Source organism: Geotrypetes seraphini, chromosome 3 (assembly GCF_902459505.1).
Source record: "Geotrypetes seraphini chromosome 3, aGeoSer1.1, whole genome shotgun sequence".
NCBI lineage: Eukaryota > Metazoa > Chordata > Amphibia > Gymnophiona > Dermophiidae > Geotrypetes > Geotrypetes seraphini.
This window is the reverse complement of record NC_047086.1, coordinates 89043531-89331888: the sequence shown is the minus strand read 5'-3', so window position 1 is coordinate 89331888 and position 288358 is coordinate 89043531. Positions and strand designations below refer to the sequence as shown.

Here is a 288358-nt window from a genome sequence, read left to right as displayed (position 1 = left end):
GGTTTTAGGTTTTGTTGGCAGGATTCTCTGAAGTGTTGTATGTGTTTTTGGTATTGTTTGAAAAATATTGTGTATGTTTTAATGTGACTCACTTTGGTTTAAAGTGGTATGTAAATAGATAGATAAATCAATAAATATAATTTTTTCTTGAATCAGCCTGACATGGAAGGCGAGTATCAGGTTTTCAGAATGGTTAAAAAATATATTTCCTAAAATCAAATCTTAGATCTTACAAAGTTGAATTTAAATACAGAAATGGTTCAAGAACATCAAAACTAACTTTTTAGAATGATTAGTGGAGCTAAACCCAATCCATGGACACAGTCAAAGAGTTTGCTTAACACTGGGGGTGCTCGAGCACCTAGAGAACTGTTTCCTATGTTTAACAACATGCCTCAGTGAGTTAGAACATATAGGCTCTGGAAAGATCTATGTATAATGGCAGTGGTAACAGGCACAACTATAACAAGGTCTAGAATAATTAATAGTTTCTCACTACCCAGTAAGACATATAAACAAAGCACAAAAAAGTGTATTGCTCAATGAGATATACAGGGTGGGCCAAAAGTATGTATGCAATATTGATTCATTATTTCTTTTTATTGTACAGGTATTAAATAGATACTGAATAATAATCAAATAAAAGCAAAATGATGAAATTGATAATTTGTGGCACCTGTACAATAAAAAGAAATAATGAATCAATAAGGTATGCCTAATTTTGGCCCACCATATCTAACCCTATGTGCCATTTTGTTGTATGGTAGGGAGTGGGAATTTAAATTTTTAATGTATTTTTCACTGTAATCTGCATAAAACTGTAAATAGTGCAGGCTACAATTTTTTTTAAATGAATGCATAAATAAAATCCACACCATGCTGGATGCAGGTTAAAAGAGGACAAGAACTACAGCCCTAGCCAACTGCTGCCAGGCAACTAACTGATCATTATAATCCAAGAGTATGTCCTGTTCACTGAGCTCTATAGCTGTAACCCATGAGTGCTCCCTTATCACTCAATAGACGGATAGCAGAATGTACCCTAAGTCGGGGAAAGAAATTATTGATTCGTACTCGCTCAGTTACTAAGATGCTGGAAGTGCTTTACCACAGCCCGAGTATAGTCCTGCACGTGCGCAGCGGTCTCCCCGCCCCAGCCATCGAGGTATGGCTGCCGCCCAACGCCCATTCGAGGGCATGGCTTCCGTAGGCACCAAAAACAACCAAAGTGATGTCATATGCTAAAATACCCATGTGAGGGCCGTGTGTAGCTCCAGGCGGCTCGGCGCAGGTTTGTGCGCGCGCCCCTTGAAAAGGGAAATGTGTGTGTGTGTGGGGTGGGGGCGGCGGCTACAAAATCCCACAGGGAGCTGAGCACAGAGCGGTGACAGCGGCTCCCTTTCAAATAAAAAGGCAACGTCTTAGCGACATACAAAACACACACAAATACCATACACTAGCACGCTTGCTTCATGCACCGATTTTTTACTAAAAGCTTGTAACAAATACTACTATGCCTGAAGTTATCTCCCCGAGACTGATTTTTCATCAGCAATGAGTTCACTATGACTATGTCGGGGAAGGGCGCACGGTTACAGACGTCGATGTACCTTTCATCCTCCCTAGGTCCTATCTCCTCTAGAGCTCTGCTCCAAGCACCTCGCACATCCCGGTCACTCACAAGAAACCTGCACCGCATCGCCCAAGCCAACAGCGGCACAGCTCGGCACTTACCGTGGGGGGTTCCGTCATCACAAAGCCGGAACGGTCAGTGAGCGTCCGAGGTGGGGGGGGGGGAGAACGCACAATTAACAAGTGGTATCCGTGCCGATCGCCGCCAACCTGAGCAAAAGCAACAACAGACTCTGGAGCAGCAGCATCAGTGCCTAGGAGCTGGGCGGCCACAGCTCCCCGGGAGGAGGGCCAAAAACACACAGGCGAGGAGGGAGGAGCGGGGGAGGGGGAACAAAACACCCCTCCTGCGACTGCCACAGCCAATGCCTGCACGCCTGCCCTGCAGCCAGCCAATAAGACTGCGCTTGAGCGCATGATCGCGGCGTGCCCGCCGCGTGTCCAGAGGAAAAGGGGCGCGTGCGCCTATTCCCGACTTGACGGCTGAGTCGGCAGAGCCTCGAGTGAACCGCCAGTTGGGAAAGTAGGGGAAAGGTCGTACGGCTGCTGGAGTGGAGGCGGAGAGTGCGCGTGCCTGCCCGCTTAGCAGTCACAGTGCAGTGGCGTTCCTGCTCTAGATGAGCGCTTTTCAAAAAATAATAATAATAATAAAATTACTATTTAGGAGTCTACAGTCTTACTAAAACGGCTAGTGGAACTCGAGTATATTATATGACAGCTGAAAGCCGGCTTCTGCTGGCGGTACAGCGTTTTGGACTGCAAATTTCACAATGAGCTAGCGGAGTAGCGTAGTTGTTAGATAACCACTTTGGGAACGGGTATTCAAATCCTACTTCTACCACCCTTTGTATTTCTCCATTGCCTTAGGTACAGCTTAGATAAGTGATCTTCACTCATTTTTCAAGCAGCAGCAGCCAACTTGGCAAAAATACTTCAGTGTGAGAGCAAGAACCATTGCCGTAGGAGCCAACTTTCAAAATGATGTAGGGCACTAAACTCAAAACAAATTGCTCCACGTTGGATGCAGTAAGGTGCTTGCCCATTATGGGGCGGGGGCTTGCATTCCCAGAGCGGGTACCTAGTTGATTGACGATACCCATTCTCTTGGGCAATGAAGCAAAGGGAGTCTCCCAGCACTAATGCATTCAGTCCAACTGTTGCACATTTAGATCAGCCTATACGATTGACAAGCCTTCTTTTTATTGGACTTTCTTTTCTGAGGTGCGATTGTCTCTATTTGATCTTTCTTATGTTTTGATTGGAGGTTTTATTTTCTTTGTATTGAACTTGTTTGCGCACAGCTTTGACCTCGTTTAGTAAAGATGGTATACCAAGTCTCTAATAAACATGTGTAATTATGAAGTCTGATCCCCCAAGCCATATCTATCCCTGAGCCCATCTTGCCTCCCCCAACACATAATACACACACTTTCTCAACTTTAATTTAGCAAGTCTCGGCTCCCACCAAGCCAGGTCTCCACCCAGTTTGTTAATGCTTCTTAGGTCCTGCTTCTGGTGTCGCATTTCGGATAGCTACTCTGTTTTTTTTCAGCATCACCTGGCTCTAGGCGAGTTTAAAAGCCATACAGAACTCAAACTATTTCATGGTATGCATAATCTTGCGAGAATAACAGTGTTTGGACACTATGTTATACATCTCAAAGCGAAATAGAACAGTTGGTGTGGAGGTAGTGCCAGCAGCTAGCTTTAAAAAAAAAAGTGTGGGGTGAAGAATGTGTGCGTTCAGTTGCTAAGCAGATAAGTCACTGCATGTACATGTATTCATCAGCAGTACTTTAACTGTGCTACCGAATATCGTTATAAAGTTAAGTGATGGGGCTGACCACCTGGGCTGGATATCATGTTCTTTCTTTGTATTAGGCTACCCTTCCAAATAATGCTCAAGGTGGTTTACAAGTTTTAGAATTCAGGTACAATAGTCCTTGTCTCCGAGAGCTTATAATTTAAATGAATACCTGATAGAAGGTAAAACATCCTGCTCACTATGGGGCTATAAGAGGGCATTTCTGTTACATCTACTAAGGCAGGGGTAGGGAACTCTGGTCCTCAAGAGCAGTATTCCAGTCGGGTTTTCAGATTTCCCCAATGAATACGCATTGAAAGCAGTGCATGCAAATAGATCTCATGCATATTAATTGGGGAAATCCTGAAAACCTGACTGGAATACGACTCTCGAGGACCGGAGTTCCCTACCCCTGTACTAAGGAGTCATACATTAGGAGGTGATCAATCCATTGCTGTAAACCAGTGGTTCCCAAACCTGTCCTGGGGGACCCCCAACAAGTCAGGTTTTCAAGATATCCCTAACATGGAGAAACCCATCAGGCGTTCCACAGGGGTCCCCACTATCCCCACTACTCTTCAACGTTTACATAGCTTCACTAGGAACGAAGCTAACCCAGCGAGTCATAAAAGTATTCAGTTACGCAGACGACTTCACAATCATAATCCCGTTTACAGCATCCCCATCCGAAATCACCCCCACAGCAACTGAAGCGCTAAACACAATGGATCAATGGACCACAGAATTTAAACTGAAGCTCAATTCAGAAAAAACTAAATTCTTCATAGCCTCGCCACACGCACAGAATACGATAATATCATTACACATTAACAATCTAAACTACCCCATTCAACCAACGATGAAGATTCTAGGAGTAATACTAGACCAAGGACTAACCATGAAAGACCACTTAGACTCCTTAATCAAAAGAGGGTTTTTCACTCTCTGGAAACTTAAATCCATTAAGGCGTACTTCCACACTTCAGCTTTCAGAATTCTAGTACAATCCCTAATACTAAACCACCTGGATTATTGCAACATCACCCATCTGACAATCCCCCAGAAGCAAATGCAAAGACTACAACAGATACAAAATGCAGCAGTCAGGATGATTTTCGGGCTGAAGAAGTCTGATCACATAACCCCTTCCTACCGACTCCTACACTGGCTACCGATGGAGGCGCGCACGAAGTTCAAACTAGGATGTCTCTGCTTCAAAGTATTAAATGGTCTAGCCCCAAAATACATTACAGACCTCTTCTCATTCCCAACCAACAGACATGAAAGAAAAACACACATGAAATTTGTCTCCCCACCGGCTAGAGGGTGCAAATATAAGAGACACCATCAACAACTGCTATCATATCAAGCAGCCATATGGGGTAAAGACCTAGAAAAACTAATTGCGCACACAAACAACTATGAAGAATTCAGGAAACACCTAAAAACTTACCTATTCTTGAAATACCTAGGTAACGAACCGGAACAGCAATCCCCCTCATAACATCACCACATACCTAAACGTGCAAACTGTTAACCCCAACCTCTATTCACTAAATATGAACACTCTACGAACTTACGGAATATATCTACTTCTATGTAAACAACTTGGCACTTCCTGGCCTTGCAACACACAAACTGACGTTTTAATGTTATCAGATGTACACTGCTATACTCTCTAATTCATTGTACGAGATATACACTGCTATACTCTTTAATTCGCTGTACGTAAAGTTTCTCTTGATTGTATCTACAATTTCTTTGATTGTATTTAAAGTTTTCTCCTGATTGTATTTACAACTTCTTTGATTGTATTTACAGTTTTTTTTATTGTAAACCGCCTAGAAGTCGCAAGATTGTTGGCGGTATATAAGAATAAAGTTATTATTATTATTATTATAATGAATATGCATGACAGAGATTTTCATATAATAGAAGTGACAAGTATGCAAATCTCTCTCATGCATATTCATTAGGGATATCTTGAAAACCTGACTGGGTGGGGGTCCCCCAGGACAGGTTTGGGAACCACTGCTGTAAACCAACATTACAGAAGTGTGTCACTCCGCTTTGAGCAATGGAGTGGAATGCTTCCTTCAGTTTCTCCTCCAAGCAAACTGTGCAGAGGTGTTTTCTGTTCTGCTCTTTCATTTTATTGTTTTCAGTTATAAGTTTTGTTGGGGGTTTTTGTGGGGGTTTTTGGAGGCTTCAGTACCCTGAGACCCCTTATTTGGGGGTTTTCTGCCTAGGAAAGGACGCAGGTTCCACAGAGCTGAATTGCAGCTCACAGGGCAAACCTTCAGGTGGACCTGTGGAGCCAGCCTGCTGTGTGTTACTTCAAGGCTCAGAGTCTGATCCCTAGGAGCCAGCTTGCCTTCTGAATTTTTCAGAGGCTTGAGAGCAGGTTGTAGGCACTCTGAGTTTAAAAAACCCTCTGATATCTGGGAACTGCCTGCATATTTGCCCAACCCTTCGAGTTGCAAGGTTCCATGGGGGTATAGGTCTTGGTCGGGGTCAGTCTGATGAAGAGGCCTGGATTGGCGCATACTATACAGAAGCATTAGCAGGGCATGACAGAGACCTGCCTAGTTCTGATCAGAGGGTCTTATATACAAGCAAACACATTTAAAACTTTGAAAAAATCAGGATAATAAACAAAAGACCAGAAAACCGATATATAGCATAGGAAAATGGGAATTCACTATTTGTGTGAGGTGTTAGGTGGGGCAGAATCATAGAGGAAATTAGGTAATGCGTAACATACATACATAGAGATACTAAGAACTTCATCTTGGTTCTCTGCTTTTCTTTGTCCTCTCTGGTTCTTTGTTCAGCTTCCCGCCTTAAGCCTCATGGGCAAATTGATAACAGAAGTGTTTAGGCCAGTTAGGAAGAGCATATTAGATTACGTATCCCAAAATGGAGTATAACATGTATTAAGTGTGTTGGATGTGTGAAAGGGGCCCCGAATGAATGATGTATGAATGATGTGTGATGGTATACTAAACATGAGAGTGGGTTTTGAAAAACATATTTTATATATTTGAAACCTAAAGAAACTTAAAGGGAGCCTGGGAGGCAAAATCTGGGGTTTTCTGAGTGTGTGTGTCAGTGAAATTTGAAACTGTCAGTTTTTCAGAGCAAGGAGGATAGCCCCTCCTCCTCCTTTTCTGTGCTGGCAGGGAGAGACAAGAAATTTTCAGCAGGTTGCCTTTTACACAGACGAACTGTCTGAAATAAGTTTTGAGAGTGACAAAAAGAATATTGGATATGTAGTAAAATGTTTATGTATATTCAAAGATGAATGTAAACAAAAATATGATTTCTGGAACTTTTATTTCATGTTAAAAGGAAGTTATTTGTCCAAATTTAAGGACAGCCTCTGTTAATGGATTGGCTGACAAGTAATGATGTCATGCAGGACAAAAGGTACATATTGGGGAGCAACGAATTATCGAGTTGAGATCTTTGTCAGAATGCCAGCATTTGGCGTCTGTAAAGATTTCCCAGATGATGCAACCAACCTTTTGAGGTCCATTATGGCAATTAAACAAAAATAACTATTTCAATGAAAACTTGAATCATGTGTTATTTTCCAAGTACTTTTTGCACACATAGAGCGAAAGCTAGCAGATTAATTGGCAATTGCTGCTTAAAGAGTACGCTTGTGTTTACCCTGCTCACTGACTGACAGCCCGAAGTTTTCTGAGTTTGGAGCCTTCTTTAGAAGTATCTGAGGCAGCAAGTCCTTTCCAACTTTCAAGCTGCAGGCAGGTACCAGCACAGAACTGAGTGAGTACAGCCTCATTGATTCCTATGGGAAAATCAGGGTGGATCAAAAAATCTCAAAATTTTGAAGGTTTCTGGGATTAGGGTTCATATTCCCCACCTCTGAAATCCCTGTTGAATTTTTCAAAAACGTCATTTTTGGCACAATTTTTCTGGCGATAGCCATCTTTAATTTCAATCCATCTTTTTTTCAAAAGCCTCTATCTGCCTCAAAACCCCTCAATTTTGATTCCAGCCATCATGTAAAATTTGTGTTGCTTATCCGGCGGAAGAGCATTTGTTACCGCTTATCAGGGCACACATGAAGGAGGGGGAAGGAGCTTTGAGCTTAGTCCCATCCTTGTCCTCCAGGGCTGGTGAACTGCTATGGATCCGAGAAATGGGTGGGAAGTGTCACCCGGGACCCCCTTTTGGTGATGACATGAAGCAGAGGCACGAATTTGGAAAATCCATGAGGGCCCAGCTGGATCTGCAGTCTTCATTTACTTCCCCTGCATAGGGCATTTCCCCAGAGTTTGTGAATCTCATGTAGAGAACCTTCCTAACATAGCCAGGGCAGGTAGCGCAGCCTGTATGCAGGTAGCCGTTGTCTCAGGAAGTGTTTTCTCTCCTGGTGTCTGTTTCTCGGTTAAGCAAGCTGGGCCCTAGTTCCAGTGAAATTTTGGAGCAAGACTGTATGGGTTGGAGGTCACACTCTATGCTGCTTTTATCTCGGCTCTGATGCAGTCCTGGATGACTCCGGTTCCCTGCTTGGGTCCAGCAGTCCTAAGGCCTCCCTGGCTCTTGACCAGGAAGACGATCCTCGTATCGTTCGCCTCTTCAAATCTGTTTCTGTCCACCATTTTATTTCTGATGCTGTCAAGGAATTGAGGCTAGAAGCTAAACCCTTCACTTCTCAGTGCACAGTCTCTAGTGTCTCTAGTGCTCAAACCTCTTGCAAGGGATATTCAGACATGGTTATTGCCATTCTGCTCCAGGCTAAGAAGCTGCCTATCATGGCAACCTATGCTAAAGTCTGGAAGGCTTTAAAGCATTGGTGTGAAAGGGACCAGGTGGAGCCAATTCAAGCTCCCATTCTGATCATCCTGGCTTTCCTTCAGGTGCAGGTAGCCAGCCTTATTTGCTTCCTGGCTCAAAATTGCAAGACTTCGCTGATGGCTTATCCAGATATGACCAGATTCCTGAGGCATCACTTTCCATCTTGTAATCTTAAGATCGTTCTGAAGGGCCTCACTAAAGCCCCATATGAACTGCTCAAAGAAGCTATCTTAAACTGTCCATCTTAAGCACCAGCCATTAACACATCTTAGCACCTCTTAGCTATCTTTAGCACATCTTCGCACCTCTTAGCTGTACCAAGGTCCTTTGTTACCTTTAAGCACTGATGTAATTTAAGCATTCTGGGGCAATCTAGGGCTGTCTGCACTGACATGCCCTAAGGTCAGATATGAATGATATGATCTCCCATAGGCCTTTGCTGACATTGGTTACGAAAATGCTGACTGCTAGTAATGCTAGGCTGACATATGGTGGCACAGGAGGTAGATTTTGACCAGGGGGTCTAGGAGCTCACCACATCAATACTTGCTGCTTAGTTTGGCATCATGTGACCTCCAATACAGAAAAAAAATCTAAATGCATCATCAAAGATGAGTGAATATAGAGTTTTAAAAACTAGGCATAACCCGTATTGCAAAAATATAATGAAAAAAAAAAAAATGAACTCAATCAACAATTCCTCTATCATAATCCAGTTACCCTGTCTAAATAATAGAAATCAAACAATCAAGGTAAATGTAAAGGTGAAGAAGAGATGAGGTTTGTGTGGGGACAGGTCCTACACTCCACCCCTAAATATGCCTAATTTTCAGTTAGGTATTGCTAGGTGTGGTTAGGTGCCTGGGTTTAGGTGTTACAAAACTCCTAGCAATGCCTAACTAAAATTTGCACAAAATTGTAACTTAATTTTTATTTTTTTAAATTGAGTTCTATTGGCATTTTCAATTAAGATGTCAATTGAGCTTACAGGGTATCAAGCAGTGACAGGTCAGTACATGGAGCAGGAATGCTCACAAATATACAGGTATACATGGTAAAGCACAAAACCCCGGCATGTACAAAATGAAATATGTGAACAGCTCGCAACCCAACAGCCCCCGTCCATTTTTGAAAGAACAAACGACCAGAATCCCCAAACGAACAGAACAAACAAACCACAACCAAGCATGTGGATGGCTATTGCTATCCAGCTGTCTCTTGTCTCAATAAACATGATATTTAAAAAAAGAAAAAAAAGATGTAAATTGAGCTCAATTTAAAAAAAAAAAAGTTACATTTTATGCAAATTTCTGTTAGGCATCGCTGATCTGGGTGCCTAGTGGCACCTAACCTAGGCACCACTTGTAAAATCTGGCACCTAGTGCTGATCTTTTCTGGTGCCCTTTTTTTTTAGTGTGTTTATACACTTTTCCCCTATCTAAATAGTAAAAGATTAATATTTTATGGAAAGAAAACACTGTTGCCGCGCAGCAGCCGCTAGCATGGCTTTGTAAAACAGACCCATAATTTCCCTTTTACTATCTTTCCTTAAATTGCTAAAGAAGGTTTTTAGCCTCATAAACAAAAGTGCTTTTGATTTAAAAACAAACCTCAGTACAGCTGAGAACACAAGTAAGATTTAAGTGAAACTGACTCCACCAAGCTAGAAAAATGCAGCTTTCTCTTTAGAAGTATTACATCAGTTGTGGTTTCCTCTGGAAAACAACTTTCTTTAAAGGCAAGCACTCATTATTCTTTATGACTCTTAGTTTCTATCTAGCTCCTATATAAAATGTTGCAAATAATTGCTTTGCAAGCAATTTATTCAAATTTTGTAGATGAAAATAGAGTTGTAGCATCAAATACTTCCGGTTTGTGCTCATGGAAGAAAATCCTGGCAAATGACCATAGCTGTCTTACAAAAAGTATATATTTGAATGGAGTGGATACCACATTATTCATGGAAGAAAGTATTTATGAACAAACTTGAAAAATTGGAAGTAGACAAAGCCATAGAGCCAGATGAAATACTTCCCAGGATACTGATGGAGGTCAGGGAGGTTTGGCAGATCCTCTACAGTCTACAGGATGTGTGTAATAGATAATTGGAGATGGGAAAGATTTTATGGGATTGGAGAAGGGCTAATGTGATCCTTCCTCTCAAAAGCAATAACAGAAAAGTGGAAATGATAGGCCAATAAACCTTACGTTACCTACAAAAGGAAAAGATCGTGAACATTCTAGAATCCAGTGAGTTGCAAGACCTGAGTCAATATGGTTGCATCAAAAATTGATTGTGCTAAGCTAATCTGATTGATTTTTATGACTGGGCAACCAGGAAATTAGATTGAGGATGTGCTGGCTGTGATCTACTTAAATTTCAGCATTTCCCATGACTTTTTAATTTTCTCAGGAGTCTCTCATAAGGAACTTTGTCAAAAGCTTTCTTAAAATCTAAATATACTACATCAACCAGCTCAACTTTATCCACACGTTAATTCACACTTTTAAAGAAACAAAGTAGATTTGTGAGGCAAGACTTGCTATGGTTGAACTCATGCTGACTCTTGCCTATTAAACCATAGTTTTATTCTTTTATTATGGTTTTCACTATTTTGCCTGGAATTGGCCAGGCTTAACAGGCTGTAATTTCCTGGATCACCCCTGGAACTCTTTTTAAAAATTGGCATTACATTGAGCACCCTCCAATCTTTAGGTACTATGGACAATTTTAACAACAGGTTACATACAGATCATTAACAGCAGATCAGCAATTTTATTTTATAGTTCTTTAAATACCCTGGGTTTTAAACCATCTGGTCCAGGTGATTTATCACTCTTTAACTTGTCAATTTGGCTCAGTATATCTTCCAGGTTCACCGAGATTCCTTTCAGTTCCTCCACATCAACACCCTTGAAAACCATTTCTGATTCAGGTGGATCTCTTACATCTTCTTTTATAAAAATTGAAGCAAATAATTCATTCCACCTCTCTGCTATGGCTTTGTCATCCCTCAATGGCCCTTGTGCTCCTTGATGATCTAATGGTCCCATGGATTTCCTCACAGGATTTCTGCTTCTAATGTACCTGAAAAAGTAGTTACTGTGAGGTTTTGCCTCTGTGGCAAATTTCTCTTCATATTCTCTTTTAGCCTTCTTTATCAATGCTTTACATCTAACATGCCAGTGCTTAGATTGCTTCTTATTTTCTTCATTCAGATCTTTTTTCCATTCTTTGATTTTAATAGCCTATTTATCTTCAACTTTTAACCATGCTGGTTTTCATTTGTTCTTCTTTCCACCTTTGTTAATACTTGGAATACATCTGGTCTGGGCTTCCAAAATTGATTTTTAAACAACATCCATGCCTAATCTTTGAAGCTGATCTTTTCAGTTTTTTTTTAACCATTTTCATCATTTTATCATAGTCACCCTTTCAAAAATTAAATACTGCTACAGTAAATTTCCTATGTGATTTAACTCCAGATATTAGCTCAAATTTGATCATGCTAAGATCACTGTTTCCCAGTACACCCAACATTATTGCCTGATTTAAAGTTCTAACCATGGGAGCTGCTGGTGAGCATTTCAAAGAATGGCAGCATAGTTACTTTGCTCCGGCAATTTCATGCTTTAAAATCAAATTCGTCTATGAATTTGTGTGAATATTCAATCTATTACTTCAACTTCGATTAACCACATGATGGCTAACTCTAAAGTAGACAAACGCCATAAGCCTGAATCTTCCTCACCTCAAAAAACAGCGTTGGAGAACCGGGATGATGATGCATCACAGTCTATTCTAATGGAGCTGCGTGCCATGTATGATCTAACTGAAATGAAAGACAACATCACTAAGATTAAAAATGATTTAGTGACTATAAAAACTGATCTATCACAATTCTAATAGGAGATGGAGGACATTGAACTCAAACAATCAATAACTCAGAAATCCATCACTAATCTGCAGAGGCAGATCAAACACATGACCCAGCTTGAGAAAGATCTGGAAGAGGCCAATATGAGATCATGGTGCAACAACTTTTGGATTCTGGGCATTCCTGAAGGCCATGAGGGTCCCGACAGGTTAAAATTTCTGGAATCTTTTAAACCCTAAGTTCCTGGTTATAAAATTTAACAAAGATTGAGAAACTGACAGAGCCCATCTGGCCCCTTCACATAAGCTATCTAACATACGCTATTCCATGGCAATCATGGCTCACCTGCTGTGCCCCTGATTTACATATTATATAGAGGAACTTATTTTGGGGCAATGGAGGGTTAAGTGACTTACCCAGGGTCATAAGGAGCTTCATTTGGAACTGAAATCATTTCCCCCATATTCTCAGGCCACTGCGCTAATTACTCCAGCAGATCCCAAAAAGTAGAACTAATCTATTTCTCATAGTTCATTTCTGGGGATGAGAAAAACTTTCCAGAAAGCCCCTCTTCAAGGAGCAATCCATGTGATACACCATTAACATAGAAACATAGAAATAGACGGCAGATAAGGGCCACAGCCCATCTAGTCTGCCCACCCCAATGACCCTCCCCTACCTTTCTCTGTGAATAGATCCCACGTGTCTATCCCATTTGGCCTTAAAATCAGGCACGCTGATGGCCTCAGTAACCTGAAGTGGAAGACTATTCCAGCGATCAACCACCCTTTCAGTGAAAAATAATTTCCTGGTGTCCCCGTGCAGTTTCCCGCCCCTGATTTTCCACGGATGCCCCCTTGTTGCCGCGGGACCCTTGAAAAAGAAGATATCTTCTTCCACCTCGATGCGGCCCATGAGATACTTGAATGTCTCGATCATGTCACCCCTCTCTCTTCATTCCTCGAGTGAGTACAGCTGCAACTTATCCAGCCGATCCTCGTACGGGAGATCCTTGAGTCCCGAGGCCATCCGGGTGGCCATTCTCTGGACCAACCCCAGTCTCAGCACATCCTTACAGTAATGCGGCCTCCAGAATTGCACATAGTATTCCAGGTGGGGGCCTCACCATGGATCTATACAATGGCATAATGACTTCAGGCTTACGGCTGACGAAACTCCTGCGTATGCAACCTATGATTTGCCTTGCCTTGGATGAAGCTTGCTCCACTTGATTGGCAGTCTTCATGTTCTCACTGATGATCACCCCTAAGTCTCGTTCTGCTTCAGTTCTTGTTAGGATCTCGCCATTAAGGGTGTAAGTCTTGCATGGATTATGGCTGCCTGACTTTGCATTTTTTGGCATTGAAGCTGAGTTGCCAGGACCTAGACCAGCGCTCCAGTAGGAGTAGGTCGTGCATCATGTTGTCGGACATTGAATTTATGTCTGTTGTGCTTTTGCCCACTACATTGCTTAGTTTGGCGTCATCGGCGAATAATGTTATTTTACCTCGCAGCCCTTCTGCCAAGTCTCTTATAAAGATGTTGAATAGGATCGGGCCCAGGACCGAGCCCTGCGGCACTCCACTGATTACCTCCGTCATTTCGGAGAGGGTGCCGTTTACCACTACCCTCTGAAGCCTACCTCCAAGCCAGTTCCCAACCCATTTCGTCAATGTGTCGCCCAATCCTATAGAACTCATCTTGCTCAGCAACCTGCGGTGTGGTACGCTATCGAATGCTTTACTGAAGTCCAGGTATAAGATGTCCAGGGACTCCCCAACATCCAGCTTCCTCGTCACCCAGTCAAAGAAGCTGATCAGGTTGGATTGGCAGGATCTCCCCTTAGTAAATCCATGTTGACGGGGATCCCGTAGATTCTCCTCGTTCAGGATCGTATCCAATTGGCGTTTGATTAGAGTTTCCATTAGTTTGCACACTATTGATGTGAGACTCACCGGTCTGTAGTTTTCTGTCTCCATCTTGGAGCCTTTCTTGTGGAGTGGAATGACATTAGCCGTCTTCCAGTCCAACGGGACGTTACCTGTATTAAGGGAGAGATTGAAGAGCGTGGATAGCGGTTCCGCCAAGACATCACACAACTCCCTGAGCACCCTGGGATGTAGGTTGTCAGGCCCCGTTGCCTTCTTAACCTTAATCTTTGACAGCTCGCAGTAGACCCCGCTGGGTGTAAACTCGAAATTACTAAATGGGCACTGGTCAACCCTTGTCTGTAGCTGAGGGCCGAGTCCTGGCGCCTCACGGGTGAAGACTGAGCAGAAGTATTCATTTAACAGTTGGGCTTTTTCCGAGTCCGCTTCACTATGAGCTCTATTTAATACTACTCTTTGTCACCTCCTACTCAACCAGTTCCCAACCCAGTCGGTCATGTTAGGGTTTATTATAAGTTTCCATGTAGAAACACTTCAAACACTTTGCTTAATTCCAACTTCACTACAATGAGTGCTCTCTCTAATCCAAATCTTTGATTAAGATTAGATTCATTATAAAAATAGAAAAAAGAAAACCTAGGTCAGGTAAAAAAACATGCTACCTTGAAACTAGAGAATGACACTGGGACAAATTTTTCCCCATCCCTGCGGGAACTTATTTTCCTGTCCTGGGAATGGGTACCTGCAGTAAACTGTGGTAAAAAAGGAAAAACTAGTTTTAGGGTTTTTTTACCGCTCATGGAGAGCAAAGCTTTTTACTGCCCCTTGTGAAAAGTAAAAAGCCATGCTCCCATAGGAAAAAAAGATCTATTATTATCGCTCTATTATTACCGCTCCTGCCACTGCTCACCTTCTACAGTCAGTTGATCCTCACGGACCTGCTTGTGGTCTTCCCTTTATCGAGTCCCTCCTTATGATGCAACTTCCTGTTTTCACAAAGACAAGAAGTTACATCATTAGGAAGGACCCGGCAGATGGAAGGCCACGAGAAAGCCTGTGTGGGGATTAGATGGTTCCAGAAGGTAAGTGGCAGGAGGAGAGTATGGGGGATAGATGCTGGATGAGTGAATGAGAGGGAGGAGGCAGACACTGGACCAGTGAGGTAAGGGCGCTGGATCTTTGAGGAGGTCTGGAGCTGAAGGAAAAAGGGAAGGGAGAAAGGTGCTGGACCTAAGGGGGATGGAGGGATGGGGGGTTGCTGGACCCACAGGGGGGCTTGAAGGGAAGGGCATAGGGGGGGAAAGAGCTGGAAGGAAGAGAGAGAGGTTCTGGACTCATGGAAGGGCTTAAACTTAAGAGAAGGGCATGGGGGGCTGGAGTAGAGTTAACATATGGCTCCAGAAAAAGGAGGATGATTGAGACACCCAGGTTTTACTTCCATTGCTTTCAATGGAAGTAAAATCCAGATTTCTCTATCATCCCCCTTACTTCCACTGCTTTCAACGACACCTAGATCCTTTTCCTGGGCAGTGACTCCTAACATAGAACCCAGCATCATGTAGCTATAGTTCAGGTTCCTCTTTCCCACACGCATCACTTTACACTTGCTCACATTAAACACCATCCGCCATATTGATGCCTAGTCTTCCAGGTCTCACATGGTCTTCTCGCAATTTAACAACTTTGTGTCATCAGCAAATTTAATTATCTCACTAGTTATTCCCATCTCTAGACCATTGATAAATATGTTAAAAAGTAGTGGTCCCAGCACAGACTCCTGGGGAACCCCACTATTTACTCTTCTCTATTGAGAATATTGACCATTTAAACCCACTCTCTGTTTTCTGTCTTTCAACTAGTTCTTAATCCATAACAAGACATTACCTCCTATCCCATGACTCTCTAATTTCCTCAGACGTTAACCTTGGATATTCAATGCCAGGATATGTTTGGCCTCCCAGATTGAATATCCAGGTTAGTGCTGCAGGCCGGATGTTAACCAGGCACCAGCCAATATTGAGACCAGTGCCCAATTAATTTGGTGGATAAAGTTAGTATGGCCTTTCAGCTGTCCTAACTTTATCCACTCACATAACCAGTCAGACTGAACACAGCCCCTAACTGGTTAAGTGCTGGTTTTACCCACGCTCTGCCCCTACTCTAGCTAATTAATGCTTTGGAGGTCAGGAGGTTTATTCAGTGGCACTAACTGATTAAGTGCTATTGAATATTGAGGCACCACCAACTCAGGAGCCTTTTTTGTCAGTTAAACCCTTTTAAATATCAACCCTGGTGTATGTATTCCACAGAGATAAGCAACTCCAGGATGGTAAATTATGTATTGTATTTTTTTTTCACATTAATTCCAATATATTTATTGGAATATTTGCACACACTTAAAGTTCCCTACTATCCCCGGTTATAGTTTAGTTATACTGACGTGATTGATAAATTAGAAAGTTTAAAGGACAGGAGTTACATAGGCCTAGGGTTATCAGATTTTACCATGGAGAAACTTGGACACAAGGCACCACCCCATTCCACCCCCCTGCCTGCCTTGTTCTGCCCCTACAAAGCCTCGTCTTTCTTTTCTGACCTCCGGGCATGCTCAGAGGCCTTCCAGACGCAGCTGGGAGGTTGGGGCTTTCCAAAATCTGGACAAACTACAGGGTTTTGGAAAGTCCTTCCGGGCAGCCAGACAGTCCTCTAAAAAGAGGATATGGCTGGGTTTTCCCAGACATCTGGTAACCCTACATAGACCCATTGTAGTAAATGCTGTTTGTATGTACATCCAGTAGACTGAAAAGTTAATGTGCACAGTAGTGCTGCCCGATTCAGGAAAAAAAATTTTGATTCAATTCATAGAAACATAGAAACATAGAAATAGACGGCAGATAAGGGCCAAGGCCCATCTAGTCTGCCCACCTTAATGTCCCTCCCCTACCTTCGCCCTATGAATAGATCCCTCCCCTACCTTCGCCCTGTGAATAGATCCCATGTGACGATCCCATTTGGCCTTAAAATCAGGCATGCTGCTGGCCTCGATCACATGCATTGGAAGACTATTCCAGCGATCAACCACCCTTTCTGTGAAAAAGAATTTCCTGGTGTCAGCTCGTAGTTTCCCTTCCCTAATTTTCCACGGATGCCCTCTTGTTGTCGTGGGACCCTTGAAAAGGAAGATATCTTCCTCCGTCTCCATGCGGCCCGAGAGATACTTGAACGTCTCGATCATGTCCCCCCTCTCTCTGCGCTCCTCGAGTGAGTATAGCTGCAATTTGTTTAGCCGTTCCTCGTATGGGAGATCCTTGAGTCCCGAGACCATCCGGGTGGCCATTCTCTGAACCGACTCCAGTCTCAGCACATCCTTGCGATAGTGCGGCCTCCAGAATTGCACACAGTATTCCAGATGGGGGCCTCACCATGGATCTATACAGCGGCATAATGACTTCCGGCTTTCGGCTGACGAAACCCCTGCGTATGCAACCTATGACTTGTCTTGCTTTGGATGAAGCTTGCTCCACTTGATTGGCAGCCTTCATGTCCTCACTGACCATCACCCCTGGTCCCGTTCTGCTTCAGTTCTTGTTAGGATCTCTCCATTTAGGGTGTAAGTCTTGCATGGATTTTGGTTGCCCAGGTGCATAACTTTGCATTTTTTGGCATTGAAGTTGAGTTGCCAGGACCTAGACCAGCGCTCCAGTAGGAGTAGGTCGTGCATCATGTTGTCGGGCATTGAAACATCATCTATTGTGCATTTGCCCACTACATTACTTAGTTTGGCGTCATCGGCGAATAATGTTATTTTACCCTGAAGCCCTTCTGTCAAGTCCCTTATAAAGATGTTGAATAGGATTGGGCCCAAGACCGAGCCCTGCGGCACACCACTGATCACCTCCATCATTTCAGAGGGTGTGCCGTTCACCACCACCCTTTGAAGCCTACCTCCAAGCCAGTTCCCAACCCATTTCGTCAATGTGTCACCTAATCCTATAGAACTCATCTTGCTCAGCAACCTGCGGTGTGGAACGCTATCGAATGCTTTGCTAAAGTCCAGGTACACGATGTCCAGGGACTTCCCAATATCTAGCTTCCCCGTCACCCAGTCAAAGAAGCTGATCAGGTTGGATTGGCATGATTTCCCTTTTGTAAATCCATGTTGACGGGGATCCCGTAGATTCTCCTCATCCAGGATCTTATCCAATTGGTGTTTTATTAGAGTTTCCATTAGTTTGCTCACTATCGATGTTAGACTTACCGGTCTATTCGATTTTCCTGCCCAATTGGGTGGTTTTTTATTTTCAAACATCCTGGTGGGTTTATTTTATAACCTCTTCACCCCTTTTATAGCTTCTTCACCCCCTTTGCCCTCTCCTATCCACACTGGTCCTGTGGTGTAAACAAAATAAACAAACAAAAAATACATTTTCTCTCTGTTAAATCCTAGCTCACGTTTGCGGTCTAACACCAGCTCTGGAAGGATACACATTTCAAATCTGACATATTGTAATCACAAAACAGAAAATAAAATTATTTTTTCTATCTTTTGTTGTCTGGTCATTTTTCAAATTATGTTGGTCCCAGGCTCTGGTTGTCTTCTGATCAGGCTCTCCTTCTTTCTTCCTTCTCTGTGCTAACCATCCATCTTCCATCTCTGTCCTCCCCTTCTGTTTCCCTTTCCTGCCTCGGAGGTCTGGCATCTTTCCTTTTTTTTCATCTCCATCCTCCCGCAGCTGCAGCGATGGACCCCACTATCCACAGATCCACCATCTCTCCTTTTCTCAACTACCCTTTCATCCAGCATCTCTCTTCTGTGTCCCTGTCCCTATTCTCCTCTCCAGTAATGTCCCCCTTGTATCCCTGTTCCTATGCTCCCTCCATTCCCAGCATCTTATCTCTGTTTCATGTATCTCCCCATATCCAGCTTCTTCTTTCTCTCTTCCTTACTTCCTGTATCCCCTTCTCCAGGTATAGGTTTTCTCCTACTATCTCTCCTGCCATCCTCCATCCTGCACCCTGCCCACCTACTTTGGAGCAGTATTTGTCTCTCTTGTATCCTTCCCCTTGTGGTCATGCATTTTTCTCTCTCCTTCTCTCCATTAGTCCAGCACCTCTTCTCTGCTTTCCTCCCCTTCTTTTTGGTTTGGCCTCTCTCTTCCCTTCACTTCACCACAGGTCTGGCATCTCTCCTTCCCTCTCTTACTCCTTCCTCCTCCTCCCTCTGCACAGGCCTGTCCCCCCCCCCCCCTCCGCAAAGGCCTGCTCCCCCGCCACGAAGGCCTGCTCCCCCTGCAAGCCTGCATGTTCCCCCAGCTTCCCTGATTTCACCTTAAGCTAATACTGCAACCTACAGGGTCGCCGTTGCTATAGCGATCCCTGCAGATGCCGTCGTCCTCAGCAGCACGTTTCCTCTACTGCGATCCTGTCCCTGATGTCAGAGGAGGGGCAGGACCATAGCAGAGAGAACGTGCCGCTGAGGACGATAGGCAGCTGTAGGGATCGCTATAGCACCGGCGACCCTGCAGGCCTCTGTATTAGCTTAAGGTAAGAGCGGGGAATCTGGGGGAATGTGCAGGCCTTTCTGACTGACCCTCCCCCCCTTAAGCAGGAGCAGCAGTGGACGGCCAGCAAGAGGCAGCACTGCCGCTCCTGCTTTAGGAAGGCACAGGGGAAGAGTTGGTCATCTAATCGGGAGGCCAATTTTTTAAAAAATTGAACCAATTTAAATCAATTCACCTGATTCGAATTGGTGAATCGATTTGAATCGTGAATCGGGCAGCACTAGTGCACAGGAAAGAGAAAAGTCCATAATTCCCACTGCTACTTAATATTTTACATCTCTTTCAAGTCCCCCCACCTCCTACCTCCTCTTCTTATACTTTCCTGATACAGAAAGGATAATTTTAATTAGATCAATTCACAGCTAATAGGCATCACATGATTTTAGTAAATGTTACTGAAATGAATTGCTGGGAGCCTGTAAAGGAAATCTAGGGGAAAGGTCAAAAAAAGAATGGAAAAAAAAAACTGGCTAAGTTACTAGGGCTATGTCACTCACTGCAAAAATAGGAGCCAGTCTGGAAACAGCAGAGCCCCGCCTCGTTACAGGCTGTTGGTATTTCTGAAAAGCAGCCAACAGGCTTGTGTGATAAAGTAAACAGTATTGTAATAATAAGCTCTGTCAGCAATGTGTGCTTTGAACAGTATGGTGTAAGCCCACTAAAACTTATAACTAAAACTTTATTTATTTTTAGGTTTGATTTCCCATCTTTATATTTACAAGCACAAAACAGATTATTGTAAACCCAACATTCAAAATAAAATCATACAACAAATAAGGACAGCCCAATAAAATAAAAACACAATCAAATGCCTTCAAACAATACAGTAGAATCTCAAGTTAACCGGTTCCCAACCAACCAGCACTCTCAACTAAATGGCCCTGAAGCCGCAGCAGCCAGTCAGCAGAGGCAGAGTAGTAAACAGGCTGCTTGTGGCCCGCCCCAGCAGGGCCTTTCCTCTGCTACGTCACTTCTGATGCGGCAGAGGAAAGGCCTTGCTGGGGCTGGCTTGGTGCTGCCTCTGCTTTGGGAGAGCCATAGGTAAGAGATACCAGCTTTACCTGCGTTGAGAGAGGGAGGGCAGCCCTGGGGAGAGGGATCAAAAGTGTGTGTGGGGGGGGGGATGGAGGAAGGGACATGGATGCTGGACTTGCAGGGTGAAGAAGAGGGGAGATGGATGAATGCTGGATCCATAAATGGTGGGGGGGGGGGGAACAGAAAGGAGGGTGAGAAGGGAGGAATAGATGAGAGATAGAGGAAGAGAGAGTGACTCAGACCAGAAACGTGAGGTGAGGTGAGAAGAGAGACAAAACTATTTTTTTAATAGTAATTCAAGCAACCAGAAACTACATTTATCTGGCATTTACCAATCTCCATAGGTGCTGAATAACTGAGAATCTACTATACTCAGATTATACTCAGTAATTTAATTGTTTATTTATTGGGTTTTATTTATTCAATTTTCCCAGGAGAGCTCAGAACGGTTTACATGGGTTTATTCAGGTATTCAAGCATTTTTCCCTGTCTGTCCCGGTGGGCTCTCAATCTATCTAATGTGCCTGGGGCAATAGGGAGATAAAGTGACTTGCCCAGGGTCACAAGGAGCAGCGTGGGTTTGAACCCATAACCCAGGGTGCTGAGGCTGTAGCATTAACCACTGCGCCACACTCTCTACCTTTATGAAAAGATTCACCCAAGGTGGTATACAGTTTGACATAAATTTTGTTAACAGCATAACAATACTGAAATGATCAAATTAAATCATAAATTCAATCACTGAAATAAACATCAGACCTACCAAGTCTCCAGCATTCCTGCCAGAGAGCTACAATCTCCTGCTGAGTGGCCTCCATGTCCAGCGGCAGCAGGAAACACCTTCATAAAATGTTATTTCCTGCTGCCACTAATCCCACAGCAACAGGAAATGACGTTTTATGAAACCGTTGCCTGCTGCCGCTGAACGGGGAGGCCACTCAGCAGGAGATTGTAGCTCTCTGGCAGGAATGCTGGAGACTTGGTAGATCTGATGTTTATTTCAGTGATTGCCTTTGGCTGCTGATCGGCTGTGCCAGGGAGGAGCAATGGGCTGAGCTGGGTGGGGTGGGGCTAGCTGTGAGCAGACCCTAAATCTCTGAGTGGGTCAGCTCCTTTAGAAGCTCTGAACTATGCATATGGCAAATTTAATTCTAGAAATAGGAGTAACATGGTACAGTATTAGAGATATATATACATTAAACCAGAGTTTCTCAACTTCTTCAAGCCAAGTATCCCCAAAGTCCCCAAGTATCCCCTAAGTTCCCAAGTATCTCCTAAGCTGAGTACCCCTGTCCAAGCTCCGCCCCAGACCCACCCAAGCTCTTCCCCTGACCCCCACCTCCATAATAATAGTACTAATTGTAATGCAATTTTTTCCATCTATTTTCATATACACACAATATAATCTTATTAATACATAATGGTAACCACAATTTAAAAACAAAAACAAAAACACAAAGCACACTGTATGCAGAGAAAATGTTAATTATCATTTATATTTGGGATTTTTTTCAAAGAGGTCAAGGCAGATGACTGTAAAATACGCAATGTCACCTCAGTAACAACTATAGAAAAATAGACAAATATAGTGCAAAATATAGATAGCAGATATAAATTCTCAAAATGGACACATTTCATCACTAAATTGAAATTAAAATCATTTTACCTATCTTTGGTGATTTCATGAGTCTCTGGTTGCACTTCCTTCTGTCTGTGCATCCAATATTTTTTTCTTTCTGCCTCCTGCATGTTTCCTCTCCTCCGGACCTCATTCCCTTCCCCAACCAACATTTCTCTCTGTTCTTCCATGAGTCCAACTTTTCTTTCTCTCTCCTCCACCCCCATTGTCAACATGTCTCTCTCTTTCTCTCTCTCATTGTCCTTTTCTCATTCCCTCCCTTGCTGCAAATGGAATGGGGAAATAGAGAGAAAGAATCAGGGTGCATCTCTCCCACTCCCTCCTCTACTGCCACATCAAACATTTCTCCCTCCTTTCCACGTCCAATATTTCTTTCTATCTGCCTTCTGCAAGCTTCCCCTCCTCTAGTCCTAATTCCCTCCTCCAGCCAGCATCTCTCTCTTTCCCTCCATGAATCCAACTTTTTACTCTGTGCCCTCTCCCCCTTCCCCTGTGTGACATTTCTCTTTCCCTCCTTTCTGCCCTCCCCATCCATTTCTCCCTCTCTCTCTTTCATGAGTCCAACACTTTCTGCCTCCTGCTTGCTTTCTTTCTCCTCACCCCTTCCCTCATGTGACATCTCTCCTTCCCACACTCCATTTCATCTCTCCCCAACCCCACTCAGAACATGCTCTCTCCCTATGCACATTTCTCCCTCTCTCATCATTCTCACTCATGCTGCAACAATTTTCCTTCCTTCCCTCCCCCAACCCTACTCACAACTAATATGCTTTCTCCCCATGCACCATCTCACTCTCCCCTCCAGTGTGCAGCACCTTTCCTTTCCCTCCCCTTCTCCTTCTAGTCCAGCAGCACCTTTCCTTTCCCCTTCCCTTCTGCCAGGTCCAGCAGCACTTCTTCTCCCTTCCCTTTCCCTCCCCCTTATCCAGCAGCACCTCTCCCTCTCCCCAAGTCCAGCAATACCCGTTCTCCCTTTCCCCAGCCCTTCGCCATGTCCAGAAATATCTCTTCTCCCTGTCCAGCAGTACTTCTCCTCTCCCTAGCGATAGCTCACTGTTTGCTTTTAACTTCCCCACACAGCTGCCGTTAGCGTTAGTTTAGCTGCGGTTCCATCAGGTAGCCTCAGAGCCTTTGCTAGGTCAGTCCACCTCTGATGATGCAACTTCCTCTTTCATTGGAGGCAGGCGGGCCGGCCTAGTAAAGGACCGAGGCTGCCTGATGGAACCACCGGCTAAACTAACGCTAGTGGCAGCTGTGTGGGGAAGTTAAAAGCACACGGTGAGCTGCAGCTGCTGGACCGGGGGTGAAGGGTGGAGGGAAGCTGGGGAGAGAAGATGAGGATGGCAGGAGATAAGCAACGGCAGAAGGAAGTTGGGAAACATACAGTGCAGGCGCCGCATACCCCCTGACAATGGTGCTACGTGTTGAAAAACTTTGCATTAAGCAGCTAGTAAAGCAATGATACAATAAATGTCAGCACTAGACCAGCTTGGCAAGTTTTTCAAAGGAGAGGTCAGTGACCAGCAGAACAGACAAGATAAGTACCAATTTTCTGCCAGCCACTGATCATTTCCAGGGGACAGATTCTCAAAACTAAAATCTGCTTTTAATGTGCTCGCTAAACCAGTTCAGCATGCATGTATTTTAGCAGCGGATTATTAAAACGGCTTCTGTGGTCTTTTCCAAGTTTTCTAACAGTCTCCGATACTATCACGCAAATGTAGTACTAGAAGGTCATTAATATTAAAATGAGCACTCCGAGCAATTCTCTATAACCGCTGAGTGATTCTCTAACCTCATTATGCCACATTTGCGGCCAAAATTTGACGACAATTCTGAGCTGTCGTTGCCTTACTTTCTGATCAGTGCCTGAGCGCTGATTGGCTCAGGCACTGACAGGAAAGTAAGGTTTGACAGCTCAGACCAGTCAGAAAATTTTGCTGCCGTCAAGCAACCCCCCCGACACTTTCCCCCCTGACAGTGGGAGAAATGCCCACTCCTTCCCGCCACCAAACAATGCCCCCCATGACACTTCCCCCCAGTAGCGGGAGAGATGCCCACTCCCGCATCCATGCAATGGCCCCCATTTTCAAAGCACTTAGACACACAAAGTACCATGGGTTACTATAGTACTTTATGTGTCTGAGTACTTTGAAAATTAACTTCTGTGTGCTTCAGTTCATTCAGCTGCTTCCAGATGGAGATTTTTGATAGACAACTGTTCACACTACTCACGGCCTCCTCTCTCCTATAGCCAAGTTCAGCTTGAACTTGATCTCTTCAGACCTTATTAGGTTACCCAGAGGACAAATATAAATATTAAAAAGAAGTGGTATAAAAATAGCACCTTGAAGAACATAATAATGAAAAGTCCATGGGGCAGATAACCGTCTAAAAAAATACTCCATCAAGTAGCTTAGACAGAAATGTTCTAAAATGTTTTTGTTTTGTTTTTGAAAATTGTTTTTATTCAAAGTGTGAAATACAGCAATGCAACAGAGATGAAACAGTGCAAACAAGAGTATCAATCTTAAGAACAATTACAAAGCTAGTCATGAACTTCCCCACTCTCAAAGACCGTAGGAATGTGAGGGGAAAAGGAGCAATAACATCGCTCAAGGTCGGCTCGCTAAAATTCGGCTGCATGTTAATGGGGTCAGGGTATCTAGAAAGGGCTGCCAAATGGCGAGCAACACTCGTCCCCATCGGGAGTCCCAGTCAGACAGGCCCATCGCCATTTGGAAAAAATAATGTTGATGCCCTCCTTCATTGGGCCCCCCTGACCATTTCGGGCCCTAGGCACATGCCTACTTGGCCTATTGGTTAATCCTGCCCTGGGTGAATGAGTGCTAGGTAATGACTAAAGTTCGTGAAATCGTTGCCTAAGCTGTGCACACATTTCCCTTGATTAAAATTGATCAAATACGGAAAGCACATCTGATGACCTATTAAACGAGTTTATGATAAAGTTATATATGGTTTATAATGTCTCACTTCTATCTAAATCAGGAGTCTCAAAGTCCCTTCTTGAGGACCGCAATTCAGTTGGGTTTTCAGGATTTCCCCAATAAATATGCATGAGATCTATGTGCATGCACTGCTTTCTTTTTGTTTTATAATCTTTATTCATTTTAAAACACTTTCAATAAGTGTAAACAACATAAATTATACATTTAACACTTTAGACATCACTTATAATTTTACAATATTCATTTAGAACATTAAGTTTCAAGTTTATTATGGGACTTGATAAATCGCTTAATCGGATATTCTAAGCGATTTACATTTAAAATTTACAATATAAAATCAAAGAACAATAACAATGCAACATAAAATACATACAATTTAAATAATGGCTAAAATATTCTAAATTTAAACAATGTTAAACACTAGGAAAGGAAGGGTGAAATATAATTTTAAAGTAAAGAAGAAACATTAAGGGCAAGTATAAAAAGGATATACAGTAGTTAAAACATGTTCAACCAAATAAATAATTCATGAAATATAAAATTATGTAGAAAAGGCATCTTTAAAAAGGAAAGTTTTTAACTCAGTTTTAAATTTTCCAAGGTCTTTCTCCTCTCGTAAAGAAATAGGGAGGGCGTTCCATGTTTGAGGTGCCGTACAAGAAAAAATAAGTTGTCTTCTTGTATTAATAATTTTTAAGGATGGGATCGTTAGCAGATTTTGATCGCTAGAACGTAAAATTCTCTTTGCAGAATATGGAATCAGTAATCTATATAAAAAAGCAGGGGTCTTATTAATCAAAGTTTTAAAGATAATTACACATAACTTATAAGTGATTCTGTAATTAACAGGAAGCCAATGAGCCTCTTTGAGAAGTGGTGTTACATGATCAAATTTCTTGGAATTATTTATTAATTTTATTGCTGTGTTCTGTATAATTTGTAATCGTTTTATTTCATATTGTGCAATTCCTTTGAATAAAGAGTTGCAGTAATCAAGTTTAGAAATCACCAAAGAGTGAATCAATATAGTGAGTGATTTAGCACAGAGGAATTTCGAGATAGAACGAATTTTACGTAATCTATAAAAGGTGATTTTCACAATGTTGCTGATATGATCATGGAAATTTAATTTATCATCAAAAATTACACCTAAAATTTTTATATTTTTAACTAATTGAAGGGGAACATTATGAATTGAAATTGGATGAACAAGAGAAAAGTTCTCTTTCCATGGAAATAACATAACATTGGTTTTTTTAATATTGAGAGCCAATCTGTTTTTGTCTAGCCAATGATATACTTGATCAAGTTTCTCATTAATAGATGAGATTTCAACTGTATTGTTATTATTTAGAGGGTGTAATAATCATTATCATTAAAGTAATTTTAAAAATTTATCAAATGTTCAGAGTTATATTATACATATTTAAAACTTAAGTTATTCATATGATAAATCAGACTTATTTATCAAACCTATATCTGTATATGTTCTGTCATTTTGTTTTTTATAATATTCTCTACCATTTGCCCAGCACTCATATCAGACTCACCCGTCTATAATTTCCTGGATCACCTCTGGAACCCTGTTTAAAAATTGGTGTCACATTGGTCACCTTCCAGTCTTCTGGTACTTTGCTGAATTACAGATAAAAATTACAAATTACTAACAATAGTTCTGCAAGTTCATTTTTAAATTCTATCAGCATTCTGGGATGTATACCATCCAGTCCAGGTGATTTGCTCCTGTTCAATTTACCAAATTGACTCATTACATCTTCCAGTGTTACAGAGATGTCTTTGAGTTTCTCAAATTCATCAGAATTGAATACCATTTCTAGCACCAATAACTCCCCCACATATTCTTCGGTGAAGACCGAAGCAAATAATTCATTTTATTTCTCCGCTATGACCTTGTCTTCCCTAAGAGCCCCTTTTATACCTTAGTCATTTAGAATCCAACTGATTCTCTTCCTGGCTTCTTGTTTTTAATATACAATCCAACACAATCTTCTTTGCCTTCCTTATTAGCACCTTTTATTTGACTTGCCATTCCTTGTGCTGTTTACAGTTATTTTCAGTCAGAAACTTCTTTCACTTTCTGAAGGATTCTCATTTAGCTCTAATAGCTTCCTTCACCTTACTCGTTAACCACACTGGCTACCTTTTGGTCTTCCTTCCTTCTTTTTTAGTACATGGAATATATCTAGGCTGGGCTTCTAGGATGGTATATTTGAATAAAATCCACACCTGATGTAAATTTTTTTACCTTTGCAGTTGCTCCTCTAAGTTTTTTTTTTACCATTCTCTTTATATTATCATAATCTTTTTTAAAGTTAAATGCTGTTGTATTTGATTTCCTGTGTGAACTTGTAAAAACGGGATCTGGATAGTCCCTGCTGTCACCCATACATACACCCACTCTTTCCCTGACTCAACCAACTAATAAAACAACACACAGTATTATGGAACATAGCCGCAGCTCTTTATTAATCCACAATAACAAATAAATTAACTTTGCATATATTAACATAATTAACACATTGAACCTCAGTTGAACCACATCAGCAAGCTCCTCCCGAGCTACCTCAGTGTAAACATCAACATATTTCCCCCGACCCCGCCACAAACAGCAAGAGTCTGAGGGGTGGCATGACCTCATGCCCCTTTAACCCGGGTCACCTGACCCCAAGGCACGGCTCCCAGCCGGCCCACCGCTCATCGTTAGATGAGCCCTAGCACCCAGTAGCTCGGGAGACCCACCCACCCGAGCTACTACATCCAACAACCCAAGAGCGGGTGGGTGGGAGAAAAAACCGCTCTGGAGGACCCTAGAAAAAACGAGTCCTCCAAAGTGCCTTTTATATAAACCATCCTGCACTGTCAATCATCCCGCCGGCCCAATCCTTTACACGCTTTTTGGCGTGAACCACTCCCTCTCTATTTCTTCCCTAACTCTCCCCTCCAACTGACCCGCCCCCCAACTTGTCTCGCGGGTGACACAGGGGCATAATGCACCGAACAAAGGTCCCGCAGAATACCATCATTAACCGAATGACCCAATGGGCGCGAGAGGTAATGAATCAGTCGGAACTTGCCGGGCGCCTTCTTAGGGATCACTGCCAACGGCAAGATCATCATTCACGAAAACGGATGCACCAGAAACGGTCCCACAATACGCTCTAAGCGAATCTCCTCCGTCAACTTACCCCGCACAATGCCCTGCAACTGCGTAACCGAAGAAGCATTTTGCACCCACACTTCCACCAGATCGCCCTGAAAAGGAATATCAAAACCCACTGTAAAACCTGCCTCTAAAAGGGCAGCCGCCCTCTGCTGCCCATAACATCGAAGCCAAGGCCGTAAAGCCTCGACCCGAATCGGAGTAGGCACGGTTACATGAAACTCACTTCCCCTTGCCTCCAACAGCTCCACCGCTCCACTTGGGGCACTTAACGGCCGAATGCATCTGGCTACAAATGGAGCTGGCATGGCGATACTTACAGTCGGTGAAGGTGCAGTGGGATTTATTGAACTTCCAATACACATCGGAACCTGCTGTAGCACTCCCCCCGACCCCCCACGAAAGGGCCGCCCTCCTCCAGCAGACGAAGCTTGAACAAACGACGCAGACATAGACTTGGATGCCATATGCGTAAGCCATAAATTAACGTCCTGCGTACCCCAGGACATAAATCTATTTTCTTCCATTTTATCTCTAAACGCTTCGTCGTAATTCAACCAAGCCCACCCGCCGAAGTGCTGATAAGTGTCCAAAACCGAATCTGCGTAAGCCAACAACAAGCCATAGTCCTGCAGAGTAGCACGGCCCCAGATACTTGCAAGCCGCAGAAACGCTTGCATCCAATTGATGATCGAACGAGCCACCGGGAAAGGTTTAGCCTCCTTTCTATCACGAGTAGATTTTTTGGGAACCTATGAGCCCTACTCTCCAGGAGCAGAAAAATATCCAAACACGACCTCCGCCGAATCTTCCGCCGCAACTCCCGCGGAACCTTCTCCCAAAGCTCCGTAAGAGCCACCAACGCAGGTGCGCCATGCTCCCCGCTGGTAGGAAGTTCTCCACCACCCCCAACAGAAGGCTCCGCACCCCCCGTACGCCCCAGAGACGAAGAGGATGAAGCAGACGAAGATGACGAAGAAGACCCAGATGACATCGAATAGGACTCCCCCCGCCGACGCCGACATCGACCTTTCCTACGCCGAGCCTTCCTCTCCCCAGCAACCTGAGCAGGCGCCTTGGTACCCGAAGTATACAAACCTGTAACTCCAACCGTCGCTCATAATACGCTGCTGGCAGCAGTCCCCACAGCCAAAGCCGTATTGGAAGCCAAAGCTGAGCCTCCACGAACAGCAGCCTCAGGCATTGCTGACGAGCTCTGCGCAGGACCAATGGCGCCACCTCCAGCAACCATAGCACCACCAAGCGCCAAACCGCACTCCGATCCGGAACATTCAGGCCTCTCCAAGACTCCAGCACTGCTGTCGACTCCCGATCCCGTCGCCATTGCCTCACGACCTCCAGGAAGGATGGACAACACCTGTGAAGACCAAGCAGAAACAGAGGCAGGACCATGAAAAACAACCCCAGACATACCCACAGGGACACCCCAACCTGCCCCATAACCTCCCCCAGGAACAAACCCCATGGCCAAACTGCCAGGAATGCACCCTCCCACTGCGACACAGAAGGCCCCACACCACTGGCGGATGACCCAGTACCCCAAGAAGGGGAACCCCCAACTCGGACCCCATCCCCCTGGAAACATACCAGGCCAAGTCCCCAAAGACCCTCCTGCTGGGGCCGATCCAAAACCAGCACCGCTCATCCCCCGCCCCAAACCGAAAACTCCCGGGTACTCACATAGTTCACCACCGCAGTCAGCCAGTGGCTCAAAGGACGAGGCACCCACTCCACCAATCCCACTCCCCCCAACCACACTTGGCAGTACAGGCTCTGTAGGACACGCTACCTCGGAAACCACCCGGCTAGCACCAACCTCCTTGCTCCGCCCAACAGGCACAGAAACCATTAGCGAAGCCCCGCCCACACACGAAGCCAACGAGCTACAGCCGGCCGGGCTAGCTATGCTATAGTAGCCCGACACCGCAGGCTTACGCCGAGCTTTACCCGAAGCTGCCCTCGATGCGGACCTGCTCTCCCGGGTCCCCCCTGAACCTGCAATAATTAGTGCCGACATCACTGCTACTTTGGAGCGCCGCGCAGGCAGCACTCGCTCCTCTTGCCGGCCCTCACCCACCTCCTCTCGCGGCTCCTCAGAAAATGAATCACCAGCAAGCAGGGAAATTTCGACCTCCTCCTCCACTGCCCGACTGCCCGACGCCATGCTCAACCCACTGACAAACACCGGAATCTCGCACAGCAACGAACATCAGCCGCAAGAAACGGTAAAGAAAAAAACGCTCTGGAGGTCCCTATAAAAAACGAGTCCTCCAAAGTCCCTTTTATATAAACCATCCTGCACTGTCAATCATCCCGCCGGCCCAATCCTTTACATGCCTTTTGGCACGAACCACTCCCTCTCTATTTCTTCCCTAACTCTCCCCTCCAACTGTCCTGCCCCCCCGCCCCAACTTGTCTCGCGGGCGACACAGGGGCCTCCAAGTCCCGTGTTACAATACGCCCATTGAGATAAGCTCTTGGGCTACTCTTTCTAGGGATTATATAAAATCTTTTTGTTGTTGTTGTTGTTAAATCTTTATTCATTTTTATACTTCCAACAAGTGTTTCATAATACAATACAAACTTTAATATCACTTTTTATCACACATATATTGAAACATATTATATAAATCCTCTCTCCCATCCTCCCTTCATTATAACTTAATAATTTCATATAATTTGAAAAAATAAACCTATCCTCCCCCCACCCTATACCTCAATAAATAAAAGGGGAATAAAAAAAATTATTAAATATGATCAATCCTTACAATAATTTGCTAATGGCTCCCAAACATCAACAAATTTATTATAGCGTCCCTGTTGAATAGCTAATATTTTCTCCATTTTAAACATATGGCACAATGAATTCCACCAGAAATTATAGTTTAATCTATCATAATTTTTCCAATTTTTAGTAATTTGTTGAATGGCAACTCCTGTCATTATTAGTAATAACTTATTGTTTTTAGAGGATATTTGACTCTTTTTCCTCATTGATGTACCAAATAATATTGTATCATATGAAAGCGCTACCGGATTCTCAAGTAAATTATTAATTTGACTCCAAATAGATTTCCCAAAATTATGTATTAGAGGACAAAATAACAATAAATGATCCAATGTACCAGCTTCAAGATGAAAATTGTCAGCATCTATTAGACTTAGAGTGATCTAATTTTTGTAAACGCACCGGGGTCCAGAATGCTCTATGCAACAGAAGAAACCAAGTTTGTCTCATAGATGCAGACACTGTACATCTCATCCTCCAAGACCAAATCCGTGGCCATTGAGACGCATTAATTGGATTATATAAAATGTGATCATGTTATGGTCACTGTTATCAAGTGGCCCCAGCACCACTACCTCCCATACCAATTCATGTGCTCTACTATGAACTAGGTCTAGAATTGCTTTGCCTCTTTAAGGAGCAACTGGTTCCTGAATTTTATCCTAGCATGCCCTGATGTTACATTTACCCAGTCAATATCAGGTTACTTCTGTCATTCTTTAAGGAGAGAGGGAAGAATTAGACTAAGAATGGGCACAGCCTTTGACCCTCAAGTCATTCATTGAAGAATGCTGGTGGAGAAGGACTAAGGTTCAGATAGACACTAAAGAATGGCATGGGATGTTTTCCCACAATAATCCACGGGGATGGGGACAAATTCTGTCCGTGTCATTCTCTATGAAATAACCCACTATTACTGTGTTACCCAGTTTATCCCAGGACAAGCAGGCAGCATATTCTTGACTGATGGGTGACGGCACCGACGGAGCCCCGGTACGGACACTTTTAGAGTGATTGCACTCTAAGAACTTGGAAAGTTCTAGAGACCGCACCGCGCATGCGCGAGTGCCTTCCCGCCCGAACCCGGCGCGTGGTCCCTCAGTTTCTTAGTTTCCGTGGAGCTAAGAAGTCGCATGTTTCAACGGCTGTTGAAAATTTTTTCCTTCGCCTTCCCGCTCGCGTAAACTTGTTGGGTTTTTTTTTGCCCTTCCTTTTTTCTTTCATTTGTAAAAAAAAAAAAAAATATCTTTACTTTTTCGAGTTTTTCCGTTCATGCCCCCTCAGCCCGGGTTCAAGAAGTGCCAGCGGTGTGCAAGGCCTATTTCCCTTTCAGACCCACACAACTGGTGCCTACAGTGTCTGGGTCCGGAACATCAGGCCTCCACCTGCACCTGCTGTGCCACTTTAAAAAAGCGGACTCTGAAAAATCGAGAAATACAACAGAGACTGCTTTTCGGCACCGACATGTCCGACCCCGCGTCCTCGACACCGGTCCCGGTACCTGTTTCGTCGGCACCCACCTCATCGACGCTGCGCGATACCGCGCCAGCGTCGCAGCATACAGGTAAGCCGGCTAAGAAGCCTTCCCCGCTGGAGCGTCCTCCGGTCTCCATTGCAGAGAGTCCAGTCCTGCCGACCGTGAGGCGCCAGCGGAAGCGCTCCGCCCCTATCGAGGTGAGTCCCTCGACATCGGGCTCCTCATCTCCGGGGCGTAGAGCGGCACCACAGGTACCGCAGAAGAAAAAGGCGGTACCGGTGCCCTCCCTCGATGATCGCATTGCGGCCATCTTACAAACGCAGCTTAAGGATCAACTCCAAAAGCTCCTTCCAGCTCTCCTGACACCGAGCCTTCCGGTGTCGGTCCTCACACCGGTACCGATTGTGGCACAGCCTATATTGTCGGCATCCACTCTTTTTTTGTACCGGTACACTCGGCCTCATCGGTATCGATGCCTGTTCTCGCGCCGGAGTCCAGATCTCATCACCAATCGGTGCAGACTTCGGCTCCGGTGCAGACTTCGGCTCCAGTGCAACCGATAACATCTCCCGGTACCGCATCGATGAGGTCGGGTAAGTCGGTACGCAAGTCCCGGCACCTAGAACCATCCACTCCTAAGAGTCGGGACCGTGGTTCCCATGTTCGGGACCCTGATCTGTGGGGAGATTCTGAAGAACCTTTTCTATCAGAAGGGGAGTGTTCATCAGAGGAAGACGAGCCTGTTCTTCAGGACACTTCATTAAAACCTGATTCCACGTCTTTCTCCTCTTTTTTAAGAGATATGTGTGAATCTCTTTCTATTCCTTTGGAGGCTGAGTCTAAAAAGTCTAAAGCCTTTCTAGACGCTCTTGATTTTGACCAGCCTCCAAAGGAATTCTTGAAACTCCCTTTACATGACATCCTGAGGGAAACCTTTTACAAGAATTTGGAGACTCCTCTTACTGTTCCGGGAGCCCCCCGCAAATTGGATTCCCTGTATAAAGTGATCCCTATTCCTGGGTTTGACAAACCACAGCTCCCGCATGAGTCTCTTCTTGTAGAATCCACCCTCAAGAAGTCCTCAGGAGCTAGTGTCTATGCCTCTGTTCCTCCTGGCAGAGAGGGTAAAGCCATGGACAAATTTGGTAAGCGACTTTACCAGAATGCGATGCTTGCTAATCGTTCTGGAAACTATGCTTTTCATTTTTCTTTTTATTTGAAGCATCTCCTTACCACCATGGCTTCCTTTGAGCAGTACCTTCCTGTGGGGAAACGTGAGGCTTTCCATCAATGCTCTTCATCTCTTTTCCAGCTCAGGAAATTCATGGTAAGGTCTATATACGACACTTTTGAGCTTACCTCCAGAGCAACAGCCATGTCTGTAGCCATGCGCCGTTTGGCCTGGCTCCGAGTCTCCGAGCTTGATGTTAATCATCAAGACCGGTTGGCTAATGCCCCATGTGTAGGGGATGAGCTGTTTGGAGAATCTATGGACTCAACGACCCAGAAGCTCTCGGCTCATGAAACCCGCTGGGATACCCTTCTTAAACCAAGAAGAAACCTCCACCTCCACGGCCATTCAGACAGCAATCGGCCTATCAACGGCGTTTTGTGGCTCGTCCCTTGCAGTCTTCCACTCAACAACCTAGGAGGCAGCGCCAACAACAGCGGCAAACGCCTAGACCTCAGCAGCAACAACCAGTCAAGCAGCCTCCTCAGCAAAAATCGACTCAGCCCTTTTGACTTAATTCTCGAGGGCATAGCCAGCGTTCAAACATCTCCACTCCTCCCTCAACCGATAGGAGGACGACTCTCTTTCTTTCTCAGCCGGTGGGAAGTTATCACTTCGGACCTATGGGTCCTCAACATCATCCGCCACGGCTACTCTCTCAACTTTCACACCCTTCCGGGCCAAAGTCTACCAAAAGAGTCTGCTTTGCACACTCCTCACTCTGCCCTCCTTCTTCAGGAGGTTCAATCCCTCCTACTTCTGAACGCCATAGAGGAAGTTCCTCTAGATCAAAGGGGGCAGGGATTCTACTCCCGTTATTTTCTAGTTCCCAAAAAAACAGGAGACCTCAGACCAATTCTGGATCTACGAGACCTCAACAAATGCTTGGTCAAAGAAAAATTCAAGATGCTATCTCTAGCTACGCTTTATCCTCTCCTCGATCACAACGACTGGCTATGCTCTCTCGATCTCAAAGAGGCCTACACTCACATTCCAATCAATCCGGCCTCCAGACAGTACCTTCGCTTCATGGTCAATCACTGTCATTACCAATACAGAGTGCTCCCCTTCGGTCTTGCCTCCTCTCCAAGGGTGTTCACAAAATGTCTGGTTGTGGTAGCAGCTTTTCTACGCTCGCACCACCTTCAGGTTTTTCCCTACCTGGACGACTGGTTAATCAAGGCCATTTCATCTCAAACTGTCCTTCTGGCCACCAACCAGACCATCTTTTTTCTACAACTACTAGGGTTCGAAATCAATATACCCAAGTCTCACCTTCTTCCTACACAGAGACTTCAATTCATTGGAGCGGTGCTGGACACTGTCCAGATGAGAGCCTTCTTACCGGACAACCGTCTTCACAACCTCCAATCGCTCTGTCAGCAGGTGCTTCCTCAGCAATCCATTTCTGCAAAGCAGATGATGATTCTATTGGGTCACATGGCCTCCACAGTTCATGTCACACCCCTGGCACGTCTTCACCTGCGCACTCCTCAATGGACCCTGGCTACCCAGTGGTCTCAAGCGACAGACTCTTGTTCACGACACATATCTGTGACATCATCTCTTCGTCAGTCTCTGCAATGGTGGTTGATATCCTCAAATCTCTCCAGAGGCCTTCTGATCCATCTGCCTCCTCATCAACTGGTCATCACCACCGATGCCTCCCCTTATGCATGGGGAGCCCATTTGAACGAGTTCCAAACTCAAGGCCTTTGGACTCCTTAGGAAAAGAAGCATCACATCAATTTCCTGGAACTCAGGGCAATGTTCTATGCCCTCAAGGCCTTCCAACACCTTCTATTTCCTCAAGTCCTTCTACTCTGCACAGACAATCAGGTTGCCATGTACTACATCAACAAACAGGGTGGAACAGGATCTCGCCTCTTATGCCAGGAAGCTCAGAGAATCTGGTCTTGGGCCACCACTCGCCACCTATTCCTGAAGGCGATTTATATTCAGGGAGAACAGAATTACTTAGCGGACAAGCTCAGCAGAGTTCTCCAACCTCACGAATGGACTCTCGATCCATCAACTCTACAGTCCATCTTCACCCAATGGGGCACTCCTCAGGTGGACCTTTTTGCAGCTCCTCACAATCATCAGTTGTCCCAATTCTGCTCCAGACTCTACTCTCCTCACCGTCTGGCAGCGGATGCTTTTCTTCTGGATTGGTCCAACCTGTTCCTCTATGCTTTCCCTCCTCTACCGCTCATGCTTCGAACCTTGTTCAAACTAAAGAGGGAACGAGCCACCATGATCTTGATTGCTCCATGGTGGCCCAGGCAGCATTGGTTCTCCCTTCTACTTCAACTCAGTTCCAGGGATCCATTTCTGCTTCCACTGTTTCCATCTCTGCTTATACAGGATCAGGAAACCCTCCTACATCCCAACCTCCAGTCTCTACACCTGACAGCTTGGTATCTCTCGGGCTGACTTCAACTGATCTTCTCCTATCTCAGCCTGTTCGCTCCATTCTGGACGCATCCAGGAAACCAGCCACTCTGCAATGTTACCATCAAAAGTGGACGAGGTTTTCTTCTTGGTGTCTCCTTCATCATCATGACCCCAAATCTCTTGCAGTAGAAACCCTATTGGATTATCTACTTTCTCTGTCTAACTCTGGCCTCAAGTCTACCTCCATCAGGGTCCATCTCAGTGCCATTACGGCCTTTCATGAGCCGGTCCAGGGGAAACTACTCTCAGCTCATCCCCTGGTCTCCAGATTCATGCGAGGTCTTTTCAATGTGAAACCACCTCTCAAAGCTCCTCCGGTAATCTGGGATCTCAATGTGGTTCTCACCGCTTTGATGAAGCCTCCATTTGAACCTTTAGCTACTACCACTTTCAAATTTCTCACTTGGAAGGTACTTTTCCTTATAGCTCTCACCTCTGCCAGGAGGGTCAGTGAGCTCCATGCATTAGTTTCTGACCCACCTTTCACAATCTTTCATCATGACAAGGTGGTTCTGCGTACACATCCAAAGTTTCTTCCTAAGGTTGTCTCTGAGTTCCATCTCAACCAATCTATTGTACTGCCTGTTTTTTTTCCCAAACCTCACTCCCATCCCGGAGAACAGGCTCTTCATACTTTGGACTGTAAGCGGGCTTTAGCTTACTATTTGGACCGTACTAAGCCCCACAGATCATCGTCCCAACTTTTTCTGTCCTTTGATCCGAATAAATTGGGATGTCCTGTTTCTAAGCGTACGCTATCTAATTGGCTTGCGGCATGCATTTCATTCTGCTATACTCAGGCCGGACTGACACTGGAAGGTTCTGTCACGGCCCATAAAGTTAGAGCTATGGCAGCATCTGTGGCTTTCCTCCGCTCCACGCCTATTGAGGAAATCTGCAAAGCTGCTACGTGGTCCTCAGTCCATACTTTTACATCTCATTATTGTCTGGATGCTTTCTCCAGACGGGATGGACATTTCGGCCAATCTGTTTTGCAAAATTTGTTTTCCTAATGGCCAACCTTCCCTACATCCCTCTTTTTGTTAGCTTGGAGGTCACCCATCAGTCAAGAATATGCTGCCTGCTTGTCCTGGGATAAAGCACAGTTACTTACCGTAACAGGTGTTATCCAGGGACAGCAGGCAGATATTCTTGCGTCCCACCCACCTCCCCGGGTTGGCTTCTTAGCTGGCTTATCTTAACTGAGGGACCGCGCGCCGGGGTCGGGCGGGAAGGCACTCGCGCATGCGCGGTGCGGTCTCTAGAACTTTCCAAGTTCTTAGAGTGCAATCACTCTAAAAGTGTCCGTACCGGGGCTCCGTCGGTGCCGTCACCCATCAGTCAAGAATATCTGCCTGCTGTCCCTGGATAACACCTGTTACGGTAAGTAACTGTGCTTTATTAGCCTCCCCAATTTCTGATAACATTTCAGCATCAGTCTGTTCATCCTGGTCAGGCAGACGGTAGTACACGCCTATCATTATCCTTTTTCCCTTGGAAATTTCTACCCATAGGTATTCCAAGGTATGTTTCTGCTCCTGTAGAATTTTCAGTCCATTCGATTCAAGGCCTTCCTTAACATACAATGCTGTGCTGCCACCAATTCGATCCACCCTATCACTGTGAAGTCATCTCAAGTTGTGTTTAATTGAGTCATGAATTGGTGCTACTTAGTCCTTCCCTTCTGGGCCCTAGGGGTATGGGTAAAGAGGGTTCTGCACTGATAAATAATATAATCCTAGTCTAGTACAGCGGTTTTTCCTCAATACTGACTTTCCCCAATCTCTTTCTCCATCCCAAACCACTGAACTCCTCAAGACCATGCCTCTCACTTTTTGAATTCATCACCTCATCTTCCTTTCTGTCTTCTACCCTTTTCTCAGCTCTAAACTGTCCCCACTCTTGTCTGTGTGCATTTCACCTGCGACATAGTCCTCATGCCTCTGCTACTCTTGTCAGTAATCTGTTACTATTTCTTTTGCTCTCTGCCGGGGATATCAATCCCAATCCTGTTCCTCCTAATCATCTCTCCTACTCATGCAGGCCACATCACAATGTCTCCAATCCTATTTCTGTTCCTCCCCTCCCCCCTCCCCATTCCTTTGCTTTTCTCATGTGTTCTGTGGAATGCCTGCTCTGTTTCCAACAAGCTTGCTTATATCCATGATCTCTATATCTCCAGAACTCTCTAGTCTCTACCTCCTGGCTCTGCCCTGAAGACTACTACTACTGCTATAACTTATCACTTATATTGTGCTGAAAGGCATACGCAGCGCTATACATTTTGACATTTATAAGCAGTCCTTGCTCAGAAGAGCTTACAATCTACCTTGGACAGACAGACATGATATATAGAGTTGGGGATGCAGAAAGAACCCAAGGTGAGAGGAGTTAGGAGTCGAAAGCACTCTCAAAGAGGTGGGCTTTTAACTGGGCCTTGAACACTGCCAGAAATGGAGCCTGCCATAGGGATTCGGGCAGCTTGTTCCAAGTATTTGGTGCAGCAAGGCAGAAAGGACGGAGTCTGGAGTTGGCAGTTGAAGAGAAGGGCACAGATAGGAGGGACTTACCAGCCGAGCGGAGCTCATGGGGGGAATCATAGGGGGAGATAAATGAAGAGAGATAGTGAGGGACAGCTGAGTTAGTGCATTTGTAGGTCAGCAAGAGGAGTTTGAATTGTAATCTGAAACGGATAAGAAGTCAATGAAGTGACTTTAGGAGAAAGGTAATGTGAGTATAACTGCTCTCCTGGAATATATGTTATGCAGCTGAATTCTGGATGGATTTGAGGGGAGCGAGATGTCTAAGCGGAAGGCCTGATAAGGGCGTGGATATGTGTTTTGGTAGTGTGCTCAGAGAGGAAGGATTGGATTTTGGCAATATTATAGAGGAAGAAGCGGCAGGTTTTAGTGATATGTTGTATCAAAGTGTTGAAGGAGAGAAAGGAGTCAAAGATGACTCCAAGATTACAAGCAGACAAAATAGGAAGGATGAGAGTGTTATCCACAGAGACTGAGAATGAGGGAAGCGGAGAGGTGGGTTTAGGCGGGAAGATGAGCAGCTCTGCTTCAGTTGCCACCCTGTGTCATGGAGGTTACCTTTTCTCTAACACATCTCGCCCAGTTGGTCACAGAGGTGGTATTGGGCTGTTACTCTCACCCTTTGTAGAATTCTTCCCTTTTTTCCACCTCAGTCTCAGTGCTTTTCTTCCTTCAAAGTTCACTTCATCCGTCTATTCGCTCCGCTACCTTTCCTAGTAGTAGTCATTTACCCCCTGATAAGTCCCTTTCTTCATTTCTCACTGACTTTGACTCCTGGCATTCCTTCTTTCTTGAACCTTCATCTCTTTCCCTGAATCTTGGTGATTTTAACATTCACACTAATGACCTCTCCAACTCTTATGCTTCTAGGCTTTTAGCCATAACATCCTCATTCAATTTTCAGCTGTGCTCCACCACCCCTATACACCAGAATGGCCACTGCCTTCATATTCTTCTTCAACTGCTCCATCACAAATTTCTCCACCACAGTTCTTCCCTTCTATCATCTGATAACTTTCACAATTCATCACCCTCCCCCTCAGACCAGGCCAATCTGCAATACATTTAGGAATCTTCAGGCTATTAACCCATGCACTCTCTCCACTACTGTTTCACCCCTTCTCTCAACCACTATGCTGCACAAGTCTGTCTCCTCCCTTAATGCCATTGTCTCCTCTGCTTTAGATACTCTGACTCCCCCCACTCCACATTCTTTAAGACATGTCAAACCCCAACCCTAGCTGACCTCTAAAATCTGCTCCTTATGTTTCTGTGTCAGGTCTGCTTAATGCCATTGGTTCAAATCCCACACTCATGCTGACTTCATACATTTCAAATTCCTCCTACATTCCTTCCAGTCTGTTCTTTCACTTGACAAGCAAGACTACTACACCCATTTGACTAAGCCTCTTGGCTAGTAGATACATTGGAGTTCCTGAGTCAGTGAGCTGATCCCAACTGCCTGTGAAGACATGGACGCAAAGGATCATGGTACCCATTGTGAGGCAGCTGCAACATTAACAGAGACTCTCGTAGACTGGTAACATTGTGCGCACACAATCTTATTGTAATAGGCCAGATTTATTACAATGAAACACACCTCAGATCTGAGTAGTTACATGTGTATATGATTATTGTAGAATCTGTTGATACCTATAAGAGATTAGAAAATCTGAGAACAAAAAAACATATTCTTGGTGGATAGAATTGAAGCTACTGTATATAAGTGAAGAAGAATAGCTTTTGTATTTATCTGATGCTATAGTCCTTGAAGGTCGTTAGTTTCAAAACTGAGTTCCAGTAGCTGAACTACTGAGAGAAATGACACAATAATTTGGGTTTGGGTGTACACATGTGAAATAGTCTGTAATTCATAGAAGTTAAACCGAATTTTGCCAGCTTTAGGGAGTAAACCTACCTTTGTAATTTACCATAAAGTATTAACATATTGTACCATCTGCTTAATACCATCTAATATAATAATTTGTACCCATTTGAGGAGCCCACCTAGTGCTCCTCATCTATTTCTATTTAATAAATGGTTACAATTGTTTGTCTTGTTAAATCCCTTGGTTGTGTGGAGTTATTTGGGAACCCTACTAAACACCGTCACTCTCCCATCACTTTACATTTGTATTTAGTAGTAATATACCATTAAAGGATCTACAGTGGATCATTGATCGCCATACCTTAAGAAGGATATGGCGTTACTCGAGAGGGTTCAGAGGAGAGTGACACGTCTGATAAAAGGGATGGAAAACCTTTCATACGCTGAGAGATTGGAGAAACTGGGACTCATTTCCCTGGAGAAGAGGAGACTTAGAGGGGATATGATAGAGACTTACAAGGTCATGAAGGGCATAGAGAGTGTGGAGAGGGGCAGATTCTTCAAACTTTCGAAAAATAAAAAAATAAGAGGGCATTCGGAAAAGTTGAAAGGGGACAAATTCAAAACGAATGCTAGGAAGTTCTTCTTTACCCAACGTGTGGTGGACACCTGGAATGCGCTTCCAGAGGGAGTAATAGGGCAGAGTACGGTACTGGGGTTCAAGAAAGGATTGGACAATTTCCTGCTGGAAAAGGGGATAGAGGGGTATAGATAGAGGATTACTGCACAGGTCCTGGACCTGTTGGGCCGCCGCGTAAGCAGACTGCTGGGCACGATGGACCTCAGGTCTGACCCAGCGGAGGCATTGCTTATGTTCTTATTGGTTTGACACAGTATGGCTATTCTTATGTTCTTATAACTAAACACAATACTCCAACTGGGGCCTTACCAACAACTTGTAAAGAGGCATCAAAATCTCCATTCTTCTGCAGGTTATACCCCTCTTTATGCAGCCCAGCATCCTTATGTCTGTGGACCACTGCCTTGCCGCAGCACACTAACAATCCACAATGCAACGGTTTACAGTAGTAAAACTCTTAACATCAACTTCAAACTTATTAACACAGATTGCCAATTTATAGATTTGCCCTTGTAATGTTTAGCTCTCCTTTAAAACATACATTGTGTGCTGTAGTAGCAATGCCGATACACAATATTTGATGCTTATTGTAGTGGTGATACTTCACATTCTCCTTCAGTTTTATTTATTTATTTATATACCACTTATTGCCTAAGTGGTTTACATTCAGGTACTCAAGCATTTTTCCCTGACTGTCCCAGTGAGCTCACAATCTATCTAATGTACCTGGGGCAATGGGGGATTAAGTGACTTGCCCAGCGTCACAAGGAGCAGTGTAGGGTTTGAACCCACAACCTCAGCGTCTGAGGCTGTAACTCTAACCACTGCGCCCCACACACCCCACAATAATAGCAGAGAAACTGTTCAAAGTCATGAATACACTTTACCAGTATGAAATGTACTTAAGCGGAATCCAAGCTTCTAGTAAACTATTAAAAGCTGTTCAAAGTCAGGAGCTAGTTCAGATCAAATACACTTCATTGGCAGCAGATTCTTTGAACCAAAGAAAGGCTGTTCCAAGCCAGAAAATAATTGACTACTACTACTACTTTGGATCATGTCCATAACACTTGTAGAGATGCACAGCACTGTACACAAACATGAAGGTCTAGTCCCAGCTCAACAGAGTTTACAATCTATTTAAGACAAACAAAGCAATATCTAGATTTCTTAGAAATATTTGAAGCCTGACTCGATGAAATTGTTGTAGTTTGGCTTAGTTTAGTTTATTGATTCTTGAGATACCGCTATTTGAAAAAATATTGACACAGTGTGTTCTACTTTCACTTTCTGAGCTATGCCAACAGATTTCAACATCTATCAACCAGGACCAGGGAGACAAGGTAGGCAAGATAGGCGGGGTAGCAGTCCTGACTCAGGACATAATCAAAACTATACAGAATTTACGTCTCCCAGATAACTGAATCAGAATCCTTTTTTTCATCCAGCAGGAAGAAGAAAAACCAAATCTGGCTGCTTTTAATATACAGAGCACTTTATATAACACATGTTCTGGGCACAGCGAAGGTGACAGGTGTCCCTCTCCCACCCTTATCTAAGAGCCCCCATTACTTCCCCGCCCCCCCTAGCCGTGCAAGTGCACACCCCTTCTTTGTGTCTCTGTACAGCACTGTATACGTCTGGTACCACTATAGAAATAATTACAAGTAGTAGTAGTAAAGTAGTAGTAGTTATGCCAATGTTCAGATACTCCTCAACCACAGGAAATATCTCTAAGTGGGGAAACATCACTACCAGTATCATGTGTTAACCTTTTGGCTTCACATCTGTCCTGAGTTTTCACAAAATATCTTCTCGTAGTCACAGTGTGTCTACCCAGAAAGGGGGTACATGTGTTTCCCTATCTGGAATACTAGTTGATCAAGAGCTCATCCAAAGAGCAAGCACAGATTTCCATACAAAAAAACATTTGTGTTGGAACTACAAGGATTTATGATAAACTAACCAAAGTCCTACCTAGTGACTGGAGTTCATAGGAGACCTGTTAGAAACAATTCAATCCTAGGCTTTCCTCCCATATCTCAGGCAGAGATGTTACAGACCATTGCCCTACAAGTCCCAGTACATCAGCTGGGTAGATGTTGAGGCTGCTTCCAGGAAAAATTCCACTAAGGTCATATAATTTTATTTGTAAGAAGTTTGCCATCTGGTGTGAGGACAAGCTCTACCAGCTCTGCACAAAAACTATTCAAGTACCTTCTATACCTGAGTCTGATGTCAAAATCAACTCTGTAAAGGGTCACCTCCGTGAAGTTGGCTCTTACCATCACCATGTGGAAGGTGAGCTCATCTCTGTAAGGGTTCTATTCATGAGAGGTTTGTTGTTGACTAAACTCCCAATCAAAGCTTATAGGAATGGAGGAATAAGTTTGTGATTAGTACAGTGGCCTGGGAGCCTGTGTTCGATTCCCACTGCAGCTCCTTGGGACTTTGGGCAAATCACCTAATCCTCCATTGTCCCAGGTACAAAAAAGTACCTGTATATAATATGTATGCCAGTTTGATTGTAGCCACACAAAGGCAGTGCATCAAGTCCCGTCCCATTTCCTTTCCCTTTACAGTGTCATGGGACCTCAACGTCATGCGCATTCAGTTGTTGAAAACTCCTTTTTGAGCTGCTAGACACTTATCACCAAGCTGTATTTCTGGTGGCTGTCACTTCAGCATGCAGGATCAGCAAATTTTAGGCCACCTTACTCATTTCGTCCAACATTTTTCCCAAACCACATGCCCATCCTGTCAAAAGCCCACTACACATCTTGAACTGCAAGTGAGCCTGAGCCTTCTATCTTGAATGGAATAAAGTCCTTGGACAGTCCACCCAGCTTTTTATTCCTTTTGATCCAAACAGGATGGAGGCAGCCATCAGTAAATGCACTGTCTAATTGGCTGGCAGATTGTATTTTCTTCGCTTATGCCCAGGCTGGGCTGTCTCTTGAGAGGCATATTATGTAACACAGTAACATAGTAAATGACGGCAGATAAAGACATGAACGGTCCATCCAGTCTGCCCATAAGTTATACCCATTAAAAAAATACATGATTAAATTAACTTGTCTCTTCTTTGATGTTTCTGTGCAATTACATTACATTACATTACATTAGGGGTTTCTATTCCGCCATTACCTTGCGGTTCAAGGCGGATTACAAAAGGTTAATTTAAAAAGGACAGAATTACAATGATTATCTAGAGAGGTAAGTTGTAGATCTTAAGAGCATTTAGAGGTCGTGTTGTTATTGCTGTTTCAGGAATTTCTTGAAAAGTGTGGTTTTTATTTCTTTTCTGAATGTCTTATAGTCTGGGGTGGTCATCAGAAGGTTGGAGATCTGGTTGTCCAGTCTTGCGGCTTGAGTGGCTAGGAGGCCGTCGTGTAGTTTTGTTCTTTTTACTTCTTTGATTGGGGGGGGTATGAATGGGGAGTGCGTTTTTCTGTGTCTGGTACTGGGTGCTTGGATGAGGCAATAGACTGTAAAGTCTGGTATTGTCCTAAGTTCCAAATGCTGAAGTTGCCATCCAGGCTCACTCCAGCCTATCCAACCATCTCGTTGTTTGCAGAATATCTACCATAAAGTCTGGCCAGTAACATCCTCATGTTTCAAATTAGTGGAGTTCCCATTGATGCCCACCTCAGCCCATCCTACAACGAATCACCAAATATGGAACATAGACCATGCAGGTCTGTCCAATACCGGCCTTAGTTCCTTAATTTACATCCTTCGTTTTCTAATTAGAGATCCTCTATTTTTATCCCATGCTTTTTTGAATTCCATCATCGTTTTCCTCTCCACCTCGGGAGGGCATTCCAGGCATTTACCACCCATTTTAGGCCAGCCTTCATTATGGAGATTTGCAAAGCTGCAATGAGGCACAAACTTGGGTCACAGAATGGAGAGAGAGGCGAATGTTATGCCGATCTTCAAGAAAGGTTCAAGGGGAGATCTAGGAAACTACAGACCAGTGAGCTTGAAAGATGGTAGAGGCACTGATAAAGGACTGCATCATTGATCACCTTGACGGACACAATCTGATGAGGACCAGCCAGCACAGCTTCAGCAAAGGAAGATCTTGCTTGATGAACTTCCTGCACTTCTTCGAGGGAGTAAACAGGCAGATAGACAAAGGTGATCTGGTCGACATTGTATATCTGGATTTTCAGAAGGCATTCGACAAGGTTAGAAACATAGAAGATGACGGCAGAAAAGGGCTACAGCCCATCAAGTCTGCCCACTCTGCTTACCCACCCCCTGTCTATGCCCTAATGACCCAATTTCCTTATCTTGACCCTCGTAGGGATCCCACATGGGTATCCCATTTATTCTTAAAGTCTGGCACGCTGTCTGCCTCAATCACCTGCACTGGAAGCTTGTTCCATTGATCAACCACTCTCTCTGTGAAAAAATACTTTCTGGTGTCGCCATGAAATTTTCCACCCCTGAGATTGAGCGGGTGCCCTCTTGTGGCCGAGGGTCCCTTGAGAAAGAAAATATCATCTTCCACTTCGACACGTCCCGTGAGGTACTTAAATGTTTCGATCATGTCTCCTCTCTCCCTACATTCCTCGAGAGTGTAGAGCTGCAATTTGTTCAGTCTCTCTTCGTACAAGAGACCCTTGAATGACTGCTTTGAAAAATTGCAAGCCATGGAATCAAGGGTGAAATACTCACGTGGATTAAAAACTGGCTGGCGGATAGGAAACAGAGAGTGGGGGGTAAATGGACAATGCTCGGACTGGAAAAGTGTCACGAGTGGAGTGCCGCAGGGTTCGGTGCTTGGACCCGTGCTCTTCAACATATTTATAAATGACCTGGAAATTGGCACGACGAATGAGGTGATTAAATTTGCAGGGCAGTCTGCTAGGAGGGGGCAGACTGCCCTGTGTGCTGCCTTCGTGGAGGGTGCCGGTGCTTCTCCTACTCTCCATTCCTCCTGCATACCTCTTGAAATGTTTGCCAGCGTGAGTAGCATCTCACATTTGCTGCTTGTACTGGCCTTGACTCCCTTCTGATGTCACTTTCTGGTCACAGGATCAGGATGTGACGTCAGAAGGGAACCGAGGCCGGCATGAGCAGGAGCTGGAAGATGCTGCTCACACTGGTGAACATTTCAAGAGGCGGGTTGGGGTGTCTAAGCAGCGGGGAAGAGTGCGAGGTGGGGGGAGAGGGGGATGCACGGCGATGCCAGGCACCAACCTCCCTCACTATACCACCGATTGTAACTTTGTAGGGATGCCCCCCTGTGTATCATCTTTTTGTGCAACTGAGGCCTGTCTAGGCCAGGATCCATCTTTTGTGAAACAAACTGTCATGGCTGCTCCAGGGCTTCCTGCATATGTATTCTGACTGCCAGCTCAAGGACACACTGAACATCTGGGTTTCACCTTTGGTATAAAGTCGGTAACAAGTCATATTAACAGTGACACAAGAATGAGATAAGCCTTGCTAGCCACCTTGATAGGCACCAGTGCTGATGGGAAGGATGTCTGAAAAATCCATGGGCCCCATTGTTCTCTGTGCCTGCATTTCATCTGCTGAACAGTTAGAAATGTGAGAACCAATTGGTCCAAAACAGTCACCTGGGAAACATTTGCCACTGGGCTGGTACCTGGTTTTCTTAATGACAAAAGAGTTTTGGTGCAGGACCAGAGTAGAAGAAAATCTGATAGCTCTCTAGGGATAGATAATTTTGCCCATGCCTACTAAGTACTGAACCTCTGTATACCAGCCATATAGTGAAGTCTTAGCTAATATTTATGGCTTTCAGCAGTGGGACATCCCGTAACTTGTGCCAGGCAGGGACAGACAAATTCCTGACATGCTCCTCTTGCTGCTGGAGAGGTTCACTGTTTATGCAGCTCAAGCCAAAGAAGGTCCATTCTTTGTCACATGGATGACGTTCTGGAGGAATTAATATTCTAAGTGATTTTTTATCCTTTTTTTTAATGTACTAACTTATATAATACTATAACTTGTTTTGACATTTGTCCAAACAGTAATATAGTCCTTGGCTTAGCAGCAAGGTTTTAGTTCTCTCTCTTTTTTGATCTGGTAGTTCCCACATGTTCCTATTTCTTCCACATTAGTCAGAACTAGGACCTAGCACTGCACTACCTCCCCCTTGCAGATTGTTAGACATAGCACTGTAAGCCTTCATTTGCACTACCTTGCAATGACTTTCCTAATATGTTGATCTTGTAATAAAGATGCAGGTACTTTAGAACATATGGGGCTCATAATCTAAACTTAAATACGTCTAAAAACCTGACCCCCAAGTCGGCACTTGGACACTCTAAAAGACAGGTCATCCAAGTGCCAATAATCAAAACAGCTTTTTGGACGTATTCAGGGACATTTTAAGCCTCTGAATCCTGCTGTGCACCCAGAGCTGAAAGGGGCATTTTAGGAGGAGTGGTTAGGGCAGGATGTGGGCTGACCTAGATTTAGTTGCCCTGCAGCGATAATCAAATGTTTGACGAGACTGCCTAGATGAAACTTATACGTTGTGAGTTAGACAATGTAAAATAAGGTATAAGTGCCCAAAAGGTATCCAAAGTGACCAGATAATTACTGCAGGGACAAAGTAAAGACCCCCCACACACTCCCCCACAAATTTCAGAATAAAAATGTACATATCTGCCTCTGGAACATCAACACCTGGCATAGGAAAGCCTAGTAGAGCTGCATAGTAGTCTTAAGTAGTCTGGGGGAGGGCTAAACCAGTGGTCTCAAACTCAAACCCTTTGCAGGGCCACATTTTTGATTTGTAAGTACTTGGAGGGCCACAGAAAAAAATAGTTAATGTCTTATTAAAGAAATGACAATTTTGAATGAGGTAAAACTCTTTATAGTTTATAAATCTTCCCCATCCCCTTGAAGGCCTGCATGTTCCCCCCCTTCTTTGCAGCGTCCTCCAGCTTCCCCCCTGGCCTCCCGGTCTTAGTTTCAGCTAATTACCACAGCCTGCAGAGAGGATCGCCGGTGCTGTAGAGTTCCTTGAAGGCTGCAATTGGCCTCCACAGCACATTCCCTCTGCTGCGGTCCCGCTCCTCCGCTGACGTCAGGGGCAAGATCACGGCAGAAGGAACATGCTGCTGAGGATGCCGGCAGCCTGCAAGGATCGCTACAGCACCAGTAATCCTCTCTGCAGGCTGTGGTAATTATCTGAAGGTAAGAGCAGGAAGCCAGGGGGGAAGCCGGAGGATGCTGCAAAGAGTGGGCAGCACTAGTACAGACAGCACTAGTACAAACTGCGGGCTACAAAATAGTACGTGGTGGGCTGCATGTGGACCCCGGGCCGCGAGTTTGAGACCACTGGACTAAATCATAGAGGAGGACCCTGGCCCATAAGCCACTCTAACCACTACATTCATGGTGAAAAATGTGAACCCCCCCACCAAACTCTACTTACTGCCATATAGGTGGCACCTGTAGCCATAAGGGCTATTGGGGTTGTAGACAGGTGGGAATAGTGGGATTTGTGGATGTTTTGAGGGCTCAACTTAACCTATAAGGGAGTTTTGGTGAGATGTTTATGTGGCACCCTTTTTGTGAAGTTCACAGCAGTGCCGTGTAAGGTGCACCACTGCTCTGTTGCCCTGTCTGGGTGGCTAGTCCATCACAATGCTGGCCCCTCCAACGTCCAAAATGTCTGGTTCTGGGCGTTTTGTACTTGAACGAATTTTTGGTTCAGAATGTGGTATAAAGATGTACAGATAGATGATTTAAAAAAAACCAAAACTTGGATGTACTTTTCGAGAATGGACATTTTGCTGCTGCCGACTTTGGGCGACTAGCATCTGACGTCCAAATTGGACTTAGACATATCTTTTGATTATGCCCCCCATGTGTTTTTTTTTGTTCCAATTTGGTTATTATTTTGTACAGAAATATGTAAAAGAATCTAATAACTGATCTTCAATTTTCTTTGGCTTACAGATACATCTTTTTGAGATATGCTTATTTATATAATTCAGTTTTGGACAATATAAAAAAAAATGATTTGGCATTCTCATAGCTATTGCTCTAACCACCATAATTCATAATTGGAAAAATTAGATGTTTGCTTTCAATTTTGGTGGTCTTCTATATGTAATATACTGTAGTTAAATATGAAAGAGTTACAGCAAACTGTCAAAACAAATTGGACAATTTTAACAAGATTTGGTTAGCAAATTTTTGGTTTTTCTTCTTCAAAATAACTCACACTTATTATAGCATTGCCCTCACTTGCTATCATTATTGTTTTGCTTTTACCATTCAGCTCAAGTGATATACTACTTTGACTACTAATTATTTCTATAGTGCTACTACAAGTATGCAGTGCTGTACACATCATATACAGGTACCTGTCCCTAAGTTTTGTACCTGGGGCACTGGAGGGTTAGGTGACTTGCCCAAGATCACAAGGAGCTGCAGTGGGAATCAAACCCAGTTTGTCAGGATCAAAGTCCAGTGCACTAACCATTAGGCTATTCCTCTTCTCCAATACTGTAATGTATGATGCTTTATTGCTTTCTATATTATTCTGTATTTTTTCAAAATGTAATAAAAAGATTGAACTTAAAATTGTTTTTATTAAAAAAAATAATTCTTATAGAAAAGGCCACTCTAATCTCCCAGTGCTTCTCCTCCTCTTCCCCTATCTGAATGGATTTTCACTTAGGGCTCCTTTTACGAAGGTGCGCTAGCGTTTTTAGCGCACGCACTGAATTAGCGCACGCTAGCTGAAAAACTACTGCTTGCTCAAGAGGTGGTAGCGGCTAGCGCCCGGGGCATTTTAGCGCACGCTATTCCGCGCGTTAAGGCCCTAAAGCGCCTTCGTAAAAGGAGCCCTTAGTGTGGCTTATTATGGCATATATTTGTGGAAGATGAGGTAGGTTTGGCTACTGTTGTGATTAGGGCCTTCAACTTTGGAAATTTTTTTATCCAGACAATGAGCATTACTTCATCTACTCTTTCACATTATTCCCTCCCTTGTCATCTTTCTTCCTAATCTCATGCCTACTCTCTATGTTGAATAGATGTTTTTGGGGGTTCCTCCTCTTTTTTTCCCTGATTTTCTCATGTTTATTGAGGGTGACAAGCCAAGTCAACATCCATTTTATAACGAGTCAAGTGGTGCATGACAAGTGGAGTTTTCGCATGCAGCAGCATAAGAGGCAACCAAGTGGTTTTCAGTAAAAGAAAATGGAAAAGATCTCTACATTCACCCCAAAATATGAGAGACAATCAATTAGAAATAAACATATAAAAATTTAGTTCCTTTGGTTTAAAATACATCTTCAGTGACAATTAAAAACAGCAAGACAAAATAAGTTTCTTAATATAAAATACAAAACCTTGCTCTATAACCCTGTCCCACATTGTTCTATAGCTGAAAACCAGCTCTTAGATTTAGTTCGCAAACTTCATTAAGACAGAATTTTTATGTAACATTTTTTAAAGTATGTGAACAAAGGATCTGATATGTTTCTCTGAACCTATACATTACCTGTTGCTGAGCTTCTGTAATAAAACCTCCATTTAAAAAGCTAACATATCTATATATAAAATTCCCTTTCCACAGAAATCACCATAAAAAGTGTGACCATCAAAAAACTGCAGCATGCTCAAAGTATTAACAGTGGAGACTCCATGTGCATGACTTTGATGAACCGTAACTTTTCCATTAAGGATTTGAATTTGGTGTACCATGTTAATACACAAATACAGCACTTATGATAAAACAAAAAGTTATCAAATATATTGCTTGTTACACAGCATTCTTTCATTTCTCCAGTGAAGTATATGGCCAGAAATATCAAAGAAGAAAGACAATTTAATTTAATCATGATTTTATAATGCGTGTAACTATTGGGCAGACTGGATGGACCATTCAAGTCTTTATCTGCTGTCATTTATTACTTTGTTACTACTATGAAACAACAGTCTGGCATTTAAGAACGAATTATAAGGATCATTTCTAGCCCTTTCTTCCACTATTTCTCCAAGTGGTCCTGGCTAACTGGATTCATTCTTCTATCTCCTGGTACCACCTCTCAAGAAGAATCTTAATGCCCCAAAAAGCCAGATGTCATAAGCCTATCAGAGAAAAGGCTTTATTGGAGTGGACTTAGAATTACAAAGCTATGTTTTTCTAGAGAGAATGTCTTACTTAAAAAAACTGTATTCCTTCATTGACTTTAGCACAGAGGTAAAAAATTTGCTATCCTAGTCAAAAATAATGGACTGGATATAATATTTATCATGCCTTTATGGATATATTCAATATTTTTACAGGACTGTAATAACAGTGGCCCACTCAGATGGGCTATATTAGCATTATCGTTATTTGTTTTGTGTTGGTGCATGGTTCAGGATTGAGTTTATGATTCTTATAGTTTATGAGTTACATAAGTCAAATAATGGGTTCTTTTATTCTGTAATCTCCAAATTCTATTGATCTATTCTGATATGGTTCAATTAAAAGTCAGCTAACTTCACCATAGTCTCTAAAAATATGAAAAATGTCTAATTTCTTCAAAAAGGTATTAAAGCAGGAAGGGACACGGACTCATTCTTTCTGCTAAGTTGCTGGGTTTTTTTAAACTTGTATTTAGCGCTGCAAACTTTCTTGGTCTATCTACTTTTTTTGTCCTTCACTAGTTAGTCTTTTAGGTGAGTTCCACTGTGCGTAATGAATCAGTTCAAGTTTGTGCAGTCATAATTTCATTCTGCTATATGGCATTTTAATGAACTTTATATACATACATACTATATTTATATATATATATATATTATTATTATATATGCAACACATATGTATATACACATTTACAATCATACACCATTATTGCACTTATATATACAGTGCAGTTTCTTCTTACTGCTTGATGCATATAGTATTCTACTTCTGTTCTCCATAAAGTAAGGCAGCTTTGCACTGCCATATAAACAATATATAATAGCATCAGCAGTGGGCCCTGTTTAGGAAGCATTATAGAAACACAGAAGTATTGTACATGAATGGAAGAACAGCTGAGTACTAGGATTCTTATGGCATTTTATCACAGCTGGTTTCTCATCATAGATACAGTGAAGTCCTCATTCATTCCAAAGGATGGGATCCCTGCAGTTCCTTTGGTGATGGTGTAATAATGTTTCATTCAGTTCCAGGTGTGAGCTCTCCAATAGTTTTGAGAATTCTAGGCATGAGGTTCCCATTAGTTTTTTTGTGTTATTTCCTTGCTGTCAGATCACAGCACTCCAACCCATAATGCTATTCTTTTCAATTGCTGGTGAGTTTTATTGCATGAATTTGTTGCTTTGGTCCTTCAAGGGATCAAAGATGTACAATGGCTTTCTTCCCATAAGGCGGTGATCAATTTTATCCTGCAAGGCAAAATATCCATGTTGGCATCTTCATTTAAAACCCAGGCACTGTGGTTCTGGTGTAATCTCAGTGAGTGTAAGCTTGAATGATCCTCCCACTTCTTCAATCTGTAACTGGAAGGTGTCTTCATTTGAATAGTGCTTCACAATATTGTCATCCATGTTCACCAGGATGCTAGGAAAAAACAGTGAGAAGATCAAATTTTCTAGGAGAAATTAACATTCTTATACATATTGGCACCGATTCTATAAAAAGCGTCTAACTCCTAGGCGCTGTTCAAAGAATCATGCCTAGTGGTGCCTAAGCGTTCTGGAAGGTGTTGAATCCTTAGGTGCACTGCCATTTAGGCTAGGGTCTTCTTGGCCTAAATGAGTGTGTCTAAGTCAATCCACACCCAATCTCTGCCCCAAATCTGCTTCTAACCATGCCTACCTCGAAGTGGTAGGTGCCTACTGACAAATTAATTTTTTAAATTTGGTTTTTAATGTCGCTTTCAATTCTCAGTGCTAATTAAGCCAATTAAAAAAAAATTAAGCTAGGCACCTAGATCAGCTAGGTGCGTTGAATTAGGTACCTAACCTCATACTTTTAGTCACATTGAGAAGTTACATCAGATCAGGGTAGAAAATACCCAGCTGATATTCAGCTGGCTGTAGTCAGCATTTTTTTTAAATGGTGACATTTGTTGACTATATTAGTCCCAGATATTCAATGCTGGGCCATGTCTGTGCACCGACACCAAATATCCAGTGCTTCTTACACTGGCCCCTGGAGCTTATATGGGATCTGAGGCAGGCCTGGGTATGGGGGGGCTTATCAGGTTGAGAGGGACTGATGTGGGAAGAGAGGAATGTTTTGATGATGTGGGCTGGGGGAGGGGTCTTGATGTCACAGGCTGAAGAGAGGGGATCACAGGAGCTAAATTAGAGCACCATATTTAGGGTTGTGCGGGTACCAGCCAATATTCTGTGCTGGCCCCTGTATGTTAACTGGCTGAAGTTAAGACAGCTTTTAAGCCGTTCTAAACTCATCTGGTTAGCTATGTGGTTGCCAGCACTGAATACTGCTGGCACCCAGATAACTGTAGACTTCTCCCCAATTCCATTCCCTGTACAACTCCTGACCTGTCCATTTTTGACATAGCTGGTCAGAGTTGATATTCATGGCACTGCCTGGGTAAGTGCTGTTGAATATCAGCAGTTAGGAGGCCCCAAGCAATTTAAACAGAAAAATCAAATAGCCGGGAAAATAAAAAAATGGGAAAATAAGGCAGTACAAAATTAAAAAAAATCACAGCTAGCATTTATCTATTACTGAGGAAGAACATTTTAAACACACTCTATTTCAAACTGCTTGGGCACTGTCATTTTAAGGTTTCCCAATGTTTTTCTCCAATAGTTATCTACTCCCATTATCCCAAAATTTATCATCTCCTTTCTTATTCACAGACCAAAATTTACAAATACCTTTAAGCAACAATAGTCTCAGGATCATGTCTCTTTAATCTAGAGACCCTGCTCATCATGTGCTTGATTCTTTGGAGTTTCTTCTAACACCTCATTCTGTTTGTAGAGAATCAAAAAGCCCTTTTTTTTTTTTTTTTTACTCCTAAAGCCTTCTCTGGTCTCTGACTCCTTATATTTAGACATCATGGTGCAGCAGCTTATCCAAACACAGATTTCATCCTCAGTTGCTCTGTTTAGAAGATCATAATTCCCTATTTTTGGTAGAGGCTGCTCCTATTATCATCACACTATTCTGAACCCTTCCAGGTCTGGAAAGCTCCCCATTTATGTATAATAAAGGAAAATATTACTCTGGAAACCTGGATGTTTCTATACAAGAATAGAACCAGCAATTTGATGATGTAGACTGTTGCCCAATTGGCTCCTGATTCCACACACAGAACGGCATACTATAACGAGCAGAAATTTCCATTCTTACAAAAAAGCTAGACATTTGTTTGTTGAGCTCATTCGCCCATTATTTCTCCACTTCATGCCCCACAGATTTTACACGTTACCTGAATTCATGGTTCTCCCCTACAGCAAGCATCTATAGTACTTGCTTTAATGAACTCACTGACTTTATGCAAGCAAGGAAGGTGTAAAAGTACAAAATACGGTTAGTGTTCCCAACCCAAGAATTCATGGGAGAGCTGCTGAAAGGCCACACAATATAATGTGCCCCTGTCAGGTTACAGCTAAGATGATATTTTTAGGGATGAAGAAATTCCCTGTTTCTAGCAGATGGAAGGGCCCTTGAGATAGATAAAGAAGGGATAGCTGTCCTTAGAAACAGAATGAGAAGATAAATGAGCTATCACATGGTAAGAAGCAAAGCAGAGGTCCAGAAGAGTAGCTTTATATGAATTATTTTAGAGCGAAAGGGGAGGCAAAAGGAATGTTCTGTAATAGAACATGTCTTCCCAAACAACTTGGTAGGAAGACAAGAATTGTTTCAGAAGGGAGGTTGGGAGGAATTTTCACCATCTAAGTGAGTTTCTTAGGCTATGCATATCACTACTACTGAGACTTCATCTGAAGGTATCAATAGTGGATAATAATACTCTTTTTACATCCAATAGAACCCTAAGTGGCCTAAAGAACTCCAAACAATTTATAACCCAAGGGAGCGTACCTTTTAAGGACTGTTATCATGTAAAGATGTAATTGAGAGAATCTAATTTACTTTGAACACATGGAAGGGCATAATCAAAAACAATGTCTAAGTCCCCTTTTGGCCTAAGGCCCTAGGGATACAAAGTAGGTAGAAGGGAAATAATAATAATAATAATTTTATTCTTATATACCGCCAAAGCCATGAAAGTTCGAGGTGGTTTACAACAAGAAATGTCCATTCTCGAAAAAAACGTCCAAAATGTGTCTTTTTTTGAGAATGGCCTACCTGTACGTTCAGTAGTTTAATTGCCCAGGCTGCCACTACATGTATGCTGTGACAGGGATCTGGCTAGTCCTAATAAAGCCCAGGGAAAAGCCCAGGGAAAAGAGCAGGGAAGCATTGATAATGTGCCAGGGACTAAGGAGAAGAAATATCCTGAATATAGGGAAAATCCTGAGCACAAGGTTAAGAGAGAGCCTGTCCCTTTAATAGCTCACAGAGCTCAGGCTGGAACGGGAAGGACAGGGCTCTTTAAGGAATTAGCTAAAGCTGCTGTGAGGGGGCGTGGTTATGTGCCGAGTCTCCCTTTTTCTGAAGTTCCCTCGTCAGTGAGAGAGGAGGGACAGCTGGGACTGGAAGCTCAGGGGAAGCTGAGAAGGAAACCAGCTACAGCAGCTAACTTTTGGCCAGCCTTCAGAAGTTCTCACCAGGATAGGGAAATGCAAAACCTTGAAGCACAATCTGAGGTTTGTGACATGGACTGGTTAGAGAGTAATGCTATGTCTGGGGAAGAACACCCTATGGAATGGGAATAGGTTTAGGAAAACCTGAATGTCCTTTTTCCTTGGTAAAAGGGTTTTTGTTTTTGTTTCTTCCTTTTTGAGTTGTATGTTTTGTGAAGGATTTTGTATCCTGTTTTCAACCTGGGCTGGAAGCTGCTGAATTTACTGTTGGGTTAGATAAGTGGAACAGTGGCCACACCTGTGGGAGTACAAGTCCCTCTGCTCCTAGGAAAAAGGAACTGCCACTCAAATCTACCAGAAGCCTAATTAGTGCCTAGAACCAGGTAGCCTAACTATTGCCAAGGCAGGTAAGGTTCTAGCACTGCTTGTGGAAATAATACCTAACAGGAACTGTATTTTATGTTCTCAATTTGTGAACTTAAATTGGCCAGCACTAAAGGGGTGCAGTGAAAAGAACTGGCACATGAGAGAAAGAAAGCAGAACAAGAGAAAATTGGAATGTTTTGGGTTTTTACTTTGAATGCCAAATTTTGACCCTTTTTGTTTGAAACTTTTCTTGTGGATAAATAAAAGTGATATATTTGGACAAAAACCCGGCCAGTGTGGTGTGCAGTTTATGGGAGGCACCAGGCCAGCTGTGGCCCACCACGGTTACGCTCGAGCCAAGACTGGGATTCTGTGGAGTTACTAGGCCTCGCCAGGATCCCGGTCCCACAAGTGGTATCAGAGGGGATTATACTGCCTCCAGGTGGACACAGAAAAATTTTTTTTTTTTGGTTATGGCTTTCTTTTCTCTCCTGCTACTCTGCTGAGGATCGATCAGTCTGTTGGGACCTAACGACTATTGGCTAAGAGGATTTATGTTCCTGAGGAAACAACGCTTGGGGCGGAGTCGGTGGAGAAGCACAACGGGGGAACAACAGCAGTTTGCGGTGTGAATGAGCGAGAGTGCAGATCCAGGAGACGGAGGAACGACAAGATTGTGGTTTTGGGACGCCCTGAGATCCCAAAGGCGTAGACTCTTCAGTCCCTGAGGTAAGAGGTACCTAGGGGGGAAACTGAAGAGGATTCCTAAAGGGAAGTGGTCTCCCAGTTTAGCCAGGGAGGGAGAATCTCTGATTTAAGGAGCCGCACTTGGTGTTCCTGTCTTTTTGGTTTATTTCAGGATGGATGTCAAGCAGTTGGCGGCGGTGATGGATGCCGGGAGACAACAGTTGACTGAGGACCTGCGTGCGGTGATTCGTACGAACCAAGAAATCTGGAGAGCTACCCAGGAGACGGCACAACACCGTCATGAGGAACTTGTGAAAGTACTTTCAACACAGTTCAGAACTTCTAATCTAGGACCTGTGGGTGGACAGACACCTATGGACGCAAGTATGCCAGGTGCTGGGGTTCAGAGTTTGGTGGGACCTCAACCTTTACAATTTCTAACGCTATGTAAAATGGGTCCGCAGGATGCGGCTGATGACTTTCTCAATACTTTTGAGCGTGTTGCTACGGCGGCTGGATGGCCAGAGAGCCAGTGGGCCGTAAGATTAGCACCTTGTCTGGCAGGGAAAGCTTTGTCAGCATACCAAACTTTAAATCCTGAATATGTTACCAATTATAACCAAGTTAGGACCCACATTTTGGAAACTTTAGGGCTCACGAAAGAATATTACCGTCAGCAATTTCGGGGTTCCCATATGTTGGAAGGGGAGCGCCCTAAAACACTACTGCAGCGCCTGCAACGCATGGTGGAGAGGTGGCTACAGTCTTGTTTAACTGACGTTAAAGCATTATTCGCTGAGATCCTAAAGGAGCAGTTTATTGAAGCACTACCAGAGATGGTTCGTGGCTGGGTCAAGAAGCTGGGAGGAGATGAGTTGGCACAAGTGGTGGAAGCCACAGAACACTTTATGGATGCCACGGCTTCCTACCCGGGTACAGAAAGTGGGGCTAAAACCTCAAAGGGTGCTTATATGGAGAATGAGATCAGACGAATAGCAGCTCCCGGGATAGTGCCTAAAACCTTGCCTAATAAGCGAGGGGGCCCTAAGAGGGAGGTGATATGCTATAGATGTGGAAAAGTAGGACACTTACAAAGAGAGTGTAGAGTGCGGAAAGAATTTAGTTCCCAAACAACTTGGGGTACTGGGCGGAGGAATCAGTATCTCCTTAATGTGACTCTGGAGGGACACCCGGTATGGGCTCTGTTAGATTCAGGAGCAGATCAGACCCTGATATCAAGCACATATTGGCAAAAGATACGGGGAAATAAAAATCCCTATCAAAGTCAGACACCGGCGACTATTATGTGTGTTCATGGGATTACGAAATCTTGCCCGCAGCATTGGCTCACAGTTGAATATGAAGGCAGAAGGCACTCTCTGCTAGTGGCGGTAATTAAAGATGCGCCTTTTACGCTACTGTTGGGCAGAGACTGGCCTGATCTCTCTAGGGGACTTGGAATAGGGGGTAAAAAGATATCAAGACCCCAGAGGAGGGAGAGACCTGACCCACAGGTAGTTATGGGAGCTAGAACAATCCACCAACGTTATAAACAGCAAGCACGAAGGGAGAGCAAACAGCCTGTTTTGCGGTATGCGCGTATGTCTGCCCAGGCTAGAGCACCTACACAAGCTTATGAGGGCGCAGCGGGATATGATGTGTATGCCGTTCAGAAGGAAGTGATTCCTCCTGGAGGTAGAAGCTTAGTACAAACCGATCTCCAAGTGTCACCTCCACCAGGGACGTATTTACGGGTTGCCCCGCGATCGGGCTTAGCGCTCCGTCATGCGATTCATGTAGGGGCGGGAGTTATCGATCCTGATTATAGGGGTAATCTCTCAGTCCTGTTATTTAATTTTGGCACTGAACCCTTTTCTATACAGGCGGGGGACAAGGTAGCTCAGTTAGTATGTGAACGATTATGTAAACCCCGTTTGCAAGAATGGCCTCATTTATCCCCAACACTTCGGGGTGAAAACGGATTTGGCTCTTCGGGTATGCAGGGAGGTGCACCTGAAGAAGTAAGGAAGGAGGTGGAAGGGGGTTCCCTGGGAGAGGTTGAGGCTAGGCAGCTAGGACCATTACAGGAACAAGTACGGGCCCTACAGAAAGAAATAGAACAATTTTCCCAGTGGAGGAAGGAGCGTGAGGCTGGGGAACAGGAAGAGGACGGGGATAGAGCCCAGGAGTATCCTTCTTCTGACCCAGGGAGTCAGCAGGCCTTAAGGTTACTTAAGGAAGGTACTGAGGAATGCCAGAGGAACTTTGTGCAATTACAGGAAGCATCTCAGGTCCTGCGAGAACAGGTTCAGGCCCTAAAAGAACAATTCAGAGAGAAATCAGGAGCCTGTCCCCAAGCAGAAATGTTAGCGCAACAAGTAGCGTCCTTACAAAAGGATACTGAGCGAAAGGGGGGGCAGGTGGCTGAAGTGTGCCAACGGTGGACCATGGAACAGGAGACTAGGGAGCAACAAAATACCCGGCTGAGGGAAATCCAGGCTGGCCTAGAGAAAATCCAAACAGGAGTGGGGGCTCTAGCTCACAGAGTGGAGACTCTAGAGAAGATGAAAATAGGGGAATTAAAAGATTCTCTTGGGGCTCTGACAGAGAGGATTGAGGGGCTAGAACACCCAGAGGAGTTAGGAGAAGGGGGTTTTGCTGAAAGTTCGGAGTACCCTATTCTCAATTGGCCTGATGATTTTCAAACAGGGCCACCGATTTCCATGACCAATAGGGGTAGAAGAAAAAAGAAGGGTCTCACCGCAATATACTAGGCTCACGCGATGGTATTTAGCTTTACAGGGATACCGATTCCAGGTGATTCACAGGCCAGGGAAGCTGCATACCAATGTAGACACTCTCTCGCGTCTGTCGGAACTATCGTCACAGAATCCTTCTCTTACCCGGGGTAAGATTTTGAGGGTGGGGGAATGTGACAGGGATCTGGCTAGTCCTAATAAAGCCCAGGGAAAAGCCCAGGGAAAAGAGCAGGGAAGCATTGATAATGTGCCAGGGACTAAGGAGAAGAAATATCCTGAATATAGGGAAAATCCTGAGCACAAGGTTAAGAGAGAGCCTGTCCCTTTAATAGCTCACAGAGCTCAGGCTGGAACGGGAAGGACAGGGCTCTTTAAGGAATTAGCTAAAGCTGCTGTGAGGGGGCGTGGTTATGTGCCGAGTCTCCCTTTTTCTGAAGTTCCCTCGTCAGTGAGAGAGGAGGGACAGCTGGGACTGGAAGCTCAGGGGAAGCTGAGAAGGAAACCAGCTACAGCAGCTAACTTTTGGCCAGCCTTCAGAAGTTCTCACCAGGATAGGGAAATGCAAAACCTTGAAGCACAATCTGAGGTTTGTGACATGGACTGGTTAGAGAGTAATGCTATGTCTGGGGAAGAACACCCTATGGAATGGGAATAGGTTTAGGAAAACCTGAATGTCCTTTTTCCTTGGTAAAAGGGTTTTTGTTTTTGTTTCTTCCTTTTTGAGTTGTATGTTTTGTGAAGGATTTTGTATCCTGTTTTCAACCTGGGCTGGAAGCTGCTGAATTTACTGTTGGGTTAGATAAGTGGAACAGTGGCCACACCTGTGGGAGTACAAGTCCCTCTGCTCCTAGGAAAAAGGAACTGCCACTCAAATCTACCAGAAGCCTAATTAGTGCCTAGAACCAGGTAGCCTAACTATTGCCAAGGCAGGTAAGGTTCTAGCACTGCTTGTGGAAATAATACCTAACAGGAACTGTATTTTATGTTCTCAATTTGTGAACTTAAATTGGCCAGCACTAAAGGGGTGCAGTGAAAAGAACTGGCACATGAGAGAAAGAAAGCAGAACAAGAGAAAATTGGAATGTTTTGGGTTTTTACTTTGAATGCCAAATTTTGACCCTTTTTGTTTGAAACTTTTCTTGTGGATAAATAAAAGTGATATATTTGGACAAAAACCCGGCCAGTGTGGTGTGCAGTTTATGGGAGGCACCAGGCCAGCTGTGGCCCACCACGGTTACGCTCGAGCCAAGACTGGGATTCTGTGGAGTTACTAGGCCTCGCCAGGATCCCGGTCCCACAATGCTTACAACACATTTCCAACCAAAAAATCACCCAAGTCCCAAATGCCCAAAACAAGATCTTTTAGGCGAAGGAGAAGCCAGTCTTTTGCCTAAAAGCATGATTCTCTAACCGGCGTCTGTCATAAACAATGCCAGTTAGAGAATTGTGGAACCATCCCCCCCCCACCACAATGATTGCAGCAGGAGATATGCCTAATCTCTCCTGCCGCCACCACCGTGACCCCCCTGACACATCGCAGCAGGAGAGATGCCCAATCCCCCCTAACCCCACCAGCCCATTTTTGCTCTGGGTGTACAGAGGCAGTGAAAAGGCCTAAGCTGGTTTTAGATACGTACTTGGACGACCTGGCCTTTTGATCATCCAAGTACGACTTAGGCCGGATTTTCAACTTTTTTTTATTATTCTTATGAGCCCCTTAATATTTTTTTCTGTTATATGGCACACATAAATAACTTTCAAGGGAACCACAATTCAGTTCTGAGTGTGACTTTAGTGCTTGAAAGATATTTAGCACCACTGGGGCGCCCAACAAACTGATTGTAAGCAGCAAGGGGTTACATTTGCTTCATTTTCCACACTTATCTCACTCTTTTCTTAAGAATGCTAGTTCCTTTTTAGACTTCTTGCATAGTGTTTTCCTTTGAAGTGGCCAAAGTGCATCAATGCCACAGGCAGAGGTCTTCAGACAACAAGAATTGCTCTAACTTTGCACTGTAGCAGGAGGCATCACCTCTGAAACACAATATCCCCCTGCATGATGTTTCCTTTATCACCAGGCCTAGTCTTGGACCACTACTGTACTGATCTCTAGAAATGTTCAAGGTGTACTGTATAGGGGCATATTATCAACAAGAAAAATCCAATCTCCTCTTACCCTTTTTTGCATTTTTTGAAGACTTTTCCTATTTTATCCATAGGGACACCATATTTTTCTGAGACCTAGGATATAAAAATGTTTATCAATAAGAGATCATAATGCTTACCTAATTCTGCTTTATCAAATATTGTATCAACAAATAACTTCTCTGCCTCACAAACTGAAGGAAATCTTAACGCCAGACAAAATCTCAGTGCCTCATCATTTTCTCCAGGTTTGCACTTTTTTGGCCTGACAATTTCCTCCTGCTCCTTTGTACTTCCAACTGGATTCTAACCAGGACTGGGATCTTTTAACACAAGTCTTTATTTACAACTCTCTGTGCATTTTTCCCCTATGTCATATTTCCTCCCAACTTACTTTAGTGCAATTATTGAGGTGATGGTCCTGAGCGGGGGCCACACACCAGGGCTCTTTCTGGATAGATGAAATTATGGGCCTTAATTTCAGCTACTAGGAGTTGCTGTTGTGAAAGGACTGATTTCCTCTGACCCTCTTCCTATGGGCTATGAACACTGCCACTGCAGATTCCCAGACAACCCAGAGAATCATTTTGGGATTTCATATTAAAAAGTGCATCAAATATTTTGATGTATATCATGACCAACTTTAAGATGTGGTTCTAAGAACATATTGAAATGTGTTCTGGAAATGAAGGATGTAGCCTAGACTCCTCTAAAACATACAGATTAGTTGCTTGGGGGAGGGAAGAGGAATGTTTTAAGGCAAAGCAAATATTTTTTCTTTTTTAAAATCTAAATGTAGGACTATCCCTCCAAAAGATATTTTTGACCATTTTATATTAATCTGTGATTTATATTCAATTTACAAGTTGAATGGAAACTTGCAGTTTGCTCTGATACATTTCTAGGATTGTTGCATATCTTTTTTTTCCCCCTTGGCACAAGAGAGAGAATCACATTAAAAGTGTGGCTATATCACCTCAGTTTTCTTTACAGCAGTTTTGCTTTCCATGAACAGTTTAACAGTAAACTAGAGGGAGCCAATGTTGAGCAGCAAGACTACCATTTATCTTTTACAGTAATTTTATAAAGGCTTTCTACCACCATTTTCACGGGTTTATGATTTGCCTGATAAAGAACAAAATCAACAACAAAAAGCAAAATCTTCAGATCAAGAACCCTTAAACATTTCACAGATTTTAGAAACATCTGAGAAGGATTTAGCATCACCAGCCACTATGATTATCACTTTAGCTTTGCCAATTGATAAAACATGGTTGTTAAAACTTTACTTTAAAAATAGACAAAAAAGCTTTTTTGGTTATAAAATACAAATGTTCCCAGACTTGGCACGGGAGACGCAAAGGCGCCGCCGTGAATTTCTTCTTCTGAAACCTGGGGTTTTATCTTTGGGGGCAACTTTTTATTTGAGACACCCGTGTAAATGTATTGTGTATTACCGTACTCTTAAATATGTGTTTTTTGAACCATTACACTGACAAATTTCGTGGCAATGTCTCGTCTGAATGTCAATAATCTTTGAGCCCTATAATTTGGATATTATGACCTCATCTCATTGCTATAGCTCTCAGTTTCTTAAATATTATTATTATTTTTCCTTATAATTTCGCCAATTTTCTTAATTCTTGGATCTTAATTTGAGGACTTGAGCATAAATAGTATATTTGTTAACTTAGGATTTATATTTGTATTGTATTTGATATCTATTCTATTCTTGCTTTCTGTACAAGTGTAATACTTGAAATTCAAATTGAAAATAATAAAAATTAATAATAAAGGCTTTCTGATTGTAAAGAATGTAAAAAGAAGAAATTAGTTTTTATCTGGTATTTTTTACTAGATGAGTCCAGATCCTTTAGGTTTGTGCCCTTCAACTAATAGATGGAGACAGAGAACAAAGACTTGTGAGCTCTAGTCTATAACGGCACCATGCTGCCTTACATCTTTAGTATTTTGAATAGCAAAGCAATCAAGTTTCAAGTTTGTTCATTTTTGATATACCGTCTGTCAAAACAAATGTCTAAACAGTGTACGATATAAAAAAAATTGTAGAAAACTGTTAAAATGGGTAAATAAAAACAATATTTTGTCATATATTAAAATACTAGGCAAATTCACCTTAACGTACATGAGCCAAAAGGGAAGTTGGGAAAGGAGAAGTTGTTTAAAATACATTGAAGTAAAATTAATAAAAAAGGGGAGGTAAAAGGGGAGTGGTAAGACATTAGGAAGGGGATCGCTTCAGAAGAAGCGTTTGATGTTTCAGAGCTTCACAGAAATTAGAAGTTTGAGAAGCGGAAGCTGGTACTAAAGAGTAAAGGCATCTTTAAAGAGAAGAGTTTTGAACTTGGTTTTAAATTTTCCAAGCGAGTTCTCTAATCGAACATCTAATGGGAGGGCATTCCACAAAGAAGGGGCAGTAACTGAAAAAATGGAGACAAAGAATATGATTCTTCACCAATCTGAAACAAAATAAATTGAAAAAAATAAAACACATGTAAACCTACGAGATAAAGATCTTGTGCAGAATACAAAACCAATAAAAAGTTTACAATGAGAGAAAAAACTGTAATCTTCAATAAACAGCAAGAAACACAAGAGTACAGCACTCACTCAGGTGGGATTTTTGGCTGGTCTGGTAGTACTAAAGGAAAGAAAATTACTGGGTAAGACTTTTCTTCCTTGTTGGCCTTACCAGACCAGTCTAGAACCTGTGGGATACATCAAAGCAGTCTTTAAGGTAAGTAGGAAACAGAACTCCCTGCCTGAAAGACTTAAGTCTCAAACACAGCCTCTACTCACGTTTTCCAAATCCAATCTATAATGCTTAGCAAACGTGTAAAGAGATGAGCATATAGTTGCCGTACAAACATTTACTGGAACCACAATATGCAACATGGCCCAAGAGACTGGAACTCCTCTGGTAGAATTAACTTTAATACAGGCAGATAATATTGTCTCCTTAAGCTAACAATGATCGCCAAGAGCAGTGTTTCCCTGGGTATTCCCTTGCCAGTCAGGTTTTGAAGATATGCAAAATGGATATGCATGAAAGTCTGCATATAATGGAGGCAGTATATACAAATCAATTTCATGAGACCGACTTGGGAAACACTGCCTTAGTGGCTTTTTAGGACTTCCAAAGCGATCAAATAATCTGGAAACAGCTGAAAAACATAAAAAAGACTTCTTGAGTCTAAGTCTGAATCAATGCATCCAGGCCTTCAAAATCAGGCTCTTTTGTTCAGCTGAAAAAGCAGAGAATTCTGACATTGGCCTTTGTTAACATTAGGTTGAGAACTGGTGTGCCCCACTGATCTGTTATCAGTGCAATGGCTGAAGGAGAGAGTGCCCACTCATCCTGTATGTATGTATGTATGTCTAATTGGTCTACAGTTTGTCTCCTTGTTATTTTTAAATTTTTCATGTACAACGCTTTGTACCTTCGAATAAGCGTTTTATCAAAAACTTGAATAAACTTAAACTATCTATTGAGTGTCTGCTGAGAAAATTCACCTGACTATATTGCAATTTGAGCCACTGAAACTGTTATTAAATGTTGTCCCATCCAAGTAAGCACTAGACTCACTTTAAGCATCACCTCCAGACTTTTGGTGCTTCCCTGCTTTTTGATATATGCTATCATCATCATGTTGTTGGAGAAAATTCTAGCTGCTTTGTCCTGCAATACTGGACAAAACTTACAGAGCATTAATAATTCTGAGCTTTAGAGGTTCATGGATCAGGAATTCATGGATTTGGACCATAGAAACATAGAAAGATGACGGCAGAAAAGGGCTATAGGCCATCAAGTCTGCCCACTCTACTGACCCACCCCACTAAGTCAGAGTGTTGCTCGACCCACGTAAAGATCCCACGTAGATGTCCCATTTATTCTTAAAGTCGAGCACGCTAGTGGCCTTGATCACCTGCACCGGTAGTTTGTTCCAGTGATCCACCACCCTTTCTCTCTCCTCTGAGTTTGAGCGGGTGCCCCCTTGTGACTGAAGGTCCCTTAGGAAAGAATATGTCGTTTTCCACCTCGATACGACCTGTGACGTACTTAAATGTCTCAATCATGTCACCCCTCTCCCTGCGCTCCTCTAGAGAGTAGAGCTGCAACTTGCCCAGTCTTTCCTCGTATGAGAGACCCTTGAGTCCGGAGACCATCCTAGTGGCCATTTGCTGGACTGACTCAGCTCGAAGTACATCTTTACGGTAATGTGGCCTCCAGAATTGCACACAGTACTCCAGATGAGGTCTCACCATGGTTCTGTACAGTGGCATTATGACTTCAGGTTTACGGCTGACAAAGCTTCTATTGATACATCCCATCATTCGCCTTGCCTTGGATGAGGCCTTCTCTACCTGTTTGGCAGCCTTCATGTCTGCACTGATGATTACTCCCAAGTCCCGTTCTTCTGAGGTCGTAGCTAGTGTTTCTCCATTCAAGGTGTATGTTCTGCATGGATTTCTGCTGCCGAGATGCATCACCTTACACTTCTTTGCGTTGACCATGTTCCCTGACAGTGCACCACCCCCCAACCACATTTGTATCTGTTGTCATCATCAGCCAGTCATGGGCTCAATGACTCATTCTGCAGCAAAGATTGCTTGACAGGAGACACCACTCAATGCTTCTCCTGCCTCATGACATCCAAAGAAGATGACACTCGTAACTCTGAATAATGCTGTCCAATGACTGAGAAGAGAGCTCTACAGAGATCTCAAGTGAATTCAAGAAAATAGATCTTTGGCTGCCGACACTGATTCTAACATTTTCACATAATCCCAAGCTTGAGGAGTTGTCAGAGACAAAAGCAATTTGATTTGAGAATGAAATTTCACCAATCTCTTTGGTTGAATCAAAACCATCCTTAATTTGTTGTTGAATCTTGCTCCCAAATAGTCTAGATCTTGAATTGGAATTAAGATGCATTTGTTGAGATTGACTACCCATCCTAAGGGCTGCAAAATGCATAGAACCCTGGTCATCACTTGCTCTCTCTTTCTGCAAATTGGCTTGGATCAGAGTCATCTAGATCTAGATAAAAGTTAATTTGATTCCCGCTCTTCAAAGAAAGGCTGCTACAACAATTACTTTGGGAAAAAGTTCTTGGCACTGTTGCAATCCCAAAAGGCATTGCCCTGAACTGGAAGTGCTGACCCAAGAATCACAAATCTTAAGAATCTCTAAAACCACAGCCAAATTGGAATATGCAGATAGATCTCCTTGAGATTCAAATCTTGAGGGACTTTCCCAGATGAACAGCTACAATCACTGCTCTTAAGGGTCCCATTCTGAAGTTTCAAAACACACAAGGTAAGATTTACAGCCTTGAGATTCAGTATAATAATAATAATAATTTTATTCTTACATACCGCCATACCCGGTGAGTTCTAGGCGGTTTACATCAATTAAAGTAGTATCTGCGTTGACACGCAGATTTACAACAATTTATCAGATATAAACAATTTATCAGATATACACAATTTATCAGATATAAACAAGTGTTAACGTAGATTTACAACAGTTTATCAGATTTACAACAGTTTATCAGATATAGACAATTTATCAGATATAAACAGGTGTTAACCAAACTTGACAGAGGATGACGGGCGGTGGGAAGATAGGGAAGAGAGAAGCTATTAAGGGAGAGGAGAAGAGCGGGGGGGGGAGGGCGTGGGGGCGAGTAGTAATGTAAGCGGGGGGGGGTCGTTAGGGGTCTTGTTTGCCGAATAGGTAGGTTTTGAGTGATTTTCTGAAGCCGAGGTAAGTGGGGGCCTCGAGTATCATTTGTGCAAGCCATGGGTTGAGCTTAGCTGCTTGGAAGGCGAAGGTTTTGTCTAGGAATCTTTTAAGATGGCAAAGTTTTAGCGACGGGAAGGCGAACAGCTGAATTCTACGGGATTTCTTGTTTGTGTTGTAGAGGCTGAAGTGAGAATTGATGTAACTTGGTGCTGAACCATTTACCGATTTGTAGCAGAAGCATGCGAATTTAAAAAGGACTCTAGATTCAAATGGCAGCCAGTGAAGTTGGTGGTAGAAGGGGGTGACGTGTTCCCATTTCTTTAGGCCGAAGATGAGATGCACCGCGGTATTTTGGATTATTTTTAGTCTCCTGGTGGTTTTCTTTGTGGCGTTGAGGTAAATGATGTTGCAGTAGTCAAGGATGCTGAGGATGGAAGATTGTACAAGTAGGCGAAAAGAGGTGTCGTCGAAGTATTTTTTTATGGTGCGGAGTTTCCACAGTACGGAGAAGCTTTTCCTGGCCATGAGATCGGTGTGGTTTTCTAAGGATAGATTTTTGTCCAGAGTGACTCCCAGTATCTTTAGGGTGGGTTCGAGGGGGAAAGTTAGTCCTTTTAGTTGAATTGTAGTGTCCTTGATTTTGTCCTTGGGGGTGGCTAGGAAGAATTTAGATTTGTCGGGATTGAGTTTCAGTCTGAAAGATAGCATCCAGAGTTCGATCTGGTTGAGAATGTTTGTAATGTAGTTGAGTAGTTCTTGTGAGAAATTGGTTAGTGGGATGGCTATTGTGATGTCGTCTGCATAGATGAAAGATTTGAGTTTGAGGTTGTGTAGGAGGTTCCCTAGGGAGGCCAGGATGGACTAGGTATAGGTCACAAAGTGCCTTCTTTTTTTGGAATAATGAAATAGATGAAATATCTCCTCACGCTCCACTTAATGTCTGGAACTGGTACCACTGCTCCAAGGTCTAGGATGTTCTGGAATGTGGTTTGCATTGTTATTACCTTTTCAGGAGCATGATAAGGTGACACCAGGAATAAGATTTTGAGAGGGTGGACAAATTCTAATCTGTAAGTTATCACCTCCAAGACCCACTGGACGGAAGTGGCTTGGGTCCATTCCTTGACAAAGAGAGAAATCCTTGGATTATGCCTTTTTGTCACTCTGAAAGGAAAATTGATGTGTTTGAAAACAGGATTACTGAAATGATTCAGAATGTCCCAGCCTGTATTTAGTGAAACCTGGAAATCTCTGAAGTGTGATGTGAGGAAGATTTAGGTTTACCTCAGGTAATCTTTGCAGCTTGAGCTTCCCAAGTCCTTAACCAACTTCTCAAGATCATCTCCAAACAGCAATTTATCCCTAATAGATAGTGTGCTATGGTAAATGCCTGCAGATGAATTTCTGAGACTTAAAAGGCATCTAGCAAAAACAGCTACTACCATGCCTCTTGCAGAAGTTCTGACAAGGTCTTCTGCTACATAAGCCAGGTTGACCTCCAGATAGTAACATAGTAAATGATAGTAGAATAGTCCATCCAGCCTGCCCAACAGTTACACTCATTATAAAATATTTATGCGTAATGAATCATCTTTTTTCTTTGATATTACTGGGTGCTAGATTGTAGAAGTCTAACTGGAACTACTGGAGTTACTGTTAAAGCTTGATACCTTGGGTTCCAACTACTACAGCTGCCATCGAAGCTTACTCCAGCCTATCCAAACCATCACATCATTTGCGGGATACAGATCGTAAAAGTCCACCAACACCTTCCTCATGTTCAAAATTATTGGAGTTTCCATCGAAGCCTTCCCCAGTCCATCATAAACCAAATTGCTATATAGAAACATAGAAAATGACGGCAGAAAAGGGCCACGGCCCATCTAGTCTGCCCACACTAATGGCCCACCCCCTAACTATCTCCATGAAGAGATCCCACATGCCAATCTCATCTTTTCTTAAAATATGGAACGCTGCTGGCCTCAATTACCTGTTGTGGAAGATTATTCCAGCGGTCAACCACCCTTTCGGTGAAGAAATATTTTCTGGTGTCGCCATGAAATTTCCCACCCCTGATTTTCAACAGATGCCCTCTTGTTGCCATGGGTCCTTTGAGGAAAAAGAGATCTCTTCCACCTTGATACGGCCCGTGACATATTTGAACGTCTTGATCATGTCTCCCCTCTCTCTGCGTTCCTCGAGTGAGTACAGCTGCAACTTACCCAGTTGTTCCTCATACGGGACTGTGCAAGTCTGCCTAGTACAGGCCCATGTTCTTCAATTAATGTCATTCATTTTCTAATTAGAGCTCCAATGTGCTCATCCCATGATTTTTTGAATTCTGTCACCGTTTTCTTCTCCACCACCTCCCTTGGGAGGGCATTCCAGGTATCAACCACCCTCTCTGTGAAAAATAATTTCCTAACATTACTCCTAAATCTACTACCTCGCAACCTCCCAAAAAAGGGAAGTTCTATAATCTATGTGCTCACATTTATATGTACATTAGCCTCCATAGACTCCAGCTGATTCAGAATACAGCAGCTAAGCTTATCTTCGCAAAAAGTAAATTTGACCATGTCTCACCACTCCTCTCCAAGCTTCACTAGCTTCCAGTAATTTCCAGGGTCCACTTTAAATGTGCCTGCCTAACCTTCAAGATCCTACACGGCATCCTTCCTCCTTTTATTCCACTATCTTGGAATTCCTTAAATCCTAATTCCACCAGATCCACCCAAAAATTAAAATTATCCTTTCCCTCATTAAAAGGTATATCCCATGTTGGAAAACTAGGGACTTCCCTTCCCTTCAGAATCACTGAGCTCTGGAATAATCTTACCTCCCCGCTTCATAACCTGAGCTCCCTCCAACTTTTCCATAAGCATCTGAAAACTTGGCTATTCTCAAAAATGTAACTTTTCCTTCCCTCTCTGGTACACTAAGCCCCTCTAAACTCTCTTCTTACTTATTCCTATAATCCCATTGGAGTTCCTTTCTATCCCAACTCCTGTAAACCATGCCGAGCTCTACGACTGTGGAGAAGATGCGGTATACAAACCCAAGGTTCAGTTTAGTTTTAGTTTAGTAAATATTTAGAATAATAGCATTAAAGTCCACAATATGGGAGTGGAGTAATATAATAGGAGTATTAAAAATTGGGCAAATTAAAATTAAGAAACAGACTTTTAGCATGACTAACTCCCAAATGCAACATTCTCTTATAAGAAGGTATCATGAACCTATGTTCCCTCTAAGCTGAGCACATGAGCAAATTGCTCATACATTCTTAGGAACGTTGCTCACAGATTTTATATGGTCACTCACAAAAATACTTGCAAATCTGGAAAATTGTTAGTTTTTAGAACTTGTTCCTCACACGAAAAATTTTGATTAGGGAACTTTTAATTCACATGAGAAAAAATTTGCACAAATCCAGCCAAGCCTTAGAGCAGGGGTATCAAAGTCCCTCCTTGAGAACCACAATTCAGTCGGGCTTTCAGGATTTCCCCAATGAATATGCCTGAGATCTATTAGCATATAATGAAAGCAGTGCATGCAAATAGATCTCATGCATATTCATTGGGGAAATCCTGAAAATCCGATTGGATTGCGGCCCTCGAGGAGGGACTTTGACGCCCCTGCCTTAAAGGGAGCATTGATGAGGACCCTAAATCGGATTGAGCATGCACAGCCTTATCTCCAGGAATTTATTAAAAAAAACAACCTGATACCTGAAACAGTTCAAAAAAATACATAATTAACATTATTATATTAGACTAGTTTTTTAGCCCGTTACATTAACGGGTGCTAGAATAGATGTGTAGACTTAGGCATTTCTTTCTTTCTTTCTGTCTGTCTGTCTTTCTCTCTCACTGCCCCCTTTCATTCTTTCTTTCTCTCTCTCTGGCCCCCTGTATGTGTGTCTTTCTTTCTGTCTCTCTCCCTGCCCCTGTCTGTCTTTCTTTCTGTCTGTCTCTCTCCCCCATCTGTCTTTCTTTTTATCTCTCTCCCTGCCCCATGCCTGCCTGTCTTTCTTTCTGTTTCTCTCCCTGGCCCCCTGTCTGTCTGTCTTTCCCCTCTATTCAGCAGCACCCTTTCCCTGCTTCCCCTGTCCAGAAGTAGCCCTTCTCCCTTCCTTTTACCCCCCCTGTCCAGCAGTACCCCTTCCCTGCTCCCCCTGTCCTGCAGTAGCCCTTCTCCCTTCCTTTTACATCCCCCTGTCCAGTAGCACCCCTTCCTTGCTCCCCCTGTCCAGCAGTAGCCATTCTCCCATTCTTTACCTCCCCCCTGTCCAGCAGCACCCCTTCCCTGCTCCCCCTGTCCAGCAGTAGCCCTTCTTCCTTACTTTTACCTTCCCCCTGTCCAGTAGCACCCCTTCCTTGCTCCCCCCTGTCCAGCAGTAGCCATTCTCCCATTTTTACCTCCCCCCTGTCCATCAGCACCCCTTCTCTGCTCCCCCTGTCCAGCAGTAGCCCTTCTCCATTCCTTTTACCTCCCCCCTGTCCAACAGCATCCATTCACTGCTCCCCCTGTCCAGCAGTAGCTCTTCTTCCTTACTTTTACCTCCCCCCCTGACCAGTAGTACCCCTTTCTCCCTTCCCTGCTCCCTGTCCAGCATCCGCTAGGCCGGGCAGCCTTGAGGCTTTTGCTAGGCCAGCCCACCTCGCATTATCGAAGTGGGCCAGCCTAGCAAATGCCCCGCAGCTGCTTGATGAAACTGCGGCTGCGGTTGCTACCGCTGCTGGTCCAGGGGTGAAAAGAAGAGGCATCCCGGCAGTGGCAGCGGCGTCAGAAGGCAGAAAGTCAGCTGGCATTGGATATCGGGGCAGGAAATCAGCTGAGGCAGGCACTGCACATGTGCGGCATGGAAGCATGGGAGCACGGAGATTGAAATGCGCATGTGCGTAAGAGTTTTATTATAGTGGATTACATGGGTATCTCTTTTTTTTTTTTTTCCATTATATTTTTATTTTCCAATTTTACAAAAAGTGTACATAATAATAAAATACATTTGATATATGCATGGTATCACTTTTATATCTAACACAATGTATGTCTGAATTTGATTTTCCCCTTCACCCTCCCCCCACCCTTTTATTGCTTTAATATAATATTTTCAAATTTTATAAAAGTATACAACATATTGGAATACAATTGATATTATTCAATAACATATTTATATTTACTACAATATATTCTAGATAAATTTTATTCATTTTCCCTCCCCCCACCCTTCTATTATTTTTTAATCATTTGTTACATTTTGTATCATATATTATAATATATTATATATAAATTGTTTTCCTTATCCCCCCTATATGTGTGTCATAAAAAAAAAAAATCTCTAAAAGAAGAAAAGAAGAAAAAGTATTCTATTATTTAATCATTGCAGTATTTTGTCAATGGCCCCCATATTTTTATAAATTTATTATATGTCCCCTTTTGTACTGCTATTGTTCTTTCCATTTTAAAAACATGGCATATTGTATTCCACCAAAATGTGTAGTTTAGGTTGTTGTAATTTTTCCAATTGTTAGTTATATGTTGAATGGCAACCCCTGTCATAATTAATAAAAGTTTATTATTTTCTGGTGAAATTTGACTTTTTTTTCTCATCATTGTTCCAAATAAAATTGTATCATATGATATTGCAATATGATTTTCCATTAATTTATTAATTTGTGGCCAAATTGAATTCCAAAATATTTTAATATAAGGACAATGATATAATAAATGATCTAATGTCCCTGGTTCTAGATTACAGTGCCAGCATTTATTGGACTTAGAACTATCTAATTTTTGCAAACGTGTAGGGGTCCAAAAAGCTCTATGTAATAAAAAGAACCAAGTTTGTCTCATAGATGCTGACACTGTACATCTCATTCTCCAAGACCAAATTAGTGGCCATTGAGATGCAGTAATTTGATGTTTAATCTCAATGCTCCAAATGTCTCTTAGACCATTTTTTGGTTTTTTATTCAAATATCCAGATATTAATTTATACCACAATGCGGCTTGATGTCCTAGGAAGTCTGCTTTAAAGCATAAGAACTTTAAACTATATTGATTGTTTAATGATTTCCATTCAGGGAACCCAACCTGAATGGCCTGCTTCAATTGCAACCATTTAAAACTTTGTGTTTTATTAAGACCAAATCTATGTTGCAATTGTGAAAAATCCAGCAGTTTACCTTCTGAAATAATATCATCTAGAGATCTAATTCCTGCAATAATCCAGTTCTTCCAAAGGATTTGAGCTCCGCCAATTTTGATCTTGGAGTTTATCCATATGGATTGATTAGTTGATTTATATATTGGGATGGGTGTTAATTTATCAATAAATCTCAATGTTTTCCAAGTATCCATTATTATTTTATTTTCTCTGTATCTTTTAGGTATATTAATACTTGGTAAATGAACTAAATTTAGGGGAAACATAAGGCGCCATTCCAAATATAACCAATCAGGTGCATTATCTATAAGTTCTGGGAGGATCCAATACATACCCTGACGTAGAATATAGGCTTGATGGTACCTATAGAAATTTGGAAAATTTACCCCTCCCTCCTTAATTGATTTTTGTAAGGTTACTAAAGCTATTCTAGGTGTTTTACCAAGCCAAAGAAATTTTGTTAAAATTCTATTAAGCTTCTTATAAAAGGACCCCTGAAAATAAATAGGTATCATACTCATTTGGTAGCAAACCACAGGCAACATCATCATTTTAATAGTTTGAACTCTGCCCCACCAAGATATATGTAATGGGTTCCATTGTTCACATAACTCCGTTACTTTTTTTAATACATATTTTTCATTTTCTTTTACAGTATCTTCAATTGTTTTTTTAACTTGAATGCCTAGATATTTAAATCCTTCTTCTTTCCATATGAATGGAAAAATATCAAATAATCCTTTTACACAGTAAACATTCAAGGGTATAATTTCAGATTTATTCCAATTAATTTTATAACCTGAAAATTTGCCAAACTTATCAATTAATTCCAATAAAGAAGATAAGGTAGACTCTGGATTTCTCAAATAAAGTAAAATATCATCAGCATAAGCCGAAATTTTATATTCCATATCTGAATATGGAATTCCTTGTATCTCCCTCGTTTGCTGTATTGCTAACAATAAGGGTTCTAATACAACATCAAATAACAAAGGAGATAAAGGACAACCTTGTCTAACTCCCCTCTGCAATTGAAAACCATCAGATATCTTATTATTAATATTTAATCTTGCAATCGGGAAGCTATACAATGTTTTTACCATTTGTATAAATCCAGAACCTATACCAAACCATTCTAAAGCCTGATACATGAAATTCCATTCTACCCTATCAAATGCTTTCTCGGCATCTAATGAAACTGTAAATGCCGGTTCATCCATTTTTTTTGATAAGTTTAGCATGTGAAATAATAGTCTAGAGTTATTGGAGGAATGTCTTTTAGCCACGAAACCCGTTTGATGCATATCTATAATATGTGGGAGAGCTTTGGTTAATCTCAAAGCCAAAATTTTCGCCAAAAGTTTATTATCAACGTTTATCAAAGATATAGGTCTGTAGTTCGAAACCAAAGTAGGATCTTTATTTGGCTTAGGTAAAACAATTATTATTGATTCAGCCATAGTACCTTTTATATTACCTTTTATAAGTTGTGTCTGATATAATTTTAATAAATGTGGGGAGAGGATATTTTGAAATGTTTTATAAAATTCTACTGTGTAACCATCACCACCTGGAGCGGATCCAACTCTAAGAGATCTCAATGCTGTTTCTAATTCTTTTAATGATATAGGTTCTTCTAAACTTCGTTTTATATGATCAGGAATCTTAGGTCCATTTATTAAATCTAAAAATTTTTTTCCATCTTTTTGTTTCTCCAAATAAGGTTCGGAAGAATATAGATCCTTATAAAAATTTAAAAATTGTTTTAATATTATATTTGTTTGATTTGTTATTATACCATTATCATCTTTTATTCCATTAATATTAGTTCTCCTTTTTTTTGCCTTAAGATAATTTGCTAATAATTTTCCCGCCTTATTTGAATTTCCATAATACACCGTTTGTTTGGAAAACAAATCTTTTCTTATCATTTTTGAAGTTAATTCATTATATTTACCTTTTATTTTCAAAAGAGCTTGTAAAACTTCATATTCCCATTTACTTATCAATTTAGCTTCTAATATTTTTATTTCTTTTTCTAATTCCATATATTGTTTTTTAATTTGTTTCCTAATAAAAGCTGAATATGATATGATATTACCCCTCATAGTTGCTTTAAATGCATCCCATACATTCTCTATAGATGTATCTTCCACTAAATTTATTTGAAAAAATTCATTAATTTGTGTTTTAAAATTTTCCAAAAATTTGTCATCCACAAGCAATGCATTATCAAATCTCCAAAGAGGTCTATTATTTTCTAATTGATCTAATTGTAATTCTATCCATATTCCCGCATGATCCGAAATGATAATAGGATCAATGGAGGCTTTAATCACTTGTTGCACTTTATTTGTTGAAACAAAAATATAATCTATTCTTGAAAATGATTTATGAACCTGTGAACAAAATGAATACTCCTGATCATTAAAATGAAGAATACGCCATATATCTTTCAAATCACATGAACTAACTAAATTATCTAGACCTAAAGATTTAATATTTTTACCTGGTTTTTTATCCAATAATGGATCCATTACAGCATTAAAATCTCCAGCCACCACTAAATTAGAGGCAGCCAGTGGTAATAACATATTTTGTAGCTTTTTGAAAAATTCTGATTGATTCGAATTAGGGGCATATATATTAAATAACGTCAGGGTATCATTTCCCATACCTATATCGATATGTATCCATCTTCCATGTGGATCTGAATTTTTTACCTTTATATTGGCCATACATTTTTTATTTATAAGGATTGCAACCCCTGCTTTTTTACCCACTGCTGGAGCAAAAAAACATTCTTTTATCCATCCACCTGATAATTTCTGTGATTCCTTCATATTAAGATGGGTCTCTTGCAGACAGTAAATATCTGCATTTTGTTTTTTTAAAAATGTTAATATTTTTTTCCTTTTAATTACGTGATTCAGGCCATTGACATTAATAGAATATATTTTAAAAGACATTATATATTTTAATACTTTTCATTATCTTATTCTTCCTCTCCTCTTTCATATTTAATAACCAAAAAATTTTCCCCATGACACACATATTTAACCCTAATGTATCTCCCTTAAATATTCTAATAAATATTCTTCTTATCCCTCCCTTTCCCACCCAATACATTGGCTGCTTAAGGATACACATTGGAACTATAATCCTAACATTCTCCCCATTCCAGGCAATCAATATTTAATTGTTTAAACAAATTTCCCTTCTATCTATCTATATTGATCTTTTATATTTATTTAATCATTTTCCATAACATTTTATTGATGTATCATTTTCCATTTAACAATATGTTAATTTGTATTTCCTTAGTATTATGATTTCAACATATAATTATTTTAAACTTATATGCAGTGTATTATTTAATAATTTTCATATATTCTGTTCTTTCTTTCATATAATTATTATTGTCTTTTCTTTGTATTGTTTTCCTCCATTTCTTCAAATATTTCGATATGTTATATTTCCTAATTTTTCATAGAGTCTTCAAAATCTTCTTAATATATTATGTTAATATATCATAGGTTCTGGTTTAGAAAGAAACTCTTTTAGTTTTTCGGGATCCTCAAAATATATAGACTTGTCTCCAGATGACACTCTCATTTTCGCCGGGTAGTATAGACCATATTTAAATCCTTTTTCTTTGAGTAGAGGTCTCATGTCTAGTAGTCTTTTCCTTTTAGTTGCTGTGTTTTTGGCGAAGTCTGGTAAAAACCATAATCTTGATCCTTTATAATTTAAGTTTTTATCTTTTTTTGCAGCATTTAGTATCTCTAGTGCTTGTTGGTATCTCAACATTTTGAAAATGATTGGTCTTGGTCTGTTTTTATTTTCTAGATTTTTTATTGGGATTCTATGCGCCCTTTCAATTTCAATTGGTTGTTTCAAGTCTAATTGTAGAATTTTTGGAATTAAATTTTCAAGGAAAAGGATAGTATTTTTTCCCTCTAAATTTTCTTGTATTCCAAAGAGTTTGATGTTCTTTCTTCTTCCTCTATTCTCGTAATCCTCCAGTTGATCTTTTAATTTATTTAATTCCAGGTTGTCGTTTTTACATCTTTTTGATTCACATTCTATAGTTTCCATTTTTGATTCTAGTTCAGTTGTTCTTTTGTTGTTAACTTCCATTTGTCTATGTATATTTAAAATTTCTTCTTTCATTTCAGACATATTAGTAATAGTTTCTTTCAGCATTTGTTTGATTTGTTTTAATTCTTCCATGACTTCAGCTTTGCTTAATGTGTCTGATTCTTCGATAGGAAGTGGTATCTTGCTTGGTGTTATTTGTTCTTGTTTCTGTCTTTTTGCAGATGTACCAACCTCATTTTTGTTTTGTCTGGTACTTGCCATGTTATTGTTCTCTTTTTCTTGGTTATTATTATTTCTTGTATTTAAATCTTTTAGATTTGGTATTCTTAGGTTTTTAATCTCTTTTCTTCCAAGATTTTGTTATATATTTGAATTAGAAATTTTTTTTTTCTTTTTATGCTCTTTTCTTTTTCCTTTACCTATGTTAGTTTGAAAATTCTTTTCTCACTTTCACTTTTTCAATGATGTAGGGGAACTCTTTTTTTTTTTTTTCCCTCCTCTTACAAGCCCAATCGCAGCTCTGATTAAGGAGAGCAACACTTTTTTAGAGTTATTTTTCCTATTTTGACCAACTTTAAGCAATTTTCTTCTGTTTTTTTTTAGCGTCTCTCAAATTCCTCAATGTCTTGCTGTTTCAATTTTTTAAAGTTCCGTTGAACCTTTTCTCTGTCTCCTCTCTCACAAGCCCAATCGCAGCTTTGTCAGAGGAAAGTGATATTCAATTCAGTATTTGTTTATTATTAGTAAGCTGACATTTATTTGTCTTCAGTGCTTCAGCACCCAATTTCTGAGAGAAAATGCAAGTCCTCCTCTCTCTCAATTTTTTTTAATCCCCTTTTTTATCAGAGAATAATCTTTTTTTTTTTTTTTTTTTGTTCAATATAGCTGGTCAGAACACAAATTCCTTTTTCACAATTTTTCCAATCAAACTGATCTTTCACTTGTACTTCGTGGTTTCAACGCTGCATTCAAGTTCAATGAAACCGCCAAAATCACAAATGGTTCTCTGCCTTCCCGTTTCTTGTCCGCACTTATCTCACTTCAACTGCCGCAATTCAGGTTATCTATTTTTGGTTATATTTGATCGGATCACAATCTAATTATCTGGTCTTTCACATTCATCAGCATCAGTACTGCTCCAAAGTCTCTCGAATCAGTTGAAATACAGACAGTTCTCAGCTTTCCTGACTTTTAACAGCTTCCTCTTTTTTTTCTGTTTCAGTATATATTTATTCAGAATAAAAACTTTTCTCCTCTTTTTTTTTTCCCTATTTCGCCAAACTGTTCAATCACATCTACCACGCGGTTTCAGCATTCAAACTTCAATAAACCGCCAGCACAAACGGTTCTATGTCTTCCCGACTCTCATCAGCACAAATCATGCTTCAAATATATCAATTCAGCTTTTTTTTTTCTTTAGTTATATTTTGTCAGAACATATCCATTCTTTACATTTTCTCAATCAAACATATATCTTATAGTCTCTTGAAATCGTCGACACTGACAGCTCTCTGCTTACCGACTCTCATCAGCTTTTTTTTTTTTTCCAGTTTCAGTTCCCGTTCGTCTCTCAGTCTCAGCACTGCTTTCAAGCCTCTCTAAAACCTCCGAAAACACAGACTGCTTTCACCGACTCTCATCAGCTTCTTTATTTTATCTGATCAGAATATAAACATATACCTCAGCGCTGTATTCAATTCTGTGTAACCGTCAGCTCAAACGGCTCTCCGCTTTTCCGTCTCCTGTCTGCACATACCCTTCTTCAAATACCGCAATTTAGGATTTTGTTTTGTATCTTTTATTCAGCTTTCCTTATATATACTTTTTATACAATTATTTGAAGGAAAAATAATTTTTTTCTTTATTTCATTGCCTGGATGGTGAGGAGCTTCAGGATCACACCTCCATCCGTGCTCGCGCTAAGCCACGCCCCCCATTACATGGGTATCTCAAAGGAAAACTTGCCCCATCTGTTAAGCCCCGGTGCCTTTTTCTTTAATTTCAGAGTACAATTTTTGTTTTGTAATTTTCTGATATTTATTCTTTAAGGGCTTTTTTTAAAATCCGTTGATTTATTTTCAAATTTATAGTGACTTGATATACCACAGATTGCATCAAATTATATCAAAGTGGTTAACAATATTTAAAAAGAGAGAAAAGAAAAAAAAAATGTGTGTTTTTGACCAAAATGATATGGTGTTCAAGTATTGCAAGTCTGACTGAAAAGCCAGTTTTTTTGCAGTTTTTAAATTATGATATAGGAAGATTCAGTTTTTATTTCAATTGGTAGTGTATTCCAAAGCATTGAGGCAGAACTGGCAAATGCAATTTCATAGGTAGCAGTCAGTGAGAATAGATGGGCTATAACTCTAAATATTCTTTTCAAATGATATGCCACTCGGAGTAGCCTTAGGTTATCTGGCCAATTGGAGTCTTAGGCCACTCCCAGTGCATCCTAGATGATACACTGGGAAGGAGGCCTAGGGCCCTGATTGGCTCAGGTACCTAAGGCTCTTCCTATGGGATGCACTGGGAAGGGGAAGGCCCACTATTTTGAAGAGGCGGGCCTGCTGGTCGGAGGGAGTAAGCATCCCTCCAGCCGGACTTTATTACAAAAGGTACGGAGGAGTGGGGTTGTTGGGATGGGGGCCTTGATGTTCTGGGATGCCAGGGTGGGGGCCTTGATGTTTGGGGGGGGTGTCGGCTGTTGGAGGGTTGTTGCTGCTTCAGGGGGTGTTGGCAGGAGGGAATGGGCATCCCTCTTGCCAATTGCGATGGGGGGGAGGGGTTGGCAGCAAGAAGGAGTGGGCATCCCTCCTGCCAATTTTGGGCTACTTCTCGGGGGGTCCCCTGCTGCAGCCACTCAGCTGATTGGAGATTCCCTTGCCACTTTCTACTTTAAACTTTAGATATGTAGGCTAGCATTATGATGGCCTACATTTCAGGCGTCTGTCATGGCCCTAGGAAGATGCCTAGAGCTGCTTAAGTTTGCCTAAGGCCACTTCTGGGTAAAACCACGCCCACATCCAGCCTTGGGCGAACTTAAGTGTCCCTAGGTGTCTCCCTGCACCTGCAACAAATGCCTACAGTGTAGGCGACCTGCCTCATGGGTTTTTTTTTTTAATGTGCATCCCGACTGGTTGCCAGACAGTGGTAGGACACGTACTGCCGCCTGCAATTAGGACATCCATTTAGAGAATCAGCCCCAGTGTCTGCAAAAAACAGGACCCCAAAATTTTTCTAAATATCCCAAACTTTATTAGTTTATTCATTTGTGATTTGCTATACTGCTTTAATTACAGTAACAAGTAGGGCAAAGCAGCACATAGGCTACAACATAGGCCTTCATATTTCTATGTTTCTATTAAAGGAAGTACATCATAACATAAACATAATTATTATTGACAGTTGTTACTACAAGGTGTTATAAAAACTGGAAGATCTCTGTTTTCAAAATGACGTCATTCAGGAAGTGACCATTAAGATTTATTCTAGCAAAATGGCATTTAATGAAGAAAATCATTGCAATTTAATTTTTGAAACCAAATAAGGCATATGGTGCAAAGCGTTTGCCAAGGAAGTTTCCTAATAAAGTTTGGATTAATGCATTTTCAAAGGCCATTCTAAAGGTTTAAAGAATTCTAAAGTATTTTGAAACTATTAGGGGTCCTGTTTTTTTCCCCCCAGACACCATGTAGAATACTAGCATAACTGGTATCAGAATAAGGGTGGATTCCTAAATGCAGAAGCTGCCTGCCAAACTTATAGTATTCTGTAATTTATGTGAGTTAGGGTTACCAGATGTCCAGATTTCCCCGGACGGCTTTTCAAATCCCGGCACTTTGTCTGGGTTTTGAAAAGCTTTCCTTCACGCAGTAGAGCATCCGCGCATGCGACACGATGATGTCGCGCGTACACACATGTGACATCATCGCAATGCATCCGCGCATGTACGGATGTCCTGCCCAATGAGAGCAGGCAGTGGGGGCGGGATTGGAGGTGGGGCTGGGGTGGGGTCAGGGTGTGACAGGGCGGGGATGGGTGGAACTGGGCGGGCATGGGGGCAGGTCTAGAGGTCCAGATTTTCCGGACGGAAAATCTGGTAACCCTAATGTGAGTAGTTGGGGAGTTCTACCCACGTCCCTCCCATGCTCTGCTTCTTTGTACACCTCTTGCATTTACATGTTATGTAAATCAGGTGTGCCATTACAGACTAGCGCTTGGGCAGGACATTGACATTTACGTGTGTTCACATGCACACATCAATGTCAGTACAGTACAATGTAATACAATTCAAACACTTAGATTCCACTACTATCCTAAAATATAGTTCAGAGCGGATTACAAGTACATTTATGTACATAATACACATGTAAATGTAAGTGCCCTGCTGCAGAATTACCCTTCACATGTTTAACTTAAGTACAATTTTATATATTTCCAGTGAAACTATCTATGTAAATGCCAGCATTAAAAAAGCACAGTTACTTACCGTAACAGGTGTTATCCAGGGACAGCAGGCAGATATTCTTGACTGATGGGTGACGGCACCGACGGAGCCCCGGTACGGACAATTTTAGAGTGATTGCACTCTAAGAACTTTAGAAAGTTCTAGCTAGGCCGCACCGCGCGTGCGCGAGTGCCTTCCCGCCCGACAGAGGCGCGCGGTCCCCAGTTAGGATAAGCCAGCTAAGAAGCCAACCCGGGGAGGTGGGAGGGACGCAAGAATATCTGCCTGCTGTCCCTGGATAACACCTGTTACGGTAAGTAACTGTGCTTTATCCCAGGACAAGCAGGCAGCATATTCTTGACTGATGGGTGACCTCCAAGCTAACAAAAAGAGGGATGGAGGGAAGGTTGGCCATTAGGAGAATAAATTTTGTAAAACAGATTGGCCGAAGTGTCCATCCCGTCTGGAGAATGCATCCAGACAATAGTGAGATGTAAAAGTATGAACTGAGGACCAAGTAGCAGCCTTGCAGATTTCCTCAATAGGAGTGGAACGGAGGAAAGCTACAGACGCTGCCATAGCTCTAATTTTGTGGCCCGTGACAGAACCTTCCAGTGTCAGGCCCGACTGAGCATAACAAAAAGAAACGCAAGCAGCAAGCCAATTGGACAGAGTGCGTTTAGATACAGGATGACCCAACTTGTTAGGATCAAAGGACAAAAACAGTTGAGGAGATGATCTGTGAGGTTTGGTGCGATCAAAATAGTAAGCCAGAGCACGTTTACAATCCAAGGTATGCAAAGCCTGTTCACCTGGATTAGAATGAGGCTTTGGGAAAAAAACAGGTAGAACGATGGATTGGTTAAGATGAAATTCAGACACAACCTTAGGAAGGAACTTGGGATGTGTACGGAGGACGACCTTATCATGGTGAAAAACCGTGAAAGGTGGATCCGCCACCAGTGCATGGAGCTCACTGACCCTCCTGGCAGAAGTGAGAGCTATTAGAAAGACCACTTTCCAAGTTAGAAATTTGAAATGCGTTGAGGCCAACGGCTCGAAAGGAGGCTTCATTAACGCAGAAAGAACCACATTAAGATCCCATACAACAGGAGGGGCCTTAAGAGGTGGTTTCACATTGAAAAGGCCCTTCATGAACCTTGAAACTAAGGGATGAGCTGAGAGGGGTTTTCCATGAATCGGCTCATGAAAAGCTGCAATGGCACTAAGGTGGACCCTTATCGAAGAGGATTTAAGACCAGAGTCAGATAAGGACAATAGATAGTCCAACACCAGTCCCACTGCTGTAGATATGGGATTATGGTGATGTAACAGGCACCAGGAAGAAAACCGAGACCACTTTTGTTGGTAACATAGAAGAGTAGACGGTTTCCTGGAGGCATCAATAATAGAACGGACAGGCTGAGAAAGGAGAGCATGAGCTGAAGTCAGCCCGAGAGATACCAAGCTGTCAGGTGCAGAGACTGTAAGTTGGGATGAAGAAGCGTTTGCTGATGCTGTGTAAGTAGTGAAGGAAACAGAGGAAGAGGTATGGGTTCCCTGGAACTGAGTTGAAGTAGAAGGGAAAACCAATGCTGTCTGGGCCACCGTGGAGCGATGAGGATCATGGTGGCTTGTTCCCTCTTGAGCTTGAATAAGGTGCGCAGCATGAGCGGAAGAGGAGGGAATGCATAAAGGAAGAGATTGGTCCAATCCAGAAGAAATGCATCGGGTTCCAGACGGTGAGGAGAGTAAAGTCTGGAGCAAAACAGGGGCAGTTGATGGTTGTGGGGAGCTGCAAAAAGATCCACCTGAGGAGTGCCCCATTGAGAGAAAATGAACTGGAGAGTCGAGGGGTCGAGAGTCCATTCGTGAGGTTGAAGAATTCTGCTGAGATTGTCTGCTAAGCAATTCTGTTCCCCTTGGATGTAGACTGCTTTCAGGAATAGGTGACGAGCAGTCGCCCATGTCCAAATCCTTTGAGCTTCCTGACATAAAGGACGGGATCCCGTCCCTCCTTGTTTGTTGATGTAATACATTGCAACTTGGTTGTCTGTGCAAATGAGAAGAACCTGAGGAAAAAGGAGATGTTGAAAAGCTTTGAGGGCGTAAAACATCGCTCTGAGTTCCAGGAAATTGATGTGGTGTTTCTTTTCCTGGGCGGTCCAAAACCCCTGAGTTTGGAACTCGTTCAAGTGAGCTCCCCATGCATAGGGGGAGGAATCCGTGGTGATGACCAGTTGATGAGGAGGTAGATGGAACAGTAGACCTCTGGATAGATTTGATGATTTCAACCACCAAAGAAGCGACTGTCGAAGAGACGAGGTCACAGATATGTGTTGTGAACAAGGATCCGTCGCTTGTGACCACTGAGTCGCTAGGGTCCATTGAGGAGTACGCAGGTGGAGACGTGCGAAGGGAGTGACATGTACTGTGGAGGCCATGTGTCCCAAGAGCACCATCATGTGATTTGCAGAGATGGAAGTTTCCTGGAACACCTGCTGACAGAGGTGAAGGATGGTGTGAAGGCGGTTTGGAGGAAGAAACGCCCTCATCCGAACAGTATCCAGAATGGCTCCAATGAATTGAAGTCGCTGAGTTGGAATGAGGTGCGACTTGGGTAGATTGATTTCGAACCCCAACAGTCGAAGGAAGTAAATGGTCTGATTGGTGGCTATGTGTACGGACTGAGGAGAAGGAGCCTTGATGAGCCAGTCGTCCAGATAAGGGAAGACTTGAAAATTGTGGGAGCGGAGATAAGCTGCGACCACAATCAGACATTTGGTGAATACCCTGGGAGAGGAGGCTAGGCCGAAGGGTAGCACCTTGTATTGGTAATGATGTTGGTTGACAAGAAAGCGAAGATATTGTCTGGACATCAGATGAATTGGAATGTGAGTATACGCCTCCTTGAGATCGAGGGAACATAGCCAGTCTTCCTGAGAGAGAAGAGGGTATAGGGTGGCAAGAGATAACATCTTGAACTTCTCCTTGACCAGACATTTGTTGAGATCTCTGAGATCTAATATTGGTCTGAGATCTCTGGTCTTTTTGGGTACAAGAAAGTACCGGGAATAAAATCCCAGGCCTTGCTGGTCTAGAGGAACTGGTTCGATGGCATTGAGAAGAAGGAGGGATTGAACCTCCTGACTGAGGAGGAGGGACTGAGCCTTGTTGGAAGCAGACTCTTTTGGCAGACTTAACGGTGGAGGAGTCTGAAAGTTTAGGGCGTAGCCGTGAGCGATGATAGCAAGTACCCACTGGTCGGAGGTGATTGCTTCCCATCGAGACAGAAAAACCTGTAGTCGACCTCCTATGGGCTGAGGTAGAGGACATGAGGGAGGAAGACTGGCAATGTTCTGGAGAAGAGAGTCAAAAGGGCTGTGTCGGCTTAGGTTGAACAGCCGGTTTTACAGCAGGCTGTTGTTGTTGACGAGCCTGTTGCTGCTGTTGACGCTGTCTGCGAGTTGAGGGGGATGAGGCTGAGCCGGTCGAGCAGAAAACCTCCTTTGATATGAAGATTGTTGTCTGAATGGACGAGGAGGAGGAGGTTTCTTCTTGTTTTTCAACAAGGTGTCCCACTTAGTTTCATGGGCGGAGAGCTTTTGTGTGGTGGTATCCATGGACTCCCCAAACAGCTCATCCCCTAGGCAAGGCGCATTGGCAAGCCGGTCCTGATGGTTTACATCCAGGTCAGAGACCCTTAGCCATGCCAACCTTCTCATTGCTACAGAGATAGCAGTAGCTCGTGACGTCAGTTCAAAAGTATCATAAATGGAATGGACCATAAACTTCCTGAGTTGCAAAAGACTAGAGGTACATTGCTGAAAAGCAGGAAGCTTACGGTCTGGAATATACTTCTGAAAAGAGGTCACCTGTTGAATGAGATGTTTCAGGTAAAACGAGAAGTGGAATGCGTAATTATCTGAACGGTTAGCCAGCATGGCATTTTGGTAAAGGCGCTTTCCAAATTTATCCATGGCCTTTCCTTCTCTGCCAGGAGGGACAGAGGCATACACACTGGCTCCTGCAGATTTCTTTAAGGTTGACTCTACCAACAGAGATTCATGGGGAAGTTGGTGCTTGTCAAATCCTGGGATTGGAATCACTTTATACAGAGATTCCAGTTTTCTTGGAGCTCCTGGAATTGTCAAAGGAGTTTCAAGATTCTTATAAAAAGTTTCCCTCAATATGTCATGGAGGGGTAACTTTAAAAACTCCTTAGGAGGTTGGTCAAAATCCAAAGCATCCAAAAATGCTTTGGATTTTTTGGAGTCAGACTCCAAAGGAATAGATAGGGTGTCTGACATCTCCTTTAAAAATTTTGTGAAGGAGGAGTGCTCTGGCTTAGCAGTAGTATCCTGCACCGATGGTTCATCCTCATCAGATGTGTAATCCTCCTCGGTACCGAGGGGATCATCTGAGTCGTCCCACAAGTCAGGGTCCCGTACCGATTGTAAACGGCCCTGGGAAAGTGGAGTCGATGTCTCAGTATGCTTAGTCTTGCGTACCGATTTACCAGACCGAGTGGAGACGGTACCTGGAGAATGTAGAACGGTACGGGGTTCAGAGAACAGTACCGGTTCCGACACCGTAGGAGTAGCACGCCGTTTTGGTTCTGCTGACAGAACAGGCATGGACATAGATTGGTGCGGTGCCGAAACAGTCGAAGTCAGTAAAAGAGGCTGATCGACAGACGGCACCGAAGGCTCAGTCGGTACCGACACTGGAAGGTTCGGAGTCAACAGAGCCGGGAGCAAGTGTTGGAGTTGCTCCTTAAGTTGGGCCTGGAGGATAGAGGCAATACGCTCATCCAACGTTGGTCCCGATGGCACCGGTACTGGTTTTTTCTTGCTCGGTACCTTTGGTGCCGCTCGACGCTCCGGTGAAGTCGATGACGAGGCAGTGACTTCAATGGGAGCGGAGCGTTTACGAGGCCGGCGCTCAGTCTGCAGGACTTGGCTCACTGCAAGCTCGACTGGCGGGCATAGGACAGTAGGGGAAGGCTTCTTAGCCGGCTTACCTACCGGAGTCGACACCGGCGATGTATCTTGCGGTGCCGAGGCAGTCGGAGTCGATTTGGAGGAAGTCGTCGACATCGATACCGGTGCAACTTCCATAGCGGTACCGAAAAGGATCCGCTGCTGAATTTGACAATTTTTTAAAGTTCTTTTTTGTAAAGAACTACAGCGGGTGCAGGTCTCAGCCCTATGGTCCGGACCCAGACACTGGAGGCACCACTTGTGCGGGTCGGAGAGGGAGATAGGGCGTGCACACCGCTGACACTTTTTGAAACCCGGTGACGGGGGCATGAAGGGAAATACTGCTGTAGCAAAATCGAAGCCCGAGGCTTCGATGGTGCCAACAGGCCCCGCCGGGGCAGATCGACAAAAAAATGAAAAATAAAATTTTTTTTTTTTTTTTTTTTACACAAACTGTAAATAAGAAGGAAAGAAATAAAATATGAAGAGAAAAATATGCGCGAGCGGGAAGGCAAGTGAAAATAGAAAAAACTTCCAACAGCCGTTGGAAACACGCGTCTTCTTAGCTCCGCGGAATTAAGAAAACTGGGGACCGCGCGCCTCTGTCGGGCGGGAAGGCACTCGCGCACGCGCGGTGCGGCCTAGCTAGAACTTTCTAAAGTTCTTAGAGTGCAATCACTCTAAAATTGTCCGTACCGGGGCTCCGTCGGTGCCGTCACCCATCAGTCAAGAATATGCTGCCTGCTTGTCCTGGGATAATCCATGTATAACTTTATACAGATATATTAGATCCATTGTTTAGGCTTTGCTACATGGTATATGAGTTCAGTGGATGATGAACATTTAATTTTATGGCTACTCTCATTCTATCCTAAGCCATTCCTTTTTTTTTAATGTATAACTTTGGCCATTTTGTGAATGGCCAGTTTATATCAACCATCAAGATGTGCTTTTTTCTAAAGAGCACTTACAGTGTCTAGTCGGCACCACCACCGAGAGCTGGATTCTCTAAACGGCACCGTTAGTGGTGGCCACTTAGAAAAGTGGCCACCAATTGTGTGTCAATCATGCAAAGGCGCCATTTAGAGAATTTATTTATTTTTATTTAGGTCTTTATATACCGCCTATCAAGGTTATCTAAGCGGTTTACAATCAGGTACTCAAGCATTTTCCATATCTGTCCCGGTGGGTTCACAATCTATCTAACGTACCAGGGGCAATGAAGGATTGAGTGACTTGCCCAGGGTCACAAGGAGTAGCGTGGGATTTGAACCCAAAACCTCAGGGTGCTGAGGCTGTAGCTCTAATCACTAGGCCACTCCTTCCTCCTTAATTGTGGCCATGTCGAAAGTAGGCACTAGAAATGCAGGCCAGGATTTTACAGGTGTACATTTCCGGTGCCTACTTTTGACGAGAGTTGTGACCATAGAAGAGCCTACCTGCGCCTACGTCCACTTCTGCTGTAAACCATGCCTACTTTACACGTAGGCACCGGTAGGCACCTCTAAGGACGGGAGTTGGACATCATTGTTAGTAGGTGCTTAGAAGTACTAAAAAAAAAAAATATATATATATATTTTAATTGGTTTTAAATAACGTGGTCAATTACCGCACCATTTTATCACCAATTAAAACAATTAGGTGGTGGCAGAATGCCTACCGCTGCCTAAGTTTCAGTGCAGTTTAGAGAATTTGGGCCTGACTGCCTAATTGCTTTTTAATACTGGCTTTTGGATGTCTGGTTTCTTATTACTGAGGAAATATGCAAAATGTGCTATGTGGTAGTGGTGGTGTTAACAATGCTCTGAAAATACTTACAGCCTCCATCAAACCTTTCAGAGTTGGAGTCTTCAGCATAAGCGCATCAAAGACTTCCTCAGCCTCTTTCCGCACATACAACAATACTGCAAGACAGCAAGAGAACACAACAGAGAATTTCAATACAAACTTGTATGATGGAGAGTGTCAGAGATAGAGAAAGAAAGACAGCATATTTGCACAAAAAGTACTTCAAAGTTCCATCAAATGCCAAAAGTAGGGAAGAAAATCTCCATGCCTGAAAATATAACCAGGAAGTATTAAACAGTGGCAAAATCCACCCCACCTCCTCCAATTTGCACACATCTTAATAGTATGGCAAGATTATCAGAGTGATATGAGTGCATCAAGAATCACACAGATAGCATGAAGAGTAGACATGAATGACTTGTGATGCTCAGAGGTCTGTACAAATATTTCACACTCTTGTAACCCTTAAAGAGTCCTCAAGCATTCTAATTCTTCTCTTCCTTCTATGTGTTCCTTAATTTCTTTTTCCAAATCCCATTGTGTGATGGTGAATAAATGGATTGCATCTCAGATGATAAACACAACTTGTCTGAGATATTAAAGAATTATTTGGCCTAAAATGTGGGAAAAGTGCTAAATGCTAAATTCCTTTTCTTCTTTCAATCTATCTGCTTGGTAAGCAGAACAAAATGTGTAATGAAGCTTTTAGTCGCAAAAAAAAAAAATAAAGTCCAACAGGATGCAAGCCCACGAGAACAACAGTAGTCAAATCAAGAGTGGGATGGGGCAATGGTCATTCAAAATAAAGAGCAGCCAAAGGGATCAATAAAATCATAAATTTATTATGTCCTTGCCACAGAGGTGTAGACCCGACACAGATCTGTGTTTCGGCGTATAATATGCCTGCCTCAGGTACTATCCAAACTGGAAATGGAAAAACAGTTTGTTCAACTTGAATACAAACGACTGGATAAGAACAAACTGATGCAAAGTCCAAATTACATAAGACCTCAAATACCCAAGACACTACTAGAATTTTCCTTCATGTCCTTACTGGAGTGAAGTGTTCATCATCGGTCTTATACCTGAATGTATAATTTCATACAGGCAGAAATTTATCAATCTAATGTGGTGCAAAATTCAACTATAGAAGAGCACTTATCTTTTAGCCCGACGGCTGCCCAGCTGTTTCACTGCTAAGTTTCTTCAGGCGCATTTTGTGGTGTGAGGAGAGTGTTTCAGTGTGTTCCACTTCAAAAGCTAAAAAGGTGGGACTTGGCCATGGGAGGGGCATAGGCATCAGGGTGTTTCAAAAAGTTGCACAAATAGTTATAGAATACTGGGTCAGTGCGCCCAACTTGGGCGCTATCATTTATACCAGATTGCAGTAGGCATAAGTCTGGTACTTAAAGGTTGGGTGCAGGAATCAGCATTAAGTGAGATTTTACAAAGAGTGCTACCCCTTCATAGGATAGTGCGTTCTGGTGCCCATTTCTGAATGTGATTTATAGAATCCAGCGTACAATAGTGAATTCAGCCAGCATCCACAAAACTAAGTATTTTAACTTAGGAAAGCAATTGGGTCATATAGTACTTTTTGGTGTACACATTAATTATTTTGGAAAGTGAGTTTCAAAATTCTGCAGTAATGATTGAAATGGTCCACTTTAGAATGGAGTTGCAAATCATGGCAAAACATGGACATATACAAATACACAATTTAGTGGTTCTCAATGTAGACCTTGCTTATTGGTTCTTTAAGCCAGTGGTTCTAAGTATAGTCCTAAGGACACATTTATCCAGTTTGGCTTTCGGTATCCACAAGATATATGTTTGAGAAAGATATGTATACAATGGAGGCAGTGGATTTAAGCCTGCCTCATGCATACTGTACATATCCTGAAAATCAGACTGGCTCGAGAACCAATGTTTTTAGCTGTCATAAGGAATAGACACGAGACATTTGCATATATCACCTCACCTCCAATCCCCCCTTCACTTTCTCCCCAGACTAAGACAAGATTAACTTTGAGTTCTCAACCAGGTTATCTCCACCTCTCCTTCCTTCAGTCCATTCTGTCATCTTTCCTTCAACCCCTGCCATCTTTCTTCCTTTTCTGAATTCATGGAAGAGAAAACTGCACATTTTCTTTCCTCCTCCAAATTCACTACCTGTTCCTCTGATCTGATTCCCACCCATCTACTCAGCACTGTCTCTCCTATTGTCATCCCTTCTATCTATCATATCCTTAATCTTTCATTTTCTACTGCAACTGTCCGTTCACATGTTCCTGGATCTTACGTGCCCAGGAACATGTGAAGGGCAGGTAGGGTCCAGAGGTTTTTTTAAGGAGTGTGCAGCTATGGCATGTTTCAGGACAACTGTTTAATTTAAGTACAATTTTATATATTTCCAGTGAAACTATCCTGCATCTGTTCCTTCACATGTTCCTGGACCCTACCTGCCCTTAACATGTTCCCGGGCATGTAAAAATGTGAAGGAACAGTTGTCTTGAAGCATGCCATAGCTACACACTCCTTAAAAAACCCTCTCTGGACCCTATCTGCCCTTTCAACTATTTCCCGTATTCCTTTCTGATCCAAGCTACTTGAACGTACTGTTCACCATCATTGTCTTGACTTTCTTTCATCTCAAGCTATTCTTGACCCACTTCAATTAGACTTTTGCCCTGTGCATTCTACGGAAACTGCCCTTGCTAAAGTCTCCAATGACCTGCTCCTGGCCAGATCAAAGGTCTCTATTCTATCCTAATCCTTCTTGATTTATCTACTGCTTTTGACACTGTGGACCACTACCTACTCTTTAATATGCTGTCCTCACTTGGATTTCAGGACTCTATTCTTTCTTGGATCCTCCCCCACTGCTATCCCCCTATCAGCAGGTGTGCCTCAAGGCTCTGTCTTGGGACCTCTTCTTTTTTCTATCTACACTCATTCCCTTGGTATGCTGATCTCTTCCAATGGTTTTCAATATCACCTCCATGCTTACGACTCTCAAATCTACCTCTATACAGCAGAAATTTTTATAGGATTCTAGGCTCAAGTCTCAGCCTACCTGTACCTGGGCCAATCAGAGCCTCAGGTCTCTTCCCAGATGCACCGGGAAGGGGCCTAAGGCTCTGATTGGCCCGGATGCCCCAAGGAGGGGCCTTAGGTGTCCGGGCCAATCAGAGACTTAGGCCCCTTCCTGGTGCATCTGGGGAGGGGCCAATCAGAGCCACAGGCCCCTTCCCGGTGAATCCAAGGAGGGGCCAATCAGAGCCTCAGGCCCCTCCAGGGAAGTCCCATTTTGGAAGAGGCGGGCCAGCTGGCCGGAGGGAATAGGCATCCCTCCAGTCATCTATCTAATTAAAAGGTACAAGGGAGAGGGGTCGGAGGCGGAGGAGGTGTGTTGTGATGCATCGGGAGAGAATGGGCATTTCTCCCATTGCTGCGGGGGGGGGGAGTTTCTTGGCAGCAAGGAAGAGTGGGCATCTCTCCCACTGCAGGGGGGAGGTATGTAGGAGTGGGTGAGAATGGGCATCTCTCACACTGCTGGCGGGGGAGGGGGGGTTACTTGGCAGCGGGAGAGAGTGGGCTTCTTTCCAGCTGCTGGGGGGTTGTTGTGTGACAGTAGGAGAGAATGAGCATTTCTCCCACTGCTGGTGGTGGTGTGTTGCTTCTCAAAATGGCTTTTCTAGCAGTCTCTGACCCTGCTATGCCAGGGTTTTAAACAGTGCTGTCATTGTACCGGCATCCCTGGACCAGACACTGATTTTTGTCATCAAAAGCCAATGCCACTCTTAGAAAATAGCTCGGCGATTTTTAATAATCCACCGGAGTGCTCATTTCAATGTTGAAGAGCACATTTGCATGTCAGTGTCGGAGACGGCTAGAAACTTCGCTATAAACAGAGATAAGCCTTTTTGATAAGCTGCCGCTAAAATGCGCGCAGGCTAAACCGTCTGAAAACAGTTTAGAGACGGCGTTAAAGTTTTGAGAATCTGAGCCTTAGTTGGGTCTCTAGAACTGCAATTGGTATGCAAAGGAGAAAGAATTGTGGGCTTTCTTATTTCCTGTCTCTCTGTTTTACATATTATGCCAGAATGCACATATATACCTCGTTTTGGTTCTTCAATCCTAGCCAGCTTATTGGGAGGTGAAACAAATTCATCTTCACCCACATAGGGCACTCTTTTCATCCCTGATCTGCAAGTAATAAGAAATTCTGTTTTATTTATTGTTATATATATATATGAAAAGTTTCTTATACTTTTCCATGTCACCAGCAATACAGTAGCTCTTGCATTTAGAATCTTACAGATGGGTAAACAACCTGTTCTGGCCAGTACTCTCATTTGATGCATTCCATCATAACCTATCTAGTCAAGAAAGCCTATTGGTTAGCCCCATAAGAAAGTTTATTTGCAATATTTGACAGTGCGCTGGGTCTTGGCTATAGTCTTCCAGAACTTTGCAATATGGCTCAAGAAGAAGTTTGTCTTGAAACAGATGTACTAGTTTTTCAGAAGAAGCTAAAATCCTTGCTGTAGATCCATCCATTATAAACTAAAGATCTACTGGCTTGTGTTCTGTGCTTTGTAGTTTTTGTTAAGTGTAGGGTGACTAGGATACCCATTCCAGAAGGGAGACTTTTTGGGCCATTTGTGGATTTCTGCCAACTTCATCCTGTTGCATTATGGGACCTACAGCACTGATTTCAATGTATACAGAATCATGGATTACAAATACGGCTCAGGGGTGATATGATAGAGGTCTATAAAATAATGAGTGGAGTGGAAAGGGTAGATGTGAATTACTTGTTTAATCTTTCCAAAAATACTAGGACTAGGTGGCATGCGATGAACTTCTAAGTAGTCAATTTAAAACAAACCAAAGAAAATATTTCTTAATACAACGTGTAATTAAACTCTGGAATTTGTTGCCAGAGAATGTGATGAAATCAGTTAGCTTAGCAGGGTTTAAAAAAGATTTGGATATTTTCCTAAAAGAGAAGTCCATAGTGAGATGGCTTGGGGAAATCTACTGCTTATTCCTAGGATAAGCAGCTTAGAATCTATTTTACTTCTTGGGATCTAGCTAGGTGCTTAGGACCTTGGTTGCCCTTGTTAGAAACAGAATACTGGGTTTGATGGACTTTCTGTCCCAGTATGGCAATTCTTATGTTCTTAAATACACTGCTTAGGGATGTAAATTTAAAACCAGGACTGGCCAAAAAGTTTCCCTAGTTAAATGAACTGTAAAGGTTTGTTAAGGAATACAGTCTAAAACCATTTATTATTAAATAATAAGCAAAATAGACTTGGTATATCAATATGAAATATTGTTATGTATTTCCTCTAAAAACCTCATGGCCAAACTCTTGAGGAGCGTCAACTTAATGAATCTGCACTTGTAGCGTAGGTTTTGACACTGGATTAAAGGGGAAAAGCCAGTAATTTATAATCTGGGCTGCCCACCCCAAGTCATTTTCTTAGGGGAGGAGAGAGAAGTGATGCCCTTCCTCTGAGAGAATTCAAACACACAAATTGTGAATCTTCAGACCTCAGCTGGTGCCGCTACATAAATCCAACTTATATATGCAGACTCATGCACCCAGCTCGTCATCGGTCACTTAACTTCAATAATTTTAATCTATTTATATTTCAGGAGCCATAGCCACAAGAGGCTAGCAAATGTTCATCATAGGTTGTGTTACGTCTGAAAGAGAGCATGCTTGGATAAAGGAAAATGCCTGTCTATTCAAAAAAAGATGCCACTTTCAGAGAAAGCGTCCATCTCTTCAGAGGTGCCACATGCCAGAATGATGCCTCTCCCTTCAGAGGTATCACAATTGAGGAAGCTATAAGAGAGGATCCACCTATCATCTGAGGTTACAGCATTCTCTAAAGGTAGCATCCATCCCCCGAGAGGTAACATGATCTCAGGGGCACTCATACCTGGCCCATAAAATTATTTCATTCATTTGTATTTTGCTACATCATGCAATTAGCAAAAAGCTTCCACCAGCAATTGCAAACAAAACAAAACACCCCAAAAACCAAACAAATAAAACAGGCAGCCTAGTCAAATGGCAATAAGATGTAACTTAGCTGGCAAAACATGCAACACAACCCCCCTCCCCACAGGAGAAATCTGAAAACAAACGCCACCAGAAGCTCAACAAAGCAAAATAAAATGAGGAAGAGCTAAAATTAGGATAGAAACCAGACCTACCCTTCATCCTCCAGTTCCTCCGGTGCAATGGAAAGAATCTTTTTTGGAGGGAGGGGGGAAGGAAGAGAAACAAAAGAAACACATGTTTTACATTCAGAAACCAGCATGCCACAGTGTAAGATAATATGCTGCACTGTGAGTCACTGCTATAAACATATACACAGGATGACCGATAATTAGAAAAAGACCAGTGGCACAACATATAAAATCTTACGTTAAAACAGCAGCAACATTACCAAGTAATTCAGAGGAGAACTCTATAAAACTCCCAAACCGTCAGCATGAATCCACACAGGTGGAAAGAGTCCAGACACACCTCACATTTTCCAGAGTTGAAATGCAAGTCACACTAAAGAAATTGCTGAATCTAAGGGCTCCTTTAACAAAGGCACGCTAGCGGGGTTGGTAAGTCTGACTTCTGTGGTAAGCAAATTAATGGAAACGCTTTTAAAAAAGAGAATGGTCAAGTTTCTGGAATCCTGTGGATTACAGGACAGGAGGCAACATGGATTCACTAGAAGTAGGTCTTTTCAGACAAATCTGATCAATTTCTTTGACTGGGTGACCAGAGAATTGGATAGAGGATGTGCGCTAGATGTGTTGTATTTAGATTTTAGCAAAGCCTTTGACAGTGTTCCAAACAGACGTATGATAAATAAACTGAGTGCCCTTGGGATGGGTTCCAAAGTGACGGGCTGGGTCAGGAATTGGTTGAGTGGAAGGCGACAAAGTGTAGTGATCAATGGATATTGCTCTGAGGAAAGAGATGTTACCATAGGTGTGCCTCAAGGTTCTTTTTTTTAATTTTTATTTTTATTAATTTTTTTTATATAACAACAAGTGTATCATAAAAATTCATACAATTACCTTAAGTATACACTTGATATCTCCATAACATACTGTACATACAACATATCTTATATAATTCTTACTACAATTTTAGACATCATATAAAATTTAATAATTTTATCAACTATTATTCAATTATGAATCCCTTTCCCTCCCCTTATTTTGTTAGTTGCACACAATATAACAACTATTATGATAATTTATTTATATTTTATGATAAAGAGAATAAACCTACCCCCCCCCCTCCTTTATCAAGTATCTTATTATGGGAAAAAATTATATCAATCACTACAAAAATCTGTTAATGGTCCCCAAATCTTCTTAAACTTATCGATATATCCTTTTTGTGTTGCAAATGTACGCTCCATCTTATATATATGGCAAACTGAATTCCACCAAAAGTTGTAATTTAATCTGTCATAATTCTTCCAATTGTATGTTATTTGTTGAACTGCTACTCCAGTCAATATAAATAAAAGTTTGTTATTATTTGACGAGATTTGACTCCGAGCTCTCATTGCAGTACCAAACAAAATCGTATCATATGTCAAGGCTACCGGATTTTCCAACATCCTATTTATTTGAGGCCAAATTGATTTCCAAAATAGTAATATGAATGGACAATAAAATAAAAGATGATCTAATGTCCCCACTTCTAGATGACAGTGCCAGCATCTATTAGACTTAGAGCTATCAATTCTATGTAAACGAACAGGGGTCCAAAAGGCTCTATGTAAAAGAAAAAACCTCAAGGTTCTGTTCTTGGGCCTGTTCTTTTTAACATTTTTATAAATGATATTGCTGAAGGGTTGTCAGGTAAGATTTGCCTCTTTGCAGATGATACCAAAATCTGCAATAGAGTAGACATGCCGGATGGTGTAAATAACATGAAGAAAGACCTGGTGTAGCTTGAAGAATGGTCTGAAATTTGGCAGCTAAATTTAATGCTAAGAAATGCAAGGTCATACATTTGGACTGCAAAAACCCAAGGGAACGGTACAGTTTAGGGGGTAAAGAACTTATGTGCACGACGGAAGAGCGGGTGTGATGATTTTAAGCTCGCCAAACAGGTTGAAAAGGTGACGACGAAAGCTAGAAGGATGCTAGGTTGCATAGGGAGAGAGGTATGGCCAGTATGAAAAAGGAGGTATTGATGCCTCTGTATAAGACTCTGGTGAGACCTCATTTAGAATATTGTATACAATTCTGGAGGCCACACCTTCAAAAAGATATAAAAAGGATGGAGTATAAGGCGTATGGGGACAGACTTAAAGATCTCAATCTGTATACTTTGGAGGAAAGGCAGGAGAGGGGAGATATGATAGAGTCATTTAAATACCTATATATAATATAAATGTGTATGAGTCGAGTCTCTTTAATTTGAAAGGAAACTCTGCAATGAGAGGGCAAAGGATGAAGTTAAGAGGTGATAGGCTCAGAGTAATCTGAGGAAATACTTTTTTACAGAAAGGGTGGTAGATACGGGTAACAGTCTCCTGGAAGAGGTGGTGGAAACAGAGACTGTGTCTAAATTCAAGAGGGCCTGGGATAGGCATGTGGGATCTCTCAGAGAGAGAAAGAGATAATAGTTACTGTGGATGGGCAGACTAGATGGGCCATTTGGCCTTTATCTGCTGTCAAGTTTCTATGTTTCTCTGAAGCTGATTTTGTCCAACTACTTTACACCTTCGTACTATCTCAAATGAACTAGTGCAATGTACTATTCACAGGGTTATCTACTAAGTACCTACTGCATTTGCAACACATCGAAAACTCGGTAGTCTACCTGCTAAAAAAACCTTTGCATTTGTGACCATGTCTCATCAGCACTGGCATCAGTCCATTGGCTGCCTAGTAGGAAACATTATGGGGCTCATAATCGAAAGAGAAAAACATCCAAAAACTGGCCTAAGTCGGCACTTGGAAGAACATTACTCAAAAACGTCCAAGTGCTGATAATAAAAACAGGTTTTGGACGTATTTCTAAATGACCTAGGCCTTCACAGTGCCGCTGAACGACCAAAGCTAAACTGGGTGTTTCGGGAGGCGTATCGAGGGCGGGACGTGGGCTGGCTTAGACTTAGTCGTACACCATTTATAACCAAAAGTTTTACAAGAGAGTCTAGACGGAACTTGGACGTTGTGACTTAGACCATTTAAAACATGGTCTAAGTCACAAAAACCCACCTAAAGTCACCAGATAAGCACTGCAAACATATAAAACAGACCCCCACACACTATCCCAGTGATCACCAACCCCCCCACCCCATAAAAATTTTAATCATAACTTTAAAATTCAGCCTCCAAACCATCATCACCTGGCCACCTGGCATAGGAAAGCCTAGTTATCCAGCCCAGAAGCAGCTTAAGTCGTCTTGGGGGTGGGTTAGGGACTCATGGAAAGGAGGAACTATGCCCATAAGCCCCTGTAATCACTGCATTGATCCTTAAACATGTGCACTCCCCTATACACCCCCAAAACCTTTTTGTACTGGCATATAAGTGGCTCCTGCAACCATAAGGGCTATTGGGGTGGTAGATAAGTGGGTCTAGGGGATGCTGGAGTTGGTTTGGGGGGCTCATCATCAGGGCTGTGGAGTCGGAGTCGAGGAGTCGGAGGAAATTTCGGGTACCTGGAGTCGGAATCGGAGTCAGAAGTACAAAAAACTGAGGAGTCGGAGTCGGAACATTTATCTACCGACTCCATTTTTGAACTTGGATCACGAGCAACTCTTTCAGCTATAGCACCCACTATATACACAGCACAAATGTTGCGAGCAGCTTCTGCGGCCTTAGAACCTTGATTAAAAGCAAAAAGAAGGTGGTGTCGAAAATGCTCATTTCTCTCAACTTGACATTCCATTTTAACGATCTGAAAATTAACCAGTGCTGTGGAGTCGGAGTTGAGGAGTCGGAGTCGGAGGAAATTTCGGGTACCTGGAGTCGGAGTCGGAGTCTGAAGTACAAAAAACTGACGAGTCGGAGTTGGAACATTTATCTACCAACTCCACAGCCCTGCTCATCATGACCTATAAGGGAGCTGTAGGGAGAAGAAGACGTGGCACCCTTTTTGTGAAGTTCACAGCAGTGTCCTGTAAGGTACCCCACTATTTAGGTGGCATGTCTGGGTGTGCAGTCCATCACTTTACAGACCCCTCCCACGTCCAACAGGGCTTGTTCTAGGCGTTTTGGACTTGGACGGAAAGTTGGACAGAAATGTGGTATAAAGATAGATGATTTAATGGCTTGGACGATCAGATCGGCAGGGCGTATAATGAGACGATTTTCGAAACGAAAAAAAAGTTGGACGTATCTTTCGAAAATGTATCTTAAGCTGTTTTTTTACTTTGGACGACTTGCGAGATGGACATAAACGGACTTAGACATCTCTTTCGATTATGCCCTTCCATACATTTAAGGCCCTGGTTCTGGCCTACAAAACCTTTCGCAACATGGTCCCAACTCATATGTTAACAAAATTACTACCCTATGTTCCCAAATAAGAGACTACTATACTCACCCAGGACAATCCCTTCACCTTGAAACTGCCCAAAAATGAAGCTACACACATCTTGCCTAGATAATGGAATCTATTCCCATCGTCTATACTAATTCTCTAGAGGGACTACTGACTTTCAGAAAAGCTGTAAAAACTCATCTTTTTACCTAAATCTCCCTTAATGTATGGCTTCTGACCCTTGAATTGACACCTTATTTTAGTGTTCACCCTGCCCAACTTCAACCTGTGCAAGACCTTCAGTCTGTCTGTATGTACCCTGTTATTGAATAACCTGTGCATGTGAATCTGTCTGTACCTTGTTTGTCCAATCTTATGTATGTTATGTTATGTATGTACAATTGTAATCTGGCCTAGAAAATTGAATAAATAAATACATAAATACATACAATACATTAAAAATAAATTTTCAAAAGCTCTTCAACCCAGAAGTCCCTCAATTCAATGGGCATGCCTATCTGGGAGAGCTCTTGTGGCAGTACCACAAGACTACTGCAGGAACCACTGGCACCATTTTGAACCTGGCACCAGTAAGGACAGGAACAAATGTCGCTCGCTCTTGGCCAACCCTGCTGTGGGCTACAGATTTTATATAGCTAAGACCTCTTGGAAGGTGGTGGGAGGACACTTTGGCTAAATGGAGAGAGAGTTTTTCAGATGGAGGCAACCCTTCAATTGTTTTTTTTTTTGGGATCAGAGATACCAGTGGGGGGTGGAGGGGGGGTGGATCAGAGATACAAGTGGAGGACTTGTGGATGAAAGATGACTATTGGAGGGGGAAGAATCATTGATTCCTTTGCTGGCCCATTTAAGAGGTTGCTAGGAGCATTGGTCCACGTCTTTATGGCCCAATGTTTCCAGGATATTAGAATAATACTGCTTACAATATTGATTGCAAGCAGCATTTTTCATATACCATGGGAGTAACCTGTGGTACTGAGTTACCATCAATTGCTAGCTCCCTTTGTAAATCAAGGTGCAGTAAAAGTCCAACTTTTACTGCACCTTGATAACTTCCCCACATAGTCTCATTGGTACCCAGGTGTAACTTACATGAGCTGTGCGCTGCAGGTTGGAAAAGTGCACATCAGGAATAAAAAGAACTGGCTGAGTATCGAGATCGAGGAGTGGCTTGAAAATGGTGATATCGGTTCGCTTATGGGATGGAAGCAAGGGCACTTTCACATCTGAAACTGAAAAAAAACAACTAATCAGGACCCAAAGTGATATAATAAGAACATAAGAACATAAGCAATGCCTCCGTTGGGTCAGACCTGAGGTCTATTGTGCCCAGCAGTCCGCTCATGCGGCGGCCCAACAGTATCTCAATTTTCAGTATAGTAGCCTATTAGTAGACACAGAAAAGCCTTGGGTTGCTTTAAAAAAATCTGTATTAATAATCAAATCTGATTAGGCAAAGTCATAAACAAACTGTTAAGTGCATTCCGCATAATTTTCAAGGAGAATTTTCATTTATCATTAAAGTGGCTGTAGAAAAATCGCCTTTTCTCACTGCTTTGAAAATTCATGTAGAGCTCCACAGTTAGAAAATTCTGTGGCATATTTCCAAAAATTTGCCTTTTATATAATACTAGTTTTTTAGCCCGTTACATTAACGGGTGCTAGAATAGATGTGTAGATGTAGGCATTTCTTTCTTTCTCTCTGCCCCCTGTCTGTCTTCCCTTCTCCCTTACTTTTACTTCCCCCCTGTCCAACAGCACCCCTTCCTTGCTCCCCCTGTCCAGCAGTAAGTAGCTCTTCTCTGTTCCTTTTACCTTCCTCCTGTCCAATAGTACCCCTTCTCCCTTACCTGCTTACTGTCCAGCATCTGCTAGGCCGGGCAGCCTTGGGGCTTTTGCTAGGCTGGCCTGCCTTGCATTATCGAAGTGGGCCTGCTTAGCAAATGCCCCGCGGCTGCTGCCGCTGCTGGTCCAGGGTGAGAAGGAGAGGCATCATCTGAAGTCAGCCGGCGTCGGAAATCGGGGCAGGAACATTGCTGGGGAAACTGGTGCACGTGTCGCAAACCGCCGAAGTCTCCTACTGCGCATGCGGCGAAGCGGAGCCATGGATCACAGCCGCATGGAGTTTCAACTGCACATTCGCGTTAAGAGTTTTATTATAGCGGATATAAAAATACAAATTTGATTTTATTTATAAAAAATAACGATGGCTTTCTAGCCTAGTTTATGTATATACTGTAATTGATTTATCTTGCTCTGATCTTGTTTTATGGGTGGGATAAAATCTCTCAGGTACTGGTGCAGGGAGAAGAAACGAAATAAAGGGGAACAGCAAAAGGAAAGGTTTTCAAGAATGGGGGTAGGAGAGAGGAAGTGGTTGAGAGAGAAAGGACCAGGGGTGAAGGAGACCTGAAAGGTAGAGGAAGATTCTGGGATTGGGGATGAAAAAAGAAGAGGAGAGACTGGAAGCCCTGAATATGTATACCTTAGAGCAGGGGTGTCCAACCTGTGGCCCACGGGCCGCATGCGGCCCAGGAAGGAGCTTCGTGCTGCCAAAGTTTCTCCCTCCCTGCCTTCTGTGCCTCCCTCCAGCGGATATTTCATTTTCTGGCTGGCTCCTCGCGAGTGATTCACGGCTGCTTCAAAAAGCCATCTTGCATTCCCTTACTTCTTTGCCTCCAAGCGAGTGTTTATTTTATGGTCGGCTCCCTTGCTGCAATCCTCTGCGTGCGGCATCGGCTCTTCGTGCGCGACCTTCGGCTGTGTCAGAAGCGTTCCCTCTGACATCATGACGTCAGAGAGAAGGCTTTCAAAGCAGCCGTAAATCGCGCACGAGGAGCCGATGCTGCACACAGAGGATTGCAGCAAGGGAGCCGACCATACAAGATTCCAGGTGTATCATAAGGTTTTGTATCGAGAGCAACTGTTGGTTTGTTTTTTGTACCTTCTGCAGATAATATTTTGTTGGTTTTGTGCAGCATGGTCGTAGGCAAAGGTTTTCTTGTAGGTGAAAATTCTGTGGAAACTTAGCCTTTGCAAAGCTCTCTCTTGGGGCTCAAGAGTTGTAGGAATTCACCAGCAGGGTTCTGTTCCCTTTCTCTTAGCCAGCTTCATTCTTCTGAGATCCAACTTCCCTGGATCCCTTTTACATAGAGCCCAAAACAAAAACTGCTGTTTCTGTCAACTGACTTTTTTCTTTTAAGTTCAAAATGCAGCAATCAGAGCTGATAATGTTATCCATGAAGGAGGGACTGAATCAGTCTTGACCTCCAGAAGTTACAAGGGGGGGGGGGAAGCCAGTTTGGCTTTTGCTAGAAAATGATAAACTGCCTCTCTGCTCAGTGACACTGATTCCTCCACTACGTCTCCTTTAGAAGATGAAGGATAACTTGGGGTTCCTATATTACATCTAGAAAAAAAATTGTAGTTGCCATGTGTTAGCTACAGAAATTGACATGCAAAAACAGCAAACCTCTGTGATAACTATTAGGGGATGTGCCCAACATAGTCCCACAGAGGTACCATTTACCATACTCAGTCCTCTATTAGCTCAGTCATCTCTCCTCCTTTCCTAAGTCCTCATCATTGCCCTCTTAGTCTGTTGTCTTTCTCTAATTGACATAGGAGGGGGCTAGTATTGTAATGTAGCATTGTAATCCTCTATTTCTCATTTTCATTCTCAATCTTACCCATGCATTGTGCCCTCCCTTCTAGGTTTTCTGTTAGCCATCCCTCTATCCCCTATTCCACCCATTCACCTATCCCTGTTCCAGATCAGCCACGGGAGGCGCGTAGGAGCCGCTGCCTGCGGCTTTCAGCGAACACTGCAACAAAACGGAGGAGGGAGCCGGCAAGAATGTAAACTCCCGCGGCACAGAAGGGTGGGTGGGAGGGAGGGAGAAGGACGTGGTGGGACTTGAAAGGGAGGGAGCACAAACAGGACAAATGATAGATGGAAAGAAGGGCATGAACTCAGAATGAAGGGAAAGAGGGAGGGGAGCATGAGCCATAAGATGGAAGAATGGAGGGAGTGAGGGAAAGAGATGCTGAGGTGAGGTAGAAAACAGAAAGGAAGAATTGGGTGTCTGAGAGTGGGAAAGAGATGGTGCACATAGAGAAATGCAGAGAGAGGAGGGAGGGAGGGAGAGAGAGAATTATTGGACATGGTAGTGGGAGAGGAGTGAGGTAGAGATGCATGGGTGCAGAGAGAAGAGGGATAACATACTGGGCTGAGGAAGCCTCCTGGACTTTTTTTTTAAAGTATAGAGGGGGAGGGTATTAAAAGAAGTGCTAGATTGGATATGGGGAGAGAGCTTATAGGGCCAGAAACAGAGGATAGAGAGATGATGGCCAGAAATAGGGGAGAGAGATGGTGGACAATAGTCTGAAGGGAGAGAAGTTGGACCTGGGGTGGTGTAGAGGAAGAGGGGAAGAGATACTTCAAGGGAGAACTGTTGGGAAGAGAAAGGGAGAAATGGTGGACCTGGGGAAGGCAGGCAGGGGGGAAAATGGGATGGGGGCAGTTGGAAAGAGAAAGGGAGAGAAGTTGAGGATGGAAGGGAGAAATGTTAGGCCTATGGATGGAAGGCAGAGAGATGCAGCATCTCTCTTTTTTTCCCCTCCATTTCATTGTTCAGCATCAAGGGGGGGAGGGAAGAAGAAAACCAGAAAAGAGAGGGAGCAAAATGTTGGACCATGGGTTTAGAGGAGCAGAGATAGACTCATAGGAGAGCAGGAGGGAAGAGAGCTGGGATAAGAAGATGCTAGGAGATGGAAAGAAAGGGACAGGGAGTTATAGCCTGACCAGAGGAGAGAGGGAGGGGGGTTCTGAAAGTGGTGAGTCATGTGGATGAGGTCAAAAGGGAGATGACAAGATGAGTGACAGAGCAGTTAGTACAGTGGTAGAAATGTGGTAATGGGGAGTTGAAAGCAGGAAACAGGAGGCTGGAAAAGGAGTGAGATGGGAAATGGGAGAGTTAGGAACTGAGAGAAGATGGAGAATTAAGAGGTAGCTGAACATTTAAAAAGAAGAAGGGTGAGAAAGAAGGCAAGATTTGAGTGGACAGAGGCAAAAAAGAAAAAAAAAAAGTTAAGAAAGCTGAAAGGGAAAAATCAATACGTTGGAGAAAGGCATAAGAAGGAAATGGAATGTGAGAAGAGGAGAAATAAATGGACAGCAGACACTGGAACAGAGAATTAGTTTAAACCAGACAAAAAGCAGAAAGAGAAACTGGGACTAAGATGATGGGAAAACAAAACATCCAGACAAGGTAGAAAAAATTGTTTTATTTTGAATTTATTAACTGGAATATGTTAGCTTTGGGATATGTGCATCACAATTATTTTTGTATTCAGTGGACTACAGCTGATTTGGGTGAGGGACTGGAGCCCATAATTAGTGGATGGGCAACAAAGTTTCTCCCTGCCTGAGTGCAATTTATAAATACTTGAGCTAGTGGGGATTCCCAAGCCCTGCCAACTGAAGACATCTTCCTCCAGTCTAGCAACTCAAAATCTCTAAGCTTTGCAGCCAATTGTAATATCCTCAAGCTGCCACTGCTTTCATGCATTGTAGTTTCTTTAAAATTGGTGATAGTGAACTGCATGGCTTTGGACTTAAACATGATTCTCAAGAGCCTTTTATGTGGTTTTTCCACTGTATTCATGTAAAAACCATGCAGACTAGAGTGGTGCAAGTGTAAACTTTGTAAGGGTTAGAGCAATGGTTCCCAACCCTGTCCTGGAGGACCACTGGGCCAATCGGGCTTTCAGGCTAGCCCTAATGAATATGCATGAGAGAGATTTGCATATAATGGAAGTGTCAGGCATGCAAATCTGCTCCATGCATATTCATTAGGGCTATCCTGAAAACCCGATTGGCCTGGTGGTCCTCCAGGACAGGGTTGGGAACCATTGCTCTAACCCTTACAAAGTTTACACTTGCACCACTCTAGTCTGCATGGTTTTTACATGAATACAGTGGAAAAACCACATAAAAGGCTCTTGAGAATCATGTTTAAGTCCAAGGCCATGCAGTTCACTATCACCAATTTTAAAGAAACTACAATAACAGAGAATATAAATTTAATCAGTCCTCCCATTTTCAGAGTCAAAAGAAACAAAAATTGCCTCCAATCGGAGGTTAAACTGGAACCTTTAACCCTTACTCATACCCCCCCATTTTACATAACCATAGTGCGGTTTTTAGTGCCAGCTGCGGCAGTAACAGCTCTGACACTCATAGGAATTATATGAGGGTCGGAGCTGTTACTGCCATGGCCAGCGCTAAAAACCGCACTAAGGTTTTGTAAAAGTGTGTGTGTGGGGGGGGGGAGTATTTTATTCCCAAGCACCAAGTTATTTACATTATTTGATTATTCCTTATACACCACCTAGGGTACTAAGATCACTAAAGGGTCACAGATTAATTGTTCCATCTTTAAAAAGGGAGTTTACTAGATCCAAAGCTTTTTATTATTATTACTAGTGTTTAAACTTGTTCCATTAACAGGTGCTAGAATAGATGTGTAAACTTTTAGCACAATAGGGCACTGAGGCCTTTCTTTCTTTCCTTGTTTCCTGCTCCCCCTGTCCAGCAGTAGCCCTTCTCCCATCCTTTTACCTCTCCCCTGTCCAGCAGCACCCCTTACCTGCTCTCCCTGTCCAGCAGTAGCCCTTCTCTCTTCCTTTTACCTCCCCCATGTCCAAAAGCACCCCTTCCCTATTCTCCCTGTCCAGCAGTAGCCCTTCTACCTTCCCTCTGTCCAGCAGTACCCCTTCCCTGCTTCCCCTGTCCAGTAGTACTCCTTCCCTGCTCTCCCTGTCCAGCAGTAGCCCTTTTCCCTTCCTACTGTCCAGCAGCACCCTTCCCTGCTCCCCCTGTCCAGCAGTAGCCCTGCTCTCTTACTTTTACCTCCCCCCTGTCCAGCAGCACCCCTTCCCTGCTCCCCCTGTCCAGCACTAGCCCTTCTTCCTTCCTTTTACCTCCCCCATGTCCAGCAGCACCCTTTCCCTGCTCTCCCTGTCCAGCAGTAGCCCCTCTCCATTCCTTTAACCTCCCCCTATCCAGCAGCATCCCTTCCCTGCTTCCCCTGTCCAGCAGTAGCCCTTCTCCCTTACTTTTACCTCCCCCCTGTCCATCAGCACCCCTTCCCTGCTCCCTCTGTCCAGCAGTAGCCCTTCTCCGTTCCTTTTACCTCCCCCTATCTAGCAGCACCCCTTCCTTGCTTCCCCTATCCAGCAGTAGCCCTTCTCCCTTACTTTTACCTCCCCTGTCCAGTAGTACCCCTTCTCCCTTCTCTGCTCTCCCTGTCCAGCATCCGCTAGCCCGAGCAGCTTCAGGGCTTTTGCTAAGCCGGCCCACCTTGCATTATCGAAGTGGGCCGGCCTAACAAGTGCCCCGCGGCTGCTTGATGAAACCGCAGCTGCTTCCGCTGCTGGTATGGGGGTGAGAAGAAGAGGCATCTCGGCAGCAGCAACATAGTCAGAAGGCAGAAAGTCAGCCGGCGTCAGAGATCGGGGCAGGAAATAAGCTGAGGCAGGCAATGTGCATGCGTGGCACGCTACCACGGAGCACAGAGTTTGAAGTGCGCATGCGTGCTAAGGGTTTTATTATAGTGGATGCCTTGCCCCATTCTACCCATAGCCCTGCCCCATTCTAACCCCCAACTCTGGCCCCACACAAACCCCGTCTGTTCAGGGCCGCATCTAGAGGGCATCTGCACATATGCAGATGCGGTGCAATGATGTCACATGCATTCACATGCAGAAAGGACTATAGAAAGGAGAAAGGACTACAGGGTGAAACTGAAAGAAGCCAAGAGAGAAATACGTTTGGCGAAGGCACAGGCGGAAGAACAAATGGCTAAAAATGTAAAAAAGGGAGATAAAATTTTTTTCTGATATATTAGTGAAAGGAGGAAGATAAAAAATGGAATTGCTAGGCTAAAAGATGCTGGGAACAAATATGTGGAGAGTGATGAGGAGAAAGCAAATGTGCTAAACAAATACTTCTGTTCTGTGTTCACAGAAGAAAATCCTGGAGAAGGACCGAGATTGTCCGGCAAAGTTACACGAGAAAATGGAGTAGATTCTGCGCCGTTCACGGAGGAGGGTGTTTATGAGCAACTTGAAAAACTGAAGGTGGACAAAGCGATGGGACCAGACGGGATCCATCCCAGGATACTAAGGGAACTCAGAGAGGTTCTGGCGAGTCCTATTAAAGACTTGTTCAACAAATCTCTGGAGACGGGAGTGATTCCTGGGGATTGGAGGAGAGCAGATGTGGTCCCTATTCATAAAAGTGGTCACAGGGATGAAGCAGGAAACTACAGGCCGGTGAGCCTCACTTCAGTTGTTGGAAAAATAATGGAAGTGTTGCTGAAAGAAAGGATAGTGTATTTCCTTGAATCTAATGGGTTACAGGATCCGAGGCAACATGGCTTTACAAAAGGTAAATCGTGCCAAACGAACCTGATTGAATTTTTTGATTGGGTGACCAGAGAGCTGGATCGAGGACATATGCTAGATGTAATTTACTTGGATTTCAGCAAAGCCTTTGATACAGTTCCTCATAGGAGGCTGTTGAACAAACTTGAAGGGCTGAAGTTAGGACCCAAAGTGGTGAACTGGGTCAGAAACTGGCTGTCGGACAGACGCCAGAGGGTGGTGGTTAATGGAAGTCGCTCGAAGGAAGGAAAGGTGACTAGTGGAGTCCCTCAGGGTTCGGTGCTGGGGCCAATCCTGTTCAATATGTATGTAAGTGACATTGCTGAAGGGTTAGAAGGAAAAGTGTGCCTTTTTGCAGAAGATACCAAGATTTGTAACAGAGTAGACACCGAAGAGGGAGTGGAAAATATGAAAAAGGATCTGCAAAAGTTAGAGGAATGGTCTAATGCCTGGCAACTAAAATTCAATGCAAAGAAATGCAGAGTAATGCATTTGGGGATTAATAATAGGAAGGAACCGTATATGCTGGGAGGAGAGAAGCTTATATGCACGGACGGGGAGAGGGACCTTGGGGTGATAGTGTCCGAAGATCTAAAGGCGAAAAAACAGTGTGACAAGGCAGTGGCTGCTGCCAGAAGGATTCTGGGCTGTATAAAGAGAGGCTTAGTCAGTAGAAGGAAGAAGGTGTTGATGCCCCTGTACAGGTCATTGGTGAGGCCCCACTTGGAGTATTGTGTTCAGTTTTGGAGACCGTATCTGGCGAAAGACGTGAGAAGACTTGAGGCGGTCCAGAGGAGGGTGACGAAAATGATAGGAGGCTTGCGCCAGAAGACGTATGAGGAGAGACTGGAAGCCCTGAATATGTATACCCTAGAGGAAAGGAGAGACAGGGGAGATATGATTCAGACGTTCAAATACTTAAAGGGTATTAACGTAGAACAAAATCTTTTCCAGAGAAAGGAAAATGGTAAAACCAGAGGACATAATTTGAGGTTGAGGGGTGGTAGATTCAGGGGCAATGTTATGAAATTCTACTTTACGGAGAGGGTGGTGGATGCCTGGAATGCGCTCCCGAGAGAGGTGGTGGAGAGTAAAACTGTGACTGAGTTCAAAGAAGCGTGGGATGAACACAGAAGATTTAGAATCAGAAAATAATATTAAAAATTGAACTAGGCCAGTTACTGGGCAGACTTGTACGGTCTGTGTCTGTGCATGGCCGTTTGGAGGAGGATGGGCAGGGGAGGGCTTCAATGGCTGGGAGGGTGTAGATGGGCTGGAGTAAGTCTTAACAGAGATTTTGGCAGTTGGAACCCAAGCACAGTACCGGGTAAAGCTTTGGATTCTCGCCCAGAAATAGCTAAGAAGAAAAAAAAAAAAAATTTAAATTGAATCAGGTTGGGCAGACTGGATGGACCATTCGGGTCTTTATCTGCCGTCATCTACTATGTTACTATGTTACTATCATTGCATTGCTTCCGCGCATGTGCAGATGCCCTCCAGACATGATCCCGAGCTCAATTGTTTTCAAAACCCAAAGTGACAGGTTTTGAAAACCTGTCCGGACGCCCGGAAAGTCCTCTAAAGAGAGGACATGTCCAGGTAAATCTGGACGTCTGGTGACCCTAATCTTGAAAGAAATTTTTAGATCATTTAAGAATCTTTTGGTATTGATGTACAACAGAGGAAAAGTATAGATTGAATTTTATCAGTAGCAAGTTGGTAGCACTGATTGTACCTGTGGAATTCAGAGCAAAGATCATTTTTTGACAGTATGGATGAAGCATGATTCTGCTGTACATTATGTTGTTAGGTCTCTCCTGTCGATATTATGGAGTTCTATTTTATGTGTTTTTATTCATTGTACTCCGCATGGATCTGTTGTTAGTTGAAGCGGCACATAAACTTGTGAGCTGACATACACAATATTCTGCTACATCAAAAAATGTGGCTTTATTTTTATGTGCAGCCGGACTTCTCTTTACTTACAGGCATTCAGCTGGGAGCTGGGATCAGTACACTTGCCTTTTCTTTTGCTTTGCTTTCGTTCTTCATCTCTTATCTTCCTCTCTGCACCCTGCCAAACAGATTTTTAAAATTTAGCGGTGTCTCCATCACTGAAGGACAAAACCAGTCATACTCTTCTGAGGTCAGGTTTGGAGGCCAAATCTGCCCCGTCAGGGGCAATATCACGGGTGTAGTCTAGAGAGTTGCACAGGGACAGAAATCCCACCCATCCCCACAAGGAATTACCTCCATCCCCGCCCGTCCCCATAAAAAGCAGCAATTGCTTCTGACAAGATCATCAATTCCACAGTTTCTTTTGTGTTTGTGCTTCTGTTTTCCTTGTGGAATCTCTTTGGTGGAACCCTTTTTTTGTTTTCTGTTCAGGTAATTATAAACCCCCTCTTTTACTAAGGCTGACGTGTCCATTATATTATATGGACAAACCCTGCTTCCAAAGCCTTCCATCCCCGTGGGAGTCCCGTGGATTAGGGGGGATTCCCCCCCGTTCCCGTGCAGACCTCTAGTGTAGTCCCCAAATCTGTACCATCTGATTTCTGAAGTCAAGCTAAAACATAAAGCCCATGAGGCTATTCAACTTCTCCCTTGTTACTATTTGCTATCTCATAGTGAGGAAATGTGTACAGCCATGCCATAGGAATTATCTCAAGGCAGGGTTCACTAAAAATACTATGAAAAGGAGAGGCTCAGTCAGACATATTTAATTCATCACAATGATCCAGGCCATGATAATGTCACAGCTAGACTACTATAATACCCTCGTATGTTGGCCAAACCAAAAAGAGTTTGCAAGTGGCATGACCACATCATACCCTTCTTGCAGAAGCTGTGCAGCTATCAGTACCCTACAGGACCAAATTTAAAACTCTGTTAGATTTTCAAGGCCCTCAGACTAGAGATGGGCCTCACAAATGCCAATATTATTCCTAGTGGGCTGTAACATTACATAATGTCTGAACTTTGGAAATGCATAGAGCTCCATAGACTTTCTATGATACATACATAAGTAAAAATTTAACTAAAAATAATATAAGCAATCTGCTAGAGTGACTATTATGAAAATATTTGCAAAATATAGTATTTATCACCAAAATCTTAATGACGTTTTCTGTGTATGCTTCCAATAATTTCATGGGCCACAGGTTGCTTGCCTTAGACACAATGGACCAGAGAACCTAAATAATAAATTAGTCTGTAGTGCCTTTGAGACCACTAAGTTCCTCTCAGAGAGCACCTTAAAACTTTCTATCACTCTATAAAGAGCATCGGCTCCTCCCCCCAACCCCCACCCATCAGGGTTCACACACAGGCAGGAAATCTGCTTTTGCATTCAGTTTCCAAGTCAGAAAAACAACAGGTAGGAAACAGCTTCAGCAGAGTGAGTAGAGAAAAGAACAAATTGGTGTAGGCAACGCCCTGTTTTGCCCTGTTCTTGTAAAATAGCATTTGTGATACACACAGCTAACATGAAAAGGCTTTGATGCCCAACACACTGGAATGTTTCCTGCCTTTCCGCCTGTGATGCAGGAGATTTGGCACAGACAACAGGATAACATTCTCTGAGTTCCCACTTACAGCTTGATTCATAAAGGCTTGAATTCCTCTGGGTCTATGGGTAAGGACTGATCAGGGACCCTATTATAATTACCAGTCTTAGATAATAAAGGGTCCAACAAAACAGGACTCTTTCCTAGCTATTACAGCACTTCTCAGATGTCTTCAGAAGCACTCGGCTAAAAATTTAACATAGTAAATGGTGGCGGATAAAGACCTGAATGATCCATCCAATCTGACCAATAATTACACTCATTATACTGTAAATTCATGCTTAAATTGAATCGTCTTTTTTCTTTGATATTACTGAGTCATCGATCGTAGAAGTTTGCCCAGGACTACTGGAGTTATTGTCAAACCTTGGTACCTTGGGTTTCAACTATGAAGCTATTCTAACCACTTCCACTATCCCGCCATGTCCCATCGTCCCAGCATTGTCTGGAGTCTCTTAAAAGTTCCCTCAGCCACTTTTCTCAAGTAGGTTTGTGATAGAAAGACATTATAAAGCCATCTTTCCATCAGCCCATGAGATTGCGATTTTGAGGATGATACCAAGCTCTATAATATGGTAGACATCCTGGAGGGTGTGGATAACATGAGGTGAGATCTAGCAAAGCTTGAAGAATGGTCTGGTAACTGGCAACTAAGATTTAATGCTAAAAAAGGCAGGGTCGTACACTTAGGCTGCAAAAATCCAGGAGAATGGTATAGTATAGGGGCAAGATACTTCTGTGTACGAAGAGTGGGACTTGGGGGTGATTGGGTCTGATGATCTTAAGGTAGAAAAGGTGACAGTCAAAGCCAGGAGGATGCTCGGGTGCATAGAGAGAGGAACGGCCGGTAGGAAAAGGGAGAGATAGTGCCATTGTATAAGTCTCTGATGAGGCTCCATTTGGAAAACTGTGTGCAATTGCGGAGACAAAGATATAAATTTGATGAAGTTGGTCCAGAGGGCTGGTACAAAACTGGTTAGTGGTCTTTGTCATAAGGCAAATGGAGATATACTTAGAGACCTTAATATGTATAGTCTGGAAGAAAGATAGCAGAGAGGGAATATGATAGAGACATTTAATACCACAGAGATATAAGTAAAGGAGGTGAGTCTTTTTCAAATGAAATAAAACTCCGGAAGGAGAGGGCATAGGATGAAGATAAGACGTGATAGGCTCAGGAGTTATCTAAGGAAACACTTTTTTACAGAAGGTGTGGTAGATGCATAGAATAGTATCCTGATACAGTCAGTGGAGACAAAGATTGTATCTGAATTCAAGAAAGTGTGGGTCAGGCATGTGGGATCTCTTAGGGAGAGGAAGAGATAGTGAATGCTGTGGATGGGCCATTTGGCCTTTATCTGCCATCACATTTCTATGTTTCTGTTCAAGAAAATATGTTTCTAGTGCTGCATCTTTTTTAATTTAAATTTTTACCATTCTATTCTCTAGTGCCCAAGGCTGGTCCTCGAGATCTACTGGCAGGCCAGGTTTTCAGGATATCCACAATGAACATGCATGAGAGAGATTTGCATACCAAGAAGGCAGTGCAGGCAAATCTCTCTCATGCATATTCATTTTGGATATCCTGAAAACCTGGCCTGCCAGTAGATCTCAAGGACCGGACTTGAGTAGCCCTGCTGTAGTGCTTCTATTTCTTCCAGCTCAGCTGAGCCAAGAACCTTCATTTGTAATAACCAGAAATTTCCCCTCATGACTCAACTTTGCATCCTATCTCCTCATGCTGCCTTGGGTAAATTTCTTCAAAAAGGCAGTAGATAAAGCAATAATAAATATACTACAGTGGACTAATCCAATGATTAGAGCAGCAGGCTGTAACTCAGGGAAGCTAGAACCTAAATCTTGTTTCTTCCAATGATGCTTCTTGTGATCCTTGGACAAGTTACTTCACTCTCCATTGCTCAGGTTATCAGCTTAGTAAATTGAGGGGAGGGTGGCACTAAGTTGTGTTATGGTAGTAATGTTTTATTTACAAATAATGCAGCTTCACACCAGAAAATTTACTGTTATGCCCCTGGCAGCCCTGCACTAATTTTATGACTCAGCTCTAAAATGTGTTTAATGCTTTTCTCATTTATAGAACCTTAATGCTACAGTCATTTCCTCTTATGGTGTGTAAACTAGGCATTGTGGGTGATGTAGTTTCATATCCACTGCAGCCATCCCTGCTTACCCATATAAGCTGTTTCTAGTGGCCTTTCCCCTGTAAGACCTCCTCCCTTGCTCTCAGCTAAATCTAAATCCTTTGTCTTACTTCTGTGCCTCTTGCTCTCCTGTGCCCTGATAGGTTAGTTAAGGTGTGACCTTTCCTTGCCACCTCTGGCCAAGCTCTGCTCCCATTGGTCTCACCTGCACCCTTCCCCTGCCATGTCGGTGCTTTTTCCAAACCCTTTGTTCAGAGCTCTCTCTCCTGCCTCCATCAGCAAACATGGTCTTCCTGAATAGAGGACTGCCTTTTTCACTTTGAGCTATCTATCACACACCTGTATGATCCTTCATCTAGTCCCTGGAATCATCTTTTCTTATCAAACTATTCTTCAAAGTCTGCTACAAACTTCTGCCTTTCCAATCTCCTACTTTACCTACTGCTACAACCTACTGAAACAACAAAGCCTGTGCCCTGGGACAACAAACCCCTGCGAAAATCTACTAAATGTGAGCAACATCTACTTATTGCTCAATAAAGCATATTTCATATAATTTACAAGGACTTTCTGCATGTGCATTGAAGCCAAGGTTTAGCTATCTGTTAATGCAGTCATGTTTGCAAAGAGTTCACACATTAATGAGCTGCAAAGCATGAAAATGCATGGAAAACAGTTCATTGCTGTACAAAATGAGCAATTAATAGCATGGAATCTTGCCACTCTTTAGAATTCTGCCAGGTACTTGTGACCTGGATTGGCCACTGTTGGAAGCAGGATACTGGGCTAAATGGTCTAACCCAGTATAGCTATTCTTAGGTTCTTATGTTCAACTTGTGGTAGACTTTGCAAGCTGTATTATTCACTGAACATTAATTCCTGAGGAGGTGTTAATTTTCACTTGGGAGCTGTTAAGATGTGAGGTGATGCTCTTGGGGAGCAACAGAAAGGAGGTGGCTGCAGCTGTGAAAATTAGGCCCCCAAACCTGATCTCATTAAAATATATGGACTCCCAACCCTCTACCTCTGCAATCCACTTGTCAAAGATGAAGTTTGTCTGCCCCCCCCCAGTCCTCCTACTCTGATCTTCCTATCATAGATTGATGTGGGGGAGAAGGGGCAATTGGAGACAATAGCCCCATAGACACAAAATAGGCAAAGGACAGAATAACAAGTCAATAAAATTAATCAAATTAAATCTAATCTTTAATGCAATGCTTGGAGAAGATGAAGGTTTTATGTGGGAGCTGACGATTGTAGAAGAAGGAGCTATGGAATACAGCACACCCCCCTCCCGCCACACACACACAACATTGTCGTCCCATGGTTTCTACTTTCATGAAAATTATACCACAAATTTCTCATCATAACCACTGATAGTCTGGCAATTGGTAACAGTCATGATCTGATAACTGTAACAGATAGCAATGGCTAGTTAGAAAACGGTTTCCCTAAATGGAAGGCTGCAAGTCACATATCACCAAACCCCCCCTTTCCCCCCCAACAAGGTATAGCACAATTCAGTGCTTAAAGCCTTCTCTATGAGAGAAAGAAGAAAACAGATACAGGCCAAACTCCAAAGGTGCAAATGTAAAAGGAGTTAATATTTAAACTGTTTTTCATTGTAATTGACAATGCAAGCTAAGTTTATCTCTTTCCAGTCAGTCTGAGATTGCAACCCAGAAGAGTCATGCTCCTTCCAAGTGTAACATTCCCTCTCTAAAACATTTCAACGACAACTGAAATGCTGGAATTTAAAAAAATAGGAGACGTGTCTTTTGGGCCTATATGACCAGGCCAGGGTGTAACTGACAGAGCTCAGAGATGCAAAACAGCAAAAGAAGTTAGATAAAATCAGCGGCTCAGTTCTCATATAAACATACAATATTAGATGAATACCTGCTGGGTGACTATGGGTCTCATTTTCAGAGCACTTAGATACACAAAGTACCAGAGGTTTCTATGGCACTTTGGGCCAAATTCACTAAACCTCCAAACCGTGCATGATCCGTTTCTGTTTGCACGCCGGCCGATGAATTCAGCAAAGGCCTGCATGCAAATGGGGACGATCGTTAACCCGCCCCCCTACCCATGGCCAGAGCAATCCCCGCTCATGGGCACACCCTGACAGTAGTGACAGGAGAAGCAGCCTCCTGTCACTGCTGTCAGGGCTCAGTCCAGATCTCTCTTGCCTGCTCCCAAACTCTCCTGCTCTCTGCCGCCGTTCCCTGCAGTGCAAGCCTGTGGTTTTAAAGCGGGCCTGCACTGTGGGGAATGGCAGCAGAGAGCAGGAGAGTCTGGCGAGCAGGGAAGAGAGATTGTGCACAGGCCCAACACACTGGCCTTGCCTGACACCGGCCCTCGCCCCCCTCCCGGCATGGCCCTCCTGACACACCCCTCGCCTCCGGCACCAAAAAGTTGGGAGCAGGAGGGGTGCTCAGTCCCAGGCTCCTCCCAGGAAGGAGCCCAAGGCCTTAGGCCCCTCCCCGTGCAACAAATGATGTGCTGGGGCAGGGCCTAAGGCCGCTATTGCACAGCGGCAGCCCAGGGAGCAGGAGGAGGAGGAGGAAAGTCCTGCTCCCAAAGATCAGCGTAGGACCAGGAGGGTCCGGGCACCCCTCCTGCTCCCGAAGATGGGAGGATCGTCGGAAAGAGCAGGAGGGACCGGGCACCCCTCCTGCTCCCAACTATTTTTAAGGTACTGGGGTGGGTGGGTGGATCGGGCAAGACCGCCTGGGCTGACTAGGGGTGGGCTGGGGGGTGGGAGGCCTAGAAGCAGGAGGGAGTGAGCACCCCTCCTGCTCCCAACTTTTAATGTGGTGTCGGGTCGGGCTGTTCCGTGTCGGGGGTGGGCTGTGCCGTGTCGGGCCGTGTCAGGCCATGCCGGCGGGGGGAGATGAGTCAATTGGTGGCACGAGGGAGTTGGCATCCCTCCTGCTATATTCATGCGAGTGGGGAGGGCAGCGTCGGGTGGTAGCAGGAGGGAGTGGGCATCCCTCCTGCTATATGTGGGTTGCTGGGGGGCAGACCCTCAGTCTTTTTTTTTTTTTGATATATAAATTTTTATTAGAAAGATTTTTCAGAAAATACAACAGAGAACATACATCAACCATTGGGTACATCAATAGATCAGACATCAGCTACTAATATTGCGCGATATACAAAAATGCACATTTTCCATACAATTTACACCCCATGAACCCCCCCTCCCCCCCAGTCATTCAGTCATCCCCCCTCCCCTCCCCCAGGCAACCCCCCCCCCAGAACTTTCGCTCACCATCCTATGAGCCGGCCAGGCAGAGAGAAATCAGAAACCCCTACAGGGCGTCCAATAAGGTTTCAATTGTGCTCCAAGTCAAAAACCTTGTCAGGAGCTTGTGACGGCGTTTAGCCACCGCCAGTTCCATTCTCCCAATGGACAGAAATCTAGTGGTCCAGTCTGAGATAGAGGGAGCAACGTGATTTTTCCAGTGATTAGCTATGAAGCATTTAGCAGCTGCAAGACCCCAACGAAGTATTTTAGTCTGCCATGGGTGTTCTCTCTCATTATAGAGGCCCAAAAGGCAAGACTGTGGGGTCGCATCCACCATGTCTCCAACCATAGTAGACAGAACACTCGTCACTTCCTGCCAAAAGGGACCAATAGTCACACAGTCCCACCAAATGTGTAAAAAGGATCCCACTGCTGAGCCACAGAGCCAACATTGAGCAGACACACCCGGAAACATTTTGTGCAACCGTTCAGGGGTATAGTACCACCTAGTGAGTACTTTATAGGCGTTCTCCTGAATCAAAGCACACGTAGAGGCCCGGGATACCTCCCCACATATAACATCCCAATGTTGAGCAGTGAAGGAAAATGCTAAGTCCCTCTCCCATTGCTTCTGAAAGATAGGTAGAGTAGGTAAGTGTCCCCTCCAAAACTGGTACAATACAGATAGAGGTCTGGGTACCTGTCGGAGCAACAACCACAAATTCTCAAAAGATTCCTGTTCAATACGTAATGGCATTCCCCATCCTTGAGCTTGCATGAAATGCCGTATTTGGAAATAGGCCAAATAGTCCCGGTTTGACAAGTTAAATTTCTGCTGGAGCATGGCAAAAGATATAATCCCGGTAGACCCCATCAAGTCCCTAAAGACTCGCAGGCCATTCTGGGCCCATCTATGGAAAATCCTGTTATCACTCCCAGCTTGGAATCTGGGTTCGAATTGTATCTGGGCCAAGGAGGACACCAGTGCTCCGTTGCCCAATTTTGCTCGGGCATGGTACCACTCCGTGGCCAGATGTTGCACAAAGGGATTAACAAGACCCTGAATCCAAGATCTAGATTGTCCAGAAACCCATAGTCTATATTTCAACAGCATCCTGTCCCCCGGAACCTGTTCCAACATCACCCCACTTTTATGCTCACCCAATTCCCAGTCTAATATCAATTTCATCTGCGCTGAATGGTAATACCATTCCAAATTTGGTAATCCTCTTCCCCCCATGGAACAGTTCGCCCACAACAAGGATTGGGATATCCTAGGGGACTTACGTTGCCAAATAAAGCCACGCATCTCTTTTGTTAACCCCCTAAGTTCCCGTACTGGGACCTGCACCGGTAGTGTTTGGAACAAGAATAATAACCTGGGTAATACATTCATTTTCACAAGAGCTATCCGTCCCCACCAGGATAGCCAAAGACCATGCCATCGTTGCAAATTTGTTCTGATGCTGCGATACAGGGGCTGATAGTTCTTCTCATAAAGCTGGGTAAGATCTTTAGGAATATGAATGCCGAGGTATTTAATCCCGTGAGTCGCCCAACGAAAAGGGAAACTATCCCATATATTCTCTACCTCTAACGGGGTGAGGGTCAAATTTAAAATTTCTGTTTTATCCAAATTAATTTTGAACCCAGAGATTCCACCATACGAGTCAAAAAGTTGTAACAGATGCGGGATAGAGACAGCAGGCCGTCCCACATATAGTAAAATATCATCCGCGAACAGCGCCACCCGATGTTCAACCCCATTCATCAAGAACCCACTTAAATTGGGATGATTCCGGATGTGCATCGCCAAAGGCTCAATGGAAAGAGCGAACAGCAAAGGTGAAAGCGGGCACCCTTGTCTGGTCCCTCTACAAATAGAAAAAAAGTCAGTATAATATTGATTAATTTGTAAGCATGCCCTAGGCTCTTTATACAGTGCCCGAATCCAAGCTATAAAATTCTGTCCCAATCCCATTCGATCTAGTACATCCCATAAGAATCCCCAAAGAACCCTATCGAATGCCTTGTCCGCATCGACAGACATCAACACAAGTTTATCCGCACACTGACTAGCTCCCCATAATAGATTAAGGGTCCTCCTGATATTATCGCTCACCTGTCTACGCTGTATGAATCCCGCTTGATCTTGCTGGATTAAAGATGGCAGCACCTTGCCCAAACGTAAAGCCAGCACCTTGGCTAGGATTTTTGCATCTAAATTTAGCAATGAAATAGGGCGATACGACCCACATGATAGGGGATCCCTCCCAGGTTTTAGAAGTAAGGTCACTCCAGCTTCCCCCATAGTAGGCAGAAGACAAGATCCCTGTGGAATCCCGTTTGCCACTCGTGCCAGTATAGGGCCTAACTGTTCGGCGAATTGTTTATAAAAACAACCCGTGTATCCATCCAGACCCGGTGATTTCCCATTCTTCAACTTCTTAATCACTCCCATAATTTCCGTCACCTTAACTGGTTCCTGTATGTATTCTCAATCAGATTCAGACAAAATCGGTAGGGGGACAGAATCAAGGAAAATAGCCTGATCTCCCTGGTCAACCGGGTCTGGAGGGCCGTATAATTGAGAATAAAAGGCCAAAAACTCACTTCTAATATCCGAATCTACCACCTTCAGAGCTCCCGATGGAGCTCCTCGTATCCGAGTGATAATAGCTCTATTCTGTTTAATCCTGATATATCTAGCTAAATGAGCTCCCGCCTTATTACTATGTTCGTAAATTTGTAGACGGAAGTGTTCTCGCATCTTCTCAATATCTTCAACCTGAAGTTGGTACAATTCATCTCGCGCCCTTTTTAATTGAGTCAATACTGTCGCGTCCCGTATTTCCTGATGTGTCCTCTCCAACACTGTCAGTCTCTGACGCAACTGGTAGAATCTCTGGGTTCTTTGGCGTTTGTATCTAGCCCCCCATTTAATAAGTTCCCCACGAACCACTACTTTCAAAGCATCCCATAATATAGCGTCGGTGACCTCCCCATTATCATTCAATTCTAAATATTCTGTTATAGTATTTGCTACCGCTGCAACAACTGGTGGAGATCCCAAAAGCGAATCATTGAGCCTCCAGTACCTGTAGCCTCCCTGATCCAACACACCAGTGCAGGCCACCCAGATGGGAGCATGGTCCGATATATGCAGGGGCTCTATTTTTGCCCGGGATAACCCTCCCATCTGGTTGCGATGTATCCACAACCCATCCAATCTAGTATATGTATTTTGAGCATGGGAGTAAAATGTGAACGTTTTCTGAAAACCATGAAGCAAGCGCCAACAGTCCACTAAGCCCAAGGAAGACATCAATTTGCCTAAAGCCCTAGCAGGACTGTTTAAGGATCTACGCCCCCCCCTCCGAGTGATCTAATACTGGATCTGGGGGGACATTAAAATCACCCCCTAGATATACCGCCCCTTTAACAAAAGAGCTCAGATTGGATTGAAGACCTCGAAAAAAGGTAACCTGACCGGAGCACGGACCATAGATATTGATGATAGTCAGCAGTTGGCCTTGTAACACTCCTTGCACTGCCAGACATCGCCCCTCTTTGTCTCTATATATATTGTCCACCTGAAGACCCAATCCCTTTCGCACCAATATGGCCAGCCCTCCTGCCCTTTTAGTGGCTCCCGGTCCTTGATGTGTCCAAATCAAATCAAATTGGGGTCTTTGAAGGAGACCAGTGTCCCTGGGTCTCAAATGCGTCTCTTGGAGCAAGCAAATATCCCATTTCATACGTCGTAATTCTCGAAACACCATGCTCCTCTTGCCGGGACTATTTAGCCCATTAACATTCCAGGATCCAATAAGAATCTCTGATTCCCCATCCCCTACTCTCTGCCCGGCCAGTCATGCCGTTTAGCCAGTCCCCTCCCTCCCCCCTCCCCCCTTCGTTTAGCCGAGCTGCTTAACGCAGAATCAGCCATTATGAGAAAAGTACGTCATAACAAAAAGGCTCATCTTGATCGCTATCTTAATCTCTACAGTCACATACTCTATTCGTCCCTTTCCCCTACAGTCCTAAGTTAACTCCCATTCATTCAACAATCTCACTGTCCCGATACAATCGACCATCCAATATTATTATTATAAGTCCCACTAACCACATAATGAAATACAACAAAAGTATGATTCCCTGCCATCAGTATCTAGAAGATGCAAGATATAATTAGAAGCTGGAATCCAAGAGGAACTGACAAGTTCAGGGAGGAACAGCTAAATATAAACATAGCCAACCTGGGATCTCGCCCTAACAGTGAGCTGCTGTTCCCCATTCATACCACTCACTCATTCATCAACCCCTCCCATCCACCCCCTACCATCACACAACAAATATCCAAACAGACTGAACTGTAGACTTAGAAAAAGCATTGTAAAAAAATCAATGGAAATAAAACCAGCACACAATGTAAAAGCAAATACTGGTCAGATTACTGCCCATGATGGGCTCTTAATAACCAACCATTCTAATCATGTAGGAGCTCTCATAATTATAATCAGAGAGTTAGCTAAGAAATAGCTAAAGGGAACTCCTCAGTATCCAACAGTGAGATAAAACCCAACAGGAGAAGTCCATGCCAAGAATAATATGACAGTTCAGGTGCCAGATGTTGAAGGCTGAGGGATCTCTGTTGAAGCACGGTTATCCCTCGGGATAGAATTATCCGGATCCTCTGCAGGGCTCAGATCACGACTGTCCCTAGGCATCCGGCAACCCAAGTCTTTCAGGGCCAGCCAAGCATCAGCCAAAGAATCCACCCGGCGACGTTTCCCATTTACAGTAAGCAACAACCCAAACGGGAATAGCCAGCGATACCGGTATCCCTCAGCCCGCATGAGTTGAGTCACTTCTTTAAAAGCCCGTCTTTTTTGGAGGGTCGCGGAGGCCAGATCCTGGTACACCCCTACCGCTACGCCTTGCCAGGTAAAATTAGGGTGACGTCTGGCCGCTTGAAGAATCCGCTCTTTAATCGGAAAGTCCCCGAAACAGGCTATGGCCGGGCTGGGCCTAGACTCCGATGAGCACGTTGTAACACAATAACGCTCGAGTCCTCTCGATCCTCTTCCTGTAGCAGGGCAGTGTAAAAATCCTGTATCACTATCCGGGCCTCCTTGTAAAGCTCCGTGTCCGGAAAGCCTTTAAAACGCAAATTAAGGCGCCGAGAACGATTTTCCAAATCCTCTATTTGAGTCCGCAAGTCTTCTAGCTGGGACACCGCCTCGTGCAACTCGGCGGATTGTGCATGCACGGTGGCCTCCACGTGCGTCAATTGGCCCTCGTTCGCCGACACCCGGGTGTCCAGTTCGCTCACCTCTGATCTTATCTCGGCCAGGGCCACCCGTACATCTGCTCGTAGCCCCACCATTTCCTCTTTCAATTCGCGGAACCACCTCTCCAAGTTCCCTTCCAAGTGTTGGGCTCCCGGATCAGTGTCTGCTCCGGTGATCCGGCATGCTTAGGCCCAGGTTGCTGCGCCATCTTAGGAGGGGCCGTTGGGGACTCAGAAGCTTGCGACCTCGTTTTTACGTTCACTGCTCCCGGATATTGGAATTTCGCTAACTTTTTCCTGCTCGCCATGCAATCACGCTGATACTGCACCCGCGACACCGCTCTCTCAGTGCTGTAGAAAGATTTTATTGAACTGGCAGTATCGAGCCCCTCTGGAGCTCGAAAATTAAGCGGCCATACTTCGCAATGACGTCACTTCCTCCCCCTCAGTCTTTTTTTGACAAGTCTGCCTGTCTTTTCATTTTTTTCTATGTGCACAGCAAAATATTTTCAGACTGTGTTCAGGTTTTTCAAACTTGATTCTGATTTTCAGATGTTTTTGGTTCATTTCATTGATTCATTTTAATAAATACAAAATGTAATGTGCATTGAAAATTTTTTATAATGTGTTTGAATCAACTGTGTATGTTTTAATTCATAGGTTGACATGCACTCATATCAATTTTGCTTGCACGGATTTTTTTTAATGGTGAACTAATGAACAGAATATGTGCTAATAAATCCACATTCCTATTACCTGGGTGAAATCTTTTTAAAACTTTCTTTCCGCATCTATAAAATGAGGTATCTAAATGCAAGTACATCTCTGTTTGGGACTTTGTTTTCCCTATATCCTAATTCATTCACAAGGGAAGATAAAGTATGGCACAGGCACAGCCTTAGCTGTGCTTGAATGGTTTAATATTCCACTTCCCAAACAAGCACAAACACTAACCAGATGGCACATTTTTTACTCTTCAAGATTTTGGCAAGGAAATCCTCATATCCCCTAGCATAACAAGGGTGGCGCGGTAGAGGCAGTTCATCCCAGGTGCAGGTAGTGAAGGGGTGTGTGAAACGGTTGCAGGGCTGCGACCCGCATTCACTTGGCCATCAGATCCACCGGTCCCTGTCATCTCTGATGTCAGTTTCCTGTTCCAGGTTAGGGGATCGGCAGAGCCAAAGGTCATTCACATAGGGCCCACGACCGCTCTATGCTCCCCCCCACAGCCTAGAGGAGAGAGTGTGCTTCACCCCAGGTGGCCGCCAAACCAGGTACACCGCTGCTTATATTCATTTAATTTCCCAGAAAATGGATCTAACTGAACTTAACAGAAATACTTTAAAAACCAATAGGAGGAAATTTTTTTTCACTCAGAGAATAGCTAAACTCTGGAATGCGTTGCCAGGGGATGTGGTAAGAGCGTAGCTGGTTTTAAGAAAGGTTTGGACAAGTTCCTAGAGGAAAAGTCCATAGTCTGTTATTGAGAAAGCCATTGCTTGCCCTGTATTGGTTGCATGGAATATTGCTATACCTTGGGTTTTGGCCAGGTACTAGTGACCTGGATTGGCCACTGTGAGAATGGGCAACTGGACTTGATGGACCATTGGCCTGACCCAGTAAGGCTAGTCTTATGTTCTTAAGTTTTTATGCTGTGCCAGGAATCTACAGCCATCAGTCTCCATTTCCTCCATACTCTCCCTCCAACCAGCCCTCATCAGATCCTGCAGGAGCTATTCTACCTTGTCACAGAAGACTTTAATCTGGCAGTAGGCCCTGTGGACAGGTTTGTTGCTCCTGTTGTTGTAGCTGTATGTGTCAATCTGCAGGTACAGAGGCAGTCCTTTTACACCTTTCTGAGAAGAGAAGTCAGTACTCAGGCAGTTCACAGAAATGAAAACCTACAAAAAAGAAAAAAAGGTGTTCAGATAAGCCACTTATCAAATGAACTACCTTAACCCATCCCTCCATGTCATAAGAGAGCAGCCTTTAACTATTACTTAAAACACATCTTCAAGTTCATGCAAACTTCAATAGACAATAACATCCCATATTTTATTACTTTCTCATAAAACCTGAATAATACAAAATCCCACCCTTCATGTCATAAGTCAGCATGCAGGAGGAAAAAGAGAGTGTTGACAACTGTAGACAATCTCCATTATTTTCAGTCCATGACACTTCCAAGAAGTTTACAGCTGCAAACATCCTTGGACAAATTCAAGTCAGACCTCAAAACTTTCCTTTTCAAAGATGCCTATTCTTAAAATTATTTTTTTTTTCAGCAATTTGGGAGTGAGTTTTGTGGCCTTATTACCTTTTCTTTCATTTTCGCCCTATACTTTATCCTAACTTACGATTGTAGCTCTACCCTTCATACCTACACTGCGTTGTCTATATGCTTTGTTAAACTGTCCACCCTTCCTACCTTATAAATTAGATTGTAAGTCGCCCAGAAGATTAGTCCATTGGGTGGGATATAAAGTCCCTAAAACTTTGAAACTTGGTATGCAGGAGATAGATTTCCATACAACTGAAGCAGCATGCATGTATATCTATCCAATATATGCTGACTAGGGATATCCTGAAAAACCTTTAATAATGGTTTTTGTGGTGACTAGAAGTTGCCTACCCTGAAAAAAGATGAGAAGTACAGCACCACCCCCCCCAGCCAGTGATCAGTTCCATCTTTTGCACCCTTCTCACAATTTTATGCAGAGGTATACAAAGTAAATAAATAAATAACATATATATAATGAAAAATGTATTTAAGCTTAATTATTAACATTATAGATCATAATTGCTTTAAGACATGTTGATTTTCAGAAAAGGTTAGGTTTGAAGAAATATAAACTTGCAAACAAGAAGCAGTGAAACAGCACATCCCAGGCTGAATGCGCCCATGAAGGTCTAAAGAATATTCTCCAGAGTGCTTTAGCAGTTATTAGCACAGTCTGTTTCAAGTTTATTGTGTATTTGATTAATCTCTTGCTCAAATTTCTAAGCGATGAACATATCTTTAAAATTACAGATAATAAGGGGGACAGCAAAAACAAATAGACACTGAGCAAAACATAACAAATTGAATAACAGTAAAAACAAAGGGAAAGAATGGGTAAAGAAATACAAAATTGTTAATAGAAAAGAAGACAATTATGGTAAAAAAACAATAGTAAGTAGCCTTATAAGAGGTTCATTTTTATTAAGATTCAAATAATTTACCAACTCTTGCAGCACCCTAAATAACAATACATGTTCTTATACTACCTTCCTCTGACTCCCACTTCTCTAGCAATACCCTCTGCATTCTTCCCGAAGGAAGGAAGAAAATCACATCAAAACAATTCCTCCTACTCCCATATCCCTGATGTACAGTACTAAAGACAAATCATGAATTCTAGGAGGAAGATAGCCCTTCCTCAATATCCCAACATAAGTACAGCTCATTCAGCACTGACAACAGTACTGTCTCGGCGCCATAACCGGTACAGAACCTGAACTGATACTCATCCAAACTTGAGTTATCACCCATAAACTGCAAGAACTATCTGGCTACCAGTAGCACAGTAAGGGGAAGCTGGTACCTGAGGTGGAAGGAAGATGGCATCCAGATTCCCCCCTCCCACTAGCATTGGGGAAAGGTCTTCGTCTTTTAGGGCTAGATTCACTAACCCCTAAGTCTTGTCACCGATCCATTCCTGACTGCATGCAGACCAACAAATTCATAAAAGGCCTGCATGCAAATGGGGATGATCAGTGACACGCCCCCCACCCATGGCCAAGATCGCTAGAAAGTGACCCCGGAACATGCGCAGACCCTGACTAGTGACAGGAGAAGCTGCCTCCTGTCACTGCTGTCAGGGTTTCTGCTGGCTTTTTTTTTTTTTTTAATTTCTTTATTCATTTTAAAGCCATAAGTAAGTGCAAAATAAAATACAATCATATAATTCTATAAAAGCACTAAAATACAATTACAATTATAATGTATGACAAAAAGATTATCTCACCCCCATAATTATATCTAAGAACTACACTTAAAATATCAGGCCTATTTAAAAAAATGAAAAAAAAAGCCTCCCAAGGGGGGAGGAAGCCAAGGCGCCTGAGCCATTCGGGTCCTTAGGCTCCTCCTTGTGCAACACATGATGCACTGGGGCAGAGACAGATGCGTCGCTGGTCCCGGAGGAGCAGGAGGGACTGAGCACCCCTCCTGCTCCCAACTTTGAGGTAGGGGGGTGGCAGGCTGGGCTGTGCCCGGCTAGTGGTGGGTCAGTCAGAGGTGGGTTGGAGGCCTACAGAGCAGGAGGGACTGGGCACCCCTCCTGCTCCCAACTTTTAATGGGGTGTCAGGTCAGGCCATGCCGGGGGTGGGTCATATCATGTCGGGGGTGGGCCATGCTGTGCCGGTCAGGGGGTGAGTCAGTTGGTGGCAGGAAGGAGTTGGCATCCCTCCTGCCATATTCATGCGGGTGGGGAGGGAAGCATTGGGTGGTGGCAGGAGGGAATGAGCATCCCTCCTGCTATTTGTGGGTTGCTGGGAGAGCCCTCGCGTTTGTCGGGGGGGGGGGGGGGCCCTTGGCTGTTTTTTGACAGGTCTGCCTGTCTTTTCATTTTTTTTTTTATGGGCCAGATATTTTGCGTGTGTAACACACGCAAAATATCTGTGCCATGGAAAAAAATGAATAAAAAAGACAGGCATGCCTGTCAAAAAACTCGCAGACCTGTCAGTTACCGACAGGCCTGCAGCAGTCAGGTTTGCCAATAGTAAAAGCCGATTCAAAATAGCCAAGCAATTGTTAGTGAATCAATCGCTTGGATATTTTGCATGGGGTTTTACTAATTTGCATGGGAGGATTGGGATCGGATCGCTGCAGGCGTTAGTGAATGGGGTTGGAGGGAAATCTGGTTGTAAAGGGCTCGCAAACCGATCGCTACACGATCGGTTTGCTTTGTGAATCTAGCCCTTAGTCTTTACCAGCAGTAAGCAGGAAATCCTCCCCACAGCGTATGCCAGCCCTGAGCTCTGTGTCTGATGTAACTTCCTGGTCCTGTAAACAGGAAGTTATGTTAGCTGGAGGGCTCAGAGTTGGTATGAGCAGTGGAGAGAAATTCCTGCTCAATGCCAGAAAAACTAGACTTTGAGAAGTCCATAACCAAGTCAAATATCTTCCAGTAAAATCTTCCCTCCTCTAGCCTTTCATGCCCCACTTATCTCTACCGTATCTCCCATTCCTTGAGCAGCACCCTCAACATTCTCCTCCCTTTCTTATACCAAGAAACCTATTTTATTCTCAAACCATATCGCAAAGTCTATAACCTCTACATTCACAATTTCTGATTTTAATCTCCTGGATGTCTCCTTTGACCATTTCCTCAGTAGGGGAAATAAAGTGTTACAGTGCCCTCCCATGCTTTCTACTAACTCATTAATATACTTCTTTTTTGCTGCACATTTTACTCATTTTGTCTTGATTTTTCAGACTACCTGTCCTCCATTTACATTTCAATCATCTATTGCTCTGTTGAAAGCTCTCAACGTAGTTGAAAACCACAGGATAGACTGGGAGTAATGATTCTTCTGCTTCCTTAGAGGCACCGCTGCCTTGAAGGTTAATGCCAACTGTTTATTCCATTCTACCACTTAATCTACTGGTTCCAGGCACTTTTCATGCACTTCTTCATTTACTTTCCCAATATTGCCTAAGCTGAACAATAAGTGGAGGTGATATGACCATAGGACTGGTTCATTCATTAACCTTTGTGGCTCACTGGTAAAGCTGCTGCCTCTGCACCCAGATGTTGTGAGATCAAATCCAAGTGCTGTCACTTGTGACCCTAGGCAAGTCACTTAGTCCTCCAGTGCCCACTGCTTTGAATGCCAAAGACACAAAAAGGCAGTACACAAGCCCCCATTCCCTTTCCCTACTGTTCAACCTTCCTCCTCCCTTTAATGAACAATAAGATCAATTTCTTGACCCTGTCATTTCCATGCTTTCAAATATTTTAAGTATCCCTTTGTTTCCAATTATTTTTGATACAGGAGTTTTCCCTGCTCGTTTTGACTTGCTACACACTTGGAATATGGACTGGGATCCAGTGGCATGAATGTTCAACTAGCAACTAATCTGGATCCTTTCAAACTCACTTTGTTCCATTCATTGCTCTTAGGGCCCTGATTCCAGTAGGTATTTCCATTGCATGAAAACTATGATTTCCTCACTACCACGCAAGAGCTATGAAGACAACCTCTGCTGCACCACCCCAGCTCCAGATAACCCTACAGAGAGCAAAATCTGATCTGGGAATCTAACTCGGGTCTTTCTCATGGCAGTGCACAGCACTGATATTGAGGCATCCCCAACCCTCTTGTACAACTTGCCATTTTTTCCCGACTCCCTTTTCATCCCTTCTAATGACCAACTCTGTTTTGTATCATCAGCAAAGAAACATATTTTCTTTCAAGTTCCTCAGCAGCATTGTTCATAGGAATACTAAAAAGACCCATTCCACAGCTTGCAAGTTAAGTAATTCCAGGAGAGAGATTATTGGCCAGTCCTGGATTCTCTAAGAACCACATCCTGATGCATTATGTGACCCACAACACCAATTTAATGAGTGTAATCAGGGACTACAAGTACCATACTGCTTTGGGATGCGAGTCAAAACCAGAGCTTACAAAATAATAATCTGCCTCCTGAGAGTATACAAGGCAGCATTCCAGTACAAGGCCTTGGAGTTTAACCAATCGTCACTGTGTTTTAATCAAATGGATTCCCCTAACCACCAATTTCTTCACCATGCTGCAAATGATTTACCTCTTCACATGATTATTTATACTCTACACTGCAAAGCTCCAATGACATTGTTTTCTTAAATTTTTGGATTGCACTGTTCTGGGTGCCCCCCACAGGTTGCTTTCAAAAGCACAGTGATGTAATTATATTTTTGTAAAGAAGTAGAAGTTTCACAAAGAGCTAGATTCACGCCTCATCAATCCTATCTGATCCGTGGGAGATCTATGGCAGGCAAATGGGGGGCGATTGTAGGCATGCCCCACACCAACCACACGGATTGCTGCAGAGCGATCCCGGAATATGCGCAGACCATCTTCTTTGTCTGTAGATGGTCTGCACATGTGCTGACCCTCCGTAGGACTGCTCATTGGTTGATCTCCCCACACTTCCTGAGGTGGAACAGAAGACAGGCTCGGTCCTACCCTACTACATCCAGCAGATTACCCAGCTGCGACAAGAAAATTCTCCCCACTCAGGCCCAGCGTCTCACTGCTAAGATTCTCATGGGCATGGGTGTTAAAGTTGGCTATGTGCATTCAGGGACACTCCGCCTTATTACAATCACAAAGATAATAATGGTCGGGATGAGTTTGCCATATAATATCTCAGGTTCTGGCAGATTTCCCTTTCCTCATCTCCTGACACCAACCACATTCTGACTTTTGCCAGTGCAGAGCCCAGCAGAACTAGCCAACACTTCAAGCAAGGCTCAGCCCGTCTCGTAGCAGCAGCGAATGCATGCGCTCCCCCATCCAGCTGGAGAGGTTTTTGCAAGTAATTTTTTGGAGGCTTTACTTTTGACTTTTACTCGCAAGCCCATGGTTTTAACCCGCGGGTTTAAAGCGGGGCTGCACTGCGGCGTGTTCTGGAATAAAACAGAACACGCCATAGTTTAGCCCTACTTTAAACCCGCTGGTTAAAACCATGGGCTCGCGAGTAAGATGTCTGCATACATCATGTGAGAGCAGGGCGGCAGAGAGGAAGGGTAGCAGAGAGCAGGACAGTTGAAATGGACATGAGCAACTGGTCCCCAGCAATCGCTTCTTTTTTGATCGGCCAGCCCAGTTGGTGTTCCTGATTTTGTTTAGTGAATTGCTGCATTCCTACTTTGCATGCCATTTCCATCATTTGCATGTACAGATCGGATCGGAGGTTGATCAGCCTCAAGGTTAGTGAATCGAGTCGGAGGAAAATCGGTGCACAATCGGTACACAATTGGTACACAATCGGTGGGTTTAGTGAATCTAACCCTAGGATTGGTAATTTCTTTATGGAGGGCAGATTGGTCAAACCTACTGTTGCATTGGGAAACCTGTTCTCAACAGTAGCAGGCTGTGAATATATGAACACAGATGTACATGCTGCAGCTCTGCAAATCTCCTCCATGGATGGTCTCAGTTGGGCTACCACAAATGCTATAACTCTGACATTATGAGCTGTGACATGATCCTCAAAAGTCTGCCTCAGCCCAAGTGAAGGAAGTACAGTCTAAAAGCCAAAAGGAACAAAAAGCTGTATGCACTTTCTAAAGACTTTAGTCCATTCCAGATGGAAGGCCAAGGCTTGAGGAACAATATTGGTGGAGTCTATCTGCATGTCAAATCTGGGACACAGGTACAGCCATAGCGAGGAGTGAGCCTAGTGATATCATCAGAAAAGGACCCTGCTCCTTTAAATCAGAGTCCCTGCAATGGTATGCATCCGTGGGTGTGTGCCCAAAGGGCCGTGATGCCCCTTTGGTACAATTTAAGGCTCAGAGGCAGGAACTTTGCTTCTTTTAAGTAATGGGGAGATGGAAGATCATAGGTGCAGGTGCTAGAGAAGGAGTTGGGCAGGTCTCTCAGCTGACAAGGCACATGGATCAACATGTCAGTGTGGTGAAACTGCTTCTGTTAAACCTAATTCGGTTTCCTGTTGAAACTTCTCTCCGATCAGGTGAACAAACTCCACCCTCCCAATCTGCTGCAATATTAGGAAAGTAGTTCAGCCTCCAGAGATGTTGCTTTGTCTGGTGGCTCTTCTCTTATGTCTACTAAGAAAGAGAGTGGCAGCAAACCTTTACCTAATCCTAGGGTTACCACATGGCTCCAGAAAAAGGAGGATGGATTGAGACATTCAGGTTTTACTTCCATTGTTTTCAACGAAAGAAAAGCCCAGATATTTCTATCAGTCCTCCTTATTTCCGTTGCTTTAGTGGAAATAAAACTCGGATGTCTCAATCTGTCATCCTTTTTCTGAAGCCACGTGGTAACCCTACCCTATACCTGTTAAATTTATGCTTGTTACAATCTCTGGTTCACTTTCAAATACAGCTGAGGTGTTTTTGAAAGGTGTTTGGCCTGCAGTACCTCAAATAAAGAATACTATGTAGGGTAATCTGGCTCAGCTGTGCAAATTTTCTCAAGATGCTTCAGCTAGGATTCTTGAGCATGATAAAGAAAATTTCTAATGTTGTGGAGCATCTAACTAAGGGCACGGATCGAATCCGATCCATGAGGGATCCAATCCGATCCGTGTCCGGGGGGCTGATTCACGAATCGCCCTCATGCAATGAGGGCGATCAGAATCACACCCCCAACTGCCTGCCCGGATCGCTCGCTCTATAGCGATCCCAATGCATGCGCAGACCATCTGTAGATGGTCTGCGCATGTGCTGGCCCTCCGAGCCCGGCAGCAAATTTTTTATTTTTTTACTGTTTTTAACTTTTTGGGAGCTCGTGGTATTAACCTGCTTTAAGCTTGTGGATTAAAACCACGGGCTTGCACTGCGGGGAAAGGTGGGAGAGTCAGGGCAGGCAGGAGTTTGGGGCAGGTGGGAGACGAGGCTGCAAGAGTTTGGGGCAGGCAGATCAGGGCAGCGGGAGAGTCGGGGCTGCAGGAGTTCGGGGCAGGCAGGAGATCAGGGCAGCAGGAGATCAGGGCAGGCGGGAGAGTCAGGGCAGCAGGAGATCCGAGCAGGCGGGAGAGTCAGGGCAGCAGGAGATCCGAGCAGGCAGGAAAGTCTGAAAGCAGGGCTGAAAGCAGCAGTTCAGGGCAGAGAGCAGAAAAACAGGGTAGAGAGCAGGATGGCAGAAGACAGGGAAGTCGGAAACCTGCCATCATTTGAATGCCGTTTCCCCTCATTTGCATGCGCGGATCAGAGGATGGACGGGACACAGGTTAGTGCTTAGTGAATCTAGCCCTAAAATTGAATCTTATCCTGTCCTTCACATCTGCAGCATGTGATAATTGCATTATAGAAAGTTATTTGCTTATTTGCATTTAGAGACTTTGGAGAACTCTACCAGAACATGTAATTTAAAAATACCTAATTTTCCTGTTACACATTACTTATCACGCTGTGAGCTTTTCACGATATATGTAAGAGTCATTCTGCAGTTTCCCAAGCCAGAAATTGTGGCTGTGGTTAATGCTCATTTGCCTAAGGACCCCAAAGTGATTAATGAAGGCAGTGCCAAGGATTTAATTACTACACTTGATAACTTAGAAGTCTCCTCATTTTTGGAATCATCTCAGGATTTCATTACTAAGAGATCAACTTAGACTGCAGTACTGCAGACTGAAGAATTAAAACTGGCCGTATTAAAGTTTTATTTTCCTAACAAGCAGGTTCCTTTCTGTGAACAAGTGGTTACAACGTTACCAAGTGAGGCCAGAGCAAATCAAATGAGATCGAAAACTTTCCTTCAGCTAAACCCTAGGCAGGGGTAGGCAATTCCGGTCCTCGAGAGCCGGAGCCAGGTCAGGTTTTCAGGATATCCACCATGAATATGTATGAGATGGATTTGCATGCACTGCCTCCTTGAGATGCAAATCTATCTCATGCATATTTATTGTGGATATCCTGAAAACCTGACCTGGCTCCGGCTCTCAAGAACCGGAATTGCCTACTCCTGCTCTAAGGCAACACTTATCAATCTTTTTTGGGCCACAGCACCATGATCATGGCTGCAGAAACATTTGCAACGCAGTCAAGGTGCATCATAATGATATATCTGGGCCGAGTCATGAACCCAAATGCTGTATGCATTCCATGTGACCCACAGTTTAAGAAGCCCTGGTTTAAGGCACTGGATTTGAGGGCTTCCTTTTTTCTGAAGTTTCCATGTAAATGTCTAGTCACTTAGAGGAACAACTGGTAGGTTGGTTGTTGTTTTTTTAAAGATTCTATTCAGATTGAGTTTCTTGAAGATAAGTTTCTTGTGTAACATGATAATGTCATTTAGCTTTGCTTTCTTTTTTTTTTTTTTTCCTTTTTAGTTATACACTTCTCCCTCCGTATTCACGGTTTCAGCATTCGCAGTTTCAATTATTCACGGTTTCTAGCTTGCTGGCTCTTCCCCCCCCCATGACAACAGCTTGCATAGAGAAATCGCCGATTCCAAGCTTTTACAAAGAAAAGTTGCTGATTCCCGGCACTTTCTTCACTATGTTTTGCCTCTCCTTCAGGAGCAGGCCAGGTCTCCCACCATGTTATTCGCGGTTTCACCATATTCATGACGGTTTTTAATAGAAAACAGCGAATAACATATGAAAAAGTTATTTGTGGTTTTTCTGTATTCACGGGTCTGTTAATCCCGTATCACAGTGAGAAGTGTAGTGGGTTTTTAAAATTTCATTTTAAGCTTCAGTAGAAAATTGTTCCTCCATGAAATATACTTGATGCTACTAAATTGTGATTTTGTGTTAAAAGAAATTGTCTTTATATATTGTGTATTGTAATACATTTAAAATTCAGAAAAAAAAAAAAAAAGGCCAAGGCTTTTTTGCAATCCAGTTTGCAAACATGAGGCCTAGGAAAAATACTGGTGGACAATTGACTGGGTAAGAGGGAACTTTTGCTAAATATGCAGAACCACTCTTGTTTTACAGTTTGGTGTAGGATGGATCAGTTACTAGAACCTGAAGCAACTATCACCAAAACAAAGATCTTGTAGGTCAGGTATTTCAGATGACAGGTGTTGAGTGGCTCAAAAGGAACTTTCATCAGCTGGGTTAATAAAACATTAAGGTCTCATGATATAGCAGAAGGCTTGATGGAAGCTTCAACAGAAAGAAGGGGGAGTAGAAAAGATGCTAGGTGTGACAGGGAGAGATTTTACCACCAAGGTTGAGGGGTTGCATGTCTGAAGCTTCAACTGGAGCACCAGCCCTGCATTTAATATCACTATGTGTAAACAATAAGGTTAAATCTATAAACCAGATGCATGCATTTTAGTGCCCCCTGTGAGTGTAAATTACAGGAACACTTAATGCTTGTGTGCATAAGTGTACACTTATCCGTGAAATTCCAGCAGAGCATCTGAGAGCTATTTTAAACAGAACTAATTACACATGTCCCTGCTACATTTATGCTCCCACCACAGGTTTAAGACATGTATGTAAATGTTAGGCTTGCCACTACCAGGTTACACTAGTTTTCTATAATGGAATCTGGACACTCAGGTTCCATTCTAGAACAGATTCCCACATGTCCTTGGGGCACCTAAATGAAGGATTCCAGTCAGTGGCTTAGCACGGATGGTAGGTGCCCGGGGCGGTGGCGCCCCACCCTCGCCTCTTCTCCTCCCACCCCCCACCACCGCTGTGCGTGCTCCCCTTCCCTGATACCTGTTTAGCTTCCCCTGTGCGAGTAGCATCTCTAACTTGCTGCCCGCACCAGTGTTGGCCCTCCCTCTGATGTCACTTACTAATCACGGAACCTGGAAGTAACGTCGGAGGGGAGCGCCAAAGCAAGCGCAAGCAGCAGGTTGGAGCTGCTTCTTTAGCTGGCAAGAGCTAGAGGTATGGTGGTGGGGAATTGAAGGCGCACACATGGCGGGGGAGGAGTAGGAAGGAGCGGAGGGGGGCATGGAGATGCCCCGGTGCCCCCACCAAGACGGCACCCAGGGCAGTCTGCCCCCCTCCCCTCTTTTACTACGCCATCACTTCCAGTTGTAGAACTGCCCCCAATTAGGGGCATTTTATAAACAATTTTTCACATGTAAAAGGCACTTATAAAACTACCCCATCTGTTATGCGCAAAAAGGTATATGAGATGACAAGGCACACGCTTTTACTTGAACTGTGTATAAGTGTGGTTGGGGTTGTAGTTTGGGTGAAGGGCACGCATGGTCAATATACACATGTTTTATAAAATACACATGTACTTCAATTATGCTCATTTACACTTGCTCAGGACCCATGTGCTTAGGAAGATGACTTGGAAACAAATGAGCACAATGTTTACATTAATTCTAGTTCTGATCTGCACCCGAGCAGATTAAGCAAACAATAAATACCTTTTACTGAAAAACCAAAAAAATTATTATGTATGTTTTAGTCTAACTCACTCAGAAAATTAATTAATTAAACATGGAGAGAAAAAGAGAATAGTTTTGTACATGTAATAGTATGACTTGTTGAAATCAACATTTTGGTTAGCCCAAAGTCCTCAGACTTGAAATCTTTACTCTTTTTATCAGAAGTCCTCTGCAGAGCAAGCTTCCTTGACAGAATTCTTGCTTTCTAAGCACGTCAACAGAACGGCTGGCTAGGCAACATCATCAAGCAGTCCTCATCCTATCTTAACTTCAGAAAACTAGTTAAAACCAACCTGTTTAACCGATTTGTAACCAAGAACTCTTAAAGCTTTACCCCTGTATTCTACTTACATGTACTCGGTTTCCCTATATTGCAATTTTAACTCTGTCTCTCTCCCTCCCTACAAATATTCATGTATTCAAAGACTTCATGTTATTTTCTTCGCTTACTGTCCAGCTCTTCTTATTGTAAACCACCTCGAACTACTATGGCTTTGGCGGTATATAAAAAATAAAATTATTATTGTTATTATTAATGGTATTAGTGGTGTAAAGGCGCCATCTGCTGGGTATTTAGAACTGTACACTTTCAAACCACCTCAGTTCATTAGCTTCTAGCCAGTTTCTTTTGTACCACACTTGCCTCTTATTTCTTTCATTTTTGAACACACCAGAACTTTTTCAGAATAATCTGGATTTATAAGGCTTTATTTTTAAAATTCTTTCCCAACATCCATACACTAGCAATGGATTATGGGTACATAGTAACAGACACAAAGGGCCTCTTCTATCAAACTGCACTAGCAGCGATTGGCTGGCCCAGTCCTTCTCTCCGACATCAGAATTGACATCGAAGGAAAGGTTTGTGGGCCGGCAGTGTGCAATCGCTGCACATGTCTGGCCCTTCCCTTCCCGGAGTTGCGGTGGGGGATAATTAAATGCGGGGGGCGGCGGTGGACCGGGAGGAGGAGAAATTGGATCAGCCCGAATACCCCCAACAGACGGTCTGCGTACCCTTAGGGTAAACGTACCGCAGGTTGAGAAACCTTGCACTTCACAGTGTAGGTTCTCTTCTACACCCATGTCTGAAAGACAATCCAATTACCTTCCCAGATGATGTAAAAACATAAATAACTGAATCTTTGTGAAGGTTATACCAAAATCAGATCAAACTGGAAGGTTCTAGTTTGTAATTGTACAGAATATTGTTCCTTTTTATACTTTAATGAAATGTAAAATCATTAAGTGTTCAAGGCTTGTGCAAATGAGGACTGAGTCTGCAGGGATGGGGCAGATACAGGGACAAACTTTGTCCCCGTGTCGTTCTCACTGTTTATTCTCCCCCTGCGGTGTTTTGTCCACAGTATTCCTGTTTGCACATAGTTTATAGCTAAACCTCTGCAAATACTGAAGTGGGTCACTACATTACTTTTATTGCATTGTTAGACAAAAAAAATTTCCTCAGAAAAAGGAAATGGATGACATATTCTGTCTCACATAGAGAAGACAGGTACATGATACTGGGCTAGATGGACCATTGGTTTGACCTAGTATGGCTATTCTTATGTTTTCAACAACTACAGAAATGTGTAAAAAATGGATTGATAAAGCAATATTAATGTTTGCATCAAAGTTACGGGAAAGAGATGAAGAAGAAAATGATAGATCCTTTTTGCAGAGGAAAGAAATATATTGACGAGGATGTCCATAAACTCTGTTGCAAGATACGGCAAAAAAATATTTGGAAGAGTAGTACGCAGGACTGTCCTGGAAAAGGTGCACAGCTCCATGCTATGACAGCAGATTAAGAAAGATTCAACCCTCATATGTCATCCCTGGCACTACCTAGATCCCACACCCACACACTCATAATGTTCTAGCACTTAGACATTCATTATTTATGTGAATGATTCAGTAGAAGCAAAACAACTACTAATGTTTATGTGCAAGATTGCTACATTACTAGCAAACAATATTTATAAAATCATTAAATAGACCAGAGTTTCTCCAACTACTTTAGATCATCCCCCTCCAAATCATCAGAATTAGTAAATTTAGTTTTTAAGTTATAGTAAAGCAAATGCTGAGAAGATAGGGCAGCTTCAGCTGATCTTGTCTATGGATTGGCTAACCTCAGCACAGATGCAGCAACACAGTCCACACCTCAAGGAAACTCTCTTGTGACCCAAAAGTGCAATGCCAAGAGGCAGTTGCTGGCCATGGCTGAGTCATGATCCCAATTAGGAACAGCTATTATGAGGTGTACACCTGAAATATTTTTCCCCTGGAAAACCTCCTTCCAGGTCTCATGCATCCTATATTACCATCTTTTGGATAACTGAGAAGATGGCAACTGCAAGCCAGAGAGATCTCCATGAATAGTATGGACCTAAGAGTACATTTAAGGCTACACTTCTAGCTATATCAGTCCCAGATACAAAATACATACCTGCATATAATATGTATACCACCTTTGACTGTAGTCAAAGAAAGGCAGTATATCAAATCCCATTCCATTAATTCAGCGGCTAGGGATGTATGATCATCTTTTTACTGACTGTATATACTCAAATATAAGCCTACCTGAGTATAAGCTGAGATATATTTTCCCCCATTTTGGGAAGAAAAATATTAACTCAAATATAAGTCAGGGAGACTTATATTCTAATATTTCTTTCCCCCTTGGTGTGCTTTTGCTACCTCGTGTGATGGGTATTTCTATGCTTCCCTCCCTCTCGCTTTAACCAACACTTTTTCCAGCTATAATCTTACTTTCCTTTCCTATCCTCTCCCCGCCCCCCCCCCACCTGGGCTGATGACATCCATCTTCTTCTTCCCCCACCCTCCCGTTCATTGACTAGTATTTCTCTCCCTCTCCTAACCCCTTCCTCCCACAATGACTGACACTTCTCCAAGCCCTAATCTCACTCTCCTATTCTCCCTTCCTGCACACTGACATTCCATCTTCATTTTCCATGCCCTCCCTCCTCACACACACACAATGACTGGCATTTCTCTCCCTCTCCTACCCCTCTCCCTCCTACCCCTCCCTGCAATGACTGACATTTCTCTCAGCCATAATCTCATTCTCCTATCCCCCCTCCCATGTTGATGGCATCCTTCTCCTTCTTCCCCCATGGATAAAGGCATTGCCACTCTTACTTTCCCCTGGCTGCACTGACAGGAACTGTGCAGAGGGGATAGAAGAGTAAGATTATGGCTAGGAGAAGTGTCAGTCACTGCAGAAGAGAAGGGGGTAGAAGAAGAAGAGAAATGCCATAAGAACATAATATCCTTACTGGGTCAGACCAAAGGTCTATCAAAGGCTTTCCTATCAGGCTGCAGTGTGGTATAAGGATTTCAAATCTTTGCTATTTTCTTCAGTTTCTTATTTTCATTTTAGAAAACAATTGAAAACTTACTTATTTCAAAATTGTGGGGCTTCCAATTTCTTACTCATCATTATTTGTATTTTTAGTTAATCTTTTGTAAACCGCATAGAACATAAAGGTAATCGGTCTAGAAATTTATTTTATGTTATGTTTATGTTATGTTCCCTGTAAACTAAGAATAAATATATTGAAAATGCGTTTGTGAAATTCAGTTATAAGCAGGGATTCATCCAGACCACATATACCTAGAAATAGCTGACATACTCAAAATCAAAAAAGATGGAAAGGAGAAAAATAAACCTCAATTGAGGGCAGTTGGGACTACACAAGTACCCAACCCTCCACTCATCATCACGGGTTTATAAAAAACTCCAAAACATGTATAAATAATCAATTCTCACGTTTTTCATTCATACAAAATCTTCTTTTTGTTATTTTCTCAAAGTCTTTTTTATAAATTCAATGTGAGTGTCAAGCAGTAGAAGGCCCGAATCCCAAACTTAACCATATTACTTGGCGAGGACTACAGCTGAATGCAATAAGTGTAAGCAGTTTTTAGAGATATAAAGCATACATATGGAATTATGAACAAATACACTCATCTGAAATCGAAGGTTTTCACCAAAGGCTTCCAATTCAAAATCCCGACAGAAAAGACTTTCTGTTTCGCCCAGCAAGGGCTACTTCAGGGGAAAAGTGCCAACTCAAATATCTCTCTGCTTCTTATTATCTGCTGGTGGTAAAGCCGACTCCTCTCAAGATAGTACTGGGACTGAGAGACGCGCCCGGCTCGAATAAAAACACGAACCGGGCGTCATCATCTACGTGATGCACGATAGGCTAAACACAAGCACTTCTGTTAAGCTCCCCAATAGACCACAAAAGGGACGTTAAAGGTAAATTTCAGAGAAACGGCTGCCATTCATAGGCTGTGTTTAAGCCGAATGGCTCTAAAGTTTGTAAACGACTAATCCATTGTTGTTCCTTCTGCCATAACATTCTTCTGCTGTCCCCTCTTCTCTGAGTCGGTCGCAATTTCTCAATGACCCAACATTTTAAATTCTCGAACTTGTGGCCAAATTGAGTGCAATGAGCAACTATCGGAGCTGTTAATTTCAAAGTATTCAAACAGCTTTTATGTTCAGTAATTCTAATGGTTAACGTCCGTGATGTTTGACCTATATATAAACGGTCACATGGACATTGAATGGCATATATCGTATTCACAGATTGACATGAGGTTGCATGATGTAAAACAATGCTCTTGCCATCACTAGGATTGATGAAACAGGAAATCGTCAACATTATGTCACAATTTGAACAATGGCCACAAGGTCTGTGACCTTTCTGAATATTGTTTAACTCTTCTCCTGTAAAATCTTCCTTAGACGTATGACAAAGCAAATCGCTTAAATTTTTGTTTCTTGATTGTGAGAAAATAAATCTTTTGTTTTCAAAACAAGGAAGCGTTTTTAATAGGGGAAGGTGTTTTTTGTATTTCTTGATCACTTGTGATGACATACGAGTTTGTTTAATCACACATGGAATTATGACGTCATCTGAATGAGGTTTTTTATAATCTAACAATGTTTCCCTAGGATTATGTAACGCACGTTTTTTGGCTCGTTTTACTATGTTTTTAGGATAATCTCTTGACAATAATTTTTGTTCCAATATCTTTGCTTCTTGAGTAAATTTATCTTTGGTGTTACAAATACGACGATATCTAAGGAATTGCGCAAAAGGAATACTATTTTTGAGATGAATAGGATGCATGCTGTTAAATTTAAGCAACGTGTTTCTATCTGTTTTTTTGCGATAGACTGAAGTTTCAATATACTGATCTTTCTTCTGGATTTCCACATCTAAAAAACTGATGTTCTCCATACTGTATGTCATGGTAAATTTAATGGAATGATGGCACTGATTTATTTTATCATTAAATTCTATGAGTTGTTGTATAGTCCCCAACCAAATGATAAAAATATCGTCAATAAATCTCCACCATTTCAAAACCTGGTGAAATTCTGGCATGATGTAAATCAGAGTTTCTTCAAACCATGACATATACAAATTCGCAATTGTTGGGGCGAATGAAGCACCCATTGCTATCCCAGACAGTTGCTTAAAAAATTCACCATTGAAAATAAAATAATTATTTTTCAGTGCTATTTCACAAAGATCCTTCAAAAACTTCGTGTGTGTATTATCTTGAACAAATTGCGAATTCCATAAAGCTTCCAATACTACAAGAGCTTCTTCCTGCGGGATGCTCGTATATAATGAACACACATCAAATGTGGCCATAATGCACTCCGTAGGTAATGCAGATTCTAACTCCTTAAGTAATTTTAAAAAATGTGTGGTGTCCTGTAAATATGATTTGATAGTTTTCAAAAAAACCTGTAATTGTTTATCTATGTATTTACTTGTTCTTTCCAATAGTGAATCCCGTGCTGATACTATTGGTCTACCTGGCGGCCGCTGGGTATTTTTGTGGATCTTTGGTAACAAATAAAATATAGGTACTTTGAAATGCTGAGGAGTGAGAAATGTAAATTCTTTTTTAGTAAGAAAACCCTTTTTCAGTGCATCTGTACAGATGTTAATAATCTTTTCAAAAATTTTCATTGAAGGATCTTGATCTAATTTAAGATATATATCGTGATTGTACAGTTGAGAGTTAGCTTCCGCAATATAGAGATCACAACCCCAAACCACCACTGCTCCCCCCTTATCGGCCCTTCTAATCACAATAGTTGGATCATTTCTCAGTTTTTGAAGGGCTTCATATTCTACTACAGATAGATTATGAAACCCCCTTTGAACTTTGGCTGTTTCATTTATGTTATACAATTCTTGAATCATAAGGGTTTTAAAAGCCACGATAACAGGGTTCAATGGGCCAGGGGGGTTCCATTTTGATTTAGGCTGTACACAGGACATATCTGATGTAGTGCTTGGATGTTCATGAAAAAAAGAACATAAATTCAATCTCCGTAAAAATTTTTCTAAATCAATTTGAGCTTGAAATGCATTATGGGCAACTGTCGGGACGAAGGTCAGTCCTTTAGATAATAATGATATTTCATCTATGGACAATACTTTCTTGGAAATATTAATAACTAATGATTCCGTCTCCTCTGTGTCCGGGCTCGTGACCGCCCCCGATATGACCCTCTGCCTCGAATGTTTCTTCCTCCTCGTGCGTGTCCTAAAGTTTGTCTGGTTTGGCCTTGATCCCCCATCTGGCTCCTCCGAAGTAGAGGTACTCTCACTATTTGCAATATCTGAAGATTCACCTGAAGTGGTAAACCTTACTGTTTTCGATTTATAATTAACACTCATCCATCTGTAAACATATCCTGTCTGGTAATCTTTTTGGTCTCTTTGGAACTTCTTAAGTTTGTTAGTTCTCACTTCCCTACGAAATTTGTCCATTTTAGAGTTAGAATCTAATAACTTATTTTCAAAATCATTGTTTTTACGAGCTTCTGTTATTAATTCATCATATTTTCCTTTATTCTCTTGAATCTTAGTTTGTAATGTTTTAATCAATAATAACATTAAGTCTAACGAGCAGCGGTTAAGAATCTGATTCCAAATTATTATAAAATCAGAATTATCCGTAAACATCTGTGGAGCTGTCCTCATTCTTAAACCACGTGGGATTATTTCATTCTTACAATATTCTACTAAACTAGCACTTTGTAATTCCATCTGTATTATTTGTTTCATTATTTTATCAATGTCCAACCATGCCAAATCGGTATCGTGTGTTGCTTCATTAGTAGAAAGTGCTGGTGCTTGCAATATTTCAGTCCTCTGACCATCCGAGAAGCCAAAGCCACTATCCCATAGCTGTGCCATCGCTAATTGCCTTAATTGTTGTTATACCACTAATAATTTGTTTAAGGCACAAATGTGGAACTAATAATAAATATATTGAAAATGCGTTTGTGAAATTCACAACCCTGTAAACTAAGGCCATTTTTACTAAAGCCATAAAAACCTCAATTTTATATTTTTTTCATTAATGGTCATGCACTATTGCTAGTAGTGTGTGGCCATTTTTTTAAAACTATGGCAGTAGTATTTACCAACACCCATTTTGTAGGCAATAAGGGCTCCTGCGTTATCTATGCATTAACCAATTAGCGTGCAGTAATGCAGATGCACTATTTAGGGCAGAGTCTACCCCGATACACCCCCTCAAAAGAAAAAAAAATCCATAAAATTATTTGGCAAATGGTTAGTGCCTACAAATTCTCAAGGTACCACATGATGCTATAGTGTGTCCTATGGTACTCCATTTTTCACTCCATTAGGTGTGTATTAGTGCCTAACACAGCTTAAATGGAAAGGGGATGGGATTTGATATACTGCCTTTTTGTGGTTACAATCAAAAGAGGTTTACATATTACATACAAGTACTTATTTTGTACCTGGGGCAGTGGAGAGTTAAGTGACTTGCCCAGAGTCACAGGGAGCTTGCAGTGGGAATCGAGCCCTGTTCCCCCTGGTTCTCAGAGTCCCAAAAAGAGCAGAGAAGGCCAGGTCTTCAAACCAAACAGACTTTAACAGCAACTTTACATACTGAACATTCATACGACTTGACATGGTGCAGTGTTTAAGCTAAAAAGCTTGCCTCAGGAGTCCTGAAAGGCACAACAGAGAGGACATTAAGCAATATACAAATATGCATAAATGTTCAGTATATAAGGTTACTATTAAAGTCTATTTGGCTTGAAGACCTGGCCTTCTCTGCTCTTTTTGGGACTCCTGGTGTTTGTGCAGAGATTGATATTCTCTTTTGGCTGGCCCCTGGTTCTTAGGCCACTGCACTAACCATTAGGCTACTCTTCCATTCTTACTTATATACATAAACAAGCCTTGTATACCCAAATTTTAGATTCCTTTATAGAATTTGGGGGAACAGTGCCTGTTCTCAGACTCATAAGCTGTGTGGTCCAATCAGATACCTGTGCACTTGAGGTCAGGAAAAGAGAAAGCAATAGGCACTGCGTTAGTTATCAACATACAAAGAGCATTATTTCTTTCTGTTCACATTTTCTTCAGCCAACAAACAGTCTGGCTCAAGTTGAGAGCATAAGGTACCTATTTCCTTGACTCAAAGATGATTTAAAAGTACCAGAACACTGGGCAAGACAATTGCCTGTGCCAAAAGTTACAATATCCCAATCCAGATAAAATTTGACTTAGCATAACGCACACACAGATGCTGCTTTGGAGTTCTGCTTTTCAGGTCTGCACCCCTTGAAGGAAAAAAAAGGCACAGTTCTGTGGGATTCACAGATCATTAGTGATGCAAGATAAGTAAGTGAGCCACACTAGCCCCGCCTAAAAAAAGGCAGTGGAAATAATAATAATACTAATAAACCACAAGCAGCTTTGAAGCATCCTGGACCTGTTAGGCAGGATTCCTCTCCAATGCTATTCTTCTAGGTCCAGTTCCTCATTCTTGACAGTTTTAAGACTTGCTTGCTTCCTTTCAAAGGGTTTCAGCTTTACCACCTCCTATAGCTAAGAGGTTTTGTGCTTTTATAAAGCAATGGAAGAAATACCATAACTAACCCTTTCATTTTCTGTTAATGCTTTGAAAATACGTGCAGTGCAAAACCTTCTGAACTGTATCACTACTTTAAAAAACAAAAAAGTGATGAATTTTTTTCCCCGTAAGATAAATTTTCAGGGCCATTTTACCAAGGTGCAGTAAATTCTAACCTGCTTACTGCAGTTTAAAATGGCATACTGCAGGACATGCAGAGAGGCATTGTGCAATATTTTTGACATGCATGTATACTAGAGTGCTGAAAAATAAAGGGTTCCTTTTACTAAGCTGCAATAGCATTTTTAGCACACGCAGCATTTTAGCGTGCGCTAAAACCACGCTACGCGGCTAGAACTAATGCCAGTTCAATGCTAAAACCGCTATCGTAGCTTTGTAAAAGGAGCCCAAAATTTATTTTATAGAGTGGGCATGTCTAGGGGCAAGGGAATGGGCATTTCTATGCTACTCAGTGCAGCTACATTACTGCGTGCTGATTAGCGAATGAGACCTTGCCACCTACAAAACAGATGGTGGTAAGTGATCATGCACTAATTTTTTTTAATGGTCGTACGAATAATAATAACAGTTTATATACCACAGGACTGTGAAGTTCTATGTGGTTTACAATGATTAAAAGCTGCACGTTACTTAAAGACCTAGATTTCAAACGTACGGACTTTAATGCAATGGGAGAGTTAGGATGGGAGGACATAAGAGAAGTGGAAAGACAGTGGTCTAAGCTGAAAGGAGCGATAAAAATGGCTACAGACCTTTATGTGAAGAAAATCAATAAAAACAAGAGAAAAAGGAAGCCAATATGGTTCTCTAAACTACTGCCGGAGAAAATAAAGGCGAAAGAGTTGGCATTCGTGAAATATAAAAAAACCCAAGAAGAGAAGTGCAGAAAGGACTACAGGGTGAAACTGAAAGAAGCCAAGAGAGAGATACGTCTGGGGAAAGCACAGGCAGAAGAACAAATGGCTAAAAATGTAAAAAAGGGAGACAAAAATTTTTTCAGATATATTATTGAAAGGAGGAAGATAAAAAATGGAATTGCCAAACTAAAAGATGCTGGGAACCGATATGTGGAGAGTGATGAGGAAAAAGCAAATGTCCTAAACAAATACTTCTGTTCTGTGTTCACACCACAGAAGAAAATCCTGGCGAAGGACCGAGATTGTCTGGCAAAGTTACACGAGAAAATGGAGTAGATTCTGCGCCGTTCACAGAGGAGAGTGTTTATGAGCAACTTGAAAAACTGAAGGTGGACAAAGCGATGGGACCAGACAGGATCCATCCCAGAATACTGAGGAAGCTCAGAGAGGTTCTGGCGGGTCCTATTAAAGACTTGTTCAACAAACCTCTGGAGACAGGAGTGGTTCCCAGGGATTGGAGGAGAACGGATGTGGTCCCTAGTCACAAAAGTGGTCACAGGGATGAAGCGGGAAACTACAGGCCGGTGAGCCTCACTTCAGTTGTTGGAAAAATAATGGAAGTGTTGCTGAAAGAAAGGATAGTGTACTTCCTTGAATCTAATGGGTTACAGGATCTGAGGCAACATGGCTTTACAAAAGGTAAATCGTGCCAAACGAACCCGATTGAATTTTTTGATTGGTGACCGGAGAGCTGGATTGAGAGGTCATATGCTAGATGCAATTTACTTAGATTTCAGCAAAGCCTTTGATACGGTTCCTCATCGCTTAGAATTACGATTAAGCGATTAATCAAATGAACTATTAAACTTGAAACTCATAGGAGGTTCTTGAACATACTTGAAGGGCTGAAGTTAGAACCCAAAGTGGTGAACCGGGTTAGAAACTGGCTTTCGGACAGACGCCAGAGGATGGTGGTTAATGGAAGTCGCTCGGAGGAAGAAAAGGTGAGTAATGGAGTCCCTCAGCGTTCGGTGCTGGGGCCAATCCTGTTCAATATGTTTATGAGTGACAATGCTGAAGGGTTAGAAGGAAAAGTGTGCCTTTTTGCAGATGATACCAAGATTTGTAACAGAATAGACACCGAAGAGGGAGTGAAAAATATGAAAAAGGATCTGCAAAAGTTAGAGAAAGTGTCTAATGCCTGGCAACTAAAATTCAATGCAAAGAAATGCAGAGTAATGCATTTGGGGATTAATAATCGGAAGGAACTGTATATGCTGGGAGGAGAGAAGCTGATATGCACGGATGGGGAGAGGGACCTTGGGGTGATAGTGTCTGAAGATCTAAAGGCGAAAAAACAGTATGACAAGGCAGTGGCTGCTGCCAGAAGAATGCTGGGCTGTATAAAGAGAGGCGTAGCCAGTAGAAGGAAGAAAGTGTTGATGCTCCTGTGCAGGTCATTGGTAAGGTCCCACTTGGAGTATTGTGTTCAGTTTTGGAGACCGTATCTGGCGAAGGACGTAAGAAGACTTGAAGCGATCCAGAGGAGGACGACGAAAATGATAGGAGGCTTGCGCCAGAAGACGTATGAGGAGAGATTGGAAGCTCTGAATATGTATACCCTAAAGCAGGGGTAGGGAACTCCGGTCCTCGAGAGCCATATTCCAGTCTGGTTTTCAGGATTTCCCCAATGAATATGCATGAGATCTATTTGCATACACTGCTTTCAATGCATATTCATTGGGGAAATCCTGAAAACCCGACTGGAATATGGCTCTCGAGGACCGGAGTTCCCTACCCCTGCCCTAGAGGAAAGGAGAGACAGGGGAGATATGATTTAGACCAGGGGTCTGCAACCTTTAAGACATAAAGAGCCACTTGGACCCGTTTTCGAAAAGAAAAAAAAACTTGGAGCCGCAAAACCATTATAAAACAAATCTAACACTGCATATATTGTTTCTTATCTTAATGCTATATACAGGATCACTAAATTGAAAATAAAATCATTTTTCCTACCTTTGCTATTTGGTGATTTCATGAGTCTCTGGTTGCACTTTCTTCTTCTGACTGTGCATCCAATTTTTCTTCCTTTCTTTCAGCCTCCTGTATGTTTCCTCTCCTCCAGACCTTATTCTCTCCCCCAACTTTTTCTTTCTGTCTCCCTGTTCCCCCTTCTTTCTGTCTCCATGCCCTCCCCCAAGCCACTCGGTTTGCTGCCACCGCAATCGGGGAACAGCCCCCAAGCCACCACCGTCCCAAGCTTTCCCTGCAGAAGTGTTGCGCTGACCAGCATTCCGCTCCCTGACGTCAATTCTGACGTAGGAGAGGAAGTTCCGGGCCAACAAGGCATTTCTCCTCATTCCATCCAGCCTGAGCCCCATCTCTCCTTGATCCAGCATTTCCCTTCTGTGTCTGTCAGAATTACCATTCCACCTATTTTCCAGCATCACCCTTCTTTGTGTCCATCTCACCTATATCCCTATCTCACCACTTTTTCAGAATCTTCATTTGTCTCTGTCCTTATCTTTACGCCATGTTCACCATTTGCCCTTTCAATGTCTTTATCTCCCCCCCCCACACTTTTTCAGCATTACTTCTATGTCTCTATTTCACCTCCTCTTCATGTCCCCTCTGTATCTCTATCCTTATTCAGTAGGTCCTGCTTACCCTTTCTCTTCTTTGTGTCACTATCTACATTTTCAGCTTTCCCCCCCTTTTCCTTTGTTACTGCACCCTGTAGCTAGAATCTTTCCACCCTCCCTCCACTCCGGCCCAGCCCAGTATGAAAGATTTCCTTTTGTTTCCCTCCCCTCTCTCTTTCTCTCTCTCTTCTCCTCCCTCACCCACGAGTCCTGCATCTGGCCCTCTCCCTTCTACCTGCACCTGGCAACACCCCCCTGCTCCACGGCTCTCTTCAGCAACTCGTCAGCAGCAGTGATCAAGACAAGCTGCCGACATCGAGGCCTTCCCTCTACGAGTCCCGCCTTTGTGGAAAAAGGAAGTTGAAACAAGCGGGACTCGCAGAGGGTAGGCCCCGATGTCAGAAGCTTGTGTCGATCGCTGCTGCTGAGTTGCCGAAGAGAGCCGCGGAGCAGGGGATGTGGCCGGAAGCAGGTAGAAGGGAGAGGGAGATAGGAAGGCTGTAGATCTCCGGAGCATGACACCGACCCCGGCCAGGATGATATCTTTTTCAGGCGTGTACCTTACAAGTCCAGCGTCGCGGCGGGAAATAGCCATGCTGAGCAGTGAGCTCAGCACTACACAGATGAAAGCCTTGCTTGCTGATTGGTCCGGCGGCACGGCGGGGCAGGGCCGCCGGACCAATCAGCAAGCAAGGCTTTCATCTGTGTATGTGCTGAGCTCACTGCTCAGCATGGCTATTTCCCACCGCGACGCTGGACTTGTAAGGTGCATGCCTGCGTGACACACTACCGGAGCCGCAGCAAAGGTGGAAAAGAGCCGCATGAGGCTCTGGAGCCGCAGGTTGCCGACCCCCGATTTAGACGTTCAAATACTTGAAGGGTATTAACGTAGAACATAATCTTTTCCAGCGAAAGGAAAATGGTAAAACCAGAGGACATAATTTGAGGTTGAGGGGTAGTAGATTCAAAGGCAATGTTAGGAAATTCTACTTTACGGAGAGGGTGGTGGATGCCTGGAATGCACTCCCGAGAGAGGTGGTGGAGAGTAAAACTGTGACTGAGTTCAAAGAAGCGTGGGATGGATCTAGAATCAGAAAATAATATTAAAAATTGAACTAAGGCCAGTACTAGGCAGACTTGCACGGTATGTGTCTGTATACGGCCATTTGGTGGAGGATGGGCTGGGGAGGGCTTCAATGGCCGGGAGGGTGTAGATGGGCTGAAGTAGGTTTTAACGGAGATTTCGGCAGTAGGAACCCAAGCACAGTACCAGATAGAGCTTTGGATTCTTCCCCAGAAATAGCTAAGAAGAAAAATTAAAAGAATTTAAATTGAATCAGGTTGGGCAAACTGGATGGACCATTCGGGTCTTTATCTGCCGTCATCTACTATGTTACTATGTTACTATGGTACAAATTGAGTGAACAACTGGCAACATTAGCACATGGCTATTAAATTGGAAAATTGGCCATTTTTGCCACAACTTTATAAAAGGGACATTTGTTACATCATAGAAACATAGAATATGACGGCAGAAAAGGGCCATCAGCCCAACAAGTCTGCCCCTCTAAGAACCCTCTCCCCTAAGCACTTCCTCGAAGTGAACCCACATGCTTATCCCATTTTTTTCTTAAAATTGAGCACGTTGCTGGCCTCAATTACCTGAAGTGGAAGATTATTCCAACGATCAACCACCCTTTTAGTGAAGAAATACTTCCTAGTGTCACCATGAAATCTCCTACCCTTGATTTTTAACGGATGCCCTCTTGTTGTCGTAGGTCCTGTAAGGAAAAAGATGTCTTCTTCTACCTCAATACGGCTAGTAACATATTTGAACGTCTCTGTCATGTCTCCCCTCTCTCTGCGTTCCTTGAGAGAGTATAACTGTAACTTACCTAGACGTTCTTCATATGGGAGATCCTTGAGGCCTGAGACCATCCTAGTGGCCATTCGTTCCATTCTCAGCACATCCTTTTGATAATGTGGCCTCCAAAACTGAACACAATATTCCAGATGAGGTCTCACCATGGACCTGTACAATGGCATTATAACTTCGGGCTTCCGGCTGACAAAATTTCTACGGATGCAACCCAGCATTTGCCTAGCCTACTCTCTACTTGATTGGCAGTCTTCATATCTTCACTAATGATTACGCCTAGGTCCCATTCTGCAACAGTTCTTGCTAAAGTCTCACCATTCATGGATTTCTGCTGCCAAGGTGGATAACTTTACACTTTTTGGCATTAAAACTCAGTTGCCAATTTGCGGACCATTGTTCTAGTAAGTGTAGGTCCTGCGTCATAGGGTCTGGCACGGTGCTTTTGCCCACTATGTTGCACAGTTTAGCATCATCGGCAAATAATGCAATTTTACCTCGAAGTCCCTGAGGCAGGTCCCGTACAAAGATGTTAAATAGGATTGGACCCAAGACTGAGCCCTGCAGCACTCCACTGATCACTTCCAATGTTTTGGAGGGAGTACCATTGACCACCACCCTCTGGAGTCTGCCACTGAGTCAGTCTTTAACCCATGAAGTCAATGTTTCTCCTAGTCCCAATGAACTCATCTTGTTCAATAACCTGTGGTGTGGGACACTATCAAAAGCCTTACTGAAGTCCAAATACACGACATCTAGGGAGTCTCCCATATCTAGCTTTTTTGTTACCCAAAGAAGCTGATTAGATTGGATTGGCAGGACCTTCCCTTTGTAAATCCATGCTGGAGGGGATCCCTCAGCCTCTTGTCGCTCAGGATTGTATCTAATTTGTGATTAATCAATGTTTCCATAAGTTTACACACTATTGATGTGAGACTTACTGGTCTGTAATTTGCAGTCTCCGACTTGCATCCCTTTTTGTGGAGCGGAATGACATTAACTGTTTTCCAGTCCAATGGGACTCTTCCCGTGCTTAGGGAAAGATTGAAAAGCGCAGCTAAAGGCTCCGCCAGGACATCTCTCAATTCCCTAAGCACTCTGGGGTACAGTTTATCCGGTCCCATGGCTTTGTTCACTTTGAGCTTTGATAGTTCTTGGTAGATGTTGCCGGCGGTAAATTCAAGGTTCAGGAATGGGTCTTCTGAGCTCTCCCTTGTCGGCAGCTGTGGACCGGATCCCAGCGCCTCACAGGTAAAGACTGAGCAGAAGTATTTATTGAGTAGTTCGGCTTTGTCGGAGTCCAATTCTACATAGTTACTGTCAGGTTTCCTTAGGCGCACTATACCGTCTGTGTTCCTTTTTCTGTCACTAACATACCTGAAAAGGGATTTATCCCTTTTTTTAATATTCTTAGCTAGATTTTCTTCCATCCGGAGTTTGGCATCTCTGACTGCTGTTTTAACATTTCTGGATTTCTCTAGATAGGCTTCTTTAGCTTCCAGTCATTGTGATTGTTTGTAGGCTACACATGCTCTCTTCTGTTTTACAAGTTCAGAGATCTCCAAGGAGAACTATTGGGGTTTATTATTTCTCCATCGTTTGCTCACTGTCTTAATATAGAGGTTGGTTGCTTCCTGTAGGGTAGATTTCAGAGCTGACCACAGTACCTCCACACTATCTGTTGTGTCCTGTTTTTGCAGTGCCTCATAGACAAACAAAATCTCCCATGCTCTTGAAGTTAGTGCCCTTAAAGTTAAGGACCTTTGTGGATGTGTTTGACGTACTCATTCATTCATTCACTTGTAATTTCAAAAATAGACTATTGCAATTCACTTTTAAAAGGAATATATCATAAGGATTTGAAACGTTTACAGTTAATTCAAAATACGGCCATTAAGTTAATCTCAAAAGCATCAAAGTACGATCATGTTACCCCTCTGCTAAAAGACGCACACTGGTTGCCAATTTCACATCGGATAACTTATAAAATAGCTCTCTTAACGTTTAAAACCATGCAAACCAATTCTCCAGCTTTCATTGATCGATTATTGATCCCTTATGACTCACTAAGATCTTTGAGATCCATAACCCAATCTAACCTTAATATCCCTTCATTGAAGATGATTGGTACACGTCGTACTACCATTTTTTCAGTAACAGCCCCAACAATCTGGAATTCTCTTCCGTTGTATTTAAAAACAGAAAATAATCTAACATCATTCAAAAGCAAATTAAAATGCTTTCTATTTAAAGACGCTTTTAACTGAAGTTTTATTTTATCTTAAATTTAATTTTAACTGACATCTTAATTTTAATCTTTCTTTTTCTTTTATTTTTTTTTTAATCTCCCTACCCTTTTGTTTTTTCCATTAATGTCTCTTCCATTTACTATTACTATTGTATTTCTCCCCTCTTTACCTTGTGTGTCTTTTGTTCGTTCGTCCACAACAAGTTTGAGTGTATTATAGTTCATTTGCAGTATGTTTTAATTGTAATTGTTTGTCAAAAGGAAAAATTTTTTTTTATTATGTACAACGCTTTGTAGAATCGATAAGGCGTTTAATCAAATAAATAAATAAACAATAAACAATAAACTTAGTGAAACCCTTCCTGAGGTGAGACCACACCATGTTGTGGTCACTGGATGCCAACACATCACCCACCGAAACCTCTGTGACACTGTCTCCGTTGGTGAGCACCAGGTCCAGTATCGCCTGATCCCTAGTAGGCTCCAATACCATCTGTTTGAGTTGTGCTCCCCTTATGGAGGTTAGTAGCCTTCTGCTGCCACTGGTCTTAGCGGAAAGTTTGTTCCAGTCTACATCAGGCATATTGAAGTCTCCCAACAGTACAGTGTCTCCATGTAGAGTGATGGTCTTGATGTCTTCGATCAATTTTTTGTCTATGTCATCCTGTTGTCTTGGAGGTCTGTATACCACACCAAGATACAGGCATTTATCATTTCCCTTGGCCAGGTTCACCCAGAGGGATTCCCCGGTATATTTGATCCCTGTGATTTTGGTAACTTTGATGTCCTCTTGGATGTATAGTGCTACCCCTCCTCCGGTTTTGCCTTCTCTGTCTCGACGGAGGAAGTTATTACCTGATATAGCCATATCCCACCCATGGGAATCTGTGAACCAGGTTTCAGATATTGCCACTATATCTAGGTTGGCATTCCTCATTTCCGTTTCTAATTCCAGGATTTTATTCCTAAACTGTGGGCATTGATGTACATAGCCTTCCATACACTGAGTTTGCCCGATCTCCATAGGGATTTTCCCATTTGAGTTAGTTTGCCCTCAACAGTTTTGTTTGTAATGTGGGTACTTGCCTCCAGTTCAGAAATGGGGTGGCTATTCACTCCACCAGAAAGGTTACTTACCACACCGTGATGAGAGTGTATAACATTTGAGATTAGGATAAAAGCTTAGATCGAAAGATTATCATTTGATGCTCAAATATCCCATGTTATAAATTAGGACTCCTCACCTTAAGGAAGCTCCGTTGCCATTCATAGTTACCTTGATTTTTCTTCTATGCAAACATTGATACATGCCTTTTTAATCTCCAGAATTGATTATTGCAATACAATTTACTGTAGCATATCTAAAACCTTTCTACAGAAACTTCAAACTTTCCAGAATTCAGTTACACAATTGCCTGAAAATTTGACCATGCCTCTCCGTTGCTTTCAAAACTACATTGGCGTTTAGTTCCATTTCGTCCAAACTTTAAAGGTCTTTGTCCCACTGAAAACTTTGCACCTAGATTCCCCTCCTTATCTATCTTTCATAATCATCCCTTACACTTCTCACCGTTTCCTTAAATTGTTAGACGTTAACCGTCTCTTTATTATACCCTCCTTAATCTGCTCACTATGAACCTACCCCTCTTCCTTTTAATTCATTGCTCCTAAATTTTGGAACCATCTCCCTTGCTTCTATCAGGACTGAAACTTTCCCCCCATATTCAAAGCACTGCTAAAAACTCACTTCTTTAAGTTGACATTTACCACCTCTTAGGAGCTGCCATGATTGCCCTTGGCCTTCTGTTACAGCTTCATGTCCGGCAAACTCCCCCTTCCACTTTTGGTATGCTTGTTTTCTTTCCTATAAGTTATAGCATTCCTTTCCATTTTTTTAACATTTTGCAAACCTCTTCAATCAACTCTGTTGCAGACGCAGTATATCAAGTACACAATATTGTTTATGAGATTTCTGGTCCTATGCAAGTTTCCAAGTTTATTAGTTATTTATATACCACCTATCAATGGAGGTTGTCTAAGTGGTTTTACATTCAGGTACTCAAGCATTTCTCCCAATCTGTCCCGGCAGACTCACAATCTATCTATACCTGGGGCAAAGGAGGATTAAGTGACTTGCCAGGGTCACAAGGAGCAGTGCTGGGCTTAGACCCACAACCTCAGGGTATTAAGGCTGTAGCTCTAACCACTAGGCCATTCCTTCCTCCTTCTATAGCTTCCTCTGAATCTTAATTTTTGATCTCCTTCTTTGCCTTACTATACCTTCCTTTTTTAATTTACACATGTCCTTGGAATACCCTGGCATGTACCTTTTATTACAGCCACATCTATTTTTAAAATTTTTTAAATAAACATCCTCCCTAGAGTGCGCTCTTCACTCATCCTTGTGTCAGAGTGTCCTCTTCCTGGGCTCCTGATGAGACACAGCAAAATGCACGCTTGTTATATAGATTCATAAGAACATAAGAGTTGCCATACTGGGACAGACTACAGGTCCATCGATCCTAGTATCCTGTTTCTAACGGTGGCCAACCCATGTCCCAAGTACCTGGCAAGTTCCCAAAATAGAAAAACAGATTTTATGCTGCTTATCCTAGAAGTAAGCAATGGTAACAGTGCTGAGCAGAAGTATCTTTCAACAAGTTACTATCACCTCCAAAATGAAATATATAACAAAATTGAAATTTTGGCGACTTTGGTTTGATGAGTTCACTAAAAAGTGATTTTTATTTATTTTAAAAACATATTCTGCTTAAATCCTAAGTGGACCACAAATAAAAGAATACATTTTCAAAAAGTAAAAACAGCATAAATATACAACAAAACAGCCAACCTGGGGCTCCTTTTACTAAGCTGTGCTAGTGGTTTAAGCATGTGCTAAATTGCCGCACACGCTAGACGCTAACGCCACCATTGAGCTGGCGTTAGTTTTTAGCCTAGCACGTGCTAATCGGCAGCGTGCGCTAAAAACGCTAGCGCACCTTAATAAAAGAGGGGGCAAGTATTTTCCCTTCAGCTGCCAGATGAGTCTTCAACTGTTTTTTGAACGAGGCCATGTTGCTACACAATCTAGGAGAGTGTGTGCGCTAGAAAATGACACGTGACAAAATTCAGGACATAAGAATAGCTTTTCTGGGTCAGACCAATGGTCCATCAAGCCCAGTAGCCCCTTTTCACGGTGGCCAATCCAGGTCACTAGTACCTGGCCAAAACCCAAGGAGTAGCAATATTCCATGCTACCGATCCAGGGCAAGCAGATAACTGCGGGAAACAATCCTGTGTCATTCTTTAGTGTCTATCTCACTTGACTAGCCTCATTCAGTGCAAGGCTTGAAGGTCAGTGGTTGTGCCCATTCATACTCTGATTCTTCCTTCTCTCCTTAAAGAATGACATGGAGTCCTGGTCTTTGGGTGTGACGGATCAGTTTGCTTATATGCAGCTATCTCATTATGCAGCCTCCTTGCCCAGGGACTCATTGACCCAGTCTTTTGCTATCACTTTACGCGACTTTTTCTTCGATGCTCAGGGGGATTGGCTTTCTATCTCTCAATATCATCGTAGATTGGTGGCTTTGCAGCCTCGGCGGGATTATCAGCGGCTTTTGACATCTTGGGCCCGGGACCTGGGATGTCGCCCGCGGGTGGCGTCCTTGGCTCCTCTGGTGCGCCAGATACCTCGGGTGGTGCAGAGCGCCGAGCTCCAGGAATGTCACTTTCGGGTTTTACATCGGGGATATGTCTCTCAGCAGCGGGCTTTTTATTTCGGATGTGCCCCTACGGCTATTTGTCTGAAATGTCACCGGGTTGATAACTCTTTGGCACATGGGGTGTGGTTGTGTGCATCTATTTCTGCCTTTTGGATGGAGGTCCGATGTTATTTGGAATCTTTGGTGGGTTATCGGCTCCCCTCATCGGTGGAAGGGACTATCTTTTTAGCGGAGGGCTATTTGGGAGGACTTTCTGCAGGTGATAGCTTGCTCATTCGTAAGGGTTATATTGTGGGAAAGAAATGTATTCTTAATCATTGGCTTCAGGACTCCCCACCCACCATCTGGTATTGGCGCAATAAATTGCATCTTTTAATGGTCTGGGAGTCCATGTCCGCTCGGTTTTCTGGATCTCGGAGCAAGCTTTTTCTGTCCGTTTGGGCTTCTTATTTGGATACTATGCCCCCTGTGATAAAGAGCCAGGTGGTCAATCGCTTGCGGAAGCCAGTTGTCCCCGTATTGCCAGTGGGTTGAGGGAGGGGTTTGGGGGGTTGGGGGTGTTGGGATGGGGCGGTTGGGTGGTTGCTTCTAGTTTGGATTTGGAGGGCTCCAGGCTATCAGAGTACAGGCCTGGACTCTCACTGTTATCTGAGATTTCTAGTTGGGTGCTAACCTGATATTTCGTATTGAGGCATTGCAATGAGAAAATAATTGTGTTCTCTCTGTTCTGTGTGTATCTTTCATTTTGGTGAATAAAAAAGTTTATATAAAAAAAAGAATGACATGGAGATGGTTTCCCGCAGGGATGGGAATGGTGATGAATTTTGTCATTGTGTCACCCTGAGGTTGTGTATTGCATTGTATTTGTATTTATTGAATTTGATATACTGCTTGTACATGAGTATTAAGCGGTTTACAAAGCTAATAATATGATAGGCACATTGAACTACCCTCTCTGTCCCAGATGGGCTCACAATCTAAACTAAAGTGCCTAAGAGAAAAACATTGCTTGTAGAAAAGATAAATTGGAAAGAGGAAGGAAAGAAGAAGAATCCCCAGAGAAAATATCATAATATTAGTAACAAGAAACCCCAAAGTATCCGGAAGAATGAAAATAAAGGCTACATTTAAAAAGATAAAATAGTAGGTAACAAAATGAATATATAAATTACAATCAAGCAAAAATAGAAGAATGAAGATAACAGAAAAATTAAAACAAACCCAACAAGAAACAAATAAGTAAGAGATAAAGTAAAATAAATTCCTGTCTGGTGCTAAGTCCAATCATCATTCTGGTCCAATGGAGCACCAAAGAAGGATCAGATCAAAGAGGTGGCAAGCTGCGGTGATATCCCAGACAATGGAGGTGAAAGAATCAATGGCTGTGACCAGAAGCAGCTGGTGACAGGTACCTCCCCCCAGAGAGAATGAACAAATGAGCAGACGCCGAGGCAGGAGACAGCCAGAGGCAGAAGACATCAAATCCATGAGGAAGAGACAGTCCACGGAAGGTCCCCCGATGCTGGCACCAACCCGCCGCATGTCATCTAGGCAGGCCCCACTGGCTCAAGCCAACCATATAGTTTCCGCCAACTGTCCCTGGACCCAGCCCACTGGGGGAGTGGTGCACAGCAATCTCCAGGCCCTGGAGGGAAGAAGCCAACGACGCAGCCGTCAGGTGCAACGCAGTCCCAGTAACATGAAAGGGAGCCCCGCTGCCTCTGATGAAGGAAAAGCTGCAAAGCCCCACAGCCAGCTCCACTCAACAGAGTCGATCTCGCCTGGTACCAAAGAGGAACAGGTTCCAACTGCAGCAGGTAAGGCCTTAATCCCCCCATTGCCCCAGGTACATTAGGCAGATTGTAAGCCCGCCAGGACAGACAGGGAAAAATGCTTGGGTACCTGAATAAATTCATGTAAACCATTCTGAGTTCCCTGGGAAGAACAGTATAGAAAATTGAATGAATAAATAAAGAGTCCCTGGTAGGGTATTCCACAAATGTGGACCAGCGACTGAAATCACAGATGACTGAGTGGCCACATATTTCACCTCCCAACGGACAGTCTCATTGCCATTTCAGATCATAAATATCCACTAGGAAACATATCTCTACAGAACATGACTTTTGAAAAATTGCTAAAAGAGGGTGCTGAAAAGTTTTCAGCCCAACCAAAAAGAGAATGACATGGATATGGTTCAATCGATGATTTGAAACAATGTCAAAACACAGAATTTTGTTTCTGAAAATTGGCCCTTAATGAAATAAGATAACACTCTTTTCAGCTACAGTGGCAAAATAATGCTCAGAATTTAGGAAACTGGTTATTTGGGCTGAGAACTTTTCAGCACCCTCTTGTATTGTTTATTTTATATCCTGTTTATTGCATATACTGTAAAAAAAAACCATCAAAGAAGTTTACAATAAAAATTCACAATGTAGTATTATCTGGATTGCTCAACATATTTATTGTCTCTGTTCCATCCTCTTTTGGTTCAGTTCCTATGTCTCTTCTCTTTTCTACGATTCCATCATCAAGTTTTTCTACATTACTAATGATCTGTGGATCCCAGAGAATTGTGCCTTTTTTTGCCTTCAAGCAGGGGCAGGACTGAACACAAAAACACTGTAAAGCAACCCCCATGCGTGCATTGTGCTAAGTCAAAAATAATTTTGTTTGGAATAAAAAAGTGTGCATCTTTGGGACTGCATTCTGATGTTTTTTAAACATCTTTTTATGACTCTACCCTTTTGCTATCCTTATAATAGTTGTAGGTCATTTGTACTACTGAAAATGTTTAATAAAGAGCAAAAAAGCACTGCATCTGATCTACTCTGAATATCAGTACTGGGGGTAGCTTATATTTTTTCGATATTAATTAAAAATAAAGACAAAGGTAAAGGGCTGGCTTAGTGGCAATTGTTGTGCACTTCCATTTGGGAAGCCCCCATTCCCCTGGATTGGGGACGTTGAGGAGGCAACAATCAGAGCCCCTGGAAGGAGGGTACATGGTCCTCCAAAAAGACTTTGGCCATACAGACATTCCAGTAGAGTAGTAGGACACTGCAGTGAACTTCACATAAAGGGTCCCAGGTATACATCTAACCATAACCCTCTTACAGTGTTTGGGGACCTCTCCAAAACTCACCCCCAAATCTGGACCCAACTGTAAAGCACCCCAAAAGCCTTTATGCCTGCAGGTGTCACCTATATGTCAGTACAGTAGGGTTTTGGTGGGCTCATACCTTCCACCACAAGTGCAGCAGTTCGAATGGGATATGGGTCTGGGTACCACTCTGGAGTCCACTGCACTGACTACCAGGCTACTCCAGACACCTGTTTGCTTCTCTACTAGGACTGGCCATAACATATGCTGTTGTCACACTGACAGGTATGTATTGCTTCATTCACATCTTTGGTGGGTAGGAGTGGGTCAGTAACCACTGGGGGAGTATGGGAGGTCATGCCTTCATCCATCCACTGGTCATATGGTCAGTTTGGGCACCTTTTTGGCACTTAATCATTATTAAAACAGATCTAACCCCAAATGTCCCAACTGTGCCCTGAATGTTTTGCAGCGATAATCAAACATTTCACAAAACATCCAGGTCATAAACATTCCTAAAATGTGTCTCCAAGACACCCCAACACACCCCCTTGAAATTTAGATGAGCTACTGACAAATAGCATTGAAAACCATCTAGAAATAGGTTTCAAAAATTGGAATGTGGATGTTTTAGTGATTAAAACATCCAAGTGCCATTTTTTTGAACGTGAATTGTCTTTTGAAAATGAGCCCTATACCCTCTTTTTTTTTCTCCTACTGCATGTCTGAACTTGTAGTATTGATTGTCCAATTGCAGTTTTGAAGTCTTAATTGGGATGTAGGAGGAGTTTTGGGGGGAGAAATTCAAGTCCATGCATGCAACAAAAAAAAAAACAAAACCCAAAAGAAAACACACTCCTCAAATTGAAACGCACAAAACCAAGAGCAGGAACAGCCAAGTGGAGTGGATCAACAGGAGTCACACAATGTAGACAATGACCTTTATTATTGATGTAAATGACCTGATACAGTCGTATTTTGGCATATGCCTATGCCAGGGTTTCTGAGAATCTATTCATAGGAATACCTAGCAATAGTCATCAGTATTTTCTACCCTTATTTGAAATAGCTGTTTTTGTGAAAGAATTTCAGCAAAGAATTTCCATTAAAAGGCGAAAGATTTATTCGATTTGAAGAGAAACCAGAGATTATTTTCCATTAAAAAGGTAGAGGATTTTTATGCCTATTGCTAGATGTTCCTTCAAAGAATACATTTTCAGGATTCCTAATGCAGGCACAAGCCAAAATACAGCTATGTCAGGTGATTGATATCACTGTGCGAATCTTGTTGACATTCTATTAATCCACTCCTCTTGGCCGTCTCTACTCCTGGTTTTCTGTGCAACAGGAGAAGACCAGGACTGGATCCACCTGTTTCTTATGACATGTAATTATGTGGCAACCCTACTTCTTGAAATGAAAACTAGCACTGAACAATTAGAAGGGCATTGGTAGTCTTTCTAAACGTGGGAAAAGAGACTATCAGTCTCGTTCTAATACTATTTCTGTGATTCTGTTTTCAAGTCAATAACAAGACTTCAAAAGACACTGTCACAAGCCAAGAAAGAAGGTTATGCTGGCCTGAATTTTCCAGAGCATGTCCAAGGTAAACGGATCAAGGGAGGACTTTCAAAACTGCATGTCTGCCACATCAAGTTCCTTCCCAACAGTCTGGTGAAAAATACCAGTTAAAAAGGCTTTGTCTGTTACAGATTGCAGACAGCTTACAAGTAACACAGTTTCTACCATCTAGTTAGTGAGAACAGATAGTGCCACCTTGCACATTGTATTTAGAATTTGGTGCACCTGCCTGTCTGTGCAAACCTGCAGCCTTCCAAAAAGGCATTACTGATACCACCAGATGTTTTTGTTAGGGCTGCACATCAATTAAAATTTTAAAATCACAAGATTATGTTCAAATGATTTTTATTATTGCAACAAAAACAAGCAAATACAAGCAGTAGCATCAGTCAAGAAATAACAATACAACTATACGCCCCCCACCCCATCCCACCCCACCCCTAGAGTCCAGAGCCATAACAATAGAAAATCACAAGATTAAACCGCATCCTCTCACTGTCCCTCTCACTCCTGCCTTGAAGGATCTCTCCTCTCTGACATTCTCTCTCTTCCCCTCTTCCAGTATCGCTCCTGATTTTCTCTCCCCCCCCCCCCCACCATCCAGCTTCATCCCTCTATCTCTCTCTCCTCGCACCATCCAGCATCATCCCTTTTTACCCCCATCTTCACCCCTTTCTTTCTCTCTCCCTCCACCATTCAACATCATCCCTTTCTCTCTCTTCCCCCACCATCCAGCACTGACCCATCTCTCTTCCTCTCTTATGTATAACAATTTTTATTGAAAGAATCAAATAATCAGTACAATAGGATAATACAAAAATACATTCAATACAATAAGAATCACAATAATATTTCATACAAATTTAAATCATTCTTTCAAATTTAATTTCCATATGAATGAATTCAATCTTATCTAAACCCCCCCTTAATTCCATCCCCTACCCACTATCTTCCCCTAAATCAGGGGTGTCAAAGTCCCTCCTCGAGGGCCGGAATCCAGTCGGGTTTTCTGGATTTCCCCAATGAATATGCATTGAAAGCAGTGCATGCAAATAGATCTCATGCAAATTCATTGGGGAAATCCTGAAAACCCGACTGGATTCTGGCCCTCGAGGACCGACTTTGACACCTGTGCCCTAAATGAAATCCCTCACCCTGGATGAAAGTTGACAAAAAAAAAATTAAAATAAATAACTGGAATGTAATTAGTAAACCTAATTTTCAAAATAAATCATTGATAACCAAACTTCGTATTTTTGGTGAAAGATTCTGAATATAAGGATCTCAAACCTCCATAAAAAGATGAGTTTTTTTAAGCGAACCTCGAACCTCCCAACTCTCAAATAAAAATAAGCGATGTAATTGATTCCTCCAATGCCAAAAACTTGGAGATTCTTTCTTGCATAATATATTTATGCCCAATCATACAGGCTTTCTGAAATAAAAGACCTCAACACACTTCTTCCTTTTTCCCTGATCACAGATTTTTGTTTCCAGTGTTCCCCCTCCTGAACAATATGCATCTCTTCCCCTCCCTCACTATCCAGCATCACTCCTCTATCTCTCTCTCTTCCACCATCCAGGATCATACAGTCTCTCTTCCTTATCCTCCAAATCCAGTATTACCCGGCTCTATCCCCCTGCCTCCCTTCTCCATCATCCAGCATTGCTGGTCTCTCTCCCTTTATTCTTCCCTTCTTGCTCCTGGCTGTTCCTCTGCACTACTGCTTTTTAGATCTGTGTGAAAACAGCAGTGCAAACAATGACAAACAGAAAGCAGGAGTACAGTGTATTGCCCAAGGCATGCTATGCAGACTCTTCCAGTCCTGCCACTCTGATGTAACTTCCTGTTTCAGAGGGGTAGAACAGTCAGAGCTAGCAGTGGCATGCATAGAGTAACACTCTACTTGCCTGCTTTGTATACGTTGTTGATGCTGCTGCCTTAATGCAGACTGGGAAAGCAGGTCAGGAGGAGAAGCCAGGATTGAATGAGTGCAGAAGGGGGAGAGGAAAAGAAGAGACCAGAAATACAGGATGAAGGTGAAAGGGCGGATAGGGGACAGGCAATGCTGGCTGGTTGGGGGTTGGGGCAAGAGAAAAGAAGAGTGATGCAGACCCAGGGAGACCATGGGCCCAGCAGGGAGTGAAAGATTTGAATCATTAATGACGTTTTTTTAATGCAAGTTAAAATTTGAATGTGTTAATTGCATTACTAACGTGTTAAATGTACAGCCCTAGTTTTTATTATCATTATAAAATGGGACACTGTTTTATATCAAGTTTAAACAAAATGTACCTTGAACAAGAAATCTACTTTCAGTGAAACAAAATTCATAATATTGAAGGGAAAGTGGAAAGGAAGATAGAAGATTAAAAAAAAAAAAATCCTAATAAAAAAAAGCTAAATAGGAGGATACTACTTTGGTGGAAACATGGGGGGAAAAGGACAATTTCCAAGCAAAAAACTAGACATCATGGAGCCCCAGTTTGAGCAAACTCCAAGAAATAGGTATTTGAACTTATGTTTGGCTTGAGAAAAGCCAGTGGGCATCGCAGCTATTTTCTATTAAAATACCTTGGGATCTTAGTCTAAAAGGAATAAAGTAAAACCTTGGTTTGCGAGCATAATTCGTTCCGGAAGCATGCTTGTAATCCAAAGCACTCGTATATCAAAGCAAATTTCCCTATAGGAAATAATGAAAACCCAGACAATTCGTTCCACAACCCCAAAACTGTAATACAAAATAGTGTACTGTGCGTTCCTGATATGTGCACTTATACAGCACGCTTGAACTGCGGGTGAATTGGGTGTGATGCTTTTATTACGTTCAGCCGCACTCAGCGTGAGATGTTCGTATACAGGTATTGTGCATACTTGACGTAAGGCACGTATATGTGCTCATACTGCAAGACAACACTCGTTTATCGAGTTAAAATCTAATAAATGTTTTGCTTGTCTTGCAAAATACTCGCACACCAAGTTACTCGCTATCCAAGATTTGACTGTAACTAACTATGAGGGAGCACACAGAACTGACAAAAATATTCTAAGCTTCCAGTCTATAAAAGGGATATAATCATAGTTGAAAATGCTACAGAACATATTCTAGAGAAGGCATTTCACAATGCCTCCTACAGGCACTCAGCAAAAAGGAAGTTGTTAGTGGGCTAATAACTAGAGAAGCCAGAGTTCAAATCCCGCTGGTCCTTGTGACCTTGCAGAAGTCAGTTCACTTTCCATTGCCTCAAGTACAAACTTAGAATGTAAGACTTCTGGGGTCAGGGAAATAGATACTGTACCTGAACGCAACGCTTCTTCCCCCGGTTTCTATAAATGGCATGCAACTAAATTGGATAATGAATCAATTAGCACCAATAATTAGAAACACAGAATCATGATGGCAGATAAAACCAAATGGCCCATCTAGTCTGCCCAGCCACAGTAAGCATTTTCTCTTCCTCTCTCTAAGAGATCCCACGCGCCTATCCCACATTTTCTTGAATTCAGACACAGTCTCTGTCTCTACCACCTCTTCTGGGAGACTGTCCCATGCATCTACCACCCTTTCTTAACTTCATCCTATGCCCTCTCATTCCAGAGCTTCCTTTCAAATTAAAGAGACTTGGCTCATGCACATTTATGCCATGTATTTAAACGTCTCTATCATATCTCCCCTTTCCCGCCTTTCTTCCAAAGTATACATATTGAGATCTTTAAGTCTGTCCTCATATGTCTTATGTTGAAGATCAAGCACCATTTTAGTAGACTTCCTCTGGACCGACTCCTTTTTATATTTTTTTGAAGGTGCAGTCCCCAGAATTGTACACAATATTCTAAATGCGGTCTCACCAGAGTCTTATACAGAGGGACATCAATATCTCCTTTTTCCTACTGGCCATACCTCTTTCTATGCACCCTAGCATCCTTCCAGCTTTCGCCGTCATCTTTTCAACGTGTTTGGCCATCTTAAGATAATCACATACAATCACACCCAAGTCCCACTCTTCTGTCGTGCACATAAGTTCTTCATCCCCTAAACTGTACTGATACGATTGACCATAACCTTCTCATAGATAGATTACAGTCCATTGGCATTACAGATCAGGTTCTCCTCTGGTTCAAATCTTATTTTGAAAATCGCACTTCAATTGTATCCTTCAATAACACAACTTCAGTAAGTTTTTCAGTAACTTATGGTATCCCACAGGGGTCCATTCTTTCACCACTTTTATTTAATATTTTTCTTGCACCACTTATGACCCTCTGCCAAGATATTGGCTTTACCGCTTATGCTTATGCAGATGATATTCAGCTTTTGCACCCACTTGATCCAACTAACCCCACAGAAACATTAGAAATTAACAGGAAACTTGAGGAGATTCATCAATGGCTTGACACAAACAGATTTGCCCTCAATGTTAATAAATCAAACATCATGTTTTTCCCTTGGAAAGATAGTTCTAAAGTTTCTTTTCAAATTTCGATTAAAGGTACCGCCTTACAACTAATAAGTAATATCAAAATCTTAGGGGTGGTCTTTGATGAAAAACTGACTTACCATAATCATATTAGTAATATTGTTAAATCTTCCTTTTACAGACTTCGCCAGATTCATTCACTATCCAAATTTCTTTGCCCAAAGTCTCTTAATATACTAATTCATTCCCTGGTTATTTCAAAAATTGATTATTGTAACGCTTTACTTAAGGGAATAGCTCAAAAAGAAATTAGACGTTTGCAGATCATTCAAAATACCTCAATTAAACTCATAATGAATGCAAGGAAATTTGATCACGTCACTCCTCTTCTTAAGAAAGCACACTGGCTTCCAGTAGCGCATCGAATTCAATATAAAGTAAATCTACTTACTTTCAAATCCCTGTTATATAAAACCCCAGCTTTCATCTACAAGTTACTGATCCCTTATACCCCAATCAGATCACTGAGATCTATTGACCAACATCTATTAGTTACACCCTCACTTAAAGTTATTAATACACGGTGGCACTTTATCTTCTCTGTTACAGCTCCTCAAACTTGGAACTCCCTCCCTATTTATCTCAGAGAAGAAAAGAACTTAGATAAATTTAAAAGTAAACTTAAGAGCTTTCTTTTCAAAGACGCTTATGATATTTAGGAGTCCCAGCCTATTTTTGCTTATTTTAATATGGCTACTTCTTTTATTTCCCTCCTATTGTTTTTTACCATAATCGTCCTTCTTTCTATCATTTTTATTGTATTTCATTACCCTGCCTTTCCCTTTGTTTTCCTTTTTTGTTTATTCTGTTAGTCGTTAATTTAATATGTTTTGTTTAGTGTCCATCTGTCTTTTATCACCCCTGTATTATCTGTAAATTGAATGATTTGTTCATCGCTTAGATATTTGAGTAAGCAATTAATCAAATACTTAATAAACTTGAAACTTGCTCCTTTGGGTTTTTGCAGTCCAAATGCATGACCTTGCATTTCTTAGCATTAAATTTTAGCTGCCAAATTTCAAATCATTCTTCAAGCTTAGCTAGGTCTTTCTTCATGTTATTCACACCATCAGGGGCGTCTACTCTAATGCAGATTTTGGTATCATCCATGAAGAGGCAAATCTTACCTGACAGGTAACAATCAATGACTGATAACATTATGCATCTGTTTATTAATCTTGCTCTATGCTATTCTATAAAAGATCTGCATGCAAATCTTACAGTGCATAAATCACAAGGGGGCACAAGCAGGTCAGAGGCATTTGGGCTCCCTTTGGGCCATTTACTGAATCTAGTCTCTTATGTTACTGCTGAAAAGGTATAAGGTAACACCCCCCCTCCCCCCCCCCAAAAAAATGAATGAATCAGTTGTTTAAGTCTGGTTTTCAATCGACAGATGTATTAAAATTTTCCATCAAAATTGGTATTAATAGGCAGCATTATTGACAATTTCAGCAGAGAGGCCAAAGACTGCACAGGTGAGGAACATGAATCCTCTCACATCTTTACATGTGGTTCCTCCAGGGCAGGGTTGAGACAAAAGGCAATGCAACATGGAAAATTTGTACAACCTCTGTCACTGCTGTTCCTGTACTATGATTAGGAAGAAAATCAGTTTCATTTGCTACCAATCTAGCACCTTTCATAAGCACTACAGTAACTAGAAAGAAAATTTAATGTATACACTAGTGCCCTGCCATTTAATTGGTGATGCTTAAAATATCCTATTCTCTAACAGCTTAGATGTAGATAGTAATTTATCTGAAAGGGGTACTAGAGAATGACACGGTGGTTGTTACCCGCGGCTAACCCGCTGAAACGGTGGAGGGGGTGGGGGAAGTGCTCACTGCAGGCACGGGGACAAGGCCATCCACTGCTCCGTGGAGTGGTGAATGGCCTTGTCCCTGCAGTTAAGGGAGAGAACGCTCGCGGTCACCGATCGCGCGCAGCCCCCTCCTTCCTACCTACCGAATCTATCTCACTCCCTCCCCCTTACCTTCGTGGCACATTGCGGCATTAGTAAAGTAACTTGCTCAAAGCTAGCCGAGCCTGCCTGCAGTTGTGTGTGTGTGTGTGGGTGGAAGCTTCTCCTTTGATGCAACTTCCGGGAAATGGGGAAGACAGAGTGGGGAGAAGACATTAAAGGGAAATGGGGATTGGGGAAGACAGAATGAGCAGAAGATGCTGAAGGGAAAAAATGAGGCAGGTAGAGTGGGGAGAAGACGCTGAAGGGAAAAAATGAGGCAGGCACAGTGGGGAGAAGATGCTGAAGGGAAATGGGGAAGACAGAGTGGGGAGAAGACACTGAAGGGAAATGGGGATTAGGGAAGACAGAATGAGAAGATGCTGAAGGGAAAAAATGAGGAAGGCAGATTGCGGAGAAGACGCTGGGGTGCCACTGTCCCAGTCCCTTGGAGAAGCTGTGATGTCAAATAAATTATAAGGAGTATTTGAAGGAAGCTCATCTTTCTTTCATCTTCGTTCTGCCAAGATGACCTGAGGGGGTGCAAAACCTCACTTGTCGGTAGGGTCTTAGGTAATGGCTGAAGCTTAGGACTGAACAAAGCCACCTTTTTCTAACTTTCCAAGATCCAGGCTGGGATTTAAGGAGTAGAAGCTTCAGTCCTGTTGAGGCCAAATCCTCACCAAGCCAGTTCAGCAGAAATCAAAAGCAAAGAAGATGTTTCTCAAGAGTAGAGGATCCCTCATATCATCCTTCCTAGTACAGTATTACTCCTAGAGGAATTATATGCAACTGCGCAATACAGAATTTGCACAGAAAGAAAAATGGCTTACCTGTAACAGGTGTGGGGAGTGTGTGGCACAGTGGTTAGAGCTACCTTAGTACCCTGCAGGTGTGGGTTCAAATCCCATGCTGCTCCTTGTGATCCTGGGCAAATCACTTAATCCCCCATTGCCCCAGGTACATTAGACAGATTGTGAGCTCACCAGGACAAACAGGGGAAAATGTTCAAGTAGTTGAATGTAAACCACTTAGACTATAAGTGATATATAAATAAATTTAATTAAAAATAAATTTAATTTAATTAATTAATTCTCCGTAGACAGCAGGGGAATGCAGGCACACTTGTTGGTGAAATCCTCTGACAGAGCCTGTGTGTCAGTGCTCTCCCCTAGCTATAGTAAGCTTTGAGCTTAGTGGGCATGTGCAGGACCCTACGCCTAGAGCCCCTCTCCTCGTCCTGTCAGTTTTGCCTCTAGCAATACAACAAAGTCGAGATGAAGGGATGGTGGGGGGCTAGTGCGGCTGCATTCCCCTGTTGTCTACAGAGAACACCTGTTACAGGTAAGCAACTTTGCTTTCTCCGGAGACAAGCAGGGGATATGCAGGCACACTTGTTGATGAGTCCCAAGCTTAAAGAAGCAGAAGGGAGGTGGATATAAATTACAGTGCAAATAAGTTACATAAGACTGATTGTCCAAAACGAACATCCTGTGCTAAGCTTTGGTCTAAACAATAGTGTTCTGTAAAAGTATGCACTGAAGATCAGGTTGCTGTTTTGCAGATATCCTGAATATGGATTTATTTCAAGAAGAAGTTGTAGATCATAGTTTATGTGCCCCAATTGGACCAGGGGGTTGTATATGAGCTCTTGTGTAACAAAAATGAATACAATGTGTAATCCATGATGATATAGCTCTCTTAGTTGCTGGTTGGCCACAGTTGGCCAAATTGTAGGAAATGAATAGTTGGTTGGATTGGCGGAAATGAGACATTGCTTTGAGGTAAAAAAAGAAGCGCTCTTCTGCTGAAGAGGAGTGTGGAGGTGGAAAAAATGATGGCAGAATGATGGTTTTATTAAGATGGAAGTCTGAGACCATCTTGGGAAGAAACTTTGAATGAGTTTGTAATTGCATTCTGTTTGGATAAAAACTAGATAAGGATAATACGTGACTAAAGCTTGAAGCTCACTAACTCTCCTAGCTGATTTGAGTGCTGTAAGAAAGGTTGTTCTCCATGAAAGGAATGTAAGAGAGAAAGATCCCAATGGTTCAAAAGGGTCCTTCATCAATTGATCCACGACTATATTGAGATCCCATGATGGAGGAGGGTTTCTCAGCGGAGGCCTAAGATTGGTGAGACCTCTCATGAAGCAAGAAATCAGAGAAATGTAGCTCCAACTACATAAGCAACTAGCATGATCCTTTTATACAGCCTGAAATTTTAAAGACATTTTTTAATAATAATAGTTTCTAGAGAATAGCCAAAAATGTTGCTATGTTAGATGAGGTGGTCAGCTTCACCCAAAATCTGGTTATTTCTCAGCATGCACCATTCAGGCAATCATGATTTTAAAAAAAGTCACAATAATCTGGGAAATTCAAAGTTAAAAACAAAAAAGCCCTTCATAAAGCCAAAGTTAGATTCTGAGGTAGTATTCTGACCTATCTTTTCTACCTCCTAGTGAGTGTAGGTTACAATTGGCGACACAAAAAAAGACCACACACACATATGACTAGCTAGAAGGATGCTAGGTTGCATAGAGAGAGGTATGGCTAGTAGAAAAAAGGAGGTATTGATGCCCCTATATAAGACTTTGGTGAGACCTCATTTAGAATATTGTATACAATTTTTGAGGCCGCACCTTCAAAAAGATATAAAAAGGATGGAGTCGGCCCAGAGGAAGGCTACTAAAATGTTATGTGGTCTTCATCATAAGGTGTATGGGGATAGACAAACTAAACTAAACTAAACCTTAAGTTTATATACCGCATCATCTCCACAGAAGTGGAGCTCGACACGGTTTACAGGAATTAAAAAAGAAAGGAACTCCAATGGAAAGAAGAAGGGCTTGGTAAACAGGAAGGAAAGAGGGGACTTAGAATAATGGAGAGGGAGGGAGTAGTTACATTTTGGAGAAAAGCCAAGTTTTCAAATGTTTTCTGAAGCATTGGAGGGATGTCGAACTCCGAAGATGGGCAGTAAAGCTGTTCCACAGATCGGTGATCCTGAAGAGGAGGGATGTTCCAAGTTTTCCTGTATGGGATATGCCTTTTAAAGAGGAGAAGTACAAACAGATGATCCGATTTATGAAATGAACTAGTGACCTCTAGATAATGAATGTTCTACGAACATCCAGTTTATGCAGAATAATACTGACAGGATCCTGGCTACACAGTGATGTCATTACAATCCTCAGGGTTCTCCTCTCTGTCTTCACCCGCCGGCAAGGGGACACAAACAATCAGTCTGGACTAGCATAGCAAAATGTTATGGAAAGATAATTTTGACATGATACAAAACAGATTTCTAATATCTAGATAATTACAGAACACACCTTAAATTTCCTTAAAGATCTGTATACTTTGGAGGAAAGGCGGGAGAGGGGAGATATGATACAGAAGTTTAAATACCTACATAATGTAAATGTGCATGAGTCAAGTCGCTTTCATTTGAAAGGAAACTCTGCAATGAGAGGGCATAGGATGAAATTAAGAGGTGATAGGCTATGGAGTAATCTAAGGAAATACTTTTTTTTACAGAAAGGGTGTTAGATGCATGGAATAGTCTCCCAGAAGAGGTGGTGGAGACAGAGACTGGGTCTGAATTCAAAAGGAAGAAATGGGTGACACAGCAGCGAGAACTGGAAACAGCGGAGGGAACCCACAAGAAGACAAGTCCGGTGCAAGCCAACGCCAGGATGAGAGAAAATGGATGGGAACAGACCTAGGGCTGGAAAGATGGACATACATCAGGGACACGGATCTGCAACTGGAGAATCAAGAGAAGATAGAGATAACAGCAATCATTGAGGGGGTCTCCAGCATCAGACAAGTCGACAGCCACATAGCGGGAGGAATACTGGATCGGCTGGTGACCTGCATACCAGGAGCTAAGGTAGAAGACATAGTGAGCCGCATCGACAGTGTGGAAGAAGAAGATACTGTGGTGGTGATCCATGTGGGGATGAACAACATGAGCAACAGGAACTACAACAGGGAAGTACTGAAGGGCCAGTTCCGGATGCTAGGAAGGAAGCTGAAGACCAGAACGCAGAGGATAGCATTCTTGGAGATCCTGCCTGTACCCAGGGCCGATGAGAAGAGGCAGATGGAGCTGCAAGCAGTCAACGCGTGAATGCGGTGCTGGTGTGAGGAAGAAGGATTCCATTTCATGTGCAACTGGACGACTTTCTGGGGGAAGAGCAAGCTATTCAGGAAGGACGGACTCCACCTCAACAGAGACAGAATGAGATTACTTGCATGCAACATCAAGAGAGAAGTTGAGAAGTTTTTAAACTAGAAGAAGAGGAAAGCCGACAGTCGACCGAGAGAGTCGATGGTTCGGGATACCGTGCAGGAAGATAGAAGGGAAAAAACTCACTGGATCACAAGCAAGACAGATCGAAAGGGACACAAGAGGGAAGGAAATGCAAGAAAGGAACAGGCTGCAAACTCAAGTGTATGTACACGAACGCAAGGAGCCTAAGGAATATCAGTAGCGTCATTAAGTCCTCATTCTTTAGACTTAGACAAATACGTTCTATCTCACAATTACTCAGTACCGACTCTCTGAAAATTCTCATTCATTCTCTCGTTATTTCGAAATTAGATTACTGTAACGCTTTGTTTAAGGGAATAGCACAAAAAGAAATCAAACGTCTACAGATTATACAAAACACAGCCATTAGGCTTATTTCAAAAGCTAAAAAATTTGAGCACATAACTCCTCTTCTTAAGGAAGCCCATTGGCTTCCAGTGGCCCACAGAATAATATACAAACTTAGTTTACTCACATTTAAATCTTTTCTTTTCAAAACTCCGGCTTTTATTCATAAATTATTAATCCCTTACTCTTCTAATAGAACTTTAAGATCAGATGAACAGCATTTATTAACGATCCCGTCGCTAAAAATAATAAATACGCGCCGGCAGTATATCTTTTCAGTCACAGCTCCCCAAACCTGGAATTCTCTCCCCATTTATCTACGAGAAGAAATTAATTTAGAAAAATTCAAAAGTAAACTGAAAACTTTCCTTTTTAACGATGCCTTCGCATTTTAACACTATTGATTTCTTTTAATAATTTTTATAAGACTTGGAACTAACCTTTTCTTTTCTCCATAACCTTTATTCAATCATCTTTATTTTTACCCCTTCCATATGTGTTTTCAATTTTTGTTTCCCATTCTGCTATAATATATTGTAATTTCTTCCCCTACCTATCCCTTCGTTTCCAGTTTGTGTTGTAATTGTCTGTGTCCCGTCAGTCTTTATCTATTTTAAAATTTCTTTTATATTGTAATTTTAATTACGTGTAAATCGCTTTGAAAAATAACAAAGCGATTAATCAAATACATATTAAACTTGAAACTTGAAACTTGAATAAGATGGGTGAATTAGAAGCTATGGCACAAAAAGATAACGTGGACATCATTGGCATCACGGAAACATGGTGGACTGAGGAAAATATCTGGGATACTGTGTTACCGGGAAACAAACTATACTACAAAGACAGAGTGGCTCAAAAAAGTGGGGGGCATTGCCATATACATCAAAGAGGGAATTGAATCTACTGGAGAGAACACGCCACAACAGAAGGATAAGTTAGAGTCTCTATGGGTCAAAATTCCAGGAACAAATGGACTGGAAATGAAGATCAGCACAACAAAGAAAAATGGGGAGACCCAATGATCCACAGTGAAAACAATCCACCAATGAAAACAAAAACAAAAACTGTGGATGCAGATGTTCTGGAGATAATTTATTAAACACTGACATATAAAACCATGAAAATTCAATTAAAAAAGTACAATGATAAAAATTACAGTGAGAAAAATCCAACCGAACTCATGAAAATTCAATTAAAGACAATAGACTATTTTCAGTCCAATTCTTTATATGTGAGTTTGCAAACCATTGGACTCCTGAGGAAGGCGTGTTCGCCGAAACACGGACCATGTAGGGTCCGGTTGGATTTTTATCACTGTATTTTTTTATCATTGTCCTTTTTTATTGAATTTTCATGGTTTTATATGTCAGTGTTTAATAAATTATCTCCAGAACATCTGCATCCACAGTTTTTGCTTTCATTGCTGGAAACGAAGATCGGCTTCTACTACCACCCCCAGGGCAGTCCAAAAAAATTGATGGAGAAATTAAACGCAATTGATGGACAAGATTAAACGCAACTGCAAGGGAGGCAGCGCAGTTATCATGTGTGACTTCAACTATCCGGGGATAGACTGGAATCTAGGCACCTCCGGCTACGCTAGGGAGACCAAGTTCCTGGATGCTGTAGGTGATTGCTTCCTGGAACAGCTTGTCAAGGAAAATACAAGAGGAAATGCAATTCTGGACTTAATGCTAAATAGACTGCGAGGATCGGCACAAGGTGCAGAAGTAGAAGGGATGCTGGGAAACAGCGATCACAGCATGATCCGCTTCGACCTTGATGCAGGAGCGAAACATCAGTCCAGAACGATGGCCACGGCACTGAACTTCCGAAAAGGGAATTACGAAGGAATGAGACTCATGGTGGGGAAGAAGATTAAGCACTGTAAAAACGCTAGAACAAGCTTGGTCCTTTAAGGACACAGTCACTGAGGTGCAAAATCTATATATACCACGTATCAACAAGAGATCCAAGAGGAAAAAGAACAAGAAACCGGCGTAGCTTACTATAGAGGTGAAGGAAGGAATAAGAGACAAGAAAACTTTGTTTAAGGAATGGAAAAGGTCAAGAATGGGCAAAAACTGGAATAAGCACAAACAACATCAATGCAGGTGTCTTAAGGCGGTAAAAAGAGCCTAAAGAGACTACGAGGAAAAAATAGCCAAGGAGGCAAAAAACTTCAAGCCATTTTTTTGATATATTACGGGGAAACGACCTGTGAAGGAAGTGGTGGAACCGTTGGATGACCATGGAATAAATGGAGTGCTAAAGGAGGACAAAGCAATTGCCGACAAACTGAACATATTTTTTGCGTCTGCATTTACCAAAGAGAATATACACAGCATACCGGAACCCATCAGGCTATATGCTGGAAACGAAGATGGGAAACTGACAGGGTTGACGGTCAGTTTAGAAGAGGTATGCAGGCAGATCAATAGGCTTAAGAGCGATAAATCCCCAGGACCAGATGGCATCCATCCGAGGGTCATCAAGGAAATGAAAGGGACTATAGCTGAACTGCTTCAACTAATAGCCAATCTGACAATCAAATCGAAAAAGATTCTGGAAGACTAGAAGATGGTGAATGTTACGCCAATCTTAAAAAAAAAAAGCTCGATGGGAGATCCGGGAAACTCCAGACTGGTGAGTCTGACCTCGGTACTGGGAAAAATGGTAGAGGTGCTGATAAAGGACCGCATCATTGATCACCTTGATGGACACAGTCTGATGAGGACCAGCTAGCACGGTTTCAGCAAAGGCAGATCTTGTCTGACGAACTTGCTGCACTTCTTCGAGAGAGTAAACAGGCAGATAGACAAGGGCAACCCGGTCGACATTGTATATCTGGATTTTCAGAAGGCGTTCGACAAGGTTCCACATGAACGACTACTTCGGAAAATTGCATGCCATGGAATCGAGGGTGAAATACTCATATGGATTAAAAACTGGCTGAAGCATAGGAAACAGAGAATGAGGGTAAATGGACAATACTCGGACTGGAAGAGCGTCACCAGTTGGGTGCCGCAGGGCTCGGTGCTTGGACCCGTGCTCTTCAACATCTTTATAAACGATCTGGACATTGATACGACGAGTGAGGTGATTAAATCTGTGGATGATACAAAGTTATTCAGAGTAGTGAACACACAGGGGGATTGCGAAGGTCTGCAACGTGATCAAGCTTGAGAAATAGGCATCGACATGGCAAATGAGGTTCAACATGGATAAGTGTAAAGTGATGCATGTCGGTAACAAAAATCTCATGTACAAATACAGAATGTCTGGGGCGGTACTTGGAGAGACCTCCCAGGAAAGAGACTTGGGAGTTCTGATCGACAAGTCGAAGCCATTCGTGCAATGTGCGGCAGCAGCAAAAAGGGCAAACAGAATGCTAGGAATGATAAAGAAGGGGATCACGAACAAATCGGAGAAGGTTATCATGCTGCTGTATCAGGCCATGGTGCGCCCTCACCTGGAGTACTACGTCCAGCACTGGTCACCATACATGAAGAAGGACACTGTATTACTTAAAATGGTCCAGAGAAGAGCGACTAAAATGGTTAAGGAGCTGGAAGAGTTGCCATACAGTGAGAGAATGGAGAAACTGGACCTCTTCTCCCTTGAAAAGAGGAGACTGAGAGGGGAGATGATCGAAATATTCAAAATACTGAAGGGAATAGACTTAGCAGATAAAGACAGATTGTTTACCCTCTCCAAGGTAGGGAGAACGAGAGGGCACTCTCTAAAGTTGAAATGGGATAGATTACATACAAACGTAAGGAAGTTCTTCACCCAGAGAGTGGTAGAAAACTGGAGCGCTCTTCTGGAGTCCATTATAGGGGAAAACACCCTCCAGGGATTCAAAACAAAGTTGTACAAGTTCCTGCTAAACTGGAACGTATGCAGGTGAGTGGACTGTTGGGCACAATGGACCACTGGTCTGACCCAGCAGCAGCAATTCTTATGGGCCTGGGATATGCACATGGGATCTCTCGGAGAGAGAAAGAAATAATGGTTACTGCGGATGGGCAGACTAGATGGGCCATTTCGCCTTTATCTGCCATCATGTTTCTGCAACTTTTGATATAACCTCTTGTCTTTGTTGTATCTTACATGCAAGCACAGACATTTAAACTATTATTCTTCCCCTCCCATTGCATTACTCAATATGCATTAAGATGTAGAACACATTAAAACAAGCAATTCAGGAAACACCTTCCTCTTAAAAAGGTGCAACTAAGATGCCTCATTCTCATGGCATTTTCATAGGTACAGGTGATCCTGTATTTATATTCATACTAAAGACATTACCATTGTTACTATAATGAATGTCAAACTAATATCAGGCTGTTGGGACTGAACAATAAATTGTTGCTACAATACACCCATGACACATAGAAATAGAAAATGCTAGCTTCAGATGACAAGACATATTCCACCCATCTTATAAGGATTAACTCAGCCTGTGTACAGCTCCTGCTTGATAGTGTGCAAATATTTTGCTACAGAGGAAAGACTAGCGGCATCAGGGACTCTGGGTGTACAAACACTGTGTGAGACACCTTTGTAGTCTAAAAAGGGAGAAATAAATCCCACAATCCTGGTGACAGAAAGGAACTGTTTAGACCCTATACTGGAAAAACAGCTGTCAAGATGATTGGCTTCTCAAGGGAGATCTTTGTCTAATGCCAGGTTTCTGACTTTGCCTCTCATAGCACTGTTATGTTCATACTCATAGCTCCTACTTTCTCACACTGAAATCAGCACTGCATTTTCTAGGGGCATCAGGAGGTGTGTCAAAAGCCTCCTCCAGAAACCTGGTAACTTCACAGTTCTGGAGGATGTAGGTGGCAAATGGCAAGATAGAAAAACCAGGAGGGGATTAGCTGTTTTCAGACATGCTTAGGAATGGAGCCAATAGTGCCTTGGGCTTATTGCAGACTTCACTGTCTCACAGGTGGATATGTTGAATTATTTTACTTGTTTACAGACAGGGAACCTGGCTTCAGAGATTTTTATTTGTCTTCACAAATTAAAAAACAATATCACATAAATATAATCGATTACGTAGTACAGTTCAAAATGCTGCACTGATCCTGGAGAAAACGAGTATCTACAAGTTATGAGACATTTTAATAGAACAATTCACAAAGCCATTCGGGTGTGTAGTTATCAAGCTGCATTAACACATCTTAAAAGGCCCTAACACTGGTTTCAATGCCCTAATGCAGTGTTAGATTACTTCATATTGGGTCCATTTTCCAAAACCACAGTAATCTAATCTAATTTAATTTAAGACTTGGCTTTATATACCGAGTCATCATACAATAACTAACTTAACAAATAAAAACCATAAAGAATAAGACTAAATTTCAGGAAATTAATTTTCAAAGTGTTTAGCAAATAAAGTAGTTTTTAAAGATTTTCGAAAAAATTGAAGTGAGCTGGAACTCCTTAAAAGAAATGGAAGATCATTCCAAAGTTGAGAAAACTTAAAGATCAGAGATTGACTAAAACTCTTGACTCCTTTAATCCCCTTTTTGGAAGGAAGAGATAATTTAAATTGTTGGTTACCTCTTGCAAAAGAAAGTCTGTAAGCATTCCAAGATAAAGGAAGAAGAGGAAGGTTCCAAGATAAAGGAAGAAGAGGAAGGAGAGGAGTAAAGATACCAGTACTGATTCTCCTGTGTTAAATGCACCAAAGCCTATAGGAATATATAAAGCAGCTCATTATTATGTAAACACTATAAATACAGCTTGCAAGGAACACTAGGTATACATCACAAGCTACTTTATAGCCAATAAAATGAAACCAGCAAAAGCTGGGGTTATTTAACTACCAGGTAGCATCAAGCTGCCATGCCATGGCCTAATGCCTCTGGGCCATATCTTAAGGGGACCAGCAGCTTTAAACAAATTAGTATCTTTGCCATTATATGGCAGGATTACTCATGCCTGAAACTAGGGACTATTAATTTGATAGGTTACTGGCCCTTTAAGATATTGCCAAGAGCATTAGGCTATGGTTCCTGTGCTGATGGAATAACACTACTCTTAAGGTGGCTCTCAAGCTGCACTGTTCTTTTTAAACAATAGTCAGCAATCTCCATAGTACTGAGATACCACAGGTTGGCAACTCCCATGCTAACTTAAGGTATGGGTAAAATAGTTTGGCTGAAAACTGATCTCTGCTTGGCTAAAAGTGTATGCTTGCTTCCATAAGCACAAGACCACATTTAGGTTAGGGGAGGAAGACAGAGTGTGCAGGCATTTAATTTTCAAAATATACGATTGATTTTTACCTGTTTACCCATCTGCCCCTGTAGGAGGCATACCTCGTGGCTGCTAATTTGCAGAGAAAAACAGAAAATGATGTAAGCAGTTTCCCTTTGAAGATTTTCTACCAAATACACAAGCTGCAAGTGCAAACACTACGGGTTCCTCAAAAATTTTCCATGTGGGGGCCAACAACTAGGAAATTCAAAACATAAAGACATATCACAAGAGTTGCTATACTGGGACAGACCGAAGGACCATCAAGCCCAGTATCCTATCCGTAACAATGGCTAATCCAGGTCACAAGTACCTGGCAAGATACCAAGGAGAAAAATAGATTTTATGCTGCTTATCCTAGGAATAAGCAGTGGATTTCCCCAAATCCATTTTAATAAAATGTTATAAAATATTTTTAGAATTGTACATCACCCTGAATATATGATAGGGCAATTAAACAAATTTTAAATAAACTTGAAATTTAATAAAGGCTTATGAACTTATGTTTTAGGAAATTATCCAAACCTTTTTTAAACCCCACTAAGCTAACTGATTTCACCACATTATCTAGCAACCAATTCCAGAGTTTAATTACTCGGTGAGTGGAAAAATATTTTCTCTGGTTTGTTTTAAATCTACTACTTAGTAGTTTCTTCGCATGCCCCCTAGTCCTAGTATTTTTGGAAAGAGTAAACAAGTGACTCACATCTACTCCTTTGACTACTCTCAGTATTTTACCACCCCTGAGCCATTTCTTCTCCAAGCTGAAGAGCCCTAGCCACTTTAGCCTTTCCTCACAGGGAAGTCATCCCATCCCTTTTGTAATTTTCATCACCTTTCTCTGTACCTATTCTAGTTCCGCTATATCTTTTTTGAGATGTGGTAATCAGAACTGCATACACTATTTGAGGTGCGACCACACCATAGAGAGATACAAGGGCATGATAACATTTTCATCTTTATTTTCCATTCCGTTCCTGATAAATAGAATGTTAGGAATTGCTTTCTTAGCTGCTGCCACACACAGAGCTGAGGGTTTCAATGTATCCTCAACAATGGCACATAGATCCTTTTTCTTGGCGGTGACTCCTAAAGTGGACCCCTGCATCCCATAGCTATAGTTTGGGTTCCTCTTTCCCCACATGCATCACTTTGCACTTGTTCACATCAAAAGTCATCTGCCATTTTGACACCCAGTCTCCCAAGGCCCTCTATCAATTTTTCACAATCATCTTGCGATTTAACAACTTTGAACAACTTTGTGTCATCAGCAAATATAATTATCTCACTAGTTATTCCTACCTCTACATCATTGATAAATCTGTTAAAAAGCAACAGTCCCAGTACAGATCCCTGGGGAACCCCACTATTTACTCTTCTCCATTGAGAATATTGACCATTTAACCCTACTCTCTGTTTTCTATCTTTCAACCAATGATATACAAGGCACAGTACCATTTTAATTCATAACATTGGTGATGCAGTATAACAATAAAACAGATCTCAGCAGTGATTCGTTTCATATAGGTAACTCAACCCATGATTCATTCATATTGTCATGAACTATGATGAGATATGGGTTGATTTACCTGTGTGAAATGAGTCAAGCAGTTAGGTATACAGGAATTGCATAAGGTTCTTTTTTATCAGAGGATATGTACACTGTTTGGGCTACTTCTTCTGACAGCTTATTTGATACACAGGCATCTGTGGCTTTCATAGATTAAAACAGGCAATTTTTCAGACTTTTCATAAGCATCTTATTATAAAGGTAAATCGCTAAAATGTGAGCAAATACAAAAAAGATATGTGCAAATGTGCATTTCCCTCTGCTTCTTTTCTAGAGTCAGAAAAAGTATAGAATACATTAACCACTTTGGTTGTATCATAGGAAAGTGGTATATCAAGAATCTAAAAAACAACATATGCATAGGTTGTGAAATTTTTGTTGAAAGGGATTATATTCTGACATGAACTGATCTGTAAAGCTCCTAACAGCCAAAATGGCTATAGAAATATATGTAGTCCATGATATCGGGCAACAATCTGTCAAAATCTGATTGTATTATATAGAACAGAAAAATAATAATGAAATAAATGAAATAAAATAATTAAAATTGTAGCAAAGCAACAATAGGAAGTCATTTTCAGTTGAACTGAAGAGGACCATTTTTTCTAGGTAGGATCTGAGCAAGGACAAAGCTCTTCTACAGATTACCAATATATGGAGTATTGTTCAGTTTTAACAGCTGCCATTTTAAGGACATTTTACAACTCCTCTGAAGGAACATGTTCCAGCAGTTATGGGGCTCATTTTCAAAAAAGATAGATGTCCAAAAGAAAGCATAAACTGGCACTTAGATGTCTTACTAGTCAAAACTGACTTTCCAGATGTCTTTCTGTTTGTTTTGTCTCCAGTGTATCTAAATCTTAAGGGGGCATGTTAGAGGCATATTTTGGGTGGGCTTAGAACAGGCTTAGGACCTGGACACTCTGCAGGGATATTAAAACCTTTAACAAAACATCCAGGGCTCTTTTTTTTTAGATGTTTGGAGCTAGACCTGCTTGAAAAATGAATATGGGGAAAAAAAGGTATCCAAACTGACCAGATGACCACTGGAGAGATTAAGGCATGACCACCCCTCTTATTCTCCCAGTGGTCACTGACCCTCCTCCCACCACCCAAAGATGTGAACCCCTCCCTCCAATACATTCTAGCCTGTATTACGATGGGGTGCTGAAAAGGTCTCGGCCTAGCCAACCAATTTCCTAAATTCTGAGTGTTATTTTGCCACTGTAGCTGAAAAGAGTGTTATCTTATTGTGTTAAGTGCCCATTTGCAGAAACAAAATTCTATGTTTTTTTGACATTGTTTCAGATCATTAATTGAATCATATCCACATCATTCTCTTCTTGGTTGGGTTGTGATCTTTTCAGCACCCCTTTGAACAGATTCAGATGGCCACACAGACAGCTGAGCCCAGAGGCACACTCTAGTAGGTACTGCAGGAATGTCACATTTAAAAGTCCCAGGTATACATCACTCTAACCTGCTTATATTGTGTAGTGAGCCCTCCAAAATAGTAAGTTTTGGGTGAACATAAGAATTGCCGCTGTTGGGTCAGACCAGTGGTCCATCATGCCCAGCAGTCCGCTCACGCGGCGGCCCTAGGTCAAAGATCAGCGCCCTAACTGAGACTAGCCCTACCTGCTTACGTTCTGGTTCAGCAGGAACTTGTATAACTTTGTCTTGAATCCCTGGAGGGTGTTTTCCCTTATAAAAGCTTCAGGAAGAGCGTTCCAGTTTTCTACCACTCTCTGGGTGAAAAAGAACTTCCTTACGTTCGTACGGAATCAATCCCCTTTTAACTTTAGAGTGCCCTCTCGTTCTCCCTACATTGGAGAGGGTGAACAACCTGTCCTTATTTACTAAGTCTATTCCCTTCAGTACCTTGAATGTTTCGATCATGTCCCCTCTCAAGCTCCTCTGTTCGAGGGAGAAAAGGCCCAGTTTCTCTAATCTTTCACTATACGGCAACTCCTCCAGCCCCTTAACCATCTTAGTTGCCCTTCTCTGGAACCTTTTTTAAGTAGCATCATGTCCTTCTTCATGTACGATGACCAGTGCTGGATGCAGTACTCCAGGCGAGTGTGCACCATGGCCTGATACAGCGGCATGATAACCTTCTCCGATCTGTTCGTGATCCCCTTCTTTACCATTCCTAGCATTCTGTTTGCCCTTTTTGCCGCCACACATTGCATGGACGGCTTCACCGACTTGTCGATCATAACTCCCAAGTCTCTTTCCTGGGAGGTCTCTCCAAGTACCACTCCAGACATCCTGTATTCATGCTTGAGATTTTTGTTACCTACATACATCACTTTACACTTATCCACGTTGAACCTCATCTTGCCATGTCGATGCCCATTCCTCAAGCCTGATTATGTCACATTGCAGATCTTCGCAATCCCCCTGTCTTCACTACTCTGAATAACTTTGTATCGTCCACAAATTTAATCACCTCACTCGTCGTACCAATGTCTAGATCATTTATAAAGATGTTGAAGAGCACGGGTCCAAGCACCGAGCTCTGCGGCACCCCACTGGTGATACTCTTCCAGTCCGAGTATTGTCCATTTATCCCCACTCTCTGTTTCCTATGATCCAGCCAGTTTTTAATCCACGTGAGTATTTCACCCTCGATTCCATGGCTCGCAATTTTCCGAAGTAGTCATTCATACAGAACCTTGTCAAACGCCTTCTGATAAGCCAAATATACAATGTCGACCGGGTCGCCCTTGTCTATCTGTCTGTTTACTCCCTCAAAGAAGTGCTGCAAGTTCGTCAAACATGATCTGCCTTTGCTAAAACCGTGCTGACTGCGTGTCCTTCAAGGTGATCAATGATGTGGTCCTTTATCAGTGACTCTACCATCTTTCCCAGTACCGAGGTTAGACTCACCGATCTGTAGTTTCGCGGATCTCCCCTCAAACCTTTCTTGAAGATCGGCGTAACATTTGCCACCTTCCAGTCTTCTGGAATCTTTCTCGATTTGATCGACAGATTGGCTATTAGTAGGTTTTGGATACAATATAAGCAGGTTAGAGTGACATGTGTACCTGAGACTTTTAAATGTGAGATTCATTGCAATACCCACCTAGAGTGCCCCTTTGCTCTGCTCAGATGTCCATGTGGCCAGTTTGCTACAAATGCTGACTGTATGAACGTCCCAATAAGTTGTGTTTGTGTAGTTTTTATTTGGACATCTTTGTATTTGAAAATTACCAAAAAAGATAGACGAACCTAAGGGCCAAAATGTCTACATATGAGTGATCATTTTCAAAAAATTTAAAAAGATAAGGACAGAGTCTTAGTAGATAAGGACAGAGTCTTACTGTTTTGAAAATGGACATTTTCTCTAATGTATTTTGGACGTCTTTCCCAAAATGTCCAAATTCAGACTTAGACGTCCTATTGAAAATGCCACTCCATCTATTTTTTTGTTTTATTACTATAATATTTCCAGATACATCTTAAAAACAAGGATATCTCACAGTAATTCTTACACAGGAAAAAATCAGAGCAACTAAAGGAAATAAATAATTGCCAAAGTATTCCAATGGGAGGAGCTGACACAATTCACATAACAAAAGGAGAAAAAATCACTAGCATAATTAATGCCAGCCTGATTTAATCCAATACCCTTACATAACAAACTTGGTGGTGGGGAAAAATTATCCAACCCTTCCTCATTAAATGAATTTGGTAGATAGCAAACCCTGAAAAATTCAGAAGAGATGAAGATCATTCTAAGATTTGAGTAAGAAAAGCTTTAAATATTCCAGCTGCAGAAATCATTCTATTACAAGGAAAATTAATGCATCTTTTAATTATCATAAAGCCACCTAATTTTCCAAAATATCAAATTCAGATCTCAAGAAAATATCCTTAAGTCAAATTGACACTTGCAACTTCCCAGCCCTTCTCCTTTGAGTATCAGTCTTCACCCTAATTTTTCCTGTGAGGCAACTTTAAGTACATCCTCATCAGACAATATGAATGTTAGTCTTGCTATTATTCTGCACACTTCTAGGATGGAAACTAGTATGGATAGTAATACTCCTTTCCCTTGAGAACAAGAAAAACTAGCTGGTTTCACTGGCAACACCCAAGGAGGTTCCAACCAGTAATAGATAAACTAGGTTCTAGTGTCACTTTAGAACCAAATTGAAGATATACTGTATTTTTCAGACCCACCTGTGGAGGAGGAAAAACCAAGAAAAAAAAATTTGATTCAGAATTTTTTTCTTCTTGGTTTTTCCTCCTCTACACATAGGTGTGTCTGGTGGTCTGGTGCTGGGAAGCCCGTAGCCCAAATCCACCCAAAGCCTGAAGCCGCTTGATGCTGCCTGCAGCTCCCCCAATACCTTTTTTAGTGGCGGTGGTCCAGCGTGGTCTGGATGGCTGCCTTTGTCTTAGAAGAGTGACGCAAAATCCAGGAGCGTGACCTTTCCACTTCCTGCCTGGTCCCGCGCTGCTCTGTGATTGGCTGCAGTCAGTTACTGACTGCAGCCATCACAGAGCGGCATGACCAGGTAGGAAGCGCAAAGGTCGTGCTCCTGCATTGTGCGTCGCTCTTCTAAGACAAAGACAGCCATCCAGGAGACTGCACTGGACCACCGCCATTAAAAAAGATACCAGGGAGGGGGGGGCGCAGTATATTCAGTCTATAAGATGCACCCCCTTTTCCACCCCCTTTTTGGGGTTGGAAAAAGTGTGTCTTATGGTCCAAAAAATACCGTAATGTTAATATAAACCAGATAGTATTACTGCCACCTCAGAATCCTCATCTATCCCTCATCTGTTTTATTACTTGGTATCTAGCTAGATACTTGGGACCTTGGTTAGCTACTGTTGAAAACAGGATACTGGGCTTGATGGACCTTCGGTCTGTTCCCACTATGGCAGTTCTTATGTTCTTATGTATGAGAGTCTGCAATCTAAAGTCTTGATCAACACCCCCTTTGGAAAAAGGACCAGAAGGCAAGATATTGAGATCCCTCCATGTGGAAAGGGTGCCACGTGGGGACCAGGACTTTGCGAGTCCATTAAGTCCAAGCCTCCAATTTATCCAGGGCCTACAGATTTAGGTCCTTCTACTTCTGAGTTTACAACAAAATTGTCCATGGGGCCCATCACCGATAAAGTTAAACGAACTTCCTAGTATAACTTTATTTTCCACTTTCCATTTCTAATCCACAGTACCAAATGATATCAGCACTCAGATGAAAGTGAGCACTTGGACAAATACTCTGAAGGAAGCCACAAGTTCCATGGCTCTGCCAGCTTCCAAGGGGTCTCTGAGAAGGCTCTAAAGGACAGACCCCTTTGGTCACAGCACTTCATTCACTTGTCTGAAGCCACATGCTAGGGCTACATTGGCTCTTATCAGGCTTGCAGGTCACATCTTGATGACAGAGTCTCTCCAAGTTCAGTAGTTGCCACTTGACAGCACCAGAGATTCTTGGCTCTTTGACAGATCTCCTTAATTATATACTTTCCCTAATTATACTCTCCCTAATTATATACTGTCTTGTAGGTATTAAAATTTATATCCCAGATATAATTGCCTAGTACAATTTTTATCTCACTGACAGCTGACTTCAAATTAACTAGTAATTTCAATCTTGTTTCTAGATCTTGGAGAAGTTAGGAGACTACTCGAGTATACCAATATATTTAAGGGAGGAAGGGTTTAAATGTACATCATATACAGCTCTTATAATGTTATCTGGCTAGTATATAAATGCATGCTTTCACATTTGTTTCTAAATAAAAGTATACCTTTTATTAAGGTATAAAACCCAGAACTAACCCAACAAAACCATGTGGTGTGGCACATGACACAAGGATGCTCCTAAGGCGCACAGTTTGCACCTTCCTGACATGGATTACGGGTAAAAGAGCCCAAGAACTCCATCCCAACAAGTTTTGAGGTCAAACAAGAAGTTCTGAAGCTGCAGAAAACTTTTGAAAAAAAAGATTGCTATAATTCAAGATGGCCATCATCAGGATTTTGGCATCAAAAAACAATAAAAAAAACAAAGAAATAAAAATCAAAACCCAGCAAATTTAGGATTTTTGCAGAGGAGGAACAAAGAGGAATAAGCTGAAATCAATTAAAATTGGAATTTCTTACTCCCCTCCCTCCTGATTCACCTCTACCAGCCTTACTCACTGTGACCTGCGCTGGCAATGTGTTGCAGCCTGCCTCAACTCTGAACAGTAGCTGGAAAAGGAGAAGAAATCACTGCATCACCCAGAATGTCTCCTCCAATGTTGATCTTCAGGCTGCCAGTCGGACACAGCATCTGACTCAACCCCCATCCCCGCAAACTGACAGATGCGCAAATAGAAGGGTTGTTGGGTAAAATTTGCCTCTTTGTGGATGATACCAAAATCTGCCATGGTATGAATAATGTGAAGAAAGACCTGGTGAAGCTTGAAGAATGGTCTGAAATTTGGCAGCTAAAATTTAATGCTAAGAAATGCAAGGTCATGCATTTGGGCTTCAAAAACCCGATGGAACAGTACAGTTTAGGGGGTGAAGAACTTATGTGCACAACGGAAGAGAGGGACTTGGGTGTGATTATATGTGATGATCTTAAGGTAGCCAAACAGGTTGAAAATGTGACGGTGAAAGCTAGGTTGCATTGGGAGAGATATGGCCAGTAGGAAAAAAGAGGTATTGATGCCCCTGTATAAGACTTTGGTGACACCTCATTTAGAATATTGTGTACAATTCTGGAGGCAAAAAGATATAAAAAGGGTGGAGTTGGTCCAGAGAAAGGCTACTAAAATGATATGTGGTCTTCATCATACGGCGTATGGGGACAGACTTAAAGATCTCAATCTGTATACTTTGGAGGAAAGGTAGGAGAGGGGAAATATGATAGAGAAGTTTAAATTCATTACTCCAAAAAATGTTATTAGCCAAGTGGTGGAACTACCCATTGACAAACCATTTAAGTAAAGTGGAGAAAAAGCCTCAACTCAATTTCATATGCAGACAGCAACCCAATGAGTTTTTCAGCCGTTCTTAATCTGTATCATGGGCAAAAAACTCACTACTTCTCAAAATGTAGTCTTTCAAAATGGGGTCATATTTCACCACTGTGCACAGGGAACAGGAAAAAGAACCTTAAGGAAGGTTTCACTTATCTTCACAGCTGTTGTTAAAGACCAGGATCGCAATCCAAAAATACAATGATCTTCCCACAATCACAATCACATTTTCGGCACTGAAGAGAAGACAAGGAACCAGTGTCCAAATCCAACAAGGCTCTTGTTTCACCAACAAGTGGCTGCTTCAGGGAGTTCCCTCCTATTCCGTTCACAATTTGGCTCCACAATAGCACCTGACTTGTAGCTCCCGATCTCATGACGTTACTTCCGCCGGAAACAATATGTCCCCATTTTGAAAGACTACATTTTGAGAAGTAGTGGAGTTTTTTGCCCATGATACAGATTAAGAACGGCTGAAAAATTCATTGAGTTGCCGTCTGCATATGAAATTGAGTTGAGGCTTTTTCTCCATTTTACTTAAATGGTTTTTAATGGGTAGTTCCACCACTTGGCTAATAACATTTTTTGGAGTAATTAATTTATAGACTGTTATTATTAGTATTGTTCTAGAGAGAAGTTTAAATACCTACGTAATGTAAATGCGCATGAATCAAGTCGCTTTCATTTGAAAGGAAACTCTGCAATGAGAGGACATAGGATGAAGTTAAGAGGTGATAGGCTCCAGAGCAATCTAAGGAAATACTTTTTTACAGAAAGGGTGGTAGATGCATGGAACAGGCTCCCAGAAAAGGTCGTGGAGACAGACTGTGTCTGAATTCAAAAGGGCCTGAGATAGGCACGTGGGATCTCTCGGAGAGAGAAAGAGATAATGGTTACTGCGGATGGGCAGACTAGATGGGCCATTTGGCCTTTATCTGCCATCATTTTTCTATGTTTCTATGGAGGAGGCAAAAATGCAGCTGGCACTCTGCGAGACACTGCTGAGCCTCCTACAGATGTCTGACAGCCTGTGCTTAATGCTAAGCAGTAGGTGAGCAACATTAACTGGGGATAGCCCTGATTGTTATATTATTGTATTTGATGCATCATTATTGTATTTAGCATTTGTGTCTTTTACTGTATTTGATGTTGTTTGCATCAATAAAAATTGTTTAAACCTAACCGAAGAAAATCCTAAAATTTAACAGGTACTACTAGGGATTGGTCTGTCAGCTGTAGACCACCATCTGCTTCTTCTCCAGCACCGAATAACCGAAGAAAATCCCAAAATAACTCAAAGAAAATAAAGAAAAGAGCAGAGTAGAACAGAAACATTCCATCCGGCTCCCATGTAGAAGGGAAAAACTGTAGGTGGCAGTAGAGCTCTCAATGAAGTAGGGTTATAGAAAAAATCCAGAGTGGATTCCTTCCGCAGAGGTTTGCGGCCATGGGGAGATAACCTGCTTGTCCAGAATGATACACCAATTGCAGTAGAACAACATTTTAACCATAATTTCCCCACTCTGAAAAAAGTTTTGTTAACAACAACATTCCTTCATATAACCTTACCAAAAGAAGTAAAAACTGCCCCTTCCCTCTTAATTCTGCTCTCATGCAAGACACTTAACTCTGCTCTCACACAAGACACATATTAGGTAGAAAAGCTGACTCAGACTCCATCTTCATTAAGGATATCTCATAGCAGTAAAATATCCATAAACAAATTCCCTTATAAAACACATTATTGGAAAATTTCAACAGCATTTTACATTGTTTAGAAACCCAAAGCATCTCAGTCTTTTCTTATTTGAATTTTACTGCATTACCTTAAGTCTTCCAGGTTAACTAAAAAGCTGGGGAAAGAAGCGTAATACAAAATTTGGACCTGTTCTGCTTTATGTTTGCACAACATGCATGAGGTAGGACTCTTGGATGTTGACATTAGCAGGCAATGGGTGGGTGTTCTTTTTTGCTTTCCTTGCTTACTTTAGTAAGTGAAGCTATCCACCTGGTGCAGGGTGTTTCTTTACAGACTTTTAATGCTCAATCACGCCATTCCCTTTGAATACTAATTCCTTCCAGGGTTTTCGTTTTTACAAAGTTAAATAGTTTTCACCCATTGTATGTACTCAACCGACATTAAATAATAAAATGCTTTGTTGAGTAAACGTCAGACAAATGTTTGTCAATGTGGAAAACAAAAAATCCTTTGTGAAACCTTACATAGCCATGAAATCTTCCAGAAGGTGTTTGAAGGAAATTAGAGAAGTGTTTCTGTCCTTCCTTGCCCCGGCTGCAGCCTCAGCCTATAACGCCTTTCCTCTTACAGGATGTGCACACTAAGGCCGGCTTAACCATTAGGCGGACTATGTAGTTGCCTGGGTTGGCAGCTTGTGGCAAGCAGCAAAAAGCAGGTGCATTCAAAGCAAAATAATAGCTGCTAACAGCCACATAGATTCAAAGAACCATCAGTGTATACTTTTACTTGCATGGAGGATCGGCAGTTTTCAAATTACCCAATATGTTAGTCCAATAAAAAAAAGGACTCCTCTTATTTTCTGTGCTTTGCTTTGTTTATGTTTATTACAAATTACCCAGGTGAATGGATTCTGAAAATTGCCCTATTTATACACAGATAACAAGAAGCCAGTGAGAAATTAAACCTTATCTTTATTCACTGCTTGCTCCAGGTGATTATGAACAGGTGCTTGACATGGCCATGTTTTGCCTAGGACTGCTTCAGGGGCACATAAAACACTAAAAACACACCTATACATAATATATATTAGTATAGCCATAAAACCACATTTGAAATAATCATGTCAAGAAGGTCAAATAAAAATATACTGTAAAGCTTAATAAGATGATCAATAAATACTAAGCTAAAAGCTAAACATTAAGGGCTCCTTTTACTAAGCTGCGTTAGGGCTTTAATGCGCAGAATAGTGCGCGCTACAATGCCACGCTTGCTAGATGCTAACGCCAGCATTGAGCTGGCATTAGTTCTAGCCGCGCAGCGAGGGGTTAGCATGCACTAATCTGCTGCGTGCGCTAAAAATGCTAGCGCACCTTAGTAAAAGGAGCCCTAAATGATAAACCTAGACATATTTTAAACCCAGAATTGTGGAACTGTAAGAACTAGAAATCCATAAAAAGAAAAATGCCACACCATAGGTTCTCAGAGTAGAACACTGACCAACTGGTAGGTTCTAATATTCAAAAGATAGAAACATATGTTGAGCTAATCACAGCATTTTAGGTGAAAAATGGCCATGTTGGGTACCTGTTCTTAATATAACCACCCAGAGCAAGTAGTGAATAAAGTTTAATTTTCTCATCGGCTTGCTGTTATCTGATTTTTTTCCATGTTGAATCATTAGCTGACTTCCTTGTTTTTGGGACCCTATTTATACACGTTCATAAAAACTACAGTGGAATGCCAATTATCTGGACTATCTTCGGCAGTCCAGATAATCCAAAATCTAGATAATTGAATGGTAATTTTTTGTCGTTTTAAGTAGAAAAAAAAAAAAATACCTTCAGTGCACCCTTCCCCACCTAACAAGAAAAGGCAGCATTCCACCTCCCTCCCTGAACAGGCACCACCAAGCCCCTCCCAGACTCATTGGAAAGACCCCAGGCCTACCTTGTTTCCCTGGTAGTCTAGCGGCAGCGCTAGGGCAGGAGTGATCCTACTCGCTCCTGCTCCTGCTCTGTCAGCGATGAAAATAGCTGCCAAGACTTTCATTGGCAGTCTCAGAGGATGGTATTTTTGTATAACATCTACACCCGATGTAAATTTTTGACCTATACAGCTGCTCCTCCAAATTTCTTTTTTACCATTCTCCTCATGGTATCACAGTCTCCTTTTTTAAATGCTGTTGTATTGGATTTCCTGTGTGAACTTATTCCAGGGATTATATCAAATATGATCCTATTATGATCACTGTTATCAAGCAGCCCCAGTGCCACTACCTCCCAAACCAATTCATACGTTCTACTAAGAACTAGGTCTAGAATTGTTTTGCCTCTTGTTGGTTCCTAAACCAGCTGTTCCATAAAGCAGTCCTTGATTTCATCAAGGAATTTTATCACCCCAGCATGCCCTAATGTTACAGTTACCCAGTCAATATTGGGATAGTTGAAAGAAGCAAACGAACTGCCAGTCCATCACCCCCACTTCTCTTCCTTCAGCGGGAAACCTCTCTCCCTTCCCTATGCTGCCAACTTCCAATCTTTGGGCCTCCGGCAGCTAAATTTGGTGCCTCTGATGACCCTCTGCTGTACTGTCCTGCCTCTGAAAGGACAGGAAGTAAAAGCAGAAGGGAAAGCTTCCAGGGTTGCTGAAAGCAGTGTGTTTAAGTTGCCAGAGGCTCAAAGATCACAGGCTGCAGCATAGGGAAGGAAGAGAGAGGAAAAGAGTCAAGGGGTAGAGACAGAAATGCTGTACCTGATTGGGTGGGTGGATGGGTGGGAGGGAGAGGTAAGCTAGGAATGAAACAGATGCCAGACCAGGGAAGAGAAGGAAATGTAGAGGAGAGAGAAATGGCAGACCACAAGGGAGAAAAGGGAAGGAGAGGAGAGAGATACTAGATTGGGGGAAAAGTGGCAGAGAAAGAAGGGAAGGAGAGAAGAGAGATGTCAGACCATGTGAGGAGGGAAAGGGGGAGATACCAGACCACAGGGGGAGGGAACTGTTAGGTATTTCTTTTGTCTTAGGGGTGTCATGAAAACAATTACTAACATACTAAGGGTGTCTTGAACCGAAAATATTTGGGAACCCCTGGTTTAGATTATTCTCAGGCTTTTCTTATGTAACTGCTCTATATGATTTGGCGTTCCTTTCTTACTATGATTTTATTAATTTGTAATTAAATTGTAAACCGCTCTGCTGTTCTAAAGAAGGGCGGTACATTTAAACAAATAAACCACAAACCATGTTGACTAATATAACTACATTATAAATTCTCACAAATGGTGCCCTGTATGATTCCGACTACAGGGAAAGAAGTACCGTATTTTCACGCATATAACACGCGCGTTATACATGATTTTACAAACCGAGCATAACCATGTGCGTTATATGCGCGAGCGCGTTGTACAATTTGTTTTTTACATAGTTGCCCCCCCGACGTCCGATTCATCCCCCAGCCCTGAAAGCCTGATGCCCCACCCCGAAGGACCGCTCGCACCCCCACCCTGAAGGACCGCTCGCACCCCCCGACGTCCGATTCATCCCCCAGCCCCCCCCCCCGCACGGAGAAGCAGCCTCCCGATGCCAGTGAGCCCCGCTGCTTCCTCTGCTGGCAGTCCCGCCCCTTCTCTGAGCCCTGCGCTGCTTCCTCTGCCGCGGTCCCGCCCCCTCTCTGACATCAGAGAAAGGGCAGGACCACCGGCAGAGGAAGCAGCGCAGGGCTCAGAGAAGGGGCGGGACCGCCGGCAGAGGAAGCAGCAGGGCTCACTGGCATCGGGAACTAACGGTAGGCTGCTTCTCCGTGCAGGGGGGGGGGCTGGAGGATGAATCGGACGTCGGGGGGGGTGCGAGCGGTCCTTCAGGGTGGGGGTGCGAGCGGTCCTTCAGGGTGGGGGTACAAGCGGTCCTTCGGGGTGGGGGTGCAAGCGGTCCTTCAGGGTGGGGGTGCAAGCGGTCCTTCAGGGTGGGGGGGGGCCAGAGGAGAATCGGGGCGAGAGGAGAGCCGGGGCAGAGGGCAGGGCGGTGAGAGGAGAGTCGGGACGGCAGAAGGAGGTTTTAATTCATGGAGCAGCATGCGCGGTATACGCGTGTGCACGCTATATATTAATTTCTTTACATAAATTTCGGTTTCCTGTGCGCTATACCCGTGTGCGCATTTTACACGGGTGCGCGGTATATTCGTGAAAATACGGTAGTAGGTAAGAAATATTGCTTTCCAATTTCTGCTTTCAACAAGGGTAGGGAGCATAGACAGATTTCTTTGAATAGAGGTCATTCTGGTTTCCCCCACCTCCACTTTTCTTTATACCAGCAGCTTACTTACCAGAGCAAAAATCTTTCTTGGAATTAAACTCTGGAATTAGTGGCTGGAAAATGTGGTTAAATCAGTTAGATTAGCGGTGTTTAAAAAAGGTTTAGATAATTTCCTAAAAGAGAACTCCAAAGGCCTTTATTGAGATGGCTTGGGGAAATCCACTGCTTATTCCTAGAATAAGCAGCATAAAATCTGTTTTACTACTTGGGATCTTGCTAGGTACTTGGGACCTGAGTTGGACACTGTTGAGAACAGGAAACTGAGCTTGATGGACCTTCGGTTAGTCCCAGTATGGAAGTTCTTATGTTCTTATTTAATTGGCACATTTGATAAGGCCTTTCCTAATCATTTGAGTCTTAGGGACATATCTAAATTGCCTACACTTCAATCCTGCCCTTCTGGCACTGTTCAGATAGTGAGTGCTGAGACAATCAAAGGAAATATTCAGTGGTATTATCTCTCTCACCAGCACTTATTTGGTTAGCAGCACCTGCTAACGGATAAGTGCTTTAACTATTACCCTTTAATTGCCATGATAGAAGAAAGAGTGCCTTCCTTGTGTGGGAAGAAGAGAGGCAGGCAACAAAACAATTTAAAAAAGCAACACACAAACATACAAATCTAGTGTTTAATACAGTTACTATGACAGAAAAGAGGTCAGAGTGGGTGTTACAGTTGCTCTGGGAGATGTAATGAATGCTGTGCTGCTAGGTACAGTTGCTAATTAGGGGGTGGGATACTCTTAAATGTTTACTGTTTCCACTCTCACAGACGCTCCACTTCTCCCCATCCCAACTCCCACACTGCATATTGGTTCCTATCTGGGGTCACGTGGTTATGTTGGGAAAAAAAGTATTGGAAGCTCCAGTTTATCAATAAACCTTCTGAAAAGCAGCAATTCCTGCCACCAATCCTGTTCTTTTGCTGATAATGTCCTCTTTTTTTCTTTTTATTCCTCCACTTGCTTGAATGGTGCTGTGAATTTGGTGCCCAAATAAAATGTTCTCCTGTCCTATTTCTTCATACAAGAGCACAAACATCCTAATTGTCTGCAGATCAGGTACTTTATGGTGCCCAAGCGGAAAGAAAGGCTAATTCATATGCCTGCTCAGTACTGACCTTTGCTTCATCATTGATGTCCCACGTGAAGGAAATGGCATTATACGCAATTTCTTCAATGTTACTGATTGTGTTAAAGCTCTCTTTATAATCAGCTGTCAAAATAAAGTTAAATAAAATCATACCCACATACACAGTAAAGCACAGTTACTTACCGTAACAGGTGTTATCCAGGGACAGCAGGCAGATATTCTCACTGATGGGTGACATGACCGACATAGCCCTAGTATGGACACTTGAAAAGTGAATCGCAACTTTAAGTTTAGAAAGTTCACAATTAGCCCACACCGCGCAGGCGCGAGTGCCTTCCCGCCTGAAGTAGGCACACAGTCCCTCACTTAAGATAAGCCAGCTAAGAAGCCAACCAGGGTTGTGAGAATATCTATCTGCTGTCCCTAAATAACACCTGTTACGCTAAGTAACTGTGCTTTATTCCAGGATAAGCAGGCAGAATATTCTCACTGATGGGTGACCTCCAAGCTAACTAGAAAGGGATGGAGGGTGAGTTGGCCTTTAACAAAACACATTTTGCAAAACTGACTGGCCGAATTGCCCATCCCGTCTGGAATAAATTTCCAGACAGTAATGTGAAGTGAAGTTATGAACTGAGGACCAGGTGGCAGTTTTACAGATTTCCTCAATAAGAGTAGATCTGAGAAAAGCTACAGAAGCTGCCATAGCACGGACTTTGTGAGCCGTGACACGACTCTCCAGAGTATAGCAGAATGAGATACAGGCAGCCAACCAATTGGACATTGTCCGTTTGGTGACAGAATTACTCAACTTGTTAGGATCAAAAGAGTTGAAGAGTTGGGGAGATGTTCTATGAGGCTTTGTCCGATCGATGTAGTAGGTCAAAGCACGTTTACAGTCCAAAGTGTGCAGTGCCATGTCTCCTGGATGAGAATGAGGCTTAGGGAAAAAAACTGGAAGAACAATGGACTGATTGAGATGAAAGTCCGTAACTACTTTCGGTAGACACTTAGGATGCATGCTTAGAACCACTTTATCATGGTGAAAAACTGTGAAAACGGGATCTGCGACCAACGCTTGTAGCTCACTGGCCCTCCTGGCAGAAGTGAGGGAGATGAGAAAAACTACTTTCCAGGTGAGAAATTTGAGATGAGCTGTTGCCATTGGTTCAGATGGTGGTTTCATCAACCTGGAAAGAACTACATTAAGGTCCCAGACGACAGGTGGAGGCTTTGGAGGTGGTTTAACATTGAAAAGCCCTTTCATGAATCTGGAGACCAATGGATGAGCAGTGAGAGGCTTTCCCTCAACTGGCATGTGAAAAGCTGCAATAGCGCTGAGATGAACTCTGATAGATGTAGATTTAAGACCAGAATCAGAGAGATGAAGGAGACAATCCAGCACCAATTCCAATGACAAGGAAGCTGGATCATGATGATGATGACGGAGACACCAGGAAGAAAGCCAAGTCCACTTTTGTTGATAACACTGTTGAGTGGCTGGTTTCCTGGAAGCGTCAATAATAGTGCAGACAGGTTGAGAAAGATGCAATGATGTCAGCCCGAGAGATATCAAGCTATCAGGTGTAACGATTGCAGGTTGGGATGAAGAAGAGCTCCTTGATTCTGTGTAAGCAGAGTAGGAAATATTGGAAGAGGTATGGGTTCCCTGGTGCTGAGTTGAAGTACAAGGGAGAATCCATGTTTTCTGGGCCACCAAGGAACTATGAGTATCATGGTTGCTGACTCCTGCTTGAGTTTGAAAAGAGTTTTCAGGATGAGAGGAGTGGGAGGGAACGCATAGAGGAACAATTGCGTCCAATCCAGAAGAAATGCATCTGCTTTCAGGCGGTGAGGAGAGTAAAGCATGGAGCAGAAGCGGGGAAGTTTGTGGTTGTGGGGAGCTGTAAATAAGTCCACCTGAGGAGTGCCCCATTGTGCAAAGATGGACTGAAGAGTTGTCGAGCTGAGTGTCCATTTGTGAGGCTGGAGAATTCTGTTGAGGTTGTCTGCCAAGGAATTCTGTTCGCCTTGTATGTAGACTGCTCGCAGAAAAAGATTGCGGGTGGTCACCCAAAAGCCAAATATTTTGAGCCTCTTGACAAAGGGGAAGAGAGCCTCCTTGCTTGTTGATGTAGTACATCATTACTTGATTGTCCGTGCGAAGGAGGAGAACTTGGTCGGTCAGGAGATGTTGGAAAGCTTTTAGCACGTAATACATCACTGAGCTCCAGCAAATTGATGTGAAATTTGTGTTCTTTGGAAGTCCAATAACCCTGCATTTGAAGGCCGCTCGTGTGCGCTCCCCAGGCGTAGGGAAAAGCATCCATCATAAGCACATGGTGATGCAGAGGAAGATGGAAAAGAAGACCTCTGGATAGATTGGAAGAGGTCATCCACCAGTAGAGTGACTGCAGAAGAGATGAGGTTACAGAAATATGCTGTGAGAGTTGGTCTGTCACCTGACACCACTGAGAATCTAGGGCTCACTAAGGAGTGCAAATATGCAATCTGGCTAGTGGGGTGACAAGAACCATGGAGGCCATGTGGTCCAGGAGAACAATCATGCGTCTCACAGAGATTGTTTGTAGCTGAAATACCTGTTGACAGAGATGAAGCAAGGCAGCTAGACAATCTGGAGGAAGAAATGCCCTCATGAGAGTAGTATCCAGAATAGCCCCGATGAACTGAAGACGTTGAGTTGGTTGGAGGTTGGACTTTGGGAAATTGATTTCGAAACCCAAGGTTTGAAGGAAAGAAATGATGTGAGATGTTGCCAAGGTCACCTCCTGAGACAATGAAGCCTTGATCAACCAATCATCCAGATAAGGACATACCTGAAGACCCTGGGATTGGAGGGCTGCTGCCACTACAATCAAGCACTTCGTGAAGACTCTGGGAGAAGATGCCAGGCCAAACGGAAGAACTTTGTACTGGTAGTGACTACGACTGATTTGAAAGTGAAGGTATGGAAGCTGGAATAATTGGTATATGCATGTAGGCTTCCTTGAGGTCCAGAGAGTATAACCATTTATTCTGAGCCAATAGGGGATAAAGGAGGGCGAGAGGGAGCATTCGAAACTTCTCTTTGACAAGATATTTATTGAGAGCTCGGAGATCCAGGATGGGTCGCAGACCTCCTGTCTTTTTGGGGACCAAGAAATATCGGGAGTAAAAGCCTTGGTTGTGTTGAGAGGGAGGAACTTCCTCGATGGCATTGAGGAGGAGGAGAGATTGAACCTCTTGGAGTAGGAGAGAGGACTACATCAGATTTAAAGCAGACTCGTTTGGAGGATAGTCCAGAGGAAGGGTGTGGAAATGAAAATTATACCCTTGAAAAATGATGTTGAGGACCCAAAGATCTGATGTAATGAGCTCCCAATGATTGATATAAATCTGAAGACGTCCTAGAGGAATGCTGGCTATGCTCTGAAGGAGCACGTCAAAAAGGCTGTGCAGGTTTCTGAGGAGCAGCTGGTTGTTTAGGTTGTTGATATGGTTGTTGTTGTTGTTGTCCACGAGGCTGGATAGGTGCCTGAAGAGAAGGCTTGGCAGTATATCTGTATTGATAAGAGGAAGCAGGCTTAAAAGGCTGAGCAGGTGGAGGCTTCTTTTTGGGCTTAACCAACACATCCCATCTGGTCTCATGAGCAGACAGCTTTTGGGTGGCAGTGGCAGTGGAGGCTCCAAAGAGCTCATCACCAAGACATGGAGCATTAGCTTGACGGTCTTGGTGGTTAACGTCAAAGTCTGAAACACATAACCAGGCCAGATGTCTCATCGCCACCGACATAGCTGCTGCTCGAGATGAGAGTTCGAAAGTATCATAAACAGATCTCACCATGTACTTTCAAAGTTGTAGAGATTAGAGATTGAAATTTTTTGGCTTTAAGTGAAGATAGATATTGCTGAAGCGATGAAATTTGTTTAACAGGAAAAGAAAAAGGTATAATTGGATGCTCTGTTTGCCATCATTGAGTTTTGGTACATACGTCTACCATGAGGAACGGACGCATACATACTTGCCCCAGAAGATTTCTTCAAAGTGGATTCAACCATGAGAGACTCATGGGACAATTGAGGCTTATCAAAGCCGGGTAAGGGTATCACCTTATACAGAGATTCCAAACGTTTAGGAGCCACTGGAACAGAGAGAGGAGTCTCCAGGTTTTTATAGAAAGTTTCCTTCAGATTGGCATGGAGTGGAAGCTTTAACAATTCCTTAGGAGGAAGATCATAATCAAGTGTGTCCAAATACTGCTTGCTGTATTTGGAATCAGCCTCCAACGAAACATACAGATCATGTGCCATCTGTCACAAAAATCTCGAAAATGAAAGTTTCTCTGAAGGAGAAGAAGCTCTGGTAGGTGAACATCTAGGTGATCCAGAAGCAGACGAGTCCACATCAGTAGTAGATGGCATTTCAGGCTCAGAATCTCCCAATAAATCTGAATCTCTGAAATGATGGGATCAGTGTCAAGGTCTCCAAATGTTTAGATTTACTGGAGACTTTGCCTGACCGTGCCAGAGTAGCCTCACGAGATGTGGCCGAGGAGGATCAGTGCCAAAGTGGAATGCTTGAATCCTGGGTTGAGGATGTCCGTACCGCTGGAGTAGCATTAAGAGGAGTGGTCGGTGCCGTGAGCAACTCAGACTGGATCGGCTCCCAGAGGGTTGGTGCCATGCTGGCTAAAAAGTGAGCTGGCGCCAAGAGGGTAAAATGCTCTCCTAACTCCTCCTGAAGCAGATTGTCAATTTTCTGCTTAAGGGAAAGTGCCGGTACCGTTTACTTCTTTTTGGCTGCTACGGATGGCTAGTGAACACAGTCCAGAGATGATGAGACCGAAGAGGAGGCAGTCACCAATATTGGAGCCGTGCATTTGCAGGACTTACGCGAGGTCAGCAGGACTTGACTCACTGCAGCTTCGACCTGCATCCCGGAAGGGGTAATGGAAGGCTTCTTAGCTGGCTTACCAGAGTGAGTTGCGACACCGGAGTCAAAGTTGGTGGATCCACCCTCGGTGTCATCTTGGTTGGTGCGGTCTTGGTTGGCGCGGACGGTGTCGGAGATGAATTGGACTCCATGTCCATTGTGGCGTCGAACAGTTGTTTTTGTTGAAGCAACTGATTTTTGAGAGTGCGCTTCTGAAGGGACCAGCAGCGGAAGCTGGAGTCAGCACGGTGCTCGTGTCCCAGACATTGCAAGCATCAGCGGTGAGAGTCAGTTACAGAAATGGTCCGAGCACAGCGACTGCACTTTTTGAAACCCATCAGCGGGCGGAACTTGGATGGGAAGACAGCGGTTGACAAATCGAACTCTATGGCGAAAAGGGTCCATAAGGCCCCGCTGGGCCAAAGCCCGCTATGGCAAAGTAAAAAGAAAAAAAGATTTTTTTTTTTTTACTTGATACAGAAAAGAAAATTTAAAAACCAAAAGAACTGTGTCAAAAAAGTCACAATCCGCGAGAGCAGGAAGGCAAGCGAGAGAAAAAATTAAAAGGTATTGAAAAACGCATCGTTCTAGCTCCGCGGAACTAGAAAACTGAGGGACCGCACGCCTACATCGGGCGGGAAGGCATTCGCGCATGCGCAGTGCGGGCTAATCGCGAACTTTCTAAACTTAAAGTTGCGATTCACTTTTCAAGTGTCCATTACTGGGGCTGCCTGCTTGTCCTGAGATAAAAGTAGTATCACTGCAGCTCTACCAGCTTTTAGGAGTTAAAAGACAAAAAAAAAAAAAAAAGGTTCCTGGGTGGTTCTTTCATCACAGGAGGAGCATAGGTCATTAAAAGAAACCAGAGAAGTGGAAAAACACAGGGTAAAGTCAGTGACATTAAACATGACAGGGTTCCTGTGCCATGCCCTGTGGCAAGGAGGAGAAATGCCATCCTGGCTGATGGGGGGAGGAGAAGGGGAATGATCTGAAGAAGTTTAATAAACAAGTATTTGCATGTTTAGGTGATTTAAGTGGATAGCGCTTAAACCTGCCTCTATTCACAACAGGCCAAGAAAGTTGGAACTGCTCATTCTGTAGCAGAACTTGGAAGCAAGCCACAGCCTTGCCTTGCCTGCCAGCAGGTGGAAGTTTCTAAAGGTTTTTTTCCTAACAATGCCAAAGGCCTAAACTAAGTTAGAGTTATAGATCAATGACCCCTACCACTCTCCACATTTCCTTCTAGTCTACAGCTGGGTCAGTAAGACCTCCTATTAGGGTTGTAGAGCTTATGGAAGAGCCTGTTGACCTTTAGGCCCTTTCAGGACGTCCAACAAGCACATTGCAATCGGATTAGCATTTAAATATCACAAGTATAAGGAAAAAATAAGCTTCTCTTACCTATGTCAATGCACCTTTGTTTTGCTGTGTGCTGCCGCGAATGCCAGTACTTCCAGTGTCGTAACTGATCTTCTCGGCTTTTGTCTTCAGCAAATACAACCATGATCACGCTCTACAAACATACCACCACAACACAAACAAAAGTATAAAGAAGTCTAAAAAAAACTTACCAAAACCAAAGCATTGAAATGTTTATGTTTATTAAAATTCTTTATATACCGCTTAATTTGCCAAAAATGATTAAAGCAGTTAGCAAAAAAAAAAATCCAATGAATAGAAAGGAACTCCATTAAAAATGGAAAATGAAAGAAAAACAAAAAAACAGAGATTATCACAAACTTTCAATAGTACAAAAGCTATTAAGTATTATTTTATTTCAGTAGCTTACCCTGACTTTGCTGATAGGATGATGGATTCCCTTATTGCTGCTTACTTCCTTCAGTGCAATTGGGTAAAATTGACCCTTATTTAGATATGTCATTGTGTTGTCGCCTGGTTTCTGTCGAAGGGATTTTGATGCTTCTAAGGTATATTCAAAGTTGTTCCTAGAGGACAGGAATAGTACTGATCATACTTTTACATGTGTTCTCCTTAGTAATGTGACTATCTAGGCCAGGGGTGTCCAACCTTTTGGCTTCCCTGGGCCAAATTGGCCGAAAAAAAATATTTCTGGGACCGCACAAAGGCGCAAACGCTGCAGCAAGACAGAGGAGGGAGCCAGCAAGACGGTAAACATCTGGGAGCAGCAGAAGAAAATATTGCATCACCCTTGACCGGGGCCGCACAAAATACTTCACGGGGCCACAGGTTGGACACCCCTTATCTAGACCTTCTAAAAGGATGTATTGAGACATATGGGTTTTACTTCTACTGAAAGCAATGGAAGTAAGAAAGAGACAGAGACATCTGGGCTTTATTTCCATTGAAAGCAATGGAAGCAAAACCCAGATGTCTCAATCTGTCCTCTTTCTTCTGGACACAAATGGTAACCCTATGAATACCCATGTCTGCACAAGAGAGATAAAAACATGTTCTAGAAGCATGAGCCTGATATATATTTTCTAAGAAACATTTTTGCCAATGTTCCTTTTTAGGAAGAAAGATTTAAACTACAGCACAAATATTGCTCATGTGAGATATATTCTAGGATTTTTTTCACATTTTGAATCTGGGGGTAGGGGAGTTTAGTAAATTGGGTGCCACATATATGTCTTCACTTTCCAAATCATTTCCCCTCCTTCAGATCCCTACAGAGACTGCTGTTCCGTTCCATGCAATACCCTACTCTGTGAAATTCACTTCTATTCCCTCAAGAGGAGGCTCTGAGCACATGTGCAAATTAATCTTCTTTCACAATAGCTAAGTAGGGCCCCACTCCCATGACAAGCTCTGTTTCCACATTCTTATGCACCCTAGAATCAAGCATTCTTCCCACAAGGACACAAACTTTCCCATCCATCACCATCACAAAGCCATCTCTGCAGTACTGTACTATAAACTTAATCTCAGAGTATAAGATCCCTTAAGCCATAATCAAATTTTTGTATTTAAAACAATAGGCCCAAATAACAAATGGGATCCCTTAGAGGAGAGGAGAGCAAGAGGTGAGAATTGTTATTCCAGACAGAATATTAACAGGTAAAAATAACCTTGTCCAGAAAGGATTGTGGAAAATGTAAAAAAAAAAATATCTTAAAGTATGGAAATAATAAACAGTAGAAATAAACAAGAAGGAGAATATTTAGTAAATGGCTGTACAATATTCAAAAGAGTATAGATTCCAACTTGAGAATTCAGTCTAGTTGGAATCGGCGCTATTTCGATCTTAATCTGTCAGCAATAAAACATGACTCAGAGAGTATACACTGAGCTGAAGGTCTCATACCTCCAGCACCATGAAAATGAGCAGGCATCCTTTAAAACCAGACCAGAGTGTGTTGCTACACTTAAAAAATACTCTAGGATAATAAACCCAAGTAATTTACATTTAAAATTACAAAAGTTTTATCTATTGACGTTTTCCTCGTCAGAAGAGCCTCAGTTGAATTTCCAGTGAAGCTGAAATTAAACCATACTCTGAAATCATCATTAAGCACTATTCAAACTATTTCATAATTACTTATATGATGCTTGCTGATATACAAGTTTATTAAAATTTTGATGTAAACGCAATATCAAATATTTTCAATGCGTATAACAATAATAATTTTGGGGACAAAATAAAACAATGTATACCAATAAACATAGTCGATATACATAATTAAATAGTGATACTTAAGGAAAGAGGGGGTGAATTACAATTGTTTAAGAAAATAGAAAAACATTTAAGGAGAAACAACAAATACAGTATATTAATGTTCAACTTTTCCTGCATCATTCCATAAATGAAAAAATAGTCATTTGGATTCATGCATTGCTTCGTAAAATTAACAGTTCATAATACAAAGCAGGAGAAAGAAACGCCAAAAAACTAAAATATTACCTAGCACCAGTGTCGAAAACATAGTCTTCTGTGTTTATATTGCTCATACGAAGATTTAGGTCAGCAGGAAAGAAAACCTAAAAATAATAACAAAACCAAAAATCATCCAACTGGCAGTAAAGCCAAAAAAAAAAGGAAAAGTTAAGGAGCCCAACTACCAAAGTGCATTATATTTTGGGCTTAATGCACTATAACACAAGATTTTAATGCACAGCAAACCCAAAACTAAGGCTGCATCAAGAAGAGGCTTTCCAACTAATTTTTATTGCAGATTAATGTGCAGTATCTGCTCCTGGTTAAAGCGGAAGCACTTATCCCAGGACTCATATATAGCACCCAAATCTAGGCATGCTCATGAGATGCGGGTGCAAATTAATTGAATAAACTCAGTATCATCAATTGGGTGCAGAAACCAATTATTGAAGTCAACTGTCACTCGTTAGAATTTGCAGGTGCATCTGGCTGTGCACTATTCTATATGGCAATGCACCTAACTCCCAAAATGCATATCTCAAGAGGGGATGTGGCCATGGGAAGGGCATGGGCATGTTATCTCCAAAGAGTTGTGCATGTAGTTATAGAATGCAGGATCAGCACACACAACTTGGGTGCCAGCATTTGCACCAGGTTTCAGCAGGCGTAAGTCCAGTGCTTAAAGTTTGGACATGGGTTACTATATTGCTTATTTCATTGTATACTTCGGTGTCATTTTTGCTTGGTTGTTTCTTGTTAGGTGGATGGTTCCACCTTTAGTTTGGATGAGGGATGGGGGGAATACTTAACTTTGAAAATTGTTCAGTGACTTTTTCTTTGTCCTGGTGCTGGTTTTTATTATGCTATTAACTTGCAATTTTATATGCAGCTTAACCTAAAGTTCGGGTGTGGAGATCGGTGCTCATTTTTTGTATGAAATTTATAGAATCCGGCCCTTGGTGCCTCCTTTGAAAGAGGTGGTTAAGATGGCCCACATTAACTCTACATTAGGCAGTTAGGGCTGGATTGTATAAATGGCACCTACATTGTAAATGCCATTCGGCATTGTTGTCAATCAATTGCTGGGGAGAGTGTGGTGCAGTGGTGAAAACCTCGGCACCCTGGGGTTGTGGGTTCAAACCCACGCTGCTCCTTGTGACCCTGGGCAAGTCACTTAATTCCCCCTGGTACATTACATAGATTGTGAGCCCACCGGGACAGACAGGGAAAATGCTTGAGTACCTGAATAAACAGTTCTGAGCTCTCCTGGGATAACAGTATAGAACATTGAATGAATAAATAAATAAAAAAAATATATGCCACTTATAGCTGTGGTTCCCAACCCTGTTCTGGAGGACCACCAGCCAGTCAGGTTTTCAGGATAGCCTTAATAAATATGCATGAAAGAGATTTGCATGTAATGAAGATGATAGGAGTGCAGATCTGCCGCATGCATATTCATTAGGGCTATCCCGAAAACCCAACGGGCTAGTGGTACTCCAGGAAAGGGTTGGGGGACCACTGACTTATAAAATGCTGCCTAGGTGTGCTTCGGTGTTGCTATGCATCCTGGAGATAGGTGCCAGTAAATTAGGACACATTTTACTTGGCCTAATTTACCAGCACCTAACTTGGATGCCTAGTGGTGCCTAAGTCAACCACAACTATTTTCCAGCCCTAGCCATGCCTACTTTTCAGATATGTGTCATTAGGCATCGGAGGGTGCCTTGACTTAGGTGTCACTAGGCATCCTAAGAGTTCTGCGCCAAACTCTTAAATTATTAATTACATTTTTTTTTTTGATTGGCTGAAAATTGGTATGATAATTGACCACGCCAGTTAAGCCAATTTTAAAAAAAAACAACTGCATGCAAATTCTGAAGTTAGGCCTCACTAGGCGTTCTTGATTAGGGTGTCTAGCAATGCCTGATGTGTGGTATAAGTGTAGCACATTAAATGCCAAATGCCTTCCAAACCCATTCTCTACCCACACCTTGCCCCTGGGCAGAGAAATTCATAAAAGTTAAGAAATGTGCTGTTTAACGTCCAGTAACAGGCAAACCACCACAAAACTCCTTAATGTGATCACATGGTAGCCTACTTCTGTGCATCAAGGAGGTATTTTACTAAATTTTAGTACATATTATCTGCAAGCAGGGCCCGTAGGAATCAAATGAGTCATCTGTCAAATAATATGCTCTAGCCTTTAGTAAAAGACCCTCTAAATGCTTAATGCACTATAACAAAAAAGCCCCTAAAAGAGCACAAATTTTTAAGAAAATAATACTGCAGGGGAACGTGGTATGGAAGTTATGATACAGCCACGCCTACAGTGGCATTAGGAGTTGTAAAGCACCTACACAGGAATGATTCTGGGCCCATTTTTTTTAGGCGCCAGTATGCGCCTGCAAATATCTTTTAAAAGCACTTTAAATAGTATTTTCCTCTTAACTGAGACATCGGTAGGGTGCCTACCAGTGCCTAAGTTAAGGCACCATTTATAGAATATAGGGCTCATAATAATAAAAAAAATGTCCAAAAAACGGCCCAAGTTGGCACTTGGATGATCAAAAAGACAGGTTGTCCAAGCCCCAATAATCAAAACTAGTTTTAGATGTATCTAAAACCAGCTTAGGCCTTTTCAATGCCTCTGTTCACCAAGAGCGAAAAGGGGCGTTTTTGGAGGAGTGGATAGAGTGGGAGGTGGGTGGGAGATGGACAGACTTAGACTTAGTTGTCTGGCATCCATAATCAAAAAGGTTTGACAGGTTGCCAGACGGAACTTATACGTTTTGACTTAGACCAATCAAAATAGGTATAAGTTCTGAATTGGGCCGCAGAGCTGATCACCCAGGCAACCCATCCCCCTGCACTTGCAACGATCGTGGCACAATCCCCTGAACCCTCCCTGAATCTGCCCAATCCGTCCTGCCGGACAAACCCCCTCCAAACACCTGAATGATTGATCACGCTCTTCACCAGCAGGAGGGATGTCCAATCCATCCTGCCGTCCATCCCCCAAACCCTTCACACGATTGAACTCTTCACTGGCAGGAGGGAACCCCCCAAACCCCTAAGATTCTGGTTGGCCCATGTGCCTAAGGCCCCTCCTATGGGCGGGGCATTAGGTGCCTGGGCCAATCAGGCCCTAGGCCCCACCCTGGTGCATCCCACAATGCACTGGGAATGGGCAGGTCTGCCACTCAGAGTAAGGCGGGCTTGCCAGACGGAGGGAGGACCCGTCCGTCCAGCCATCACCAAAAGGTTAGAGAGGGGTCCGGGGGGATTGGAGGGTTTCAAATGGGTTTAGGAGGGTCCGGGGGGGTCCGGGTAGGCGTGGAGGGGGGGTCTGAGGGTGTTCCAGAATTTGTCAGCTAAGACTTAATGATTAAAAAATGTAGGGTCAAGCATTTGGGCTGCAAAACCCAAGGGAACAGTTTAGGGTGTGATCATATGCAATGATCTTAAGGTAGCCAAACAGGTAAAAATGTTGAAGGCGAAAGCTAGAAGGATGCTTATCTGCCATCATTTACTATGTTACTATGCGTCTTTGACTGAAGAACCGAACTGCTTTCTTGTTAGCTGTCAATCCAATCAGATCGAATGTCAGGTGCCCCCACCAACTAAAAATGCAAGTGAAGGCTACTACCATCTCACTTGTAGAGAGACAACTGAGGAATTGGAGGATACGCCAGAAGGATGGGAGGCAGAGCAAAAGAATGCTAATGAAGCTCTCTACAAAAATTCTCATGAGAAGGAATTGTCTACCCACATGTTCAGGAATGGAGTGTCTGTCGCACTTGAATGTTGGTTACTGCAGGGGAGCAGGGTGGAAGACAGAAATGGTACTTCCCACAACGGCATAGATAGGTGGCTGAAATGTAGGCCAGGGTTTCCAGGCCTACATTTTAGCCACCTATCTTGGCTGAATTTAGGTGCAATTCTGTAACCGGTGCTGTCATGTGATTGACACACGATTGATGGCCAGTTTTTAGGTGGCCACCAATATAGGCGCCAGTTTTTAGAATCTGGCCCTGAGTTCCTTCCCACCCTATTAATCTAGGTACCATATTATAAACTATACATTTTGAGGGTATTTGTCTGTCTGCCTGTCTGCAAAGGGATCAAGTCTCAAACTTCCTTGTCATTTTCAGCTGCTCATGTAGGGTCAAATTGCCCTGCATGATCCAGAATTACAGCATAGCTCTTGAGCGCAAGGCGCTAGCATGTAAAAGCTATTTGGATGGAGTGATCTCCACCCTTCTAAGATGTAGAAAGAAGGCGACTATAACAGCATAAGTGAAAGCCTGGAAGTGCTTCCAAACTTGATGCGCTCAGAGGAGAGCATAAGATCATAAGAATAGTCTTACTGGGTCAGACCAATGGTCCATCAAGCCCAGTAGCCTGTTCTCACGGTGGCCAATCCAGGTCACTAGTAGGTGAAGCAATATTCCATGCTACCAAAACAGGGCAAGCAGTGGTTTCCCCATGTCTTTCTCAATAACAGACTATGGACTTTTCCTCTAGGAACTTGTCCAAACCTTTCTAAAAACCAGCTATGCTATCCGCTCTTACCACATCCTCTGGCAACATGTTCCAGAGCTTAACTATTCTCCGAGTGAAAAAAAATTTCCTCCTATTGGTTTTAAGAGTAACTTCATCAAGTGTCCCCTAGTCTTTGTAATTTTTGACAGAGTGAAAAATCGATCCACTTGTACCCGTTCTACTCCACTCATGATTTTGTAGACTTCAATCATATCTCCCTTCAGCCGTCTCTTTTCCAAGCTAAAGAGCCCTAACTGTTTTAGTCTTTCTACATACGAGAGGAATTCCATCCCCTTTACCATCTTGGTCGCTCTTTTTGAACCTTTTCTAGCGCCATTATATTTTTCTTTTTTAAAAAAATGATTTATTTATATAGTTTTATATTTTCATCAAGCATAACAATCTTGACAAAGGATCAGAATATGCACAAATAGGAAATAAAAATTTAACATATGCAAACGTATAAATGTATTAGAAATACAAACAGCTATTTAGTCCACTAATAATGGATTCAAGACAAGGAAATAAAAAATAATAATACATTCCACTGTAATAAGAAAATTATCCTAAATAGAGTAATAGCAATGGTTATCCAAGCTACAGCTGATAGTCAGGTCATAAATCAATGGACTAAACCGACCCTTCCTTTGGTCCTAAAAAAAATCTATTAATTGTTTAGGCTCAAAAAAAAGAAAATTTTTATTTTGATAGGAAATAAAACATTTTTGCTGGAAACTTTAACAAAAAAGTAGCTCCAAGGGCTAGGGTTCTGGGCCGCAAGGCCAAGAACTCCTTCCTACGCCTCTGAGTTTTTTTGTGATAAATCTGGAAAAATTCAAACATTTGAGCCCAAAAATTTATCATTTAAATGGCGGAAATATAAACGTAAAACATATTCCCTATCACTTTCCAGAGCTAGAGTCAGCAAAAGAGTAGTTCTATCTGTAACCACCTCAAGAGAACTCTCCAAAAATAAAGACAAATCTACATTGTCCTTAGATGTTTCCTTAGGGGTCGACTCCCCTTGAGGTCTTTTTATATCCAGGTAATAAGCCCTAACAATTGGAGGTAAATTTTCCAAAGGAATGGCTAGGACTTCTCGAAAATATTTTCTCGCCATCTCCACTGGGGATATGACTGGACATTTAGGAAAATTCAAGAGTCTCAAATTATTTTTTCTAAGTGAGTTTTCAAAGTTCTCCAATTTGCGTGAAATAAATGATCTTTCCTTTACCAATTCCAACTGTGGACAGTCTTTACTTCATTCAAATTTTCTTCCTGTTTCTCCAATTTTTCAGTTAATTTAGATAGGTGTAAACCTTGCTGTTCTACTTTGGAGTAGATAGTTCCATAATCATTTTTAATAGTTGAAAGACTCAGTTTTAGGTTGGCGTCCATTATAGATATGGCCTGCCACAGTGCCTCCATATCAATCTTTGCAGGTCTTTTCAATTCCCCAAAACCAATGTTGTTCCCACTAGAAGTTCCTCTCACCTCTACTTCACTGGTGGTGGAGGTTAATTGAACTTCCAAGCCAGCACCTTCATCCTGAGTTTCCAGTGTTGGCATCCCTCCTCTGTTGGAATCCAGACTCCTCTCACCGGGCTTCTGGGCTCCAGCAGCTCCCAGTACCACCAAACTTCCGGGCTGGGGAGGAGTTGACCTTTGCTCTGGACTCAGAATCATCCGGAGTACTCCAGCGCCAAGATCTCCCGACAACTCCGGGCTCGCCTCCGAATTAGCATGTGTCTCCACACCTGAACGGGCAAAGGCAGCCAAAATTGTCTGCTGACTTGTCATCTGCGGGGCAACAGATGCCAGAGGGTTAGGACGAACTGACCCCTTCCTTTTCCCCATTGCGGGTCAATCTTTACTATGGTGAGTAAACAAAAAAAGTCAGTAACTCTCTGCCTCCCATTCAAGCGTCCGTCCTCGATGCCATCTTGAATCCCTAGCATCCACTATATCTTTCTTGAGATAAGGAGACCAGAATTGAACGCAATACTCCAAATGAGGTCGCAATACAGGGGCATTATGACATTCTTAGTCTTGTTAACCACCCCTTTTTTAATAATTCCCAGTATTCTGTTTGATTTTTTGGCCGCCACCGCACATTGGGCAGAAGGTTTCATCGTATAGTCTACAATGATACCCAGATCCTTTTCTTGGGTGCTAACCCCCAAGATGGACTCTAGCATCCGGTAATTATGATCCAGGTTATTCATCCCAATATGCACTACTTTGCATTTGTCCACATTAAATTTCATCTGCCACTTGGATGCCCAGTCTTCCAATTTCCTAAGGTCCGCCTGTGATTCCTCATAACCTGCATGCGTTTTAACAACTTTGAACAATTTATTGTCATCTGCAAATTTAAGAACATAAGAACATAAGAACATAAGCAGTGCCTCCGCCGGGTCAGACCATAGGTCCATCCTGCCCAGCAGTCCGCTCCCGCGGCGGCCCAAACAGGTCACGACCTGTCCAAATCACCAGAAGGGGCCCCCATGCCACCTTGGTTTCCTATTGAGTCCTATCTTCCCATCAAAGTCCTAGCCCTCCGGTCTTGCACATGCACGACCTGGTCGGGTTTCTATACTTATTTTCTGGTTAGCTTTCTCAGTATCCCACGATCCCTTTATCCCTCAGGAATCCGTCCAGTCTCTGTTTGAATCCTTGTACCGTACTCTGCCCAATCACGTCCTCCGGTAGCGCATTCCAAGTGTCCACGACCCTTTGGGTGAAAAAAAACTTCCTTGCATTCGTTTTGAACCTATCTCCCTTCAGTTTCTCTGAATGCCCCCTCGTACCTGTTGTCCCCTTCAGCCTGAAGAATCTGTCCCTATCCACCCTCTCTATGTCCCTCATGATCTTGAAGGTCTCTATCATATCACCCCTGAGCCTCCTTTTTTCCAGAGAGAAGAGCCCCAGCCTATCCAACCTCTCGGCATATGGGCAGTGTTCCAGCCCTCTTACCAGTTTCGTTGCTCTCCTTTGGACTCTCTCGAGTACCGCCATGTCCTTCTTGAGGTACGGCGACCAATATTGAACGCAATATTCCAGATGCGGACGCACCATCGCTCGATACAGTGGCAAGATGACTTCCCTCGTCCTGGTTGTTATGCCCCTTTTTATGATGCCCAGCATCCTGTTGGCTTTTTTTGAGGCCGCTGCGCACTGTGCAGATGGCTTCAGTGATGCATCCACCAGCACTCCCAAGTCTCTCTCAAGACTGCTTTCTCCCAACAATGCCCCCCCCAATTTGTAGTTGAACAACGGGTTTTTTTTCCCTATATGCATGACCTTGCATTTTTCCACGTTAAAGCGCATTTGCCATTTGTTCGCCCAGTCTTCCAGCTTGTCTAGGTCCCTTTGCAGGTCCTCACACTCCTCCCTGGAGCTAACTCTGCCGCACAGTTTGGTATCGTCTGCAAATTTTATAACCTCGCACTTTGCCTCCTTTTCCAGGTCATTGATAAATATGTTGAAGAGTAACGGCCCCAGCACCGATCCCTGCGGCACACCGCTCGTGACTCCCCGCCAGTCAGAATATTGGCCCTTCACTCCGACCCTCTGCAGTCTACCCGACAACCAGTGCTCTATCCATCGGTGCACATCCCCTCCCACCCCGTGGTTCCACAGCTTCCTAAGCAGCCTTTCATGTGGCACCTTGTCGAAGGCCTTTTGAAAATCGAGGTAAATGATGTCGATGGGTTCCCCATTTTCCACCCGACTGCTTATTCCCTCAAAGAAGTACAGAAGGTTCGTTAAGCATGACCTTCCCTTACAGAATCCGTGCTGGCTTGTTCTCAGTAGGCCATTTCTCTCAATGTGCTCGCAAATGCTGTCCTTGATCATAGCTTCCACCATCTTCCCTATAATTGAAGTCAGGCTCACCGGCCTGTAGTTCCCGGGGTCACCCCTCGATCCCTTTTTGAAGATAGGTGTGACATTCGCCAATTTCCAGTCCTCTGGTACCTCACTCGTCATTCCAATTTCCAGATCATTTATAAATAAGTTAAATAGCACCGGTCCCAGTATATACCCCTGTGGCACTCCACTGTTTACTCTCTTCTATTGAGAAAAATGATCATTTAAACCTACCCTCTGTTTTCTATATGATAACCAATTCCTAATCCACAACTGAACTTAGCCACCTATCCCATGACTCTTTAATTTTCTCAGGATCCTCGTGAGGAATTTTATCAAAAGCTTTCTGAAAATCTAGATACACTATATCAACCGGCTCACCTTTATCCACATGTTTATTCACATCTTCAAAGAAGTCAAGCAAATTTGTGAGGCAAGATCTCCCTCGTCTGAACCCATTCTGACTCCATCTCATTAAATCATGTTTGCCTATGTGTTCCACAATTTTATTTTTTATAATAATTTCTACCATTTTGCCCAGCACCGAAGTGAGGTTTGTAATTTCCCGGATCTCCCCTGGAGCCCTTTTTAAAAATGGCCGTAACACTGGCTACCCTCCGATCTTCAGGTACTACAGACAAGTGAGGACCCGAGCATGGCACTGATCTTTGTAACATAGAAACATGATGACAGATAAAGGCCAAATGGCCCATCTAGTCTGCCCATCCGCAGAAACCATTATCTCTTTCTCTCTCTGAGAGATCCCACGTGCCTATCCCAGGTCCTCTTGAATTCAGACACATTCTGTGTTTCCACCACCTCTTCTGGGAGACTGTTCCATGCATCTACCACCCTCTCCATAAAAAAGTATTTCCTCAGATTACTCCGGAGCCTATCACCTCTTAACTTCATCCTATGCCCTCTTATTGGAGTTTCCTTTCAAATGAAAGAGACACAAGTCATGCACATTTATATTACATAGGTATTTACATGTCTCTATCATATCTCCCCTCTCCCACCTTTCCTCCAAAGTATACAGATTGAGATCTTTAAGGCTGTCCCCATACGTCTTATTATGATGACCACACACCATTTTAGTAGCCTTCCTCTGGACCCACTCCATCCTTTTTATATCTTTTGAAGGTGTGGCCTCCAGAATTGTACACAAAATTCTAAATGAGGTCTCACCAGAGTCTTATACAGAGGCATCAATACTTCCTTTTTCCTACTAGACATACCTCTTCCTATGCAACCTAGCATCTTTCTAGCTTTCGCCGTCACCCTTTCAACTTGTTTGGCCACCTTAAGATCATCACATACAATCATATCCAAGTCCCGTTCTTCCGTTGTGTACATAAGTTTTTAACCTCCTAAACTGTACTGTTCTCTCAGTTTTGCAGCCCAAATGCATGACCTTGCATCTCTTAGCATTAAATTTTAGCTGCCAAATTTCAAACCATTCTTCAAGCTTCGCCAGGTCTTTCTTCATGTTATTCATCCAACATTGTGAAGAGGTGGGCCTGCCGGCCGGATGCTATAGGCCTTAGGTACGGTGGGGGGACTTGGGGAGGTGTCAGGAGTATCAATGTTTGGAGGGGTCATGTGTTTTGGGGAAGTGGCGGGGTGGCGGTTTGGGGTATCGGCATTTGGGGGGTCATGTGTTTGGTATGATGGGTGGGGGTTCAGGGATATCAGCAGTTGAGGCAGGTTATGGGTTCGGGGGGACCTGCAGGCAGGAAAGAGTGGGCATCCCACCTGCCGCGGGACTTTGAAGGGAGGCTTGGAGGTTCCGGCAGGAGGGAATGGGCATCCCTCCTCCCATTGTCGGGGGGGGGGGGCCCTGCCACAGCCACTCAGCTGATTGTGGCAGGGGTGTCTCCCCCCCCCCCCCGTGAAACACTAATGTAACACGGAAGATGGTATATGGGATTAACTGGCAACAATCCAAAACAATGAAGAATCCCACTGTAGAGTGTCTTTCTTTTTTAACAGGAGGATAAAAGGTCTCAGAGACCTGCTTGATTTTGGACAAATTTCCACCTCCTCCTTTTATGCTCAACTTAAATCTCTTTGTTAATATTGATTTATATTAAACTTTTAAATTTTTTAAATCATAAGAGATTTTTACTTATCTTTTAACTTGCAGAGTTTCTAGCCAGCCCGAACAGGACCCATTTTGCCACTAAATGACGACAGAAAGGCTTCCAACACAGGCATGGATCACACAAGGAGCCACCGCCACCCGCTCCTTTGAAGGAAAAACGAGTACAGGAAGGGAGACGGCCAGAAACTAAGCACGCCATCATCGCATCTAGACCGCAGGCCACAAAACAATACCTGGGGGGCCGCAAGTTTGAGACCACTGACGTAACAGAAAATTACCAACCTTGCACCAACTCTTCAAAAGTGCTCAGTGCTCTATTTTATATCAATTTCATTAAATAGCTATAATAAAAAGCTAAAACTTATCTTTTATTTGCTATTAGTTCATATCGGGAAGTGACCTATCATTTCGATATGTTTCACCCAGAGGCTGTTTCAAGAAAAGTCTCCCCTTCCGTTTTCTATCTGCACCATCTCGATCTGATCATCATAGTGCATTTACTAAAGATGCATGCACTATTGCATGTGGCGTAGTGGTTAGAGCTACAGCCTCAACACTCTGAGGTTGTGAATTCAAACCCCATACTGCTCCATGTAACTGTGGGCAAGTCACTTAATCCTCCACTGCCCCAGGTATATTAGATAGATTGTGAACCCACCAGGACAGGTAGGGAAAATGCTTGAAGTTCCTGTATGTAAACCGCTTTGAGTGTGGTTGTAAAACTACAAAAAGGCATTGCACAAGTCCCAATCCCTTTCCTTTCCCCCCCTAAATATATGTAAATACAGTACAGTACACCTACTTTTATCTGCATTTATGAAAGGCATTTCTAAAGGCATTTAAAATCCTTGGGGGATGAGAGTAGCATGAATTGCATTTTCAACTCTAAGCTCGTTATTTTCCATTTAAAAAAAAAGTACCAACACAAAATCATGTACTTTCTACCTATGACAATTTCAAAGAACTTTGAGAACTGTTGCAAAATTTTCACATAGAAAAGGTAACCTCTGACTTTGTGTTACACATGTAGTTTGAAGATTGTCCCCTTAAATTAAATTTTTCTACCAATGATACTGCCAGGATTAAAATGAAGTCCCCATGTTTCTGTGTGCATAGTTATGCTACTCTTTCCTAGCCCAGAACAGGTGAGGACCTAGTTTATGTTTTAATACTGACACTGACAGACAAAATCTTACTGACACTCCACAATCACATCTACTATCTCCATAATCCCAGTGCTTTTCATAAGAATTTCTTCTTTCAGAAATATATACCCAGGCACTTTTCTGCATCAGTCTTCTATTTCTAATACAGAAGAGTGAGATTTCAAATGCATATAATATATATCATTATACAGAGCAAGCACACTCTATGAACTTGCTGGACCAACTCTGCATAGGAAGGAAGGTCTGTATTTGCTTTACCTCCTGCACACCCTCCTTGAAGGTTTCGGAAAAGGTAGTATCAGGCGTCCGTCTCTGGGCATTTGGAGGCTGGGTGCTGGCACTGAACTGGTCATGATTAAGGTGTCTGTCAAACACAACAATACGTTCCACAGGCTCCGAGTGATATGATGTCTGAGGAATGCCCACAGCAAAAGTGTGAGGCTGAGTCTCTGTTTTGATGGAATGTGTTGGCATCGTTGCAATGGAGACAGTTACAGTAGTGTCTGGGGCAGTCATTTGCCCCCTCTTATCGATACCCAGCTGGTTACCCGGTGGAAGAACAATATTAAAAGGCACACTTTTCAGCACTTGCACACGATTTTCACCAGCAGAAATTAACGGTTGTTCAGTCACAATGGGAATACCATTCCTGTAAAAATTAGAGGGAAAACACAGGATTATTATTTGGGAGGGTCAGATGTTTTAAAAAATACAGAGGGTTTAGCATTGAATTTAAATGCTGGTCGCTATGATTATTTTATCCCTTTATTTGGCATTGTTGCTCAGAAGCAACATGTGTCTTCTTTGACTCTTCTATGAGATCTAAATCTCCAAATGTCTGTTACTTGGCACTGTTGCTCTCATTCAGTATCAAGTTACATAAAACAGTCATTTCACCATCTGCCAATTAAAGGGTTATACTCGGACTTTCAGTGCTGCTGTCTGGAGAGCAGCCAGTGCTGAATATGCAAGCAGACCATGACTACTGGCACTTACTCTGGTGCCACCAATAATCAGGTCTTTTTTCTATCCTAACTTTAATTTGGTCAATTTCCCAGTTAGCAGATTGAAAATAGAATCAGGGGAACCAGGTTCAATTCCCAGTGTAGATCCTTATGACTTTGGGCAAACCACATAATCCTCCATTGCCCTTGCTACAAAATAAGTACCTGTATAAGATCTAATCTAATCTAATCTAAACCTTAAGTTTATATACCGCATCATCTCCATGAGAATGGAGCTCGACACGGTTTACAAGAACTTAAAATAGTGGGTAGAAAAGAAGAAAAAGGATTACATGAACTTATGTGTAGAAGGGGGGAGAGAAAGGGGGGAAGGATAGAGCTACAATTTGCTGAAAAGCCAGGTTTTCAGTTGTTTGTGGAATAACTGAAGGGAGCTCAGGTTCCGCAGCGGGGTGGTGAGGTCGTTCCAAAGACCTGTGATTTTGAAGAGAAGGGATTTTCCCAGTTTGCCTGAATAGTGGATGCCGCGTGGAGAGGGGAAGGCTAGTTTAAGCCTTTGGGCAGTTCTGGAGGATGCAAACTGTTTTTGACTGTAACCACAGAAAGGTACTATTTCCTTAAAATCACACTAACCAAGTAACTAAAAATTCTGCCCAGGTTCCAGCATTACTGGAAGGCATAGAGATGGCCTTTCCAGATTTTGAGAAGTATTATATGGAAAGCGACACTGAAAATCCAGTTATGAACCCTGTGGTTGTGACTTATCTGGATAGGAACTGCTCATAAATAACTTAGGACCAAATTCTCTAAGCTCCAACACCATGGTAAAAAAAAATACCATGGGAGGAGCAATTTTCGCTTTACTGGCGATTCTCAGCATAAGAACATAAGACCCGCCGGAAAAGAAAGAAAAAAGACACGCAGAAGGAAAGTTGAAAGGCACCAAAGGGGGGGGGGGTGAGAGTGTGTGGGGGTGTGCATGTTGTTGATCTGGGTTGGGTGTGCTTGGTGTGCATGGGTTTCTGAGTGGGGTTTGGGGGATGCATATTCTGGTGTTTTGGGGCGCAAGTGAAAAAGGTGGAGTTCACACAGACTTCGGGTGGGGATTTTCCCATATTTCCTGTTGAAGGATTGTTTCAGAAATTCTAATGTTTTTTGGTTTGTTCTGGATGTACCAGTGATTTCTGTATATCTCGTGCTTTTTGGTTATCTATTTTGGCATTGTTGCCGCCTGATTGTTTGTGTTGCTTCACTGTTAATAACAAATGTTTAAAAAAAAAAAAAAAAAAAGAATATAAGACTTGCCGTTTTGGGAGAGACCGAAGGTCCATCAAGCCCAGTATCTTGTTTCCAACAGTGGCCAACCCAGGTCCCAAGCATCAATCTACATCCCAAGCAGTAAAACAGATTTTATGCTGCTTATCCTAGGAATAAGCAGTGGATTTTCCCAGGCCATCTTAATAAAGGTCTATGGGTTTCTCTTTTAGGAAATTATCCAAACCTTTTTTAAACCCCACACAATGAAAATTATATAAATGCTATATGTGTTAAAAATCACCGGTAAAGGGGAGGGGGAGAGACTGGTAAGGATGGGGGGGAAGTTGAGCTATGCTCAGAAGAAAAATTGCTAGAACATCTCCTCCTACCTGTCAAAAAAAAAAGTAGCCCCTGTTCTCCCTGCCTGAAGCGGCAAGCAGGGACTGCTATTTTTTAATGGGCGCAGCTGCTGTGTGTGCACACCACACACACAAGAGCTGCGTCTATAAAAACAGGGCCCCCACAACAGCCCCCCCCCCCCCCGATAGCCCCCCACCACACCTGTACTAAAGTCGGGCCTCACCAATCAGGAGCTGCTTTGACACGCAGCTCCTGATTGGTGATGCTCGACTTTAGTACAGGAAGAGGCGGTCGGAGCATACCTCGAGTGATTTCCTTCACTCACCGGCTGTCCTCTCCTGTCTCCCCTGCTAAAAACTGTATTCGCAGTTTTTCAACATTTGTGGGTGTTTCTGAAACGCAACCCCCGCGAATATCGGGGGAGTAATGTATGCCCCTCCACGGATACATACAAGGAAAATACTTTCAGGGGTCCTTTTAAAAAGCTGTGAAAAAAATGGCCTCAGCAGACTCTTGTACTGTTTTTCCCATGTACCATTTTTACTACACCCATAAAATTGCCAATTCTCTATTTTTTGTATTAATGGTTATGTGCTAACATTGTCACTAGCATGGAGCCATTACAAAAAATTGCCACATGAGCACTTACTGCCACCCCTTCTGTAGGGGGAAAGGGTTCATGTGATATTTCTGCCCTAAACAGTTAGCGTGCGCTAATGTGGTTGTGCTGCTTGGCACAGGAATATCTAATCTCTGCCCCCTGACATGCTCCCTCTCTTTAAAAAAATTCAAATATTTTTTAGTGTGCGGATTTACTTGCACTAATTTGTCAGTTACTCCAGGATCCATCATTTTAAGCTGTATTAGGTGTAAGTATCTAATGCAGGCCCCTCAGTTCATTTGGCTTTTTTATCCAGTCTGTATTTTGGTTAGTCTCACACAGTCATGTGAATAAGAGTATTTTAACTGTTATTGTACCTATCTAATGGTTATATTCAAAGCAGTTTACTTATATCATACAATAGTTATCTATACATTGATAACAAATTTTCTGTTTTTGAGCAGATAAGATTCCAGCTCATTTCCCATTAGTTGGCACAGGTTAAGATGTCAATTTAAAAGAGAAAAAAATGTATAATTTTTTCTCCATAATAGTTTAAGACTAGTGCTGCCCGATTCAGGAAAAAAAATTTCAATTTGATTTGATTCGATTCGATTCAGCCTATTGAATTGGTTTTTCAATTCGATTCAATTTTCCTGCCCAACTGATGGGGGAGAATCCCTGGACATCGTGTATTTAGACTTCAGTAAGGCTTTTGATAGTGTCCCACACCGTAGGTTATTGAACAAAATGAACACGATGGGCCTAGGAGAAACACTGGCTGCATGGGTAGAAGACTGGCTTAGTGGCAGACTTCAAAGGGTGATGGTAAATGGTATTCCCTCAAAAACCTCAGAAGTGACCAGTGGAGTGCCGCAGGGCTCAGTCTTGGGCCCGATACTATTTAATATCTTTGTAAGGGATCTGCCTCAGGGACTTTGAGGCAAAATTACATTATTCACCGATGACGCTAAACTATGCAACGTTGTGGGCAGTGCAACAGAACCCGACATCGCAACCGTGCCCGAAACTATGGAGTAGGACCTACTTTTACTGGAACAATGGTCCAGTACTTGGCAACTGAATTTTAATGCCAAAAAATGTAAGGTAATGCACCTTGGTAGCGGAAATCCATGCAGAACATACACACTGAATGGTGAAAACCTAACAAAAACTGTAGCAGAACGGGACTTGGGAGTAATCATCCGGGAAGATATGAAAGCTGCCAATCAGGTGGAGAAAGCTTCAGCAAAGGCTGGGTTGCATCAGAAGGAGCTTTATTAGCTGAAAACCTGAAGTTATACTGCCGTTATACAGATCCATGGTGAGACCTCACCTGGAGTATTGTGTTCAGTTTTGGAGGCCACATTATCAAAAGGATGTGAAGAGAATGGAGTAGATTCAGCGAATGGCCACCAGGATGGTCTCAGGACTTAAAGATCTCCCATATGAAGAATGTTTGAGCAGGCTGCGCTTATATTCTCTCGAAGAGCGTAGAGAAAGGGGGGACATGATAGAAACATTCAAATACATCACGGGCCGCATTGAGGTGGAGGATGAAATCTTTTTTCTTACAGGTTCCACGGCAACAAGAGGGCATCCGCTAAAACTCAGGGGGGGAAGATTTCATGGGGACACCAGGAAATACTTCTTCACCGAAAGGGTAATTGATTGATGAAATGGTCTTCCACGTCAGGTAATCGAGGCCAGTACCACGCTCGACTTCAAGGGACGATGGGACAGACAGGTGGGGTCGCTTCAGAGGAATGCTTAAAAGATGGATTCTCGAGGGAGGGAGGGTTCTTGGGTAGGCAGACTTGTTGGGCCGCCGGCCCTTTTCTGCCGTCATACTCAAATTTCTGTTTCTATATTGTAATCACAAAACAGAAAATAAAATTATTTTTTCTACCTTTTGTTGTCTGGTCATTATTCAAATCTTGTCGGTCCCAGGCTCTGGTTGTCTTCTGATAACTTGCTTGCAAGGGTCTCCTTATTTCTTCTTTCTCTATGCTAACCATCCATCTGCCATCCCTGTCCTCCCCTTCCGTTTCCCTTCCCTCCCCAGGAGGTCTGGCATCTTTCCTTTTTTTCGTCTCCCTCCTCAGATCCACCTTTTCTTAACTACCCTTTCATCCAGCATCTATCCTCCCTTCCCCACCACCCCAGGGTTCATCATCTCTCCCTTTCTGTAACTTTCATCCCTAAATCCCATGGTCCATCACTCTCCCTCTCCTCTATTTTTAGACCCATTATTTCTTTCCCCCCAAAGTCTGGACTATGCACGCCTCTTTGAACCCCCCCTTCCCTCCCTCCCTCTGTGTACTTCTACACCAGGGCCCCCCTCCCCTGAAGGCCTGTCCCCCCCTTGAAGGCCTGCATCCCCCCCGAAGGCCTGCCTGCCTGTCCCCTCCTTTGAAGGTCTGTCCCCCGTGAAGCCCTGCACCTCCCCCTGAAGACCTGTTCCCCCCTTGAAGGCCTGTCCCCCTCCCCCTTGAAGGTCTGCATCCCACCGCCAAAGACCTGCCTGTCCCCCTCCCTTGAAGTCCTGCATTCCCCCCGAAGGCCTGTCCCCCCCCCGAAGGCCTGTCCCCCCTGAAAGCCTGCTCGCCCCAACCCGAGGTACTGCTCGCCCCACCCCCAACCTCAAAGGACTGCTCACCCCCCCTGGCCTCCCTGCACCGGTGTTTACCTTAACGAAGCAGCCTGAAGCAAGATCACGATGCCAGCGATCTTTGCACTGCTTCGGAGCTGTTTCTTCCGCCGCAGTCCCGCCCCTCCTGACATCAGAGGAGGGGCGGGACTGCGGCAGAGGAAGCAGCTCCGAAGCAGTGCAAAGATCGCTGGCATCGCGGTCTTGCTGCAGGCTGCTTCGTTAAGGTAAACGATAGTGCAGAGAGGCCAGGGGGGGGAAGCGAGATGCCGGGGGAGGGGAAGCCGGACGCCAGGGGGGAGAACTGGATGCCAGGGGGGGGGGAACCGGACAACAGCACTAACCGGCTGAGGCTCCTCCCTCGCCTTCTAAAGCAGGTGCAGCAGCAGCCGACCAGCAAGAGCAGCGCTGCTGCACCTGCTTTAGGGGGCGAAGGGGAGGATCAGCCGAATCGGGAAGCCAATTTTTTTTTTTGTTTTGAATAGATTCAAATCGATTCACCCGAAGTGAATCGGTGAACCGATTCGAATCGTGAATCGGGCAGCACTATTTAAGACAGTCTAAAAATAAATCTAACAGAAAGATCCACACTGCAACTGTCACAACAAAGCCTGACAAAATAGATGAAATAAAATACTGTCAGAACAATCTGTGGATGGGAAAAAATGGTCCCATAAGAGAAAATAAACTACTGTGATTCCCCTGCCTGCTGACAGAGAAGCAGCAGCCATTGAGCTCCCTCACTCTCCATCTTTCTTCCCACTGGAACTTGTAGGAGAAAATTCACTATAGCCTAATCCTCATCCAATTGACCTCTCTCAATTGCCAACAAAACAGAAGCCAAACATGTCATTGATCAAGTGAAACAGTCATTGCCACCCCCCTCCCAGCCAATGACAACAGAAGTAACACTGGTGAAAGAATACCTCACTAGCCAACAAGGGAAGGAAGCTAGCTATCAAGAAAAACTGGTGTAGCTTTAGCCAAAACAACAAAATCCAAATAGCACCAAAAGGTTCCACAAAGGAAATGAAGCAGCAAAACATCAAAACGATTGTGGAACAGAAGATTGGATGTACCAGTTTGTCCAAATAACTTAACAATGATCATAAAAACAATCCACAAAGGGTGTATACAATCACAAGTGACCCACAGAATAGAAACCAAATAATGTGTATAATAAAAATGACCCAACATAGGTTGTGTTTTGGCAAAATAAAAATGCCTTCCTCAGGGGTCTTATAAGATCCTTGGCTGTCTTAAATATAAAAACATAAAAGGTCACAAAAAAATCTAAGTAGTTAAGAGGCTACAAACAAATAGCAAAGCTCACAAGACTATAATGTAGGCTGGGATGCACTGGGGAGGAGCCTGATTGGACTGGATATCTTAAGCTCCTCCTATGGAAGGGGCCTTAGGTACCCAAGCCAGTTAGAGACTTAGGCCCCTCCCCATAGGAGAGGCTTAGGGTATCCAGGCCAATCAGGGCCTTAGGCCCGTCCCTGGACCATCCCAGGAAGGGATGCCAGACTTTACAATGAGGTACAGAGGGGCGGGGGGGGGGTGATTGAGCTGGGGTCTTTTGGGATCTTGTTAGTGGGGTGGTGGAAAGGGGGATCTTCGTGTAGAGTGGGGGGGTCGGGGGGAGCGTAGGAAAGTGCCAGGGAGAGTGTCGGGGGGATATCAGGTGGCCTGGATGCACAACCATATTGCTGAGGCAGGAAGGAGTAGGAACCCCTACTGTCTCTCTGGATGCGTTGCTGTCGAGGGGGCGGCCATTGTCGTTGGGGGTGTGCAATTGGTATCTGGGACCCGCAGCTGTCGTCGGAGGGGGGGGGTGCGCGTGGCTGTGGTTGGGAAGGGGGCCTGGCACGACTTTTTTTTTTACTGGGGACAGATATTGTGCGTGGTTAACACTATGCACAGCATTTGTGGCCATTAAAAAAAAAAAAAAAAGCTTTTCTGCCACAAACAGCTGAGGCAGGAGGCTGCTTTGGGGTTCCCCTTGCCTCTCAGCTCTTTGGGCTTCCTATGCTGGCTCTGCACATGTGTGAAAGTTTCTTTTCAGTGACTGGTGGGGTGGGATTACGGTCGACCTCCACAAAACTAATTTGCATGGAAAGTGCACCATGCATCAGTCTCTTGTTTTAAAATCACTCAATGAATCAGCCAACAGCTACCCACTCAGCTAGAGCAACAATTTTTAGTGCAACTAGTCCTATATGTTTCTGTGTTACTAATGCAACAGGACTTACAACTCTTCCATAAAACTCACTTTAAAACAGTATTATAAAGATCAACTTCTTAAGACAATAAAAACATAAGCAGAAAAGATGCTCATGGGAGGCAGAACACACACAAGACAAAATTTACCAAGATAAATGGCTGGACTGAAAACTGCCTTTCTTGAATACAATTAAAGCTAAGTATAGATTCCATAGTGTGCATATAATTTAGCTGCATGAAGAGGCATTCCTGTGAACATGTTTAGGTTGGAATGAGGAAACTAGCAGATATACATTCAACTTTTTTGAATGTACATACAATCAAATGAAAAAATTAGGACACCCCATGAAATATTCAGTTCTTTCTTAAGAAATGTTCGCTTATCAATGTCAAATCTTTTTTTTATTTATCTCTGGAAAAGAAAGTGATGTAATTGCAGGTAAACAACAAAAATTTTCTTTGATTTACTCATGAAACAAAAGATATCCACAAAAATGTATATTCTAACTGATGAATAAATTACCTACACCCTAATAGCTAGTGTTACCCCCTTTGGCTGAAATAACTGCAGTGAGATGCTTCTTGTAGCCATCTACCAGTCTCTGACATCTCAATGGGATTAAGATCAGGGCTTTGACTCGGCCACTCCAGGACCCTCCATTTCTTAGTTTTCAGCCAGTCCTTGGTGGATTTGATGGTATGTTTTCGGTCATTGTCATGTTGCAGGGTCCAGTTCCGCTTCCTCTTTAATTTTCTTACAGATGGTCTCACATGTTCCTCAAGCACCCTTTGATACACAGTAGAATTCATGGTGGATTCTATGATGGTGAGCTGGCCAGGTCCTGCTGCAGCAAAGCATCCCCAAACTATGACACTTCTATCTCCATGCTTCACAGTTGGTATGAGGTTCTTTTCCCCGAATGCTGTATTTGATATATGCCAAACATGCCTTTTCTGGTGTCCAAATAATTCAATTTTAGACTCATCTGTCCATAGAACTCTATACCAGAAGTCCTGGTGTTTTTCTACGTTCTCTCTGGCAAACTTCAGTCTAGCCTTGATGTTTCTCATAGAGAGCAAAGGTTTCCTCCTTGCACAACTCCTATGCAAATTAAATTTGTGTAGTCTCTTTCTGATTGTAGAGGCATTTACTTTCACATCAACAGTAGCAAGAGCCTGCTGCAGGTCCTGTGATGACATTTTAGGGTTTTTGGAGATTTCTTTTAGCATCTAGTGGTCTGCTCTGGGGGTCAACTTGCTTGGATGGCCAAACCTGAGCATGTTTGCATTTGTTAGGAAAGTCCTCCTCTTGTACACTATTTTCCGGACTGTGGACTGACTAATGTCAAATTCTTTTCAGATCTTTTTAAATCCCTTAACAGCCTTATAAGCTACTACAATCTTTTTTCTGAAGGCCTCAGACAGCTCTTTTGATCTCACCATGGTATTCACTCTCACCGCAGCAGTCATGAGCACACCAAACTAAATGTCTAAGGTTTAAGTAGGGCAAACCTCCTTCAAATTGCTAAGTAACAATGTTAAAATCATGTGCACCTGATGTGATGCACCTGTGTGTGATTTGAGCCACTTTGAGTAGGAGGATATGTGGGGAGGGTCCTAATTTATTCCTCAGAATATACATTTTTGTGGATATCTTTTGTTTCATGAGTAAATCAAGGAAAATATTTGTTGTTTACCTGCAATTACATCACTTTCTTTTTGACATCGATATGTGAACATTTCTTAAAGAACTGAATATTTCATGGGGTGTCCTAATTTTTTCACGTCAGTATCTTATTATGCCCCACCTCCATCACCCAAATAACAGACAGAGTATTATGGATTCTTTCCATGCACTTACAACCTCTTTTACAAAGCCGCGCTAGCGGCTGCCACGTGGCAACAGCCCCGAAGCCCTTTAAATCTCTATGGGCTTCGGGGCCATTCACGCAGCGCAGCCACTAGTGCAGCTTGTAAAAGAAGCTGTTAATTTTGCACTTGAATTTTCAAAATGAAATTACACAGATTGTTTCTGTCCGAAACTTTGCATTTAGTATGCCTGTTGAAGGTGCTAGATTCTTTGAAAATTGCTCTCATGGAAACTGCAATCCAATTCAACTCAATCTATTCTCTTATATCCTGCTAACTTCTAAAGAATTGGTCCAAAGCAGTTTATAAAAGAGAAAGAAATAAATACAGTATAATAAGGAGATAAAGGTAGAAATTACATCAACATTAATATAAATTATGATGTCAAATTTTTTGCAAAAAGATGGGTCTTCAAGAGGCCTTGAAATGAATCAAATGATTGGTGACACTGTATTTGACATGGTAAAGCATTCCATAACAACTCTGCCCGATAATAAAAAAAAAGACTCAATAAACCTTGTGAGATGATAATTTTCCTAAATTTAGAAATGTGAGACATGATACTTAATTCTATTTAAAGAGCAGTGGGGTAGTAAGGGTTGGGGTGGGAGGGGTGGACCTCCTCAGGCACCGTCTTGAGGGTCAGCACCTCTCCTCCTCTCCACCACCCTGCTGAATGCAAGCCTTCCCTCACCCCCCCCCCCCCCCCTGTATCTCTAACTCTGCCGGTACGGGCAGCATCTCCATCCTTCTGCTTGCTCTGACTTCGGCTCTCCCTCTGAAGTCACTTCCTGGTTGCAGTCCAGGAATTGATGTCAGAAGGTGAGCCGAGGCCAGCACAGGCAGCAGATTGATGATGTTGTTCACGCTAGCAAAGTTAGAAAAGGTATGGGGTAAGGGAAGGGGTGTGCACGCAGAGTGAGGGGGCAGAGAAGAGAGAGGGGGGCGCCTCCCACTCTCACTATGTCACTGTTAAAGAGCATCTATTTCTAATAGAAATTAAACTATTTAAATATAAAGGACCCAGACCATGAAAAATTTTAAACACATGACAAGCGAGTTTAAATTCAATACACACATGTATTGGCAACCAATGAAAAGACACCAACATAGGACTCATATGTGAATACTGTTACCTACAAAGCATTCTGTCTGTGTTCTGCAACAGTTGTCGTCTCTTGTATTTCCTGTTTGTTAAACCCTTAGTTTATTTAGTTATAGCCCCCCCCTTTAACAAGGTGGTTTACAGTAATACATGCACAGTATTACAAAAACAACCATAAATCCAGACACATATAAATTTCATCCACATATCATACAAAATAAGCAGATAAGTGCTTAGCACCCTGATTTCATTTCGCAAAAGAGATGTCTTGCAAAGCTATACTCATGAAACAAGGTTCATATCCCTCTCAACTTATTTAATGCTAGATATTACTTCTTAGATAAACTCTGAATCTGCAAATCAAAATGGCAAAAAAGAATCTAATACTACACCTAATATTTCTGGCCGACTTTTTAACCAATATAATCTCCCCAGTTTGCATCATACTTATCAGGAATAGATGCAAAGCACAAGCACAGGGCTCCTTTTACTAAGGTGTGCTAGTGGTTTTAGCGCACGCTTAGCGCAAGCTACAATGCTGCGCGTGCTAAATGCTAATGCCTGCATAGAGCTTGCGTTAGTATTTTTCATTTAGCGTGTGGTTTGCGCGCTAAAAACGCTAGCGCACCTTAGTAAAAGGAGCCCTCAATTTAAGTTTGTGAAAATTAGCCCAATCATTTAAATTCATAATACAATTAGAAATAGTCAAAGCAGTGGAAATAAGAAAATATCATCAGTGTTACATCATGGTCCAAGAAGGCGGGCTGCGTTCAATAAAAATCCCATCCACCATCACAGATATCTACATAATGCCAGGTTCCAGATACTTCTGTCAGATTATCCAATACCTTCATACTCTATCTGTTAAAGTGCAAACATTAGAAATTAAATACTTCCCCTCTCTTTATCATGCTTTCCTTCAGCAGGACCACAATGCTAGCCTTAGGGCTCCTTTTACTAAGCCGTGTTAGGGCATTAACACATGGAATAGTGCGCGCTAAACTGCCGCGCATGCTAGACGCTAACGCCAGCACTGAGCTGGCATTAGTTCTAGCTGCGTAGCGTGGGTTTAGCGCGCGCTAAAATGCTGCATGCGCTAAAAACGCTAATGCAGCTTAGTAAAAGCAGCCCTTAGAGAGGAATAGCATGTGCAATGCAAAAAAAAAAAAAAGACAGGTGTCTCAATATTGCAGTATTTACAACGCCATATACGATTTACACCTCAAAGATAGAAATAAAAATTTTACAAAAACCATAGTAAGGTGATACTTTTTTATTAGGCTAACTTAAGGCAATGTTCGCTCCTGAAAGGTCTCACCTTATATTTATTGTTTGTTTTCTGTTTATTAGTTAATATTTATTATTATGTATTCAAGTGGACTAATACAACAACCATAATTACTATAGTATCTCGACAGAAAATCAAGGAATCATCAAAATTATACTCGATTTGGTTCACTAGATATTTTCATCCAAATATAAAAGCCTAAAAGAAGGGCTTCTGATTTCAGGTTTTAGCTGATATTCTGACAGAATACTCCAAGTGCAAAAAAACCCATTAACACTGGGTTTTACTAAATGGTGGTAGAGGTTTCTACCACAGGCCAGTGAGTTAAACGCATCTGAGCTTTTAACTCACTGACCTGCGGTAGAAACCTCTACCACCATTTACTAAAAGGAGCCCTAAGATAGCTGATTATTGGCTAAACACTAGGGGAAAAAACACTTCCCCTAGTCCTGCCCTTGCCTCCCCTAGATCCTTTCTCTCTTTTTGTGCTTCTTTACATGTTGAATCCACGCTCAACTTTTTTTTTTTTTTTAATGGTGTGGTAATTGACTACACCAGTTTTCAACCAATCAAAAACATATTAAAATAACCAATTAAGAATGATGCAGACTCTTAGGACACCTAGCGATGCCTTAGTGGAAGCGCCCTCTGATGCCTAATGACACCTACCTGAAAAGTAGGTGAGGTCAGAAGCATAGAATAGGTGTGGTTGACTTAGGCATCAATAAGCATCTAAGACAGGCACCAGTAATTATGCCTAGAGCCGCTAGGCAGGATTCTATAAGCAGAGCCTAGCGGTTGATTGACAACTGTGCCGAGCAGCACCTACAATGTAGGCGTACTTAGGCACTGTTTATAGAATCTGTCCCAAAATGTATATTTTTGATTCTATAAGAAAAGATACCCAACAATAGCTATCGTGCCATGAAAACATGGATGAACACTGGTTTTTCGACCTCTCAAAAAATCCCTAATTAGCTGGAAAGCACAGTTACTTATCGTAACAGGTGTTATCCAGGGACAGCAGGCAGATATTCTTGACTGATGGGTGACGGCACTGACGGAGCCCCGGTACGGACAATTTTAGAGTGATTGCACTCTAAGAACTTGGAAAGTTCTAGTAGGCCGCACCGCACACGCGCGAGTGCCTTCCCGCCCGACAGAGGCGCGCGGTCCCCAGTTAGGATAAGCCAGCTAAGAAGCCAACCCGGGGAGGTGGGTGGGACGCAAGAATATCTGCCTGCTGTCCCTGGATAACACCTGTTACGGTAAGTAACTGTGCTTTATCCCAGGACAAGCAGGCAGCATATTCTTGACTGATGGGTGACCTCCAAGCTAACAAAAAGAGGGATGGAGGGAAGGTTGGCCATTAGGAAAACAAATTTTGCACAACAGATTGGCCGAAGTGTCCATCCCGTCTGGAGAATGCATCCAGACAATAATGAGATGTAAAAGTATGAACTGAGGACCAAGTAGCAGCCTTGCAGATTTCCTCAATAGGAGTGGAACGGAGGAAAGCTACAGATGCTGCCATAGCTCTAACTCTATGGGCCGTGACAGAACCTTCCAGTGGCAGTCTGGACTGAGCATAACAGAATGAAATGCACGCTGCGAGCCAATTTGACAGCGTACGTTTAGAAACAGGAGGTCCCAATTTATTCGGATCAAAGAACAGAAAGAGTTGGGGTGATGATCTGTGGGGCTTAGTACGGTCTAAATAGTAAGCTAAAGCCCGCTTACAGTCCAAAGAATGAAGAGCCTGTTCTCCAGAATGAGAGTGAGGTTTCGGAAAGAAAACAGGCAGAACAATGGATTGGTTGAGATGGAATTCAGAGACAACCTTAGGAAGAAACTTTGGATGTGTACGCAGAACCACTTTGTCATGATGGAAGACTGTGAAAGGTGGATCAGCAACTAGTGCATGGAGCTCACTGACTCTCCTGGCAGAGGTGAGCGCAATAAGGAAAAGTACCTTCCAAGTAAGAAACTTGAAAGTGGCGGTAGCCAAGGGTTCAAATGGAGGCTTCATTAGAGCAGACAGAACCAAATTGAGATCCCAGATCACAGGAGGGGGCTTAAGAGGTGGTTTCACATGAAAAAGACCCCGCATGAATCTGGACACTAAAGGATGAGCTGAGAGAAGTTTCCCCTGAACTGGCTCATGAAAAGCAGCAATAGCACTGAGGTGGACTCTGATGGACGTAGACTTGAGACCAGAGTCAGATAAGGAAAGAAGATAATCCAACAAGGTGCCCACTGCAAGGGAAGTGGGATCATGATGATGAAGAATACACCAAGAAAAAAACTGTGCCCACTTCTGATGGTAACATTGCAGAGTGGCCGGTTTCCTGGAAGCATCCAGAATAGAACGAACGGGCTGAGACAGAAGAGAATCATGTGAAGTCAGCCCAAGAGATACCAAGCTGTCAGGTGCAGAGACTGGAGGTTGGGATGCAGAAGGGTTTCCTGATGCTGCGTAAGCAGAGAAGGAAACAGTGGAAGAAGGAAAGGTTCCCTGGAACTGAGTTGAAGTAGAAGGGAGAACCAATGTTGCCTGGGCCACCGTGGAGCAATCAGAATCATGGTGGCTCGTTCCCTCTTGAGCTTGAACAAGGTTCGTAACATGAGCGGCAGAGGAGGGAAAGCATACAGGAACAGATTGAACCAATCCAGGAGAAATGCATCCGCTGCCAGATGGTGAGGAGAGTAGAGTCTGGAGCAGAAGTGGGGCAGCTGATGATTGTGAGGAGCTGCAAAGAGGTCCACCTGAGGAGTGCCCCATTGAGCGAAAATGGACTGGAGAGTCAAAGGATCGAGAGTCCATTCGTGGAACTGGAGAATTCTGCTGAGTTTGTCCGCTAAGGAATTCTGTTCCCCCTGAATGTAGATAGCTTTCAGGAATAATTGGCGAGCTGTGGCCCAAGACCAAATCTTCTGGGCTTCCTGGCACAAGAGGTGAGAGCCTGTCCCACCCTGTTTGTTGATGTATTACATCGCAACTTGATTGTCTGTGCACAGTAGAAGAACCTGAGGAAAGAGAAGATGTTGGAAGGCCTTGAGGGCATAAAACATCGCTCTGAGTTCCAGGAAATTGATGTGGTGCTTCATTTCCTGGACTGTCCAAAGTCCTTGAGTTTGGAATTCGTTCAAATGAGCTCCCCAGGCATAAGGGGAGGCGTCGGTGGTGAAGACAAGTTGATGAGGAGGTAGATGGAACAGAAGACCTCTGGAGAGATTTGAGGATATCAACCACCATTGAAGAGATTGACGAAGAGATGATGTCACAGATATGTGTCGTGAGCAAGGGTCCGTCGCTTGGGACCACTGGGTAGCTAGGGTCCATTGAGGAGTGCGCAGGTGAAGACGTGCAAGGGGGGTGACATGAACTGTCGAGTCACTACTATCAATACAATGGTGTCAAGTTCCAATTTGAATCGTTCACAACTATACAGAACTTGGTTTTTTTAGATTTAATCATAATTCAAAACACTGACAGTTTTGAGTTCGACACACATATAAAGACCACCGACAGGAACACTTTTTTAGATTTTAAGAGTTGCCACCCTGTGAGTCTCAGACGTAACTTGCCTTTTTCACAATTTCTTCGGCTGAGACGTAATTGTTCTTCCTTAACTACCTTTAAAGAACAAGCGAAGAAATTAAAGAGAAAATTAAAACAAAGAGGCTATCCCGACAATATCTTAAAACAAGCATTGAAGAGAGCCAAATATTACAATCGGGACTATCTTTTAAATCCTCCTGTAAAATCTAAAGAAAAAATGGAAGATGTTCTAACTTGTGTGCTAAGATACACAGCACAAGGCAATGTTCCAGCAAGAATTATCAAAGAGAATTGGAAGATCATACAGGCACATCCTCTCTTTGAACAAACTGACATCAGAATTGCGTTTTCTAGAGAAAGGAACCTGAAAGACCATTTGAGTCCAGCAATGATAAAACACCAGCGAGTCAGCGATAACACTTTGCTCCCGAAAGGGTTTTTTAAATGTGGCAAGTGTAGTTGCTGTGAAGTCATGCTGCCCATAAAGACTTTTACTAATCCAGCTACGGGCAAGAATTACAGTATCAGACATTTTTTAACTTGCAACTCTGACCACATTATATATACGATTATATGTCCTTGCTCAAAATGGTATGTTGGAATGTCAACACGACCTTTCAAGACCAGATTAACAGAACATAAATCAAATCTAAAACACAAGAAAATGTCAGCACCACTAGTTGAACATTGTGTTCAATTCAACCACAAGTTCACTGACTTGAAATGTTTCTGCATTGACAAAGTTGAGAGCCACTTCAGAGGCGGAAATAGACAGAGACTGCTACATCAGAAAGAATGTCAGTGGATCTTTAATTTAAACACGGTAAAACCAGTAGGGCTAAACAATACAATAGATTGGTATGCCTTCTTTTAATTTCAACATTGTAGATTGGAAACAGTATAGTGGAATAATAACCTGTGATAATTTGTGATTGTCAATGACGTCATCACCAACATGTCATAAAACGTAGCAATTAGCAGCCGGCAGTTGCCGGCGCCATTTCTAAGACCTGTTAAACACAGGCGTAGCTGTGCACAGTGAGTAAATTCTAATAATGTTATTTGGAGTACTTGACTATATTTGTGAAGTTTCGGGTATTGAAAAACTGACTTTGTACACTCTCTTTTACAGTTGACCCTTGATAAAGCCATAGTCGGCGAAACGGGTCCCGTCGGGGCTTTATTAGCAACGGCAGAGTGTATTGGAAACACCAGCGGTTCGCATAAAAGATAAGTGCCGCTGAGCTATATATGCACATTTTGGATTTCAAGTCACGTATAATATATTGACTATAATAGAAAAAGTTTACTGTATAATTCAAAAAAGAAAAAAAGCTTAATAACAAAATATGAACACCCAATGAATGAGAACTGCCCACCTGCTATCGGCTGTTACAGTAATCATACTAAACAGCGCAGGAATCTGAGGGGTTCATATTATATACTCGACTTGGGAAAGTTGTTTAGCCAAGTCTTACAAGTTCTGTATAGTTATGAACTGTCGAGGCCATGTGACCCAAGAGTATCATCATTTGCTTGGCAGAGATGGAACGGTGTGGAAGCACCTGCTGACAAAGATATTGAAGAGTGTGAAGACGGTTGGACGGCAAGAACGCTCTCATCAGGACTGTGTCCAACACCGCTCCAATGAATTGAAGTCTTTGCGTGGGGATGAGATTTGGGTAGATTGATCTCGAATCCCAGGAGTTGTAGAAAAAGGATGGTCTGGTTGGTGGCCAGGAGTACTGTCTGAGATGAATTGGCCTTTATCAACCAGTCGTCCAGGTAAGGAAAGACCTGAAAGTGGTGAGAGTGTAGAAAGGCAGCCACCACAATCAGGCATTTGGTGAACACTCTTGGGGAGGAGGCAAGACCGAAGGGTAGCACCTTGTATTGGTAATGACAATGATTGATCATGAAGCGGAGATACTGTCTGGAGGCCAGATTGACCGGTATGTGAGTGTATGCTTCTTTGAGATCGAGGGAGCATAGCCAGTCGCCGTGATCGAGAAGAGGGTAAAGAGTGGCCAGAGAAAGCATTCTGAATTTTTCCTTGACCAAGCATTTGTTGAGATCGCAAAGATTTAGAATTGGTCTGAGATCTCCTGTTTTTTTGGGGACTAGAAAGTAACAGGAGTAGAATCCCTGCCCCTTTTGATCCAGAGGAACTTCCTCTATAGCGTTCAGAAGGAGGAACTTCCCACCGGCTGAGAAAAAAAGTGAGACGGCCACCTATAGGTTGAGGTAGATGGGTAGATGTTTGGACGCTGGCTATGCCCTGGAGAATTAAGTCAAAAGGGCTGCGTAGGTTTTTGCTGTGGAGGCGGCTTCACAGGTTGTTGCTGTGGTGGTCTAGGAGTCTGACGTTGTTGTTGACGTTGACGCCTAGTTTGCTGGGGAGCTGATGGCAATGGACGAGCCACATAACGGCGTTGGTAGGCCGACTGCTGTCTGAAAGGCCGTGCCGGTGGAGTCTTCTTTTTTGTTTTGAGGAGAGTATCCCAGCGTGTCTCATGGGCGGAGAGCTTTTGGGTGGTCGAGTCCATGGATTCCCCAAAAAGCTCATCCCCCAGGCATGGAGCATTAGCCAACCGATCTTGATGGTTGACATCAAGCTCGGATACTCTAAGCCAGGCAAGGCGGCGCATGGCCACAGACATGGCCGTTGCTCTGGAGGTAAGTTCGAAGGTATCGTAAATGGATCTTACCATAAATTTACGGAGTTGGAAAAGAGAAGACGAGCATTGGTGGAAAGCCTGTCGTTTCCACTCAGGAAGGTACTTTTCAAAGGAAGCCATGGTGGTAAGGAGATGCTTAAGATAAAAAGAAAAGTGAAAAGCATAATTACCAGATCTATTAGCTAGCATTGCATTCTGGTATAACCGCTTACCGAATTTGTCCATGGCTTTACCTTCTCTGCCAGGAGGGACAGAAGCATATACACTAGCTCCCGCAGACTTCTTAAGCGTAGATTCCACAAGCAGTGATTCATGTGGAAGCTGTGGCTTATCGAATCCAGGAATAGGAATTACTTTATATAATGAATCCAATTTACGGGGAGCTCCTGGGATAGTCAAAGGAGTCTCTAAATTTTTATAAAAAGTTTCCCTCAAGATGTCATGAAGAGGGAGTTTCAAAAATTCCTTTGGAGGCTGGTCAAAGTCAAGGGCATCAAGAAAGGTCTTGGATTTTTTAGACTCAGCCTCCAAAGGAATAGAGAGAGATTCGCACATGTCCTTCAGGAAAGAAGTGAAAGACGTGGAATCATGTTTGGAGGATGGATCAGGAACAACAGGATCATCCTCATCCGAGGAACACTCACCCTCAGAAAGAAAAGGCTCTTCGGAGTCACCCCACAGATCAGGGTCCCTAATATGGGAGCTACGGTCTCGAGACTCCGGAGTAGAGGGTTCTAGGTGTCGGGATTTGCGTGCCGACTTACCCGACCTCATAGATACGGTACCGGGAGATGTTACCGACTGCAACGGTGCCGAAGTCTGCACCGACTGATGCTGGGCTCTCGGTTCCGGTGCAAGAACTGGCATTGATATCGATGAGACCGAGTGAACCGGTACCGAGACAGTGGACGCAGACAATAAAGGTTGCTCCACTGCCGGTACCGGCGGCTCAGACCAGACCGGGACCGGAAGGTTCGGTGCCAATAGAGCAGGAAGGAGTTGTTGTAACTGCTCCTTGAGCTGCGTCTGTAGGACGGCTGCAATGCGCTCATCCAAAGAGGGCACCGGTACCGCCTTTTTCTTTTGCGGTACCTGCAGTGCTGCTCGACACCCCGGAGATGAGGAGCCCGAGGTCGAGGGACTCACCTCGATAGGGGCGGAGCGCTTCCGCGGGCGCCTCACGGTCGGCAGGACTGGGCTCGCTGCAATCGAGACCGGAGGACGCTCCAGCGGGGAAGGCTTCTTAGCCGGCTTACCTGGATGTTGCGACGCCGGCGCGGTATCGCGCGGTGTCGACGAAGTGGGTGCCGACTGCGATGGGGCCGATGCCAGTGTAGATGCCGCAGGATCGGACATATCGGCACCGAAGAGTAATCGCTGTTGTATCTGGCGATTTTTTAATGTACGTTTTTTTAACGTGGCACAGCGGGTGCAGGTGGAAGTCTGATGCTCAGGACCCAGGCACTGTAAGCACCAGTTGTGTGGGTCCGTGAGGGATATAGGCCATGCACACCGCTGGCACTTTTTAAACCCTGGCTGGGGGGGCATGAAAGTGAAAACGGCTTCTGCCAAATCGAAGGCCGAGGCCTCGATGGTGGCAGTTGGCCCTGCCGGGGCAAAACCGAAATGAAGAAAAAAATAAAGAAATAAACTCTCGTTTTTTTTTTTTTTGTTTTGTTTTTTAGAAAAAGAAAAGAAAGAAGGGAAAAAACTCCCAAAAAGGTTTCGCGAGCAGGAAGGCGTATAAGAAAAAATTTCAACAGCCGTTGAAAAATGCGACTTCTTAGCTCCGCGGAAACTAAGAAACTGGGGACCGCGCGCCTCTGTCGGGCGGGAAGGCACTCGCGCGTGCACGGTGCGGCCTACTAGAACTTTCCAAGTTCTTAGAGTGCAATCACTCTAAAATTGTCCGTACCGGGGCTCCGTCGGTGCCGTCACCCATCAGTCAAGAATATGCTGCCTGCTTGTCCTGGGATAAAATAAATTACAATTTATAAACATCTAAGAATAGAGGGCTTAACTATAAACAAACTCTCAAATCTAAAACTAAGCATAGCCTGCATATTGTAGAGCAAGTAACCATCTAACCCTACACTCGAGCCTAGAATACCTACTGAAAATACCCTCCTTCAGAGACATCAAATACAAAAGCGTCAGGAAAAGAAATGTTCTCGGTGATGGCCCCAATGTGGTGGGACTCCCTTCCGAGGGAATTAAAACTAGAAAAGAACACCAAAAAGTTCAATAAAGAAACAATTAGGGGGAATAGCAACATGGAGGAAACAGCAGGCTACTACCCACTTGGAACATGAAGGGATGAACTCACGAATAATACAAAGAAAGATGAATATATGATATACAGAAACTATAATAGTATGGGCTCCTTTTACTAAGGTGCGCTAGGTTTTAAAAGTATTTCCCTGTAACTTCATCGAGTGTCCCCGTTGACGGAGTGAAAAATTGATCAACTTGTACCCGTTGTACTCCACTCAGCATTTTCCAAGCTGAAGAGCCCCAACTGTTTTAGTCTTTCCTCATACAAGAGGAGTTCCATCCCCTAGGGCAGGGGTAGGGAACTCCAGTCCTTGAGAGCTGTATTCAGTTGGGTTTTCAGGATTTCTCCAATGAATACGCATGAGATCTATTTGCATGCACTGCTTTCAATGCATATTCATTGGGGAAATCCTGAAAACCTGACTGGAATACGGCTCTCGAGGACCGGAGTTCCCTACCCCTGCCCTTGGGTATGTGGCACCCGAGGCCGATCATTTTATAACACCCCCATACAAGAAATATTTTTAGAAACCCTCCCCCCTCACACACACACTTGATATGCCACTGCCTGAGGAATGGGATTTTGGTTTCCAAAAGTTAATAAAAAATGTATTAAAATTAGTATAATAAAAGGATTACCTTATTTCCATTTTCTATTTATAAATGTTTATCAATACAGTGGTGCCTCACACAACGAACTTAATTGGTTCCAGGAGCAAGTTTGTTATGTGAAACGTTCGTTATGTGAAACGCGTTTTCCCATAGGAATACATGTAAAAAAAAATAATTCGTTCTGTAGCATAAAATATGCTAAGATGACATAAAAAAGATAAATTTTTTGTTATTATTTTTATTTTGATACATCTAAAAACATACATCTCCCTGTCCTTTTACTTCCACTATCTTCCTATCCCATCTCTATTCCCTTTTGTCCCTCTCCCCATGATCAATCATCTCACCACCTCTCTCTGCCCTCACCCTCAGGGTTCAAGATTGCTTCCACTCTTTTTCCTGTTGTTCTCTCTGCCTGTCACCCTATGATTTAGCATCCCTTCTGCCCTTGTCCAATATTTCCCCTTCTCTCCCTCCCTCTCATCCCCTGCTCCAACATGTGCTTTCAGCGGCCTTCTCCCCCCTTAAGCGTCTTTTCTTCTCCACTCCACCTTTCCTCCCTCCCTGCCTCCACCTTTGTGGCGCTTTTGCACCCGACCGACAACAGAACAGGCCCGGTCGGACAAATCTCCCTGTCCTGTAGCCGCGAATCTAAATTACCTTCTTACAGCAGCTGGATTATTGAAGCTGCTGTAAGAGGTAATTTAGATTCGCGGCTACAGGGCAGGGAGGTTTGTCGGCCGGGCCTGTTGTCGGTCGATCGGGGGACCTGACCAGCTGTGCACATTCTTCGGGGCGGACCGCCCCCTCCCCCCTCTTTCGTTCGCCATTGCCTTCTTCCTACCTGCCCTGCCGCAGCCGCACACAGCCGACCGGAAGTCTTCCTGATGTCAGCGCTGACGTCGGAGGAAGGGAGGGCTTTGCTTAAGCCCTCCCTCCGACGTCAGCGCTGACATCGGGAAGATTTCCGTTCGGCTGTGTGCTGCGACAGGGCAGGTAAGGAGAAGGAGACTACCCTCGACCAACCCCGCTGCGATCCAACCCCGCAGGAACCCCGGAAGGATGCAGCTCGGGCGACTTCGTTGTGTGAAACGAAGTACGTTATACGGATCACGACATAAAGTTCGTTGTGCGCAGCGTCCGCTGTGCGAGGCAGCCGTTATGCGAGGCACCACTGTACAGCTATAATATTACTTTATTCTAAAGCACCAAAAAAAAATATCTTTCTACCTTTTGTCATCTCTGGTTTCTGCTTTCCTCATCTTCTCTTCACTCTCCATTCCATCCAGCTTCTACTCTCTTTCTCTGTCCAATTTTTCTCTTTCTGTCTCCACTCCCTCCCCCATGCTCTGGCATCTCTCTCTTCTCCTTTTCTTCCCTCATTCCCACCTTAACTCACCCCATGATCTGGCATCTGCTTCCCTTCCCCCATGCCCTGGGATCTCTCTCCTCCTTCCATTTCTCCCTTTCCCTCCATGCTCTGGCATCTTCTTTCCTTCCTTTCTTTCCCTCCCTCCCTTCCTTCCCGATGGTCTAGCATCTCAGTCTCCTTCCCTTCCCTCCCCCATGCCCTGGCATCTCTCTCCTTCCTTTCCATCTTTCCCTCCCTCTCCATACTCTGGCATCTCCTCTCCTTTCTTTCTCTCCCTTCCTGATAGTCTGGCATCACTGTCTCCTTCCCTTCCCTTCCCTCCCCCATGCCATTGCATCTCTCTCCCTCCCCCTCCATACTCTGGCATCTTCTCGCCTTCCTTTCTCTGTCTCCTTCTCTTCCCTCCCCCCCCCATGCCCAGGCATCTCTTTCCTTCCCTTCCATCTCTCCCTATCCCTCCCCCTCTATGCTATGGCATTTTCTCTCTTTCCTTTCCCTCCCTCTTTTCCCCATGGTCTGGTATCACTCTCACCTCTCCCTTCCATTCCTTCTCCCTTCCCCACAATTGGATGGCTTTCTTCTTTACCCCTCCCTCCAATCAGGTGCATGATGCAGCAATTCCTTACATCTCCACCCCCCCCCCCCCCCGATTGGTACCTCTCTTTCTCTCATTGTCGACAGCCTTCATAACTTGCTGCTCTGCTGGTTCCTGCCTACTTCCTGCTTCTGCGAAGGCAGGACCCAGCAGAAAGGAAGACCTAACACCAGCAGAGCAGTGAGTTGTAAAGGCTGAGGTTGCCGCTGTCGGAAGGGGAAGTTCCTGGACCATGACGCCAACCCCAGGAGCTCCCCCTTATGGTCTGCACCTGGGGCAGACCGCCCTACCCCCTCCCAAAGATACACCACTGATTGTGAGTATGGTCATTCTAATCAAATCACTAACAAAAATAAATGAGTGCTTAATATGCAAGCTTCAAAAAGAGGCAAAAAGGTGTGTATTTAACAAAAATAGAAGTACAAAGTTGTCTACCAAAACCTGATTTGATAATTAGACCTGATTTTCTAAACCATACACGTGATAAATTACACTTTACCACCTTCTTCATAACACTACATATTTTTGAGGACTAAACTTCTGCTAACTACCCCTACACAGTGCCAATCTAATCCTTATTTGATGATTCCTGATGATTTATAGAAACTCTCATTTCAAAATACTGCCTATATGCATATAAAAGCTTTCTTCTTGTAATGCAGTCACATTTGAAGGGACCTGTACACTATACATCTATTTTGTGAGTCCTTTAACATATACTGCAACTTACTATTTATTATTTATTTAAACATTTCTATCCGCTATAAACTGTGCAGATTACAAAACAACATACATAAAAAAATAAAACAATACAGCAGCATATATGGTCAGACTAAGAAAAGGGAAAGATAATGGGGACTTGTATACCATTTTTTTGTTGCTTTGGCATTTCAAAGCTGAAATTCAAAGCTGTGGGCACTGGAGGATTAAATGACTTGCCCAGGGTCAAAAGGAGCAGCACCAGGGTTTTAATCTCACAACTTCTGGGTGCAGAGGCAGCAGCCCAACTAGTGAGCCACAGCCCAATTTCTTGGAGGCTAACAAAGAAGAACTAAAGGGAGAACTGTGAGAAACAGAAGAATATGGAAAAGGAAGGCCTGATTGAGAGAGCGATGGGAAGCAGAGGGAAGGACATAAGAATAGCTATACTGGGTCAGACCAATGGTCCATCTAGCCCAAAATCCTGTTTCTAACGGTGGCCAATCCAAATCACAAGTATTTGGCAGAAACCCAATAGTAGCAATATTCCAATCAAGCAGTGTTTGAGATACAGCAACCAGAACTGAATGCAATACTCAAAGCCTCAAAGCAAAGTCACACCATGGAAAGATACAGAGGCAGTATAGTATTCTTGCTCTTATTTACCATCCCATTCCTAATAACTCTTAGCATCCTGTTTGAATTTTTGGCCATTGATGAATACTAGGCAGAAGATTTCAGTGTATTGTCTACAATAACACCTACATCTTTTTTCTTGGGTGCTAACTCCTAAGGTGAACCCTAGCATCAGGTAACTATGATTTGGATTATTTTCCCAATGTGCATCACTTTGCATTTGTCCACATTAAAATTTGGACTTGGATGCCCAGATGCCCAGTTTCTTAAGGTCTTCTTGCAATTTTTCACAGGATACACATGGAAAAGGATGTCTGGCATGGTGTGATAGAAGAACATGGCTACAAGTAGGGCAAGGGTGACAGTGAGAATTCTTGAGGGTCATCAAAAACTGAGAGGTGGGGGAATGAGAGGTGGGGGAAGGGCTTCTAATCCACATCTGAGCAGTTCGGTTCGAGAGCCCATATTAGACATTGCAAAGATAATACCTTTAACAGTACCTTTTGCTGTGTTCTAGATCAGGGTGATCAACATCTGGTTTCACTGGTGGTGCCCTTCTTTCTCGTGGAACCTACAAAAAGTTGTTGCAATTATTAATATTAATTATAACTAGGTCTGGAATTTATTGTGCAAATGAATTATTATACAAAATGTTTCTTAAACTTATATTGTGCATAAGCCTCTTTTCACACTGCCTTCTTGCACCATAATTATAAGAATGAGGTTTGTATTATTCTCAATCGCACATGTGTGTTTATGTATATATTTTCTTTGTTTAGCTTATACCTTTTCAGCACTATAGATACTCACATATAGTTTGTCCTTAAGTGTGAGCTGCATCCTGACTTTCATCCTTCACCATTAAGAAATTGTGATGACTTGCATATAGGTCTTATTTTAACCCTGGTCCTGTGGACAGTAGCTCCCCTTCCTATCCCTTCCAGAGTTCAGTGTCTCATCTCCCATGCCCACCCTCTGGTCCCTTGGTCAGCATATTCTCCTCCTCCCTTCATTATGTGGCCACTGTCCCTCATACCTCTCCCATTGCTCCAAAGGCATTTGTGTCAGTGCAGGAGCTTCCTGTACAGGCTCCCACACTACCATATCCAACCTTCTCCATGACAGGAAATGCATCATGGCAGCTTGCAGAGAATGCTTTTCTTGCTGGTAAGAGGGTAGGACATGGCAATGCACTCAAGTACAAGCTTATACAGGAAGGCCTCATATCAGTATATACCACCTTTGGAATGCCAGAAGAGATATGGGAGACAGCAGCCTCATGGAGAAGAGAATGGGGAGAAGATGCTGGAGGAGGATGCCCACAGGACTGGGGGAGGGCTGAGACATGGGATACTGGGCAGCAGGGGGGGGGGATAAGGAAGAAAAGGAAAATGCTGAACCTGTGAAAAGACTCATGTATAGATCACCCTAGCCCCACCCCCTTCAAAACCAAAACCACTTTTTGACTTTTAAACTAGTCATAAATTTTGTGACTCATATATGAGTTTCTCTGGTTAAATTACAGTCAGGTACAGCAGATATTCTCTATTTGCAAAGGGTGTACAATCTAAGGGGCCCTTTTATTAAGCTGTGCTAAAATGTGGCCTGTGCTATTATTAGCAGTGGGTTTCTACAATCTGAGGCCACTTTTAGCATGGCTGCAAAATGGCCGCTTTTCTCTCTTTTTTCTATCAATAGCCACGTGGTAATTAGTGTGTTGCCATTACCACATGAGCCCTTACCGGCCCCTATTTACTAAGTAGTAAAGGCTCACATGCTAACAATGCGCTAATCAGTTAGCATGCAGCGATGTAGCTGTGTTAACCAACAAGCACAGAGCACACTCACTCTTTGCCTCCAAACACGCCCCCCCATCCCCGACCACACTTAAAAATAAAGCCTCTTTTTTAGTGTATGGGCAGCATGTGCTGATTCCAAAACTACTGTGGGACACCTCAGGAGTGGTAAGTATGAGTTAGTACTTACGCGACCCCTAAGTTACTTACCCAAGATCACAAGGAGAGCAGTGGGTTTTGAACCCTGGCTTCCCACCCCCTGGTCTATCCACCAAGCTTCTCTCCTTTTCTAAGGCAAATAATTTTTGTCCACTGGAAAACATTAACTCTCCAAATTTGTAAAGTTGACAAGAAATGAAAATTAGTAATCAAATCTTAATCTGGCCAGCCAAACATTCTGATAGTAGATGATATGGATAGGCAGACTGGATAGGCCATATGGTCTTTATCTGCCTTCATTTTCTTTGTTTCTACCTCAGAAACTTAAGAACTACACTTCTGCTCTTCTTCAGCTCAGGTCAGAATTGAAAAAATAAGACCTAGGTTCACATGAAGAGCCTCAAAAAGAAATCTTAACGATAACAAAACCACAAATAACACTGACCCCTTTTATAACAGATGTGTGCTTCCTTCTTCAAATAGTGCAGAACACGACAGCAATTCTGGAATGTACAGAATATATGCTTTGGTCACTTTAAGACATATGCCATTGGTTGGACCCATGGAATTTTGTTTTAAATTCACAACAAAAGGCAACCAAAAATAGAATATGTTATAAAGTAATGTCTTGTCTTTTGCCTAATTTTTAAAGGTCATGACTTCAATATTTATGGGCTGATTCTATAAATGGGTGTCCTGATTGTAGGAGGCAGTAAGCATCCTATCACCATCTCATAGCCAATCGGAACGCACGTTAAAAAAAAAAAAAAAAAATGCAGGAGAGAAGGACACCTACATTGTAAGCATATGTCGCGTGCCCACGGAGACGTGTAGGGATGCTTACAGACGCCCAAGGCGTGGCATGGGCATGGTCTCCACTAGAAGTGGTCTTGGGTGTCCATAAACATCCCCACGCACCTCCTACACTTCCAGGTTTCTCACCCTAACATCCTCAAACAATCTCCAGCTGTGCTCCACCACCCCTATGCATCAGAATGGCCACTGCCTTGACCTTGTCTTCTCCTCCAACTGCTCTACTCCCAAATTCTGCATCTCAACTCTATCCCTCTCTGCATTCAAGAAAGAGTGGGACAGACATGTGGGATCTCTTAGGGAGAAGAGGAGATAGTGAATGATGTGGATGAGCAGACTGGATTGGCCATTTGGCCTTTATCTGCTATCATGTTTCTCTGTTTCTATTACCCCTAGACCTGGCCAATCACTACCTATACATTTAGGAACCTTCAGGCCATTGACCACAGCATGCTCTTCACCACTGTGTCATTCTTTCCTTCATTTACTATGCCATACAAGTCTGTCAATGAAGCTGTCTTCTACTATAACACCATTCTCTCCTCTGCTTGATACCCTCACTCCTCCCATTTCACGTCCTGTAAGGCATGCCAAACCCCCAGCCTTGGCTGACCCCAAGCATCTGGTACCTGTGCTCCTGTGTCCAATCTGCTGAATTACACTTCAAATTACTGCTGACATCCTTCCAAGCTACCCTTTCGCTTGCCAAACAAGAATACTCCACCCATTTAACTTTCTTAGCTCTAACCCTCACTGTCTCTTTCCCACACTCAACTTTCAATTCAAAGTGCCCTAACTCCAATACCCCTTTTACTTTCCCCATGATGATGACAGAGTTTTTCAACAACAAGGTTTCACAAGATTCACCTTGAGTTCTCAACCAGGTCACCTCTACCAACTCCCATTCCAGCTGTCCACTCTGACATCCTCCCTTCAACCCCTGCAATATTTTCTTCCTTTTCTGAAATCACTGAAGAGAAAACTGCACCCACCTACTCAGCGCTCTTTTTCCAACTGTCATCCGTTCCTTCTCATATCCTCAACCTATCACTCTCCAATGCAACTGTTCCCGATGTCTTCAAATATGCCATAATTACATCTTTCCTCAAAAGCCCCTCACTAGATCCCACATCCCCCTCCAACTATCACCTTATCTTCCTCCTCCCCTTTTTATACAAGCTTCTTGAATGTGCTGTTCATTGCAGTTGCCTAGACTTCCTTTCATCTCAAGCTATTCTTGATCCACTTCAATCGGGCTTTAGCCCACTCCATTCCACAGAAACTGCCCTTGCTAAAGTCTCTAATGACCTGTTCCTGGTCAGATCCAATGGTCTCTACTCTGTCCTCATCCTTATCAATCTCTCTGCTGCTTTTGATACTGTTGATCACCACCTACTCCTCAATACACTGTCTTTGCTGGGATTTCAGGGCTCTATTCTCCCCTAGTTTTCTTCCTCTCTCTCCCATTGTATTTTCAATGTATTCAATGGTGGATCCTCCTCCAATGCTATAACACTGTCAATCCTTGTACCTTAAGGCTCTGGCTCTTTTTTCCATATATACCCACTCCATGGGTGCACTGATTTCCTCCCATGGCTTTTAGTATCACCTCTATGCTGATGATTCCCAGATTTACCTCACCAAACCAGATATCTCTATAGGCATCCAGGCCTGTGTCTCAGCCTGCCTATCCAACATTGCTGCCTGGATGTCTCACCGCTATCTAAAAGTGAATATGGCTAAGATCATGCTCCTTATCTTTCCACCTAAACCCACCTCTGCCCTCTTCCTGTTCAATATTTCTGAGGACAACACTCCTCTTCTCCCAGTTTCATCAGCTCAGGTCCTATTGTTTCTTCCTCTATAATATTTCTAAAATCTGACTTTTGCTCTCCAAGCAGGACCGCCATCAGGGCAGTACCACCAGTCCTGCATTCAGGGGCCCGGAGCTGACAGGGGGCCTGGGCTCCCCCAGGATCCTAGGCCACAGTCTAGGGGGAGGGGCGGTCCGCCCCACGTGGACAGGAGAGAGCTGGACGGGGGACCCACGGAATTCAATACATCTCGAGCCGCGAGGCTCGTCTTCTGTTCCTGCCTGCCCTGCCGCTCACATATAGCCGATCGCAAGTGTTCCCCGATGTCAGCGCTGACGTCGGAGGGAGGGCTTAAGCAAAGCCTGCCCTCCGACGTCAGCGCTGACGTCGGAGAATACTTCCGGTCGGCTATTTGTGCGCGGCAGGGCAGGCAGGAAACAGAAGACAAGCCTCATGACTTGAGCTCCGTTTTGCTGAGAAAGTTGCAAAAATGGGCTGGGAGGCAAATGCGGAACACAAAAGGGGGGAGGGAGTGCGTTTTTGGACACAGAAGGCATGGACTTGGGAGAGAAGAAGGGAGGGAAAGAGATGCTGAGGTGGGGAGAGAATGGGTTTTTGGACACAGAAGGCATGGACTTGGGAGAGAAGAAGGGAGGGAAAGAGATGCTGAGGTGGGGGAGAGAATGGGTTTTTGGACACAGAAGGCATGGACTTGGGAGAGAGGAAGGGAGGGAAAGAGATGCTGAGGTGGGGGAGGGAATGGGTTTTTGGACACAGAAGGCATGGACTTGGGAGAGAAGAAGGGAGGGAAAGAGATGCTGAGGTGGGGGAGGGAATGGGTTTTTGGACACAGAAGGCATGGACTTGGGAGAGAAGAAGGGAGGGAAAGAGATGCTGAGGTGGGGAGGGAATGCATTTTTGGACACAGAAGGCATGAACTTGGGAGAGAGGAAGGGAGGGAAAGAGATGGTTGTGTACACAGGGGAATAGAAGAAAGGAGAATTTTTGGTCATAGGGAGGGAGTGAGGTACAGATAGTGGCATACTAGGGTGGGGGGGCGGTCCGCCCCGCCCCTGGTTTACGTCCCAAGGGGGTGCACAGCTGGCCACCCTCCAGTGTTCTCCCTAGGCCGGCAAACTGCGGCTCTTTAGCCACTTGAGTGCCACCGCCGCCATCGGGAACAGGCCGGCGCCAAGTTCGCCCTGCTTCTCTTCCCTGTGGGGCCGGCCAACTCTCGCCACTCGCGTCAATTCTGACGTCGGAGAGGACGTTCTGGGCCAGCCAATCCCTGCCTGGCTGGCCTAGAACGTCCTCTCCAACGTTAGAATTGACGTCGGGTGGCGAGAGTTGGTCGGCCCCGCAGGGAAGAGAAGCAGGGCGAACTCGGCGCTGACCTGTTCCCGATGGCGGCAGTGGCAGACTATTCCCCAGTGGCGGTGGCAGCATTTTCTCAATGGTGGTGGCATAGGGGAGGGCAGGGAGAAAGAAAGAAAGGGGGGACAGGAAGCCAGAAAGAAAGAAAGGGGGCAGGGTGAAACAAAGAAAAATGGGGCACGGAAAGAGAGAGAGAGAAAGACAGACATACAGAACGAAAGAGGGTGTGGAGAGAGAAAGAAGGGGGCAGGGTGAGAGAGAGAAAAACAGACATACAGAAAGAAAGGGGGTATGGAGAGAGAAAAAAGGAAAGAAGGGGCAGGGTGAAACAAAGAAAAAGTTTGGGGAGGGAATGAGGTCTGGAGGAGAGGAAGCATACAGGAGGCTGAAAGAAGGGAAGAAATATTGGATGCACAGTCAGAAGAATAAAGTGCAACCAGAGACTGATGAAATTACCAAAGGAAAAATGGTTTTATTTTCAATTTAGTGATCAAAATGTGTCTGCTTTGAGAATTTATATATGCTGTCTATATTTTGCACTATGGCTCCCTTTTACTAAACCGCAATAGCGTTTTTTAGCGCAGGGAGCCTATGAGCGTTGAGAGCAGCGTGGGGCATTCAGCGCAGCTCCCTGCACTAAAAACCGCTTTCGCGTTTTAGTAAAAAGGGAGGGGAATATTTGTCTATTTTTGTATAGTTGTTATTGAGGTGACATTGCATAAAGTCATCTGCCTTAACCTCTTTGAAAACCCGCGGAATATAAATGATAATTAACATTTTCTCTGCGTACAGCGTGCTTTGTGTTTTTAAAATTTTATTGTTGGTAGATCATTTTGACTTGGCCACAAAGGTAAGGGGGAGGGAGGGAGGGGAACTGCTGAAAGACATCTAGTAATCCTTGAAGGCTTGACTGTGCAGGGAATTATTTTTGTAAAATCATGTTTTGTTATGTGACTGGCATTATTTAGACTTTAATTTCTATGAATGAATAGAATGAAAATGATATAAATTACTTGCTTGTTTTTATGTGCGTGTGCTGAAGGAAAGTGGAGAGAGAGTGGGCTGAGGACGCTGAAGGGAAATGGGGAAGAGAGAATAGGGAGAAGACGCTGATTTATAAATTGACAATTGTACAGAATATTGTTTCTTTTTTATATTCATCCATAGCTGCATGTTAATGATGGGCTCATATGCACTTATTTATCATCATAACATATACATCATCATTAACATGCAGCTGTGGATGTGTAAGGACAGGCTGAGGAGGATGGATGGGAAGGAAGGAAGGTGCACATATCAACATATCGTACATTTTTAACATGCATGATGCAGCTATAGGCAAGCAGAGGAGGATGGGATCATACAGATGTGTATGTTCAGATATGCGCTCAGATGTGTAGTTTTTTCTGATATATTTATTAAGCTTACAGTATTTATAAAAACACATTTAATACTTGTTACAAAAAATATTGTGCAATTGTGATCTACTTCTGGCCTACAAAGGTCAAAAGAAATCCTTAACTGAGATTTTACATTCAAAAGTGAATTATAGCTACTAGCACTATTATTTATTAATTATTTATTATGCAGATGTTTGTTAGTTTGTTATTAGTTCAGTATTAGACATATGTTAGTTTAGAATAGATAGGTATAGATTAGTTTAGGTTAGGTTAGGGCCCTGCTGAAAGAGTCTACCTTGACGTGGTTGCAGGCTTACAAATCTTTTGGTCAAAGAGTGTGGCGACAGAGAAAAGTATGTGTGTATTCGGCCCATGGAAGAAGGGGGGGGTAGGAGGGGGGGAAGGGGTGCATGGGAGGCCCAATAGGATTGCTCAGTAAGGAGCCCAGGAATTTCTGATGGCGGCCCTGTCTCCAAGCACACTACTAAAACCCTTATCCATACTCTCATCACCTCACACTTAGATTACTGCAAATTGCTTCTCTCAGGTTTTCTGTTCAATCATATCTCTTCCCTTTAATCCATGCAACTTTTATTCCGCGAGAGCCACCATACTCACATTACCCCTTTTCTCAAGTCACTTCCCATCCATGGATGTCACGGGTTAGGTTGAAACTTAACACTGGAAAAGTTAAGTTCTTCCTTGCAAGCCCCAATGATAAAATACAGGAGACAACTATAAATTTGAAGGGTCAAAGTTTTGAGATAGTGCCTAATTTAAAAATTTTAGGAATAACCTTGGATCGCAGCCTAACTTTTAAAAAGCATACTGATTTATTAATCAAAAAAACTTACGCTGTATTATGGAAATTAAGGACCATCAAGAAGTACTTTGATGGGGAATCCTTTCAGTTATTGGTACAATCTTTGGTACTATCAATATTAGACTATTGCAAAGAAGACTTTACAAAAACTTTGATTGGTCCAGAATGCTGCTGTGTGCCTGATTTTCGAACTTAAAAAATATGATCATGTCAGCCCTTACTATGCTAAATTACACTGGCTGCCATTCAGTGCCAGAGTATTGTTCAAGTTTGGGTGCATATGTTACAAGGCACTTTTTGGTTTATTGCCATCTTACTTGGTTTCCTACTTGAAATTTTTCTATTCAGCAAAAGATACCAGAAACTCAGGTATTTTCGCCTTCCCTGCCTCGAGGTCCTGCCGTTATAAAACTTTTTTTGACAGGACATTGGAGTACCAGGCCGGGAAATTTAATTCCTGGTCACAACCATTGATTGCTCAAACTTATTCTTATACTACATTTAGGAAAGATTTAAAAACATATTTATTTGATAAATTAGAGATGTTTTTTTAATTCTGATGTGTTCAATTACTAGTTGATCGGTTTTTAGAAGAAAACTGCTGTAGGCCTTTTTTTATATATTATGGGGCTCATAATTTAAAAAAAAAAAAAAAACCAACATCTAAAAAGTGGTCTAAATGGGTACTTGGATGATCAAAAAGCCTGATCGTCCAAGTACCCATAATCAAAGTTGGTTTTAGACGTATTTAAAACCAGCTTAGGCCTTTCCCCTGCCTCTAAACGCACAGAGAGAAAAGAGGCATTTTTAGAGGAGGGGAAAGGGCAGGAGGTGGGCCGACCTAGACCTAGGTGTGAAGCAGGTATAACCAAAACTTTAGGCAGGTTGCCTATACGGCACTTATACATTTTGACTTAGACCAAGTCAAAACAGGTATAAGTGCCGAAAAGGAGCCGCTGAGCTGATCGTGGCCGCTGCGATCAGCTCAGCGGCCCCAGCAACCTGCCTACCTCCTCAGCAATGATCGCAGCAGGAGAGATGGCTCATCTCCCCTGCCGCGATCTACCCTCCCCCCCTCCCCCCCCAACAACGATCAGGACAGGAGGGAGCCCAAGCCCTCCTGTCCCCGGCACCCCCGAACTCCCCGACAGGGTCAGGCAGGAGGGAGCCCAAGCCCTCCTGCCCTTGACGCAAGGGCCCCCCGAACCCCAATCGCCCCCCCGCTGACCCGCAAACCCCCCATGACCCCACAACCCCCCCCACACCCCCCCCACCCCCTCCCCGTACCTTCAATAACGTTGGTCGGACGAACGGGTGCCAAGCCCATCCGTACGACAGGCCAGCCATCCGTTGAATGGCTGGCCTTAGGACCTGATTGGCCCAGGTGGCTCAAATCCCGCCCACAGGTGGGGCCTGAGATGCCTGGGCCAACCAGAATAGGCCCAGCAGGCTTAGGCCCCTCCTGTGGGTGGGGCCTTAGGCACATGGGCCGGGTCGGTAGGGGGGGCAATCGGGGTTCGGGGGGGGCCCTTGCATCGAGGGCAAGAGGGCTTGGGCTCCCTCCTGCTCGATCCTGTCGGGGAGTTCGGGAGTAACCGGGGCAGGAGGGCTTGGGCTCCCTCTTGCCCCGATATCGTCGGGGGGTGGGCAGGTGGATTCTGTAACCAGTGTTGGTTTTGACAGACACCAGTTACAGAATCCAGCTTTTAGGCGAAGGACTGGCTCTTCCTTCGCCTAAAAGCCCTTGTTTTGGACGTTTGGGGCTTAGGCTTTTTTTAGGTTGATTATATGGTATATAAGTTTAGACGTAGTGGTTGTCTGGGCGTTTTAAACAGCTAAAAGTAGAGACAGGCCATTATAAAAAAAAATCTCCTTTTGGACTTTTTTTTGATAATGGACATTTTCCCTGCTTCTACTTTCAACGTTTAAGGCCTTAGGCCAAAAGGGGACTTTTTTTTGATTATGCCCCTCCATGTGTTTCTCTTCATTAGACTTTTTAATATTTTAAATTGTATAATAGTCTCTGCTTCATTTGATTGTTTATGATGTATTGTTTTTTTTTATTGTGAAATTGTATCCTCTTCGCTGAATTGTTCAGTTTTATTCCTTGTTGTGAACTGCCCAGAACTGTTGGTAGGGCAGTATATAAGAAAATAAATTATTATTATTATTATTTCCGAATACAGTTCAAACTCCTCTTACTCCTCCTCTACAAGTTCACCCACTCTGCAGCCCCTCAATATGTATCCACATTTATCTCCTCCTATGCTCCCCTCCAAGAACTCCGTTCATTGGGCAAGTCCCTCCTATCCATTCCCTTCTCCTTCACTGCCAATTCCAGACCATTTCTTCTATCTTGCTGCACCATATGCATGGAACAGACTGCCTGAGTCATTAACCCAGGCTCCTTTTCTAGCAGTATACAAATCCAAGCTATAAGCCCGGTTTTTCAAAGCTGCTTTCAACTCCTAACTCCCACTCATCATATAATTACCTACGTCCATCCTAACATTCTCTTTGCAAGAAACTCCCCAACCCCTATATATCCTGTCTGTCCAAATTAGATTGTAAGCAGTTGCATAGGGAGAGTGTGAGGCACCGGGGTAGTGGTGTCCCCCATCCTCTTCTCCAAGCCTCCCCCTGCTGTGCGTGCTCCCCTACCCTTCCCCCGTACCGTTTAAGCTTCCCCGGTGCAAGCAGCATATCTAACTTGTTGCCCGCACTGGCGTCAGCTCTCCTACTCATGTCACTTCCTAATTACGGGACCTGGAAATAACGTCAGAGGGGAGTGCCAAGGCTGGCACGAGGAGCGGATTGGTGCTGTTGCTCGCGCTGGTGAAGAGCTAGAGGTACAGTGGGGTGAATTGAAGGCATATGCACAGTGGGACAGAGTGGGAAGGAGCTGGGGGGGGATGGAAAGGAGAGGTGCCAGCACCCCCAACAAGACAGTGGCGCCCAGGGTGGTATACACACCACACACACCCTTACTATGCCATCAATTGTAAGCTCTTCTAAGCAGGGACTATCTATTCCATGTTAATTGTACAGCGTTGCATATGCCTTTCAGCACTATAGAAATGATAAGTAGTAGTAGTAAAAACTAATGAATTTTAGGATCATTTAGGGCCCATGCCTATATGTCTTATATATAAAGATAACCTCATTCATCACATTTTTACTTTTGTTTTCAGATTAATGCACATCCCTACTGTCAATGAGTTGCACAGACTGATTTCAAACTTGGGGAAAAAGGTTACCCATAATTCAACAAATAGCCTTACTGATATTGAGTTGAACTGGATGAGATTCAAATCACTTCGAAAAGAATCACTTGAAAAGATGTTCCAAATGTATGCATATGATTGGTTTGCTCTTCCTTGTTTGAAACTTTTTTGATTGCTTCACACTTTAAAAAAAAACAACCCAGAAAAAAAAAAAACCCCAGCAAAGCAAAACAATATGTTTCTAAGCATCTTTGTTAAACCACAAGTGCCAATTGCCGCCTACTTCATAACCACATCTTTACTGTGATTACAAGTTGTTGAGTTGTTTGGGGTTTTTTTCATTTAAGCCACAAACTACAAATTGCACATTATGTTCCTTAAAGCTAAAACATAAGCAAGCATGCAGTTTGTACTGTCAAGTTATTATTGGTGTACATGTCTATCATAGTCCCTTACATGCCCAATTACTTTGGAAAAACATACTGACTTACTGTTTAAGAAATGTTTCTCGGTACTCTGGAAGCTCCGCACCATTAATAAGTTTTTTGACGAAGCTTCTTTTCGTCTGCTGGTGCAGTCTTCTACTTTGAGTATTTTGGATTATTGTAATATTGTATACTTAGGGGCTTACAAGAAAATACTTAAAAAATTGAGAGTGGTCCAGAATACGGCAGTTCACCTCATTTTTGGATTAAAAAAATGGGAGCACATTACTCCTTTTTATCAAAAACTTCACTGGTTGCCGGTACAGTCCAGAGTCCTGTTTAAGTTCTCTTGCATTTGCTATAAAGCAGTTTTCGGTATGTTATCAGGCTATCTTGCCCCTCACTTCTCTTTGCAAGAATGCACGTAGGATAAACCTGTTTAATTATCCCTCTATAAAATCTTGTCATTATAAGAAGTTCTTTGAGAGAACTTTTTCATTTCAGGCCACCAAATTGAATACGTGGCTTGGAAAAATTATGCTAGAGGCTACTTCCTATTTCGATTTTAGAAAACTGTTAAAGACAAACTTTTTTGATAGGTTGGTATCTTAATGCGCTCCGTTTTAAATTATCTATGGTTTTATTGATGTATTCTAATTTTATCTGCCTGTTTTTATCTTCATGCTATTTTATTTACACTGTATGCATTAACTCTTCTTGTTGTGAACCGCTTTGAACCTTTTTGGTATGGCGGTATATAAAAATAAAATTATTATTATTATTAATTACCTTGTAATAGTCATAGAGTAAGCCCAGGGCAGCAGCACTGTCTTCATCTCCATTGATGCTCATCATAGCTTTGGTGGCTGCAGTAAGAGGATTTTCAAGGAAGGACTTCCAGGCTTCATCCTCACTGGTGTAGGAACGCCTCTGGGGATAATGTGCTTCATTCTGAAGAACCAATACTGGTCTTTTGCTTTATATTAAAAATAAAAGAAGAATAAAGTCTTGCCTTGAAACTCACAGACACATAAAAATTATGCAAAAAAAAAAAATTATGCTCTATTCTACAAAGCCGTAGTACCTAACGTTTACCCATCAGGTTGTGCTGTGTACGATATCTTTTTAGTTGCAATAGAAAGTCAATATGACACAGGCAGATACCAGCAAATATAAGCTTATAAACTTTGGGCTCCTTTTATAAAGCCGTGGTAGAGAGTCCTAGAGTGGCAAATCGATGCAGCCCATAAGAATTGAATGGACTGCGTCACATCTGCCGTGTGGGACTCACTACCATGGCTTTGTATAAGGAGCCCTTTGTTAAAGATATATTCCAATCTGCCACCCATGACTGATGAATTGCAAAGAAATGTATATTGGTTCTACATCCTCGGTATGTGTCACATTAGGATAAAAACTTCTATTGAAAAACCTTGAACTGTAACTGGCAAATTTAACCTGTAAACTGTATATTATATATGTTAACCTGTAACCTGTTCTCAGCTCTTTGGGGAGAACGGGCTAGAAAATGAATTCAATAAATAAATAAAGGGTCTTTTTAGTAAGGTACACTAAGGGCTCCTTTTACTAAGGTGCGCTAGCGTTTTTAGTGCAGTGCGCGCTGCAGATTAGCGCACGCTGCCCCCTCCCCCCGCGCTACGGGAAAAAACTAATGCCAGCTCAATGGAGGCGTTAGCGTCTAGCGCACAAGGCATTGTAGCGCGCGCTAAAACCGCTAGCGCAGCTTAGTAAAAGAGCCCTAAATGCTAAGGCATCCATTATATTTTATGGGCATCTTAGCATTTAGTACGCGTTAAATCGGTTAGTATGCCTTAATAAAAGGACCCCTAAATAAATATTTTGGATAATTTCCCATCCCAGTTTTAAGATGCAGTGAAGCACTACAAAGCCATACCAGTCACATATGAAGTTCAGTGATAATATGAAGACTTCCCATTATGCTCACCCTAATGCATTTTGGCCTCTGAGCAGCAAATAACTATTATAAAAACTTATAATTAGGAATATTATATGTGAAGTATGTAGTATTTGTAACTTAGAGAGTATACAAATATTATACTCTCTAAGTTAAAAGGGGATAGATTCTGTACAAACGTAAGGAAGTTCTTCTTCACCCAGAGAGTGGTAGAGAATTAGAATGCTCTTTTGGAGTCTGTCATAAGGGAAAACACCCTCCAGGGATTCAATACAAGGTTGGACAAGTTCCTGCTGAATCAGAACGAATGAAGGTAGGGCTGGTCTCGGTTAGGGCACTGGTCTTTGACCTGGGGGCCGCCATGTGAGCGGCTGCTGGGCGTGATGGACCACTGGTCTGACCCAGAAGCGGTGGTTCTTATGTTCTTAAGTTCTTACAAGAAATATAAATAGATAATTCAAAAATTCAGATCCTACCCAAAACTTACTGTATACCACAACAATAGCCTTTATGCTTGCAAGTGTCATCTTTATGTAGGTACAGTAGGTTTTGGATGGCTCACCATATAAATAGGTTATACCGACATGTTTACGTGGGACTAGAGAATGACACAGGGAAAAAAACTGTCCCCATCCCCATGAGCCCGTCCCATCCCCGCAAGCTCAGTCCCCATCCCTGTCAGCTCAGTCCCCATCCCCGGCCCATCCTCGCGAGCTCAGTCCCCATCCCCGCAAACCATCTGATCCCATCCAAACAGCCTTGAATAGTTTTATACTGAACTTATTTTCTTAAAGTATAAAAAGAAACAATATTCTGTACAATTGTCATTTTATAAATCAAAATTCTGGCTGCTGAACTAGAGAAAGAGATGTTCAGCTGGCAGGGCTTTATTTATAAATTTTTATCAACACAACTAATATACTACTTTATCCTAAAGCAAAAAAAAAAAGAAAAGAAATATAATTTTTTTTTCTACCTTTGTTGTCTGGTTTCTGCTTTCCTCATCTTCTCCTCATTCAATTCCTTCTATCCACTGTCTACTTTCTTCTGCCTCTTCCATTTGCTCTGTTACTGTGCCTCTCCCTCTCATTGGTCTGGCATCCATCTTCTTCCCTCCGTTCCCCCCACAGTCTGGCATCTCTGTCTTCTTCCCTTCCAGCGTCTTCTCCCCATTCTGTTTCCCATTTCACTTCAGTGTCTTCTCCCTACTCTCTGTTCCCCATTTCTCTTCAGCATCTGTTCTTTTCCACCCCATCTCCTCCACCACACTTCAGCGTCTGTTCCTTTCCACCCCTTCCCTCTCTCCACCCCCCTTCAGCACCCCTTGTGCGGTCCGTGCATCTCCCTCCCTTCTCCTTACCTTCGTGGCGTGTTTTAACTTAATTTGTTGAAGCAGCCTAAGCCTGAAGTCGCATGCATCTGTGAAAGCTTCTCCTCTGACGGAACTGGAAGTTGCGTCAGAGGAGAAGCTTCTGCAGATGCACGCAACTTCAGGCTCGGGCTGCTTCAACAAATTAAGTTAAAACGCGTCACGAAGGTAAGGGGAAGGGAGGGAGAGAGATAGATGCAGCGGTGATTGGTAGGTAGGAAGGAGGGAGGGAGATAGATGCAGTGGCGATTGGAAGGGGGCTGCATGCGATTGGTGACCACCCGCGTTCCGTCCCTTAACTGCGGAGACAAGGCCATTCACTGATCCACGGGGCGATGGATGGCCTTGTCCCCATACCTGCGGAGAGTACTTTCTTTTTCCCCACCGTTTCAGCGAATTACCTGCGGCTACCAGCGGCTAGCCGCAGGTAACAGACACCATGTCATTCTCTACCTGGGACTTCTTAATGTGCCGTTCACTGAAGTACCCCTTAGAGTGCCCCACCGATCTGCTCTGCTGCTCTGATCATCTGAAGCAGTAATACAGGCTGGAATGTATTGTTTTTCTCACATCTTTCAATAGTGGAAAGGGGCCATGATCACTAGAAGAGTAAGGGGGGGGGAATCATGCCTTAATCCTTCTAGTGATCAGGTCATTTTGGGCACCTTTTTGGCCCTTATTCATTTTTAAAACAGGTCCAGCCCAAACATCTAAATAGTGCCTGGACATTTTCTTAAAAGTTTGATTAACCCTGCAGAATGTCCAAGTCATAAGCCTGCCCAAAATATGCCTCTACCCCCTCCCCCCTAAGATTTAGAAGCACAGGAGACAAAATGACCAGAAAGCCATCTAGAAAGACAGTTTCAAAAATGCCCACTTGGACATCTATCTTTTTTGAAAATGAGCCCCACAGTGTACCTCAAATTTCATATTTAAAAAAATCTATATACCGTACATGATAGAGATAATTCTCAAGGTATTCTAGGTAAAGTTAGATGTCAGGGTGATGCACAATAAAAGCAGATTCTATGTTTGTTTTATGTTATGTTTTATGATGTTTACCCTGCTTTGTTTTATTATGTATGTAAACTTGTAACCTGTTCTAGCTCTTCTGGGAGAATGGGATATAAATCCAAATAAATAAATAAATAAATATAGCATAGATCTGCATTTATGTGCTTGCCTTTAGGCATTAAATTTATACCAGCCAAATGGTTGGTATAGAAACTCACATCTGCTAGTATACTATAGTCCACCCACGAAATTGCCTGATGTACCCCTGACCAGAATACTGACTGAGGGCAATTATGATTGTGATGCCAAGTAATACCAATTACTGCTAATAATTGATAACGCAATTAGCATTTTATTAATCTATTAAGTTATGTGTAAAAATGATCTTATTCTATAAGTTGCTTGTATTACTTTCTAGGATGGAAGGCTGTGCTTAGCTGCATCTGTCTATTGTCAGAGTATGGGGCATACATGTGCACCCTTCCAACAAGGATCAGACATGCAGTAGTGCTGCCGATTTGATTGATTCACTTCAGTGAATTGATTTGAATCAATTCGTTGTAAAAAAAAAAAAAAATCGGATTCACCAAATCAGCGAATCCCCCCTCCCCCCGTGAGCAAGCACGTAAGAGAGAAGTGATGAGTACCACTCCTATGAACTCCAAGATTTGAGATGGTTGAAGATGAGAGTTTTAGTAATTTACTTCAAATCCCAGAAGTTCCAGAAATGTTATGTTGCCTGCATAGCTGACTAGACTGCATGAGGTGATGCAACTTTCATTAGCCAATCATCCAGATAAGGAAGTATTTAGCATCCATGAGCAGGAAGAGTTGCTGCTACCACAATTAGGCATTTTGTAAATATTGTGAGAGAGGAAGCTAGGCCGAAGGGTAGCACCTTCTGCTGAAGATGGTGATGTCCGACACGAAAGCAAAGGAATTTTCCATGGGTTGGATATACGGGGATGTGTATATACACCTATTTAAGGTCTAGAAAGAACAGTCACTCATCTTTGTCTAGAAGTGGGCATAAAGCCCATAGGGATAGCATACAAAACTTCTGTTTGACCAAAATTTGTTGACAGTTCGGAGTTTGAGAATTAGACAAAAAGCTTCCATCTTCTTCGGGATTAGGAAGTATGTTGAGAAAAACCTCTGGTTTTTCTGGCAAGGGGGGACTGGCTCTACGACATTGAGTTTTAGAAGAGCCACAATTTCCTGAAGAAGGGAAGTCTGTTGAGAAGTAAAAGAAGACTCTTCTTGAGGGTTGTTTGAAGGAGCAGAGGCATGTCCAAACAATTAGGCACATGAGTGGCACTGGAAAGTGTGTGAAGAACCTGGTTGATCCTGCTAAGAACCTGGGCAATCTTCCTGAGAATAGGATTAACCCTTTGACAGTGGATATGCTCTGCTGGTGACAAGTAAGCGTTTGCAGAATCTCCTCTACTTTGACACCAATAATTCATCACCTGAACACGGAATATGTGCTAAGACAGGGGTGTCCAATGTCGGTCCTCGAGGGCCGCAGTCCAGTCGGGTTTTCAGGATTTCCCCAATGAATATACATGAGGTCTATTTGCATGCACTGCTTTCATTGTATGCTAATAGATCTCATGCATATTCATTGGGGAAATCCTGAAAACCCGACTGGACTGCGGCCCTCGAGGACCGACATTGTGCTAAGAGATCTTGGACACTATTATTTATTTGTAAAATTTAAAAACCACTTAAATCTAAGCGGTGTACATATCAAACATACATAATTATAAAAACAAACAACACGGAGCCAGGAGATAGATCAGAAGAAACCCAACCTCAGAGAACTCAGGCTCAGGGAAAGTGCATACTGAGGACTGAAACCAATAGCTAACCCCAAGCGCATTCTGTAGAAGACAGGCAAAGGAGCTGCAGTGAGTTACTACACAGTGGAAGAAGAGGTGACCCAGTTGAAAAGGCTCTATACCCATATAAGAAAAAAGTGGATTCCTTTGGTAGAGCTCCTATTGAAGGTTTCAACAATTAAAAACAACCGCAGCCAGGAAGAACAAGGTAGGAAAGTGAAAGTTCTTCCAAAAAACTGTTGAAGCCCTTGGTAAGGCTGAAGGCAGAAAAAATGTCAACAGGCCCAAAGTTAAAAACAAAGAACTATGGTAGAGCCACTAACTTAAAAAGAAAATAGTGGCTAAGAATAAGATAATCAAAGTGGGAAGCCAAACTTGATTGGACGATGTCCAGATACGTCTTCTTCACTCTGTGGAAATCAAAACACTGACGACCTAGCAAGCCGGCATTGGGCGGGAAGGCACTTGCGCAAGCGCAGTGCGGGCAGTCTCGAAGCTTTGCTAAAGCTTAAAGTGAAAGTATACTTTAGAACTGTCCATACAGGGGCTCCATAGATGACATCACCCATCTGTGAGAATATGCTGCCTGCTTTTCCTGGGATAATTACTGTTTATTAAACTACACTTGTTTGCCACAGAAATTCATCACTCTCAGTTATGGCACCTGTTCTTTGGAACTCTCTCCCTATCTACCTTCGTGAAGAAAAATCGTTCATTACATTTAAAGCCCAATTAAAGGCATTTTACTTCTCTCAAGCATTCTGCTCATAAGGTGTTTTTTTTGTTTACATTATGGGGACCCTATTTTTTTCTTCCCTTTCCTTATTTTCCTTGCAATTCCTATTGTAATTTATCATATTGTTTATCCCTTTAAACATAATAGTTTGTCTTGTATTGTTTTATTCCCTTATTTTATACTTATTGTAAACCGCTTAGATTTTAACATTTTTGTTTTATATTTGCAGTATATTAAATAAATTGAACTTGCCACAACACTGAGGAAGAAACGGCGTAAAAATGTATTCAATATGGCATATATTAAAAAAAAGCCTACAAAACAACTAAATTTGAAAGGCAGGAGGCACAGCTTCTGAGTCCTTTTTAACATAGAATGTGATTGCTTTTATTTTACAAACATAGCAAACATCATTATGCTGAATTTATATGATTCAAATCCCAAAATTTTTTTCCTCTTGGGGGCAATATCTCTATGTGGGTTTGTTTTGTGCACACCATGACAGAAGTGAACAGAAGTGCTAAACTAGGTATGGGGTCCTTTTACTAAGGCTTGCTAACGATTAGCACGTGCTAAATGCTAACGCGTCCATAGAATATAGCGCGATAAATCGGCTAGCGTGCCTTAGTAAAAGAGGGAGTATATGTTAGGTACACCGCCATCTCTGAAACTAGCTTTCTTCTGGAGCTCAAAGAATGTAACACATACAGTGAACATGATAAGATATGCTAGGAAGTTCTTTCAATCTAGTTATTAGCACCCAATACAACTGGGAAAATTGCCGTATTTTTCTTAGTGTCAGATTGCATCTTTTAAGCACTCAAAGAAATCACAAACTCAAACTTTCCAAAATGTTACTATACATTGAAAAGACCCAACTTACTCAATCTCTGTGATATAGTTATAAAAATCTGCAGATAATTAGTATATTCATGGAATGTTGCCCAAAGGAAAAAAATCAATGCAGCACTGCAATTTTCTGCTACTTGTACAAGCATAATGCTCGTCTTGTAAGCACATCAAAGAAATCTGTGAAAATGTAATTCACATCTCACTGTCATACTTTGGAACAAAAATGGACATAAGGGGCAGGGAAGAGGGACATTTTCAGTAAACCAGATGTACTTTTAAAGAGATTGTGAAAAGACATCTGTACAAATTGAAGAATAGTTGCAGTTGTTCGTGTGTACCAATGTTTTAGTGAACAGCAATAAATTCCTCTAAAAGTTGCATTAAAACAATGGAGTCAATATTCAGAATGATTTAACTGACTGGTTGAATCATTAGTTCAGTGCTATCCGCTAATTTTCAGCAGCACTTCAACTAATTATCTCTTCTAAAAATTAGCCGTTGGCACCTATATGAAAACTGGCTATTTTTGGGACAATCCAGAGATGGAGTTAGCACTTGGCTGGTTAAGTGTCAATATTCAGCACTTAAACCAGCCAGGGTAACCACATAAAAGTCAGCCCAATCTTTATGCAGTAACTCATGGTCAATTAAGTACTGAATATTAACTTAACTTAATCTACAACAACCAGATATTCAATGCCGGAACTGAATATCTAGAGATAACGCTGGCAGCAGTCAGCAAAATGCTCACTGCTGCCAGCTGAATATTGACCCCAATGTTTTCCGAGACAGAAATCCTTCAGTGTTATCAACTTCTCCTAGTTTGAGTCTGGTCAAGCCTTAATTGATTCAAAACAGAATTTCTGAGAATAATATTAGACCGTGCTGACCATACAATCACTTGTATATGTGTATTTGCAGCTTATATTCTCACTTGTTGAAAAAGAAATCACCTTATTTATTCTCTATACAGTATATATATATTTATCGATTGATTGATAGGATTTTATTGGGATTAAGCCATATTAGTATTTGTAAATTGACAATTTATCTATCATACACAATATGTTACCAGCTAGAGGTGGGTTTACCCACAGAAAAAAGCATTTCTTTAGCAAAAGTGGAGAAAAAGCCACAAGCACTGTCTCAGAGACAGCAATAAACAACGATTTCAAGCCACTCACTTCTTATCATAGGCAATAAAAAACTCCACACAATAATGCGTTTGTCAAATAAGGACTGAGCTCACCACTGTGCACAGGGTTTAAATAGAACAGTAGAAAAAAAAAAGTTTTTACTCAGCATTGGAGTGTTGACAACTCCCTCATAACAGCGTTGACTCCTTTAAAAAGCAATCCTCAGCTCTCCAGTACTGCAACGCCTTAATGGAGAAACCCCACACACTGGATTAAAGCCTCTGACAAGGCTCTTGTTTTGCCAGAAAACGGCTGCATCAGGGAAAATTTTCAAACAATAAACAATTGCCATGTTCCTGTGCACTTTCGGCTCCAAGGCGCACCCAAACTTTAAAACAACATAGCTCCATACTTTCCAGTGATGTCACTTCCGGTGTGTTGACAGAATCCATCATTCAAAAACAGCTGATTAGTATTCTAAATGAGGTCTCACTAGAGTCTTATACAGAGGCATCAATACCTCCTTTCTCCTACTGACCATACCTCTTCCTATGCAACCTAGCATCCTTCTAGCTTTCGCCGTCATCTTTTCAAACTGTTTGGCCACCTTAAGATCATCACATACAATCACACCCAAGTCCCGCTCTTCTGTCGTTCACATAAGTTCTTCATCCCTTAAACTGTACTGTTCCCTTGGGTTTTTGCAGCCCAAATGCATGACCTTGCATTTCTTAGCATTAAATTTTTGCTTCCAAATTTCAGACCATTCTTCAAGCTTCGCCAGGTCTTTCTTCATGTTATTCATACCATCCGGCGTGTCTACTCTATTGCAGATTTTGGTATCATCCGCAAAGAGGCAAATCTTACCCGACAACCCTTCAGCAATATCATTTATAAAAATGTTAAAAAGAACAGGCCCAAGAACAGAATCTTCAGGCACACCACTGGTAACATCCCTTTCCTCAGAGCAATTTCCATTGATCACTACCCTTTTTTTGCCTTCCAATCAACCAGTTCCTGACCCAGCCCGTCACTTTGGGTCCCATTCCAAGGGCACTCAGTTTATTTATCAGATGTCTGTGTGGAACACTGTCAAAGGCTTTGCTAAAATCTAAACGCAACACATCTACCGCACATCCTCTATCCAATTCTTTGGTCACCCAGTCAAAGAAATTGATCAGATTTGTCTGACAAGACCTACCTCTAGTGAATCCATGTTGTCTCCAGTCCTGTAATCCACAGGATTCCAGAAACTTGACCATTCTCTGTTTTAAAAGTGTTCCCATTAATTTGTTACCACAAAAGTCAGATTTACCAGCCTGTAATTCCCTACTTCTTTTCTTCCACTTTTATGGAGAGGAACCACATTCGCCCTTCTCCAGTCCTCCGGTTCCACTTCCAACTCTAGAGACACATTGAAAAGGTCAGTCAGCAGAACTACCAGAACTTCCCTAATTTCCTTCAGCACCCTCTGATGTACACCATCCAGCCCTATCGCTTTATCTACCTTTATTTTAGCTAGGTCCTCACAAACACCTAGCCCAGGATACTAAAAGAACTCAAACATTAAATTGCTGATCTGTTGTTAGTGATCTGTAACCTGTCGCTAAATGCACAGTATTAGGGGACAAGTGTCACTGTTTCTGTGGTGGCAGATTCTGGTTTCTTGGTGATTCAGTTTAATTTTTATCTACATATTTTTATTTTTAGTTTGTGATTATTCCATATTGGGCAAGGGTGTATCTGTGTTCTGTGTGTATGAAAAGGACATGGTTTTCTGTTAGCATCAACTGTACAGGATCAATTGATTGTGCAGGATCTGGTTTGTTTAGTTTTACAGTGTGTGTGTGTTGTTGTTCTAGTGCTCACTGCAGTGTTTAAGATGCTGCCTTGTCCTAGGTGTACCCTTGTTGTGTGACTCATGGATTATTACTAAAAAATAACTTTTTTATATAGAGGAGAGGGTTGTTAAAAAATGATTAGCACTGGCTGTCATATATACTAGATACGCCACTGGATTAAATGACCCTATTCTAACCACCAAATTTCCCCGTCCCGCCCCACCCGGCGACTTTTTCATGCCACCCGGCTGAAAAAAATTTCTGGGGAGAACACTGCATTGTGATGGACTGGCCACACTGACATGCCAAAAGAACAGTGGGACATCTTAGAAGGCACTGTTGTGAACTTCACATAAAGAATGCCAGAATGCCATATACCCCTTATCAGTGCTGTCTTGGTGTGGGCAACAGCACCTCTCCTTCCCCCCCACCACATCACGCTCTCACCCTCCCTTCTATCTTCACCTGCGCAAGCAACTACATTAGCCTGTTGCTCATGCTGGCCTGGCACCCTCTGAAATAACTTCCGGGTCGCGGGGTCATGAAGTGATGTCAGAGGGAAAGCCAGCACAAGCATTAAGACAGAAAAGCTGCTTGTGCTGGTGAAGATTTTAAAAGGTATGGAGGCCACAAGTGTGGTGTCGGCCATAGAAGGAGCAGGGGGGTTGGCGTGAAAAGAGTGGGCGGAGGCGCCTCCTACCTTTGCTACGCCACTGTCCCTTATAATTTATGGTAAACCTTCCCAAACTTCCCCAAAATCTACTAGACCACCTGTCTACCATCCCAATAACCATCATAGCTGCAGGTGGCACCTATATGGCATAACAGCAGGGTTTTGGTGGGCTCTGACTTTTCACCATAAATGTAGTGGTTAGAGTGATTTATGAGCCTCGAGCCTCCTCTCTATGGTTCACTAGCCCATCCACCAGGTTACTTAAGACACCTGTGTGATGCTCTATTAGGATTTCCCATACCAAGTGCTGCTGTTCTGCAGACAGGTATGTACTCTTTCATTCAGATTTCTTGGGGGGTGAGAGGGGTCATATCTTAATGTATCCAGTGGTTATCTGGTCAGTTTGGGTATCTTTGTGGCACTTAGCTATTTCTAAATACATAGCCAAAAATGACTCAGATATTGTGAAAAGTCAATAATAATATATAAACACACTTTCACTATAAATAATGCTAGGTGTCAAGTGGTACACCACCAGAACAGTACAGGCTTTAAAGCATTTTGAAAAAAGAAGGAAAAAGCCTCAGACAAGGGCCCTCTCACCTCCACAAATGTGGTTTCAAAGGTGGTTGAGCGGTCACCTCATTGGCAAAAAAAAAACCCTTTATCAAACTTAAAGAAAGCTCTGTGCTGTATTTATAGAAGACATAAAAAGATAGGAGAAAGATCTTTTCAACTTATCTTCAACTGAACAGTACACCAACGATGGCCAGCGTTTCACAAGTCTGCTCCGATCAGACTTTTAAACGGAATGCTAAACGCGTTTCCTGCATCCCAAAGATGAAAGTTTTTTTGCCAATGAGGTGACCACTCAACCACCTTTGAAACCACATGTGTGGAGGTGGGAGGGCCCTTGTCTGAGGCTTTTTCCTTCTTTTTTCAAATTGCTTTAGAGCCTGTACTGTTCTGGTGGTGTACCACTTGACACCCAGCATTATTTAGCTATTTCTAAAACAGGTCTAGCTCTGTTCAGCATGTTTCAAGAAAGGTTCGCTGCAAGACATCCAAGTTAAGCACGCCCTAACACACCATCCAACATGCCCCATTGAACTCTGACACACAGCGGAAAAAACGTCTTGCTAGATGTCCCGGAAAACAGTTTTGATTATCAGCACTCAGACGTCCAAGTGTCAACTTAGGCGGTTTTTGGACATTTTAGTTTTTGATTATAAGGTCCTTAGTTTATATTTAAATAAGATACTAGATTTCAACTATGAATTAATTCCTCAACTCTTACTTTGTTTACGTATAATTTTAGAACTCATATTATTTTGATTTATTATTACTATGATTATCTTATTTGATCTTGGTTGTGTTTATTGTTTTGTACAGTATAGAGTTGTTGCTGTTATATGTTAGACCACCACCTCTCCAATCTGATGACCATAACGCCCAACTACAAAACCTTCAGGAAAGAATTGAAAACCATGCTATTCAAGAAATTTGTCAATTGATCTAACTAAACCTTGCTGACTCCCCAGATCCTAATGCATTTTCCAACTATCAACCTTGCAATCTCCCCAGGCCAATTCTTTTGTCCTAGAACTAAAAGGTATTGGCGGGATAGAAGACACCAATGTAATGTTATAAAATTATCTATTAAAATAACTTGAATGATATGCCACCCAGAACCATATATCCAACAAGAAAACAAAAGCAAATAAAACAAATAAAATACGGCTTCTTTAGAATGGTTGTAAAGTATTAATCAAAACACTGATACTTGTACCTTTAAACATTCATCACAAAATGATGGAAGAACTGGTAGGTTTTTTTTTCTCAATTGTATCCTAGCATTATAGATATTAAAATGGGAGAAAATATTAAATAAGAACATATTTATCAATAAGTATAATAAGTATAAGTATAATAAGTATCAATAAGTGTTCGGTTTTTTAAGCCCACATTAGGCTTTGTGTTCGGTTTTGTTGCACAGCGCCAGATCAGTCAATTGTATATAACTATCTTTCCCTCCTTCTTACATGCCATTCATGAATGAATGCTAACAAAATAGCCCCCTCCTTTACTAATGCATAGTGCGGGTTTTAGCGCTGGCAGCAGCAGTAACTGCTCCAACGCTAAAACCCGGCACTAAAACCCACACTATGTATTAGTAAAGGAGGGAGTAAGTATAGTGTACTACGGCAAAAATCATCATATACATTTCATGGTGAATCTAAGGAAACATCAAATAGGAAACTTCAGAAACAAAATCAGAAAAAGCCCTAAATAGGTGGATAAGTTTAGATCTATTATATTTTCTGTGAATGATGGTAATGGTTCCTATATGGTTGAAGAGCTACAGCAAGAAGGAGTTTGTTGGACTGAATTTCATATGGTTACAGGACAACAATTAGAATCAGTCATACGTAGGATGCGGGGGGGGGGGGGGCAGAATGTCTGTGTGTGATTTATTCCCCTGAGATGGTTGCTTATATTTAATCATAGCTTAATCCCATTTGTGTTGTCTATGATGAATCAAAGCTTATTGACTGAACACGTATCTGAGATTTGGAAACATGAAGTGGTATAGCCAATATTTAAAAAACCTTCCGTGTAAGTGCCTTGTTAAGTTACAAGATTCTGAATTTGTATTTTGGGATCCCATACAATTACAACAATTTCTAATTACTAGAGAAAAGAAATGATTGATGATCACTGTTTAACCATAGAGAACAAGAGGAGAAAATGATAATCCCTATTAAGTTAGGAATGTATCGAGATCCATAAGGGTTGGATCTTGAATTTATTCCTCTTCTTTTCCTATAAATTTTGTCTTGTAAATGAAGTATGTCTCTCCATTAATGTGGGCTTGAAAAGGAATTAAGTATGGAATTGATTATGGTAAAGCTTTAAGTTAATGAATGCCTTTTTTTTGTTCAATATGATAATGTAATGATTGAAAAGTATTTTTTTTAAAAAACCAAAACATTTTATAGACCTATTGCTACTTTAGCGTTTTTTTACAAAATTAGTGGAATGAGCAATTAATTGTACAGCAGTTTAATAATTTTGTGGTTGAGAATACTTGTTAATAGCAAGATTTTCAAAAGCATCTACAGATATGACTTTGCACACCTGTCCTTCTGCCATCCAAGACTGGCTGCATACACGTCAAATGTTAATAAAACGACAGCCTGTTGGGTTTATGCTGGTAATACAACCCCTTGTCGATCTGTCGATTTGTTTGGAAATGACTTTCTGACTGTGGAATCCTTTCACAACTTGGGGGCAATTATATATGAGAAGTTATCTTTCTCAGCTCATGTTGCTATAATGGTACATACTGGGTATATGTTGCTTCAGAAGTTTAGGGGTGTGCAGGGCTTGATTGATAAGCAAGCATTTTGGTGTACACAGTATTTAAAACATGTTTAGATTATGCAAATGCACTTTTGGTAGGCTTGTCTTCTGTGGATCTGTGAAAAACTCCAAACCTTACACAATTCTGCTATAAGACTTTTGGGGGGAGTAGGCAGATTTAATAATGTAATGCCATTATTTATTTCTTCCCTGAAAGCATGACCACAAGTTTTAAGCTAAGTATTTAAACTATTTATACACTAAGGTGGAAAGAATTATTTATTTCTTATCATTGGTTGCCTATATGTTTTAGGATACAGTTTAAGATTCTGTTATTAGTTTATACAGTTCGGTAACTATTGTGTAAATTAGTGATGCCTTATGTGCCTTGTAGGGCATTGTGATCAGGTGTTCAAAACCTACTTGCTATTCTTGAGGTCAGCTCTGCCCAATTAATGTGTATATGTAATAAATCCTTTTTTTTTTAATCAACCTTCAACTCTTTGGAATGCCCTACCTGCTTAACTTGTTTTTTGGAAACATCTTAAGGCACATTTATTCCAGTAAGCTTTTCCAGGTTCACTTTTGGAAGTGAATGTTTAGGAGCTGTATTTTTTTTTTTTTTCAAATAATTTAGGTTTTTGTATGCAAGGGGGGTTATGACGGGGTCTTTTCCATCCAGTTTTATGGAGTTCTTTTCCAGTATATGATTTTTATTATGATTGTTAGCCGCTTAGATTACTTTGCAATTTTGCAGTATATCAAATTAAATAAATCTGTAATCTGAGATCCAGGAAAAGGTTAAAAACTTCATACAGGTGTTTGTGAGACTCCCTTCCATTGCAACACACCCATTAAAATGCACAAATGCCCCCAGGCAACCTGCCTTCTTTAAAGAGGCAAGTGGAGCCTGAATTATCTCTGAGAACTGAATAAATTGTAGATCTTGGCAGAGATTCAATTCTAGAATAGAACTATAGGTTCTTTTAGGGATGTTACCACTAGTTTGTGAATGAAGCCAACAAAATGTGCATGCATTCCTGATTCAAACTTAAATGAAAAGCTAGTATTACTCTTAAGCTCCTTAAAATAATGACTTTAAAGCTTCACCTTCTCTAAAATGGTTATTAAGCAAACCTGTTTGGTTGAGGAAAAGTGTGTAGAGCAAATTACATTTTTTACTCTAGGTGGTTTTATAAGAAATGTTAATAACAGAATTCTGACCTTCCCTACTGAAATTTTTGATCATTGGATCCCCCTGCTTCTTCAGACCAAAAGTTATTTGTTCTAAAAAGCTGACAGATCAGTCTCTCAATCTAGTATGTGTGCAGACAAGCAACGCTGAAAGCTAAATGAACTTTCAAATCCCAATTCACTTACATATGTTTACATTTCTAACTACAAAACAGGCAGCATTCAATACATAACATTCACCCTGTGATTGCTAACCAAAGAAGTATCAGTCAAACCCCCCAAAAAATTAAATATACAAAGAATATATAACGAAGCTATGCTTAAGCAGGATTATGTTCTTTATCATGGGGGGGGGGAGTTTAATTGTTGGATTGACTTTCAAAAAAATATAGGCACGTAACCATAGAAATGATTTATTTGTTTTGACATTATTTAAAAAAAAAAAAAAAAAAGGTGAAAGGATGTATTTGGGAAAGGGAGGACAAAAAGGGGAGCACATGTTCGGGTCTGATATTGCATTAAATATGGGATCTGGTATGCTTATCTAGTCAATAGTAGAAAATCAGACTTGAATAAGGAGTGATATCCTACAAGCAGTCAGACTTGTTCCTCAGGCAGCTGGGATGGATGTATCCTTAGCTGTTTAAACCAGAATAACTGGGCTAACTTGATGGGCCAACTAGGCTGTATATGCCATGAACTCTATGTTATGCTCCAAGGGTGATTCTTTTGTTGTTGTCCAATATTTTTATTAGTTTCAGAAATAAAACACAATAACAATATAAGATATACATAACAGTAATAGGTATGCCAATTTACATAGCCATGTCAGGCAATGTGGACAGATACCAAGGGTTATTCTTATGCACCTGCAGACATCCATCACATCTGTTTCTCTCATGTTTTAATTCAAACAGTTGCTCGTTCAAAACTAAACTGAACTCTTAAAATTCATATTTTTTTTCGAATACGCTTAACAGTTCAATGCTTGCAGCTGGCCACTAAAGCGCCTTCAACCTGGGGGAAGGACGTGCGGTTTTAGATCCGCGAGGTCCGTCAGGTCCGTGTTTTACCCCTTCCCTTCAACCTGTGCCTGATAAAGCACCTGTGCTCTGGACTCAGGAGCCACGGGGGGGGGGAGGGAGGGGGGTAAAGAAGCGCAAGCAACATGCTCGGGCTTAGCACATAGTATAAGATGGGCTGCCAAAGCAAAAGAGCCCCAGCACGGCGCAAGAGGGGAAGGGCACCCCCCCTAGTCACGGTGTTCAGAGGCAAACCTGGACCGCACTCCCCTTCACACAGAGCATAGCCCTATAAATTCCCCCCCCCCCACCGTCGTAATGGAAGAGGCGAAACGAGAAACAGCCGAGGGGTGAAGAGAGGAGCCGAAGATGCAGCCAGAGAGAACAAAAAGCTACCGACACCGGCGAACGAAGTTGCAAAGCGCCGTACTGACACGAGCGGAACAGAGTGACGGCAGCATCCGCACGGCGAGTGGCAGCAAACGGGACTCGAGCGCTCAGATTTCGCCGCATCTCGCAACTTCAACAGCAGGGGAGGGGGGGGGAAGGAAAAGTCAGAGGAGGTCGGGCCAGCTCAGCCCGCTGCCCCCAAACAGAGAGGAGAAAAAAAGCAAAGGAAAAAGCCAAAGGAAGTCGGGGTCTAGCTCAACCCGCTGCCCCCCCCCCCCGACAGGTGCCACTCCACCCGGGCACAACGCCTGCAGCTGTTATAGACGGACACGGATATACAGATATCGGCAATGCAATAGGTATAAAAATATACAGAGAGGGATGCGCGCAGGTACCTCGCCTACCATGCAAACATCGGTGCAGAAGTAAGAGGCAAGGTCTCCGCGCGCCCACTTGGCGCCGCACCGGCTCAGCTGCGAGTGACCGCTGGGCAGGAAACGGCGCCGGCTCTATAAAAAAAAAAAAAAAGAAGCAGTTGCTGTTGGTGCCGCGCGAGCCCCGGCACGCGCCGCTCCCGCGCTCTCACTCACTTGTCGTACTCCTGTGTCATGGCTGCCTGCGCGCCAACTGGACTTTCTAGTTGGGACAGTCAATCTTAATCCGTCCGAGCCGGCTGGACAACACGCACAAGCAGCCCCGGCAAGAACGGGTTTTGTCGCTTTTCTCGCTCTTTGAGGTTGGCACTGGTTGAGAGGCCGGTTTTACCGCACCGACGTGTATCATTGGCCGGCGGCGGGCTCCGGAGGCGGGACTTCGGGGGGGGGACCCGAGCTGGGGCTGCGCGCCCTCATTGGACAGCGCGCGGGCCGGGTGACGGGACTTCGTCGCTTCCCAAAAGGGATCCGATTTCCTGGAGACAGAAGGTGGCCGTGGAATAGCTCGGTAAAAGACCTGTAACTACTGCTGACAGCCAGACACCCTCTCACCTGAACGAACACATGCACACACGTTGAGCCTGCAGTGGCTAGCTAGGACTGATGGGCCCCCGCTCTAACCATTTCTCCCAAAGTAGGGGGGATAGGGAGAAGGAGAAAGAATCTCTTAAGAGTTCCAGTAAGCGAAAAGCAAACGCATTCCAGACCTACGGTATATCTAGAAAACCTGTCGCAGCAATAGAACTAGAAATTGAAGTGCAAGATATCAGTGATGCACATTTCCCAACGCTGACTTTTAAAAAAATATTGAGCACAATAAATTCAATAAAGAAAAAACAACTTTTTTTTCTAACTTTGTTGTCTGGTCCAGTGGTGTTTTGGCTTGGTTGCCACCCAGGTCAGAACACCTCTTCCTCCAGGCAGTGGGGGGAGGGGTGCCCTACCCATGGTACCCCACTGGTCTGATCATTGCTTTGGACCCAGTGTGTCTTTTGTCTGCTTTTTTTCCCCTGTATTTCTTAACTATCTTTCCAGGGTCTCCTGCTCTTTTGAGATTTCTTCTCTATGGTCCTCTTTTACTAAGCTGGTGTAGAGGTTTTTACCGCGGCCCAGGGCGCTAAATATCCTGATGCTCCAACATTCATTCTTCATCCTGTCCAGCATCTCCCTTCTGTCTCCCTGTCCCTATGCTCCTTCCAACCTCCACCCCTTGTTATGGTTTATGATTTTATTTATATTTGATAAAATCACCCACCTTGTGAAGCAAATCAAAGAAATTTACAATAAAAAGAAAACAAAAGAATGTCATTAAAATTATAGGACAGATTACATTAATACATAAGACAATCATGGCAAAGCAACATTTCATAGCTGCAGTCTCCATGCTATCTAGAGTTGACAACCGAGACAGGCAATGTTCTAGCTCAAGTTCAAAATGCAGAAGCAAAAATATGGGGGTTTTAATTTAATTTTCAAATGTGTAAATGACAGTTGAGATTGAAGTAAAAGTGGAAAATTATTCTCAGTCATGGAGCTAGAAAGTAAAATGCTTTCTTTATCCCAGGACAAGCAGGCAGCATATTCTTGACTGATGGGTGACGGCACCGACGGAGCCCCGGTACGGACAATTTTAGAGTGATTGCACTCTAAGAACTTTAGAAAGTTCTAGCTAGGCCGCACCGCGCGTGCGCGAGTGCCTTCCCGCCCGACAGAGGCGCGCGGTCCCCAGTTTTCTTAATTCCGCGGAGCTAAGAAGACGCGTGTTTCCAACGGCTGTTGGAAGTTTTTTTCTAAACTGTTCACTTGCCTTCCCGCTCGCGCGTATTTTTCTCTTCATTGTATTTCTTTCTTGTTCTTTTAACGTTTGTAAAAAAAAAAAAAAAAAAATTGTTTTATTTTTTTCTTTTTTTTTATTGACTACCCCGGCGGGGCCTGTTGGCACCATCGAAGCCTCCGGCTTCGATTTTGCTACAGCGGTTTTTCCCTTCATGCCCCCGTCACCGGGTTTCAAAAAGTGTCAGCGGTGTGCGCGCCCTATATCCCTCTCCGACCCGCACAAGTGGTGCCTTCAGTGTTTGGGTCCGGACCATAGGGCTGACACCTGCACCCGCTGTAGTTCTTTACAAAAAAGAACTTTAAAAAACCGACAGATTCAGCAACGAATTCTGTTCGGCACCGACATGGAAGTTGCACCAGTATCGACATCGGCAACTTCCTCCAAATCGACACCGACTGTCTCGGCACCGACAGATACATCGCCGACGTCGATCCCTGTAGGTAAGCCGGCTAAGAAGCCTTCCCCTACTGTCCTAGGGCCACCAGTCGAACATGCAGTGAGCCAAGTCCTGCAGACTGAGCGCCGGCCCCGTAAACGCTCCGCTCCCATTGAAGTCACTGCCTCGTCATCGGCATCGACTTCACCCGAGCGTAGAGCGGCACCGAAGGTACCGAGCAAGAAAAGACCGGTACCGGTGCAATCGGGACCTACGTTGGATGAGCGCATTGCCTCTATCCTCCAGGCCCAACTTAAGCAGCAACTACAACAATTGCTCCCGGCTCTGTTGACACCGAATCCTCCAGTGTCGGTACCCAATGAGCCTTCGGTGCCGACCGTCGATCAACCCCTTTTATTGACATCGACTTTGTCGGCACCGCACAAATCCATGTCCATGCCTATTCTATCAGCGGAACCGAAACGACGTTCTGCTCCGGACACTTCTGAACCAGTACCGTTCTCTGAACCCCGTACCGTTCCACACTCCCCTGATACCGTCTCCAACCGTTCGGGGAAATCGGTACGCAAGACTAAACATGTTGGCACCTCGACTCCACTTTCTCAGGGTCGTCTCCAATCGGTACGGGACCCTGACTTGTGGGATGACTCGGATGATCACCTCGGTACCGAGGAAGATTATTCATCTGAAGAGGAGGATCTATCGGTGCAAGACCCTGCTACTAAGCCAGAGCACTCCTCATTTACCAAATTTTTAAGGGAAATGTCAGACACCCTTTCAATTCCTTTGGAGTCTGATTCTAAAAAGTCCAAGGCATTCTTAGATGCCTTGGACTTTGATCATCCTCCTAAGGAGTTCTTAAAGTTACCCCTCCATGATATCTTGAGGGAAACTTTCTATAAGAACTTGGAAACTCCCTTAACCATCCCGGGAGCCCCAAGAAAATTGGAATCTCTTTATAAAGTCATTCCAATTCCAGGATTCGACAAGCAACAACTTCCCCATGAATCCTTGTTGGTGGAATCAACCCTGAAGAAGTCTGTAGGTGCCAGTGTTTACGCCTCTGTCCCTCCTGGCAGAGAGGGAAAGGCCATGGATAAATTTGGAAAGCGCCTTTACCAAAACGCCATGCTGGCCAACCGTTCAGGTAATTACGCATTCCACTTCTCGTTTTACCTGAAGCATCTCATTCAACAGGTTACCTCTTTTCAGAAGTACATTCCGGACCGTAAACTTCCTGCTTTTCAGCAATGTACCTCTAGTCTTTTGCAACTCAGGAAGTTTATGGTCCGTTCAATTTATGATACTTTTGAACTGACGTCACGGGCCACTGCTATTTCTGTAGCAATGAGAAGGTTGGCATGGTTACGGGTCTCAGAACTGGATGTAAACCATCAAGACCGACTGGCCAATGCGCCTTGCTTAGGGGATGAGCTGTTTGGGGAGTCCATGGATACCGCCACACAAAAGCTCTCCGCGCATGAGACTAGGTGGGACACCTTGTTGAAAAACAAGAAGAAACCTCCTCCTCCTCGACCATTCAGGCAACAACCTTCTTATCAAAGAAGGTTTTCTGCTCGCCCGGCTCAGACTCATCCCCCTCAACCTCGCAGGCAGCGTCAACAGCAGCAACAGGCTCGTCAACAACAACAGCCTGCTGTAAAACCGGCTGTTCAACCTAAGTCTACACAGCCCTTTTGACTCTCTTCTCGAGAACATTGCCAGTCTTCCTCCCTCATGCCTTCTACCTCAGCCTTCTACTTCAGGAGGTCGACTACAGGTGTTTCTGTCTCGATGGGAAGCAATTACCTCCGACCAGTGGGTACTTGCTATCATCGCTCACGGATATGCCCTGAACTTTCAGACTCCTCCACCGTTAAGTCTACCAAAAGAGTCTGCTTCCAACAAGGCTCAGTCCCTCCTTCTCGGTCAGGAGGTTTAATCCCTCCTCCTTCTCAATGCCATCGAACCAGTTCCTCTAGACCAGCAAGGCCTGGGATTTTATTCCCGGTACTTTCTAGTCCCCAAAAAAACCGGAGATCTCAGACCAATATTAGATCTCAGAGATCTCAACAAATGTCTGGTCAAGGAGAAGTTCAAGATGTTATCTCTTGCCACCCTATACCCTCTTCTCTCTCAGGAAGACTGGCTATGTTCCCTCGATCTCAAGGAGGCGTATACTCACATTCCAATTCATCTGATGTCCAGACAATACCTTCGCTTTCTTGTCAACCAACATCATTACCAATACAAGGTGCTACCCTTTGGCTTAGCCTCCTCTCCCAGGGTATTCACCAAATGTCTGATCGTGGTCGCAGCTTATCTCCGCTCCCACAATTTTCAAGTCTTCCCTTATCTGGACGACTGGCTCATCAAGGCTCCTTCTCCTCAGTCCGTTCACATAGCCACCAATCAGACCATTTCCTTCCTTCGACTGTTGGGGTTCGAGATCAATCTACCCAAGTCACACCTCATTCCAACTCAGCGACTTCAATTCATTGGAGCCATTCTGGATACTGTTCAGATGAGGGCGTTTCTTCCTCCAAACCGCCTTCACACCATCCTTCATCTCTGTCAGCAGGTGTTCCAGAAAACTTCCATCTCTGCAAATCAAATGATGATACTTTTGGGGCACATGGCATCCACAGTGCATGTCACCCCCTTCGCACGTCTCCACCTGCGTACTCCTCAATGGACCCTAGCGACTCAGTGGTCACAAGCGACGGATCCTTGTTCACAACACATATCTGTGACCTCGTCTCTTCGACAGTCACTTCTTTGGTGGTTGAACTCATCAAATCTATCCAGAGGTCTACTGTTCCATCTTCCTCCTCATCTACTAGTCATCACCACGGATTCCTCCCCCTATGCATGGGGAGCTCACTTGAACGAGTTCCAAACTCAGGGGTTTTGGACCACACAGGAAAAGAAGCACCACATCAATTTCCTGGAACTCAGAGCGATATTTTACACCCTCAAAGCTTTTCAACATCTCCTCTTTCCTCAGGTTCTTCTCATTTGCACAGACAACCAAGTTGCAATGTATTACATCAACAAACAGGGAGGGACGGGATCCCGCCCTTTATGTCAGGAAGCTCAAAGGATTTGGACATGGGCGACTGCTCGTCACCTATTCCTGAAAGCAGTCTACATCCAAGGGGAACAGAATTGCTTAGCAGACAACCTCAGCAGAATTCTTCAACCTCACGAATGGACTCTCGACCCATTGACTCTCCAGTTCATTTTCTCTCAATGGGGCACTCCTCAGGTGGATCTTTTTGCAGCTCCCCACAACCATCAACTGCCCCTGTTTTGCTCCAGACTTTATTCTCCTCACCGTCTGGAACCCGATGCATTTCTTCTGGATTGGACCAATCTCTTCCTTTATGCATTCCCTCCTCTTCCGCTCATGCTGCGCACCTTATTCAAGCTCAAGAGGGAACAAGCCACCATGATCCTCATCGCTCCACGGTGGCCCAGACAGCATTGGTTTTCCCTTCTACTTCAACTCAGTTCCAGGGAACCCATACCTCTTCCTCTGTTTCCTTCACTACTTACACAGAATCAGCAAACGCTTCTTCATCCCAACTTACAGTCTCTGCACCTGACAGCTTGGTATCTCTCGGGCTGACTTCATCTCATGCTCTCCTTTCTCAGCCTGTCCGTTCTATTATTGATGCCTCCAGGAAACCGTCTACTCTCCAATGTTACCAGCAGAAATGGTCTCGGTTTTCTTCCTGGTGCCTGTTACATCACAATAATCCCATATCTACAGCAGTGGGATTGGTGTTGGACTATCTTTTGTCCTTATCTGACTCTGGTCTTAAATCCTCTTCGATAAGGGTCCATCTTAGTGCCATTGCAGCTTTTCATGAGCCGATTCATGGAAAACCCCTCTCAGCTCATCCCTTAGTCTCAAGGTTCATGAAAGGCCTTTTCAATGTAAAACCACCTCTTAAGGCCCCTCCTGTTGTATGGGATCTTAACGTGGTTCTTTCTGCGTTAATGAAGCCTCCTTTCGAGCCTCTGGCCACAACGCATTCTAAATTTCTAACTTGGAAAGTGGTCTTTCTGATAGCGCTCACTTCTGCCAGGAGGGTCAGTGAGCTCCATGCACTGGTGGCTGATCCACCTTTCACTGTTTTTCACCATGATAAGGTTGTCCTTCGTACACATCCAAAATTCCTTCCTAAGGTTGTGTCTGAGTTTCACCTTAATCAATCCATCGTTCTTCCTGTTTTTTTCCCAAAGCCTCATTCTAATCCAGGTGAACAGGCTTTGCATACCTTGGATTGTAAACGTGCTCTGGCTTACTATCTTGATCGCACCAAACCTCACAGATCATCTCCTCAACTGTTTTTGTCCTTTGATCCTAACAAGTTGGGTCATCCTGTATCTAAACGCACTCTATCCAATTGGCTTGCTGCTTGCGTTTCTTTTTGCTATGCTCAGTCGGGCCTGACACTGGAGGGTTCTGTCACGGGCCACAAAATTAGAGCTATGGCAGCGTCTGTAGCTTTCCTCCGTTCCACTCCTATTGAGGAAATCTGCAAAGCTGCTACTTGGTCCTCAGTTCATACTTTCACATCTCACTATTGTCTGGATGCATTCTCCAGGCGGGATGGACACTTCGGCCAATCTGTTTTACAAAATTTATTCTCCTAATGGCCAACCTTCCCTCCATCCCTCTTTTTGTTAGCTTGGAGGTCACCCATCAGTCAAGAATATGCTGCCTGCTTGTCCTGGGATAAAGCACAGTTACTTACCGTAACAGGTGTTATCCAGGGACAGCAGGCAGATATTCTTGCGTCCCTCCCACCTCCCCGGGTTGGCTTCTTAGCTGGCTTATCCTAACTGGGGACCGCGCGCCTCTGTCGGGCGGGAAGGCACTCGCGCACGCGCGGTGCGGCCTAGCTAGAACTTTCTAAAGTTCTTAGAGTGCAATCACTCTAAAATTGTCCGTACCGGGGCTCCGTCGGTGCCGTCACCCATCAGTCAAGAATATCTGCCTGCTGTCCCTGGATAACACCTGTTACGGTAAGTAACTGTGCTTTCTGGTAGTCTCATAATATGCTTCTAATTAATTTTGAAGAATCCGCCAATGATCATTAATAGAACGGAGAAGTCATGGTGGTGTATAAGGTAATATTGCAAGATAATCAGGTGTACCAGTGTGAAGAGCTTTATGAGTGCAAGTAAGAATTTTAGATTGTATCCTTTGTTCATTAGATATCCAGTGAAGCTTCTTAAGTAAAGGTCCTGCAGGAGTCTCTTCGTTTGGCAAAGCAGATTAGTCGCGCTCCAAGAGTCTGAAGTCGTTTTAATTAAACTTTTGGAAGTGCTGCATAAATTATGGTAATCACTGCAGGAGCCTACTAATACATGATCTAATGTTTGCAAAGCATTTTTACAAATACAATAAAACCTTGGTTTGCGAGCATAATTTGTTCTAGAAATGTGATTGTAATCCAAAACACTCGTATCAAAGCAAATTTCCCCCTAAGAAATAATAGAACTCAGACGATTCATTTCACAAAAACTTTAATACAAAATACTGTACTGTACTGTACAGAAAAGTCACTACACTCCTGCAGCGTCAGAGAGAGAAGAACCATTGGCTCAGTTGTGATGACGTGACGGGTGTATACTGTACGTACTCATATTGCAAGACCTCGCTCGTTTATCAAGTTAAAATTTAATAAAACATTTTACTCATCTTGCAAAACACTCGCACACCAAGTTACTCACAATCCAAGGTTTTACTGTAGATTGAAATTTCTATAACACATTAAAGTTAGTTTTAAGGATTAAAGAGATTTTTTTGGAGAAGGATAGTTTGAATCATTAATAATAATAATAATAATAACAGCTTATATACCGCAATACCGTGAAGTTCTATGCGGTTTACAAAGATTAAGCAAAGGTACAAATTGATTGACTTTAAGAGGAGAGGAAGAAAGAGGGTTAATAGGACAGGAAATCCATTTTTGAGGAGAGAGTGATCAATAGAACAAGTTATTACCCCTAACTATTTAAAATTATCTACCGTCACAACTGGTAGACCAGAAAGAACTGGTGTTATTAGAGGAACAGAAGTACCACCAGTAAACCAACACATAGTAGTTTGGGGGGATTTAATACTAAGTGATTGATTGTAACCAAGCAGTCAATAAATCTAAACAGTTTTGAAGAAGGGTTACGTCAGGATTTTTGTTGTACTATCAAAATATCATCGGTGTATAGGTACGCTGTAACTGGCGCTCTCCCAGAGGATCCCATTCAACATAAACTTATTGAACTTATTGCCTATGATTATTACCAGGCTAGACACTGTGGTTCCTTGACCAAGTTTCTTTAATATCAAACTTAAAACAAATAAATAAACAAAGTTACAGTTCAGTTGTTCTTAAGGATTTCTTCTCTTTCAGAATCCACATTAAGCCGGCACCTCCTAAAGTTAAGGCAAGCTAGGAATATATTTTCACACACCTCTCTGGGCGGTCGTTAAACTGGATGAGTCCCATGTTCACCAACTTTTTACGTGTCATGTACATTGCTAGATATTCTCTCTCTAAGGTCTCTAGTGTGCTGACAGTGGTTGTCTCTGGTTGACTACTCACTGCTGTTTGACTGGAGTTAGGTTCAGAGTATGGCATGTTGGGTGCCTCTTGTTTAATCATAGTGTGCTTCATTGGGTGTGGCTGCTCTGTCTTTACTTGAACCAAGTTCCTGTAAGGCACCAAAGTCTGCTTGAAATTATTTCTTTCGGCGCACTTTCCTAGAGCGAGAGCCAGTAGCAATGCATCCATGTGTGTGCTTGAAATGGATCACTTTTGTGGTGTTTTGTCTCCATGGTGGCTTCACCTTAGGCTTGCTCCTTGTAGGCAAGCTAGACTCTGCTGCAGAGGAACATGCTTTTCCTGAATTCAGTGACTCTTCCGAGTCAGACTGTGATTGTTTGCTCTCCTGCGTTGAGGCATTGGCCTTTACGTATATTGCTGTGCGCTGGGTGGGATCGTCCACTGTGATATGGCTAAGCTGACTGTCCCCACCTTCAGCTCTTGTAAACTCTTCCAGCACCTTAATCTGAACCTCAAAGGCAGCTGCTTCCTTCTCTTGTTGAAGCATCTTCAAGGCAATATCTAACTCTGCCTTTTTGAGTTCTGCAGCAGAAGCTGCTGCAACCACTTTTTGTTTCTTTTGCTCTATTCTTAATTTCTGTATCTCTATAACCACTTCTTGTTGGCTATAGGGACCCTTTTTTTTCACAGATCCTGCTTCCATTCACAATTTAATAGCCAGGGATGTTGTGGAGGACCTGCTGGATTGGCTTGACATGTGTGATATGGAGGTTCTACTGGTTCTAGAACTACATGAATATTCAGTTATTCATGGGGATATTCATGGGATTCAGTGTCTTTTGCTAGGGGTTCTGTTGGTTGTACTGTCTTTTTAAGAGCATCTGCTACCATGGCCTGCTGTATTTGATCTGTAGTCCTTCTTTCTCATGCTGGGAAAAACTATCCTCTGTATACTTTCTATCCAAATAAGAGCATAACTTATTTGATGTTCTTTGATATTAGAAACATAGAAACTTCAAAATGATATGCTTTCGTCTAAAGTAACTAGTGGAAAAATGGAACAGGACTTGATATCTTTCAAAAATATTCAAGAGACATTAATTAAAGACAATACAAATCTTAGGAGAAAAATTGAGTCTTTGGAAAACAACGCTCGTGGTAACAACCTAAGATTGAGTAATTTCCCAAGGGTCGCTATGGTGTCCCCCTAGAGAAATGGTTAAGCGATATTTAAAGGAAATACTGGGAGTTGCGGAGGAATGTCTACCTCCATTCTCTCAGGTTTACTATTTGCCTACAAAAAAATCAAGTTCAACATCACGTGATTAACAACTCAGAGGTATTAGCTGTTTCAACTTTACTTGAGACATCAGATAAAGAAATGGCAACTCCAGCGACATTAATTTTAACGGTGGCTCTTCAGCCAGATAAGGCATGGATTTTGAGACTATTCTTTAAAAACAGACAAAAAGAATTTCATGGACTTAAAATCCAGATGTTTCCCGATCTTTCACGTGAGACGCAGAAGCGCCGACGCAAATTTCTTCTTTTGAAGCCAGGTGTTCTAGTTTTAGGGGCTACATTTTATTTAAGGCACCCTTGTAAGTGTATAGTGAATCACCGTGAGATTAAGTATGTTTTCTATGAACCTTTTCAGCTAACTAATTTCTTGGCATTATCTCCTCTGAAGGAAGAACATCATTAGCTCTTTAGATTAATATAGGCATTAGCCCTCAGCTCTACAGTTTTATATCATTGACTATTTTCTTAATTTTCTCGCATTTTGTTAATCTTGGATCCTAATGTAGGACTTGAGTAAAGTTAACATATATTTTTTCTTTTCCGTTGTCTTAATGTCCACCTGATGGAATTTGTTCATATGTTAAACTTCTTTCTGTACAAGTTAATATGCTTGATATAAGTTTGAAAATGATAAATAAATTAAAAAAAAAGAAACATAGAAATAGACGGCAGATAAGGGCCACGGCCCATCTAGTCGGCCCATCTAGTCTGCCCACCCAATGACCCTCCCCTACATATTTCTCATAAGCAGCCTGTAACTGACTGACTTGGCCTTTCCTATCTCATTCATTGCCAACAGTACTCTGGCCCACTGTTTCTCAAGTAATAGGAAACATCTCTGAACTGCTAATTCAATAATTTTCCTGGGCTTTATTTTTTAATTAATCATTATTTAATTACTTATTTCAAATGAAATAAAGTAAATTAATGTACATAATCCACATCAATGAGAAGAGACAACAAGAAATTACTTAACCAAAAATTAATTAACATGGAAATATAGACCCTATCTCCTATTCACACCAGCATATATGTAACACATCCCCATATACCCCATACCCCACTACAGAAACTTATTTTTCAATCAACAATCTCTCAGGCTGAGAAGGGTCAAAATAAACATATCTCATAGATTATTACACAATTGCAAGGAAATTGTAGAAAATAGTACCTCCCAAGGAAGTAACTCTATCCTTCAATTTCAGCAATTCCTTACGACATAGTTGTGTGGACTTAGCCACATCCGGAAAAATCCAGATGGGCTGGCCACAGAATTGAGGATTTTTATTCCGGAAATATTTTTTTAACATTTTATTTTCTTCTGTTCTGTTGAAAAGGTAACAAGGAGGTTTGCCAGTAAGGCTATTCTTATGTTCTTATGCTTTAATAGTAATTTCCTCCTGAGAGGATTCAAGGAAATCTGTTACATTAATTGATTCTTATGGTCCCTCCTTTGCATTTCCCTCAACAGCCTCAGCTTTTGAAACAGAAACATATCTACAATCAGATATACTTAATTCTTCAACTTTATCCTAAAGCAATACCTCTTTCAAATATCTGCATAACAGAATCTCAGGGGACAATAGATAACAAATAGAAACGTAATCTTATAGCTCTCTTTCAATTTTCAATTTGCCTATGTATAATCAGTCTGTATGTAACAAAAGCTGAGGTAATTGATTGATAATTAGACACATTTTTTTAAAATTTTTAATTTCTTTATTCATTTTAAAGCCATAAGTAAGTGCAAAATAAAATACAATCATATAATTCTATAAAAGCACTTAAGAAGAACATAAGAAATGCCTCTGCTGGGTCAGACCAGAGGTCCATCGTGCCTAGCAGTCCGCTCGCACAGCAGCCCAACAGGTCCAGGACCTGTGTAGTAGTCCTCTATCTATACCCCTCTATCCCCTTATCCTTCAGAAAATTGTCCAATCCCTTCTTGAACCTTAATACCGTACTCTGTCCTATCATGCCCTCTGGAAGCACATTCCAGGTGTCCACTACCTGCTGGGTGAAGAAAAACTTCCTAGCATTGGTTTTGAATCTGTCCCCTTTCAACTTTTCGAATGCCCTCTCGTTCTTGTAGTTTTCTAAAGTTTGAAGAATCTGTCCCTCTCTACTTTCTCTATGCCCTTCATGATCTTGTAAGTCTCTATCATATCCCCTCTAATTCTCCTCTTCTCCAGGGAGAAGAGCCCCAGTTTCTCCAATCTCTGTGTATGAAAGGTTTTCCATACCCTTTATCAAACGTGTCGCTCTCCTCTGAACCCTCTCGAGTATCGCCATATCCTTCTTAAGGTACGGCAACCAATATTGGACGCAATACTCCAGATGCGGATGCACCATCGCCCGATACAACGGCAGGATAACTTCTTTTGTTCTGGTTGTAATACCCTTCTTGATTATACCTAGCATTCTATTTGCTCTCTTAGCGGCCGCTGTGCACTGTGCCATCGGCTTCATTATTTTGTCCACAATTACCCCCAAGTCCCTTTCTTGGGTACTCTCACTCAATAACATCCCTCCCATAAATACAATTACAGTTATAATCTATGACAAAAAGATTATCACCCCCCCCCCCATAATTATATCTAAGAACTACACTCAAATTGAGAATTGAAAAATACATTCCAACCTTCCCACCCTGGACGTGTATGACCAAAGGGCATAATCAGCAATCACTCTTTGCAAAATTTTGTTAATGGTTCTCAAATCTTCAGAAACTTCTTATAATATCCCTGATGTATGGCTATATTACGTTCCATCTTAAAAACATGACAGAGAGACTCCCACCAAAAGGAATAGTTCAGTCTATCCCAGTTTTTCCAATTCCTTAGAATAAGCTGTATGGCAACCCCTGTCATAATAAATAGAAGTTTATTATTATGGGATGATTAAACAAATATAATTAGACACATTTGAAGACATCTGAGACAGTCTGGTATCCAACTGGCCAATTTTAGTATCAACTTCATGACATTTTTCTTCTGTTTGCTGAGAAAAAGTACACAACTGTGGTACAGTAGACTTTGTGCATTCTTCAGCAACCACTTGCCAAATATCCTTCAGGGTAATTTCTTGATGGTTCAAATTTTTAGCCAAATTGGGACAAATTACCGCTACTGGAAATTTATCATTAGCATTAGGTTACCTGAGGAAATGCATCCAAACCTACAGATATTTTATCCACCTGAGATATACCCGTATGGAATCTCTATCGGGTGGGCAAACTGGAGTAAATGGAGGGTGGGGGGAAGGATTAGAACGTCCACCTTTGCTTAATGAGGCTCCCAAGATAAACAAGTCTCTTACAGGATCCATGGTTGGCCTAGATTGAATATGTTTGTCCATTGGATCAACAAGTTTTATTGTACTGTTTTCTTTGGGCTTTTCCTTATGTTTCACCATTATCAAGTAATAAATTGTACCTCAAATTCCAGTATCCAACTCTATCCTGCTCCTTTCGAGCTCCTAAGGGGCTCTCCCAAGGGGCCAGTCATGCCCCTTGTTGCACGCCACTCACGTGGTGCTCTTTTCAACTGTTGGTCCCAGCAGCGTGTAACGTCAGATGCCGCAACCCTGCTTCGATCCAGTGCTGCCCAAGATCCTCCGGTGAGTTGTCTCCTCCAATCCCTGGGCTTTTTTAGTCGGAGCATGTTCTCTTGTCATTTTGCCAGTTTCCCTTTCACTGTCAGGATGGGTCTGTGACAAACTGAGTTCAGCCTTATCTGTCATGATACACTGAATAAAAATAACGCCTTTTTTTCTTAAGCTGTTTACAGGTGCTTCTAGCTACATGCTGTGCTCAAAATGCAACAATGTAATCTCAGAGGTAGGTGCTCACCCACTCCCTGCACTAGATGTGCCTTATGAATTATTCATGTAGCTTCATGCAGTTTGTGTGAGACCAAATTTGATCCAGATCCAGACATATAGGCAGTTTCACTGACTTGTTCCTGCCAAAAGTTCTTTATTCCCTTCAAGTTTTCACAGAGCTCTTCAGCTCAAATGTCCAGTGATCACAAATCACAGCAGTGTCATTCTTTAGCCAGTTTAATTAAGCATTACTGGTACCAGTTTTCACTGTAACTGGGTCTCTCCCAGAGGATCCCAGTCGGCATAAACTTATTGAACTTGTCAATCATAATAAAACTCTAAGCGCGCATGCGCACTTCTAATGCCGTATACCCCGCCTTTGTGATCCGTAGCATCGTGGCAGTGACATGGTAGTACAGCATGCGGCGTGTGCACGTTTGGCACGTGGGCACATGGCGGTTTGCAGCACGTGCGGCGCTTTCCTGAACTTCCTCCACCTGGAGCTTGCGGCAGTTTGTGTGCCGCGGTTTCCCTGCGTCAGACCCTGCCAAAATGAAGAGAAATGCTGCACAGGGAGGTTTGCCACTAAGCAGGTGAAGGAATGTTGCTGATGCTGCACAAGGAAAGGTGGGAGGGAAATGCTGCTGCTATTGCTGCACAAGGAAGTGGAGGGGGAGAGGGAAAGGGGGCCAAGGAGCAAACTTGGTATGCTTTGGGGGGAGGGTTATGCTGGGGGGCAGGCAGCAATCTTGGTTTGCTCGGGGGGGAAGACATAAGGGGGCCACAGAGAGAGACAGAAAGACAGGCAGGCAACGCACGAGAACAAAAGACAGACACATAGACAGACAGGGGGCCAGGGAGAGAGACAGACAGAAATCAAGAAAGACAGACAGATAGACATGGGGCCAAGGAGAGAGAGGAACAAAGAAAAAAAATACAGACAGACAGCAGCCAAGGAGAGAGAGAAAAAGAAAAAAAAAAAGACAGACAGACAGCAGCCAAGGAGAGAGAGAGAAAGAAAAAAAGACAGACAGACAGCAGCCAAGGAGAGAGACAGACAGACAGAAAGAAAGAGAGACAGACACATCTATTCTAGCACCCGTAACGGGCTTAAAAACTAGTAGCCTATAATATTACTAGACTGGACTCTGTGGTTCCTTGAACAAGTTTCTTTAATATCAAACTTAAAATAAACTTACAGTTCAGTTTTTCTTAGGATTTCTTCTCTTACAGAATCCATATTCAGCCAGCCCCTCCTAAAATTAGGGCAAGCTGGGAAAGTAACTATATTTCGACTAAAATTCAAAGGTATAAATTAGGTGGAAGCAATGTTTTCCCTATGTCCCTATCCTAGGTAAGATGGAGTCTGCTATCTCCTCACACAGAAGAGAAGTAGCCAGGAGAGGAGAGGTGGGGTGGGGGGGGCTCAGTCCATCAGACGAACAGCAGTGCACTCTAGGAGCTTATCTTAAAGCTTTAAACTTTGGGCTAGATTAACTAAGCAAACCGATCGTGTACCGATTGGTTTGCGAGTCCTTTGCGACCTGATTTCCCTCCAACCCGATTCACTAATCTCTGTTCCGATCATCCTCTGATCCGCGCATGCAAATGAGGGGGAACGGCATTCATATGTAGGCAGGAAGCAATTCACTAAAATAAAAAAGCAACACCGATTGGGCTGGCCGATCCAAACTAAGCTACTGCTAAGGACAAGTCGCTGAGGTACTTTCCGACTGCCCTGCCTTCTGCCGCCCTGCTCTCTGCCCTGCTTCTCTGTCCCAAATCCCAATCTCCTGGTTGCCCCGATCTCTCCTGCCGCCCTGACTCGCCCCAAATCTTTCATGCTGCCCTGACTCTCCTGCCCTTCCCCATAGGGCAAGCCCATGGTTTTAACCCATGGGCTCGCAAAAAAGTTAAAACCAGCCAAAAAAAGAAAAGTTAGCTCTGCTGGGCTCAGAGGGCCAGCGCATGCGCAGACCATCTACATGCGTTGGGATCACTATAGAGCGATCCGGGCAGGCGGTTAACGTGATTCTAATCACCCTCATTTGCATGATGGCAATTGGTGAATCAGCCCCCCCAAACACGGATCGGATCCCTCATGGATCAGATCCAGTCCATGCCCTTAGTGAATCTAGCCCCTTATTTACACATTCAATGTGCCCTGGCTGAGGGGGCAGAACATACGTACAAAAAGATTTATTAAAGGATGCTAATGGACTTTAAAAATTAGTAAACAAAATTGGAGATATGAAGTCTTGGGGTACAGCTGAATTAAAAACTTGTGTATCTGACAACTTTCCACCCCCTCCCTTCCAAGGTTACAATAGCATTTTTATCCAATTTTGAGGTGAAGAGTAGCATTCTGGCAGGACTCAGAAGATGTGTTTAAGCACTTCTATTACTGCTGTGCCTCATGGACTGATTGATCAAATTGGGAAGTGGCATGGCAATGCTGCCTTGTTAACCGCTTCAGAGCATCTCAGACCTAAGAAAGGTTTTAGAGGCTTATGGGAGGGATGGGGGCAAGAAGGAGGAGGATGGGGTTAGGAGGGAATGTTCCTCTGAACTCCACCTGCTCACAGCACAGCACACTTTCTGCACAAACACTTGCCCTCTGTGCCATTGCCTGCTGTGCAGTTGACACCTTTATCCTTACATGTGCCCCCACTCTGCTCCTGACACCACCCTTATAATTGATGCCCCCATCCAGATATACGTACCCTCACTGCACCCTGACACACAAGTTTTACCCGTTTCACCCAAAGCAGGTACACCTACTGTCCCAGACGCCTACACACCCCATATATACTTTATGACCTAGTCACCATGTCCTTGCTCTCTACCTCCACAAACACACATCCGTACTACTCCAGACACCCCTCAGTCCACACATACTCCCATATCTCCCTATCCCTTCCCCGACTGGAGTTTTGAGAAGGATTCATCCTGACTGCCACTGAATAATGTTGCAGAGGTATATCTTAATGTCTTCACTGGGAGCCCATTTAATCCTAGCTTTATCATTATCATATCCCAACTGATCCTGAAGTATGGGGCATAATATCTTGTCCCGCATCCAGTCTACCTAAATCCCTCCACCCTATTCCCCCCTTTTCTCACCCCAAAATTCAATAAAGAAAACAGTTCACAACCAGCCAAATTCACACCTCTTAAGGCATATCCTAGCATGGAATCACAAAGGTGCAGCACCCACACTCGCAAGTACAATGTTTGTAGGGTTGACTGAGCAAAAAAGCAAAATTTTAATGAGGGCAAGAGTGGCTCTTTTAGAACCCCACTATATACAAAAATCATACCATTTTGATGAGATGCAATAGTTTATTATAGATCAGTTGCTAGAAAATAAGAATAGAGATGACTGGGTGGCTGGTTAAGCCTGATAGGAACTATGGGCTAGATTCACTAACCTGCCCGAATCGGAACAATCCATTTCCGATTCGGGCAGGTCCGACGAATTCACTAACCTAAAATATGCAGATGGGAGTGATCGGAGGAATGCCCCCATCTGCCTGTACGGATCGCGCATGTGCAGACCCGTCCGACCTGCGACTTTTTTTTTCTTTTAACTTTAAACTTTTGCGAGCCCGTGGGTTTAACCCGCTTCAGATTAAAATCATGGGCTTGCACAGGCAGTCGTGGCAGGCATGTTCGGGGCCCAACTCTCCTGCTCCTATGCTCCCTTCAGTGCGAGATGTGGGTTTAAAGCTGGCGCTGCACTGTGGCGTGCAGCCCCGCTTTAAAACCATGGGCTTGCACTGCGGGGAAGAGCAGGAGAGTTGGGGCAAGCAGGCAGGAGTGATCGGGGCAGGCGAGCAGTCACATTCGGGGCTGCAGGAGATGGGACTGACAGGTTAGAAAGCAGGGCGGCAGAAGGCAGGGCAGTCGCAAAGGGCTTCAGCGACTGGTCCTCAGCAGTCGCTTTTTGCGAGCCCAGTCGGATCGAAAAAAAATTTAGTGAATCACATCCATGCCTACTTTGCATGCAGTTCCCCTCATTTTCATGCGCACACCGAAATTGGATCGCTACACAGGTTAGTGAATACTGCAGGAGGGAAATCTGGTCGCAAAGGGCTCGCAAACCGATCGATTTGCATAGTGAATCTAGCCCTATATAGAGTAATTTGGATGTAGTGCTGTTAAGCCTTGTGGATTAAATGATGATGTGGAGTTCATGAGCATTATATAAAATTTATCAGTGGAGCAAAATGCAACTTAGTAGGCATGGAAATGTTACCCATCTATTACATAAACTACCCTACATATCTTGAAAGTTACTTTTGCTTAGCTCCAGATTTGTGATGGTTTGTATTTGGAACAGTTGAGGGGGGGGGTGGATTGATCAAGGTGTGATAAAAGCAAATCCATTAACACATCTTGACACCCTGTTGAATTCAGCAACCTCTGTAGGAACCCAATACTGGAGGTTGCTGAATTCCATTTTGGAGGAATAATGCTGTTTGCAAGCCAAAGGCGTAGCAAGGGTAGGAGGTGACCCCATGCCCTCCTCTCCCCCCACTGCTCCCTCCCCGCTCCCCACTCCCTCTGTACCCTCCCTGCTCGTGCTCTCCTTTCCCCCCACGTACCTCTGTAAATCTTTCCCAGTGCAAGTGGCTTCTCCAGCATACCACTTGCACCAGTGCTGGGTTTCCCTCTGATGTCACTTCCTGGCCCTGCGACCCAGAAGTGATTCAGAGGGGAACCAGGCCAGCACGAGCAACAGGTAGGAGAAGTTGCTTGCTCTGGTGAAGATCTACAGAGAGACTGGGTGTGTGTGTGTGGGCAGAGAAGTGCTGGCACCTCCATTGGGATGGTGCCTGGGGCGGACCCCAACTCACTCCCACACTATATCTATATTGTAGTTGTCTCTCTGGTTCCTAATTGTTTCTTATGTAAGTTAATTGTAACATTTTTATATAGTGGTCTTACTTTTTCAATTTGTGCAGTGATTATTCCAGAGGCTGTTATAGGGGAAAACACCCTCCAAGGATTCAAGACAAAATTAGACAAGTTTCTGCTGAACAAGAACGTGCGCTGGTAGGGCTAGTCTCAGTTAGGGTGCTGGTCTTGGACCCTTTATAGATTTTTTCATTCTTACAATAGTTGAAATGTACATATTCTATTCTATTCAATTAATACATGAAAATTGTGTTTACAAATAATTAATTTTGTCATATACAATATAACCCTCCTTTTTTCATTTCTTATTATTAAAATTATGAATATTTCCCTGTTGTAATGCTATTATTTTTTCCATTTTGTATATATGACAGACTGAATTCCACCAAAATGTATAATTTAATTAAATGGATGGCCATATATCATTATAAATAGAGACCCATACATGGGTCCAATACATGTCTCTATTCTTAAAGATATATGTTGCCACGTTCATGAGCAATTGGTACTTTGACCAAGAAAAGCTTTCAGAGACTTCAACTGAGCCAGAATACTGCTGCTAGGCTGATCTTTGCAAAAAGTAAATTTGATCACGTCTCTCCACTCCTACAAAAACTTCATTGGCTTCCAATAATTTCCAATAATTATTTTAAATGTGCCTGCTTAACATTTAAGATCTTGCATGGCATCCTTCCTCCTTTAATCCCCCTTTCCTGGAATTCTGTAAGATCTGACATTACCAGATCTACTCAAAAATTTAAATTGGCCTTTCCTACGCTGAAAGGCGTTAACCTACATTGGCAAATGAGGGAAGTCTCTACTTTTCAAAATTACTGAGCTGTGGAATGATTTTCCTATTCAACTGCACGGTCTGGGCTCTTTC

General features: G+C 42.9%; 2 protein-coding genes across 5 annotated transcripts in view; both read right to left on the bottom strand.

Moving 5' to 3' along the window:
* The window catches only part of KLF11 (Kruppel like factor 11), a 16794-nt gene extending 14872 nt beyond the window's left edge, over positions 1-1922 (bottom strand). Inside the window, exon 1 of the mRNA XM_033938219.1 lies at positions 1735-1922. Within this exon, the coding sequence (XP_033794110.1) occupies positions 1735-1752 (18 nt within the window). The 5' untranslated portion in view covers positions 1753-1922. The remainder of the gene's footprint in view (positions 1-1734) is intronic.
* A 48732-nt stretch (positions 1923-50654) lies between these two features.
* On the bottom strand, positions 50655-268946 carry GRHL1 (grainyhead like transcription factor 1). Of its 4 annotated transcripts, none has more exons than XM_033938889.1 (16): positions 268578-268946; positions 251605-251791; positions 239488-239558; positions 214497-214887; positions 202581-202657; positions 200487-200643; positions 200099-200210; positions 193793-193887; positions 124343-124501; positions 110310-110397; positions 100968-101107; positions 95549-95586; positions 93432-93520; positions 89342-89427; positions 62080-62144; positions 50655-52960 (listed from the first exon to the last, which is right to left on the bottom strand). In XM_033938889.1, exons 2-16 carry the CDS (start codon positions 251668-251670, stop codon positions 52816-52818), a joined length of 1779 nt encoding a protein of 592 aa, XP_033794780.1. In that variant the 5' UTR covers positions 251671-251791; positions 268578-268946; the 3' UTR covers positions 50655-52815. The 4 variants fall into 4 exon arrangements, with proteins under 4 accessions (XP_033794780.1, XP_033794777.1, XP_033794779.1 ...); XM_033938886.1 differs by having other exon boundaries at positions 268773-268946; XM_033938888.1 differs by having other exon boundaries at positions 110346-110397; positions 268773-268946.
* Positions 268947-288358: the final 19412 nt, after the last annotated feature.

Bases quoted from the DNA above. Each gene is read 5' to 3' on its own strand.
- GRHL1 (XM_033938886.1), bottom strand. From the start codon at position 268,792: ATGACACAGGAGTACGACAA. The intron at 200,644-202,580 runs GTAATATTTTAG...CCTGTCCTCTAG, and splicing joins GTTTTCGACACTGGTGCTAG to GAACAACTTTGAATATACCT. The intron at 93,521-95,548 runs GTAGGTCTGGTT...TATTACTTGCAG, and splicing joins GAGGAACTGGAGGATGAAGG to ATCAGGGATGAAAAGAGTGC.